A 281966-nucleotide genomic window follows, 5' to 3' on the forward strand; every position below is an offset into this window, starting at 1 on the left:
CCCGGGGGCTCGAGAACGGAGACCTTGTCCTGCGCCGGATACAAGGAACGAAGGCCGGGAACAAGTTGACTCCGAAATGGGAGGGCCCCTTCCGGGTGGTGCAGGTAACCAGGCCGGGGGCTGTCCGGCTGGAAACCGAAGACGGTTGTTGGTGCCCAATAGTTGGAATATTGAGCACCTGCGCAAGTTCTACCCGTGAAGTGGCGGAGCCCGACCCTTAGGTGATGCCGCCAATGCATACCTCTCGAACTAGTGTAGCCGGGCAGCCTCCGCGTGTAAACCACTAGTTATTGTGAATAAAAGATAAGTGTTTGGCACCCGAGCTTTGAGTTTCCCCTATCTATTTGCATGTTCCTCTCTCTTCTGTCTCCTACCTTGAGTGCACAAAGGTGTCTTGCCACACTTGGTTGTGAGCAGGGGGCTGTTGGAGCCTCGAAAACGTAAACCCGTTGCCGGACCGTTCCGGCACGGGACATGCAGTTGCCGGGCTTCCCGCAACGTGCATCACTGGACATGCGGTTGCCGGGCTTCCCGCACCGCGCATCACGCGCAGCGTGCGCCGCGCAGTCGCTGCGCCTGAGAATTGACATGCTCACATCCAAGTCTGGCATCGACCCCTTTGTGCTCGGGGACTGGGAGGCAGGAGGGTTTTTCTTTGTGTTGCCTTGTGTATTTTCGTAAATCTCAAAAATTTTGCAGCACCTCGGGCCTGGTAAGAATCTAACCTGCAGGAGAAGATGGAATTTTGTGCACTGTGATGCCCGTGGGCTGCCCACGGGTCGCACCATGCACCGGTGCCTTGTGGTGCGGGATGACCGCAACACAAGAGGCTCACCGCACTCCCAGGCTTCTGACTCGGGAGGGCGCCGCCACGTGTACCGCAGTCGCTTGGCATGCGTGGTGGCGGAGACTGTACCGCGTTCCGAGGGAGGGGTGCCACGGGTTCTGCACGGGTCCGTCTCGTGCGGTGGCAAACCCCCCTCCCTCGCCTATAAAAGGCACGCCCAGCCATGGAACGGCTTAGAGCGAAGCCGGGTCCGTGGCTGTTAAGGCGGGTGATGCCACGGAGGCGTGATGGTGGTGCATACCATCAGCGCTTAGCGCCGACGGGTGCACTGCCATCGCGTCCCTGCTGCATCACCCCATCGAGCCAGCCCGAGGGGCGTCGCAGAAGCACGGTGGTAGTGCATGCCATCAGCGTCCTGCGCCGACGGGTGCACCACCGACGTGCTCCTGCCGCGCTCCCTCAACTGGGTGGCTCCTGGGCGAGGGTCGCCGCGGAGGCACTGTGGTGGTGCATCCCATCAGCGTCCGGCACCCCTCCATGGGACACCTCCGCAAGGAGCAGGGGCTGCTGCGGAGACTCTATGCTAGTGCATGCCATCCATGCCTTGCGCCGACGGGTGCACTATCATAGAGACCCGGCAGCATTCCCCTTGAGAGAGCCTTTTTCGGGCGCGGGTCGTTGCGAGGACGCTGTGATGGCGCCGGTGCCGGCGCCCGTCGCCACGTCCCTGCCGCGGCCCTCGAGCAGTTTTGCTCCCGGGCAACAAGGGCTGTCGCATCCCTTGGGACGAGCTCCCCAGAAGAATCCCCGATCGCGGGATCTGTCGCCGGGAGGCTATAACTTCCTCGCCATCCGTGCCCGCCACTCGGTGCGACGCAGCTGGCGGCGAGGACGTTATAGCCGTCTTGCGGCTGCTCCCGGGTGAAGTCCTCTTAAGCCAGGGTTCGTCCCTGAAGATGGGGGTTGCCGCGTGAGCGTGGTGGTAGCATCGTCGTCGGCGGGTGCCGCTGGCGGCGATCCTGCCCCCGCGCTCTTGCCGCATTCCTCAGAAGTCGTTTCCCTTGAACAGGTACCCAAGGTGGGTTCCTACCAAGGCAGTGCCCCAGCCGCACTTTACCGCCGAACATCATGAGGCATTGGACTGAACGGAAAAGCTAAGTGTCTGAACGCGAACGCTGAATTCACTAAGAGCTGAACGAAATTGAGTACTGCCTCGTTGGGCGTGGCCCCAGATCCTGCGCGTAGCCGGGGTGTTAAAAGGACGCTTGCGGGGAGAGTGCGCTCCCCGTGTGACTTCGTGGGTCCGTCCCGGAGGGGCACGGCTTGGAGTAGTTACCCCGCAAGTGGAGTGGCTCCCCGCTACCGCTTGGCCCCAGGTTGGCACCGCGGGTCCGTCCCGGGTCCCTGGTCTGGTCAAGGGTGAGGCGTGCGCGAGTTCCCGGCAACACAAGGCACAATGCGCAAAGGCTAAGGGAACCGTCCCGCGAGGCAACCCCGGGAACAAGGGACAAAAATTGAGCAAATTTAAAAATTGAACAAGTGCTGAATGATTACATGGACTAATCAAAAAGTGATTGTTCTAACGGCGCTAAGCGCCATACTTGCAGGAAGGCAAACTAGAGAAGATACACTAGGAGCAACGAGCGCGGCTGGGGGCTGCGGCAACTAGTTGTCGCCGTCTTCAGCCAGGGGGTCGGCAGGGAGATCAGGCTCCGGCTTCATCTGCATCCGCTCGACGACCTCGTCGACGAACTCGCGCACTGCTTGGGTGTGCGTGGGCTCGTCCTCGCTGTCGGACCAAGCGTCCAGCAGGGACTCGAAGGGAAACTCCGGGTCCCGGAGATGGATCCGCGGGAGGATTGTCCCGGCAACCTCCCAGGCACAGTTGGCGACTTCGTTGGCGCCATACTTGGCGATCCAGACGTCGAGCGCCCCAAGCTTCCCCACTAAGTCAGAGAAGAAGGGGATCAGCGTAGTGACATCCGTCCCGTCCACCTCCGGCCTGCAGCTCAAACTTGGGCAGCACGCACACTGCTTGGGTGTGCGTGGGCTCCGCGGTCTTTGCCGCAATCTCGTTGTCGGCTTTGGCAAGCTCCTCCCGGGCGGTGGCCAGCTCGACCTCGAGCCTGGCCGCCCTGTCCTTGGCTGAGTTGAGCTCAGCTCGTGCCGGGCCGCCGCTCCTGCCGCTTCCTCGGCGGCTTTGACTTGCACCTCCAGCATGATGCGGAGGCCTTGGATTTCGCCGCGGTAGTTGGCGATCAGGACGCTCTTCTCGTCCAGCCGGGCCTGGGCCGCCGCGACCACCTCGGCGTGTTCCTTCCTGGTCGCCTCGAGGGTGGCTGCCATAGAGTCGAGCCTCCCTTGGAGCTCCACGCGCTGGGCCTCCAGTTGCCGCTGGAGCTCGGCCTCCGGGACCACCGGCTCCCGGGCGTCCTACAAGGCCTACCGAGCCAGCCGCGCTTCTTTTTCAGCGAGGCGCGTCTCCTCGCGCAGCCAGGAGAGTTCGCGCCGTTCTCTCTCCACGGCCTCCCGTACCTCGTCGATCTGATTCTTGGCGGCGGTGTGGTGTCCCTCACCTCGTTGAAGGAGGTGACGAAGGCCAATTGCTGGTCCCTGACGGCATCCAGGAACCGGTGCCCCCGCTCGAAGATGCTCGGATCCCAAGTGAGGGGGTTCCAAGCGACCCCAGCGAGGGTGCCGAGGTCAGTACCGGGGAGTGCTGCCGAAGATGCTGAAGCCCCTGCTGCCGAAGTGGGGCTGGGCGCGGGGTCGCCAGCTTGCTCCCGGGAGTCCTGCTATCCTCCCCCGGCAACTTCTCCTGCACCTGTGCCCGAGGACCCCGGCGTAGGAGAAGTCTCCCTGCTTCCGGCGGGGGCTGCCTCCTGTCGGGCGACGGGTGAGCCCGCGCCGGCCGCGTCCGCAGTTGCGGGCGCGGCGTCGGGCGCAGTCACGGCAGCTGCGGTGCCCACTGCTGCCGCCCCGTCCACCGCGGCGGGGCTGGAAGTGAGAGCCGGTTCCGGCTCCACCCCAGCCCCCATGGCCTCGGCGACCGGGTCAAGATCAACCACGGTCGCACCCGCTCCTGTTAAGGGCGCACCTGTCCCTGCAACAACGAAGGGCATAAGGATCGGCGAAGAATGGCACTATTGGGGACACGCGAGGGAGACCAGCAAGGTTACCTGGTGCAGCCGCTTGGCTTGCCGGGGAAGCCTCCCCTGCCTCGCCTGTACCGGCAGGAGCGCCCAAGGGGCCTGCCGCGGGAGGGCTACCGCTCACTGCAGAAAGAAAAGGAAAGGTACGCTCATGAGTTTAGCTAACGACAATTGCTGTTGCAAAGAGGTGACAGAGACATACCTGCTGCCGGCCCTGCCTCCGTTGGGGCCGGGTCGCCAAGGGGCACGCCCGTGTCGCTACCGACCCCCACTCCGGTAGGATCGGCGGCGCCGCCGGTATCGGCGCGCACCTTGTTGCTTGGTGCGCCGGGCAGGGAATCGCTCCTCGCCCTCTTGCTGGCACACACCGGCGAAGAGGATTTTGGGGGGTTGCGCCGGAGCGCGAAGCCCTGGAAGACCCCCCGGGCAGGTGGCGCCGTGGGCGCCCGTGGAGTCGTCGTGGCCCGGAGAACTCCGAGTGCCGACGGGGAGGCCGCCGCGGTGCCGGAGGCCGAACTCGCGGAGGCCCCCGCTACCGGGGCGAAGGCCGTTGCCCGGGCACCGGCGACCCCCGCAGGCTCTGGCGCTGCCGGGGTACTGCCCGACGCCCCGGGACCGGTTGCCGCCGCAGTGCTGGTGGCTATCGCTGAGGCGGAAGCCACGGCTGAGACACCCGCGACCCCAGTTGCCGTGGATGCCGTCGAGGTGCCAGCAGGCACCCCTGACACAGTCGCCGCCGCCGGGTCGGTGGCCGTTGCTGGGGCGGACGGAGCAGTCGAAGAGAGGGCTGCGGCCGCTGCAAACGCCCTCGATCTCCTCACGATCAAGGGGGCGTTGTCGCTGCTTTCGTCGTCGTCGTCGTCCACGGCGACCGCCTCCGGAGGCGCAGCCACCTGGCCCGCCTCGTCGTCCAACGACTAAAGAGAGGGCCAGCTGGGCTCGGACCCGCCCCCGCTCTCCTCAAGCACTTGCTTCTCATGGGGCGCCCGCGGGGGAGCGTGCGGAGCCCGGGTGGGGGTGTTGTCCATCAACCCCCACTCATTGCAGGGCGGGAAGGCTCCGGCGATGTCGCTGAGCCCTGGGACGCCGGCATGGAGGGTGGAAACCCCCGGCGGCAACTCCGTTGACTGGAAGGTCTCGCCGGAGATTCCCTCACCCATGTCCTGAGGGTCTCGAAGTCCATGCCATCCCGCTGGAGGCGTGTCCTGTCTCCGGAGCCCGTGTAAATTCACGCGGGCCGGGAGCGCAGTTGCAGCGGGGCTAGGCGCCAATTGACGAATGTGCGTGCCACGTCCACATTGGTGAGTCCCGCTAGCCGCATCGCCTTGATCTTCTCCACGACGAGGAAAAGGTCGGCGTCGCGGTGGTATCTGTCCTGCCAACCGTTCTGGGGTAGCGGCAACTCCGTCGGCGGCTGGATGAACCCCTGGGGGTCCTCCACCCGGACCCAGCACCAGTTGGCCCGTCATTCTTTTTCGATCTTCTTCCCCGACCGGACGATGAACTCGGACTTCATCTGGTCGCGGGCGTGGAAGACCACCCCTGACGACATCGCCTTTGCGTTGTTGATGCGCGGGTAGAAATAGTGACGGAAGAGCCCCACCGACAGCATCACCGCCACGAACGCTTCGCAGAGGAACTGGAAGGTGGCAAGGAGGAACAGCGACGTGGGGTGGAGCTGCGCCACCCAAAGCTGGTAAGACTCCATCAGCGCGTGGAGGAAGAGAGAGAAGGGCGGCACCATGCCGCAGAGGAGGAAGCGCACGAACACCCGGAAATCGTTGTCCTGGTGCTCGGCGCCTGCCGGGAAGATTTGCGTCTCCCCGTGCTCGTTGAAGCTGGAAGCGACGGCACCCTGGAGCTTCCCCAGCGCTTCGCCGTTATAGCCGGGGCGGAAGAAGGCGACTGTGGCGCACATCTCCCGCCTCTTCTGGTCCTTGGCGGCGGCCGCCTTAATTGCCGCCTCACTCTTGCTTGTTGAGGCCCTCTTCGAGGTTTGGACCTCCTTCCCCTTTCTGCTGGTGGGAGGTGCCATGGGAAACGAAGGTGGAAGCTTGCGGGGGCGCGAGGACTCAAGAGTGCGGAAGAGGATGAGGATGAAGGCAATGGGGGCAGAGTATTGTTCCCCTTTTTGGCAGCAGTAATGGCTTTATAACGCCGGCCGTTAGGTAACGGCCGGTTCCGTACCCTACGGGTGCGTGGGGATAACTCCTAATCGTCAGGAATAATGTGCGGAGTGGTCTTAACTTCCCTATTTAGGGGGGGGAGTTAGGGCGGAAATCACGTGTCCACTACCCCGTTTGTAACGGCTCTGTACACGGGGCGGCGAAGGGACGCGGGCCCGCGACTGATCGGGGCCCACGCGTCGGTTAAGGGCGTAGCCCGGCAACCGACCTGGGGGAAGACTCTTCCGGGAACAGGTGATGCCGGCCCACGCCCGGGGGCTACTGTCACACCCGTGGCACCCGGGGTACCACCGCTGCGCGACGCGTGGGCCCCATTCTCAAGTTCCCGGGAAGGCTTCATCCCGGGCGGCGTCTATGAGCAGCCCGGCAAGCTACCAACCCGGAAGGGGCTAGCGGGGCTTCGGGGAACATTCCTGCCTGGGCACCTCCCGGGAAGCTGCTTCCCGGGGGAGGTTCCCGGGTGCTTCCCGGGGTCGACTTGCCGGGACAAGGGGTTCCCGGGCGCACGCCCCCGCCTCAGGCGTAGGGCCCAGTGGCCAGATTTACAGCGCCACGAGGACGCGTGGCGGACGTGGGACGCGCAGTCCCACCAGGGCAAGGAGTAAGGCGCACGGCTCAGTAACTGAGCCGACCGACGGGTTGTTACCTGTCCGATCGAAGGAATAGTGGCTGTGCAATCCTACTCTAGGGTTCTAGACCCCTAACGGCGGAGGTGGCGTCCATGCGCGCCACCAACTCACCGAGGGAGAGCTGGATGCCTCTCCGCTTGACATTTGTAGCCCATGCACCACGGCACCTCTGGCATCCCCTTAAGCATAAAAGGAGGACCCCCGCCAACGGTCTGGGGGTGGGGTTCTCGTTAGGTGGCTTAGCTCGGTTCAGTTCATTCGCATTCTTACTGGCATCAGCCGAGAATAGCAAGGAGCACTTAGCAAGATAGGGGTGAGACCATCCAGGGCCCCCTGGAAGGAGGAACTTGTAAACACTTGGTTTCGGTAAGAAATACAAGCTCAGACAAGCAGGACGTAGGGTTTTACACCTCCGGGTGGCCCGAACCTGGGTAAAAAACTCGCGTGCATGAGTTCTTTGCTTGCATGTGCCTAGGGTGTACTTCCCTTCGGCCTACGTACGCCGTCGGCCACGCCGGCGATCGCAGGAGCGATCCCCGACGCCCCTGCCGAACCTAAAAGGGGGGGTGCCAGCACGCTCCTGGTGTCGGAGCCCCGTGCGACGACAACCTGTCAGCATGCAGATTGGTTGCTTCCCTCACATGCATTTCAAGAATGAGCTGAACACCCACTTGAATGAATCTACACTTTCATCACCCATCAATGCAACACCAAATATCAATGAGAGCAAATGTTTACTGACACCGACAAATACCTCAAGGGGTAAGTGGAACTTGTTTGACTTGTATGTAGTGTCGAAAGTGATGCAGTTGCCGAAATCAGCATAGGCAGCTCTGTAGCTTGCATTTGTCCAGAAAATGTTATTTAGCCTGTTATCTTCGTCGACATGCACATCGTAGTAGAAGTTTTCATTTTCAGCTGTCATGTCATCAAAGAATTTGAACAGTTTTTGCACATCATCTGCAGACTCTTTGCGTGCATTCTTCGCTTTCCTGCAACACATGTGTGCACCAAATTTTCAGTCATTTGCTACTGTCAAATTCAACAACTAAATAATCATGCCAGCAAGGGGGTTTAGAACCATACGTACATGTTCAACACATCTCTATTATGGCAACCCAGCTTGTCACGGCCACCACTCAGCCTGGTAAGCAAACTCATGATGTTAACATGTTTGACGTTGCTCAATTGGAGGTCTTTTATGTAGTCCTGCAAGGTTGGGTTGACTCTTTTGTGTGAATGGAGGAAAACTAGCATGGGACGGACTGAGGGACAGCCGGTGGTTGTGCTCAAAGTGGATGATTTTTATGACCCAACCACCATCAGCATTCATCTTCACACCCATATGAGCCTTGCACCCAATTTTTTTACTTGCTCTGCCACGCTGCCGTTCGCCATCATGAACACTTGTCGTGTACTTACCCTCCCTGGTACACCACACATAGCGACGATATGCGTTGTGCTGGCTCCTCTTCAAACCGAAGCCTGTGTGCTTGGCGTATGCATTGTAGAATTCAAATGCTTCATCAAACGATCTGAAATGCTGCCCAATTACTGGTATCAGATTTTCCGGGAGGTCTGGTGCCTACAGGTTTTTAGCAAAATATTTTTTTTCATGCGTTAGTAACGTACTTACACAGAATTGTTTTATTTTTTTTTCTCAGGGAATTTACAGTGAACTTCCATTTTTTACTCAACTGAGATCACTTACGTGTGTAGCATTGTTGGGCTGTAGAAGTACCTTCCTGAAGATTGATGGGACTGGGAGGTGTGACATTTGCTTTGTGCAGCAACGGATCCCTAGGAGGCATATGACTTGAACCTTGATTTCTACCTGCATTTTCTTCCACTCGAGGCCTTTGCGAAGGATCCGTGTTTGACTCTTGCTCCTCCTCGGTGGCGGACTGCATAAATGTTCCGTATCTCTTTTTAACTGGCAAATGAACAGTTCTGTCGCTGTCTACGTCATTCGACCATCTTTCTGGAATGCGGTATACTGGCCTTTCGATAGTTATTTGCCCTTGACAAGCAATAGGTGAGCGTATTGTCTTAGCGGGACCAGACCAACACAACATCTCAACTTCCTCTTGTTGCACGGGCGACGTGGCTGGCTGCATGTGGACTGTCTGGGGGGGAGAGTGAACATATCTTTGTTGTTGAATGTGCTTGTATGCTGCCACACCCTCTAAACTTCTTCTACACCCAGCCTGCACCCCATTAGGATCTCTCTTTGCTTCTCACCTCTGTCAGGAACCCCCCAACCTTCATCATGTGAACTACCCATAAAAGGACATGTGAACTTCTAAACAGGGAATAGGTAACTCCTACCGTGTGAGAATAATTGAACTCCCACACAAAGGACATGTGAACTTCTGTCAAGCAGGAAAACATGGGAAGCAAGAATATTGGCCAGGAAATTTTTACAACCCAGATTAACAAGACCAATACACCCCTTTTTTTTGCAGTCTACCAGCGAGTGAACTCCCAAAAACTGAACAAGTGAACTCCCACACAAACGGCATGTGAACTTCTGCTAAGCAGGGAAATATGGGAAACAAGAGTATTTTTGTCAGGCAGTTTTTTTTGCCAATCCAGATCAACAAGGACTTTTTTGTTTTGCAGCGCACAAGCCAGTGAACCCCCCAGCCTGAACATGTGAACTCTTTATAAAAGTGCATGTGAACTTCTGTTAAGCAGCAAAATATGGGAAACAATTATTTTGGTGAGGAAGTTTTTGCCAAAACGATTAACAAGACTACTAAACTCATTTTTTCTGTAGCCTTCCAGTCAGTGAACCTCCCAATTTGAAGATGTGAACTCTCATAAAAAGTGCATGTGAACTTCTGTCAAGAATTAAAATATGGGAAACAAGATTTTTGCCAGAAAGGTTTGCCAATCTAGATTAACAAGACTACTAAACTCATTTTTTCTGTAAATCTAGATTAAGAAGACTACTAAACTCATTTTTTCTGTAGCCTTCCAGTCAGTGAACCTCCCAATTTGGAGATGTGAACTCACACAAAAAGTGCATGTGAACTTCTGTCAAGAATTAAAATATGGGAAACAAGATTTTTGCCAGAAAGTTTTGCCAATCTAGATTAACAAGGCTACTACGCCCCTGTTTTGCAGCGTACAAACTAGTGAACTTCGCAATTCGCATATGTGAACTTCCAGCGTACCATGGTAGGAAGCATCTTTGCAAGCGCCGTGGGGAAGAAGGAGGTGGCTACAGGGTCTCGTCGGTGGAGGTGGGGAGTTCACTAGTGAACTTCTCAAACTCGCACCTCCGCCGCCGTTCGCTCGGCCGCACCGGCGGGAAGGAGGTGGGCGGCACGTGGCGGCTGCCGCGGGCTCCCTCGCGTCGGCCTCCGTCGCCGCTCGCTCGCCCGCGTCGGGTGGGAAAGGAGGTGGTTGGGATCGGGGTGCTATGTTTCTCGAGATCTGGAGTGGTCGGGTCAGGGATGTCTAAATAGGGGAATAGTTCATGTTTAAGTTAAACAGGAACTCTTAACGTAGGTTCCTGTTTAGTCCTGCCCTATACATACATATATATGTATATGTACATATATATATGTATATGTATGTATATACATATATATATGTGTATATATATATGTATATGTATATATATATATATAAAATATTGTTTCCATAAAGTAAAGAACCAGAAACAGGCTCGCGAATACCATCAATATCTACTGGAGGGGCTGCGATTAAGGCGATAATAAATACAGAAGTTGCGGTCAATAAGGTAGGGATCATCAAAACACCAAACCATCCGATGTAAAGATGATTTTCAGTGCTAGTTATCCAGTTGCAGAAGCGACCCCATAGGCTTGTACTTTCGCGTCTCTCTAAAATTGCAGCCATGGTAATATCTTGGTTTATTCAAATTGCAAGGACTCCCAAGCACACATATTAACTAGAAATAATATAGATAATAGAAGGCTTGTTATTTAACAGTATAACATAGACTATATACCAATGTCAACTAAGTCAGCCCAAAGATTGGATATCCATATAACTAAATTAACCAAACCAAAAAAATTTGTAAATGAAGTGAGTCAAATTCCCGTGCTTTGCTACGAGATTAAGAATTTGTGGCTGTTGCTCATGTTTTTTAAAATTTCTGGTATATCTCAAAATATTAGTTTTGAATTATTTTTTAATCTTGAAAGTTATCAAAATCAATTAAGAATAGTCAAAAGATCATGATACGTATAAAATGAGTGGCAATTAGATGACTCTGTAACCATTAAGAGGTAGTATTGTTCGAGTGAACTCGCGACCACCAACTCAGATTTTTATAAGTGTAAAAAGATATATAGGGTTATCGATATCAGGACAATATGGTCTTCCGAAGAAAGTGCACACAGTTATTTTTCGGTGCATGAGTAGCTAGCCATCTTGCCCGAGTAGCCTGCTAACTGAAAGCCATGCATGCATGCATGTGGTGCGTTTTCAGGTCGCCTGCTCTCAAGACCCTTCGCCTCACGGAGTGCGACTACATCACCGACGAAGTGTTCATCCAGGTGATGAAAGAGATGCCTCTGGTAGAGCTGCGTTGCCTCGAGATCGATGAGAGTGGGATCACTGGCGAATGACGGCCATCCTCGACGGTTGCCCGTGCTTCGAGATCCTCAAGATGCACAACTGCTACGAGATCCAGCTGGACTAGCTACGACGACGACCTGCGAGCGAAATGTGAGAAGATCAAGGATGATCGTGATTCCGATGGCCCGTCCCCTTCGGATTATCAGTACTATGGTGATCATCTCGATCGATCTTGGATGCCGGGGTTCTCTCATTATTCTAGTGATCCTGACAATGATCTTGGGTATCATCCTCATTTTTGGTTCAACTTAAATTCTGACAATGATTCTGATCATTCCGATGGGAATTGGTAGACACTGAGCTATTGGAGGCAAAATGAGAAAAACAAATAAATCTTGGATTACATCAGAACCATTCGTATGCAATGTCATGTACGGAGCAATGTCTAGTCCAATTTTGTAAAAAGGAGTGGGATCCATTGCATACGCAAACGGAAAACCATTTATATGCAATGTCATGTACGGAGTAGCTTTTTTTAACGGATTTTATCCAGAGCGTTTCTACTTGCATGAACCTACTTTTGATTCATCTGACCGTCTAGTATGCTTTGTGATCTGTGCATGCTTTCTATTTTGTGTTGGTTATACTCCAATCAAATAGGTGTGTCCGTCCAATCAATCTGTACTATTTGTACGGATCCCAAGTCCTTATACCCTGCAGAATACTCCTCACCAGCGGCAGCCCCATGCCCTAGCCTTATCGGATTAATTTAAAAAAATTCCATTTGTAAGCAGAAACATGCATCAGATCATGAACATCTACACCGTATCATAACAAGTGTGTGTTCCCACTCCTAATCTGGAATAGATATGATAACATGGCAACTAAACCAGTAAGGGCGTGTTTGGTTTCCCTGAGAACCAGCGACTGCATCGCAGCCATGATACAGCGCGCTGGATGCATGCACGGGGGCTGCGAGTCTGCTCTGCATCGGCCTGTTTGGATCTGCTGCACCGATCCGCTGCATGCGGGCGGCGGCAGCCGGCGAGCGGATCGGAGAGGCGAGGCGAGCGAGCGGTGCCGAGGCTCCTCTGCCAGGGCGACGCTGCTGCGAGGTGGGGCGGAGCTTGGAGGATGAGGAGGAGCAGTAGATGTCTGCCGGCGGCGGGATTTGTAGAGAAGCTTGGCCGGCGGCTGGTTTTGAGGAGGAGCTCGGCCAGCGGAGGAATTCGAAGAGGATCTCAGCCGGCGACGCGATTCTAGAGTGGAGCTTGGTCGGCGACGCGATTCGGAAGAGGAGCTAGGCCGGCGGCGGGATTCGGGAGAGGAGGGGCCAGAGCAGCGCACCGGCGGCGGCGGAGGGGGCGGCGGCGCGGGCAGCGCACGGGTGGCGAAGGAGGCGGCGCGCAGGTGGCCAGAAGGGGCGGCGCGCGGGAAGATGCGAGCGAGAGAGAGAGAAGACGCGAGGACGACGAAGCTGCAGCTAAAAAACGCCCGATTCGGGCGTTCCTCGCGTGCAGGCTGAGGACCCCTTTTTTGCAGCTCGGGTGCAAGGCCCAGGTGCAAGCAGGGAAACCAAACGGTCCGTTTTTTGAAGCTCGGATGCGGGCCAAGCCGCAGCAGTGAAACCAAACACGCCCTAAGTCTCTGTCCAGGGGGGTTCGGGACATCTTACCTTCTCTCAAGTCCAGAATTTGCAATCACATAAGATCGATTTTCTGCAGCATCAGAGTGTGACAACATCAACGCATTCAATGCACTTAGAAGAACAGAATCTGTCACTGTATATCAATTTGAAGAGATACTACCCTTCATGAGGGCCCTGCTTTGCCAAATGACTACTACGTCAAGAGTTTTAGGGCTATCTGATATATATATTTAAATATACACACACTAAATAGGAACCTATCTAAGAACTATTCATGTTTTAGGCACCCACGCACAGTCCCGAACCTTCACTCCCAAACTCGGCGCGGGCGACCGAGCGGCGGCGGAGGTTGACGCAAGGGAGCATGCGGCGGAATCGGCAAGATACCTCCCGTCGCGGGCGAGCGGACCTTCTTCTCCTTCGCGGACGAGCGAGCGGCGACGGAGGCAATCAGCAAACGGTATTTCTACGATATATTTTGAACCGCTAGTCGGAATGATGCAAATGGTATGGCGTTGGAAAGCTATGAACTAAGGCACAACTTTTTCGTTTATAAGGGTTTTGCTATTTGTTTACGGTTTAAGAGTAGTTTAAATTACCGTCTGCTGAAATACGACCAAACAAAAAACAGCGGACGTTATTTCTACGATATATTTTGAACCGTTTGTCGGAATGATGCAAATGATACGGGTTGGAAAGCTACGAACTAGATGCAACCTTTTCGTTTATAATGTTTTTGCTAATTACTTACGGTTTAAGAGCAGATTTGAAATTACCGTCCGCTGTCAGAATCACTGCTCATACTGAAAACATATAAATTCAGGACAGCAATTATTTTCATAATTCTAAACAAAAACATTCTAAAGTGTAATACAAAAGAACCATTTAAAGAACAGAACTGAACCACATCTTTAGTTGCATCCCAGGACAGGACCTGCTGCATAGTTGTATCTTCACCAATCAGCTAACAGATGAGGTTGTTAGCTTCACCACTAACCAACCAAGCTATCTTTGTGTGGCAAACGATGAGGTTGTTACTTTGCACCACAAAATCACACAATTTTTAGAAGCCATTTTTTCTACAGAACAATTCTGCAGACAACAACGGGAACCCAAAATTCCAGCAAAACTAATCGACACAAATCAGACGAAAGCCCCTAACATTGGGGAAACGGGGTTGGGGGGTTGGGGAGGGGGGATCGAAATCTCACCGGTCTCCGAGGGAGAGGAGGAAGTTGCGTTGCCGGCGCTCTCGCCCCAGAAGGCCTCGCACCTCCCCTAGCTACGTCGCACGGCTTCCCGCGCCATCGCGTCGAGCTTGTTGAAGTGGGCGGCGTGGCCGCGCATGTCGATCCGGCGCCACAGCTCGGGCTCGTCGCTCGCCGCGCGGAACCATGCGCGGGAAACCAGGCCGGCGCCCATCAGGATCTCGACGGCGTCGAGCTTGTGCAGGAGCGCGGAGATCACGTCCAGCGACAGCTCCGCCCAATCCCTCTCCTCTGTTAGAATTTGGGTGTTGCTTAATATTCCAACATCCTCCACCGGGGGGCGGCAGTCCGCGGGTTGCTTCCGCTGCGTCTTCCGCGGCGGCGACCGCCTCGACGGCGGCGGGAGGAGGAGGGCATCGCGCCGGGCTGGGAAGGCTTGGTTCCGAGGGAGGAGGAAGACGCGGGAAGGAAGGGACGGGGAGCAGTTTCGGGAGTCGGTACATCGTGGGATCGTTACGGGCCTTTGGGCCCGTTTCTAGCCCCGGGGACGGGGCCAAGGGATTTTTGGGCCTACTTTGAGCCCGCCCCAATGGGTTCTTACAGCCTGAGCTCACTATTAAGTGCATTCTTGCATTCTTCGGCCCATCTCGGCCAACAGAGAAATTACCGTTCCCAGAGATACTTACTGCAGTGCACCTGCCAAAATCGATGCCTACAAAAAACTGAATTCTATCATAGTGCGGTATACCTCTAAGTACCATACCCTGAGTATACCTGGGCAAATCTCGGGCCAGGCGGGGCCGAAATCCTGAAAATATGCCATTTAAGCATTAAAATAATTATTTTTGAAATAAATAAATGATTTTTTATACCCATTTTTCTTAAAAAAAATACCGTTTTTGTCATTTCGGACTTTTTCGGGCTTTTCGGGCCGGGCTTGGGACTGCAAACTGAGGCCCGAGCCCGGCCCGGGACGTCGGGCTTTGGGCCGGACCACCATGCCCAGGTATAACCCTGAGTCCCTGATTTGGGCAAAACCCAAAAAACCAGAGGCATCCGAAACAACAAAGAAATGTCTCTTAACAGAGAAGAAAAACATGAGGAAAAAAAAGAGAGGCAAGCGACAAGACTTATTTGGTACAGCAGGGCAATATTAACATGAGATCACAAGCATCGAAACAACCATAGTGTCAGTCAGCTAACAGGATGTACATAATAAAACCTCCGCAAAATAGATACCCATGGACAAGCTGTACAAAGAATAAAACCCGAAACATACACCATCTCAACAACGAACGGCGACAACCAAGCAGATGCGCCAGAAGTTGCGTGAAAAGAGCACAATCTCAATTTGACTATAGACAGTACATAACACCAACCGGCGACAACCAGCTGCCATTTTAGAAACCCAAGGACATGCTTTATGTGCACCACAAAAATTTCTGGCAAGATCATCTCCTAGCCGAGTTCCCGTGTCTTTGGCTGCGGAAGTAGCTGAGAAGAGCTTGCGCCTGCAGCAACAAATACTTAGCATGAATCATTTACATGTATGCTATATTTTCTAGTTATAAGAAATATGATGGGGATGACACCATACCATACCTTTTCTCTTGCTCGTGGAGTTCCTGACTGTGACAGTGCAACTAAAGGGGGCACCGCACCCTCTTGAAGAACTATGTTGCAGAATCTGTTGCTGTTTGTGCAAAGCTGAAACAATGCCGCAGCAGCATTTTCCTTCCCTCTAGCTGAACCCAGTTCAACAACTTCAACAAGGGACGGAATGCCACGGGCCTGCCCAATCGCAGTCCTCCCTTCTGGTATCGTAGCAAGATTTGACAAGACAGCTACAGCTTTGTCAACCATTCCAGCAGCAGGGTCCATGAGATCAACTAGGTGCTTCACAGCCTCAGCTTGCACAATACGACCCTTGTTCTCATGGAGTATGGATAAGTTAAACAATGCAGTAGCTGCATCTTTCTTTCCTCGCGGGGTCCCGTTTCCCAGCAAGTCTACAAGAGGCTTGACGGCACCAGATCGTCCAATTCTCAATTTGTTTCCTTCAATAAATGTGAGACTGAATAAAGTAGCTGCAGAATTCTCTTTAGCTTCAGGGTTCCCTGTTTCAAGGACGTGGATAAGAGGTTCAACAGCATCAGCATTTGCAATTGCAATCTTATTGTTATCGTTGATTGACAAATTGAGGAGGGCTGTCACTGCATTTTCTTGGATTTTGGCATCTGGCGAATGAAGAAGACCAACCAGTATGTTTATAGCCCCATAATTTGCAATGACAATCCTGTTCTCCATGTTGTGCTTTGCTAGAAGGCGAATCTCTGATGTTGCTGATCTCTGAACTTCAATGGAATCGATCCTCAAATCATTGATTAGCCTGCTAACCTGACTCTCGATGGCAGAAAGATCACTCCGAGCATCCATGGATGGGGAAGATATTATTCTGGGAAATCCCCTGTCAGATGATTGCCGGCTAACAAATTGCCCTCTCATGCGGACATCACCCAATCTTGGTAGGATTACCTTTTCCCTTTGGGCCGAAGAGGCTGAAGACCCACCATCTGCAACCTCTCCAGATGCATTGCTACTGTAATTTGTCCTATCACTTAGAACTCTCATCAACCCCTTTTCCATGTCACATCCCCCACCAAGCTGGCCGCTATTAGGAACACTACCATACACCGAAGAACTGCCTACTTGGTCCTGTGAATCCATGTTCACATCAGATGCTTGAAATGTGTCCTCTGTTGATTGTTCTGAAGTTTGTACGTTAGAAGAACCAGCATGTCTATCTCCCAAACTATCTCTTGAATCAGATATTGCAAGAGATAACCTTGCAATATCTGGTGCGGAGCCATTTGTGTATTCTGAAGATTGATTAGTGGAGGTCTCATGACCAGGGCGATTCACAGATGCATCAAAGTTCTGATGGACTACACTGTGGGGAGGAGACGCTCTATCCAAGACTCTCATATATAGGTCAGTTTCTGGGGACCCAGGAATATTGTTAGCCCTAGCTACACTAGGATGTAGGGGGCTGTTGCCTGTGGCACCCAAATCTTGAGTGGTGGAGGCTGCTGAAGGGAAGTTCAGCTTCAAGGATTTCACAGGATCAGGTAGCTTAATGTCATTCAACTGACACCAGTTAGCTATAAAAGCTTTCACAGTATAGTTAGGAATTAAATTGGAGTGATTAATCCTTTGGCGTGTCTTTGGGCAGATAGTAAAACCCTCATCAAGCCACAACTTGATATAAACCCGCTCATAGGTCTGACCAGATGCTACAATAACAGGATCAGACATCAGCTCCAGGGAAAGCGGGCAACAAAAATCACCAGGAACGGACACCGGATAAGTGCTAAGCAACTTTGTTTCTCTGAGAAGGCGATCATGCATATAATTGACCATTGGGATCATCTGCTCAACTAGATCCAGTTCTTCACGGTTCTCACTTCGAATTGCCCTTGCTTTGAGATTCTCGAGGGAAAGAGCTTCCATGTATAATTCAAGGTTAGTTGACAGGCTCAATGAACTCGATACTTTCAAAAGATTCTTAGGACTTTGTGTGTCCATTGTAAGCTCTATTGCAACCTCCTTCACCAAATCAAACATGTGCTCATAATTTATGTCCTGGAGTTTCTACAACAAATCCAACATCATAGATGAGAAACATGAGTTGGATGCAGAAGAGACATCAATGCTACAAATAGTAATAATAAATTACTGCATCCAGTTCCGAAAAACTGACGTTTTAGATATGATTTCAGATAGCGAGGCGAGGTTAACTAGGGTTTACTGACCATTCTGCCACAATTAAGTCATCATTTCAAAGTTATAACATTTTATAGGAAAGTTGTCTAGTCTGCTTGGTAGATGCCCGTTACTCCCAGCCAATAGGTGTTGGGTTCAGTTGGTTGTGCTTGCGATAATTTTATTTTACCTTTTTTTGCTGCACAAGCAAAACCTTTCACATAGGTGAAGAGCGAGCTTTCAGAATAGACGTGAGCAGTTCAAGCCTTAATTTCATGTATGATTCATATCAATACTAGGGGCAAAACAAACCAAGTACCTCTTTAAATCCCTCAACGGCAAGTTTTCATGCACACATAATTATGTTTTCGTGAACTGGAGATAGGAAAGAATAACTATACTATGTAAAGGTTTGCGTGAATTTTCCATTACCTCAATGCAGATGCAGGCACAACCAGTTAGAGAAGGTAATAGAGAATTAGCAAGCTGGCACAGCTGAAGGGTGAATCCCTGAATATCTGAGATCACCGATTCAATTTGCCAAACCTGTTTAAAGTAATTCAAGCATACTGAATCAGAAGAGTATCAAGCTGCTATCTAAAGAGCTATACATCCTGATAGACAAAGAAAGTGATGTGTGATGTTTGAATAAAATAACTCCATAACACCAGTAACAATCAGAACCGACTTAAATCAGCTCAAAAGCTAAAAAGGCTCCAACTATTTGCATCGAATTCAACATTAAATAGATATCCAGTAGCAAAACGAAGAAGTTTGTACCAAACATAAAATTGAATGACCTTTCGACCAATAAAACCGATAGGACAGGATAAGACCAGAAGAGTCAGAACACAGGTCACAAAAAAAGCAACTTGCCGAAGTTCCTCCATAAAGGACAGCATATAGCTTCAGTACAATTCCCAAATTTCCCTTTTGTTTATTTTGGGTTTATACACTATCTAGTTTAAGAAATGCTGCTTACCAAAGAATCGTGACATGAGCTGGTAAAATGTCAAATACTGCTGGGGATCTCTTTGTTTATTTTGGCTTTGTACGCTATCTCACTTAGCTGTTACTGACATGAGCTGGTAAAAGTATCAAACACAGCTGGGAAACCTTTTCAGTGAGGTTATTTTACACAAGAATTAGAAGTTTATTCAACATAAGAAATGACCTATCACAGTCTAAAGAGTGGGTGACTCAAAACTTCAAAAAACATGCTTCAACTAATTAAGTGCATATTGATATGGTTTAGCCTGGATAAGGGTCTAAAGAACAGGGATAGAACACTTGCCCTCATCTGCCTACACTCCTACAGAACCTAATACCTGTCATGGTAGCGAAGCTCTGAGCCTTAGTTGAACTATTTGATTACTCACTATTGGATAAAAGAGTTACATGACACTAGGACAGCACTCTATATTGATACAGAAGCAAGATCGCAACACAATTCCGGACTGAACCTTAACTCTATTTCACTTCAGACTATTCTAGTTGAAAAAACATATCCAACACGAATACTTCCTTATATCCAAGTGTTCCCAATCCTGTGTCTACACACCCTACACGAGTGCACACATGGGTCTGCAATTCTGATGGATCCACAAGACCACAACATAACACATGTATTGTTCCAACAACTCCAACAATTTCAATAATCAAGTCCCCTGAGTTGAAAACTAAATGGTGACACTAGAACAACACAGGACATTAGTCACCAGGAAATAATGAAGCAACCTTCTGCACAATAAGACAACTAATTGCCTTGTATCTCTAAACAAAGTATGTCAGGTGGATAGACTTACTAATTTGCGCCAGCTATCTTATTTATGAAAGAATATTATATGAAAAGGTAGCGTGAGCAAGTGAAATGTGCATACAAAATATATTTTGCTGGTCGTTTGTTGCCAGTTCCCAATAAGCCCTGAAGCTTCATTGACAGCAGTGTCAAGATCCCTTAACACCTCATTGGGTTGCTCTTCAGGAGACTTGCATAGATCTTCTATGAGAGGTCTCACAATGCTTGAGATATCGCATACATTTTGGCAGTACTTCTGAATAGGCTTGGGTCTTGCAGTAGAGCCATCGGAAGTTAAGAGACTAAGATGTGAGATACTATTGAGCAAAGTCCTTGGAGAGAAATTCTCCATCAACCCTGTGAAAAGATCCATATGTTTAGGAGTAAGATAACATGAATACCAAAATAGATCCATATATGTTGGTGAATATGCATCAGCTGTGTGGTGTATTAGAACTTCTCATAGAAACAAAGTATCATGCTCATGATTATAAGTTCTGATCATAAGTATCTGATTAGGCAGGGTGAAAACAAGAAACATAAGCTGTGTATTGATCTCTTTTTCATCTTCATTTTGACCTCTCTGTTTAATCCGCTCCGTCTGCATATCTTGATTGTGGACTCAATTAAATGTGTTTTGGCATAATATATGGCAGTTTAATGTAGACTGAGTACAATCATGAAGCAACACTGGACGTAATTTTTCAGGATATTCGCCCAAACTTTCACAACAGCGGGAAATTAAATCATTCACCTATAGAATTCTACACCAAACAATAGCCAAATGTGGCCCTAATGGACCAACAACAGTAAAGAAAAACGCCTATTTTATATATCATCGGATCATATTGTAAAAACAAAACTCAATACCCTAAAAAACACCTCATCACCTTGTCGCGGAACGAGAAAAGAGGTAAAAATCAACCGTAGTCCGGAGGATCGTCGCCAGGTTCCTTCGACGAGCCTGCATGGCCACCGGCAATCACCGCCACTTCGGTCGCCAGGATGAGCTTTGCCGCCAAAGTTCACCACGAGTTCGACGGGAGATGAAGAGACTAGAAGGAGTCGACTAGGGTGTGGGCCGCCCGTGGGATTTGCATTCTCGGTGTGAGCCCGGCCCAAAAGCCCGGAAAAAGCCCAAGATGGGGTAAACTCAATATTTTTTTTGGGAAAATAGGTATAAAAAGTCATTCATTTACCCCGAAAATGATTATTTTAATGTCTAAAATGCTACTTTTCCAGGTTTCAGGCCGGGCCCGGGCCTGGGATTTTCTGGTCGAGCTTTGAAGCCAGCCCGAAACCCGGCCCGGGGTTTGCCCAGGTCTCGATCGCAGGTTGATGAAATAAGGGCTCGAAGGGGTTCTGTGCAAATTCGCATAGGCTATCTTACAGTTGAGCCCCTCTGGTGGGTCCCACTTAGTCCACATCATCAGCGCCACGTGGCAAGTTAACCACCAGTTAAATCCGGCAAACCTCAATTTGGACCTCGGTCGAGTTTTGCAACTTCGAGGACTAAACTGATCACCCGTGCCAGTGCCAAGTCCAGGACCCGCAATGTCATTTCCTCTGACTAAAAGTTACTGGAGGAGAATCATGGATGACGAACTGCTCATACCTCGGAAACCAGTGACCGAAATCGCGGGCTGGAGTTGAGGCAGCAGGCACGCGCGCGAGGAAGGAGGGGGTTGAACGGAGCGGGAGCGGCGATCGATGGCCGCGCCGCCGCGGAGGAGGAATGTTATGTAGTGCACGGGGCGGGAGCTCAGATCACCTTTGCTTTCGGGGTGAAAGGGGTCGGTGCAGGGGGCCGTCGTCAGCAGCAGCAGATGGACTCCAGCGGCGGCGGACTCCGGCGGGAAGGGGAGCGGGTACCGGCGGCGAAACCCTAAGCGACGCCGCCTCTGATGCTCGAGAGCTCGATGCGGAGGGGAAATCGGAGGAGGGTGGGGAGAATGGGGGCTTCGACAAACAGGCACAGGAGCCCCCCCTGTTCTGTTCGGAGACAAAGAGAAGAAGAGGTCGTCGTCTCCTCGTATGGGATGCGCGTCGGAAGACTTGGAACGAAGACTCGGAATGTTCTGAGCTTGTGCACTTGACTGGACTACAGGACTAGTTGAAAGCTTTTTTGTTGTTGTTGTTGTTGACAAACGAAGGACTAGTTGAAAGTTGCGAGACAAAGCAGTGTTAGCGCTATGTTCACATTGTAATTTGCTTATTAAGACTGGCCTTTTGTCCAAACTTTACTTTTTAATATTGGATTTTCTTTTTAACTTTTAACACAGCTGTTGACTTTCTGTCTGAGTAGTTAGTCGTAGTTTTTTCGTGGAATTCATTTTGAATTCTAAAAACGAACTTGTTTGATTGTTACGGAATTGGCCAGAACAATTCAATTTCAGATTTCATGGAATTGCACGACTAATCCAATTCCTTTCCAAAATCCATCATTTCTTTGGAATTATCTTTTACTCTCCAAATCCATGTGGTAGACAAAAACATGACTTTTAAACAAGGAAATTTAAATTTAACCAAATGAAATGAAACGATGGTTACCAAACGGGCTGTTAGAGGATTCCCAGTGTTTGTTTCTCCCTTTGCTTCTCAACTTTTTTGTCACCCATAAAAGTAATCATCTTTGTCACGCTGTCTGATTTGATCACGTATTCTCCTGGGTAATGACTCGTACCTCCCTCGTTTTTATTCATATCGTGGAGGTAAATCCATGCACATGTCGATCTAAAAAAATCAATGAACCGTGTGAAGTTTCACCGAACGACTATTTAACCCCACGAGGCTTAGCTTTAGCAAAGGGATTGTCTACGCCTCAGTTGATTGAGACTTTCTTAGCAAAACCGATAGAAAAACGATTGTATTACACACACTTTTGATGTACAAACCAAATGCACTTTTGATGTACAAACCAGTACTGATCAAACAAGTTAACTAGGGCACAAGGTATTGTACCATCGCACGCTAACCTACAACGAAAACAGAAAAGGTAAGAAACCTACATATATCAAAGGGAAAAAAAACTTTGAACTAAAACTGTGTTCATATACAGAAATAAATACTCCCTCCGATCCATATTAGTTGTCAAAATATTACATATATCTAGACGTCTTTTGGACATAGATACATCCATATTTGAACAAATTTGAGACAATTAACATGGATCGGGAGAGTAAGTGTTTTTAGTAGCCACCCATAATAACAAACTGCGCCTAAATTGTAGACCTGTCTAATATTAAGCTGTATAAAAAACAAGATGAAATTGGTTCAGGTTAAAGAAAACGTCACGCCAGCGAGCAACCTTGGATTAAACAAGTTCACCAGGGAGTACTACTACTTAGCAATCTATTGTAGCATGCATTACACAGCGGTTTCAAGCCAGAGGTAAAATGTTGTGAACTGTGTAAGTTCACAAGATCATGTGGCAAAACACAAGGAACATTGCACACGGTTGAGAACATAGTAAAAGGCCCTGGGAAACAAAAGTTTTCATCGAAAGGGTGGAACATTCCAGGCACTTCCATTGCAGACACCCGGAATGGAGCAGCTCACTTCAAGAGCGCACGCATAGCCCTGAGGACCATCCTGTCTTCTTCGTCGAGCTCGTCCTCGTAGACACCGTTAAGGTAACGTGAAGGGTCACAGTAGTCGTCGTAGTCCTCAGAGTCCAGATCGTCGTAGTCAAAACCATACCCCATGTCATCAGAACTACCATCATCATCATCTTCACTCTGGGAGTCATTGCGTGTACGCCAGACAGGGCTCTGAACCTGAAAGTCGTAGTCAGCAGTCGAGTCATGGGGAAGCCTCAGTGTCTTGATGCTGGCACACTTTGCTCGCAGGGTTTCGTCCATGTGAACGTTGAAGCAGTGACGGATGTCAAGGGACTCCAGGTGCTGGCAGTTGTCCAAGATGGCGGTGAGTCCTTCATTGGTTAGCATGTTGGCGAAGAGCTGCAGAGAGCGTAGCTCATGCATAGTTGCGATCCCCAGGGCTTCCTCATCCGGGTTGAAGCCACTGAATCCATGGTCGTAGAACAGGTGCTTGCTCAGTCTGAAGCGCTTCAGTTGCGGGCACACTTTCCCAACGACCCCAAACACATTATCGCCACATACATTCAAACATAATGTAAGCTCCAGCTCCTCAAGCAGAGGAAACTTCTCTATCGCGTTTGCAAACCCTTCAGTCGAGACATCATAGCAAGAGATGAGGCGCAGACTCTTGAGAGATGGTGCCCTACAAAGATAGCACTTAGATTTCAATAACAAATAAATATGCCACGAAAAAGGAAACGGTAAGCACACTGTATAAAACCAGTAATTAGCATCTGTTCGTGTTTGATAGCCTCACTTAAATAACTCCAGTAGCAGAGTCCCATTACAGAAAATTATAAGTGAAATGAATGGAGGTAAATGATTCAGGGATGATTGCGCATAAATAACTACATAGACACTAGCAGTTTAGTACAAAACATTATTTTGTTAGTTTTGCCATGAGGAACATTTCAGATATCTTAACTGGCTGGGGCCTGCAAGTGCAACTTGCTGCGACTGAAAGTTGCAACAACTGAAAAAACACAATGAGCAATTGCAGAACTAATCTTGTAATCTGTTATGTGAATTCAGCTCAGTTCATTACATTTAGTTTAATAATTCGAATAAGTCAAAATTGTCTTTAACCCCATTGCTTCACCCTGGTAATGTTCCAAATGACTGTCAAGCTAATTCCCAAGTGCACTCTACCTTATATCAAACAAAGAAAACATTTTCCTTTGTCTTAATAAACTAACAAGTCAAGACCTCAGCTGAGTTCATTGCTGCATCTGTACATTCCTTTTCTTTTTTGGATGATGGATGAGCCCAAAGGAATAAGTTAGAGTGCATGTTGTAAGGTGCTGCATATTAATGTGTAAGACACCTCGTCAATAACTTGACAGTGGATAAATGCTAATTTATGGAAAATCCATTCCTATGAAACTGACGCGACATCAAGGATCATCTAATGGTACGACATTTTCAGTGATTCACAATATATGTTCAGTAGTGAGACTGAACTGACTCTATTTCCAAAGTGACGCCCAGCTAGAGAATCACATGAAAGTTCTTGGTGTTCTAGAATCACCCCTTGGCAACCATCATCTCCCTTGTATGTAAAGCATACCACTAAATCATAAACCGTTGCAGAAAATGAAAAGATAATGCTACTATAGACAAATGCATGCGATGCTAATTAGTGAGAATGTTTTCGCTTGTGAGCATTGGTTGTATGACAACATGGAGGAAATTAGGAGGGATCACTATTATTTCTTATTGGAATCTATATAAAAATTTAAGACCATTGCAATGATAGCAGTCGAACGGTAAAGCAGTCTAAATTGCAACACAGAGAAATGAGATGCTAGATCAAATCAGGAAGATAATTAAACAATATTTTTAGGAATAAACTACTATAGCGGTGTATCTTCGGCATGGACCGGCAAACTATCAATTCTAAGATTATGCTACAAATGTGTTTCTGTTACTTCATACAAAGTTGCTTGATAATTAGAGATTTAGAAGAACAAATTTCTACAAAATTGTCATGTAAGCACGAAATGGAACCCAAAGTTTCCCACAAATCTGCAGCACATGTACCCATATCAGACCAAATCAAACAGAATTACCCGTCGAATATCAAAATGAACGGGCATGGAGATTCTCACTGGTCGTCTAGGAAGTCGAGGAATTCGTCGTCGCCGGCGTACTCGCCCCAGAAGGCCTCGCAGCGCCCCTTGCTGCGGCGGACGGCGGCTTGCGCCATCCCGTGGAGGTTGAGCTGGTTGAAGAGATCGGCGTGGTTGCGCATGTCGATGCGGCGCCACAGCTCAGGCTCGTCGCGCGCCGCGTGGCGCCAGGAGCGGCACACCTGGCCGGGCCCCATCAGGATGTCGACGTGGTCGAGCTTGTCGAGGATGGCAAATATCGCGTCCAGTGGCAGATCTGCCCAGTTGCGACCCTTCTTGCGGCTGCGGCGACCGCCTCGGCAGCCGCGACGACGGCGAGAGGAGGCGGTGAGCGGCATTGCGGGATGGGATTGGGAAGGCTAGGGCTTGGTTTGGGCCTTGGGGAGGAAGGGTTTTGGCCAGAGCCTGGCTAATTTTTTTTAAATAATACGATTTTTTTAATCATTTTTAAAAATAATACGCGTTTTTAAAAAATTTAAAAAATAATACGGCCTCGGCCTGGGCGAGGCTGATTGGGCCCAGTCGGCCTCGGCTAGGCCGACTGCAGGCCGCCCGTCTCGCCCACGGGGCCCCCACGCGCCAGTCGGCCTGGCCCAGGCCGACTGGCCCAGTTGGTTTGGGCCAGGCCGACTGGATTCAATTCATTTTTTCCCGCCCGATTCGAAGTAATTCCATATTTTTCTTCGGATCCTTTTGATCTTTTGAACTAAAATACTCGACAATCTGGATAAAAGTAACACGCCGAATCCGATTGGAAGTAATTAGTGTTCGCCGCTAGTTCGTTGCATGATCAACGCATACACGGCCGAGGCCCATTTTTGTCTCGAATCCTTGCGGTTTTTTGAACTTAAAGACTTGACAACTTGGATAAAGAGTAACATATATCGAGAAATTGCTGGACAATTTCTGTGTCGATTCTTTGCGGGTTTTTTAAACTGAAAGACTTGATATTTGGATAAATTAACATACATCGATAATGTGTTGGTTACGGAACCAAGGCACGAGTAAATTAACATACATTGGTTACCGCAATTGGACATAATTAAAGATAACAAATACATAAAAACACAAGCACTACTGAGTCCACTTAGGCCATTTTCCGCTCGTATCGCCACGTTCTTCTGCAGCCTTTGCCACGGCGGCTCTTTCTCTTTGCCTCTCCCTTTCTGCCTCACGAGCATCCTTGCGCCTTCATTCCTCCTCTTGCATCTCAAGCGCTTTCTCCCTGTTTTTCCTTAGTGCTTCGTCAATCCAACGACGTTGTTCCTCCCTATGCTCTTTCATCTCTCTCTCTTGCTCCTCTTTCTCTTGGGCTGCAGCTTTTTCCGCACGCTCCTCCGCGTGGAAACACTGCCATGCATTTCGGGACCTTGTTTTGATCTCTTCCACCGCCCAATCCGGCATCTCTGTGTCAATCCAACGATACCACATGCATAGGGCGGAGGAGACTACAAAAAAGGCTACTGTTACAAATCTGATATGACACAAAAAACATGTTTTAGAACACCTAAATGTGCTTACCGGAGGCTTGTCGTACAGCGAAACCGGGACAGGTGGTTCATACTCATAGTTCACGCACATGAAAAACCTCATGCCCAGCTTATCTGAAAAATCTGTCACCTCCTTCACCTTGCATAAATTGCCGCACCAACACCTGAGATGTTCCACCCCCCGAGGCAACATCGCATCTTTCATCCTCCTCGACCTCTCGCCCTGGTCTGAGCAAGGCAAACTCATTTGGGGACACTGAAATATTGGAAAAAAGAGTAGTGGGAAGGATGCTTAGATGACTACCGGAGATGAGGTATTTATAGGCTCTCAAACTCATTCTCTCGCCACCGTTTCCCTCCTCTTTTTTGCGCCACCGTTTTCCGCCTCCTTTTTGCGCCACCGTTTTCCGCCTCCTTTTCACGCCACCGTTTCCCGCCTCGTTTTCCCGCCATCGTTTCCTGCCTCGTTTTTGCGCCACCGTTTACCGCCTCCTTTTCCTGCCTCCTTTTACCTCCACCGTTTCCCGTTTATTTTAAGTTGTCGGTTTTAATTTCAATCTTTCTATTGCATATGTATTTAAGTCTTGCCGTTATTTATATGCAAATGTAACTTGAATAAGAATGCGAAAATTAGTAACATGTCTCTTTCATAGGTAGAAATATGTCTCATACATAGGACCAACATCCAAATATCAGGCACGACGTCTGGGACGGCGTTCCGGGGGTGCCTGTGGCGTGGTCTAGCCATACCTATGAGGTGGCACTACGTTGCGCTGAGGAATCACGGACCTATCCTCACGATACTGTGTATCCTCCTGTGTGGGGTCTGGTGGCGGAGTACTGAACATCCAGCTGTGTTGGACAGAATAGTCCTCTCCTTGAGCGTGATCCTGCTCACTACCCCACGAGGGTTCGGACAACGATGACTGATACCCGTAGGCTCCTGCATGTGTGAAAGTACTTAGCATTACAATTGCGTAGCAGTCATGGTAACGAACACAATAGATAGAAATATACATACCCTGTGGCTGGGTCTGTGGACGAAACTCGAAGTTCATCCTGGGACTCTGCTGGTGCTGCCACGACGAACCTCCAGCCTCAAAATAAGGCTGCTGCTGGTGCCACGCCGAACCTCCAGCCTCAAAAGAGGGCTGCTGCTGGTGCCAATAGTCAAAAGAAGACTGCGACTGGTGCCACGACGAACCTCCGGCCTGCTCAGGAGGAGGTCGCCTGGGCGTCGACTGCTCTGGTAGACGTGGACGAGGGTGGTGTCAGGGGTGCGATGCTTCCTGCTGACGTGGCCGCTGCTGGTGCGTGGAGTGACGAGGGGGGCCGTACGGACGCCTGGTGGTGAACGACGTCGGAAGTGCGGGTGCACGTGATAGCCGCGTAAACAGAGCGTAGCTTCTCCTCCATTCGTCTAAGCCAGGACCGGTGCGGCTCCTGTGGTAGTAGAAGTGGACCGGTCGAAAGCGAACGTCCATACGCAGCGAACTCGACCTGTAAATCCTGTGTCAACTAAGCCTGCAATTGGCACGAAGAGTATTACATATATATGGCAAAGTACGTAACAAACACATGCATTATGTTAAGAGAAGATACTTACCGCGTGCTGTCTAGAGCCTGAAGTAGACTGGCTAGGGTACATATCTTGCAAACTCGGCTCGGCTATCTCCTGGGGGTGAGAGTGCTGAATGATGGTCAATCGGGTAGCTGTCATGTACCTCTGCAAATATCCGTTGAATAGATCGAGATCAAAGGCCGCCAATGGCCAAACCCGTGTCGTCGCAGTCTCCCACTCTGTGACGTACGACTGAACCCTCTGCAGCCACTGAGTCTGGGTCCTGGTACTTCCTTTCCTGGTAACCTGAGATCGCAATAGAAAGTTGAACAATAAATTCAGGACAATTCTGGACGACAATCATAAATTGGAGAACTGCAGATACCTGTGGACGACCTGTGGAAGTGGATCCTCCGTCGGTGGAGGAACGACCAATTGGCGTGCCCCAAACTGCCTCATGACCCTCTGCTGGGCCATCTCCTCCACGCAGACATCGAAGATGATCTTTGATTTTGTCATCCTGTAAGCGTAATCTCTCATGCAGACCGTGGACATCCCGCCAGGGTATCTATCCTCGATGGCGTCCTGTGTGTACGGCTCCCAGACAACCGCCTCAAAGTGCAACACGTCGAACTGCTCGTTGAATGATGGGTAGCAATTCCTGACCTGATCGTGTGCAAAGCGTCTCTGTAAAAAAAAAAATTTAGCTTCATTCATGGTTTATGTAAACTAATGTATGAATTTCACATTCGACATACCTTGCTACGTGTCCAAATTATCGCGAAAGTAGGCAGGTCGATGTGTTCTAAGTCAAACAACTCCTGCTCAGGGTTAGGGTGATCACCCGTAACGTCTGGTCGGCCGATAGAAAACCTCTCCCACGACCAGAGCTGCAACAATAAAGGACATCCAAGCAGGGCTGACTTGGGCGACGCAAACTGGCAAGCGTTGCACATACCTCGGTACGTAGCCGCTAAGACGGCCGAACCCCAACTCCTCTGTGTGATGTCGTCACCACAAGTTGCATTCGCGATCTCCACTGCAATAGGGATGTTGCGTGCGCTAATGGTGTTGACGTGGTTCTCGGTGAACATCACCTTCCCGAGAAGCCACATTATATATGCCTCAAGGCTCCGAGTGATCTGAGGCTCAGTCATTTGGGTCTCTGGATACCCAAACTTCTGAATCTGCATGCAACAAAAACCAAGTGTTAGTAAACCCATGCAAGTATATGAGTTAGATATATTAACTTAAAACACATCGATCTAACCTGGTAATTGAGCAACCAATCTAGCTTAGGTCCGTGAGCCTCCGAGGTGAGTGGCCCAACTCCGGCAAGAATACCTTGAAAACGTAGGACACAAATTAACACATAGTTCCACATATAGTACAAACAAATTAAAACACAGGGCACGAATTAACACATACCTTGAAAGCGTAGTGCCATACCCTCCTGCCAATCAGCTGGTGCCTGCAACGGTCCTATGGGATCACCCACCAATGGTAGTCCCAGCAGCATCGACACATCCTGGAGAGTAGGAGCCATCTCTCCCCAGCGAAAGTGAAACGTGTGTGTCTCGGGCCTCCATCTGTCCACTAAGCAGCTCAGCAGCGAGTGGTCAATTTGTACCCGTGTAGAGTTGAAGCCTCGTCGCTTGCCCTCTACCATTTCCGCACGAGTTGCCTCAACAAGTCATGCGAAAGGTAAAAGGCCAGCCCACTTCAAACTGCATAAATAAAGTGGACATGCAAGGGATGAATAAATAAAATGTAAATGCAAGGGATTATTGAATGAAATGTACATGCAAGGGGTGAATAAATAAAATGGACATGCAAGGGATGATTGAATAAATACCGCTGAATCCAGGCAGGGTGTATCATCAAATTTTCCTTAGGAGTGCGCGTGACAAGGGGCTCTACACTCTCAGGATGCGCCACCAATCGAGCAGCCCGATGCTTACTCTCAATCTCTAGAAATAGCAACGATACTCTCTCCATTTTGTGCCTGCAACATTTATAAACATAGTTAGACATACAAATTAAAGTTAAGCATAGTTAAACTGAGAGTACATATTAAAACATAGTTGAACAAAGCGTAAAAATTAACACACAGTTCCACACATAGTACAAATTAAAACATAGGGCACAAATTAACATTAGTTTCACGGAGTACAAAATAAAACTTAGTTCCACATAGAGTACAAATTAACACATAGTTTCACGGAGTACAAATTAACACATAGTTCCACATATTGTACAAATTAAAACATAGGGTACAAATTAACACATAGTTTCACATATGCATGATAAGCCTAGTTTCTTCCTCTCCCTCGTCGTCCACGTCTGCCTCTTCCACAGGCAGTAGCTCCACCAGTACCGAAAGTTGGACAATAAGTGTCCCTGTGGCCAAAATGGTTGCATAGAAAACATTGTCGTGACGGTCCTCCGGCTTCAGATTCATCCATATCATTTCGGATGCGCCTGGACGGGCGTCTGCCTGTGCCTGTCCACAGTAGCCCGGGGTCAGGGATGTACCGCCTTTCACCAGGGGTTACCTTGTTGAAATGGCCCATTGCACGAAACCCTAGCATCTCACCCGTCCATGTGCTAAGCACAGACTCTTTCAGGTAATAGGGAGACACAAATGAGATTGCGTCCATCCCTAGCTGCCGGCAAGCAGCAAGTACATGTGAGCAAGGAAGGCGAAACAACTTTGGTTTGTTGCAGGTGCACTCACACGTTGGCCACGCTTCATTTCCAATCTTCACCTCCTGTGTCCTCAATTCATTTCCAATGCCGAACTTGTCAGTTGGCAAGCGCACCTCAAACCTATGTTCTTGATTACCGATGGCGACGACAGTATGCGACCTAGCTTTTTCCATCTTCTCATCCATGTACTTCATAATCTTTTCACAATACGGTGTATTTGGGTTGTTCATGATATGCATTTCAGCTCTCTGGCGTCTTTCTCTGAAATACTTCACCGTGCCATGGAAAATACCCTCGACGATGGCTGTAAGTGGTAAAGCCCTATTTCCCCTCAGGACAAAGTTGTATGTCTCTGCCAGGTTAGTAGTCATGACGCCGTACCTAGCGCCATGTGTGTCGTGCAGCAAAGACCACCGCTCCAGAGGCTCGTGCTCTATCCACTGCTGGAAGTTTTTAATCTGCCTCCCAACCCTTCTCCTTGTGCCGGGTGGGTCAAACCCTGGCAAGTCACAAAGCCCAACAGGTTCTTCCTCAGATGGTCCTGTTCCAACTGCTGTCTGTGCAACCACTGCTGCTACATGTGCTGCTACCGCCGCGTTTCGTGCCGCTGTCCTCTCCCTAACATGTTTCTTCGTGAACTCATCAAGATAACCACGTATCCTAGTGTACTCCCATTGTTGGTTCTGTTTGCAGAGTTTCTTGAATAGATTCATAAGTGACTTGTTCCTGAACTGCGAGAAGAAGTTGGCCTCCAAATGCCGCATGCACCAACGACTCTGCATGTCCTGCCATGGAGTCTGTTCATCAGGCTCAGGGTTTGTCAGTGTCCTTATCGCACTGAGTATGCCTGCATGTATGTCATGAAGGATGCACACATTCAGCTTATCATGCACAATTGCTCTCTTGAGCTGCCTGAAAAACCATAACCAACTTTCAGTGTTCTCACCCTATACGAAAGCAAATGCGAGCGGAACGATTTGATTGTTGCCGTCTTGACCAATGGTGGTCAAGATCTGCCCCCTGTATTTGCCAGTCAGAAAAGTGCCATCTACGCATAACACCGGTCGACAATGATGGAAAGCTTGGACGCATACACCGAAAGTGAAGAACAGTCGTTGCAGCACCCTCACAGTTGGATACTCTGGGTGCACGAAGTGTTGGATGTCGAAATAGGTGCCTGGATTACGGGCTTGCAGTGTATGGAGGAGGCGGACAACAGAGTCGTACGAGTCGAAAAACGAATCAAATCTTTCCTCAAGAGCCTTCTGCTTAGCCCTCCAAGCCTTGCCATACGAAATGTTGTACTTAAACCTTACCCTGACCTTATGCATGATGGCCTTCACTTCCATTGCTTTGCTCTCCACTATCTCCGTGTAAAGCAACCGAGCAAGAAGTGTCGACGAGAGGTTACGATGGTCTTGAGGGATACTGGGAATGACACATGTGTGCAACACTAAGTCACTCACAACCCAATCTGTGTCATACTTAGGAACATAGCCATGCACCCTCCTGGGACAATCTATTTGTTCGCACTCCATTGTCAGATATTTTTGTGAAGAGACTGTTGTTTTGAAAACCCTTTGCGTGGACATTGCCCAAGCAACTATGGCATCCTGCAGATGTTTCTTGTTAGGAAATCTGGCACCCTTCGCAATGTTGTTCTGATGATATTGCCATGCAGAGTCATGCCCATCGTTCATGGTCATAGCTGAAGAGAAGTGTTGATTCCATGATGCAGGAATCGGCACCTCCTCTTCGTCCGACTCATGAGACTCATCATCATAAGAACTACGACCATCTGTATCTTCATCCTCCATCTCGTTCTGCAAGTGACCATCTTCTTCGTCCGCATCTGCCTCGCCAGTGTACTCATCCTCTCCTACTACCCCGGAGCTCTGGCCTGATTCATAACCACCACCTCCAGCATTCGACACAGAGTTTGCATTGGACAAGTCATAACTTGATTCACCCTCGCCTTCAGCTCGATTGGTCTCATGAGCGACAACCTGGATTAAGGCGACAGGTGTAGTTCCCCTTTTCTCGCAACTTTCTAACCAGCGCACCCACTTTGATGTCCGGTCTATCGGCCTCAAAACCCAGAAAATATTTGAACTTGACCTGGTCCACAATGCTTGCACATGGACGGTGTATGTTTCAGGATTGACCGCTAAACATCCTACCAACCATTCATGCAGCTGACTAAACGTCCATGTTTGAGGGGCCGTTAGATCCAACTCCACATACTTAAACTGACTCAGATCAGCTCCGTGCTCGGTTGTTAAGACAGTACCGGAACCGTAGTAAAAAACAAACTTCACTACACCGGACATCTCTGATGCCTAAAAAAATGTTTAGACGCCTCAATTAGTAAGCAGTACGGCATATAAAAAATATTAATACGCGTCAAATACTAAGCAGTACGGCATATTAAAAATATTAATACGCGTCAAATACTAACAAGTACAGCATATAAAAAATATTAATACGCGTCAAATACTAACCAGTACGGCATATTAAAAATATTAATACATGTCAAATACTACCAATACGGCATATTAAAAATATTAATACGCGTCAAATACTAACCAGTACGGCATATTAAAAATGTTTAGACGCGTCAAATACTAAGCAGTACGGCATATTAAAAATATTAATACGCGTCAAATACTAACCAGCACGGCATATTAAAAATATTAATACGCGTCAAATACTAACCAGTACGGCATATAATTTTTTTTAATTCGCGTCAAATACTAACCAGTACGGCATATAAAAAATATTATGACGCGTCAAATATTTAGCAATACGGTATATTAAAAATGTTTAGACGCGTCAAATACTAAGCAGTACGACATATTAAAAATATTAGTACGCGTTAAATAATCACAAGTACGGCATATTAAAAATGTTTAGACGCGTCAAATACTAAGCAGTACGGCATATTAAAAATATTAATACGCGTCAAATACTAAGCAGTACGTCATCAAAAAAAAAATCTATACTATCAAACATATTACTCCCGGTCATAATATTTAGATGCATCAAATACTAAGCAGTACGACATTAACAGTTGTCCAAAATAATAAGCACTACCAAACGCTAAAACATACTTCTATATATACGTACACACATATCCTCGTAAACATATACATTATAGGATAAATACGTGAGAGATTAAGATTTACCCTTGAAACGTGACCTCGAGCAGCCTCACGGTCACCGGATGAGCACCACCACCACCTCCAAACTCCTCCAAACCACCACCATTGCCCAAACTTAGGAACACGAAATTAGCTCAAAATGTTCAACAAAAAGAGTAGATCAAGGTGTCATTGGGTGCTAAATAGCAAGGGGATGCAATTTTGTGGGTTAAACGGGAACAAATCTCACTAATTTTGGCTAGAAATTGGGGGTATTTTTGAGGAGGAAGAAGAGAACAACAAGAACAGAAGGGAAGGGCGAGCGGGGCGCTGGGCTGCTCGGGCTCGGCCTGGGGAGGAAGAAGGGAAGGAATAAAGGGAAAAAGAGAAAAGCCGCGGGCCCCGCGCGGTCGCCTCCAGTCGGCCCAGGCGAAACCGACAGCCCAGTCGGCCTGGCCCAAGACGACTGGGCGCCAGTCGGGCGGCCCGGGCGCAAGCGGCCTGCAGTCGGCCTGGCCGAGGCCGACTGGGCCTAATCGGCTTGGGCCAGGCCGACTGGGCCCAGTCGGCCTCGGCCTGCCCGAGGCCGTATTATTTTTTAAATTTTTTAAAAACGCGTATTATTTTTGAAAATGATTAAAAAAGTGTATTATTTAAAAAAAATCAGGAAGATAATTAAACAATATTTTTAGGAATAAACTATTATAGCGGTGTATCTTCGGCATGGACCGGCAAACTATCAATTCTAAGATTATGCTACAAATGTGTTTCTGTTACTTCATACAAAGTTGCTTGATAATTAGAGATTTAGAAGAACAAATTTCTACAAAATTGTCATGTAAGCACGAAATGGGACCCAAAGTTTCCCACAAATCTGCAGCACAAGTACCCATATCAGACCAAATCAAACAGAAATACCCGTCGAATATCAAAATGAACGGGCATGGAGATTCTCACTGGTCGTCTAGGAAGTTGAGGAATTCGTCGTCGCCGGCATACTCGCCCCAGAAGGCCTCGCAGCGCCCCTTGCTGCGGCGGACGGCGGCCTGCGCCATCCCGTGGAGGTTGAGCTGGTTGAAGAGATCGGCGTGGTCGCGCATGTCGATGCGGCGCCACAGCTCAGGCTCGTCGCGCGCCGCGCGGCGCCAAGAGCGGCACACCTGGCCAGGCCCCATCAGGATGTCGACGTGGTCGAGCTTGTCGAGGATGGCAAATATCGCGTCCAGCGGCAGATCTGCCCAGTTGCGACCCTTCTTGCGGCTGCGGCGACCGCCTCGGCGGCCGCGACGACGGCGAGAGGAGGCGGTGAGCGGCATTGCGGGATGGGATTGGGAAGGCTAGGGCTTGGTTTGGGCCTTGGGGAGGAAGGGTTTTGGCCAGAGCCTGTGTCTGATCGGGGAACAACGATGAAGTAACTGTCCTCGTGGTCGTTGGCTCGACTCACTTCACTATTGATATGGCGCGAAAAATTCTATTTTTAGATTTGTAGAATTGATGTTGTATTATGTGCATATTTGTAGTCAAAATTGATGTTACGAACACATAATAATAAAATGATCAAATTCAAAAGAAAAATATGATGATAATAAAATGATGAAATGCAAAAAAAAATATGAATATTGTAGAACCATGGTGATTGTGAAATTTTTAGGTGAAAAATCTTAGGTGATAAAAATTGAATTGTATAAGATGTCACAAAAATGAATTGCTTGTCAGGTTGCATGACGTGCATGACGTGAATGGTAATGTGGGTGAAAAATCTTGGGTGATAAAAAATTGAATTGTATAAGGTGACATCAAAATGAGTTGCTTGTTGGGTTGCATGATGAGCATGATATGTGTGGTCATGTGGATATCTTGCATTGGTAATTTGCAAACACTAAATGCACCTTAGTAGGGATGTGGATGCATGGTGAGATGGATGATGGTGTGGACACCTTGCATGTCAAGCTTGCAAACATTTAATAAAAATAGTGGGAATCAAATTTATAGATTATATAGATACGTTCATATTTAAACAAAATTGAGTCACTTAATATGAGACGGAGTGTGAAAGGGCATTTCTCTCCTAAGTGTTTTTGGTGGTGATGACAACGTGTTTTGTTATCTAATCTTGTGCTAAGCATTTCAGCGTTTTATAAAGAACTCGACACAAGATGATTTGTGTACCCTCAAAAAGGAAAGAAGCGTAGTGGTGTTTAACGGCTTTTTCGGTTGATTTGAGTCGTAAGACATCCGTACTATTAAGAGGGGATCCACAAGGAAAGATAACGGGTGAATCAATTTCCCGTACACATCTACACCAAAATGCACCCACTAAAAAGCCTACCCAAAAAGGTGTGAGAAGAAAACATTTTTCAGAGTGTGTTTCTGGCATCTCTAGTTTCCAGGCGGCGGAAGTTCTGGGTGAACTTCCGCTCGAACCTGCGGGTGCTCTCTGTTAGTTTTGGGGGAATATGCGAAACTTTCGGTGAATATTCGGAACTTCCGGTAAGCCGGAACTTACCGGAAGTTCCGGCTATTCAGCAGAAGATCCGGCCTATCCCGACCAGTGCCTAACGGCTCGATTTTTGGGAACCCACTTATATACCCCTTCGTCCCCAACGAGCCAAATGATCGAGCAAGCAGCCAAGAACACCACCTCTCACCTCAAGAACACCTCAAGCTTAAATCTCCACTCCCTCCCTGGCCACTCATAACTCTTGATTCTTTGAGAATTGGAGGAGAAGATCTTGATATAGGGTTTCACCAAGTCAAAAAGTTGATTCCCCTTGTTTTCTTTGTGGATTTCGTTTCTCTTGGGTTGTTGGGAACCCTAGACGGAAGCGGTCACCTCGAGCTCTCCCTTGATGATTGAGGAGCTCAGGGCTTGGATTGAGAGCCTCCGATTGAGTTGTCGAGTTTGCCCCGGTCAAGTTTGTAAGGGTTCGGCGTTCGCCCTCAAGGAAGCCATTAGTGGAACTCACCTCACCTTTGTGGTGTTGTGAGAGCTCATCCCACCTGTGTGGTGAGTTGGAGAATATAGTGAGCCTTCGTGGCGTCTCTACCTTTGTGATAGAGCACTCATCCAAACGGAGACGTACACCGATCCCAATAGGTGGAACTCCGGTGAAATCTTCGTCTCCACATGTGGTATCATTTCCCCTTTACATTCTTGCTATCTATTGTTGCTTCGGCTATTGCATTTTTTTTCTAGGATTGCATTCACTTTAGAGAATCTAGTAAACTCTAAGATTAAGTGTTTGTGTCTTGCAAGAAAAGAAAAGAAAAGCTAAAATTTGTTAGTCTCCTATTCACCCCCCCTCTAGTCGACCATACCGATCTTTCAGAGTGAGTATAAGAAAAGTATCAAACGAAAAGCGGATTTCGTTGAAAACCTATAAACTCTCATCCTAGGCCGTTGGATTGACAACGAATTGTGCAGATCGAAAGTGGGACTTGTAAACACCCACTTAACTCTACTTTGCACATAGCCCCCTCTTTGTCTGTTCCCAGTTGAAAACTTTTCCTGCGACGCAACTTTGACTCGGTCTTGGCAACCAGACAGTTCCCACACATACACGTAGTCAAAGGTGATGAAGTATTAAGAGAAGCAGCTGAAGTGTATGCATTTTTTATATCCCTACAAACGGTTGGCGCGTAATATGTCACCCAAGCCTTGACTAACCAATCTTAATGGCGTCGGGTCGTTTATCACTGTGGATGGCACGTGCCGGGAAAGGGGATGGCCCTTTGCGACTACACTAAGTGTATTATGTTTTTGGCATGGCGGTGGCTTTCCCGCTCTTCCTTATACGCTGAATGCAAATTTGCAGGGAACCAGGAAAGGTGACTACTACGGAGTTATTGCTCTGATGAAGAACTTGGTGACGAACCGATCAATCTATGTTAGTGGTGCGAAGGAAATTAGACTCCTAATGTTTTGAACCAAGGATACCTATAAAAAACTTCGCTCACTCTAAATGTTTTTGGTCATATTTGTGTAAAAGCTCTAAATCTGCAGTGCACGAACGAACGGAAGTACATATTTGCTATTCGAAAGTTAATTTAAATAGAGAAGAAAACCTTTCTTCCTTCAAAGGTTTTGCTATTCGAAAGTTAATTTAAACAAAAGTGATCTGAAAAATGGATTAGAGGCAAAGTGGCTCTTTGGTGTTGAGCAAAGGCCGACCCGACCCGCTGTACCGGCCGAACCCCTTTCCTGATTTCCTCTCTGTTCGTTTCCCCGAAGAGTCAATCTCCATCGAATTCCCAAATCCGGCGCCGCCGCAAGCGCCTCCTCCCTCCCCTCCCCTCGTCCCTCGCCGCCGTCATGCTCCTCCGGGTGCGCAGCCGCCTCCCTGCCGCGGCTCTCTCCCGCGCGGCCATCCACCCACGCGCCTCCCCCGCCCCTGGACCCGTGCCACCACAACATCGCCCTGTGGGCACGGCGAACCAGGGCAGCCAGCTCGAGCCCCGATCCGGATGGATCGGCCGGGCTCGCGGTCACGCGACGATGGCCCGGGCGAACCCGGTCACCCTGCTCCCGGCGTCCCTCGCGGGGCATTACAAGGTTGGTTGGTTTGTCAGAAGACTGATCCATTTTCCTCACGCGATTATTATTTGTTGCTTATGTGTTGTTTCTCGTTTGCAGGTTGGTACGCAAGTCCGGCGGTTCTCCTCGACAGGTAGGGCATTTCAGACTTTAACGTGGTCTCTGGTTATGAATGTTGCTTGTTTGGTGCAGTATAGATTTTTTTTTTGTGTGTTCACCTGTAGTGAAATAAATAAACAAGCCAAACAAATGTTGCAGTAGCTTATGGATCCTTGCTCTAGAGCTCTGGTATGTCGTCGAGCCCCTGGGATTCCGTCTATGCTTGGGTTTGCATCAAGTGAAACCTGCAATGCACTGGTCGCTAACTTTAGTTTCATGGAAATGCGTGTTTATGTGGTTTAGTGCTATTTGGTCGGTTTGTGGTAATTTCACAAGTTATTATCCTGAGCAAGACCCTGAATTCTGTGTAGTAACTATGAATCGTTGGCACAACCTCTTTTGGGCTAATTACTTGTGCTACTACATCCATGTCATATTTTGCTCTTATCACTTTGGCAGGGCTTCCGCCGCATATGGTAATTGGGATGCCAGCGCTGTCCCCTACCATGGTAAGAGCTTAATGTTGGTCGTAGTAATACCTGATGCCATCATTGTGTTCCCTCGTCTCTAAATATTTGGCACTCTAACATGGTTTTCATTAGAATCAAGGTAACCTTGCAAAATGGAGAAAACAGGAAGGAGACAAGGTGAGGTATTTTGAAAGACCTAGTATACAGCTCATCTCTCTCTGTAGCTCTGAGTGTAATACCTTCTAAAGTTATATGCTGTCTGCAGATCGAGGTTGGTGATGTGATCTGTGAGATAGAAACTGACAAAGCTACACTTGAGTTTGAAAGCCTTGAAGAGGGGTAATGTCCTCTCGTTCCATTTTCCATCACCTTTGAAGAAAGACTGTTGGCTCTTCGCATGGAATCCTTTTCTAGTAACTAATAAGGATATATAGCAATTATTTCACTCTAAAACATGTTATTACATGTCCAACGTGTACAGATAGTTGTGAAGTTTGGTTTAGTCTGGTTTTCATACTTCGGACTAGTTAAGTAGTCTTCAACTCTTCATTTGAATTCCCTGTCATTGATAATAACCTCAATATTTTGCTAGATCTCGTTACATTTCTGTCCATTCTTCTTAGACGAGCATGCACACACCTGGGTTCAAGTCCTCATGGATGCAAATTTAGGTTCCAGTTTATACGAATTGGGCTCTCTTTTATAGTTTTCTTAAAAAAAGAATGGGTTTATGTAGTCGTGCTTTTGTTCTAAGCTTCTTTCTCTGTGTATAATTTGTACTTGCTAGTTTAATTTTATTCCCATGTTCCATTTTATCACTTACCATCATGCATATCTGTGTACCCTGCTGCAGGTATCTGGCAAAGATTTTAGTACCTGAAGGTTCAAAGGATGTACAGGTTGGAGAGCCCATATTTGTAACGGTATAGATCCATGCTTTACTGGTGATTATCTTTTATTTGATTGGCCATTCATTTATTGACAACATTTCTTATGTCATATCCATTTGAAGGTTGAAGAGTCTGAGGATATTAAAAATATACCTGCTGATACATCTTTTGGAGGTGAACAAAAGGAGGAACAGTCAAGTGGAAGTGCAGCACAGAGTGTCCAAGTTGATGCTGCTGAAACAAGCTCAGTGACGAGCCGCATCAGCCCGGCAGCCAAGATGCTTATCAAAGAACACGGTCTTGATGCCTCTTTACTGAAAGCATCAGGTCCCCGTGGCACTCTTCTGAAAGGCGATGTTTTGGCCGCATTGAAGTCAGGCACTGCAAGTTCAGCCAAAGAACAGACAGCTCCAGTCGCACCTTCACCCAAGCCCACTCGTGATACCCAAGCTCAGTCTCCAATCACTTCACAAAAGAGTGATACTTTTGAAGATATTACCAATACCCAGATACGCAAGGTACTGTGTTTGGCTACTATTGTATCAGCAAGCGCTACCTAGTATGAAAGGCTTAATTCAGGTTATATTGGACACATTCGACAAACTCTGAAAGCAGGAACATTAGTCTAGGCTTGAATTTAATTTTGTTTCAGAATAAAACTTAAAATTGCTAATGCCAAAACTACCGGATGCCTTTTGATTGTCCTTATACATTAGTGATTACTCGACGAGCTACAGGACTGTCTTTTGGAGAATATCTCAGTCTAACTGGAACTTGAAAGTTGGCTTCTCAACCCCACGTGAATCCTTTGAACCATGAAGTCTTCTAAACTTATTTTATTCTGTATCTATATAGAAATTTCTGTAGGATGACAAACGTTATTATGCACAATAGCCTACATTATTCATGAACTTGATGCTCTGTTTACATAATCTTTTAGATTGTTGTCAATAATTCAAGCTGAAAACATGACACATAAGTACTTTTAGATCTCATTTGTCTGGCAATGGTTTCTTCCTTTGTTTAGTGTATGGCTTGTAGCCCTGTACCACTTATCCATTTTTCCTTGAGAAAAGAAGTTCTTTAGCCACTCATTGTGCGTCTAATCGCCCTTTTTGCTCTTCCTTTTGTCTCTTTTGTGTTCTTTATTGCCTATCCTGTTAGGTTAACACCTTTTGACCATCAAGAAAAATTCCAGTAAGCTCAGAATATCAAGAGAATACCAGAAAATCATAGAAATTCAGAACAAAATATATGCAGAAACTATCAATTTCGGTCAAAATATTTTAAAATTGTGATCAGCTAACATCCTCAACCTAATTCGGCTTTAATATGTATTTCTGTTTAAATGTTATGCATGTATTTTGTTGCTAGTATTTAATTAAAAATTAACGTTTCTATGATTTTCCTGTACATATTACAAAGTAAAAAAATGTAGCGTCTTTCTTGAAAACGAACTTGATCAAGTTTTTCCTTGCAAAGTAAAAAATTGCATGTATTATTGTTTTGGAAGTGACAGAAAAGTTGTATTTAATAGGTGATTGCGAAAAGGTTGCTTGAATCCAAACAGACTACTCCACATTTGTACCTATCCAAAGGTTTGTATTTATTCCACGTGCATTCTGCATTTTTAGTGGCGTTGTTGATATGTTACTGTCTGTTATATCGTTTTCAGATGTTATACTGGATCCATTGCTCGCTTTCAGGAATGAACTAAAAGGTGTGTATTCATAATCTTTTTCTTATATTCCAGTAATTCAGCTAATAAGAGTATAAGCCTTTATCCTCTGCGCATTTTAATATTGCAGAGCAACACGGCGTTAAAGTTTCAGTTAATGATATCGTCATAAAAGCTGTGGCACTTGCCTTAAGGAATGTCCCTGAAGCAAATGGTAATGCTACAACAATTCTGACAAATATCAAAATAAGTCTCGTTTGTTTATGAATTGTTCTAAAGCAGTTGTATCACGCTGAAACCTACTTGATGTAAACATATGAACTTCACAGTGTACCTGAGCGACTATGAGGGGATTTTATGGCCAGTCTTAGGAGGCTGATAATTCTAGTGTCCCTAGGGACAATATCATTTTCAGTGTCTTCCTAGGGTTGTGGACCATTGTAGCATCCTAGGATAAAACTACACGAACTCTTTGTAAATATTCAGTTACAGCAGCTGGATTATGTCAACTGCTGTGTTACACTCTTTGTAAATATCGTGTTTACCATCTATTGCCAGCTTACTGGGACACTGCGAAGCAAGAAGCCCAAAAGTGTGATTCAGTCGATATATCTATTGCTGTTGCTACAGAGAAGGTATGACAAGTTGGCAACATCGCCCCCAGATGTTTTTGTTAGCATTTGTTTGATGTTTGCACTGACAATCTTTGCTATTCTAGGGCCTGATGACTCCTATAATAAGAAATGCAGACCAAAAGACAATATCAGCAATATCCTCAGAGGTATGAGACTGACAACAGAATTCTTCATCAACATGCTTGTAGTTCAGAATGATCTAGCAGTTTTCAAATGGAATACGATTAAAGTTGTGTGCATGTAGTGCTTATTGTCAATGACAATCAAGCTCTCATGTGGAAGCACTACAATAACAAAATTATCTTACATACCTGCCGATTAATACCAGTGTTTCAATTGCATCTATTGAAGATTTATGTTTTTTTTTGTCTTGGCAATCACTGTAGGTCAAGCAGCTGGCCAAAAAGGCACGAGCTGGGAAGCTTGCCCCTAATGAGTTTCAAGGGGGGTCTTTCAGGCAAGTGTAACTTGTACTTGTTTTACATTGAATTTAATAGGTAGTGCTGTCTCACTGATGATATTTCAATATTTTTATTTTTACCTATCCATGCTTATGCAGTATATCAAATCTTGGAATGTATCCCGTGGACCATTTCTGTGCAATCATTAATCCTCCACAGGTCCCTCCTTGACTCCTTGTCCTATCAGTTAACGGGATCCTTTGATTTTGTATTGATCTCTTTAATGAACTTTCTGTTAGGCTGGCATTCTCGCTGTTGGCCGGGGTAACAAAGTTGTGGAGCCTGTTATGGACAGTGATGGTACTATATTTTCTTAACAATGCGACTTCCTGTTCAATATAGTTGCATTGGTATTTAACTCATGTTGCATCCTTCAGGAACAGAGAAGGCTGCTGTACTTACAAAAATGAGCTTGACGTTGTCTGCTGATCATCGTATATTTGATGGGCAAGTAGGAGGTATCTATCATCTTGGCCCTGTAATCTCATCTTTTCTTCCGTATGTCTTATTTACACTTTTTGTGCTACTTGGTGGAGCAGGCAAGTTTTTCACAGAGTTGGCGTCAAATTTCAGTGACATCAGGAGACTTCTTTTGTAAATGAAAGGTGCCCCGGCATTTTGTGGTGTTCCCAAGAATTCTTTGGAGAAGGTTGCCCAAGAAAACATACAAGGTGCAAATTGAGTTTCAGTTGCTTGACCCCCAAGCAACAAGTTTTGTAAATTTCCAATAAGAAAACATGGGCAACTCCACGGTGCTCTTTTTTTTTTCTCTCATTAACTGGGGAGTTGGGCCCCTAGAATTCGTAGCCATTTCAGAGTTCAATGTGGTTACACAACAATTACTAACTCTTGGTGCTGAGGTTCTCTGCAACTCCGGACATGTTTCCTGAGGATTTCTGGTAGGCACAAGACAATGGCTTTGTGATCCTTTTTGAGCAACATTAGCAGTAATAATGAAATGGTTCTTCTGAGCATCTTTGGTTGCTGATTTGTGTCAATCTATGTCAGTTGTGCTTATCCAGCCTGTATAATAACGGAGGGTGGGTGTGTTTTGTCTCGCGTATTGTGGCTCCCCCACGTTGTTCAGCATGTGTATTGAGTTACGTAGAATTTTGACTTCATATCTTTTACCATCTTGGAATCATGTAGATGTAGACTGCTTTCATCGTGGGTTCATTCTTGAAGTTGGCTCATTGGCTTGCACCAGTTCTCCATCGTCATAAATAGCATTCTAGAGAGCGAAAAATGTTAGTTTTGTTAAAGAGCAACACAATACGTATGATACTTCATGTACAGTATTTTATGATGCATAGCATTTTGTAGCCTTCACCGTAATTTTATCGTAACAATTTTGTGGTACACACAATACTTCCGTTTGTAAAAGGCAACTTCTCTGTACAGCTTGAAATTTAGGAATGTTATCACCCTCCGATGTTTATTCACCAGTTAGTCGAATTTACCTGTTGAAGGTAAAAATGTACTACTATTATCGAGTGTCCAGACTGCAGAGATTTGGGAACACACATAATCTGCTAATTGGGTGAAGCGCAAACGTGGTTTCAGATTATAGGGAACAGATTTTGAAACTAAAACATTTCATGGCCCAGAGAACTTGGCATTCACAAAACAAAACAGAATAAGATAAAGATAAAGATAAAAAAATTCCGACCTGCCGGATTCGAACCAGCGACCTAAGGATTTATCTGCAACACTACAGTCCTCCGCTCTACCAACTGAGCTAAGGTCGGTTTCTGACAACATATCATATGGTAGACACAAATAATAGTTCCAGAATCTTGTATAAGATCAATTATCTGATAACTTCCCGTATGCTGATTTAATTGTATTAAATTGTCACGCATGAGGCGATCTTAACATTACAAAAATGATTTTGATCATCTTCTTCCCCGAGGACAGAACAACATTGTTGTAGCTAGCAAGAAGTACGAACAGACTCACCTAAAAGAAGAGTAAAAAACACTGCAGTCGTATCCATATAAGATCCTACAGCATGATTCCGTCAAGTTTAACAATATCTAGTCAAACATATAGATATCCACGTTAATCATCAATAAAATGACACTTACTATAAAAATGAACTGCCACACGAATGGGACAGCTGATACATGCATCTACAGGCTAATGATTAACCGGCCGGTTAATTACATGACTTCCAATTAATCATATGCTATTTCTCACCAGCAATGCAAGTTCTTTGCTTGCAAGAATGGCCATATGAGATGTTACTACGTACGTTATACTCATGGATGAGTTTACATACGACGACAAGCCGTTTAAATTTAATTTGCATGGTTGCTTCTGATTGCGCAGATCAAGTGCTAGTCAATTCATGACCAAAAATAACACAGTTTATTCTCATGGAATCTTGCTTTTCTGGGGCAATTCAATGTTATAGCTTTGACTAGCTCTTAGGTTAACTGTACTGAATTTCTCAGCTAGGAGACCAATCGAATTCCCCAAATGTTCTCTATCTCTTGGCAATTCAATGATGTGTATTCGACACATGTCACGGTCGATTTACCCTATCTGCCCATCCATCCATCCATGCTGTCCCATCCCCATCACAATCTTTTTCTTCTTCTTTTTATCTGGTATAATCGACAGAGAAAGAATTGAGCTGATGACATGACAGGTTATAATACTTTGCCAATTCTACCATATATAGCCAAAAGACTTAAAAATCAGGCAACCCGGCATTGTACTGACAGAGACACACCAATACATATCCCTGTTCTGTCCGGTAGCCTCGTCGATCGTCTCATGCGTCTACATCCCTGAGAGAATTAATCATGCATGTAGGAGTAATATATAATTGTGTTCAAAGCATATATAAATCCATTACTGGAATTGTTCTGACGGAGACAGCAGCGACGCATGCAGTGCACCTGCAATTTATTAATCATCAGATCAGCCAACCCAACAAATCAAACGATTGTTGCTCTCCTTTGAATTTTTATGAATCTGTTTCAGAAATCTGTAAGCGCCCGGTGCTGATGATCTGCATGACGTAATTAATTAGTACTACTATGCTAGTACACGAAGAGCTATGTTTTGGCTCCTGTGTGTACCTGCCTATACATCGAAGACTCCGAAAAGCATAAAGCATGCATGGTTAATTTCGAGTATTAATTTAGGTATTTTTATGTAAAAAATCACTTTTATTAGAAAAAAGACACTAAATTAAAAAAAAGATCTTTTAGCACCAAATTAAACTTGTGTTTGCACACTAGGCACAGAACGTATGCTCATCGCCAAAATCTACATGCACATTTATGATACAAGAATATTCATACGGCATAATCTTGTTCCACTACTTTTTTCTTTCCATTTGCCACACAAAACAGACTCCCGACCTTTGCATCCATCGATGCACACGACCTTCAAACCTATAACAATAACTATGACTGTATAACCGTATAAAGCTACTACGACCACGCCTTTCCACTTGTAGCGAAAGCCGAAAGATGAGCACATGAGCATCTGTCTATCTATCTCATCCACATCCCATTCCATCTATCTATCTCATCTCATATCCGGTGCTAGCTCCAAGTGCAGCCAATAATGGGAGGAGCCAATAATCCGGCGTAACGAGTTCGTTTCCGATAAAAAGACAGGCGTGGGTCCAGCCGCCACGGTTTCGAGACCGTCGATCGCTCATCGGACGGTGGGCAGGAGCGGCGGCCACGTGGGAGGTCACGTGGAGCTGGAGGGCAACGTCGATCGCCCAGCTGAAGCTGGCGGTCAGTTTCGGTTATTTGGTCGCCGTCCAACAACGATTTACGTCGCAGTTGATGTCCCTCGTGTCGTGGTATTGCTATAGCTTATGTGTAAATGTGTTTGTGGCAGATAAGACTTGGAGAGTATATGTGTATCGTCCTTCACTGTCGAGATCTTCGCGGTTAAAGCTGCAAAACCGTCCAGAACAGAGATAGATAAATACTGTTCTTCCGATGTGTAGCTACTGTTTTTTAGAGGAATGTGTAGCTACTGTTGGGCAGTGGTTAATTACTACTCCCTTTGTTCCATATTTAATTGACTTAAATTTACCCAAAAATGATGTATCGATGCCTAAAAAACCTTTAAATACATGTAATATTTCGACAATTAATATGGATCGAAAGGAGTACTCCATAGTATTATTGTTCCATGGGCCGGCCTCTGTTTTTACATTTTTACTGGCGTATCGGCGCATGCACAGGTTATGGCAAGTAAATTTTTAGTCATTTTCACAAGCGATGATGATGATTAACTCTAATTTGGCATATGGGCTGGAACAAACGAACGACCACAAATCGAGGTCGTTTTCGCCATCTTTTCGCGCAAAGGTGACGCCTCAAATTAATAATTGGTGCCACTCGATCGACCAACGGCAGCCGTTAGGTTGCTTTTCAACTCAACTCAAGTGATTTGTACGTACTGTTCAGAATTTCAGATCGATCCATCCATCGAGCTAACTAGTAGTAGCTCTAGAGAGAGATCGGATCAAGTAAGTAGTGGAACGATATGATCGATGTATATCGCGAAAAACGAGCTGAAAATGAAAATTCCGTTATACCCAACGACACGGCACGCTTCCCAGCAGTACCGGTTATGCATACGTCCGTATAGGCGTGCGCATAAACTTATACTCGTACGTAACCGTATGCAAATTTATTTTATAAAGTTGAAATTTTTAAGGAGCGAATGCTCGTCCTTTTGCTTCCTGAAACGAACGCTCTGTCGATCGTTTTACCGGAAAGAGCACATAAAATCTTACTAAAGAAAATTAGAGCGTGTATTTTTTTTCCGGATGGCTGGTCAGAACTAGCGCGCGACGGTCGCATCCTGGCCTTCCGCCACGAAACCCTACGCCCTTCTCCTTCGATACCGTCCTACTCTTTGCGACATTGTACATGAAGGTCCTTCCCGCCTTCCACACACTGCTACCGACATATAACATGAAAAGAATTGAGTACTACTCCCTCTTATTCATATTAGTTGTCGAAATATTACATGTATCTAAACGCTTTTTAGGCATAGATACATTCATATTTGGACAAATTTAAAATAATTAATATGAATCGGAGGTAGTACCATTTTTTCTAGAGATTATTTCTTCTACAGGACGGCAAAGTCCCCAAGAGTTGCAAAGTCGTTTGAAGACTTATTCGATTCCAAATTAACCGTATTGCATCATCAGCGCGTATGGGAAAAAAGTATAGTGAGAAGCAAGTTGTTGTTTTGCATGCATCATCCTTTCATTTTGGTTGACTTTGGAATTGGGATGGGAGCACTATATTAATACACACGCGGGCCTTCATTCTCCGGCCCCCTGATCTAGCTAGCTAGTCTCACAGACATCTCTCTGGAAGGTATTGATCTCGAGCTAGGCCGCGCCGGGGCCGGAGAAGATGAGTTATATCGGGATGATGGAGGCGCGGATGCCGCCGGGGTTCCGGTTCCACCCGAGGGACGAGGAGCTCGTCCTCGACTACCTCCTCCACAAGCTCACCGGCCATGGCGGCGCTGGAGTCGCCATCGTCGACGTCGACCTCAACAAGTGCGAGCCATGGGACCTCCCAGGTAACTATATCTTGCTTTACCCGCAAAAAAAAAAACTATATCTTGCTGCTTAATTACTCACTCATCATGCACATATGACACATATGCATCTCAATTGTATCCATCGGTCGTCACTGTCGCTGCTGATTCTTGCTGATGATCATCGACTATGCAGTATATGGCAGCTAGCTTAATTATCTGTCAAGCAAATCCACGAAAATAAGTCGAGTATCAAATGGGAGAAATTAAAATGGATGCATGCTAGTATATATACACATGATGATACTCCTTCAGTACTTAATTTCTCCGACTATGTAAATAGCATGCAGAAAACAGATTTCAGAACTAAGTGTTGCCTTTTTGGCGTCGCCCGATGGGAAATATACACAAATGGATACGTGATTTCAGTGTATATATACACTGAAACAGATTTCAGTGTGTTAGACTGACGTGATAACAACCTACAATTCGACACCTGCAGCTCCAAATTTCCCAATGAAAGAACTTAACATAACTTCAGTACTCTTCAATCGATTAACTCTTCTTCTTCTTCGTCTCCGATCCAAATCCAATGAACAAACGGGTGTATTGCAGACGCCGCGTGCGTGGGCGGGAAGGAGTGGTACCTGTACAGCCTGCGGGACCGCAAGTACGCGACGGGCCACCGGACCAACCGCGCCACGCAATCCGGCTACTGGAAGGCCACCGGGAAAGACCGGCCCATCCGCCGCTGCCGGCAGCTCGTCGGGATGCGCAAGACGCTCGTCTTCTACCAGGGCCGGGCACCCAAGGGCACCAGGACCGAGTGGGTCATGCACGAGTTCCGCCTCATCCAGCAAGACCACGGAGATCATCCTCTTCCGCGGCCGCCGGCGAGGTCGTCCAGCGATCTCAAGGTATGTACGTTGGATCGGATCGTACGGTTCTTCTTTTTCCTTCTTATTATCCTTTAACTTTTATTATTTTTTTATTCTCGGATTCATTCGGTTTGTGTGGGCTGGGACACGCCCTTCTCGTGCCGAGAAGAGGATTTTTTTTCTTTCCGATTTCGTTTTGCTTTTGTTTGCTTCTGAAAAGTGGAAACATCGTATATTACTTCCTCCGACCGTTATTACTTGTCTCAAATTTGTCCAAATACGAAATCTATGTGTAAAAATTGTCTACATACATATAATATTTTGACAAGTAATTCCGGAGTATAATTTTTAATGGCTTTTTATAATTCTATGTCTCGTTAGGTGTCAATTATAATGTTGTTAAGCGTGCTTGACACTTCTCTAACTTTTGGTGATCGATCGATTTGCGAAAAAAGAAAGATTTTAATGCTGATTTGGTCAAATTTTCAAGGAAAAAACGTATTTTTTTGTCAGTTCAGTTCTGTGGTTTTCAGTTTTTTTACTAACATATTCATATAAGAAGCAACGGTCAAATTTTCATCCATGTCTTAAAAAAGGAGGGGCCCGGGTGGAGTACACAAGTGTTCCTCGTTTTAGCTTATTTGCTTCTTAGTTTATTTTCATCATATGTGTACTGACGTCATCATGCCGCATAGGCTAGCTAGGATTTCTTCCTTCATACAAAACATGCTGCTCTGACTCTGCACGTTCTTCTTAATCAGTACTCCCTCTGTTGCATTAAAACCACGACAAGTATTTAAAAACGGAGATAGTAGATGATTACACAACCTGCAACTTGCCAACCTAAACATCCAAGTCCGAGTCACGAAATTATACTATGTCCTTTCCAAGTTGTTAAAGTTGTTACATCAGGCCACTGAAATCAATTTTTTTTAACTAATTAATGTACTAAACATTCCTTTGAACAATGATTAGTTTGACTCACCCAGGCTAATTATTTGCTCCAAGTTGCCAGTTAAACATTATTAAGGCCACTCGTGGCTGCTATTTCTTCAAGTTAACTAACCCTGAAAGAGGAATTGCTGCAGAGGTTGTTATCTTGGTTGCATCAGCATAATTATCCCACCAAGTTAGGGAATTGATTCAATCAATACAAGTCTACAGAATCTCGAAATTATTTGACTGTTCAAGGAAGAATTGTTTAACTGCAATTATTTTACATGAATTACTTACACTTACCGTATGAACTTCAACATCTTTCCTTTATGTAAAACTACAGGAAGACTGGGTGCTATGCAGGGTGTTCTACAAGAGCAGAACAACCACCCCAAGGCCACCATCTGAAGAAGCCTGCACATTCTCCAGTGAGCTGAACCTGCAGGCTGCGCCGCCGCTCGTGCCCCTCGTCGATACCTACATCGCCTTCGAAGGTGGCACCACCATGACCGCCGTCGAGCAGGTGACCTGCTTCTCCGGCCTGCCGGTGCTTCCATTCAAGGGCTCGGTGAGCTTTGGGGACCTGCTGAGCTGGGACGACCCTGAGAAGAAGGCCATCAGAACAGCTCTGAGCAACATGCCATCAAGCAACAGCAATTCAAAACTGGAGCTGCCTCCAAACTGGAGCCAGGAAAATGCCCTGTCACAGATGTGGACACCCCTCTGAATCTTACATGAGATCATATATCGTGCTGGTAGTGAAGTAGATGACATATTCTTTCTAATGATATTGGACTAGTATTGGTTTATGCAGTGTCTATTGCTTAGGATCTGATCATGGGTGTGTTAGCTTATGCACAGTACATTAGTGAAATGGCTTGTTACAGCATTTGTACATAGGATTGCTAAGAAATGCCCTTTTAGTTTTGCTCTTTCTTTCTACTTTCCAAGTGTACCTTTCACTGAAAGGCAATATGTGGATAATCCCCTGTAAAAAACTCTTTCATTTACATTTAGGCCATGTATGCAAAATACTACAGAGCTTACTTCAGTGACAGAACGCAACAAAACATCGTATTAGTTACAACCATGGTGCATAGATGCATCAACTACCAGAAGCAAGAAATACATCGGAAGGAGTACTCAAAGAGATCATCACTGCTGACTGAAATAGGAAACTTTACAACAAGGCCTCTTGAAAATTGCTAAAAGTAAAGGCCGGGTTGGAAGCATAAAGGACATGCAGAAAGACAAGAAAATAATTTCACCACAAGTTAAATAGGCATACTGCAACTCCCAGCATCAGCATCGTTTATACCTGTTCGCTGAGAAGAGTAATATTCAGTCAGAGATCGTTCTGTTTATGGAATGTGGCAGGTTTGGGTTTCATGACATGCTGAATCACGGAATCTTGGAACCAATCCTGATCTCGTGACTCATCTTTTGAGTGAATAGATGCACCCGTTCATCTGTTTTTTTTCCGACCGAAAACTGTAGGAGTTTCTCCGACTGTGTGTGTGTGTATTATGTCCAACCTCCCCGGTGCCCGACTCCTCTGCCGCTCCTGGCTGCCTCGCGATTCGTACGAGTCCATTTAATCCTTCGAGAAACCGTGCCTGCGTCTCTGCTCCGTCCCCAGGCTTACGTCGCCTGTGCCATAGCTGCATAGCATGTTACCGTTGGTCATAGCCGGATGCCCGTGACCTCCATTATTTGTCATGGCCGGCGGCCACACCTCCCACACCCCCACCCACCTCCCCCACACACAGACGAGCCGCGGTGACGGTGCCCTGCCCAAACTTCACCGGGCGAAACTGCCCACCACTGTAGGACGCCTCCTCTCCAGCAGCTCGTGGGGACAAGCCGCCGCGGGGGACGAGCCGCAACGAAGGTGGCGTTGGACCGGACCGGTGGTCGCTGGGTCTGGACTTTCTCCGCCGGTGCCCTGAGATCCACGAACACGTAGGTTTTGGGAGGACCGACCCCGAAACGGCTCCCGGTTACACGTTCGATTTCTTAGCACTTTGTTGTTTCCATCCTCACGGTGATGGGATTTTTGATTTTTGGTGCCTTGTTTTGCGGTGCCAGGCTGTTTGCTTGGATGCCCTGCCGATGCATTCTGCTTCGCCTCTGCCGCTGCCTACGAGAGCTCCCCATTCCCCAAGCTGCTGGCGAAAGTATGGCTGCCTCACAGTGCGCGGCTAGGAGACAGCCAGGTAGCATCGCTCAGTTAGTGAGCGCCTTGCTTCCAATTTCTCTCCAGGAACAGGATGCCATCAAATCGCCTTTCACCTGTTTGATGGAATGTGGAGGGCTCGGCGAGATGCCATCAAATCGCCTTTCACCCGCCTTCTCTTGTATTAAATATTCTCCAATCTTCTATGTTAATTCCATCCCTACATCTTGGTCCCTGCATGTTCTTGTACGATTTCCCTAAATTTGGCAGCTTGAGACGCTGATGCATGCATGTATGGTTGCAGGAGCAGAGAGCGACAAGGAGATATGGCGGGTGCCAGAGATGGACGGTGGCTCGGCGTGGTCCGGCGCGTGCGCGGAACAGCGGGCTGGCCATGACGATGACAGGCACTTGCTGCTGCTGCAGGCCGCTGGAAGGCAGGCACAACAGAAGATGAAGAATGCTACTCAAGAAGTTCTCTCTCCTTATTAGCTGGGATTTCCCCTTTGTTGGTCTGGCCTGCGTGCTGGCATATTTAATGGGGGAGCAATTTTGATGTACCAAGTATGTAACAGAGTAACAGATATCAACAGTTCTACATATGGTGCTAAATAGTTTGGTTGCTTTGATAAGTCTGTAACAGATGCGCTAAAGAGTACCCTCATAAAGATGCTGATGGTACTATGTCCATTGTTAGAAGTTCCTAGGTTATTTCTACCAAGTCTTCTCAGTCCTAGGTACCGAGCATATCTTATTTGTACCGAGTCTTTTCAGTCCTAGGTACCGAGCATATTTTTATGGAGGCGCCGATTCGATGAAGTTGGGGTACCGAAGATATGCTCGGTCCTAGGTCCTAGGCGCCGAGAAGTTCCTAGGTTATCAAACACAAGAAATAATCCAAACGATTCTCGCAAAAAAAAAATCTTATTTGTACCGAGTCTTTTCAGTCCTAGGCACCGAGTATATTTTATGGAGCCGCCGATTCGATGAAGTTGGGGTACCGAAGATTTTTTTCGAGGTTATATTTGTATCAAACACAAGAAATCATCCAAATGATTACCGCAAAATATTCTTAACAATTTTATTTGTACGGACTCTTTTCATCATAGGCACCGAGCACATTTTTATTGAGGCATCGATAAGATGAATTCGGGTACCGAAGACAGGTTTGCTGAACTACAGATTAGATGCACCGGTGGTACCGAGTTGTTGGACCGTGATACATCCACCTAAATAATCTTATTGGGTAACACAAATAATTTCAGATAATGAGACAAGTGATCCTTCTACCCTGTGGATAATAGAAGTGCATGCATCTAAATATACAATGGGGAATAAAGTGCAAAAGCATGTGAAGGTGATTTTCTGTTGGATAATAAGAGCTTGATAGAAGTACATGGAACTAAAGGTCTTTTCGATCCTGGTACTGCATACATATTTGTTGAGGTACCGATTGGATGAACTTGCCGTACCGACTCCTTGGTGATTGAAGTACCAATTAGATGAATGTGGAGTACCGACCGATTATTCCGAAGTTATTCTTTTGGCCATTGGATGATACAAGTACATTAACTCAAATGTCCAATGGGTAGTGAAGAAGCATTCTTGCGCCCGGAGTACCGAGTCGTTGGACATATTCTGAATGGGCAGTACATGTACTTCGAATCATGAGACAAGTGATTCTTCTAGAAGTGCATGCAGCTAAACATCCGGTGGGTAATAACATGAACCTTAAGTGAAAAATCGTTTCTCTTGCTTTGTGCAAAAGCATGTGAAGGTTGTTGTCCATTGGGTAATAAGAATATTCAATTGACTGGGCAAAAGGTCATGGTTACTTTGTTTTCTTTAGAAAGCAACGCTAGCAAAAAAAAATCCAGAGCAACTGCTAGCAAATGTTGGATATTTTTGTCCATTGGGTACGAGAATGAAGGGATTTGAAACCAAAATTATCTCTTGATGCATGCAAAAAGAAGAACATGATTGGGGTGGTCCTCAAGCCTTGTCGATGTGGGCCTAGGTGCTGGTCAAGCTCACATGCCCAGCATTTGGATTCCCTTGTTGACACGTGAATCGATTGTTTTTCTTCCTACAAGTACTGCGGGCTGCGTCATCGGACACGCACACGCACCATGCATGGACTGTTGCTTTGGTCTTTTTTTTTCCTGTCCTGTTCGGTTCCAACCCCACCATATTTCCTGAATAGGCCACCCATGTGCCATGGGATTCAAAGCCCTAGGTTAGTTGCCCATGGCACAGACAAGAAAAGCATTGGTTTTGAATTTTTCATGTGGCTCGAACAAAACAACATGCTCGAAGAGGCAAGAATCCAAAAATTGGACAGATGGTGTCATAAGCATGTAAGAGAAAGAATACTTTACGATTTCTCACAACATTTTAGAAAGAACTAAAAGCGGAAAAAACATTAGAATCCTAATGCAGATGGATGGTACCGATGTCGGGCACTGGGGAGGTTGGACGTACTAAAACCACTTCCTATATATATATATATATAAAGAAAATGATATTTACAAACACAGAAGCAGGTAAGGGGGGGGGGGAGAACTTACTCAGGGGACCGAGGCGAGGGAGACCAGGCAGGCCCTCAACGCCTCTTTCGCCCCGACACTAAACCTACAACTCTGCGCTCTGATCAAAGCAAGAATTTGGCCAACCAGCCAGCCACAGAAGGGACAGAACTATTGAAGATACGATCATTCCTACACTTCCAAAGTTCCCAGGCTGCTGAGCATAAAATTTCTTTGTGAATGAGGGAAGGCACTGAGGTTCTGGCGACGGCCACTCTGAGACTAATGTCCGGATTAATGCCCAACCCATTCCAGCTATCCCCAATTTAAGCCAACACTCACGGCTGAAGCTGCAGTCAAAGAATAGGTGCTGGCAGGTTTCCCTTTGAGAGGCAGAACCGAGGACACATTCAAGAAGTCCATCTCTGTTGCAATTCCCGCGATCCATGATGTCTTTGTGTTCAGCTTGTCCCTCATCAGAAGCCAGACAAAACCCTTGGTCTTGGATACACATCTATTCTTCCAAAGCCAGGTGGCACGTTGATCATTCAATAATCTTGGGAAGCAGGACAAGTAGTAATGCTTAGAAGAGAAGGATCCAGTACCCCATCTGGTCACCCAAAGGTCTTTCTCGTTCTGATCCAAGATGAGATCATCAACGATGAGGTTAATGGACATGAGCTCCTCGAACACCAGATTGGACAACGGGAGAGCAAACAGGTCAAAGCGATCAGGAGATTGCCAAAAGTTTTTCAGGTTGATCTCCTTGTTGACAGCAAAAGAAAAGGCCCGGAGGAACCTTTCACAGAAGGGGATTCCGTCCCAACTATCCGTCCAGAAGGAGAAGGAGGCTCCATTGCTTGATAGACCCTTAACAATTTCCTTGGAGTTGGGGATGAGAGCTGTGAGATCCCACCACCAGAAGGAACCAACAGAATCCAGCGACAAAGGAACGGAGTCAGCATAGTGAGTTTGACCAAGGGCAGGTTCTCCTGATTTTAGAATTTGTGAAGAAATTTAACTATCTGAGCCTGATTGAAGACAACGAGATTAAGGACCCCCAAGCCACCTTTAGATTTAGGCATGCAAACTTTATCCTAGGCCGCAAGCGCTTTACATCTGACAGTGACTTCCGATTTGGTCCAGAGCGCAATACGGCGACGCTTGTCCACTGCCTCCAGAAAACCCTCCTGTACCTTGAAGACGCTGAGTGCAAACGCAGGGAGCGAAGAAAACACAGACTTAACAACCTGCAGGCTGTAACAGCCCAAGAGCAACCCTTTTCCTTTTAAACCCTTTTGGACTGTTTTGTAATTTATTTATTGTCATCATGTTGTCATGCTCGTGTCATCATTAACGTGTTTCCATGTCATTAGCATCATGTCGCATGGAACTACTTTCGTTTGCATAAAAGCTGTCGTTCCATGTGTTTGCCTTTTCGCGTGTTCGTGAAAACCAAAACCTATTTTTGTACAAATACTAATTTGGGTTTGACAAATTAATTCCGGGTCTAATTAAACCTACACTGTCTCTCTTCTCATTTTTATTTCAAAATCAAATTAAATATCAGTTTAATTTATTTTGTGTGCGATTGTTTGTTGGGTCCAAAACCAGCCCATCTAAGCCAAACCCTAACCCTACTTATTTAATCCTTTTTTCCTTTTTTTTCTTTTTCTTTTTCTTTCTTCTCATTTTCTTCCTCCAAGCCGCCGCCGTCTCCTTCCTTTTCCCCAATCCCCTTTCTTCTTCCTCACCCGCGTGAGCTCCTCCCATGGCCTCCCTTCCTCCTCTGCTCCGGCCGCGTCGCCCGCGCGCCCTCCTCTGCGCCACGCCGCTCTCCCTCTCCCGTGCCCCCCTCGCTTGCTTCCTCTCCGGCGCCGCCCTCGCTCCCCGCGCCGCCACGCTCCTCCGGCCGCGCCTCTCCGCCGCCCGACGCCACCTCGCCGGCCCAGCTCTGCCTGCGACCAGCCACCGCCGGCAGCGTCGCCTCGCCGCGCGCCTCCCCTTCCCCGAGCGCCGCCCTCCTCCGCGCACGTCGGCCGCGCGTCTTCCCCTGCTCCCGTCGGCCGCGCCCGCCTAGCGCCCTGCTCCGCCCTCCTCCGCGCACGACGGCCCGCTCTGCCTCCCCTGCTCGCCTTCTCCTCGCTGCAGCTCGCCCAAGCACCGCCTCCAGCACCTGGCCGCGCGTCGCTGAGCTCCGCCGGTCGCCGCCTGTTGCCGCGAGCCGCCCCACCCGCGACCACATCTTCACGGCTCGGCCTGCTGCTATGTGCCGCCTCGCCTGCGTCCTCCTTGCCACCCGACGAAATCCAGTCCTCCTGCTGGCCCATCTACCCCAGCTCGTGGCCAAGCCCAGCTCGGCCCACCTGTGCAGCCCAGCCGCCCAAGCCTCCTCCTGCAGTTGCTCTCTCATCCTCCCTCTTTGGTATTGTTGCTGCTGTTGCGTTACTGCCGTGTGCCGAGGAGACCGAAGACCCGGAGCCGGACGAGTTGCTGCGCACGACTATGTACGAGGAGCCATGACCGACTACTTCACCTACATCGCCTACGGGCACGACTACTTCGACGACGTCGACTGCATCGACTACGGACATGGCACGCAACAAAGGTAGAACCTTGGAGTTCCGTGCCGTGGACCGTAGGTTGCGCGATATATGAATTGCATGTATTGTATGAGATGCCCGTGTTTGTACCGATAATATCGATAGATGCAGGTACCTTGTTGCCATCGGTGTTTGCAACTCCGACCTTGTCGGTTCTTTGTGTTGTTGTTAAATCGTGCATTGCACTTATTCATGTCATTGTCATGCATCCTAATACAACTATAATGTTATTGTGTGTAATTAATCAATTAAACTTTATTTTCTGCATATGGAGTTGTATAGATGTTGTGTGTACTATTTTCAGATTTCATTTAACTTGGTAAATTATATATCGGATTTACTTTTGGATTCCTTAATATGACATACATCATCCCTGATGTCACAACATCATTCTTTGATTGCGTATATCAATTATCTTGTGTATCTTGTATGCTTATACTTTCTTTTTATGTCGTGTATTTGCTTCTTCCTCGCTAGTCTGCGATTCCTACGACGACGACTACGCTTGTGTTCTTCTTCCATGATTCTTGCTCAATTCCGGGCAATTGAGTACTCCAGGCAAGTAGCCCTTCCTTGACCATGTTGATTATACCTATTGACTCTCTCAATCTTGCATTAAGTTACGATCTCAGTCTTGTCACGATGCCTCTAGGTTGCATAGCTTATTAGTCAGCTCTACTTATTGCCCCATGTCTTGTTACTTGTCCTATTACCATGTCACATGTTTGCTTGTTGCCCTAGTTCTTGGTCATTAGATGTCATACTTAGTTGCGAGTCTAGTGTCCTTATATCTGGGGTTCTACAATTGCTACATCCACATGCTGCTTCCTGTATTTAAATTGCAATTATTAAACTGTGATCTGATATTAAACTGTAACAAGGCAACGATGGAAGGCCGTCTCTAACGCATTGGTGATTTGTTCCATTTGCGCCGACCTAAGGATTGAGTTCTTGTTTTCACCGACCCAAGAAACTTCGCGCTAACCGCTTGTGGGAGAATATATGGGTTCCCCTCGGCTTAGTACTCGTTTCATAGCTCTTCCAGGGGCCACATAGTTCGGACGTTCCATTTGGCATATCGCATATACACTGAGGTTGTGTTTGGAGATTTGTTGGTACTTTGCATACATATAGGACTGCGGCACACGTCTGGAGTGGTCATTCTGCGCACACTGAACCACTACCAACTGTTCCCGCAACTCTTGAGTCCGTACGACGCTTCAGTCGGGCTCTCGTTTCGGATTAGACTCAGTTGGGTTGGTTCCCTGGATTAGTTGTGAGGCTTGGAAACGTCGTGTCGTCCAATCCTGCCGACACACGTCTTTGTGTGTTCCTACTCGAGTGGCAACAAGGGTTGGACGAACGTGTATGGGTAAATTGGCACACCCTGCAGGGATAAAACTTTCAGAAAGCCGTGTCCGAGGTTATGGACGACTTGGTTGGTCATTACTTGATCATAGAGAACTTAACCAACTTAATCTCTTAAACTTGAGTAGTAATTAGCCTCAATCATGGATATGATTAAAACTGCTTACGTGTGAGTTTTCTTTGAATTGCTTCCTCACAGGGTGTTGAGGGGGTGATATGAGAATTGTGTTGTTTGGTGTTTAGTAAATAGGTTAATCACCTTACACCTTGGTAGACGCTTCTCATCCTCTAATTAGACGTTGTCATTAGTGTGTCTCTCCAGATATATCTGCTGCTGCATAACCCCACTTTACCCTCCTTTTGAGACTTGTTGCATATCTAGTTTAGATCTCCCGTAAGTCTTGCGAGTACTTTGTACTCAGTTGCTTTGCAACGTTGTTTTCTTCAGAGGTTCCAGCAGAGCAGGTGAACCGCTAGCTTCTTCGTGGAGCACGACGTTGGATTCGATATTTAGCCAGGAGATCCAGATCAGGGTTCTGAGACTCGTGGCGGGTTTCCTTCCAGCTTCCAGCCTCTTCAGACCATGCTGTATTCTTGTCCGTACTCGGGCATAGTTCAACTTCCGTTGATGTAATTATGTAATGTTGGGACATGTGTCCTCTCCTTGTAATAATTGTTATTCTGCTCCTTATAGGGGCAAATTGTTATTACTCTCTTCTGTAGAGTTTTGGTAATGATATTCACGTTGCATAATCCTGCGATGAGCACATTAATGATCTTACACAGGCGTCCCCCGAATGAGAGAAAGAAGCACAAGAAGCCAGACGCCGATCGATTCGGTCAATAACAGGCATAAGATCCCTAATCTTGGGCTTGGAGGTACCGACAGGAAGCCCAAGGTAGGTGAAGGGGAACTTTCCCACTGCACAACCCAAAGTGCCAGCCAGATTTTGAGCCTTTTGCTCCGAGACATTGATCGGAATAAGGCAAGATTTAGCAAAAAATTCACTCTAAGACCAGTGGCTTGGTAAAAGGATTCCAGAAGAGCCTTGAGACAAACGAGCTGCAGACTTGAAGCTTGCATGATGATCAAAGTATCGTCAGCGTATTGAATGATCGAGAAGTGCACATCACCATTGGGGATAGGGAGTCCCGACACTCCAAGCTGAAAGACCTTGTTGACAATAATCTGGAGAAGATCAGCAGCCAGCACAAAGAGAAGAGCGGAAAGAGGGTCCCCCTGCCTCACTCCCCGACGAAAAAAAATCTGTTTGCTGGGAACACCATTGAGAAGACCGCAGAAGAACCAGATGCAAGAATGTTCTCAATCCAACCCAGCCAGGCATCATCAAAACCCATATGCCGCAGGATGGACAGAATGGCCGAATGCTCAATGAGATCAAAAACCTTTTCAAAGTCAAGCCTGATGACAACAACTTCCCTTCTAGAATGCTTGCATTGGTGAATGTACTCCAGAGTCCAAGCCAAACAATCCTGGATAGAGCGACACCTGAGGAACCCATACTGATTGTCATGAACCAAGGAGAGTATAATACGCTGGAGTCTGAGAGAGAGTAACTTAGTGATCAATTTGAGACAAGAGTTCAGCAGAGAAATTGGTCGGAAGCCATTGACCGTTTCAGGGGCCAAGACTTTAGGGATCAGCGTGATGAAAGACGTGTTGAGGCAGCAGAGGCTGATGTTATTGTTGAAGAGCTCATTATAAAGCGCATAGATCTCCTCCTTGATGATGGGCCAACAAACTTTGAAGAAAAGGCCATTGAAACCATCCGGGCCGGGTACACGATCAGACGGGAGATTCTTCACCACATTGTCAATTTCAGCCACAGAAAAAGGGGCCGAGAGGATGTCGAGCCCAGCATGCCGGTGGATCAACGAGGCGAGCCCAGGGTGGGGGGCGCGACGCTCGGCCTGGCCTAGCCGATCCCGGAAGGAGAGCCAGTGCGCATGGGCCTTAGCCTGGTGAGAATCCGCAATAAGCCCATCAGGGCCACGTAGCTGGGGGACGACATTGCGGCGATGGGCTTTGGTGGCCCAGGCATGAAAGAACTTAGTACACTCATCACCTAGTTTGGCCCATCTGATAGAGCAACGTTGCTTCCAAATGATCATTTTCAGGTTCCTGAGACGAGCCACATGACGCTTGAGAAGAGCCCTGAAGTTGGATTCATGAACAACCAGTGGCCGCAACTCCTCCACCAAATCCAGCTCCATGATGACGAGCTCACTATTCTTAATCCAAACATCTAGCCGTGGAAGGCGCTTGCTCCACTGTTTCAGCCCACGCCTAACCGCCTTCAAACGGCCAACCACCTTGCCGGCAGCGTTATTGGTCCGGACCGGTAGATTGCAGAAAGTGGCGACCACCTCAAAGAAGCCCGGCAAGTGAACCCAATAGTTCTCGAAATGAAAGACAGCAGGCTTCGGGATGCTTGAAGCAATAGAGACCACACAGGGAACATGATCAGAAGTAGAGCGAATAAGGGGCCTCACCGAAGTATTGGGATAATTGATGATCCATGCGTTGGAGGTGAGGAACCAGTCCACTTTGAAAGCTCTACCCAGGAGGGGCAATTCATTAAGCTCAAGAGTGGCGATGGCGTTGTTGAAGTTCAGAATATCATGAACATTACCCCCCGGGCGGTTGCGATTCTCTAAAGATCTGTAGAGGTTCAAATCTCCCAGGAAGAGCCAATCTTCCTCCTCATCGATGTCCAGAGAGCAAAGCCAATCCTAGAAAACCGAACGATCAGGCTCAGAACACGGCCCGTAGATGTTCACAATGGAAAGCAGTCAGTCGACTAGTTCGAGTGAAGCACGACATGCAGAGCAAAGGGGAGCGCGTCCATCACCGTGCCGGTAAAGAGACCACCGTCCCAAAGAGTGATGAGGCCCCCAGAATTGGCCACCGCACCCGCCGCCGGAACAAACACGAAATGATCAAGGCGGCGAGGGGCAAACCTCTTAACAAAAGCGAGGTCAAAGGAGGCTTTTTTGGTTTTTGAAGACACACCACACAGCAATCCCCCTCTAAAATGCTAGCACGGAATGCATCATGCTTAGCAGTAGCGTTAATACCCCGAATGTTCCAACACAGAACATTCCAATCCCTAGAAGCAGTCATTGTACTCTTCATTACAGTCCAAAATGAAAGAAGCAGCAAACGAACGAAGCACAGCTCCGAACGACGAAGTGCAGACAAAGTTAACACAGTACAGAGGACAAGAAAATAACACCAAAAGGGCCACCAGCACCCACTAAGCCTCGGATGTATCATCATGGGGAACACCAGCCGGGTTGTTGAGCTTGTCAGCCTCCAGCTCCATAGGAGCGAGACCATAGAAGGAAGCACCAGTCTCCTGAAAAACCTGTAGAGGGATCGGTGGCGGAGCCTGGCCATCAGCAGCCGGTTGAAGATGTTGGTGAAGCACCGCAGGGATCTCCTGGCTAATCTGACGTCTGGAAGAAACTGGAGCTTGAGATCCCACACTGGGACTGGAGCGAGACCAGGTGTAGGAAGACTGATCCTGGCAGGCGGTAGCAGTACTATGATGCATGTCAGCATAATCACGTTTGAAGCCCTGCTGAAGGGCACTGAGCCGTGGGCTACGTCTGACTTCTCCTTCATGAATGGGCCTAGCACGGAGGCGAGCAGGCACAGAGTGGGATGGCCCAGGAGGAGCAGGCAAGTCCCGGCCCAAGGTTTGAAAAGCCAAAGAGCGGGAATCGCACTCCAGCCTGACCACCGAAGAAGAAGCCGCCTTACCTCTCCTTTCATAAACCTTACCAAAACTCCTGGTGCAACGAGGCCCGGTAGCAGAGCTGGTGAAGGACTGCGCAGTGTTCTGCTCATGATCAGCAGTCAAAAGGGGATCAAGTCTTCTAATCAGCGAGAAATCAGAGTGTTGAGCCTCCCCCTTACTGTTATCAGCAGCTTCAGACTCCTCCTTGTCCACGAGCTCAGTCAGATAACGAATGATCCATTTCTTCTTAGCAGAGGTGGGAGCAATCTCCTGGAGAACGTCATCTGGTTCTGGCCAATCAACTGCAGGATGTTTTCAGCCACAGGTGCCGAAGGGATAGTCGGCAGGGAGCCCAAATCAGTCTTAGACGGAGCAGCTGCCTGGGGCGTGAGACCCGGAATGTGATACATTGGAGAAGGCCAGATCATCGGCGATGCAGCGACAGCAGGAGCCGCCCGTGGCATACCAAGCATAGAAACCGAGGACGGCGAAGTACACCGAGCAGTACCGGGAGGGGTGATCAACCTACTAGGCCCAGCCACAATCTTCTTCCCCTTGGGATCCTCTGGATCAAATTCAAACGACTGCAGTTCTAGCGCACGCTCATGCTGATCAAGCAAAGCCACCTGGAGATCATGGTCAAAAGCAGAATTAATCCCTAAGTCATGCGCGAACAGTTGAAGCTCAGGATCTAGGCTGGGAGCAGAGGCCGTAGCCGCAGTGTTCCGAGGGTAGCTTCTGATGGAGATGCCAGGCAGAGCACGTCGCCGCGGGGTAGGCGGAGAAGGGGGGCCAAGGTGCAGCACCACAAAGTCATGGCTGAAGGAGTTCATGCTATCCGAGTTCGCCGGTGCACGCATGATCTGAACGCCGAGCGGGTGGGAGGGGGCACGAAGATCAGCCGGCACTTCAGGGGAATCGGGCATCAGCTCATCTTGCTCCTGCTGCTGCTGTACCCAACCGATGGCCCCTTGATCAGCACCATTGTCCTCACCATGCCCCCACATCTCCCAGCCGTCCTCAGGCTCGGGGGGAGGAAGAGGCGCATGATGATTCCAAGTGCCTTCCGGGATTTCCTCCTCAAACTGCAACACACCATCCAAGTCCCCATCCAGAAGCATGGTAGGCATGGTCCAGGAGCGGCCACGACCTCCATAGTGACAGATATGCTCAAGAATGGTGCTACGGGGAACCTTCAGGTGCTCTTTGACCAAACAACGGATCAGGATGTAGGCTTCCTTCATGTGCCGATCAACCCAGTTCAGAGGAATACCAAAACGAAGAACAGCTTGACGGAACAGATGCTCATCACAGAAATCCATGGGCCATCCTAAGAACATGACATAGAACATGCGGAGCCCCTCAGTGCGTCTGACATTGTGGGCTTCAGATTGCCGCATGAAGAACAAGACCCCTGCTCCCCGCCAGATGAAAGAAACCCGGTCTAGAAACAACTCGATCGTGAACAAGCACATTCTCAAACTTGATGATACCCGCGCAGAAGGGGTGGATAGTGGACCATTGGACTGCCAGGTTGTGCGGAGGGTTGGAGATGACATGGATTACCTCGTTGAGGGTGTTCCGGTGAGTGGGGAGAGGCGCAGGATCAGGATCCGGCGGGTCGACCATGGCGATGGCGTACTGGTCGTTGTGCCGACGCGGTGGTTCCCCAACGTACAGAACCTCCTCCGGGTTTTGCTCCTCCCCACCATCCAACCAATGCAGTCCCTCCGGCACCCAAGCAGACGGGTTAAACTCAAAGTTGGCCATGGCAAGGTGGAGAATCATGGTGGAGATGGGAAGGGGGAGAGGAGGGGGCGACCAACCCAGCGAAGTAGTACTATTGGGGGGCTTGACGAAGGAGAGTGAAGTAGTACTACAAGGAGACGAAACGGCTTGTAAATGATCGTGGGGATCGAGGGTGACAAGACGTTGCAGAGAGCCAGGCTCGGCGCCCCATGACGAACGGGGAGGCGAAGGACCAGGGCGGCGACCCATCCAGCGCATAGGCCACTGACAGCGGGCCTAACAAAGTGCCTGGGAAAGAATAGGGAACGGACGCTGCCTATCGCCGAAAGGCCGAGCAGGCCGCAAGCCCATGCCACAAGCTAGGTCCAATCCCGGGCAATTAATGCCACGGACAGGACCGGTGTCAACAGGGCTAGGGAGAGGCCAAGGAGACGGCAAAAGCGTCATGATGTCGCCCAGCACAGGGTCAACAGAGCCCAAGTCATCATGAGCCGGAGGAAGAACGTGCGATCCAGACGGCGCGCAAGCAACAGGGCGCGGCGCCAACGGCACAGGCGAACCACCAAGTGACACGTCATCGACCCGGTTCGGACCAGCGAGCCACCAAGTGACACGTCATCCACCCGGTTCAGCCCCAGCGAGCCACCAAGTGACACGTCCCACTCCCGTAACGGGTCCAGCGAACCACCAAGGGACACGTCACGCACTTGACAGACCGGAGCTCCCACCTTGCCGAAGCGCAGAGGCCCTGGCGGCGCCGTCACCGGAGAAGAAAGACGGGACGGATCAAGCTGGAAGCAAAATTCACCAAGAACCAGCTGGTTAGGGGGGCGCAGGAGGCGGAAGGCAGCCCATATCCAAGACAAGCCTCATAAGCGATGCAGTCAGCAAAACGCAGCCGATTCGGACGAGAACGACGGGCCGCAGAGCGTTTCTTGAGAATGGACTGAGTGCCCAGCGAGTCACCGATTGCCAAAGCCTGGAGTGCATTCGCCGAGCACCGCTTGGAGTGCAGAACCAAGGACCACTCAGCCTCCGACTCAGCCAGCCAAAGAGCATGTTCCCGACGCCAGTTCGGGCCACCCAAGCTCCAGAGATGAAAGAAACAGATGAAGCTCGAGTTCGACACCGAGCTAAGCTTGATGATGTCCATGCCGACATGCTTACTGCAAACAGAAAAACGGAACACACGCTCCGCCAACTGCACCACCTGCAGCAGAGCACCACGCGCCCCCAAAGCAACTTCCAACGCCAACTCAACAGAGCTGACCTCCAGGCGAAAATCAGCCCGACCAAAGGAGACCACCAGCAGGAAAGCCACGTGCCGGGACAAGGGGTGAACCGGCTGACGGTGACGCGAAGCAATTGAACGCGCAAATTTCTGACCAGCCTCCAGAATTGTCGGAGGAAAGCGCGGGGAGAGCGCCGACCCAGGCGAACCAGGCGGCGGGCCGGGGAGCGAGTGCGGCAGCAGGAAATTGGGATATTCCCGCAAGAAACCAGCAAGATCCAGGACGGACGCACCGCCAGTCAAACGACGGGAGGCGTCCAGCAAGCAAGTCGACTGGAAGGCCTCCGCCTCAGAATAGCCTACCAGACAGAGATCGCGAAAGTGGTCCGCGAGAGAGCCCACGACGGATTCCGGCACGGCACGGCGAGAGGGCGGCGTGAGGAAATCGAAGGCCACCTGGATATCAGACGCCGCCTTCACCCAGAAGTCAGCAGCATCCACCACCGGGGACGGGCTGTGCACGGCATTGGCGACCGGCACAGCGGCCCCCGGAGACGATACACCCACCAGCGAAGCGCAGGACGCGGCAGCGGCGACCGGCCCACAGCCAGGGCGAAGAACGGGAAGAGGCTAAGCGTTGGCGGCAAGCTCCAAGGACGGGGCGACGAGCGTCGCCGCCGCGGTCGCCCGCTCGCGAGAGCCGACCGTCAGAGCCATCCCGTTCATCTGTTTCATCGAATGCAGATTCAGCTGAGACATTACGTGCGAGCGCAGAGAGAGTCGATATATGGAAGCAATGTCCTTCCTCCATTTCAGGATATCAAAATATCCTGAGATAAGGCCTCTCTGCTTAGATAGTGACATCATTTGGAGGACATAGGTCTCCATCAAGGTACAAATGGAGTTCTCTCCAAGCTTCATGCGCTGTTTGTTCATTGTAATTCTGACTTGTGCCGTCATCTATTGGATCACTTCTATGAGTATTCATCTACATATGGTTCGTTCTGCATGGTTGATGAGCATGGCAGGAGTATTGGAAAAAAGGTCCACAAATCTTTCCTTGCACTTCAGAGATTTAAATTCTGGCACCACTACCGTATGGTTGTCCAAAGCAATCTTCAAGAAACCTCGTCTTAAATTGGGATCCAGCACGACAGCCAGAAGGTATAGTTATTATTTTACATTCGGCAAGAAGGCAGTTCTGCCCTTTCAGAATCTTCTCCAAGTCCAATATAATTTTATTATCCATTGACTCAGGTAATGTAATTCCCAAAAGCTTCTCCTCGAGGTAATGTAATTGATTCTTTTGGTACGACACCGAAACCTCTATATGAATAGCTGAAGCTTTGGAAGTTTTGTCAATTGGGCAAGAAGCTAATGTAATATTCTGGCTTGCCGTCTGTAAGTTCTGAAAAGAAACATCTGATGATATTGCTATGCATCTTCCATTCTGCATCAACAAAGTGCACTGTCAAACAGATAAAAGCCTTTCCTTCAAGTTCCTATCTTCCAACTGACAAGAAAAATTCCACCAGGTGCAGATGATATTTTCTCCTTCAGTTTCAGCCTTTCTTTCTGAAACATGGTGATAAACTGTTCTTCAGTGGCAATCCGCGATAGCGTGCTAGAAGCAGGAGGACACAAACCAGCCAAAACCTGCCTAAAATCTGCACTGCCCATAATTGGAAACAGACAGAGGTTCGAGACTATAGGCCTAGAGAGATCTTCGAGAGAATGTGAAGGTGAACAGTGTGGCTGCTTGCTGGTGTTTCCATACAGGTCGTGCAGCCAGATCTTCAGATGCCAGGACACATGGCTTGTTACTCGAATTCCATATTTGCCACTGAAAATTTGCCCATATGCTCAAATGACACTCAAATTTGCCTGTTCCAAATATGCCATTCAAATTTTGCACGGGGTACAAATATGCCACTACCGTTAATTGACCGTTAAGTAAGAGATGAAAAGACAATTTTGCCCCTAGGTGGTATGTTGATTTTTCCTTTACAACAAAGTACTCATTTTAGACAACTTATAATTCAGGTTTTTTAAGATCCTAGTAACACAACATTTCAGAGTAAATTTCAGCAATAATGAAAATTTTCTAATTGTCATACCGGGAACCAACAGCCGGGTAAGATGGATAATCGTGGACACATCATCACATGTACGGGCGTGTGCCCTGGAAAGTAGAATCGTTGAAGAAATTTACACCCCTCGGTGCGCTTGTGTGCACCTCCACGGAGAAGAACAAGCAAACCGTTGCAACTTGCAAGTGCATGCAGCATGCCACGCTTCGGTGAAAAAACAGTTGGTGAACACGCACGGGTTTGATTCTTTCGCTGATGTCGACGTGCGCAAGCATTTCTTGTCACACATGGCCTTTATTTTCTAAGAAAACTTCAACGATTGTACACACGCTTTTCTAAGCTTAAGCTAGTAACACAACATTTCGGAAAACATGTGAAAATTTAATACGCCATATGTTAAAAAACGGAGGAAGTATACTAAAACTCATCATAATTTCAGCATATGTTCTCACAAGCATTCCAACAATTCCCCCACTGTAATTGTTTTCTTTTTGTTCCTGTGTTTGTAATTGTTACCCTCCGGGTTGAGTTCTTCTCGATCCTATTTGATATATGAATGGCACGCTGTGTCGTTTCGTCAAAAAAAAACGTGATGTTCAAAAGATAATAGTCCAGTGTCCTGACAATTGACTTAACGATCAACTAATGGTGGTGGCATATTTGTACCACATGCAAAATTTCATTTGAAACAGATAAATTCTGAATGGCATTTGGGCATATGGGCAACGAGCGCACGAGCATTAAGGTGGCATCTGCAATAAGTCAAGATAGATAAAACCTCAGAATTATGCATAATCGCTTGGTCGGTACTTTCAGTATCGAGTGGCAGAATATTCTAAGGCACATAAAGCATTTTCTTGTCCTCTGCATAAAAATGACACATGCAGCAGATGAAAAATAAAACATGCCACAATGAGCAAGAAAGAAAAAGATAACACACAAAATAATAATAGAAATGAATTAAGTACTGCTTGATCAACTTCAACAAATTGCGATGCGACCCATTGACAGCTTTCTAGTAAAGGTCTACCCTGCTTTTCTCCCAAAAATGACAAACACACCAATAAACTATAGTAGCCAAAACCTTAATCTCTGAGGAAACTTATATAGCTAAATCCTTGGCCATGAACTATGCGCTTGCTACGTATGATAGGACCAAGCATAGAAAATATAACCATGTTGAACAAAAAAGTATAAGTTGCAATAATTATTTCTAGAACACAGGTTTATGCTACATCACAATAAGAAGCAGAGCATAAAACATCGCGCGTAGCAAATTCTTGATGCAGCAGTAGCATAAAGGTGCCATGTATAGTAAAAACCTAAATATACATTGCTTATAAGAGACTGAAAATGACAACGTACCTTTAATTTCAAAGGATGAGGTAATATTATAACCTTAGCCTGAAAAGTGCCTCTCGGTGCTTTGTTGCATTAGTTTAAAAAGAGCCTCCCGATACTTTGTCATCGTTGCCATAGATATTTCTCTGCCCCATCCTCTTCAATCATGGTGCTCCCCTAAAATGAAATCTGACAGGTCATTTATGGACATGCTGCACACTGCATACATCAAAAAAATCATGAAGTGATTAGCACATGATAAGGATCAATTAGAAAGCACCAAACATGCTGCATGCTCCATGAATCCCATCTCCCATATTTCTTTAGGAAATCATACCTCCATGAATCATTCATAATAGAATAAGATCAGTGCACATATATGATTAATCAATTCCAAGATCGTAGTGTCCGTTGGGACATTTTGTCAAACCAACTTCAACAACTGCACGCTTCTGCCGTCATAGTAGCGACGTCAGACTAATTGATTCCAAAATTAGGGGGCTGGGGAATTCTGTTTATTTATTTTCAACCAAATTAACCAGAACTTAAGTTTGGAGTTCGAGCACCTCCACAAATTTATATGTACATATATTCGAAAACAATTACACACATTGTAACTTACATGTGAACTGAATATGTAAAGTTTCATAAAATAATTCAGTGAGTGTTTCATGAATATTGAGACTGGCTGTTCCAAGTAACCATTACTACTCAAGTACTCATATTCCCGACATGCTGAAATCCAGCTTATTAACTTCTTGAGTTGGCTTGATACAAAGACGACTGAGGATAGCCTGATGTGGCAATTTTTGAAGGAAGTGCATGTCCCGCAGGCTTGGTATGGTCATCTTAATGAACTGAAATCTTGAGATTGTCACGCTTCTTGAAACCGACTGTGTGTTCTTTTCTAAGCCCGTACAGCTTTAGCCTCCTTAAGGTCTTTGGTGGCTCGAAGCTCTCAATCAAGAAATCCTCATCGAATCGCACGGACAAGGATTCCAGATGGCCATGACCTTTGAGTGAATCACACAACTTCTCCCAGTTTTCACTGTTCATGCCGGAGACGCTGAGCTTGAGCAATTGGGTAAGTTTTCTGAGCTCCTTCAGCATAGCCTTCCCACCTTCAGTATTTGCATTCACGACGCCAACGGTACGCAAGGAAGACATTTTCCAAATCCCTGCAGGAACCTTAACACCAGTAGTATCAGCCCTTACAAGTTGGGGCTTTTGTTGGAAATATGCCCTAGAGGCAATAATAAATTTGTTATTATCATATTTCATTGTTCTTGATAAATGTTTATTGCCCATGCTATAATTGTATTGATTGGAAACTCAAATACATGTGTGGATAAATAAACAAATACCGTGTCCCTAATACGCCTCTACTAGATTAGCTCGTTGATTAAAGATGGTTAAGGTTTCCTAACCATAGACATGTGTTGTCATTTAATAACGAGATCATATCATTAGGAGAATGATGTGATGGACAGACCCAAACCTAAACATAGTTTTTGATCGTGTCACTTAAGTTTAAGTTGCTTATGTTTTATTATGTCAAGTATTATTTCTTTAGACCATGAGATCATGCCACTCCCTAGTACCGGAAGAATACTTTGTGGGCATCAACCGTCATCTCGTAACTGGGTGATCATAAAGGTGTTTTTCAGGTATCCCAGAAGGTGCTTGTTGGGTTGTATGGATCAAGACTGGGATTTGTCACTCCTTGTGACGGAGAGATATCTCTGGGCCCTCTCGGTAATATAACATCCTAATGAGTTTGCAAGCATGCGACTAATGTGTTTAGTTGCGGGGGTATTATATTACGGAACGAGTAAAGAGAACTTGCCGGTAACGAGATTAAACTAGGTATGGCGATACCGACGATCAAATCTCGGGCAAGTAATATATCGCGAGACAAAGAGAATTGGATACTGGATTAATTGAATCCTCGACATAGTGGTTCAACCGATGAGATCTTCGTGGAATATGTGGGAACTATTATGGACATCCAGGTCCCGCTATTGGTTATTGATATTTGATCATGTCCACATGTTCTCGAACCCGTAGGGTCACACACTTAACGTTTCATGTTGCTTGGGTTAGATGAGATAAATGATGATGATATCGAATTATGATTCGGAGTCTTGGATGGGATCCTAGACGCAACGAGGAGCTCCGGAATGTTCCGGAGATAAAGATTTATATATGGAAAGTTGTTTTCAGGGTTCTGGAAAGTTTGGAATATTTCCCGGTTTTGACCGGGAAGCTTCTAGAAGGTTCCGGAGGGATCCGGAGGGTTCCACCTTGAGGCCCACCTATCCCTGGGCTAAATGGGCCTGTGAGGGAGCACCCTGGCCTTAATGGGCCGAGGGGCTAGCCCACAGGGCCCATGCGGCCAGGAGGAGAGTCCTGGCCGCCGGAGAGTCCTGGCCACGGGATAGTCCTGGCCGGCCACGCCTCCTCTACCCCTATATAAATAGAAGGGGGGGCAAGGGAGAGAGACACCCCAAGCTTTTCAGTTGGATCTCTCTCCCCTGAGCCCTCCTCTCCTCCTCTTCTCACGCGTACGGCGTAGCCCTGCCTGTGAGAATATTCACCATAGTCACCACGCCGTCGTGCTGCCGGGATCTCGTCTACCTCTCCCTCTCGCTTGCTGGATCGAGGAAGGAGGAGACAACGTGAAGCTGAACGTGTGGATACCAAGGAGGTGCTGTCCGTTCGGCACTGAGATTGATCTCATTGAAAGTTCCACTACACCAACAACGATCTCGTGATCGTAACGCTTAGCGGTCTACGAGGGTATGGTGTTCATGATCCCTCTCGTTACATACATCTAGTATATATATTCTTGGGTTTTCTTCCGCACTTCTCGTAGGAAATTTTTTGTTTCCTATGCAACGAACCTAACAGCTTTCTCACCGGCGCACATAAGCTCTGGGTATCAAGTGGAATTTTTGGCGGAGATACTGAAGTAGAAAGCAGTGGGCTTGATCCATGACTGCCTTCAGGTGGGGGTGTTGCTGTTGCCGACTGTTGGCATGCCACCTTGCCAGCATCGTCTTCTGATGGTGCTGATTTCTGGTCTTCATCTGATGCTACAATGGTACCAGCTCGAATAAACTGAATCTTCAGTAGCTTCAGGATAGCCGATGGCAGTGCGACTATGGAGGTTTGTCTGACATCTAGAGTCTGCAGCTACCTCAGGTCACCCACTGAATTTGGCAGATAAGTAATGTTTGTACATCCTCTCAGAGAAATGAACTTGAGGCTCAACAGCTTCCACAAGACTTCCTCAAGGTGATCATTCTTTACTTCTGTTGTATTCTCTAGATCAAGCACTCGGATCCGCTTCATGCTGTCAGAGACGAAGAAGTACTCCCACTTCCCAAATACTGTCAAAGACTGTAGCCGTGAGAAGTCAAGACTGTCAAACAAAATCTCGTCCCTGTCCCGGTTTTCCATTATGGTCAAGTGTTGCCTATGCGTTGCAAGTTTACCTTACAATTCCCTTCCAAAGCAAAAACAAGGTTATCTTCCATTGGCTGTGAGATGATATATTCACGAAAGAAACCATTGATTTGGCACATGCCATTGCTTTCTGGTTGCTGTATTATGCCCAATTCAATGAGATTAGAGAAGATCTTTTCTGCATTCTCCTTTGCCGTACGGCCAATTGTGTCTCTAGAGTAACCCTCTGTGATCCATCGCCTGAGCCAGCGACCCAGTTTATAGGAAAGACCGACAAATAGAAGATGAACGGTTTTACTGAATCATCACAAGCATCAAAATAGGAATGCATCCATGACAAAAGACCCCTCAAATGATGGAGTTGTTGGTCAGTACGCAACTTGACCACAAGATCATCATTTGTATCCTTTAGGAATGAGGAAGAGGCTTCACAAGATCATCATTAATATCCCTCAAGAATGAGGAAGAGGCATGGCCCACGGCAGCTATTATTTTGGGAAGTCCGCCACACTTGGGCACCATTTGTTTTGCAATTTCTGAATTGCTGCTAGACAGCTCACCAGCAACCTGCAATTCACAGGTATGTCAAATCTAAAATATATGCAACCACATGGAGATATTCATGTTCTTTTGAATCTAAGACTTTCTATGTGCAAATAACCAAATTTTAATTATGCCCTAAAAATTTGATTTAAAATTTTATTGAATCATGTGCAATGCAATCTTGATGTTTAAATTATATCCATGGCAAAATAATGTGTTTAATTACTTCCTCCGGTTCATAATAAGTGTCGGAATATTATTATGGATCGGAGGGAATGTATGTTTTGACGGAGAGTAGCAATTAAAATTGAAAAGGAAAAATATAGTGGATGGGATATCGATTGGGGGGAGGGCGAGGGATATTGTGCACAACCAAAAGATCTAGGTCACTTCCTTAGGTGGTCTTAGTGGGACTGGGGAGTACCATATATTCATCTTGAGCTTCTTTACGGTGATTGGTGACTATTCCTCCGTTTCATAATTGTTGTCTCAATTTTCTTTTTAAAAATGGATGTATCTAGCCCATCTCGCGCCGCCGCCGCCTCTTCCCCTCTGCCCGGCGCGCCGCCTCCCACCTAACACCGCCGCCGCCTCCTCCCCTCCGCCCGGCGCCCCGCCTCCCACCTCGTGCCGCCGCCGCCTCCTCGTGCTCCCCTCGCGCCGCCGCTGCACGCTCCGCCCGCGTCCCCTCCGGCCGGATCCGCGGCGCCGCCGACCACCCCCGGCCGAATCCAGTGGCCCCCGCCCTCCTCGAGCCTGGCCGCGCGCCGCCCTGGCCGCCGCCGCCGCCCGAGGTAAGTTTTTTCTTTTCTCTTTTTTTTCAGCAAAATTAATAGTCCAAAAATTAAACAAATCTTGATTTGTATGTGATTAAAAAACATGGTTGATGAGTCTGTGGATGAGTATCTTGATATCGTCGGGAAGATGTTTGGTAGCGAGGATGATGGTTTCGAGTTCTATAACAGTTATGCTCTTGAGAAAGGTTTTAGTGTGCGGAAAAGCTATGTTGAGTGGGATGAAGCCAACCAGGAGATAATTATGTGGAAAATGGGTGGATTTATTAGAAAGGACTAAAGTAAGAATGACATAATCTACTTCAGGTCAGATTCTAATAAGAATGACTACAAATCATGCTAGATGCCTAGTACACTATGCATTGTTTGTGCTTTGTCCCTCAAAGATCTTATATAAGTCGATAGGGTAACCTCATGATTAATCACATCTTAGTGACTACATATAACACATAATGAGGGGAAATTTGAGACCAACGGGAAACTCAACAGATGGAACTGGAAGTGAATGTCTATTTTCTTCTTTATCTCTACTCTTAAATGGAAGTGAAAATCTGCAGGATGACTGTATGCAATTCAATTTCCAGATATTGGGTGTGGCTGAATACTGCTAGGAACATTCAACACTAGGTGCAGTGTGTACATGCATAAACTTGGATGAAACAACCTGTATGTTAGTGACCACACATCATTCCAGTGTCATAAACTTTATGCTTAAAAGGTCATGTTCTAACTACTTTCCTTTTAATGCTTCTCCGTGTAGGAAACTCTACGATCCCACTGGCTACTACAGAGGTCGTGCACAAGATGCATGTTGCCTCTTAAGTCATATCGATGCGACTTATTAAATTTGACTTATGTTAGTGTTGTTCCGAGGCATTTCAAGTCAGGTGGAGTACTAATGTTTTAGAAAATCGTTGTGCTATCTTTTGTATATACACCTGAGTTTTTACATGCATTATGTGCGGTAAGCACCATATATGATTGTGTGGAATATTCTTACTAGAACTCCAGTAGAAGACAAATTATCTATCTTGAGTTATTATCTACTTTTATTATCATATTATGTTTGATTTTTTAATGTTAATTAATGTGCACAGGATTGCACGTTCTTTTGCCATTTAGTTTTATAAAATATATTTCTTTTTATGTACTTTTCCCCTTTCTGATGACAATTATATTGCTCAAACTTAATTTAGCATGGCCAGTACTCTTCTTTATTGTTGTATTAAAATATCAACTTTGCAAATATCGACTCTCTTAAAATAATGATCATGTGTTTCTGTTGTGGTGAGATTGCCAGGTTCTATAAGATAAAGCAACAAAAGGGCTACATGAAGCCAGAAGCTCTAATTCCTGGAGGAAAGAACCTAAACAATGGTCACTATACTTATAGCGCACAGCCAGAGTAGTGTGTGTATGATGATATTGAATAACCTGTGATTCCCTTGTTTTTCGTTGAATGTCTGGATAAAAAGTTGATTATAGTAACTCATTTTTGCTTACCATATGGTTTTATTACAGCAGAAAATTGTTTAGGTGATTAGTCGGAACTCTTAAACTTTATTTGGTAGGTGCTATCTGTTATTGAACCGCTCTAATTTGCAATTCTCTGGCCCATATTTGGCTTATTGTATTTTTTGTAAGTTGTTTTTCAGTATGATTCCTGTGAAACTTTCTCACATGAGTTTCTTTTGTTGTTTTACATTTGAAAAGGCATCACTTCTGAGTTGCTGCAACTATGAAAGTGGTACTGCAAATCAGTCAAAAGTTGATTTATGCATGCGGATTACTAGTTAATACAGTGCATGGTGTTAATTATGATATGCTACCACTCCTTCCAAAAGCTCCAGCCTTACATAGCTATTACACGGGAAAAAGGTCTAGAAAATCCTATATTCTGCTAGCAATCCATATTAAGGTTGCGGTCGCCTCCGAGAGCGGCCTCGGAGAGTACGACGCGCTGCAAGGCGGGGTTTCGTGTGAGCATGTCGTCGAGCATCCGCACCCACCGGTATTTCCCGCTGCTCCCAACCCGCCTCCACTGAAGAATCAGACCGACGCCGCCTGTAGAACCCGTTCCTATCGTTGTCTTTGCAAGTTTCTGACCGGCACGACCCCCGTTTCGTGCGGATCCCGGCCGCCGCCGCGCGTCCACGCAGATCCTGCCCGCCGCCATCGCAGAGATCGATCAGGGCGCGGAGGAACTCAACGGAAGCTGCTGGAGCGGCAGCTCCTGCACGCGCGGGTGGGCGAGGTCGACAGGGGTCTCGGCCACCACGCGAATCCCAACAGCCGCCGCTGCCGCAGACAGCTTGGAGATGAGAGGGTCACCGACGCTGCCGTAGAGAGCTCGGAGATGAGAGAGTGAGAGGTCGACCGCCGCCGCGGCAGATAGCTCGGAGATGAGAGGGTCACCGCCGCCGCTGCAGAGAGCTCGAAGATAAGGAGCAAGGTCGGTTCAGAGGAGTGAGGAGAAGAGGGAGCAGTGCCGGGTGACTCGGGTCAGATGATTGACATGAGAGAGTGACTAACCAGGGAGAAATTTGATCAAATATTAAAGCACAGCCCAGTCTTCAATCGATTGCAAACTCACCTCGCTAATTTACCGCATGCAACAAGGATTTTTTGTTTTGATTGCATTCTTAATTGCTAACCACATTTGCCACGTGGTTGCAACAAGGATATATAAGGCAGCGTAGCCGCATGCAGCCACACGTTAGTCGCCTAGCTAATTTACCGCATGCACCCACCTAGCTAATTTACAGGAAAATAATAGGAAACACAATTCAGTTGCCGATTTTCCGCCTTTGCTGGTTTAGCTTTTTTAGTTTAAAAAATAAATCAATAATTATGGTACTTTCTGATACTTTTATTTTAGTACTTTTCATTACTTCTTATTTCTCCACCGTTGGATCAATTAGGTTGGACGGTTTCTAAAATCGCCGACCATCGTAAAACTTGTAATTCATCTTATGTGTATGTATTAATCTAGCTTCATAATGCATGGTATCATAGTGTAGGAAATATATTTTATTTTATACAAAACCAATGAAAATGTGTGTAAACAGGATCTACTTACCATTAAATTTTGTACTTGTATATACTACTTCCTCATATTCAAAATACTGTGCATCCTGGAAATTAAATGTGGGATTATTCACAATACAATTTGCATTCTAAGGGAAAACTAAGACACTAATCTTATTTTCTTTTTTCTCCAGTACTAATTCCAAAAGTATTAATGAAGATCAAATTAAGATTATACTACTAGTACTTTTAAGAGCATTAATTAAGACCGACTCTTCTTATATTTGGTCTGATTTTAGCAGGGGTGCAGAGTAATTTGAATAGGAGGAAATATAATATTTCATCTACTACCTCTTTTTGTGATGCGAGTTGCCGGCAACAGCGGTAGCACAATCCTCAGCGCTAGCACAATCCCCATGATTTATGTGTTGATCACCATGTTTGTGTGGACAAGAAAATGCAGGCATGCAGCTCTAATCAGGGGGAAATCATGGAAAATATATTCTGTTTTGGCATTATTTGTGTGTTCTAGAAGCAGCAGCTAATAACAAAAGGATGCAATCTGTCAGTTGGTTCTCTGAAATCGATTGTTGCTAGAAGATGTGCGCAGCAAATTGTTAATTTTGTTTGGTGCCTAGTCCTTGTAGTACTGAATTTTTGGGTGAGTTGAGGTCGATCGTGGTGTGGTTTTGGAGCAGGTTCAGCAGTCACTAGGTGGCTTGTTTCGTCAGTTCAAGTAGCATCATTGCCCAAACTGAACTTAAAAGGCAATTCAGTTTTGAGTTCAGTTCATAATTTCGGTTCAGTTTATAATTTCAGTTTACAGATTTTGTGGGATTGAAATTAATTAGTGGGGAGTAACTTAAAGTAGTAACATGTATATGTTACTAGTTTAATTTACTACCTCCATAGTGGGTAGTAACATGTATGTTTTGGGTAATAACGTGCCACTTCACCATTGATTAGTTGGCACTTATGTTATCATCTATGTTACTCCCACTACTACAAAAAGACTCGTTAGTGACGGTCAAAAAAGTGTATCAGTAACGGGCGGACCGCCCGTCACTAACTTCCTGTTACTGATGTGTCCGCCCATTACTGATGAGGGACCTCATCAGTAACGGTCAAGCTACACGCCCGACACTGATATGGATTAGAAGAAAATAAAAAAAAATGAGGCCGTCCCCAAGCCTGCCCCGAATCCACAAATAAAAAAAAAATCGACGGCTTCTCAAGGACACGGTGCCGCCGCCCGCCGCCGCCGGTGCTCCAGGCCCCCCGCGCTAATGCTCCTCCGCATGCCGGTGGAAGAAGGTCACCGGATCCAGTGCCGACGAGGAGAGAGCGAGCCACTACGAGTGATCGAGAGAGAGTGAGAAATAAGGGGAATAGAGAACTGAGAGAGAGAGGGAGGGGGCATACCTGAGATCGACCGGCGTGGAGGCCGAATCCCGGCCCGCGGCCGCCGGATCCACCGGTGTGGAGGCCGAGGCGGCCAGATCCCGGCCCGCGGCGACTAATCCGCCGGCGAGATAGAGCCAGTCCCCCCCGTCAGCGGCGCCGTGGTCGAAGAAGAGGGAGGCGAAGGCAGGGCTGAGCCCGGCGAGGAGGTCGTGGAAGTGCGGCGGCGGCAGTTCGGGCGGGGAGGAGGCGGGCCGGAAGGCGACGGGCGGCGGGGAGGAGGGGCGCTGGGCCGCTGGCTCGAGGAGGGAGGAGGGGCGCTATGCCGCTGGCTCAGGCGGCTGGGGCAGGAGAGATGGGGATGGGGGAGATAGTGGGGGAGAGGGGCGGGCGCTGCTGTGGAGGAAGCGAGGGGGGCGGGGAGGAGGGAGGAGATCGGGGTGGAGGAAGGAGAGAATGGGGGCAGGGAGGAGATGTGCGGCGGGGGAGGAGAGATGTGCGGGAGGAAGGGGAGCTGGGGCGGGCTTTTATACGGCGCCCTCCAAACCTAGGATTGGGAACGGACTGGGTGTTTCGGTCCAGCATCAGTGGTGGGCTCTAGCCCAAAGCCCGTCACTGATAAGTGCCATATTATTACTTTTAATTTGTTATATACTCCCTCCATTTCACAAAGAATGACACGCACGTATTTCAAGATTTTGCTTTGACCGACAATTAGACTAATGATTTGAGGCTTATGTGTTACAAAAATTATATCATCGGATTCGTATTTCAAAAACCTTTCCAACGATATAAAATTTGTAACATATAATCTACATACAATTGGTCTAATCATTGGTCAAAGTTCGACCTCGAAAAGCGTGGGCGCCATTCTTTGTGAAATGGAGGGAGTAACATACAGTTATAATATATAACTAATTTTGTCTATAAGTTTAAAAATGGATACATTATCATGAATTAGGACATAGAAATGGACAAAACTTTGATCATTTGACTTAAACCATACACTTAACCGTGGGAAACTACAAAATTGTACTACACAACTCATTTTTCAAATGTTAACATATGATGTTATTATACCATCATGTTAATCAAGAAAAACTAAGACTATAACAAAAAGAATCACATTTTTCCGATTTTTTATGAATTAGTTATGATTTTTTTCAATCTTTAAATGTTTCCAGGGCTCATCAGTGGCGGGCCTAGATATTGAACCCGCCACTGATGTGTGCTTTTCTGAATTTTGTTATTTTTCGCATTGAACCATTAGTGACGGGTCTCCCGGGCCCGTCACTGATGTGGGTCATTAGTAACGGGCGTGGGCACGACCGTCACTGACGTGGGTCATCAGTGACGGGCACGAAATGCCCGTCACTGATGTCTCGTCACATATGCACCGTTTTGTAGTAGTGTCCCACTATGAGTAGCCTACGAGACGATGCATTGGGAGTGGCCTAAGAGACCAACTCCACAATGCGTATCTTAGTTGCTATCTCTAAAAAGGGTTGCATTAATTAATTTAGGGGTTGGTTGTTTCACGTGCCAGTATGGTATCTCCGGTAAGAGACAACGTCACTCTATTTTTTCGTTAATTACTATGCCATGTAAGCAAAGATATTGTGTCGAGGTATCCTCGTTGGGAAGAAAGAGTGCACATGCATTGCTTGTTGTTCGAGTAAAAGGAGGTATTTCTGGGCTTTTGTCTATGTACTCTTAATTATGATTAGGGAGTACTAGTAGTATCAAACTATCAATAAATAGGCATGCATATATACACGAGACGTACTGATACGCATACAGATACTATAAGCTACAGTGAAGAACAGGGAAATTAAGTATTCGAGTCATTAGACACAGACAGCGTACCTTTTGAAAGAGATCGAAGGCCGGCTTATCTTCTAGAGCTCTGACATTGAGCGTTCGACCTTCCATGTCTGCACCGTCTTTGATATCGACATTGACACAATGTTTCGCGACACTCTTATCAATTGTGATGACAAGCATAGAGAACCATGGTGCAGGAGGCTTCACGGGCAAGAAGGCTTCTTTGATGGAATCCCAATCTTGGTTTGAGCGCAGCCCATCAATAACTACCAGGCATGCGTTATCCTTGTTATGCATGATATCATAACACCCTTGGATCGTTGAATAATTAGGTAATTTCGATGAATATTTAATCCATAAAGACAGTGTGTAAAACATGTAGCACATTATATCATGCAAACTAAACAAATTAAATAGCAACGCACAGCAATAAAACTCATCTAATTTCACGGCATGAATAATAGAACTACTAATGAAAATCAACAAGAAAGAGCAGATTACGTACGGTGCTGTGCTCTTTTCTTGTGTTTGTTTGTTGAGGTCGGTGACGAGTCCAGTGGCGTCGATGTTCACGCCGGCAGCAGCTGCAGCCTTGACTACCTCCTGAGCAGCGGCCAGTGCTTGCGCTTGCGCCTGTGCAGCAGCAGTTGCCTGGGCTTGGAGTTGTGCAGCCTGCTGCTGCTGAGCTAAAACGGCAGCCTGAGCCGCGGGATCTCCGAGGTCGTCAGCCATTGGTGATGAAGATGCCGACGAAATAGAGACGTGAAGAAGCGAGCAGTCGCGTGAGAACGCTCCCCAAAAATCTTATCGACCGTCTCCCGGGCAGGATCTCGAAGGTCGGGGTTCCGGAGGCCTGCTCTCCCGGCGATCTGTGCACGCAGTCGACGGGATGGAGCAGCGGTTGGCAGCGAACAACGAGATTGGATCGTGGGCGTGACGGCTAGGGTTGTGGCGTGGTTTTTCCGGAGGCCGAGGTAGTCTTATTATATAGGCACGCAGGCGGACTTCGGTTCGGGCACGACCCGTCTTGAACTCTCGAACTCGATCCACGCGGCGCGAGGAGGAGGAGGAGGAGTGCGCGTAGGGATTTCCCTTGCTCACTTGCTCAAAAAGTGAGAAACAACATACCTTATATATTGATCCAACTCCCTCTAAACTAGCAATGTGGGACTATTCCCACTTCCTCATCCCACTACATGAATGGACTTTTGAGATTTTTTAGGAATTAATTTCAGATTGGGCCTTGGGCCTAACCCAAAATTCCAACATGAATTGGGTCCTGGCCTTGAACGATACCAACTGCTCTTGCTTCCATTTCATGAGGATCAAGTGAATGGAAATCAAGAAGTAAACGCCGAGAGAACTCCGCCAGGTCGAACGGATCAGGCACATGGACCCACCCGAACATGTCAAACATGCCCCCACATATTGATTCCTGAAGGTACAGATCACCAAATCTGCTAAGGTTAGTCTGTTGTGTGATATTCAATGAGATGGCCATGTTTGCATAGTAGGAGCATCTCACGAGAGCTGATTTCCCAACACCAACGGTCTCCCACACCGCGTTCACACCCAATTCACGTACGTGACAGTAATGAATTTCCTGACGCACGCCGTATTGACTCTCTATGAATGGCACGCTGAATGCCTCTTCAATTCTGTTGGAGAGGAAACAGTGAGAATCCTCCGGTCGATAACCATGGCCGCCGAAACGGCGGTAGCCTTGACTAAGCCAATGACGAAATGAATAGCCATAGTAGTGACCACCAACCCTGCACGCGAGAGACAAAATTTGAAGATAGTGCAGCAGAGCAGTACCATGCATGTAGATATAATGATCGGTTTTGCTATATCCAAGCTTCCTGATTTTTAGTACGATATAAGTTAATTGATTTCTCAGCCATTGGATATGGTTTGTGTTTTTAAGATTCAGAACGAACGATGTAAGAAGAATTGTGAAATGACTTGTAAATAATAACCCAAGATACTTCAACTTTTTTTTCTTAAAAATCAGGCAACTGAGATGTAGCCACACCCTATAATTATTGCATATTCGACTCTTCCAAATTGTATTGTAGGCATAAACATGGTCTGAAAAAAAAGTACTTTTAGGCCCATTCTTATCCAAATTAGCAGCAATTAACATCGATCGAATTCTTATTTTGAAGAATTAACACCTTTCATGCACATTATCACCCAAGATATTGTACATGTAATTTATGGAACTTAACACAAACTATTGTTACATATATGCTAGTCCAGAAAGAGAGAAATATAATACTTACTCCGCCCAAATTAAATGATTCAAATTTATCTAAATATGCAGTTATCTATACTGAAAAATACACGTGACATTCGAGCACTTAATATTTGACGGAGCAAAGTACCTTTGTGAATGGGCGAACGGCTGCGTTGGCTTCCCTCTGTACTTGGTCGATCTCTCTCGGCCTTTCATCTTTGCAATAATCGGCCACATCTTCTTCCTTTGCAATGATGATGGTACAACTCTTGGTACCCTCAGGCACGACCGTAGCCTTTATCTCATCCCAATCCTCTTTGGACTGCAGACCGTTGATCACGACAAGGAAGGCTGGGTCTTCACGGGAAAAGGCGATTTTTTCTTTATCAAACTCGGGGTCTTCATAATCCAGCCAGACCACTTCTGTAAATTCTACTCCCGTGAATCCCTCAGTTTTATCCAGTATGGACTGATGTAGGTCTCTCAGAAGATTTTCTGTGTCACCACCTTTGTCGCCCCACAAAGATATCACGCGACGCTCTCCAAGTTGCCTAAAAAGTTCCGCTACGTGAAAATTGGCCTGCGGATAATTAAGACAAAATAAACATACTATATTAGCGCGTAGGAAAATTAATTAGGAGCTGGGGGAAATACAGTACAGCAACAAAACGTATCCTAGCTTATTATGAATATTAAAAATTAAAAGACTTGTATATATAACAAAGCTACTCATCCATGCATACTGGTACAAAATACCGACACTCGAAATGAGTAAAATTCATGTGGCGGACTGTTATATTTATGTTTCCATTAGCAACATCGTCAAATCGTCAAGAACTCGAAAATATAGTATAGAGCAAATTAAGAATAAATTACTGTACCAAACATGCACCCATGAGTAGCATAATTAATAATGTCAATTTTTGGCAAATAGGCAATGTTGGTCCGGGCCCAAGTTAAGGGATTACCTGCTTGTTCTCGGAAAAAAAGAAAAAGAAAAAAGGGATTACCTGCTTGAAAAATGCAAAAAGATATTGACCGTCAGAGAATTGTCTGAGCTCCGATGCCAGGTATGGCTCTCCCGTGCAGGAAAGTGCAACCCCTAACTGCTGCGTCGATATAATGACGCGGCTGCCATTATTAAGATCCGGCAGCTTCCCTTTGATGAACTCCCACTCCTCTGCAGTGGATAAATCTTCTATGATGATGAGATACTTGTGCTTGGTTAATAGCTGACTTAACTCATCCCGTATGAGATGGTTTCCCTTGTGACTTAATCTTCTTGATCTGGTGCGGTGGGTGTGGAGCCGGAGTCGCTGATGAGGTTGTAGCGGGTGTTCCTCTGGCTCACCTCCTCAACCCTGGCCTTGAGCTTGCTGAGGTCAGCGACCGCCTTGTCCAGGTCACCGGTGCCAGGAGGTGCCATGCAGGATGGCACCAGGCGCCACACCCAGGAAAAGGCTGAGTTGTTGTCCAGGTGGATAACAAACTCGACGCAGTCTTCCACGTCGAAGGCCAGGTCACGGAGCTGCCGCACCCAGGTCATGACCACTTGATTGCTTGTACGCTCTTTGCTGGCCGCCTGCAGGAAGGCTTGCATCATCTGGAACTCGCCGGTGATGTACACCAGGTCTTGCTGGGCCACCGCCTTCAGCTTGTTCTCTTCATCGATCGCCGACTGGACTCTGCTCAGAGTCCCCTCCACAGCCTTCTTGGTCAGCCCAAGCGCGAAGTCCGCCATTGCTTTTGTCTGCTCGCGCTCTCTCCCGGCCGGCCGGCCTCTATTTAATTGTGTGTTTTGTCCGGCCTTGTGGTGTGTGTGTATAGTTGCTACAGTAGCTAGCTAGGGAATGGCCGGCCGGTGCATCAACTGACGATCGAGAGATCATGGATCGATGCAGGCCTATTAAGGATGGATGTGAACATATATAATATATATAGCCCCAGACTCTTGACTAACTCAAACTTAGCTCTGGCTGATGGAGAGCTCGTGCATGCACCTTGTGCATCGAACGTGGAGCAGCGCGTATTCCTCGGATATCTGAATGAGTCAACGAATCTAGCTAGCTTAGCTAACACTAGCCTGGCCTGCAAATTTATAATCTCTATGAAGTTCATACCCACTAAATGCATTTATTATTTGCAAACTCAAACATGGTGCTTCCACGTCAACCCAATTGTGTGTATCCATCGGATGTTAAATCTATGGTCATTAGTTTACACATGCAGCAACAGATAACCCCCGCTAATTTCTCTTCACATGCAACCCGTTCATCTGAGCAAAGTTTAATGCCCACTACATCTAATTAGGCTGCCTTCTCACCGGTCCATGCTGTGCCTTTTTAAGTTTCTATCATGCAGTAACTGAAGCTTGAACACTCATAAGTTTTCATGGACGTTTCCTCTTTTCCTATTCTCACCGAGCCAGTACGCTACCGACTGAAGTACTCTAGAAGGGATACAAGAAGTCAATCCCTTCGATTGATTTTTATCCGTGACCACCCCCATGACCTCCAGCTGCCACAAACATGCATTCGCTTATTCTTCCCGTGCATCTAACAATTCCACTCGACTACACTGCGGCTACAGATTGGGTCCAGATGGCCACCGGCAACGGCAAGGAATCCCTCTCAATCGCTCTCCTCTGCCATGTTCCGACTCAGCGCCGATCACCACGCACTCCATCCCTTGACCTCAGGCAGATTTGATCTCGACATAGAAGACTCAAGTTCCCCCTGCTCTTGGTATGCACTTTTGCACGGAAGCATGGTATTTGTGCTGCCCCTATCTAATTTTTGTAATTTTTATCTAATTGATATGTTTATTGGGTTGCTTTTTGTAAGAAATGAAGGAGCAGTTCTGGCATCCAACTTATATTATTTGAACAATAAGACTGTGATATGGTATAGCTAATTGTCAGGGATATATGTGCAAGTCTCTAGCCAAGAACTCTCTTCGCTGTTGTCTCAGCATTGTACGATTGAAAATGATGTTGCCTTTTCCGCTCACAGCCTCAAATCAAACGTTTCCAATCCATTTGCCACAACAGGTACATGCAGATCTGATCCCCGGTGCTTAAATCTCTTCTTCTTCCTATATTAGTTTGCCTTCAAATCTTATCCTTCCGAGATTGCTCTGATTGATATCTGTAATCTCTATAATGTTACACAGGTACATTGATTGTTGTCTCAATGGATGCTGGCCATTTATGGATTACCCTCTACTAATCTGGTGCCTTATACATTTTCTTCAAACTATATATGGATGACATGGTTTCGTTACTCTTTCATCATCTTCAACAATTGAGAGAAAAGGAGATGCAGTTTGTCATTGGACAACACGTGGATTTGTTCTGTATGGTTATGTATATATATCAGGTGACATTTTCACTTGAAAAATATCAAATTGGTATTGATACAACTCAAAATGTCCCACTACTTCTCCATTGTTTCCCATCGATCCATATTCATTCACTTTGTTGCAGGGCACTTTGAAGCAATAAAAATTAAAAAACACATCATACACAAATATGATATAATATTTTTATGTGCTTTGATACTGTGTCACATGATACATGTGCAACTTTTCATATAGTCAGTGACTTGATTTTATAAATTCCCGCCGCAACGCGCGGGGTATCCTTCTGGTTACTTAACTAGTACACCCCCTACGAACGTCCTAAACAAACGCAAGGCACCACGTTAAGCAGCTGACCTTGATCAATCTCGCGATATATATGCTAATTAGCACATCATACAAGCTGTCAATATTTTAGGCATGCGGCCCTGGAAGCTTCATTTTTTTTCATACGCGTGCATCTCAAGGCGAGCCCAATATATGGAAATAACCTAGTACTACAATGGATACATCACCTTAACTAGAATCAGATCCTCGCAAGGTTTTGAGGTCTCCTATGGAATTATTTTTGCAGCGGATCAACCACCGGTTCCCAGCGTAAACGAATTCATATAAACTGTCACCAACCACCGGTTGACCTGAATTTGCTGCCAGCCACACCAGCTTGGCAAATGACGACATGCTAGCTTCTCCACTCGTGGTGTGAAGCCCAACTCCCAGTAGGCCAGTACTAACGAATGCAATGCATTTGCCAAGTTGACATTTGATTTTAAAGCACGCATGCATCTGACCTTTCGAAGTCCATTTCTTTGTTCAGCCTCTCGATCAGCGTTGTTAAAGATAATTGTGGTTAGCATAACAATGAAAACATCTTGGTTATGGTGCAGTACACCAAACCTCTTCACCAAGTCTTATCTCCATAATATTGTAAGCATAGAGTTAGTAGTTAGACTTGTGTACTACTTTCTTTCTTTTTTTGCGAGTGACTTGTTTAATACTTTGTAACAACATTTGGAAAGTTATCCTGTTTGATCAATATATGCACATACGGAGAATGACATCATCATTCTCAACAAATGGAGATCCTTACAAATTATTGGTTCGAGGCATTAGAACCACCATGTGACTGAAAGTACTTTAACACAACAAGCTAGTGGAGGTCCTTGCAAAATAATAGAGGTCTTTTACGGTACCTTTAAACCGTTGTGAGCCATCCATTTGGTATTGGATCTGAAGGTCTGTATTGATTTATGCTGGTGGTCAAATGAGGAGTGTCAAAATGGAGTATCAAAACGTGGAAGGACAAAATTGTCCAGAAAGTATCAATCAGTGATATAACCAAACCGCGGCTTCCTTTAATTTATACCTTCGTAGCATTGCCATGTATACAATTTTGCCATATTAATACATACACGTGGCCATGTATACATAAAAGCTTACCGGATCGGTGGATATGCAATACGAACAGGATGGAACTCTATGAGAATTTCATTTGTTCTCCCAATTTAAAAAGTCAAATTTCGGTCAATTTTGTCGGCTCATCCGATCAACCATATAGTCGCTTCCGACCAACTCGGCGAGACAAACCTTGCCATGATATCTGATTTCTCGCACGACTCACGATTTAAAACGTCAACTTTCAGTCAACTTCCCCTGACGGAGCCAAATGCGTATTTTTTAGTCACCGAGACAGGATTATCGCCTAGCCCGTTCAAGTTATAGTTTTCCCAAGGGAAAAAAAAGCCAGGTACCTGCTAATTAACGGTCTACTACTCATTTCTTCCTCTAGTATCAAAAGGTACCATAAAAAACCTCAAATAATATAATTGGAAGGATGCGTCATGTCAACTATATCTACTCCCCTCCGATCCTAAATTGTTGTCGAAATATTACATGTATATATATCTAGACGCATTTTAAGAATAGATGCATTCATATTTGGACAAATTTGAGTCAAGAATTTAGGATTAGAGGAGTAGATCATATCTCAGCGCTAACACCACCTAGTTCCATGTGAAGCATTAGTCCACTGCCTACATGTTGTGTCAAATATGTTACGTCAGCTAATGACGACATCATGCTTTATTAAGCTGTACGCCAGGGTGTGAAAAGAAACAAATTCGGACATTTCTAGTCAGGACTTGGGTCCAAAGAAAATCATTTAGGAATCACATAAACCAAACCCAGCGTGGAGAAGCTGGATTCTCGGATCTAAATCTCACCGACATAAATAATGAATGTGCGTCTCATCACTCAATCTGTTACGGTACCGGGGGTTGTCTGTGATTTTAGTCCCACCTTACCAGTGGAAGGTGGCTACGGGCAGCTTATAAGGGGGAAAGGAGCCATCCTTCCATTGGATCGGTCTTTTGAGATGGAGAGGGCTCTCTGTTTATGGGTTGTTCCGGATTTGCAGAAACGCCTGAACAGATACGCAGACTTTATGGAAGGACAACTTTCATCGGAAATACCTGTGGAAGTTAAAATTTTCTTAAAAAGTAAAGATATTTATGTGGTTTCTCGACTGCAAAGTTCTTTTAACTAAAGAGAATCTTGCTAAACAGAACTGGAAGGGGAGTTTAAAGTGTTGCTTTTGTGACTTTGATGAAACTATACATCACCTCTTTATTTCGTGTCCTTTAGCTCGCATTGTGTGGCGCAGAATTTATATTTCTTTTAATCTGCCATCACCGACTTCGATTACTAATTTATTTGGCAACTGGTTTAATGGGTTAGACAACAAAACTAAGGCCCGTATTCGAATGGGAATTTCGGCTTTCTTTTGGGCTATTTGGAACTGCAAAAATGATGTTGTTTTTAATAGAACCAAAGTTCCACATTTTTTGTAGGTTGTTTTCAGAACTACCCATTGGATCCGACTGTGGGCTTTCCTGCTCCCAACGCGTCTGCGGGAGCCTTTGGATACTGGTTGCAACCGACTGGAGATGGTCGCTCGGGATATCTTCAGTTAGGCTGGCTGACGGTGTACTAGATGCCTAGATGCATAATTTCGTCTTGTTAGAGCTATTTCATTGGCTTATCTTTGTATCGACTATCGCTGATCAGTGAATTGTATGACTTTTGATCACTTTGCAATAAAAATGGTTGTGTGCATGAATTGATGCAGAGGTCGGGGATCGCTTCCCCTTTTCGAAAAAAAAGACACGACTGTGTGGAGCCTTGGGGCTTCCTAGGGGGATGGGATGTTACGGTACTAGGCGTAGCCAGTGATCGAGGGAGAGTAGCCATCCTTCCATTGAGCTGGTCTTTTTAGATGGAGAGGGCTCTCTGCTTATGAGCTATGCCGGATGCGCATAAATGTCTGAACATGACACCATTGTATGGAGTTGGACCTGTGACGCTAATACAACCTGGCTGATAACTAGATTAAGCATAATACTACTTCCTCTTATCCAAAATAAATGTGGCTGATTTAGTACAAATACTTATTTTGGATCCAAGGTACTAGATGGTTACCGAGTGAGGACCGAAACAAGTTGCCAACTTGCAATGCTAACCTGGGTGTGCATAAGTGGTAAGGCCATCCAACGTGGAACAGCTGGATATATGCTCTGATCGGAACCTGTAATGATACCAGCTTAAGCAATTAATGTGGCTCTTTTTATCATGGATCTGGCTAACTAGATTAAGCGTAATAGTAAAGTCCTGAAAATGGACTTTTTTTTTTTTTGAAGGAGTAGAATTCTGTGAAGCGTTAGTTCACTACCTACATGTTGTGTCAAATGGAGGTAGTGGATGATTACCGAGTGAGGGCCGAAACAAGTTGCCAGCTTCCAATGCTAACTTGGATGCCCATCCAAACTCACATGCGCTGGGAAGACGGGCTGTACCAGAATTGTTTGCTTGTGTTAGTAGTTTCGTACAATTTTTTATAAGGAGTAGAATTCTAGTAACTAAACTGAAAAGACTTCTCATACTAGTATGTCAGTAAATGGTTGCACTGAAATACCGAAGTGTCGAGAAATGCAACAGTGATAATATTGTAGAGAAAATACACAGTACAGAATAACAGAACTGAGATCACTCAAGGGACCATGTTAACCAGGAGTGCAATATTGAAGAGCCCTTTTTCAAAAGAAGAAAATGATTTTAAGACCTGGAGCACATCAAATAGCATTCAGAAGTTACCAGTCTGACAACTACATTATGGAGGTTTTAGGGAAGATAATGAGCTGTTTACAGCAAACTAGTTCACAGTTCCTCAGGCAATGGCATCAAACAATGGCAAAAATTAGCATATATCCCGTCTACCTTTTTTTTCGTTTTCTTCTTTCCACAAAAGGGCAGGTCACTCAATTTCATATCAGAGAATTGCCAGGCCACTACAGATATCAGTTCGAGATGAAAGGCAAATTCAACAGAGAAAGATAGCATATGGAACATTCTTCAGGCTCCAACAAAGTAATCATAGAGAGACTTTGCAAGCGACATCCTCCATACCGTCGGTGACCATCCTTCTGCCTGATGAAGACTTCAGCAGTCACCGGCATCAACCTTGTAGAGGAAAATTGGCATACCTAAGACCCGAGGGCATCCTTTAGCCTTCGCACTTCATTGTCGATGTTTGTTACCATTGTTACTAGCACTGTAATTGTCGGCTCCGGGGATACAGGGTATCCCGGATCCTAAGAGCGCGGGACGCGGCCCCACCATGTCAGTGTTAGGCTCCCCGGGGACCGCCTTCCCGGGATTGCCTTTTCGGGAAACTTGCGACCGTTCTCTCCTCCCTCGGGCTCGGGACCGAAAGGCTCCGCGGGGATGCCTGGGCTGGGCAACCACATGGCGAGAGTGCTAGGCACCGCCTAAAGTGTAACCCGGATAACCGATCAGTCTAGGCTAGGGGATAACCACGCCATCACGACCCGGAGAGTTGGATGGTTAGCCACGTCACTGTGTCTCATTCTAGACGAACAGATCTATGCACCCAAGAATAAAGTAGCTTGATGCATAGTACGAATGAAATATGACTGTTAAGCTTAATCAGCCTTTGGTAACGGCTGTGCAGTGTTTGATTGGACAGGTACAAGGGGGCCATTCTCATTACCAAAGATGGGAATACATGCTTTCCTATTACCGCGAAGGGCGCTAAGAAGACTAAGCAAGGAAATGATGAAGAGAATGGTGCCAAATGAACGCGTCCATGGAACGCATGGCAGAGCGGCGCCTCCGCCACCCCGGGCTCCGGCAGGGGGTCGGTTCCCGGGAAGCATCTTCTTCGAGCGACATCTTCTTCATGCCATTCGAGCCTGAAGTTTACCCGTGCAAGAATGGGCATGCGGTGCACGACAGCCCCCGCGGCTGTTAGCACCGGACGCACGATTCTCGCAGCGTTCCTTCGAGTCGGAGGCAGAGCAACCTCGTAAAGAGGGCCACGGGTGCACCGAGGGAAAACCACCTTGCAGGTGGCCTACGGGCGCCTCGCCTATTCCTTGCGGGGAAGTTGAGAAGCCCCAAGGGGGTAGGAGCATAGGGAGGAGACCCCTGTTCCTACCCAGGAACTCCGTCTTGCTTCCGCAGCAACATCTCCGAGGGGCCCGAAGTTCTTCTTCTCCTTCTTCCTCTAGCCCCAAATTGGCCCGTTGGCGCCTGGCGAGCCCGAAGCAGGGGCAGCCGGCATTGGGCGGCGGATCTGGTGGTTGGGGGTCCCGTGCGTCCGCTCTCGGTTGCACGGGGAACTTCACCACGCCGACGGTGGGTCCTTTGTCTTTGTCTACATCACCATGGCGCCATCTACTTCCACCTTCTGGGGACACCAACCCAGCCTTCATCCTGCTTGGAGCGCCGTGGAGGTCATTCACCTAGAGAGATCGCACGGGCAAGTTCTCTTCATCTAAGGGGAGGCATCTACATCTCGTGGTAAATAGAGGGGGAGCAGAGGAAGGAGCCATGAAGCGCAGGGAAGAAGGGTGTGTGGAGGAAGAAAGGGCAGAGTCCCTCCTTTATACCCGAAGGCTGCCCCTTGCCCTTCACCTACCTCATTAATGAGGTGCCCTCTCCAACGGGCGCCGCATTGATCTCCCCCCTACCAACCACGATCGCTCCGTAATAACTCCACCCACGACCGTAGTGGCTCTTCCCACGGAGCACGGGAATCGAAACCGCCACGCAGAGCAGTCAAAGCCACGTCCAGTCGTGGCAGGTCATCTCCACTACGACAAGCAAGCGACCACGCGCGTAGCCAGGCGATCATGGCAGTGGGCCTGCGCCCCTCAGTCCTTGGTGGGCATCGCCCGGCAAGAGGCTCTACGTCAGCACTTGCATCCTGCCGGATCAATGCCGGGGGCTACTGTCGGCTCCGAGGATACGGCGGTATCTTGGATCCTAGGAGCACGGGACGCGACCCCACCATGTCAGTGTTAGGCTCCCCGGGGACAGGGTTTCCCGGGGACCGCCTTCCCGGGAAACTTGTGACCGTTCTCTCCTACCTCGGGCCTAGGACCGAAAGGCTCCGCGGGGGTGCCTGGGCTGGCACCCGGGGAGAGAATGCGTCACTGCTTACCTCAGCCAGTCCTGGACGTTACTTTGGCGCCCACGAGCCTAGGCTGGTACGAATCTGCCCGTTCAAAGGGCGTCCTCGGGACTGCACGACTGCGGGGTGACGATCGCCGGCGAGGATGGCAGGAAGGACACAACAGGACTCCCTTTACCTTTTGACCGGCCAGCTTCCATGCCGCGCCAGGATATCACCGTTTTGGCCAAGGCAAGGCCGAAAGCTTCTCAGCGCCCTGGACCGGGTATAGATCACTTTGGGTAGAAACCATAGAGCAGACGGACAGCTTCATCTTCGTCTTGTAGCGGGGATGTTCCCCTGTAGCAGCACACATGCCGTGTGCCCTAAGTTCGCCACTATGGTGCCCCCTTTAACTATAAAAGGAGGCCCAAGGCTTCCACTCAACAAGGTTGGCATCAGGGATAGACCAGGCATAGGTAGTTCGAGATAGGAGAAGGGTTGGTGTTCTGACCGCTGGAGAAGAGCAGCGTCTGTTTCTCCCTCCTCCTCGGGCCGCCGTAGTTTAGGCTTGAGCTCGCCGCTCCGGCTGCTCGTTGTAATAGTTCCTTGTGCCATCCACTACCATCTATACACATAAAGTAGGACGTAGGTTAATACACCTTCGGGTGGCCCGAACCTGGGTAAATCACCCGAGTCGAAGTCCTTACCGGTGAGGCTCGGATCACTACTCCCGCGCCCTACTACCTAAACAAAAAATGGGGTGTCCGCACTCCCGATGTCCGCGTTAGCACACGCGACAGTAGTATTCTTAACACATGATGAATGCTACCCCCGTTAGTTTTTATAAGACGTTCTAGCTTTGTCCTAATTCAAACTTTCTAAAGTTTTACCATGTTTATTGAAAAATAAAGAGATGGCCTCTCAGTTATCACTACGGCAAACTAGATTTAGGTACAATTTCATAGTCACGTTGCCATAAACAATAACTGTCCCACCTGCGAACTGAACCTAACTCAGGTGGTTAGTTCCTTGTGGTGGAACCAGCCCACCCAAATGCAAGTTCCAGACTTGGTATGGGTGGGAGTGACATACCCGTGCTAACCATCGCACCTAAGAATAAGAAGAGTGTAATGTGCAGCTGGCGTGTCTTGTGATTTTGCGTTTTACCAGAGGTGATGTTATATTGCTATGAATAAAACCGTAACTGATATACACACAGATTCGCTACGGAGTAACTATGACAATAATATGTTGTTTGCAGCACTCTATCGACTCCAACACATTGTTATTCCTGTTGATTTGGTACTCACAAAATAGAAATGGGGAGGTTATACCATCTCAGATGAATATCAGCATTGTGTCTCCACACCTAACAAGAAAATTAAAAGATAGTTTCTTCGTTCCCTAAATCCGTGGCCTGTAGTTCAAAAAAGTAATTAACCTACGTTCTTACCCCAGAGTAGTGGCCGACGGCGGCGACTCCCGCGGCCGAGAGAATGCCGGCCGCCGATGCGCCCGTGACCGATTGGCCTCGCTCTTCCTCGTCTCCTGTCGCCGGTCCATGACTCCGTGGGTATCTCGCCGGCAATAGGTTCTGGATTCGCTTGTAGGAAGGGAAAGAGGGGAGGAGAAGGACTGGAGGATTCTGGCCGGCCGGCCGGCCGGCGTTGCGTGGGATACTGCGAAAGGGAAGGCCTCGATGCTGACGGAGATCGATGGGAAGGACCACGAAGAAGAAGCAGCGGAGGCTACTTGCAGTCAGCCCAGATGAGGCCCAGATAGCCCATCAGAGTAACAGGCTGGCCTTGTGCGTCTAAATAATAGGCCCATCCATAACTTCAGATGGCTCTCAAAAAAAAAAGAAATCCATAACTTCAGTTCTCCATGGAATGCTTCTCTTCATGGTCTTTCTTGGATGGGATTATTCACCTTTTCGAGAGAAAAAACACTGCACATATCTGCCTTTCACCACGGGCAATTTACACACTCCATCCATGTCCCCTTAGCAAGGTCAGCTAATTTTGCTAGCTGACCATAAGTACTCATGTACATGTTTCTTCTGTTGTTTCTTTTATTCCTAAAAAATCTCCTTGACTCTGTGTCAACGAAGACAACGGTTTGTGTAAACGATTGTTTGTATCCTAGTCGCACGTGAAACAAATTTTGTTATTCTATGGAGAAACTAAACACAGTGGATCCAGTAGCATTCTCTCACAAAACTCCATATAGGTATTTATTCAAAGTCGCTGTTCACAGACAAGCACTAGTACGATATACATATATATGTTCCGTTTATTTTATATCTTAACATATCTAGAAATTAAAGCAAGTACACTAGCAATAGTACAAACATATAGATCTTTCATGACATTGTTTAAGGCTTGATTCAGTTATGGTTGTTCTCCCATAATTGAGCCTGGAGCCAGTCTATTGTCCCCTTCTGCACTTGAAATGCCTTGGCCAAAACATCATCTGAGATTGGTGGTTTAGATCCAAACACCGCATTGGCAATGGTGATAGTCCCAGGGTTTTGGCTGCTGAGTGCCGCAATTGCGACAGCTGGTTTGTATGGATTGGGGTTGAATTGGAAGTGGATGAGCCCCACAGGAAACACAAACACATCACCTTTGTTGAGCACCTTGGATAAGAACTTGTTGTCCGGGTTTGAGGTGACAAAACCCACATAGAGTGTCCCCTCGAGCACGGTGAGAATCTTGGTGGCGCGGGGATGTGTGTGCGGTGGGTTCTGACCCAAGGGTGCGTAGTCGATGCGCGCTATTGAGATGCCAAGGGTGTTGAGGCCAGCGATCTGCATGACGTTGATCAAGGTGACGTTGGATCAAACCTTGTTGGTCATCCTAGGCTTGTCGAGTTCGGCAGCCTTGAAGAAGTCATCTGCATTCACGTACATTGGGTTCTTGCAAACAAACCCATTGACAAGCACTGCATGCATATGAAGAAGTAATGTAAGCACACGAACCTTATGGAATTGCATCAAATACATGTAATTTTAGAATGTCGTTCCAACATAAATATACTTTGTGAGAACAATATCCTTGATCAAATCGAGGAGTACACCGTACCTGGAGAGTTCTTATCTGCGACACAGAAGTCTTGAAGAGGGCTTGGATCCGAGGCGATAACCTGCCAGGAGAACTGAGGCAAGAAGAGCGGCTAGGAGAAGGAAGGAAGAAGAGGAGGCCATCCGTTGATCTTAGGCTCTTTCGTCTTCCGTTTCTCTTGTGTGTTTGAATGTTGTCTTGTTGATGTTTTGGCTATGCAGGGTGTGCTTATATAGCAGCAGCTAGCGCTAGCAGCGTGAACATGTGAGGAGCAACAGAAGAGGTCAAGCACTCGAGTGGAACTAACCAACGGATTGAAATGGTCTCCCTCTGTGGCTGCTGCCTGAAAGCGCTGATTAAACTAATTATTCTGCTGTCAACTTTTCTACTCCGTTTGATATGTGAAGGCTTGCTACGTACAATATCTCCCTTCTCTGCACCTAACACAACTAATTTATGAACAGGTTACTGTATAAGATATCATCAAATGTGAGAATTATTGCCAAGCTTAATTAGTCAGGTCGGGTTGGATATGTTTCTGCATCAAACCAAGTAACCAACCTACTACTCGACAAGAATTATGGAACGGAGAAATACTACGTATCAGTTCTCTCACAATTGACAGTGCACCATTTCTCTTCTTCTGATCGATATGGCCTCTTCTTCTGATCGATATGGCCGGTTTCATGCAAGCAAAAGTTCAAACATATATCTACATAACTGCTCTAGAAAATTTTAATTTATGGTGACCCAACTTTCTTTTTTTTTGGCAGGACACAACGTAACTATGGTGTCACTGCACACATATGTCGCCCTAGCTAGGCCTTCAAATGCTTCCCTTGCGAGTTAATCAAGTAGAGCAGTTAATAAGGACAGCCAAGTCAGCACTACCAACTAATGATCTGACGCGATGAAGTGGTTTCATCGCTTGTTCATATTACCTCTCGACGACTGAGTTACCCGTAGACTCATCACTGAAAGGAGCTCCAAAAGGTAAAAAAAAGAAAATACAGTAGCACTTGCTCTTTCCGTGCTACCTAATCTGACGTGGTGTTGATAGATCGCGTGTTCATATTACGTCTCGACGACTGAGTTAGCTAGCAGTCGGAGAAAACGAAGAGAAAACACACGACTGAGTCGGATTGGCTGGAACATTGCTGGTTGAGGCATGTTTTGGATCGACCAGCGACAGCCATCTCCGTGGAGTACTGTGAGTCATATGATCATATCCGATCCGGACTTTCGGAGGGCCACCTTCCAGTATATTTTTTTTTGAGAGGACCTTCCAGATATATTAATCCCCTGGGCTTTCGGTCCGAGTTTTGGGCCGGGCCTTTGAAGAGGAAAAGTGAATCCCAAGACTGATCCGCGATGCCGAGTTTGGGCAGGCCTCTGGATCGGGTGGTCCATGCCCAGGTCTAATTCATACAGTAGATGGGATGCATGTTGCTGGTCCTGATGATTTCTGAGAGAACCAACTAGGAAGACCTGCACTGTAGATCTATCGGCAGCATACTGTGAGAATTCGATCTTCCAAATAGGTGGACCGTGGGCTCAGTGATCCAATTCGGAAAAGACAAGTTCGAAAAACATTGCATCGTTGAGTCTCCACCTAGCTCCATAACAAGTACAAGTGGGGTTCCGGAATTAATTCAGTGGATCGAGGAAGAAAGCCACATTTCATCCGTATCTCATACTGAGTCCAGACTCCAGACACAAGAGTCCTTTTAGAACCATGAATTGTACGCAAGATACAGGTTTTCATACAACAAGATTGCAGGTTTCACTTCGTAGCATGTTCTGCGGCCTGCTCCAACACCCATAAAATGTTTCATGGGAACTAACTATCGGAGAAGAGGCCGTCAGATCACAAACTAGCCCCTGCTGGCAGCCGGCAGCCTGGCACATATACAACCATTAGCAGATGCAACGAGAAAAACATGAAGGCAGGAACCTGTGTCCAGTGTCCAGCTATGTTACACAACTAGTAAAACACACGCATGCAGGCAGGAACCTGTCCAGCTATATTACACAACTAGTAAAACACACACTACTGGTAACGTAGGCTAGTTCAAGCAACACTGGCTTGTCTGCAGCCAAAAGGCCTCCTCCAGGATAACATATAACACAACCATCCAAGATCCAAAACAGTTAACACAGTGGCTTCCGACTACTGAAGATGACACAGCTGCATGGGTAGCAACACAGAACAGGGGCACCGGGAGAAGATCAGAGAGAGTACTAATCATGGAACATTGGAACTTGGTAGTATCAGGTGCCATCACATTCACAGCTCACGTTGCCCCAGTCAGTCTCCCTCAGGGGACGAGGGATTTGAGGAGTCTTCCCAATAGACGTCACCATAGTCGCCATCATACTCCATTGCTGCCACCTCGCCGTAATCGGCGGCACGAGCCACCATTTCATACGAAGTCAAGTAGTCTTCCCACTAGCTGTCACCATACTGATGCGAGTACTCCATCTGTTTTAGCATTGGACATTTAGCTACAAGCCTAGTAACTGCGTCAGGCGAAAGGGAATCTGATCTGGAGTCGATGATTCGGATGCTCTTCAAAGAGTTGCCTCTGCAGAATTATATGAAACCATACTCAGACAATAAGTACAACAGGACTGCATAACAAGTTTATTGTAGGCATACTTTCTCCTTAAAGACAAGTGGTTGGAGAGATTACATAATCATCAACCATAAATATTAAGTGAGTCTCACGATCTAGCTCACTTATTTTGCTATAAGCGATCTGACATGAATATGCTCTGGTCCTCCTAGTTGCAGAGACAAAGGAGCTAGCAGGTACAGCCGTATTTGATTTTAGTTTGCAAACTACTCAGCTCTAGCATTTGCATTGACCTTTGAACACCTAACTATACCAGACATGTCACACACGTAGTAAAAAGCAGTACTGACATTCAAGAGCAGAGATGTAGGGCCCAAAGAAAAAAAATACCTGCTTGGAATGTAATCCAGGAGTTCGCTACTGACAAACTACTGTGCCCAGAATGACTCCATCCGTCCGTCAGAACAATCTATGGCCACCTTTGCCATTTTGCACATGACGCTTTCCGCCTTCGAGAAAACCACCTTGTGCTCGGTCATGTCCACGAAACGCCACAGCTCAGGCAACTTGGCAGCCTCCAACCATGAGTGGCACACAAGCCCTGCTCCCATCAGGATCTCAATGGTCCCAAGCTTTGTGAAGATAGCAGAAAGAGCATCAACTGGGAGCTCAGACCAATCCCTAACTTCAGGCACAGGAAAAGGGTTTGGCTCCACCTCCATTGTGGAAGGTAGTACCTACAAATAACGGAATCATTAAAAAGAGAACAAGGATGACCAAATTTAATTTGAATGATGCCATGCTAAATCACAGCTTGCGCACAAGATAGAAGAATTTAATGCAATGTAGTTAGAGCAGCTTCTCTGTACAAGGTAACAACATTTAGGAGGAAACCTATGGATTATCAAATTGTTTAGACTGAAGAAACTTCAGATGTCTAAGTAATTCTTTTATATATATGTCCATTTACTCTAATCAACATTCCCCGTCTCATCCAGTCTTATTTGGGTAATACATCCCAGCAGATTACCTATCCTAGGCATCCCCAATATCCTGCTCACAAATTCTCATATTTGAGAGGGCAAGTAAGGATTCCCTATCCCTAATGCTAATCATTAGGGTGTGCTAATCAATGCAATTTGGTGCTAATCGATGCCAATCCATGTAAGAGATTGTAGATATTTATGTGCTAAGATAATTGACGCTAATCCTTGTTGTGTGCTGATCATGTGATGCTAATCATTTTTATTAGGTCGTATCTTACACGTGATTACTAATTATGATGTTTCTCCGTGTTTTTTGATGTGGATAAAGTTCCACTAGCATGCTTAATCATGTTACATATGCATTGATATATGTTATATAGTAATAAAATATGAAACCAGATTCAGTTTAAGCTCCTCAGCCTTAACAGGCAACAAAAACAAGTCTGAAAGAATGCCATGACAGATTTGAGGAATCTGCTACAGAGAAGAGAGATTTAGGGGAGGGGGGGGGGGGGGGGGGGGGGGCGGGGTGATCTTATATAGGGAACCAAATTTTGGGAGAGCTGCAGGAGATGCTCTAAGAGACACACACAAACACACAACACAAAAGAGACCAAGAGGAAGTGGTTGTATGCCTCCCTGATCTGGGGTGCCAATTAACTGTCAGAAACCAACAAGCTCTTACTCGCATACATGCATCTCAGAATCAGTCCAATTTCGGTCGATTTGCCAAAACATCCACTGCACATTCATTCAGTAAGCAAGCAAGCACGCACGCACGCACCTCTCTGTACTTGCGCAGGTCGAGCTCGAGAGGTTCTGAGACCCCAGCGTCGCCATCGCCCACAGCATGTGGTGGGCTGTCAGCATGGTCTCCTGCTTCTTCTCCCTCCTGTACTTCTCGCTCGCCCTGCAACGCAGAAGCACGGACATTCGGGTAAGGCCATTGGGGCAGGCCAAGCCTAAACAGTAAACAGAGTAAGCGCCGATTTTACTCGCAGTTGGAGATGGGCAGGATCAGGGACCGGCCGTCCTGCTCCCTGGCGCCGCCGCATCCTGTGCACCGTGCCCCCAAATCGAAACAGTAGCAGATTCAGATCGAGCCACCACACCAAACCCTAACCCCTAGAAGGATCGAGAGGCGCGCGGAGGCCGGAGCGGAGAGCGAGGGGGTGGGAATGGGATGGGTCATGGGAGAGAGCGAGCGGTGTTCTCTGCCGATATATGTCGCGGCGCGCACGCGACGTGGCGGGTGCTCAGAGAGGCTCAGGAGCCAGGTGGTGAAAGTGGGCGAAGCGGTGAGCCAGGTGGTGAAATTAAATGTACTCCTCCGTAGAAAAGATCAGAAAATGGTGGCTCGCTTGCTGAAGGAAAGTGTTTACATTTTTTTTTTGAAGGAAAAAAAAGTGTTTACATATGGCATGTAAGAAATGCACAAAGTATCACTGCCGGTGTCAAATGGGAGAGCGTTCGATTTTTCTTCTACGAACGCATGCTCGAGAACCTGTTGTAGGTGTCACCAGTGATAAGTCGTTGACGGCTGTCCGTCAGCGGAGGGTCAAACGGAATGTTAGTGATTTTTCTGACAACTTTAGTTTGGAACAAAAACCGAGTTGCAAATTTTGTTATTCTATGGCGAAACTAAACACGTTGGGTCATGAGTGTAATAGTCTCTCACAAAACTCCATATTGGCGATTATTCAAAGTGGCAGTTCACAGACGAGCACTAGCACAATACAAATATGTGATCCATTTATTTCATACCATAGATATTAAAGCAAGTCACTTGCAATAGTACAAACATACAGATCTTTCATGGCATTCTTTATGACTTATTCAGTTGTGGTTGTTCTCCCAGAATTGAGCCTGGAGCCAACCTATTGTCCCCTTCTCCACTTGAAATGCCTTGGCCAAAACAACATCTGAGATTGGTGGATTAGATCCAAACACCGCATTAGCAATGGTGATAGCTCCGGGGTTTTGGCTGCTGAGTGCCGCAATTGCGACAGCTGGTTTGTATGGATTGGGGTTGAATTGGAAGTGGATGAGCCCGACAGGAAATACGAACACATCACCTTTGTTGAGCAACTTGGATAAGAACTTGTTGTCTGGGTTTGAGGTGACAAAACCCACATAGAGTGTCCCTTCAAGCACAGTGAGAATCTCGGTGGCATGGGGGTGCGTGTGGGGTGGGTTTTGACCCAAGGGTGCGTAGTCGATGCGTGCTATTGAGATACCTAGGGTGTTGAGGCCAGCGATCTGCATGACGTTGATCAAGGTGACGTTGGAACCAACCTTGTTGGTCATCCTAGGCTTGTCTAGTTCGGCAGCCTTGAAGAAGTCATCCGCATTCACGTACATCGGGTTCTTGCAAACAAACCCGTTGACAAGCACTGCATGCATAGGAAGAAGTAAATGTAAGCACGGACCTTTATGGAATTGGAATTGCGTCGAGTACAAATAATTTTAGAATGTCATTCCAACATAAATGTACTTTGTGAGGATAATATGCTTGATCAAATTGAGAAATACATAGTACCTGGAGAGTTCTTATCAGCGACACAAAAATCTTGGAGAGGGCTAGGATCGGAGGCGATGGCCTGCCACGAGACCGAGACAAGAAGAGTAGTGAGGAGAAGGAAGAAAGAAGACGAGGCCATCCTTTGATCTTAGGCTCTTTGCTCTTCTATTTCTCTTGTGTGTTTGGTTGTCGTCTTATTGATGTTTTGGCTATGCAGGGTGCTTATATAGCCGCAGCTAGGAGCGTGAACATGTGAGGAGCAACAGAAAGAGTCAAGCACTCGAGTGGAACTAACCGACGGATTGAAATGGTCTCCTCCGTGGCTGCTGCCAGAAAGCCCTAATTAAATTAATTATTCTGTTGACTGTTTTCATTTGATATACTTCCTTCCTCCGAAAATCAGTGACGTAGATTTGTACAAAAATCTATACAAATTGACGTCACTTCTTTTAAAACGGAGAGTATATGTACGTCCAGGGCTAGCATTTCATGCAGTGTCATGCCTTGCTAGGGAATCACAAGTTGGGCTTACAATATCTCCCTTCTCTGCACCTAACACAACTTATATTTTTACAGCAAAATACCTCTCCATTACTTATAAATAACAGTTACATCCTCAACGAGGAGACTGCACCTAACACAACTAATTCATGAACAGGTTCCATACCTACTAATCACATAGCACAGTTTTTTTTGGGGGGGGTAGTCATGAAGCACAGTTAATCTAGTAGTAGAGCAGTTAATAAGGAAAGCCAAGTCATCACTACCAACTAATCTGACGCAATGACGTGGTTTCATGTGTTAATATTATCTCTAGACGACTGAGTTAGCACTTTTAATCTTTCCTGTTGTACCTAATCTTTCCTGTGCATGGTGTTGATAGATCGCGTGTGTTCATACGTCCCGACGACTGAGTTAGCTGTAAAACCTCACCAAAACTGAAGAGAAGACACACCGACTGAGTCCGGCTGGAGAAGGAAAAGTGGAGCCCAAAACTGGCCCAGAATGTCGAGTTTTGGGCTGGGCAGATGCAACGAGAGGAACATGCAGGCAGGAACACATCCAGCTATATTACGGAACTAGTAGAACACACACACGCAGGCAGGAACCTGTCCAGTCCAGCTGTATTACAGAACTAGTAGAGGTAGACCTAGGCTAGTTAAGCAACAGTGGCTTGTGTGCATGTAAGAACCCGGGACCGGAATTATACAATTTACTCTCAAATTGCTAACCTTTGCATAATTTAAACCTCAGATTCTTAACCTACGATAAACACCTCAATACGTACACGCATTAATGTGCTCATCGCAGGATTCTACAGAAGAAAGTAATTACAAAACTCCTACAAGGAGCAGAAAAACAAATATTACAGAGAGAGGACACATGTCCCAACATTACATCATTACATCAGCGGAAGTCGAATTATGCTCAAGTACGAACAAGAATACAGCATGGCCTGAAGAGGCTGAAAGCTGGAAGGAAACCCGCCACAAGTCTCAGAACCCTGATCTGGATCTCCTGACTAAACATCGAATCCAACGTCGTGCTCCACGAAGAAGCTAGCGGCTCACCTGCTCTGCTGGAATCTCTGAAGAAAACAACGTTGCAAAGCAACTGAATACAAAGTACTCGCAAGACTTGCGGGAGATCTAATCTAGATATGCAACAAGTCTCAAATGATGGATAATATGGTGGGGTTATGCAGCAGCAACAATATCTGAAGAGACACTCTATTAACTAACAACGTCTAAGTAGAGAATGAGAAGCGTCTACTAAATGAGGTGATTAACCTATTTACTAAACACCAAACAACACAATCCTCATATCACTCCCTCAACACCCTGTGAGGAAGCAATCCAAAGGACACTCACACTTAACAATTTTAAGCATATCCATAAATAATCCTTAATTACTAGTCAAGTTTATGAAATTAAGTTGATTAAAATGATTAAGTTCTCTATGATCAAGTAACGACCAACCAAGTCGTCCATAACTGCGGTGTGCCAATTTACCCGTACACGTTCGTCCAACCCTTGTTGCCATTCAAGTAGGAACACACAAAGACGTGTGTCGGCAGGATTGGGCGACACGACGTTTCCAAACCCCACAACTAATCCAAGGAACCACCCAACTGAGTCTAATCCGAACCAATAGCCCGGTCGAAGCGTCGTACGGACCCAAGAGTTGCTTGGACAGCCGGTAGTGGTCCACAGAATGACCACTCCAGACTAGTGCCGCAATCCTATATGAATGCAAAGTCACCAACAAGTCTCCAAACACAACACCAATGTATATGCGACATGCCAAATGGAACGCCCGAACTATGTGGCCCCTGGAAGAGTTATGAAACGAGTACTAAGCCGAGGGAGAACCCATATATTCTCGCACGAGCGGTTAGCGCGAAGTTTCTTGGGTCGGCGAAAACGAGAACTCGGTACTTAGATCGGCGCCAATGGAACAAAACACCAATGCGTTAGAGCACGGCCTCCCATCGTTGCCTTGTTGCAGTTTAATATCATATCACAGTTTAATAATTGCAATTAACATAAAGTAACATGTGGATGTAGCAACTGTATAACCCAAGTAAGGACACTAGACTCGCAACTAAGCATGACATCTAATGATCAAAATGTAGGGCAACAACAAACATGTGACATGGTAATAAGATAAGTAACAAGGCAAAGGCATTTGAGTAGAGCTAACTAAAAAGCTATGCAATTCTAAAGGCATCGTGACAGGACTGAGAACGTAACTTAGTGCAAGAATGAAAGAGAGACATTGGGTATAAACAACATGGTAAAGGAATGGCTGCTTGCCTGGAGTACTCGACTGCCCGGAATTGAGCAAGGATCCTAGAAGAAGAACACAAGTGTAGTCGTCGTCGTAGGAATCGAAGACTAGCGAGGAAAAAGCAAATACACGACATAAAAAGAAAGTATAAGCATACACGATACATATGGTAATTAATATGCACAATCAAGAGATGATGCGTGACATAGGGATGATGCATGACATATTAAGTATTCCGAAAGTAAATCCGATATACAATTTACCAAGTTAAATGGAGTCCGAAAATAGTTCACATAGCACCTATACAACTCCATATGCAAGGAATAGAGTTTAATGGATTAAATACACACACAACAATGTTACAGTTGCATTAGGATACATGACAATTACATGGATAGGTGCGATGCATGCTTTAAAACAAGAACAACACAAGGATACGAACTAGGTCGGGGCTGCACATGCCAAAGGCAACGAGGTACCTGCAACTATCGATACTATCGGTACATACACGGCACCTCATACCACATGCATATCATCGATCGCAACCTACGAGTCTACGTCACGGGACGGTCGCTCGTGTCGCTCGTTATACCTTGGACACGTGCAGCATCGCGATGTAGAGGAAGTAGTCGACGTAGTCAAGATAGTCGTACACGTAGTCAAGATAGTCGTACACGTAGTCGTTGTAGGCAAAGTAGTCGTTCAATCGTCGTGGTCGTAGTCGTTGACGGCTCCGGCTCGGAGGTTCTTCGGTCTTCACGGCACACAACAAGGACTTGGGCAGGACAAGGCGAAGCACTCGCGGAGCAGCGGTAACAGTAGCACAGCAGCAAAACAGCAAGCACCAGTGGCAATAGCAGCAAAGCAGCAGGCGGCTGACAAACGGGGCTCACGCGTAAGGGAAACATTTTTAGAAAGGCCACGGACCTGCTGGACTTGGGCTTGGAGATGGGCTTGCTGGGCCTGCGGGCGATGTGCTGGAGGCGAGGTCGAGCAGCAGGTCGACGGTGATGGACCTCGGAGACGCACGGCCAGGTGCTTGGGGCGGAGCTGGGGAGGAGGTCGGCCGACGAGGTGCAGGCGGCGACGCGCAGCAGAAAGAGCAGAGGGGAGCGGTCGCGCGAGGAGAGAGGAGAAGGGGGCGCGAGGGGAGGCGCGGCGACGGGGAGGCGGCTTGGCGCGCTCGGCCGGAGGAGGCGCGGTGGTCGCGGGGAGACAGCACGGGAGAGAGGGAGGAGCGCGAAGAGGGGCGACCAGGGAGAGGCGGCTCGGACTCAAGAAGGGGTCGCGTCAGAGGAGGGCGCGGGGAGCGGCGCGCGCGAAATAGCTCGGCGGCGTGGGCAGGCACGGCCGGAGGAGGCGGAGCGGCAGGGGGCGCGCGGGGACGGGCGAGGCGGCGCTGAGGCAGGGGAGGCGGAGCGGGAGGCGCGCGCGCGGGGAGCGGGAGGCGCCGGCACAGAGGGAGAGAGGAGGAGAGGGGGCGGCTCGGCGAGAGAGAGAGCCGAAGGGGAGAGAGGCCGGTGGGTTCGGCCATGGGAGCACATCGAGCCAGGGGAGCTAGCTTCGGGAGGAGCTCGCGGGGAAGAAGAAAGGGGAAAGAAGGCTAGCGGCGCAGCTTGGGAAGAAAGGGAGAGAAAGAAAAAGAGAAAGAAGAAAAAGAAGATTGAAAAGTCTAGGGTTAGGGTTTGACTTAATGGGCTTTTGGCCCAACAAACATACAGGTTTTGCAAATTTAGATTTTCGCAACAAATTAGGAGACGAGAGGACAGGTCTAATTAAACCCGAAATTAATTTGTCAAAATCAAATTAGATTTTCTACAAAAATAATTTTAAGCTTTCGCGAACACGCGAAAAGGCAAACACATGAAATGACAACTTTTATGCAAACGAAAGTAGTTTCATGCGACATGATGTTAATGACATGGCAAAATGTTGATGATGACATAAGCATGATACTATGATGACATGAGCATGAATTATAAACAAGTCCAAAAGGAATTAGTTGCTCTCGGGCTGTTACGCTGCACACCAAAAGGCCTCCTCGAGGATACATATAACACAACTATCCAAGATCCAAAACAGTTAACTAATTAACACAGTGGCTTCCGGCTACTGAAGATGGCACAGCTGCATGGGTCAGCAACTCGAACAAGGGCACTTGGAGAAGATCACAAGGAGTAGTACCAGGGCAAAATAGCTCAAACGGACCGCTAACTGGTGGCGAAACAACAAATGTGATAAGTTCTGAGCGAGAGACATGTTGAACCGAAGCGCCACGAAAGAACGGATTGACGAATACCGTGGGGCGCGAAGTGCAAAAATGACATTAACTGCTCTGTTTAGATCTGGTCAGGCTATTAGCTTAGTTAGACACTTAGTTATTGTGTGGGACCCACCTTGGCCTTATCAGGGGAATCCGGAGCCTTGTTGCCCTAGCCGCCCGCAGGACGGGACGACAGCCTCGCCGCCTCACGCACCACCGCCGGCCCCCGCGCTGCCGCCGTCCTCCTCACGGCCTGAACCCTGCCTTCCCCTGCTCGCACCGTTTCGCCGCTCCCCTGCTTCCCCCGCCTCCGCCCGATCCGCGCCGCGACCCGCACCCCTACTCTCCTCTCATCGCCCAGTCGATTGAACACGCCGATAGACTCTCGTAGCTGCTAGAACCTTCCGCCGGCCCGATTCTGTGCTCGCACCCGTGCCCGTGCAGCTACCCGCACCCCTGACGCCCCAGGCGCCGGCGTACCAATCCAAAATCGTCGTGACCGTCATTTTTGGGGCTGCCTCGTTTTTTACCACGAGCTGAGGTAAGTGATTTCCTAGCCCGCCCCACTGTTGGATTCGTTCACGTGATTCGATTACCCGTAGAATCGGGCCGAATTGAGCCCTATTTGAGGTCGATTCCGCCGATTGGAGCTCGAACTGAGGATGATTTGGCCGCCGTGGACAGGGATGGGGCGAAGTGGGTACACGGACGAGGGAGGAGCTTCCATGATGGACTGGCTCAGGGATTCGGTGGAGAGTAGCATCGATTCAGAGAAGGTGAGCAATTTTGCATTAGCCGGCTGCAAATTGAGTTCGATTTCCTGTTTGTTGTTGTGCCGAGTACTCATGGCTGCTTACTGGTTGTGTACTGTTAAATTGTGTAACGCAACCAGGGTTACTTTGACCCAGATTACTTGTTGGAGCATGAGCATGATGATGATGATGATGATGAAGATGTTGAGCACAATCTGGGTACTGTGGGAGTGGTGCCTTAGAGTAGTGATGTGTGGAACCAAAAATTACTAGCTGATTTGGAAGCACAGTTGAACGAGGAGAAGGAGAAGAAGCAAAAATTACTAGCTGACATGCTTAAGCTTGAAACTGAGCTTGCTTTCCAGGACCAGTTGATAGAGGAGTTGGAAACGAAGGTTTCCGAAGGGCAGCAGCAGATAGAAGAGCTGAAAAGTGAACTGGCCGAAGCAGTCAAGATGAAGGCAGAAATTGGCCGAGTTAGAGATGTTGCCGTGGCATCTTGGAGTGTGGCCATCACTTTGGGTGTTGTTTTCATTTGTCTTGTGAAGATGTTGCCTTAGTTTCAAGTGGCACAATAAGTCAGACTCCTAAATTCGAAGTGACTATGTTGTAATATTTGTAATCTTACGTGAGACTTTGAAATTGTAAGTGACTGTTGTAATATTTTGTAATCTTAGGTGAGACTTTTAAATTCTAAGTGACTGTCGTAATCGGCTATTAGTTAAGGTAACAAGAGAATACATGCAACGATTTTAGCCTAAGAAATATATATTACGTAGAGTTGTTCATACATGCCACTGTCAGCATCAACATCAGAGATCCAAAATACATAGTTGGCTAATTTCCTAGTTACCCAAAAGCTAACTTGCTAATTTCTTCGCGGGTCCTGCGTCCTGCCCTGGTCCACAGCTAATCTGCCAATTTCCTAGTTACCCAAAAGCTAAATCTTACTAACTTCCTTCTAATTTCCTAACTTAGCTTCTCTAGCCCCTACGGCCTGACCTCCATCTTCACGGCACCCATCTTCATTGGGCGCCCCTTCTTAGTTGCCCCTACGGCCTCCGGGAGCCACGGAGGAGGACACCGACTGCCGCCATTCCGAAAAACCTAGCGCCAATCCCTGTGACAGCAACTGCATACAACACGTCGTAGTAGACTTGCAGCGGACTGCCAAGAAGGGCAACTCGCACCTGCCTCCCGTTGGCGCTCCCAACGACGACTACCGTCTCGTCGTCGGCAACATCTTCGCCTGGCCCCATGCCAGGCTGCACCAAAATGTTGGCCTGCTGAGCTGCAAACACGGCCGTAAGCCCGTGCCCGTGCTCTCCCCCAAGCTCCAGAGTGACATGCCCCCAGTTTGGCATGGCTACGACCACACAGTACAGAGGCGGCGTCGTGGCATGGCACCCGCGCCTGCGGATGACGACGAAGGCGGCTCCTATTGCGGCAAGTGTGGTGATGGAGGGGGTCCCTTCGCCGGTGGCAAGACGTTGCACCCGCCCTCTGAGGTTGATTAGGAGGACACAGTTGAGCGGGGCTAGCGCTTGGGGATGGCCGGGTGCGTAGCTCCCCATTGGCGGCCGGGGGAGCCAGGGAGTGGAGGCGGGCGGCGGGTGAGGTAGGTGGCGGGGAGTGGAGGCGGGAAGGGAGGGGAGCCGCGGAGTGGAGGCGGGAGGCGGGAGGGGAGGGGAGCCGGGGGAGTGGAGGTGGGAGGGGAGGGGAGCCGGGGAGGGAGGTGGGGAGGGGAGGGGGGGGGCTGCCGGGGAGTAGAGGCGGGTGAGGGAGTGCTCTTTAGGGTTTGCCGGCGGGGAAGGCCGGAAAATGTTCAACTTGGTGATTCTAATGGGGAAGAAGACGAGTACTCGTTGGGCCAGGTCAAAAAAAGACCAGTAGGGGTAAAAGAAAATAAAATGACCCCCCCAAGCCCGATAAGGCTTGAGGCCACGAGCGGTCAATTTTAAAGAGCAGGAGGGGAGAGAGCTCGGAACCATTGGGACAAGTTAAGTGATTCGAGAGGGTTGGGGTGCCAAACATTTTATACATAACATTGTCCTCTAAATTTTGCCAATTCGAACAAATTTGAAAATTCCATGATGCAACTTTATCCAAATGGGTTGAAATTTGGTGCACACACCACTTATGACTTATTACACGTGCTTGCATAATTTGAAATTTTCTGGACATCATTTACTATTTTTCGTTCATTACTTGAATATTTCGTAATTTCGGTTATAATTCGAAATATGAACTTTATGTCTCAAAAAATGGTGAAGAAACGCTTACATAATGTTAAATTTGACACACTCAATTATAGGAAACATGATTTGAATGCGTTTTGTTGATATATGTGTGTGTATTATGTTTGAAATCCAAGTTTTGTGTTTCGGCCATTTAAAAAAAATGATAATAATATGAAATATAGATCAGAAAAATCTGAATTTTGGCATGGTTTCATATTTTTTCATTATTAAGTCACATAAAAAAAATCAGAACATAATATGAATTTTTCATACTAGTTTGTGTGTAAGCTACCACATATGACTGAGGTGTTTTAGAAACTTGTACTGAGATGTTGGGGAAACCAACATTTTGTGAAAATTCCATCATGCAAATTTATCCAAATGGATTGAAATTTGATACAAAACCCACTTATGACTTATTAGACATGCCTGCAAAGTTTGGGGAAAAAATAAAATGTTTTGCTATTTTTTTAATTTTGAATACATTTAAATTTGATTTTTTGAGCAAGTAATCGCACAATATCTTTATTTTGGAACAAGTGGTGACTATTCTAAGCATGTAATAAGATTAAGTATGTCATTTGGAGCAGAAAACATTTATAACTTGTTTTCAGATTTCAAAGTTTTACGTACTTTTAAACCCGATCAAACTTCGGCCAAATCTGGTCAAACCAAATTCGACTACCTCAAAAACTTTTCAAATTTGACCAGTACGCGTAACTTTTCATTCTGAATCATTTGGTGCCAAATGTATCGATATGTTCAATTGAGATTTGAATGTTTTCGTAGGTTTTGATTTCAAAAAGCTATGAAATTTGGGCATCTCTCATAGCTAAAAATGATTTGAAATCTTCACCAAATGATTTGAAATTTGGAGATCATGCATAACTTTACATTCCCAATCCATTGGTGAAATCAGAATCCAATTTAGAGGAAGTAGAAATTTGAGCCTTTCTCCAAATTGGTTCATTTAGGTGCGCTAAGACCTCAATTTCGGGATGGTCAACAAAAGTCAATCTTAACAAAATGAGTCCAAATTTTATCAGTGTGCGTAACTTTCATAGTAGAATCCATTTCTGCAATCAGAATCAAAATCGGAGAAGGTTGAATATGAACGAAATTCTCAGGCATGACAAGTGCAGAATAAGACAGACAAGTTCAGAAAAAGATCATATAGCACCTAGCTTCAGGTTCAAAACAAGATAGAAAAGTTCAGGACAAGTTCACAAATTACAACCAATGTTCATAAACCCAAGTGGGTAGCAAGCTTTCTCTTTCTCTGAACTGGCTTCTTTTTAGGTGCCGCTTGCTTCTTCCTCTCAGCTGGCTTCTTCCTCTTAACGGGCTTTCTCCTCTGAGCTGGCTTCTTCCTCTTCTTCGGCGGCTCATCAGCTTCAAGATAAGCGTCAATTTCAGGCCACTCATCAACAAAAGGAACATGCACATCTTCAGGAACAGAAAAAGCAAAATTATCAGCCTCGAGCCTCTCATCGACAAAAGGAACATGCTCAGCTTCAGACCTCTCATCTGCAAAAGGAGCATCAGGAGCAACAGGATCAACAGGAGCATCAGGATCATCTGAACTGTCTCCCCCTATCCACTCTTCTTCAGAACTGCCATCTTCAACACCATGTGTCTCTTCTCCCTCTTTTGCTGCTTCAGCCTCTTTTGCTGCTTCTGCTTCCTTCTTCTTCTTCTTCTTCTTCTTCCATGCACCCTGTCAAAACATGGCAGAAAATTATGACATAAATTATTTAATTGAGCACATAACAGGAAAATGTCTAAAAAAATGGAGGCTTCGGCAAATTACAGCAAATAGCAAACCTTGGAGGCTTCGGCTTGCCGAATACGCAGTGCGATGACATCGCTCGATGCCCTAATACGTGACACAGGCTGCACCTCTGTTTACCCTTACTGCCTTTCCCTCTCATTGCGGCTAATGGGTCCAAATCATCCAAATCTGGATCCCTTCCTTTTCCTTTGCCCCCTTTCCGTTGGCCTTTTGTTCCTTTCTTTCCCCCTCGCTCAAAAAAGCTATTGAAGCGCTTATGTTTTGGCCTACCTGATTTCCTAGTGATGTCAGGGGCACAAAGGTCATATCCAAGTTCAACTTCAGGCCATTGAGATTGATCAGTAAGATTTGGCACAAGTCCAGCATAAGCTGCTTTAAATCTCTCAACGGAGAAATACTCATGCAAATATTCCCCCATCATCAAATGAGTTCTCTGTGCCAAAACCACAATAGCATGTGGGCATGGCTTTCCAGTTGTGTGCCATTCAAGACAGGTGCACTCATGCTTGTCAAGAGTGACAACATGCCTCCTGCCATTTGTAGTGTCCCGAACTTCAGAATTGTGAAGACCAGCATTATCAACATGTAAATGCTGTAGTTTTCTACTCCTGCATACCTGCTGTTGGACAACTGATGGAATCTTGTCACCACACAACATATTAGAAAGAGTCCTTCTCTTATTAAAAAGATTCATTATTTTGATCCTTAGATTGTCTATTAGCTCATGAACAGGCAGATCTTTGATCTCTTTGATCCAATTGTTAAAACTTTCTGCAAGATGATTGTTGATATGATCAACCTTAATATCTGTGTTGAATCCACTTCTGTACCACAACAACGAGTGGTATGTTTTCAGGTAATTAGCAAATTCAGCCCCAAATTTTGCATCTTCTTTAAAAATCTTCTCCATATGATATTTGTATGTGCTCTCGCTGTATGATCTTGCTGCTGGCCACATCCTGCCATAAACCTCTCCCTAAAATTTCTTTATCAAATTTAGCCACATGTGGCCGAAGCACTCTCTCTGCTCTGCATGGATAAATACTTTTTTCCCAGCATTTGTCAGGCCTTTAGAAGCATCTGTGCATGCTGCCAAAGGTTGCATTGGTCCTATGGCCCTATGCAATTGCTGCATGAACCAAGTATAGTCCGCCTCTGTCTCTGATTGGAACAACCTCACAGCCACAGGAAACATCCAATTGTTTCCATCTAGAGCTACTGCGACTGCCAACTGCCCATTCCATTTTCCATTCAGTGCAGTGGCGTCTATGTTGAGGTATGGACGGCATCCTGCTTTAAAACCATCTACGCAACACTCCATAGCCATAAAAAACCTAGAAAAGTATACCTTGCCATCTTTTATGAAAGTGTCGATCTCTACTATACTCCCAGGTGACCGCTTCAACATCTCAGTTCTGAAGTTGAACAACATCCTAAATGTATTCCCCCAATCACCATATAAATCCTTCATAGCTCTTTGCTTCCCCTTCCAGACTGTGCTATAACTCATTGTACATTTGTAATCCCTTTCCAACTCATTCTTCAGTATTTTAGCAGTTGTGTTAGGGTCTATACTCAAAATCTTCATGGCCTTCTCTGCAACTCATGCTTGCGAAGTCATTGTTGTGACTCTCTTTGATTGTGCCATACAAGTATGACCCTCCAAAGGGGTCATTCGATTCACCCTCACAACAGCCCCATCGGGTAGCTTCCTACAAGACATATACCATGGACATGGCAGCATATTCCCATCAAACCCCTTGCATCTCACGCAATACCTCTCTTTGGATGTCCACACAGTCTTTGTCTGAAACTCATGTTGCACGGCGAATGTCTTGAAACACATTTTCAGTTCCTCCATAGTAGGAAACATCCTGCCCACATCAAAGATAGGATTATCTCTGTCATAAGCACAACGCAGCTCACCAGCAAATTCATCACCTACGGGAATTGCAGCCTCTGAGGCCAGCCTATCAGATTCTGCATTCTCAGCAACCGTTGGTGGAGGCACAGGAAAGGAAGTGGGTGGGTTCTTCTTCTTGGCGAACCATCTTTATCCTTGTCTACTGGAATCCCATACAGCTCGAACATATCATCCTCCTTGATGACAATATCATCAAAATCTGTTGCCTCTTCTAAATCAACTTTACTCCAATCAACAAATGTTCCTCCGCCCCCTTCAACGGCGCACTCAAATCTGCTGAAGTAGGTATCTGATTCGGACCAAAATCAGCAACATTTTCTACAAGAACACTCTTTGCTCTAAATGCTAAATCGTTTATCTCCTCGGCAGCCTTTGATGGAACAAACCCTATAACAGAGTCCTCACTGGCCTCAATTAGCTCGGCATATATGGCCGCGACTGGCTTCGAGGGATCTTCTCGCAGCCCACTTTCAATCGCTTTAACAAGCTGCTGGGTTGTAACAATCCTGTCATATCTCTTCTTGGGCCCATAATAGCAAAGTTCCACCTCTTGCCCTCTGCCCAAGCCACCTTCTTCCCCAACTCCTCTATGAAATTCGGCACTATGATGTCCGCTACACGTACTTTCAATTTAACCACCGAATCCAATCCAATCGGAACCTTGCTGCCGTCATCTAGCCTACCTTCACATGGACGGAAATTCACCGCCATTATCTCTCTACTGTCCCCAGGTTCAATCCTACGCGAGAGCACAAATTCATCGATTACAGCAGCCCGCCAGGAAAATCCTACCGAAAGGAATGAAATTCAGCCCGAAATTGAGGGTACACGGCAAGAAATTACCTCAATTCTTCCTCTACCGGTGGTTCCATCTCTTCTCGTGCTCCAGCCGCGAACCCTAGAAAAGGGGATCGGAAGAAATTGGGGAAATGTAGCTTGGGAACTCAAATCGACATAAATGGATAGCCGAAGGGGGATGATTCACTCACCAACGGTCGCCTACGCCGGTTCGCCGCCGCCGCAGCCGCCTTACCGCCGCCGCAGGTTTCCTCTAGTCGGGGGTGGGGGAAGAGCTCGGCCTGGAAAGTGGGACCTGTTCCTGTTACAAAACTAGCACATGCCAAAAACCAACGTGGCAAGTTGTGGGACCCACCGTTGTCTTAAGTGTAACAACACATGTTTCAATCTTTCCTATTGACAGTTTTGGCATTTTGCGTTCAGCCCCCCGGGGTTCAGATTCTACAATTGGCACCGACTCATGCAGTTCGTAACATCACTCTATCGATAGAAAGGTCCACTTCGTGTTTGCCACGACATGCAAGGTCGGAATGAGCGATTAGCCCACGTGGAAGTCGGTGAAGATTCTGTTGTCATCGCAGGTCACATTGCTCAAGTTGGATATATGGGGATATTCGGGGGACGAGGACGTGTCTTCCCAGTAGTTGTCACCGTAGTCACCACACTCCGTTCCTGCCTCTTCAGGCAGAGAAGGAGCCTCCATTTCATACAGATCATCCATTTCGATCACTTCACCTTCTGTCTCCCCGATGGTACAAAGGTCTGGGCAGTGAACACAAGGCCGTCCAGGGAGCCAGACATGCCTGATCTTGGCGCAGCGAACTAGGAGTTCATCGTCGACTTTGAGGTGGTGGCATTCAGTGAGGTCTAGGCACTCAAGGTGGGGGCAGCCCTCAAGAATGGCATAGACCCCTTTTTTGGTCAGGCTGTCGCCTGCCATCTGAAGGAGTCGCAGCTCATGCAAGTTTGCTGCAATGGCAAAGGCCCCCTCATTATGCCTCGCCTCCCAGGCCTCATAAGGCTCCTCCTCCTCAACTTCGTCCTCGTCATGTTGCTCTTCCATCCTCATCTCACGCTCTATCGTATCTGAGTCAAACCATCGCATATGGATTCTTAGGCGTTTCAGCTCTGGGTGAACTGCGCCAAGCTGCTCGAAAAAATATGCTGAATGCTTCTGATGCGAGTACTCTATCTCCTCTAGCATTGGACATTTAGCTGCAAGCCTAGAAACTACATATTCATCATCCCAAAAGTATCGGGGGGCAATCATTCGAATGCTCTTCAACGAGTTTCCTCTGCAGAGTTACGCATCAAAATACAAATTATATATGAAACCAACCTCAGACAAGTACGATAGGACTGCATAACCAGTTAATACTTAATACTAAGCGTACTTTCTTCTTAAAGCCAAGTGGTTGGAGCGACCACAATTTTTTTTTGAGGCAATCAACCGGGGGGGGGGGGGGCGATTCCCCACCTGAATATATTACTTCAAGAGACAGAGATTACAAACAAGATGAGAAATAGACGTGCCACAGACCGGCCGCTATTTTTTATGATTGCAATTCAATCTAAAGCACCACAAATATACTCCAAAAGATCCTGCAATGGAAGTCCAATTGCGACCAACAAACAGCTAACCATAAAAAACCTCATGCTATCACCAAACTAGGAGTCGCACCATCATCAGTCTCTCGCCCCTCGAATACTCGCCATCGGAAGGCCGATAGAATCCTGAGGAAAGTGAGGAAAGTACAAAGAGACAAAAGAAGACTACGGCTCTTCAATCATGCACAAGAAGAGTACACAACTTCTCCACCGGAAGGATGATAGAATCCTGGGGAAGTAGGGAGAAGGAGCGGTAAAAAGGGTGACATGATCTAAAAGAGTACCACAAAGAGGCTTATCTCTACAAACAAGGTGCTCAGCCTTGCAGAGAGTGTAAAAGAAGGGCACCACACAACAACGAGTTGAAGATAACAGAGACAACCAGGCAACATTAAGGTGGGGATTTTGGAGTAGCAACTAGGAGGGGAAGCAAGCTTGGATTGCAACCTCAGTGACAGATAATGAGCATTATATATAACAACGCCTTCAACAAGGAAATGAACAAGAGTGCCACCGCTGTCAGTCTGGGCGCTAGAACAAGGGTTTCCCCCAAACTCATCGATGCTCGTCGGGAAAACAAGACGAACGTGTTGGAAATAATCTTTCCCTGCCGTGATTTAGTAGCAATCCAAGTCCTTATGAGTTTAGGATTAGGAGTTGTGTCCGTGTACACGTGAGTTTTGTAGTCCGAGTAGGACTTGATTCAGCTAGCTATGTATGTGCGTGTATATATATACATGTGTATGCGGCTGGTTTGAAACAAGCTTGTACCGTGGGATACGAAAAAGAAATAAAAGAAAATAGAGGGCACGATACGCGCCCTTGGCCAAATAATCGTGTGATCGTTTGTGCGTGTGCGTCTTCATGTCTTGATCTTTGGGCAAACCCAACATTTGGTATCAGAGCGAGGTCAAAGATTTGAAGACGCGCTTGCCCCGGGGAGGCGATGTGCTAGCGCCTCGGGGTGGGCAACGGTGGCGGAACGGCGTCCGCAGATCAGAGCGGGCAAAGGTGGCGGAGCAGCGTCTGTGGATCGGATCGGTAATCGGTGGCTGTGCGCGGAGCAGTGTTCAGCGGATTGGAAATCGGGCAATTGGTGGCTGTGCAGTGGAGCGACGTTCAACAGATCAGATAGGACTATCGTCGCAATGGACCGATCTCCTAGTAACGGGAGATCATCCTGATCGTCGAAAAGTACTCGACATAGGGTCAAGCTGCGTATGTACGTCCATGTCAGCGTCTGTGAGTCGTGGTTGTGTCCAAGTGCTCGTCTGTGTGAGACTATGTTGCAGTGGAAGTGCGTCATGGTCGAAGTACTGTCCGATGAGGTGTATCACTGAGGGCGAAGACGTGCGTGCAGACAAGGTGGTAGGTGTCATCTGTGTGTCTCAACGAGAAGACGGAATCTCAAGCGTATAGTGGGGCGGTGTACCAGTGAAGGTGAGTCTTTTCAATGAGGATATGTCTCTACGTGGAGCTATGGGTTTAGCTCGCACGTATTACACTAGAGTGTACGATGTGTGCACAGGGTTAGCGTGGCTGGGAGTCAAGACCATGCGTCGAGCTGAGTCGACAAGTCGTGAAGCTGTAGAGCGTCAAGATCAGGAGGAGCACGGAAGACGAAGTCAAGATTAGGGGGAGATTGTTGGAAATAATCTTTCCCTGTCGTGATTTAGTAGCGGTCCAAATCCTTATGAGTTCAGGATTAGGAGTTGTGTCCGTGTACACGTGAGTTTTGTAGTACGAGTAGGACTTGATTCAGCTAGCTACGTATGTGTGTGTATATATATACATGTGTATGCAGCTGGTGGGATTTGAAAAAGAAATAAAAGAAAATAGAGGGCACGATACGCGACCTTGACCAATCGTGTGATCGTTTGTGCGTGTGCATCTTCATGTCTTGATCTTTGAGCAAACCAAGCAGAACGCCCTCCAAGGAGGTGAGCGGGTGTCACCGCGTCGTCGGCACACAGGCCCCAGATTTGATTCCAAGAAAAACGAGCATCAATTCCATCAATCGGGAGCAAGACAACAAGCAAGCCGAGCGAGCAGATCATGACCACGGAAGGGGTACCAGGAGGTAAAACAACACCCAGAGGCGCTGCCGTCACAAGAATCGACCAACGTCGATTGGGCTTCCACCAAGTACCCATACTCACGATATCATAACAGCACAACAGGGCAAACCTGCTGGAACTGGGCATGGCATCACACAGCTACCGGATCTGGGACTGCAGGAGGCGAGGTGGAGGACGGGTGAAGGTGGGATGGGCTGGCCGAGGGAGGAAGCACACGGGCGGGAGGTGGGGGACCTTGCGTCGGCGCCCCAGCCAGATCTTGCTCGGCAGTCGCCGGATCCGAGGACGAGGACGAAAGCCGGCCGGGCATCCCACAACGGCGACGAGCACCAGCCTTGGCGTGACAGGAGGAGAACAACGGCCGACGGTGCCGACCGGAAGCGGACCAGGCGACCCGCCTGCCAAGCCGCAACGCGGCGGGTCAGGGACAGGCCGGTCGCCAAGAAGAGCCTGCCGAGCCGCGCCCAGAGGCGGCCGGCCGGAAGAGCGGCGGTGGCCGTTGGGGACCAACTGGCGCAGCAGGGTCCCAGGCGGAGGCCGCTGGCGGATGGGGACGACGAGGGGAGGAGGAGGGCAGCACGGACGCGTGGATCTTGCCGGAGGAAAGAGCATCAACTGGGAGCTCCGACCAGTCCCTAACTTCAGGCACTGGCAAAGGGTTTGGCTCCACCTCCATTGTGAGAGGTAGTGCCTAAAGATGAGGATATCATCAAAAAGAGAACAGGATGACCAACCTTAATTTGCATGACGTCTTGCTAAATCACAGCTTGCACACAAGATAGAAGAATTCAATGCAATGTAGTTAGTAGCAGCTTTTCTGTACAAAGTAACATAATTTTTAGGAGGAAACCTATGGATTATCAAATTGTTTAGACTGAGGAAACTTCAGATGTCTTAAAGTAATTCTTTTCTATATGTCCATTTACTCTAATCAACATTCTTCTAAAAATATGTGTCTTACTTATATGCTTGATGTTAATAGTTTGATCCTGAATTCTATCTTTCACAACATGATACTTGATGTCAATGTGTTTGGCAGCAGCACTTGACTTGTTGTTACTTGTATAGAAAATTGCTGGTTCATTATTGCAGTATAATACCAGTGGTTTAGAAATGTTGTCAACCACTTTAAGTCCGGGAATAAAATTCTTTAGCCATACAGTCTGCCCAGTGGCCTCATAACATGTCACAAATTCTGCTTGCATCGTAGATGAAGCAGTCAACGTTTGTTTGGAGCTTTTCCACAATATGGCTCCCCTGGCGAGTGTGAATATATAACCTGACGTGGATTTCTTACTATCCACACACCCGGCAAAATCGGCGTCTGAATAACCAATAACTTCCAGGTTATCAGACTTCCGATATGTTAGCATGTAATCTTTAGTACCTTGCATATAACACAAGACTTTCTTTGCGGCCTTCCAGTGGTTTGGTCCTGGATTTGATTGGTACCTGCTAAGCATCCCGGTTACAAATGATAAATCAGGGCGTGTACATACTTGTGCATACATGATGCTTCCGACAGCTGAAGCATAAGGAACCGACTTCATCTGATTAGTTTCAATTTGGTTCCTCGGACATTGAAATATCCCAAACTTATCGCCCTTGACTATAGGAGCAGGTGAGGGAGAGCACTTATGCATATTGTATTTCTTCAGTACCCTCTCAAAGTATGCTTTCTGTGATAGTCCTAATGTGCCTTTAGACCTATCTCAATGAATCTCAATGCCAACGACATATGAGGCTTCACTGAGATCTTTCATATGAAAATTAGATGACAAAAAATTCTTGGTCTCATGTAGCATATCCTTATCGCTACATCCCAACAATATGTCACCCTTCTTAATCGTTTTTGCGTATTTTCCTTTAATGCAGTCAAGACACTTGTCTGCATCTGAGAAGTCTAATGGAAGAAGAATTTCATTTTTAATAAGTCGTTCCATTCTCCCCCTCGAAATATGGCCCAAGCAACGATGCCACAATTTCGAAGAAGTACTTATATTTTTTCCATTTCTTCTCAGCGTTACAATCATCATTCAAAACATTAACATCACTCACATGCATAATAGACGAATTAATCATTAACATATATAATTTGCCTCGTCTGACACCGAGGCCAACATCATTATTACAATGTTTGATAACGCATTGTTGATTCCCAAACAAACATGTAATAGAAATACCGTGCAAGCAAGAAACTGAAATCAAATTCCTACTCAATGTAGGTACGTTAAGGACATTATTCAAATGTAGATGAAAACCGGTGTGCAGCTCCAGTGTGAGGTATCCCACAGCTTCAACATCGGCTTCCTTCCCGTTGGCGACTTTAATGCTTCTTGTTCTTGCCTTTATGGTACGGATCAAACTTAATCCTTACATGGAGTTTGCAACATGAACGGTTGCACCTGAGTCAATCCACCATGTATTTCGAGAAAAATCAATATACAAAGATTCATCCACGAAAGTAATTTCATCTTTACCTCTTTTGTTCATCCACTTAAGGAAACCGGGGCAGTCCTTCCGGAAATGGCCTATCTCTTTTAGGAGCCTTTTGAGCATCCTTCTGAACAAATGGTTTCTTTTGGGTCCTGGAAGATCCTTGACCACCTTCATGCTTCCTCTTGGAAGAGGCAACAAAGAAGGCTTGGTCCTTTCCTTGCTTCATAATTCTCTCTTCTTCCTCGACAACTCTGGGAGTCAGTTCCGCGAGTGTCCATTTTTTGTTTAGAGAATTATAATTGATCTTAAACTGATCAAATTCTCGAGGAAGGGACTCCAATATCAAGAGGATTAGGATATTTTCATTAAGGACAAACTGCAAAGTCTTAAGCTTTGAAGTTGCATTCACCATCCTCAAGATGTGACCCCTCACATTACCTTCAATCACATACTTCTCAAGAAGTTTGCTCAAAAGCTCTCGAGAATAGACCTTTTCAGAACTTTTGAATTGGTCTTCCACTGCTTTAAGAAATTCTTTAGTAGTGTCCTTTACAGGAATTGCCCCGATGATATCAGGGGAGATTGAAGTTTTCATTACCACGAAAGCCACATGGTTTGAATTATCCCATTTTTCCAGTTTTATTTCATAAGTTTTCATCAGGTCATCATACCCTGCCACACCTTCAATTGGAGGTGTAGGTTTATCCTCCCTGAGGGCATAATCGGGTCCTTTGACTCCTAAACTCATTTCCAAGTGGGACTTCCAACTTTGGAAGTTGCTCCCTGTCAGTACTTCAATGTTGTCATAACCCAATGAGGCAGCGACTGTGATTATAACATAATAAAAACATAAGTCAAAATTGCATGATAAAAATTTACGTTGGTAAATTAATAAACATACAAGAGTATAAAATTCTAAGTCATATCACCATTGGGCAGAAATGACGAAAAAATTGTAATAACATAATGGGGAATGGCTCATAAATTAAAACAACGTTAGTCAGAATTAATTTTAGAGCCAAAAATTTCTAATATAGACATCAAGTTTAGACATTAGCATTTAATCATTAATTGATGCCTAAAATGGTAAACAACATAGAACAAATAAAATATTCTACACGAAATATCTCGTTGGTTTAACTTTGTGCGGAACAATTAAATGTCCAATTTCTGTCAGCAAGAAAAAATTTGAGCCACTTTCCATTAATTAACAGTGCAAAAACTTATTTATATATCATTCTATACATTAGAAATGCACTGTAATAATAGAAAAACATTAGAGGTTCATTTTCGGCCGAAATGGGCCGACTCACTTAATTTACCCGCGCCATGCGCAGCGGAAAACAAAAGATTTTTTTTACGCGGGCCATTTAATCCTGGGCCGAAGCCCTTGCCACAATATGGCCCAAAAACAGCCGGGCAGCCCATCCATCTCCCGCAGAGCCCCCAGCCGTCGGATGAAAACCGACGGACCGGATTCACCCACGGTCGAACAAAACTGGGCAAAACCCTAGCCGCCCATGCCATTTTCCTTTCTCTTCCCCGTCTCTTTCGGATCCCAGCACAAGGTGCGACGGCGCCAGGCGCGGGGCCCTTGCCGGCGTTCACGACGGCGTGGCGGCTTCCCTCGTCGGAGCAGCGACCACCGGGCCATGCCCAGCTCGCTGCTCCGTCGAGAGTGGCCCGGGCGTCGGTTTTCTTTCGGATGGCGAGGCCGCGGGGAGGAAGCCGGTGGCCGCCGGCTTTCCACACGCCGGCGAGGGCGGGGTCTTTCCCACGCGCTGGAGCGACGTGGGGGCGGCGGCGGCGCCTTGGCATGCTGGGGTTGCCATGCGGCTCCTCCCCGAGGGAAGGATAGGTGCCGCCGTGGCCCGTTCATTGCGGCCGGCGGCCGGCGACACATTTTGAGTTTGACGGCGACGCACGAGCCCGAGGCCACGAACATCGTCGTCCATTAGGTAGGTAAATTTCACCCAAAAACTTTAATTTCAACATTCTAGGGTTCGGGGAAATTTGGGGAATTTCATTAGGGTTTTGACATTTGATTGATTCCCCTCCTTCTAGATTCTCTTGCTAACCGAACATGCATGAACCCATGATCCCACGGTACAAAATTTTGTTTATCATTAGCATGAAAAGATTAACAGTGCTAATTTTAATCTTAATTAGATCTTAATCCGACCAAAAATAACATTAACAGAAACTAATTAAGTATCATTAGCACAAATTAGGCTAATTCCCTAATCACAAAATAGACTCTAATACGACCAGTAATGGCTCTGATACCATTGTTAGGAATCTAATGATCATTCTTTAGATTAAACATGAATATACTAGTCAAACATTAGAGTACTAACAAAAGGAGATTAAGCGAGATTTAACCGTACGTCCAATAGTTGCCGTAGGTCGGAGGTAGCGGCGTCCTTCAGGCCGATACCGGCACTGACCGGTGATCGGCGTCGTGGTGACGACCTTCCTGTAGCTTCAGCAACGCCCTAGATCGGTAGGGTCGTTAGTGGGGGGCTGGACAAAACTCACGTGAACCGTGTTGTTGAGAATGGCCAAAGCTTACTCTTTATAGTGCTGCGCTACAGGGGGCCGAAACCTATATAGTTGGTAAGTGCCCCCGATCAGGGCCAGGGCGTGATTGATGGGATTAGCCAATAACGTTGGCTAGTTGCCTAATTCCTCATCATTTCCTAAAACACATCCCTTAATAAAGGACGTGATTCTAGGCATCAATTTCCTGTTAAAACAGATCAACCGACACAATGATGTCAGAGGGTCAGAGGTTTCTATTGGGAAGATGATCTTCCCCTTTTTCATGTTCCATCTGAGCGATTCCTAGCAGAACCTCCGATTGTTCACACTGTTCTATTCTCATTCCCTCATCAGTTGGGTGATCCATCGCAACACCAGTCTACTAAAAATATATCTGCCTAAGTAGTTTATTTAGATATTAACTGAACTAATAAGATATCTAGTACATCAACTAGAAAAGAAGAACTGATGATGTAGGTCTTTGCTGCAATATATGGTGGTGTCACAGCACAAGGAACCGAATGGAACTTGGCACCAAGTGACTCTCTTACCGGGGATTTCATGTCCCGGTTTGGTTGGTGTGCTTATAGTTTGGTGATCAGTGTGCCATGTCAGACTTTTTCGATTTCGCTGCTAGATGTACTAATTTAGGCTAATATGCATCTTGCGATGCAGAGGCCGGGGGTAATAGGACTTCCATTTTCTAAATGAAAAAACTATGAACACCTTAGAACTTTTCTGGAACTCTGGATATACACAACAATCCTACTCAATTGCTTCAGATTGACAGGAACAGTAACTAAAATTCCATCCAGTCTTGAACCCTGCAGGGACTCTTACTTACATTACATCTCACAATCAGTCCAATTTCGATCGATTTACCGAAACATCCACATTCAGTAGAGGTGCAGTAGCACGCACCTCTGTGTGTTGTGCAGGTAGAGGTTCTGGAACCCCAGCGTCGCCATCGCCCACAGCGTGTCGCGGCCTGTCATGGTCTCCTCCTGCAGAGGGAGAAATTTTGTGTGAGGGCATCACAGGGAGAAGGAAAGGATGAATAGGAGGGCGACGCGGATCGATGAGGTTAGTCGTCGATCATCCGGCTGGAAACAGTACTGTCGTCGTGTGCTTCCTCTGTGAGAGAGGAAAGGAGGAGTGGCGCGGATCGGTGAGCTGGCGAAGAAGCACAGTACTTTCTCTATCTATGTGAGGGCGCAGCAGAGAGGGAGAAGGAGATGGCGTGCGGAGGGTGTTGGAGCATGTATAGGCAGTTGGAAACGATTGTACTCACACCGATGATCAATACAACATTCAGTGTTGCATCTCTCTCTATTCTTCTACATGGTATCAGTGACCGTCTGATCCAACCGCTGCTCCTCGCCGCCGCCATGAGCGACTCCGGGGACTCCCCCCACGGCTCTCCTCGTCGCTCTGCACCTAGCACCGGTGGATCCCGTCGAGGAATACCAGACCACGCCTGAGCGATGTGTTCAGCTCCCCCCAAAATCCCAAAAAAGGTTACGCTTCTTTCTCTCCAATTCAATTTTCAGTTTGGTGTTTTGCAACTTAAGTAGCCATTGTGCAGATCGAGGCAAAACAGAAAGCAAAAAATCTGGAAGAGAAGAGGAGGAAGAAACGGCAGGAGAAGAGGAGAAAGTTGGAAGAGAAGAGGAGAAATAACAAGGAGAAGGAAAAAAAAGTTGCAACAAAAGAAGAACAAGGTGATTTTCCCCTCATGGTACCAAGAATCTGAACATAAATAACTTGTAGCCCATTCTAGATATAGAGTTTTTTATATTTCAGTTTTAATTCTAGGTAATTAATTAAGTAATTGATTCACTAAAACATCTAAGAATATTCAGGGCTTCGGTTCTTGCTACTGTTGATCTAAAAGAAGGATAGCCTAATTCAGTTATCTCTCTTGTTTGTAACACTTATTAAAGCAACCAAGCAAGGCATCTATCTTGTTGTCTAATGGTTTCATGAAACTCTATCGCATGCACAATTTAGTTTAAGTCTTAGGCTTGCATGTGCTTCTCTGAAAAAATATGTGACACTCTAGTACATGTGCTTCTCTGAAAATAATAATTTCCAAGTGTATGCATATAGCTGATCCTAAAAGGATGCATCTATGCTCCTTAAAGCACACAAGACCTTTCCTGAGAAGTACTACCTGAATCCATCACTCCTTTTGTTCTTTAACTTGACTTTCAAAATTATAGTAACAGAAACTCCCTAAAGATGTTGTGCGGATAATCTTTGGTTGTTAAATGGGGAAATTTGCTGGAGGACACCGTTATTTTGTGGCCTTTGCCAAAACACACCGCCGGAATGTGTCTTTGCTCGGTACCATTATAATTTTGTGGACATTTGCTAGAACACACTGCATCGACTAAATTTGAGAATTTGACATTTTTACTTGGTCGACGACCATCTTAAATCCGATTTTGAACATTTTTTTTCAATTGAACGAATCGATATTTGACATCTACTAGGGTTCGCTGTTGGTTGAGGTGGGCATTTGTACCCTGTGTTGCTGCACTCTGCATGAGAGAAAACGCTTCAAACAAAGAGTTTGAAAAATTCTAGACACATTTGCTAAAGGGTAGAATGATAATTCAATGTGAAAAAAAGTCAAACTTTATGTTTCGGACCATACAATGTGTTTTGACAAATGTCCACGAAATTGTAATGGTACTGGGCAAAGACACATTCCGGCGGTGTGTTTCGGCAAAGGCCACGAAATAACGGTGTCTTCCAGCCAATTTTTCCTTGTTAAATACATTCAGCTATTGTATATATCAAATTCTCCAAATAGTTTCAGTTTTTTATTTCTGCAGTAGATCCTTTTCTTGTCTAAGCCAATTTAATTACTGCCTTTCAATCTGCAGTCCCTTTTCAATGCTTTAAGATAATGTGCATTGGACTTACCTACTGTGGTTTAATGATATATTCTTCATCAGTTGCCAAGGAGACCAACTTTGACTTCTGGGGAATCATTTTTGTGACGCTTGCTGCTGTTATGTCAGGATTCCGCTGGTCCATGACTCAGATTCTGTTGCAAGTAAGTGGTTAGCAAATCCAAAAAAGGGTTACGCCTCTTTCTCTCCTTCAATTCAATTTTCAGGTTGGTGTTTTGCAACTTAAGTAGCCATTGTGCAGATCGAGGAAAGAAGAGAAAGCAAAAAAATAATAATATTAGTTGTACTACTGAAGTACATTGCATGAATGTAGTATGACTGAATTTTAGTATGATGTCTTAGAATTCTAATTTTGCTCTATTTATTTCGCATCAGCATTATTATATCACGTCTAGCTATAAGAGCATATTACTAATTTTGTAAGAAGTTTGGCTGCATTTTAGTGTTTAAGTGTTCAATGTTCACTTCAGTTTTAGTACTAAAGGAAATTATCACACCTAGCTATAAGAGGGCCACCTTTTATTCGTAAAGAGAAAGTGTCCCCTGCTGTTTCTTCTCTTTACTATTATATTGAAATGAGTTCAGGATTATATTTTTGATGATATGCCATCTGATCTCATTGGACTAAGTGAAAGTCTTTCCTCTTCACTGCATTTCTGTATATTCAGCCTATAGTTCGGTTCTTAAAATCTACAAACCTATATTCACTGAAAGATGCTTCACCTCTTTGATTCTCATGAAAAAAGGAAAGAATCTACAAATCTTTTACATATTCAGCCTATAGTTTGGTTCTTAAAATCTTAACTAATACATGAACACAATTTTAGAACCACAGTAGCTGAATTGTAGTATTTGTGTGTATTTATCCATTTGAAGTGTGAAGTCTGAACTAGTATACTTCCTTCTTCAGTGGTCTCACTGGCAGTAATTAATTAAGTGATGTTCGTTGTGCCCGTTCCTTTTTGATTTACCACTTGACTCTGTTGCTTGAGCTTAAACTTGTGATCCTGCCCCATAAACATTTGCATTCAGATTGTATCCTAAGAACCCAAATCTAGTGGATATTGGTATCAGCTAAACAGTATCTATTTGATTTAACCTACTTAAAATGTTTTGCGTGGACGAGATTCAGATTGTATCCTGCAATATAGTACATGAAAGCTAGTTGATGCACATTGTAATGTTTTCAGATTCTGTAGATGACATGTCTTGTTAATTCTGCAAAAGTTTGATATTAGGATTATTGATCTTCTATCACAGTTGTAAGTATCTATGACATGATGTCTAACCGCCACATTGTTTCTACTAATTCAGCCTTGAATGCGCCGCGCTACCTGGACATCAACACAGAGTAGATGAGATCAGAACATTACTATTGACAGGCCTCACAATTCAACTTCTTTCTGAAGTGCTGCTGCCTCGGACAACATAAGGATTCATAACACTTGCTTAGAGATATAGTTACCTGGACATCGACTCAGCAGCTCTTGTGTTTCTGCCAGTTAAACTTGATATGTTCTCAAACTTGTTTTGCTTCGACCTTGCCTAATTATTCTTTGAATTTTCTGTGAATTGAACTATGAATATTCGATGGTTGATCTCTGAATATATTTTTCCTGAAGTTGTGCATGTTGACTAATATTTTTATACACTTTGGTGTGTTGTATATTCCTGTGTTATAGGCCCCTTTCTTTTGGACTTCTGGACCAGCTTCTAGGTTCCAGGCAGCTGAAACCCAAAAGAAAGAAAAATTTCTCAACAGTTGCCTGGAGAAGCCCAACCCAAATCATGTGTAAAAAGAGCTGCTAGGAGAAACTGGTCTGGACCAGTTTCTTGGGCTTCTCCACACAGTATTTTCGTACTTGCCCTCACGGCAAACCATTTTTATGGCCAAAATGCCACCGCCAAGTTCCTTCCGGCGAATCGTTATTTCCCAGACCGAGCAAAGCACCAGGCGAGCTTGTCTCCCTGCCGCCGCCGCCGCTCCCCTACCCACCTCTTCTCCACATCCGGCCGCCCCGCCTCCTCCCCACCGCCGGCGGTCTCTCCCCTGCAACCGGCCGCCCTGCCTCCTCCCCATCTCCCCCAACCTCTCATCCAGGAGCTCGTTGCCGCGAAGGGCACGCGGGGCAGCGGTGTTGGGTTCGCGGGGCGGCCGCGAAGGGCGCATGGCGCGGGGCGAGGGCGCGGGGTGCGGGGGGCGAGGGCGCGGGGTGCGCGGGGCAGCGGCGTTGGGCTCGCGGGGCGCAAAGGGCGCGCGGTGCGTCTGGGCCAGGGTCGCCCTCACCCATCCTGCCGGATCCAATTTTAGACGAGCACTTGTTCTCATGTCAGTTTGATTTTGGAGATGAGTGAAGATTTCAGTGCAGAAATTGAGAAGAAGGAAACAAAATAGCTTGCGAGAGCTTCTTGTGGCAGCAGCTTCTCCTAAAAATTAAGCTAAAGCTGATTTCTGAAAAAGCTCCAGCCGAAAAGAAGGGACCTATAGTAAGGTCAGAAACCTCAGCCTCATCTCTGAATTTGTTGGCTTAACTGAATATTCGATCTAAAGAGGCAGCAATATCCGTGGAAGCGCTTTTTACAGTCGGTGGTGGCACGCCTCTGGCCGGCATTAATGGCCATGGCCCGAGCGGGGAAAGCCAGCAGCGGCCCTTCTCTTCCTCGAAGCAACCAGCTTAGGTTTAGCTGCTTGACTAAATATTCGGTGGGATTGATCTCTAAATTGCGGCTGCCCGCGGCGCCGTTGGACAACGTCATATGTACTTGCGGCTGCCCGCGGCTGCCCGTTTATTCTATTGCGGGCAAAGCGGACAAGCCCGCGTAGGCCAGTGGGCAAGCCGTTGGCATCCCGGATGCCAATCGACGCGGCCAGCCGCCAGCCGCAAACGCTGCCCGCCAGAAAATGTCTTTATTGGCTCAAGCGGCCCGTTGCTAGAAACTTGCGGCCAATGCGGCCATGCCCGCGAAGCCCAACATATCTGCTTCGCCCGCGACGCGCAGACTCCAGACACCGAGACACCCTCTTCCTCCTTCCTCTCTTGCGGCCGCCTCGTCGCCTCCTCCTCGCGCCTCCGACCGGTTGAGGCTAAGGCTGGGCGCCTCCACGCCGAGGCTGATGGCTGCTGGAGCGCCTGGGCCTCGGTTTGCCGCTGGTGATTGCCTCCGCCACGCAGGGATTGGTCAGAGGGCGCTGCCGTTGTTGACGGAGAAGGAGGGCAAGGGCATCGGGCTGCCATTGGAGGCTGCGCCATAGGCCGCTGTAGGCTGGCCGTAGCCCCGTAGCCACGTGAGGGACTCGTCGCTGGAGGACGCGCACCGCCGCCGGCCGTTGAGGTCGGGGTTGTTCTGACTACAGTGAAGATTGCAACCATCTTCTTCTTCGATTCTAATCAGGCATGAACAGCATCAAAGATTGATTAGAATATCATATCAAATTAGTATGGAAAAATAATCAATGAGGGAAGACTTGATTAGAGGAATCAATCGTGTAGATTGATTTTTGCTTCCTGTAAAAGCATGTGTCTGTGCATGCTCCAATCGATTTCCAAAGATTGGTTTCCTCATGTTTGATTTCTCATGTTCTTCTCTGTTCTTCGTCTTGTGATTACCAATCATCAACTCACTGGTTTCCCAACATGGAGAAACAGATACATGGAGTACTGTATGGGTGCAGTTTGAAGCAGATTGTATGCACTCGTTTATTCGTTCATGGAGTTGCGGCTGCCCGCGGCGCCGCTGGACCAAATAATCTGGAGTTGCGGTTGCCCGCGGCTGCCCGTGCAGCCTATTGCGGCCAAAGCGGACAAGCCCGCATAGCCCAGTGTTGCCATTGTCGGTTTGAAGAGCGACAAGAGAGCGAGAGAACTGTGTTCGGGCCATGGCGTGAAAAGCTACAAGAAGACCATGCACTTCAGACTTTGCTTCATGGGAAAGGTCCATACGAAATGTGTGAAATCATCGATGAACACAAGATAGTATTTAGCACCCGAAACACCGATTACAGGGGAGGTCCATGTTGGGTTTGCCCAAAGAGTGAAGACGCAAACGCACACGACCATCACAAGATTATTTGATTATTTGGCCAAGTGCGCGTATGGTGCCATCTATTTTTCTCTTTTATTTCTTTCTCCCACCTCACGTTACAAACTTGATCCTGGTGCATGTATATATATGCACACCAAAACCAACTCCTAACACTATTATGACTCCAATCGTAATCTACTAGTATTGCTACTAATTAGCCACGTATTACTAAACTATCTAGACTCGGACACGACGTGCTCATCACCACACATACATGTCCTAAACAAACTCAACTCTTAATTAATCTAACAATCTCCCCTTAATCAAGACTTGTTGTCTTCCTTGTGCTTCCCCTGATCTTTACTCATCCGCAGCTTCATGACTCGTCGACTACACTCAACGTATGATCCAGACTTCCAGTCACGCTATCTCCCGCATGGACTACACCGCCCACACCTAGCGTAATACGTGCTAGCTAAACGCATAGCTCCATGTAGAGACATGTCCTCATTGAAGAGACTCACCTTCACTGGTTACCGCCCCACTATACGCTTGAGCTTCCATCTTCTCGCCGAGACACACAGATGACACCCGCCACCTTGTCTGCACGCACGTCTTCGCCCTCGGTGATACACCTCACCGGACAGCCCTTCGACCGTGACACACCTCCACTGCAACGTAGTCCCACACAGACGAGCACTTGGACACAACCACGACACACAAACGCTGATCTGGACGTACATACGCAGCTTGACCCGATGTCGAGTACTTTTCGACGATCAGGATGATCTCCCGTTACTAGGAGATCGGTCCACTGCGACGATAGTCCTATCTGATCTGCTGAACGTCGCTCCACTACACAGCCACCGATTGCCCGATCTGATCCGCGAACACCGTTCCGCCACTGATTGCCCGCTCTTATCCGCGGATGTCGCTCCGTCGCCGTTGCCCGCCCCGAGGCGCTAGCACATCGCCTCCCGGGGCAAGCGCGTCTTCAAATCTTTGACCTCGCTCTGATAACAAATGTTGGGTTTGCCCAAAGATCAATCACATGAACACGCACACGCACACGACCATCACAAGATTATTTGGTCAAGGACGCGTATGGTGCCCTCTATTTTTCTCTTTTATTTCTTTCTCCCAACTCACGTTACAAGCTTTATCCTGGTGCATGTATATATATGTACACCAAAACCAACTCCTAACACTACTAGGACTCCAATCGTAACCTACTAGTATTGCTACTAATTAGCCATGTATTACTAACCTATCTAGACTCGGACACGACGTGCTCATCACCACACATACATGTCCTAAACAAACTCAACTCTTGATTAATCTAACAGTCCACACATCACTGTGTACAAGTTCGAAAGGAAAAGAAGTTCTAGACGCAGAATCTGAAAATGGTAAACGAGTGTGTTTGCCTAAACGACATGACTGACAAACTGAAGATAAAGACTTGCTACAGGTAAACTGAAACTGCGATGAAGCTTGGGAGAAAACCTCTCGGCCCGGATGTCCTAGCCGTTGATGCCAGCGATCAGCAGAGACGCCGGTGTGTAGCGCATGGTTTGTGGCTGTGGGACGTTGAGGGATCGCCCAGCCCAAAACAAACAGATGGCCCAATCCAAACTACTACTACTACTACGAAGAAACAAAAGCTGACCAGAAGAGAACGATGTGAAAGATAAAATCCGCGGCATAGAAGGCGATCAATCCACCGTAGTCCATGAACCGATCAACGGCCCTCGGATGGATCCCACGGCACTCAACACGGTAGCTGGTAACATGGATGATGAGGCCGACGGCGAACGAAGACAGCAGGCGGACAGGAACGTCCCCAAACCGGGAGCCAAATGTGCATACAGTCTTGAGGTAAACCCTAGGCGGTAGAGGCCCTTGGACGGTGTGGCAGCGTCGCGGACCCTTTTGCAATGATGGTGGAAGGCTTGCCAATCCTCGACCAGCCCTCTTGCTTGCACGATAGGTGGGTGGACGTTGAGGTTAGCCTCGGCCATGCCCTCCTCCCTAGAGACGGCAGAGCTCCGCTTCTCTGGCCTTGGCCAAGTCCAGCAACCTCCCACCTGCTAAGTGCGTGTCCCTTGCGGCCTCGTATGTAGCAGCTTCATCGCCTTCCAAGTCAGCCTTTTGTTGGTCATTCTCTGCTCCGTAGGCGAACAACCTGTCAAAGAAAAGAAGAAGGCAAGGCACGGAACCAAAATATTTACATGAAGAGCGAGCCTCGCTTACCAAGCTAGCTTACCAACCTGTCTTGGAATATATGATCCAGTTAGTAATGCAGTGAGTTCTTCATGTGACGCGGTTCATTCTCTTGTTGAAAAACTAACAAATAATTAGTCGGCCCACACTACTCCAGTTCTTTTGTTATGCTATTAATACAATTTACAATTTGTATATCGTTATATCTGTAGATAGATATTAACAACATATTTCTTATTGCTAGGCTCGCTGCTAAATACGACCACCTCTCTTGTTCTTACTAGGTCACTCTGAGAAACCATGCACCATTGCCCATTACAATGGCTTGATTCCTATTGGGTAACACACGAAGTATATGCGAAGGGGAGGAGGCCAGGGCCCTTCAGGGAGGGGGGGGGGGGGGGTGGGGGGGGGGGGAGAAGGGCCCTCCCTGATGAAATGAAATACCAAGGTTGTATTCCTTAGCCGAGAGAAACATGTTATATATATTGACATCGCATACAATTTACAGATATAGGACTCCATGCACATTACCCAAAAAAAGACGGAGTCTGGAGAATTGACGGCCCACTAGTTTTTTATGACAGTGTCAAAATACATAGTGTTAGATACATAGTATCTTGTTGTGGCACTTCCATTATCACAAGTGAGCATGCAACCATAGTGGTTGCTTGTTGTGTCAAGGAATGTTGTTTGTTCTGTCATGGAACACATTCCCTATTTTGACAACATATGTAAATCTCATATATATCGAAGCATGATACACTAGATGATGTTGAAGAAGACTTTGGATTGCAGGCCTCCAACGTGATCAGATATATCAATCGTACAATGATAAGACATGATTCAATTTCCAAAGAGAAATATTGCGAAATTAAATGTAGAAAATATCAGAGAATGATTGACTCACATTGATCTCGCTCTCTTGGTGTCTGGAAATTTCTACATATGGCATGGAATAAATACACAACATATCACTACCGCTGTCAAATTGTAGAGAGAACTCCTTAGATTGGTTCCTCAATTTCACACGCGTAGATAAAAAATAGATCTAGCTAAGTATTACAAAATTATCAGTGGGACAACTAGAGCCAGTTATGAAAGAGAAAGCGAGTCCTCGGCTTCCACCCAAAACAAGCTGAATACACAAGGTTAGTGATATACACTGCAAATCCACTCTTTCGATTCATAAACCGGAAAGGTAATACCCATCTGATTTTCAGACAACAACAATATGTATAATGGGCAATAGCATGAATCAGTAAGACATGGTAAAGTGAAACTAAAAGCAAACTAAATCTAAATCCACCCCCACCTCACACACACAGCCCACTCCATTTCTTTGGTTGAATTATTATAGTTATGTTGAATTATTTTAAAATAGTTATGAAATAAAGCTAAATTTTGGTCATATTTTCTCGAGAATAGTTCTAAAAAAATTGACCGGAGTAATTCTGGAAAATGTTCTAACTCAATGACGCTAAATTCTCTTCATACCACTCAATCATGCTTTGATTCCCTATATACAGTTGGGCTAACCCCAAAAGAAATAGAGCGCCGTGACGACACATCTAATAACAAATCACAATGAACTGAAAACCTGAATGGTGATAAGAGGTTTGAAGACAGGACACTTGAAGATTCAGAGTCATTATGCAGTTTGACCAACCATTTTCCATGCCACAAAAACAAACACATGTACGGCTAAGAGTTTGACGCCAATGCACCTGAGAATTCTGCGGTTTTCTATGTTCAGCGTATGATCAAAGGGTCCCGGCCGGCTGCTGTTTTTGCCCCAACGAGACAGTCACTGACACAGTGGGACAGCAGCAAGCTGGTTCTTCAACCGGAAGTGGTATGCGGTTACACTAATCACAGTAGTATTACTTACGTCGACGTAAGTTTTCGAACTCTCTGCAACTTCATCATGCACGCATCTTGCGCATCTGCCGCTATTGCCATTTTGAGGGACAATACTACCGCTTCTAGCGCACAAGAATTCTGCCAACTTGTGGGCCATCATGACAACCTATTAAATATGTGATCTTGACCATCTTCAGGTGATTGCAAGTAAACGGTGTCCCGGTTGGATTTGATCTTGCATCTGATGTTCTATATATAGGCCTTTTGCAGAACAATGAACTGGTTTAAGGTATAGACTACATTGTTAGAATAATCTTGTATTTGTCTAATTAGGTCTGTTAGTTAGTTTCTGATTGAGTTCAGGTATGACTAGTCTTTGCAGTGTTTTCGGCTTTGCATGGAATACTTGTCCGTGTTCTCGTGTAGGTCTTTGCATGGAACTCTAGTCCATGTAGGTAGGTAATTTGTGTGTGAATATACAAACCCAAGGTCACGAAGGTTGCAAGTTGCAAACCTAGTGAGATTTGTGAGAAGAAAAATAAAAGAAAAATTCAAGGCGTGCTAGGTGCCTTTGGCCAGATAATTATGCGATGGTGTGTGAGTTTATTTTTTTTCATGTTAGCTATCCTTGGACGAAGTCAACATACACTTCTAAACTTTTACCTATGAAGGGCCGAGGGACCATCAGTAACCCGTCATTAGTGGTGACTTTCTGACCCACCATCAGTGGATCACACATCATACTGATGAGCTGGGCGATGAAGGCACATTGGCGGTAATTTTTTTCTGGGTGGGTTTGGAAACCTGCGGCTGGAGGTGTCACCAGTGATAGGCCGTTGACGAAGGCCCGTTAGCGGTGATAGGGCACCACTGAACGGAATGTTAGTAATTTTTATAACATTTTCGGCTTCGGAATAAGGACAACTGGATCGCGAATTTTGTTATTCTATGGGAAACTTAAAACACCGGTCGAGTAGCAGTCTCTCACAAAACTCCATATCGATAATTATTCAATGTCGCAGATGATAGAGAAGCACTAGCTAGCACAATATATCTTAACACATCTAGAAATTAAAGCAAGTCACTTGCAATAGTACAAACATATAGATCTTTCATGATCCCTTAAGGCTCGATTCAGTTGTGGTTGTTCTCCCAGAATTGAGCCTGGAGCCAGTCTATTGTCCCCTTCTCCACTTGAAATGCCTTGGCCAAAACATCATCTGAGATTGGCGGTTTGGATCCAAACACCGCATTGGCAATGGTGATAGCCCCAGGGTTTTGGCTGCTGAGTGCCGCTATTGCAACAGCTGGTTTGTATGGATTGGGGTTGAACTGAAAGTGGATGAGCCCCACAGGGAACACGAAAACATCACCTTTGTTGAGCACCTTGGAAAAGAACTTGTTGTCTGGGTTTGACGTGACGAAACCGACGTATAGTGTCCCCTCGAGCACCGTGAGGATCTCAGTGGCACGAGGGTGCGTGTGCGGTGGGTTTTGGCCTAAAGGTGCGTAGTCAATGCGTGCTATGGAGATGCCAAGGGTGTTGAGGCCAGCGATTTGCATGACGTTGATCAAGGTGACGTTGGAACCAACCTTGTTGGTCATCCTAGGCTTGTCGAGTTCGGCAGCCTTGAAGAAGTCATCCGCGTTCACGTACATCGGATTTTTGCAAACAAACCCATTGACAAGCACTGCATGCATGTGAAGTAACATGTAAGCATGAATTTTTGCGAAAGTTGTTCAAATACACATAATTTCAGAATGTGTTCCAACATATAAATATACTTTGTGAGAACAATATGCTCGAAAAAAGTCGAAGCATATATAGTACCTGGAGAATTCTTATCAGCGACACAGAAGTCTTGGAGAGGGCTAGGATCGGAGGCGATAACCTGTGATGAGACCAGTGCAAGAAGAGCAGCGAGGAGAAGGAAGGAAGAGGAGGAAGCCATCCTTAATTTGATCTTAGGCTCTTTGCTCTTCTATATCTCTCTGGTGTGTTTGGTTGCTGATGATTTTTGCTATGCTGCAGGGGGTGCTTATATAGCCGCAGCTAGCAGCGTGAAGATGTGAGAGGAGCAACAGAAGGGGTCAAGCACTCGAGTGGAACCAACCAACGGTTTGAAATGGTCTCTGTGGCTGCTGATCAAATTGATTACTCTGCGTTAACTTTTCAAGTTTCCTTTTGATATGTACGTCTAAGGCAAGCATTGCAGACTTGCAGTGTCAAGGCTTGCTTGATAGAAAATCACAATCTGGGCTTACAATATCTCCCTTCTGCACCAAACACAAGTAATTTATGATCCACAACCCGAAACAATTTATTAGATCAAGAGGATTCACATGTACAGACTAGGTCGTCAAGGTCGACATCATAGCATTATGATGAGTATGTATGTACTACTTGGTATAACCAGAAGAACCGGTGTCGCATGGGGTCTTGCAATGCTTTACTTGTGAGTTAATCAAGTAGAGAGCAGTTAATAAGGAAAGCCAAGTCTCAGCACTACTACTAACTAATCTGACGTAGTGACCTAGTTTGATCATGTGTTCATACCCTGTCGATGACTGAGTAGCTGTTTAAACTCATTACTGAAAGGAGATACAAAAAACACAGTACGACAGAGTATCTGTTACCCTGTACCTACTATACCTAATCTGACGTGTTGTTGCTTGATTGACCGTGTGTTTGTACTCTCGACGACCGAGTAGCTGTAACACCTCACCACAATAGAGAAGAACAAACAGGACTGAGACCAGAATTCGACTGAAACATCCTGAAGCTGGAGCACAAATCGTTGCAGATCACAAACTGCCCCTTGCTGCACATAACCATCAGGAGATGCAACGAGAGAAACATGCAGGCAGAAACAAGCCAGTAATACACAGACTACTGGTAGACGTAAGCTAGTTCAAGCAACAGCAGCTTGTATGTACACCAAAAGGCCGCCTCCAGGATAGACAAGACAACTATCAAAGTTCCAAAACAGTTTATACACTGGCTTCCGACTACTGAAGGTGGCAAGGTCGGATGGGTCATAGCGCAGCACAGGGCACCGGGAGATGATCATGGGGAGTAATACTCATGGAGGTCGGTGTAGTATCTGGTGTCATCGCAGGTCACATTGCGCAAGTCCGGGGAGTCCCCACCATGGGACGAGGGAGTCAGAGTATTCTTCCCAGTAGTTGTCACCATAGTCGTCACCACACTCCATTGCTGCCTCGTCGCGCAGATCACGAGCCTCCATTTCATACAGATCATCCATTTCGATCACTTCGCCTTCGTCCCGCCCAATGGTACGGAGATCAGGGCAGTGAACATGAGGCCAGCGTCGAGGTAGACAGACATGCCTGATCCTGGCGCACCGAGCTAGGAGTTCATCGTCGACATTAAGGTGGCCGCATTGCGTGAGGTCGAGGCACTTGAGGTGGGGGCAGCCTTCGAGGATGGCATAGACCCCTTTTTTGGTCAGGTTGTCGCCTGCCATCTGAAGGAGTCGCAGCTCATGCAAGTTTTCTGCAATAGCAAATGCCCCCTCATTGTGCCTCGCCTCCCAAGCCTCGTAAGGCTCCTCCTCCTCATCTTGGTCCTCGTCGTGATTCTGGTCCATCCTCATCTCACGCTCCATCGCATCTGAGTCATACCATTGCATATGGATTCTGAGGCGTTTCAGCTCTGGGCGTACTGCGCCAAGCTGCTTGAAAAAATACCCTAGGTGCTTCTGATGCGAGTACTCTATCTCTTCTAACATTGGACATTTAGCTGCAAGCCTAGCAACTGCGTCATCCCAAAAGAACCCAGAAGCGATGACTCGAATGCTCTTCAACGAGTTACCTCTGCAGAGTTAAGCATCAGAATACACATGATATATGAAATCAACCACAGACAATAAGAACAACGGCTATAAGCGGATTCCACTACTTTTCATAGATAATAATAGGGTTTTAACAGAGTAGATTTGGGCCTCCTGGAGGCATCTACTCTAGTTTGAGTTGATCTGCTTTTGGGCAATTTCTCTTTTTGTGTAGCATCATTCTTTGTTTGTTTTTTCCATGGAGCATGTCCTCCTTGTAAAGTTTTCCCCCCTTGCTTAATGGAAAAGGCAGAACCACTGCCAGGTTCGTCAAAAAAAAAATGCTCCCCTAATTGAGGAGACAAAAAAGCTAGTAGGTACAGCTGTATTTGATTTTAGTTTGCAAAATACTCAACTCTAGCATTTGGACTGTCCTTTGAACACCTAACTATACTAGACATGTCACAAGAATATACAGTATCATAAAAAGCTGACACCAATTTTGACAAAAAATCGCGGAGTTCATGCTTTGCAAAAACTATAAATGGGTGATAAATAGTGTGGCGGTGCTTAAGAGTCAAGACTGATAGCACATACTTAGAACAAAGGAAGTGCTGACATTCAAGAGCAGAAATTTAGGACAGAGAAAAATACCTGCTTGCAATGTAATCCAGGAGTTCGCTACTGACAAACTTCTGTGCCCAGAATGACTCCATCCGTCCGTCGGAACGATCAATCGCCACCTTTGCCATTTTACACACGACGTTTTCCGCCTTCGAGAAAACCAGCTTGTGCTGCGTCATGTCCACGAAACGCCACAACTGGCACACAAGCCCCGCACCCATGAGATCTCAATGGTCCCAAGCTTTGTGAAGATAGCAGAAAGTGCATCAACTGGAAGCTCAGACCAATCCCTAACTTCAGGCACAGGCAAAGGGTTTGACTCCACCTCCATTGTGCGAGGAAGTTCCTAAAAATGAGGGTATCACCACAAAGAGAACAAGGATGACTAACTTTTGCATGGTCCCATGCTAAATCACAGCTTGCACAAAGATAGAGGAAGCTAATGCAATATGGTTTATAAGCTAATACAATATAGTCAGTAGCAGCTTCTCTGTACATGGTAACACAAGTTTTAGGGGGAGATCTATGGACGATCAAATGGTTTAGACTGAAAAAACTTCAGACCTTTAAGTGATTCTTTTATATATAAGTCCATTTACTACAGTCAATATTTCTAACTAATAAAATCTCAAATGTAAACATGTAGAACTCTCTGCCAGCTGCTGCTCAGTAAAGTAAGGGCAAAGAAATCAACGTGCTAAAAAACACAGTATAAGAAAGGAACCAAGAGTAAGTGGTTATCTGCCCACCTGATATGAGGGTGCTAATTAACTGTCAGGAACCAACCAGTTAACTGGTAACTACCAAACGATGAAAAAAAAACTACTTTGCTGGAATAAACTTCTTGTCAAGTTTACTGTAAGAAAAAGAATACTACTCTGCCAGTCATGCTAGATGGAAATGACAACTTAAAAACCTCTGATGGCACAGAAATGAAAAGGAACGACCCTGCCAACCTTTGTGGCAGGAAGCGGCAGAGTCTTCAATTCAGGGCAATTTTGATGGACAATGACTTCAGAGGGTCTGAGGTTTCCACTGGGAAGCTGATCTCCCCCCCCCCTTTTCATGTTCCATCTCAGTGATTCCAAAAGCACAGTGCGGTGGTGGCATAACCTCCAATTGTTCGTGTTGTTCCATTCCCACTCCCTCATCAGTTGGCTGATCCATCGCAACACCAGTCTAATAAAAATATCTTCGCTTAAGTAGTTTATACAAATATCCAGTACATCAAATAATTAATTCAAAATATATTAACGATTTCAAACTACAGAATTATTATTTCCCTTCCATGCAGAGCTAAAATCACAAAGACATGCTCAACTAACCATTTTTCTAAGTTGATTCAATGTTCCACTCAGATTGCACGTTTACAAAATATTGCATCTCAATGCCTAAGGTCACATGGAAAAATCTAGGAGGAATACATAATTAAGAAAAATACTAGCTTATAGAATAATAACACAAAGACATAGTTAAATACCACATACCTCCATCTGAAACCAGAATAGCCATCCACCAAGCAAAAACAAACAAGATAAACAATGTCAGATAGATAAACCAAAAACTAGGCCAACACAGATCACACATACATAGTTAAATGGTAAAGCAACACTTGATCTAAATAAGAAAACACAAACACAAGTATGAACTCAAAGCTCAGTTGGTTGGTGCCACAAGCGGTGTGGGTCATCCACTGATCCCCAAGCTGATCAGAACTATATATACTATTTAAAATCTTTACTACTTATTAATTTCGAGTCTGCGTAGGTCGGTCGTCCCTCGTACATCCCCCGCACACGCTGGAAAAGCCAGCAGTCCCGCAGGAGACGGAACCGCTCGCTCTACGATCGCACCGTCTCCTCCTTCCCTCCGCCCACTCCGCTTGCTTCCGTCGTCTGTTTCGTGGTTCGTCCGTCGTCCTCAACTTCTCCCGCACAGCGCGCGCAAGCAGATAAATCTCACGCCGCCGCAACCTTCTGCGCCTGCCTCCTCAACCCACCACACGGCCACCTCGCAGGACCCGCCGCCGCAGCCGTCACCGCCCCTTATTCCGCCACGGGCGTCGTCAAGGAGCACGCCGGGAAGTGCCTGCTGCTCACGGAGTCACGGGCTGCATCACAATGGGCGAGCTCCAGTTCACCGACAACTCGTCGTCTTTGGTGCCACAAGTTCCGGATCAGCGCCCGTGTAGTTCCCGTCGAAACCGCCTCCACGCGAGAACCCACCCCAGCCCCGAAACCGCCACGGCCCCCGAAACTGCCCCCGCGCAGGAGCCGCCGCCGACGAAGAAGACTCAGCGGCAGCAACAGGGAGAGGACAGGGGCAAGAAGAGAGAGCGAGAGATGATGATGATGTCCACATGCCCGTCCCTCCCAACCCCCCTCCTCCGATCTCATCCGAGGTGAATTCCTCGCTCAACTTTGCCCATGTCCCTTCAACCCCTTTTCCATCCTGCATCCCAGGCCCCACCGTACGCCGCGCGCCGAGCTTGGAATCCCGCCCAGATCGGTTGTTGGCCTTTGTCTCGTCACTGTCGGAGGTAGAGGAGCATAGAGGGGAAGCAGTGGCAAAGGGATGTGAGATGAGCTCACTCGGACGCCTCCAGAGCTTGCTCTTAGGGCGACCTGAGACGCCACACTGCAGGCCACGCCGTTGCGTGAATCGTCGGATGTGGTGGTGGCGGACAGCTACCGTCGTTGGAGACTCGGAGAACCCCATGACTCCATGAGCCCATGACTGAAGGATTGGCAGTTGCGTCCTCTCGGATGAGCCTCATCGGCAGGCGCTGCCAGATGCACCATCATTTTCCTGATCCTATCATGTTGTTGAACTGGGTTCCTTGTTGTCATGTAATTTTGGAAGAGATGAAAAACAAGGGAAGGAAGCAGGGACGAATCCGATTCCATGGACAAGGAAGGGACGCAGCTGGAGGCACTGGTGGTGCGGATTTTACTGCAGGGTAATTCTATTGCTTGATTTTGCTATTGATGTCTTTAGAGTTCAGATCAATGCCTATGATTTTGCATTGCAAAACTCTGTTTTGTTGTTTGAGCAGGTGGCTGACTGCTAAATGTTACTCCGTACCATAGTTTCAACAGGAAAAAGGGTTTATTTCGTCAGTTGAAACTATCGGTGTTAAGGCAGACACAATATGCCGCATACTAGCATTTTGGTTGCATATATGCTAATCTTGATCAAGCTTGCTATTTGGTTTTCTCAATGCACGAGTATCCACGAGATTTATACTGGCTGCAGTACTCTTACGTAAACATATATATTGATGTAGTAGAAACAACAAAGATATGGTCAAAGTTTAAATGGACTTACAAAATATGGTACTTCTACTTAGTTTCAGTGTACATGCATATTTACTCTCACTTTAGTTATATCTATCTGTGCATAAACAATAGTGCCAGATTATCTGATAAACAGTGAGTACATGTCATTCTTTTCATGTTTGGCATATTCTTGTTTAGCGATGCAATGTTTATCTTTCCGTTGCAACGCACGGGCCGTTAAGGCTGACCCAAACAGAAGCTAATTTAAGCTACAGACCTACAGCTTGAAAAGAAGGACAGGTGCTGTACTGTCAAAGCACCGATCCACTTTAATTGGGACTTTTTCTGGAACTCTTGATACACAATAATCCAACTGAAGTGCTTCGAATTGCCAGGAAAATTGAAATACGCCCATACAATCTATTACAGTAATTACATCTCAGAATCAGTCCAATTTCGATCGATTTACCAAACCACATTCAGTAAGCACACACCTGTCTGTACTTGTGCAGGTAGAGCTTGAGGGGTTCATGTAGTCCTGAAACCCCAGCGTGGCCATCGCCCACAGCAGGTCGTGGCCGGTCATGGCCTCCTGCTTCTCCCTCCTGCACTTGTCGCTCGCCCTGCAATGCAAGATAGTCCCATCTATTACTCGCCAAAACCAAAAGCTAAAAAAAAGACAAATTAGAGTAAGCTCCCAATTATTACTAGCTGGTGATGAAGGCGATGAACTCGGAGACACACGCCTGCACGGCCTCCTTGGCATCCTCGTCGATCTTGCCGCCGGGCGGGATGGCCTTCCGCATGATGCGGCTGATGTTGGCGGTGGGCAGGAGCAGGCCGTCCCGCTCCCTGGCGCCGCCGACGGTGCTGCGGCCGCCGCATCCTGGGCACAGCGGCGGCGGCGCGTCCGCCATGTCCGTCAACCCAAACCCTAATTAACGGCTAGAAGGCTCGAGAAGCGCGCGGTGGCCGGAGCGTGGAGGAGAGAGGGGTTTGCGGAGTGTGGGAGCGAGAGAGGGGTTCTCGTCTTATATAGGAGTAGGCACGCGGGGAGCGACGCGCCGACACGACGTGGTGTTGTGAGCGACGCGGATTCTGTCAAACCCCCGTGATTTACACCCCCGTCCTGGCCGTCCTGGCCACATATTTCCTATTCCTCCCTCCCTCTCTCTCTTTTAATATATGGGCTGGATTAAATTAGTGACAGGGATTAACGCTGTGACTTGCCGACATATTTTTTGTTTTTCTCTCTCGTTTCTAAGTACATATTTAATACGTTATGAATATGTATCGTACCTTGTCAAATTTGAAATACATTACGGTACATGACATGTACCTTATCGGTTTTTAAGTAACTCGTGTACATTAACTTATGATACATCACATGTATCTTAACAGTTTGCAGGTATCTCGTCGGATCAAATTATGTACAACATGTATGAAGACAAAATCACAGTACAAACGTTCATAAAAACGTTACACTAAAAAATCACAGTATCTCATAAACCAAAGTACCTCATGGTTAAGTACATGTGCCTCTCGTTCGACGCCGCGAGATCCAAAATCAAAATCAAAAGAACAACATACTCTGTCCATGGCCCACGATGGGATACAAAAATCAAAACAAAACCAGATCCACAGAACGATCAAAATACCTCATCGATCACACTAACTCATCGATCAAAGTACCTCATCGATCTGCATCGGTTCAAAGAGAAACCACAATATCCAAAATCAAAGTACCTCAAGTACCTAACGTACCTCTGTCCCGGCCCGCGATGGGACGACACAAAATCAAATCAATACAAGATCCGCTCGATGTGGGCAGCCGTGGCTGAGCCCACGGACGAAGGCCGCGGCGGCGGAGCCCGGGACGGCGTTGGAGATGAGGCCGAGGAGCCCGGGACGGTGTTGGAGATGAGACCCGGACGAAGGCCGCGGCGGCCAAGTCGACGGTCGGGGCGGCGGGGTCATCCCTCTCACCGGCGGGATCTCCCCGGCGGGATCTCCCCGGCGGCCGATCCAGGCCCACGGCGGCGGCTCTCGTCGGAGGAGAGGTCGATGGGGGTGGCGGCGGTGTTCCGCTGGGTGGAGGCCGTGGTGGTGGTGAAGTCGGAAAGGAGGAGGGCGTGGGTGGAATGGGAGGACGCGCCGGAGGTGGAGCGCCCGGTGGAGGAGCATGGCCGCCATGACAACACTCAGCGAGAGATTAATCAGGGAGAGGGAGAGAGAGATTAATCAGGGAGAGAGAGAGATTAAGAAAAAGGAGACGTGCACGTGGTTGGCAGGCACGGGGGTGTAAATCACGGGGGGAGTACCGGGACGTAGAGGCTGAGGTCTGAGAGGAGTGGGAGCCAGCAGGGTGGTGAAAAGAGAGTGGAGAACGCGAAGCGGTGGTGAAGAGAGTTGAAGAGGAGGAGACGAAGTCGGTTCGTTAACTTTTGCCACGTTCGTGAGTTCGTCGCATTTTCATGAAAAGAAAAGCTAAGTGTGAAAGGGGTTAGGGTAATACACTGCTCCTTCCGTTTCTAAATACTTCCTCCGATGCTAAATTATTGTCGAAATATTACAAGTATCTAGACATTTTTTAATAATAAATACATCCATATTTGAACAAATTTGAGTCAAGAATTTAGGATCAGAGGGACTAGTTGTTAATACCGACCGAATCCGATGGTATAGGGTGCCCGAAGAAAAATACTCCCTCCGATCCTAAATTGTTGTCGAAATATTACATGTATCTAGATGTTTTTTAAGAATAGATGCATCCATATTTGGACAAATTTGAGTCAAGAATTTAGAATCAGAGGAAGTAGCTATCTGGTCGGATACGGAATCTGAATAGGACATGTACGAGCGTTATCCTACGGGCACCAAATTATCCAAAATTACAATCGGATAAACCGACACTAATAAGTTAGATATTATCCGTTTGTACTTGTTGTAGTTATGTTTGAATTTCCGGCGTGTATAGTACTATACTGATACTAGAACATCGAGTGTGTGTATATCCTGCAGGGTGTTCTGCCAGGGACCACGAACGGAAGAACCTTAGCTGCGGGAGTTTTCTCTAAGTTTTGAATCTGTACTTACTGACGTGCGTGTCCAATCCTAGGTGGCATTAGTCAAATGGCCACGCCATACGGTCAGAGGGACGCATACACCAAAGGGACCTGCAGTGAACCACTTAAAATACAATTGAAACCTAAACATGCATTTTGAAAGATTTGGACTAACTTGGCACCTTTGCGAAAAAAAATTGGACCTCTAATGCATTTTACTTTTTTTGATCTTCAGTGTGCTAAAATGTTCAGAAGAAGATTCAGAGATCTGCATGAAAATACAGCTACCACTTGGTTGCATTCACGTCTCCGCTATCAGATCTAGTGTATGTTTGGTTTGAGCCAAGATTGCCCTACAAAAAATTTGGCTAGCCAAGAGATTGGGAACCACAAGTTGGCCGAGTTATTCACAAAGAAAATGAGATGGCTAAGAGGCAAGTTAGCATGCCAAACAGTAAAGCAACCATGCCAACCAAGACCAAACTTTTAGTCATGGCCAAAAAGTTGGCATGGTACATTTTGACACAAATCCAGACATAACCTTGACCATAGACACAGTAAGCTGGTAAAAAGCACAATGTCGGTCGGCAGACGTAAGCTAGTTCAAGCAACACAGGCGTGTCTGTACACTGAAGTCTGAAAATACTCAAAAGATGCAAAACTAAGACAATGATTTGGAATACTGAAGCTGGCACAACTGCATGCATTGATCGCACCTCAAACGCACTGAGAAGATCACAGAGAGTAGTATTCATGTATGTAGGTGTAGTATCTGGTGTCATCACACGTCACGTCGGGCAAGTCGGGGGAGCCGGGAGATGAGGGGAGCGAGTAGTCGTCCCAGTAGTTGTCACCATAGTCATCATTGCCACGCTCCATTGCTCCCTCGTCGCGCAGAGCACAAGCCTCTATTTCATACACATCATCCATTTCGATCACTTCACCTTCGTCCTCCCCAATGGTATGGAGATCAGGGCAGTGCACACGAGGCCAGCGTCCTGGCAACCAGACATGTCTGATCTTGGCGCAGCGAGCTAGGAGCTCATCGTCAACTTTGAGGTGGTCACACTCGGTGAGGTCGAGGCACTCGAGGTGGGGGCAGCCTTCAAGGATGGCATAGACCCCCTTTTTGGTCAGGCTGTTACCTGCCATTTGAAGGAGCCGCAACTCGTGCAAGTTTTCTGCTATGGCAAAGGCTTCCTCATTGTGCCTCATCTCCCAGGCCTCATACGGTTCTTCCTCTTCCTCTTCCTCTTCCTCGTCCTCGTCGTGGGAGCTTTGCTGCTCCTCCCTCATCTCACGCTCTATCGCATCTGAGTCGAACCACTGCATATGGATCCTTAGACGTTTCAGCTCTGGGCGAACTGCACCGAGCTGCTTGAAAAAATCTCCAGGCTGCTTCTGATGCGAGTACTCTATCTCTTCTAGCATTTGACATTTTGCTGCAAGCCTAGTAACCGCACCATCCCAACAGAATCCACAGGCAATGAGTCGAATGCTCTTCAGTGAGTTGCCTCTGCAGAGACAAGCAAGGAAATACAAAGGATATCAAATAACTGGCCATGATTTAGGTGGAAGAAACCAAGAATTTACTTATTAGACATGAAGCACAACAATACTGCACAAGAAGGTTAAACAGTAAACATATTTCTGATTAAGGACGAGAGGTTGGAGCAATCACATGATGTTTCACTACCTCGAGCTAACTTATTTTGCTACAAGTGACTACCTGTCCTTCACATGTTCTCTTAATTTGAGACAGATGCTAGTAGTTACAGTAAACAGACAAATATCATTGTGAATGTCCTTTGAACACCATGTTTGGCAAAAATCCACTGACTTGATACAATATGACTTCACTGCTTAAATTCATCATAGCAACCACCCTATTACTATTAAGTAGACACAAATACTATGAATAGCGCATAAGTGCTTAAGACTGCTAATTTTAACACATCCTGTACAGTGTAAAAGACAAGTACTGAAAATTCAAGAGCAGATAATTTTTACACAAAGAAACAATACCTGCTTGCAATGTAATCCAGGAGTTCGCCACTGACAAACTTCTGAGCCCAGAATGATTCCATCCGTCCATCAGAGCGATCTATAGCCACCTTAGCCATTTTGAGCATGATGTTTTCAGACTTTGAGAAAACCACCTTGTGGCGTGTCATGTCCACAAAACGCCACAACTCAGGGGACTTGGCAGCCGCCAACCATGGTCGGCACACAAGTCCTGCACCCATAAGGATCTCAATGGTCCCAAGCTTCATAAAGATTGCAGAAAGTGCATCAAGTGGGAGCTCAGACCAATGCCTGATATCAGGCACGTGCAAGGCTATTGGTTCCACCTCCATTGGGCAAAGTAGCACCTAAAACCGAGAGCATCACAGAGAGAACAAGGATGACTAAATTTTTCAAGAACTTGAAAATTTGGAGGACTAAATCATAGGTAGAATACAAGATAAAATAAGCTAATGCAATAGGAGCAACTTCTCCATGGTACAAGATAACGCAACTTTTATAAGGAAACCTAAGTTCAAATGGTTTAGACTTAAGCAACCTCAGATATTTAAAATGATGAGTGTCTACTAGGAATTAGAAGTCCAACTAATGAAACCTTAAAACGTAATTTCTGCAGGCAACTGTTTAGGAAAATAAGGGGTCAGGTACTGAAGGTTTGAACGTACTAAGAGGTGGACACAATAAGAATGCAACCAAGAGGGAACGGTTCTCTGCCTGAGATAAGGGGTGTCAATTAACGGTCACAAAAACAACCATTTAACAATAACTAGCAACAATGAAAAATAATTGACTCGGCTGCAACAAATTTCCTGGCCAGTAATCTAGGGTGCCATGATAGCTCCACACCTCTGAAGGCTTAGAAATGAAAAGAAACTACCTCTGACAAAGTTACCTCGGTAGAGGAAAGAGGCAGAGTCTTAAATTCTGGGCAGTTCTGTTGGACAATAATTTCAGAGGGTTTGAGGTTTCCATCGGGAAGCTGATCTTTCCCCTGTTCTTGTCCCATCTCGGCAATTCCAACAACAGTGGAATGCAGTGGTGGCAGAACGACCTCTGGTTGCTCGCACTGTTCCATACTCATTCCCTCGTCCATTGGCTGCTCCGTTGAATCGCCAGTCTAACAAAAAAGCATGTAACTAGTAGTTTAGATAAATTCTCAGCATGTCTACTAGTTAATTAACAAGATATCTTCACAATTTGTCCATGATGGGCTATATGCTTTTAAATGTTGAACATGGTCAATTAAACTGAGCGTAGAGAACTAATATCACGAAAAGGAGGCTCTAATAATAATTTTACTAGCTAGGTTGTGTTTATCTTCCACCAACAATTCACATTCAAGAAAATGTAAACCCCAATGCCTCAAATCACATGAAAAAACAAGCAAGAATGCTTATAAATTTGTAACATAAATACATAGATAAATAAATATTGCGCACCAAATACCTCCACCTGAAGTCAGAATAGCTATCCAGGAAACAAAAGGAAACCACACAAGACTGATAAACAAAAAAACAGGCAGACACAACTCATGAATAAACTCCCAAATATGTTAGAAGTAGGCATTTAATTTGACTTTATCCATTGACATTACACATGTTCTGTAAATTGGATGCGTGGTTTGCTTCAGGCAAGGAATTTTAGCAACTAATTAAGGCAGAGATGCTCCTTTTATACGAGATGTGATGATTCCAGTGGAGCTGTTCTGAACATTACATACAAAATGAAGGGTTATAGGAAGATATGCTATCATGTCCATAAATAACTATTGTGCTGCCCTCATATGGATAGATAGAAATTAAGTTGCTACCTAGTTACATACATCAATTAAATTCATAACTGGGACCAAATGATTGGTGCAAGCACGGTGCATGCACAGTGTGTGAATTTGAAGGTCATGTGTGTTTCCAAATTAAAAAAAAATCTTCAACTGATTGGCCCGATACGCATACAGTACTTGACTACTTGGTGCTTGAAACCGTTATGTACACTGATAAAGCAACATGTGCACATGTTGTGGGAAAAAGGAAAGAAGCACTGTAAACTGTAAAACCTCAAATCTGAAGCATTTGATTTGTAACAAAAGCAGTGTGGGTCCCTAGGATGATCGAATGCAATTATTCGAACTTTGCAGTTATTCAGTTAATGCTAAATTGCTAAGCCAAGGAACGCAAGTTAGCAAAATCTGTTCCACCCCAATCATATCTCAGAGTAACCCGAATTTCAATTCGCACAAACATGGACCAAATCAGGACGCACACGCACATCTGTGGACATGTACTTGTCCAGGTAGAGATTGAGGGGGTCCATGTAGTCGTCAAGCCGTATCGCATACATCGCGCACAGCAGGTCCTCGCCGGTCATGGTCTCCTGGTTCTCCCTTTTGCAGATATCGCTTGCCCTGCAAATTAAAACCGATCGAAGGCCATTCATTCATTCAGGCCCAAGCGAAACAGAGATTCAAGTGCAGATACGAAGCAGGGTAGTATATCTGTTTACACGAGGGTGATGTAGGCGATGAACTCGGTGGCGAGCTCCTGCACGGCCTCCGCGGCCTCCCTGTCGATCTTCCCGTTGGGCGGGATGGCCCTCCGCATGATGCGGGTGATGTTCGCGATGGGCAGATTGAACCCACCGTCCTCCTCCCCGCCGCCGGCGCTGGCGGGGCTCGCCGGCGCGTCCGCCATGCGCTCCCTCCCGCCGCCTCCTAACCGAAATGCTAGATTAGTCAGATTGGGGCACCAAACCCTAACCCCTACAAAGGAAAGGATTGAGACGCGCGCGCGCGCGGAAGGCGGAAAGGAGAGGGGTTTGGACTTTGGAGGGTAGAAATGGGGGGAGGAAGGTGTTGTCGCCTTATATAGGCAGTAGGCACGCTTGCGCGACTAGCGGAGGAAGACGAGGCGAGGTGCAAGCGGCGGCGATGGCTCCGGGATCCAGTGCTCCTAAACTTTAAACTTCATGAAAATCAGTTTAAAAAATTTGAATTTTTTTTTAGTGTTAGTATAGATATATACTACATATATGTACATTTTCGTGTAAAGATACATTGATTTGTAATCTGTGCAAAAATAACAAATCTGAGGATGTATAATATGTATACTACATGTCTGTACATTGTTCTATGCAGAAGCAGTGGCCGTGCCAGGAATCCAGGATTCAAACTCCATGTGTCAACCTCTATATGGTCTAATAGATCAATGAGCATGTGTTACCCCGCAAAAAAAAAGATCAAGGAGCATGTGTTGTCAATTTTCATATCTGATTTGTTGAATACTAAAATATGCATTGCTGGGAGTATTAAATTTGTCAGAGTAGTCAAGCGGCTACACAACCTAAATATATGTGATTCGCAAGTGGGTAAGTGAAGTCATAACATCAAATCAAATTAGTTTCATTATAGTGATCATATATTTTATGAAGAAGAAAGTAACTCTGGTGTCTCTGCATTGATCGATGCAAGTTACTAGCACTGCAACTAATTTGGTTCAACAAATCCATACAACCATCTCCAAAGGGAGCCATGCATGACACTTTTTTTCTTCTGGCAATTCCAAATATACCAAACAACCACACAAGCATAGTGGGAATCACTGCTCCGGAAAAGGTTAGCAGCGGCGGTCCGAATTACACACCGGTGGCGGTAACCCGGACCTCCACTAAGCCTGCGCCACCGGTGCTAACGAGCACCCGTGGTGGTGATGATACCCGCCACCGGTGCTAGCCAGCACCCGTGGCGGTTTGCACAACCATCGCTGATAATCCGTAGGGAGCTTTAGAAAGTGCACCGGTGGCCGTGGGAAGATAAACCACTGTTACATACCAGTGGTGGTGCGTCATCACGGCCACTGGTACAGTGGCGGTGCCTACCCACCGGCCGTGATGCCTCACCGCCACTGGTATACTTTCATAGCACCAGTGGCGGTTCTCTGCCACCGCCACTGGACGCAACCGCCACTGTACTCTACCAGTGGCGGTGAACAGGAACCGTCATAGTTCTTTTCCGGTTTTTAATTTTTTTTTATATTAGAACATTCCTGTAACAGCAATATATCACAGCACAGCAATAGATAACATCATGATAGATAACAGCAATATATATGAGAAAATCACACATCCATGATAGATAACAGCATCTGTTCACAAAACTTATTACAAAAACACAAATATTCAATATTTAACATTGTACATCAAAGTTTCAATACATTGGCACAACCCCGCCTTCATAAAAATCACCGTTTTCCTTCAGGACCTCTTTGTTGAGAATGGTGTCTATCTCCCTCTGAATATCGAACACAAGAACTGTTAGAATAATCTTGTTATATGAGTCCGTTTAGGACTGGTCCGTCCTGAGTTCGAGTAGTAGCACTAGTACGAGTCTAATTAGCTTTGCACATTAAGTCCTAGTCCTATTAGGATTAGGTGATTTTGGGTGTACATATAGATGCACCAGGTCAGCTTTTGTAACATGGGATTTGAGATATTGAGAAGAAATAAAAAGAGAGGCACGACAGGTGCCTCTGGCCAAATAAATTCCCGATCGTGTGCGTCTTCATGTGACTGATCTTTGGGCAAACCCAACATTTGGTATCAGAGCGAGGTTCAAGATTCGAAGACGCGCTTGCCCCGGGGAGGCGATGTGCTAGCACCTCGGGGCGGGCAATCAGCGGCGGAGCGGTGTCCGCGGATAAGAGCGGGCAAACGGTGGTAGTGCGCGGAGAGGCGTTAAGCGGATTGGATAGGGCAATCTGTGGCTGTGCAGTGGAGCGATGTTCAGCAGATCAGATAGGACTATCGTCGCAGTGGACCGATCTCCTAGTAACGGGAGATCATCCTGATCGTCGGAAAGTACTTGACATCGGGTCAAGCTACGTATGTACGTCTAGGTCAGCGTCTGTGAGTCGTGGTTGTGTCCAAGTGCTCGTCTGTGTGGGACTCTGTTGCAGCGGAAGTACGTCACGGTCGAAGGGCTGTCCGGTGAGGTGTATCACTGAGGGCGAAGACGTGCGTGCAGACAAGGTGGCGGGTGTCATCTATGTGTCTCGACGAGAAGACGGAAGCTCAAGCGTATAGTGGGGCGGTGTACCAGTGAAGGTGGATCTCTTCAATGAGGACAGGTCTCTACGTGGAGCTATGGGTTTAGCTAGCACGTATTGCGTTAGGTGTGGACGGTGTAGTCCATGCGGGAGCTAGCGTGACTGGCAGTCTGGATCATACGTTGAGTGTAGTCAACAAGTCGTGAAGCGGCGGAGAGTCAAGTTCAGGGAGAGCACGAGGAGACGGCAAGTCAAGATTAGGGGGAGATTTGTTAGAATAATCTTGTTGTATGAGTCCGTTTAGGACTGGTCCGTCCTGAGTTCGAGTAGTAGCACCAGTACCAGTCTAATTAGCTTTGCACATTAAGTCCTAGTCCTATTAGGATTAGGTGATTTTGGGTGTATATATAGATGCACCAGGGTCAGCTTTTGTAACGTGGGATTTGAGATATTGAGAAGAAATAAAAAGAGAGGCACGACAGGTGCCTCTGGCCAAATAAATTCCCGATCGTGTGCGTCTTCATGTGACTGATCTTTGGGCAAACCCAACAAGAACAGCTGGGTTGTGTCCATATTCTGATTCCGTCTTGAAGTAATCCACCATCTGTTGGAGGATAAAGGACCGGCGTCTTGTCAAATTCCGGGAGCACGTAGTCCACCTGCACCCTGACATGATCCGGGGCCATGGGCGTGTTGTGCACGACCGGCATTCTTGGCATCAGCAGACCATGCGTGCCTAATGGATTCCCGGTGGATGGCATCAATATCCAGCAATTAATACTCTTCTGTGCGTGACAAACAAATTAACATACGTATGTTAGTGTTATGGTGTGAAGAATGACATAATTGAGTATATATATATACTATGGTACCAGTAAGGAGCTTACCGGGATGTCATTAGATGGGCCATCAAGGTCTTCCGGGAGTTCGGTGCCGGAGCCAGCACTGCTCTTATACGGTGGCGGCGAAGGATTCGGAGTCGACTGATGATCATTCGAAGTCATAGGCCTCGGTGTCGCGCGCGGTTGCCATCATATGTAGCAACGAACTCCTCCATAGTCTGGGCGGAGTCCCTTGCTTTTTTCAAGCAAGTGAAAAACTCCTCCCTCGCCGCCCTTTTCGCCACCTCTATTATTTCTTCGTGCTTCTCGGCCTTTCTTTTACGGCTCCGGGCTTCTTTCTCTTGAGGAAAGACTTTGCGGCGAAGGGCCCCGGTTCCTAAGGCTTGAATATGGCCCCCCAACTCATTTCTTCCTGGAGCATAGCTTAGTGGTGAATCCCACTGTGCACAGAGCTCGTCGTGGGAGCCTTCCGACTCGAACTCGGCGACCTTGTCCTGAAATAAGACAAAGTCGGTGCCAATTTATAAGTGAGTGTGTTAGAAGCTAAACTGAAAAAGAAGTGGCGGTTGAGGCCTTACGATTAAAACTTTCTGGTCAACACGGATAGGCTTCAGGCCCGCCCACTGTTCTTTTGTCATGGTACTCCGCACAAAGGTGGTGGACCGGTCATGACGGAGCATTATTGGGACAGGAGGGACTATCCCTCTTGCCGCATGCTCGGCGTCCTCCTTCTCCCACACCGGCTTCTTTCCCTCGATACCACGACTGCCAAGGCGGTGGTTAAATTTCTTCTTGGCACGTAGCGCCGTGTACCACTCTTGGGTTGCTTTGAAATTTGGATCCTTTCCCTTCTCCTTGAACTCCTCCCATTCCTCCTCTGTGATCCTCGGCCATTTCTTATGAATCACCGACTCCCAATCTTCGTTCAAAAAAGCTCTGGCCTTGGTACCCCAATTGCTCTGACCCCTACGCATTGTGGTCTTCATCGCTCCGAATACTTCTTCACGGAGCACGGGATCAGGCACCTCAAACCTCTCCCATGCCTTGGCGTAACAATCTTGCTTTACGCTCTCAGGAACCTCGGTCCATCTTTGATTGATGTTTGTGAACTCACGAACGATTGCATTGCAAGTGTTGGCGAAACACGACGCGGCCCTCTTTGGTGATTTGGGTTTCCCCACGTCGTTAGTCCTGGTGACGATGAATTTCTCCTTCGTTGGCTTGTTAGAACCACGCGGCGCCTTCTTCTTCTTCTTAGAAGTAGCCTGCAACGTGGTAGCCTCAGAGCCTGCGTTGAAGCCCGAAGGATCACCGCCGCCGTGTTCAGGCTCGTCGTCTTGGCTTTGGGATATGGGCTATTGGTGTGCCCGACGATGAAGAACCTTGGGGTGAGTCCTCAGGGTTTTGTCCATCGTGACCCTGAGCTTCCTATACAATGCCCTTACATGGATTACATTAAAAAATTGAAAAATTCGGCATGACCCGTACTGTAAATCTAGAAAAAATTCGGCATGACCCATGCTATAAAGCTAGCGAATTGGTCTACCCGACAATGAAACCTGCATAAAAATTACCCACCCACATATACCCCCTCGGCACGATGGATGGCCCCTTAAATTTCAACGGCCTCGGCACGAAATTTCATAGATTTCGTGCCCAGTCTTTTCCTTGGGCTTCGGGCGAGGCTCTGACCTCCTGCCGGGGGGATGACCCCGGGTAGGGTCATGACGACACACATTAGCCGAGATGACGAAGGCAAAGCCGGCACATGCATATACGCCGGCATCCTAAAGTCGGACTAATGCTAAGCCGGCATACCAAGTGTATGCCGGCATGACTATCTTGTCTTATGTGATTGCAGGATAAGAACGAGTACCCTGTTGTTGGCCACTGCCGAGATGGCTCAACGGTCTTATCCTTATCTCATGGCGCAAAGTAAAGCAAGCGTTCTCTTTATCACGGGACAGCAGTCGTCGCTTACGTCGCAGTGCCAGGCGACTGCGCAAAGAAGCACCGAAAGGGAATCAGTGACGGTAGCCGGCAAGCAACTGCTGTACTTGTTGCAGGACGCCAGGAAAAGTAAAGTTGTCTTGTCCCCTATGGTGCCACCCGGAGGGAAACAAGGCGCATGCCCGACGGGGCCCTTAGAAGATAACGTTAGTCCCTGACCCACATGTCAGTGTGACATGGGCGGTCCATAAAAAGGGGCACTACCCCTTCCTGGAGGGGAGATGGTTCACTTAGACATCTAGGGTTTTCCCCTTCCTATTCTTCTTCCTCAAGAATACAGCTCAAGGAGCGCCATTGTAGATCTCGATATCTTGGCTTATACAACAAAGCAGGAGTAGGAGTGTTACCTCGACAAGAGGACTCCGAACCTAGGTAAATCTGCGTGTGCTTGTGTGTTTGTGCGTGTTTCTCATCACGTCCTCCCTCCTCCGGATCCACCTTCGTCCATCGGCCCCAACATAAGCCATCCTATGGCATCTGCCGTGACACCACCACGACAGTTGGCACCCACCGTGGGGCCAGCAGCGGCGCTGGCTGGATTTTTCATCCGGACGGGAAGTCTCCTCGTCATTGGAGAGCGCGTGGTCTCCGGTTTGGTCTAGAGATTCGGCTCTCTGGGCTTCATCAACAACAAGGCCGACTGCTTCAACAACGCGCTGCTTCCCTGCGCAGGCCGCTTCATCAACTTCGGCATGCATGAGGTTTATGTCGCTACTGACAGTCCTTGGAGGTACCAAGAGCAGGTGGTGGTGGCCGATGATCCCCCCACCATCTGCACGGTTCGCGGCCGGCATGTCGACTGCCCCGCTGACCGTGTGGAGGTCATGGTGACGGCTCACAGCGTCGATGCTGGCAAGGGCACAGTCCCGAGCAAATCCGGAAGAACGGCAAAGTTCCCCTTGGAGAAGCCGGACAACGTCGCTGCTCAAGCCGGCACGTCGGCTCTGCCGCCAAAGCCGACTCAGTTCCAGGCCTCCATCGAACGACTGACTACGCTGGTGGCGTCAAATGCTAACCCGGCCCAGCTGCAGGCGAAGTTGGAGTTGGAGCGCCAAAAGCTGCTGAAGGAGGCCGTCGATGTGCCTCGCGCTCGGCAAGAACTTGATATTTCGCTCCATGAGTATAACAAAGCCCATGGTCTCAATTCTACCGCATTGACTAACCCTAGCCGAGTTGGGGAAGTGCGTAACCGTGGCAAGAACTTGAACGCCGAGATAGCCAGAGGTTGCAGAGGGGTGCCCGCGGTGTCGGCAAGTTTCGCCTCGGCACTGAAGCCGAAATACAACACCCCTGTCAAGAATCTCAGGGCCGCCGAGGTTGCGGCCGAGGAGTTGCCGAATCTCACAGGAGAGGCACTCCGGCTGTAGCAGTTGCGCGTGAAGGAGCTGCTCCGCACAGCTAACGAGCAGAATGAGGCATACATGAGATTGCACGGCAAGCCCGGTGCATCTCAAGTCATTCACTCGGCAGAAGGTGCTGATGGGCGTCCTCGCCTGGTGGCAAACGGGACAAGAGTGTCAACTCAGGCTGAGATAGGCACTTAGAGCATTATGACCCGACTCTGGCCGAGAAGCAAATGGTCAGGAGAGTCGAAGACAGCCAGAGTGGCCTGCATCTCGGCAACAATCGTCGAGATGAGCAAGAGCGTCACTCGGCTGGTCATGGACACCAACCTCGGGGTCCGACACCCAATACTGCTGCAGGTCGGCAGGGTGTCGGACGCAACCCCCTGTATTGAGGTGAAGATCGCCGGCAAGACCGTTACGATGACCGGTACTCGGCCATGGGTGATGAAGGTTATCTCAGACGAGAACGCGATAATCTCGGCCCACTCGGAGCCCGAGTTGGGAATAGACAAGTATTGCCGCTGGATGCCCGGCATCAGCTCGACAGAATCTATTTGTCGGAGCTTCTGTGTAGCGATCCCCCTTCACCAAGGGTTCGATCTCTGTGCTTACTTGTGCTAGTCCCTGGATCGACTCACTAGCACACACAGTTCAAGATGTAATACCAAGATACAAAGGTCAAAAGTACTTTATTACATCGTATCATCCAGAACTTAAATTGTACTTACAAACTTGCATGACCTCTTAGGCCAGCATAAACAAATAATGTTCAAAACCATGACAACAATGTATCATGAAGCTGCAGCGGAAAGGTAGAGTAAAAGGGCCTCATCTACTCCCAGAGGAGAGAGCATGTTGGAATGTAAGCACATGACCCATGACAAAACGACGAACCTTACTCATCGTCGGATCCACCTGCATTATTAATTACAGCCACTACGTGGTCAATACATTTGAATGTATTGGCAAGCTCACTAGAGTTATAAAGGACCTACCAAGTACATGCATAGTTTGGCTAGGTGGGGTTTGGCTATTTTGCATAAAAGCATCATTATTCAAATCCTATCATTTTTAGACAAATAGTTTTGAATTCTATTGGACACGGGGTAGAAACACCCATGCTCCTATTAACCTAGGCACATTGAGTAGAAACATCAATGCTCCTACCCAGTTCAAACCATTCATTTTATTAGGAAATTTGAATGAGTGAGACTTTCCTTACAGCTTCAATATCCAGTTGCTCATAATCGTCCGTAACCGGGGACACGGCTAAGTACTTAGTTTGACACTCTCGAGAGGTGGTACACTTTACCCACAAGAAATCGACGTGTTAATCCCTTGCTGTCCTCCAGATGGAGTAGCAACGGCATCGATTACAGGAATTTTCAGAACATATTTCCCCAAACCACCTGAGGGACGCGTTCCAACCTACACTGCTACATACCGATGTCACCTCGGATCCAGGTTCATATTTCTTACATCCATCCTGGCAGAGCCCATATTACCATGTGGTTGTACTGGAAGCTACTAAACAGGAAACTAGTCCAGTCTCTGGTTATCCCGGGTGGCATCCCACATTGTGACGCAGGCGCTCCCCGAATCGCACGGGGAGACGACCATGGACGCTCCCGAATCACACGGAGAGACGACTCAGCGGGCCCCATAGAAATGGACCTAACGTCACGACATCCGAAAACTCAAAGCAGCCCACCCAGGACGATTTATTAAATTACTTGTTTTGCCATACACTAGGAAGATCATATTGTAATTCAATAGTATCACATTTTTAATAATACCAACCTCGTATATTATCATAGCATAGCATTTTACTACTACGATGGCAATTGGTGGTGAAGGTCATGGCAAAGGTATCCTATACTAGTAGGATAGATCATAGCTAGCATAGATACAATAATAATCCTGACAATGCAACTAATAAAATCTAGTGCATAATAAGATAATAGGGTAGATGATCAAAGTGAACTTGCCTTGATAGTAGTTGGAGTTCAAACACTCGTCACAATCGCAAGGTTCGCTCTCCGAGAATACTATACCATCAACAAACATATACACACACATAAACACACAATACAAACATGACAAAAGAATATGTATGCCATGATGCGATGCAAAACATGTGACGTGAGTTTGGTTTATTTTATTTAGGTGATCTGCTGATCCAATGCCTTGGGAATTAAACACATGTAATTAGGGTTTTTAAGAAAAAGCAAAAGCTAGGGTTTAAAACCTAAAATGAGGTTTTATTTGCATCTGCAAAACAATTTAATTCATAATTTTTATTTCTCTGCCCCATTGGACAGAGGACATTAAAACAAAATTTTGGGCACTGGTTTCATTCAAAAAGGACTTCTAAATAATTAGCTATGATTTAAATGGCATAAAACCCTAATCTGTAATTTGAATGTGATTCAAATATTCAAATTTGAATTTGGACAGTTCCAAAAGATTCTACATTTCCTAAGGATTCCAAAAAGGTGTGGATCACTAAATTTGGCCAAACAGATTTAAAGTTGTGATCATTTGAAGTTACAGGGGCCTATCTGCAAAAATGCCTTTTATTAATCCGGGGAAATAAAATTACATTTTTATTTTATAACTCGGGTGCCACGTGGCGCATTCCTATTCGTTGGTACCGGTTCGGTTTAAATGAATAAAGACGTTCTAATCTACACCGTTGGAGACGGATGGACGGACGAGATCGATCGGGGGAAGCTCACCGGCGGGTTAGGGTTCCGGCGACGGAAACCGGCGGCGGCGCGGCGCGGGCGGGGCGGCGTGGGGGTGCTCCGGCGTCGGGGCGTGACGGGGAAATGGCGGGCGATGACGGCGCGGCACGGCGGAGACGGGGCCGCGGTCGGCGTGGGCTCGGGCGGCGCGGGTCGGCGCCTAGGACGGGACGAGCGGGCGGCGCGGTCGGCGGACGGCGGCGCGGGCACGGGCGCGGCGGCGCGGGGACGCTCCGGCGACGTGGGCGCGACGGGGAAGACACGGGGAGGTGCGGCGCGGCCCGGCGGAGACGAGGCGCGGTCGGGGACGGTCGGGGACGGCGCCGAGGACGAAGATGGGCGGCGGCGCGGGCACGGCTCCGGCGAGAAATCGGGGCAGCCCGGCGGCGCGATTGGATGGGGAAACAAGGGGGAAAGAGAGAGGAGGTCGCGGGGGTTATAAAGGAGTGCTCGGGCATGAAAATGGAAGGCCGGAGGAGCGGATCCCGGTGATGGCGCGCGGCGGCCACGCGCGGGGACGGCGGCGCGATTTCGGGCGCCTGCCCGAGGTAGGGGACGACCCCGACAGGTGGGCCCCACCTGTCGGTGGCCCGGGCGCGCGCGACCGGCGGCCGGGCCAGCTGGGCTGTGGCGCGCGCGGGGGGAGTTGGGCCGGTTCGGCCCAATTCGGCCGGCCGGTCCGTTTACCCCTTTTTTTTTTCTTTTAGACCTTTTCTTTTTCTGTTTTTCCCATTTCTTTAATATATTTTGAGTTTGAACTCCAAATTGGTCCAAAAGAATTCTAGAAAATTTGTAAAATCTTGTTCTACCATGATGCAACTTTTGGAAGTAGTTTCTCTTCAAAATAAAATATATAAAAATACATTCGCCCTATAAATGACTTTAGGGCTATATATCTGTTTGAAGAAAATACTTTTTCAACTCCAATTAGTTAACCAAAAATTATGGGATAGCTTATATATGCATTAAACCCTTTTTATGCATCAACCCTATTGGTTTGAAAATCCAAAGGTTACAGGGATGTAAACAAAATCTCTTAAAGCCTTTTGTGATTCAAAATTTGAACTCAAACATGCAATTGTGGCATGATGCTCATGGATGCAATGCACATGTAAATGTTTGAAATTTTGGGATGTTACAGACCTAACCCCCTTAAGATGAATCTCGTCCTTGAGATTCGGTGTGGCTAGCAAAGAGGTGTGGGTGGTCTTCTCGAAGATCATCTTCGCGTTCCCAAGTGGCTTCTTCTTCTGTGTGATGGTCCCACTGAACTTTGCAAAACTTGATGGTCTTGGATCGGGTCTGTCTCTCAGCTGTATCTACGATCCTGACCGGTTTCTCCTCATAGGTGAGGTCACCCTGTAACTGGACTTCCTCAAGTGGAATCGTATCCCTCAGGGGTGTGTCGGCCATCTCGGGGTGACACTTCTTCAGTTGCGATACATGGAAGACATTGTGGACGTTTGACAGTGCTTCCGGCAAATCCAACTTGTAGGCTACCTCTCCTTGTCGCGACAATATCTTGAAAGGTCCGATGAATCGGGGTGCTAACTTCCCTCTTATACCAAATCTCTTGACACCGCGTATCGGTGAAACTCTGAGATACGCTCTATCTTCAGCTTCATAGGTAACCTCCCTACGTTTTGTATCCGCATAGCTCTTTTGTCTTGACTGAGCTACCTTCAGTCGGTCTCGGATGAGTCTAACCTTTTCTTCGGCATCTTTTATCATGTCTGGGCCGAATAGGTTACGGTCTCCTACACCATCCCATAACAATGGTGTTCTGCATTTCCTTCCATACAAGGCTTCAAACGGTGACATACTAATGCTAGCTTGGAAGCTGTTGTTGTATGAGAATTCTGCATACGGCAAATTGTCATCCCAACTAGACCCATAATCTAGAGCACAAGCTCTCAACATATCTTCAAGGATCTGATTTACTCTCTCGGTCTGTCCATCCGTCTGCGGATGAAAGGCTGTACTGAATTCTAGTCTCGTTCCTAGAGACTCATGTAGTTGTCCCCAAAATCTTGAGGTAAATTGGGTACCTCTGTCTGAAACTATTTCCTTGGGTACTCCGTGTAAACACACTATTCTGGACATGTAGCGTTTAGCTAACTGTGCGCTGGTGTATGTAGTCTTCACTGGTATGAAGTGGGCAACCTTGGTCAAACGGTCAACCACTACCCAAATAGAATCATAACCTGATCTAGTCCTTGGTAGCCCGGTGATAAAGTCCATGCCGACTTTATCCCATTTCCAGTCTGAGGTTTTTGAACTGTTCGCACAACTCTGGTGGTAACTCTCCAGTTGTTAGTCCATTTATATAGCCCTTGCGGCTCAATGCATCAGCTACGACGTTAGCCTTGCCTGGATGGTATTGTAAATTCAGGTCATAATCTTTTATTAGTTCTAACCATCTTCTCTGCCTCAGATTCAACTCCTTCTGGGTGAATATATACTTCAGGCTCTTATGATCAGTAAACAGCTCACAACGCTTTCCCATTAGATAGTGTCTCCAAGTCTTCAGGGCGTGCACTACTGATGCTAATTCCAAGTCGTGAGTGGGGTAATTGTCCTCGTGGCTCTTCAATTGCCGCGAAGCGTAAGCTACAACTTTCCCATTCTGCATCAATACTCCTCCCAAACCTTGACGCGAGGCGTCACAGTAAACTTGAAAATCCTCTTGTAGGTCAGGTAAAACAAGAATGGGTGCGGACACTAGTCTTTTCTTCAATTCCTGGAAACTTTCTTCACAATATTCATTCCAGGCAAACTTCTTCTCTTTCCTTAAAAGCTCTGTCATGGGTTTCGCTATTTTGGAGAAATTCTCAATGAATCTCCGATAGTAACCAGCAAGTCCAAGGAAACTACGGACTTCTCCAACGTTCTTCGGTGCCTCCCATTCCGTAACTGCTGCAACCTTAGCTGGGTCAACGGCTACTCCGGCTCCTGACACTATGTGTCCAAGAAAGTTGACTTCTGATAACCAAAATTCACACTTGCTGAATTTGGCGTACAGCTGGTGCGCTCTCAACTTTTCCAAAATCATGCGCAGATGCTGCTCATGCTCTTCCTTACCCTTGGAATAGATCAAGATATCATCTATGAATACTACGACAAATTTATCCAAGAATTCCATGAACACCTTGTTCATCATGTTCATGAAATATGCAGGGGCATTGGTCAAACCAAAAGGCATCACGGTGTACTCATACAGTCCATACCTAGTGGTGAATGCTGTTTTGGGTATATCCATCTCTCGGATTTTCAGCTGAAAATACCCTGATCGCAGATCGATCTTTGAGAACACTTGAGCTCCCTTCAACTGGTCGAATAGGTCATTGATTATGGGTAAAGGATATTTATTCTTTATCGTCACCTCGTTTAGTGACCGATAATCAATACACATTCGTTGACTCTTGTCCTTCTTTTCTACAAACAGGACAGGTGCTCCCCAGGGTGATGAACTGGGGCGGATGAACCCTTTCGCTAACTGTTCAGCTAGCTGCTTCTTCAATTCTTTCAACTCGTCCACAGCCATCTTATATGGTCTCTTGGCTATGGGTCCACTTCCTGGCATTAACTCAATAAGGAACTCCACATCACGGTCCGGTGGCATGCCTGGTAATTCCTCTGGAAACACGTCTGGGTATTCCTTCACTATTGGTACATCGTCCATGCTAACCCCCTTAAGAGCATTAACCTTGGGTTTCTTAAGCTCGTGGGTTGACTTGTACCGGATGCGTCTCTTGTCTGGGGTTGTGGGTGTGACAGTTCTCTGGGCACAGTCTACTAATCCTTCATATAAGGTCAACCAGTCCATTCCCAAGATTAGGTCCAGTCCTCGGGAATCTATAACTATGAGATCAGAGGGAAAAATGTGTCTCCCAATACTTAGGGGTAGCTGGCGACAGTGTCGGGTTGCTAGCATTATTCCACCCGGCGAGTTTACTTTCATAGGTCTACTCATGGTCTCAGAGGGTAATTTGCCTCTTTCTACCAATACTCTTGAAATGAATGAATGCGATGCTCCAGTGTCAAACTGAACTAGTACTTCAAAAGCATTAATGTGGAAGGTGCCAAGTATGATACCTGGTTCCTCGGTGATCTCTTCCACATCCACGTGATTCATGTGGCCCTTCTGGAATGGATTGGGCTTGTTCCCAGTGCCATCCTGGTTGTCCGGGCAGTTGGTGGCATAGTGTCCCATCTTGTGACACTTGTAGCACTCCACCTTGCTCATGTCCTTATTGGCATTGTGGTTCTGACCATTGTTGTTCTGGCCATTGCCGTTGTTCCTGCCGTTCCCGTTGCCATTGATGGGCCTTGGGTGAGCGAACTGGTGCTGTTGCTGATGCTGGTGCTGCTGATGGTGTCGGTTCACATTGCCACCCTGATGGTGGTGTCTTTGGCTTCCCTGGCGGTGGTGGTGGCTATTACCTCCACTGCGGTGGTTGCCCTGGTTCCCGTTCCTGCTCAAGGAGGAACTGCCACTTCCATCATAGGAGGTGCGCTGCTTCTGGTGCGAGCCAGTGTGAGAGCCTCCTTGGTGAAATCTCTTCTTGCGGTTTTCCAACTGAGTGAGCTTACTCTCCAGAATGATGGCCTTGTCAATCAAAGACTGGCAGGTGGGAGTGTAAGCAATAGCAAGTTGAACTGACAGCTCGTCGTTCAGACCGTCCAAAAACTTCTCTCTCCGCTTGGCGTCGGTATTCACATCGTCCGGTGCATAGCGGGACAGCTGGTTGAATACTTCTATGTATTCCGACACTGAGCGGCTTCCTTGTCGTAGCCTGTGAAACTCTTTCTTTTTCAGGCTGAGCACTCCCGCAGAGATGTGGGCAGTGCGGAAGGCTTCCTGGAACATGTCCCAGGTGACATCCTCGATGGGGGTGGTGATCTGAAAATTTTCCCACCATGACGCTGCGGGTCCTTCTAGCAAATGAGCTGCGAATCGCACTTTCTCTTCGTCAGTACAGTTGATGGTGACCAAGTTCTTGTTGACTGACCGGAGCCAATCGTCAGCCATAATAGGCTCAGTGGAGCTGGAAAAAGTGGGCGGGCGCAAACGTAGGAATCTGGTCAGCATATCCACTTGGGGTGGGTGGTGTTGCTGGTTGTTGTGGTTCTGCTGGTGGTTGGCATTGTTGTTGGCCAATTGCTGGGTGATCATCTGGAAGAATTGGGTCTGAGCGGCCAATAACTGTTGCATGGTGGCAGCGTTTCCGTCAGCTTCGGCATTGTTAGCCTCAGCGTTGTTGGCGGGGTTCCGGCGTCTCGGAGGCATCTGTTTAGGGTAGCATAGATGGGGAAAACAGATAGAATAGAGCTAAGGATAACTAAACCCTCAAAACCAGGTAGTAACTCAAGCATATAACAATCATACACTCATCAACATAAAAGGTTTTGAAAAATCATAACAAAACACACTTGTTTATGGTGGGGCATTGCCCATACAGGAAAGAGTACGAGGAGAAAGCAATCGACCTACATTGCCATACACATAGATTGTATGGTCAATGACTAACTCGCACTACCTATAGCTAGAAGAAAAGATAAAGTCTGGTAGGCATCAACAGATCTAAGGGAGTGTGGCTGTCGGTGTGGTTCCGTTCGCCTTCATCTTGGAGCGGGTGTTTGTAGCAGGGGTGTCCATCTCGTGGACCTCCTGGGGCTCCTCCTCCTGAGCCTCCATCTCCTGATCCTGTGGTGGAGGTGGGACCTGGTCTGGCGCCGGTGCGGCAGCTGGTGCTGCTGCGGCTGCTGCTGCGATGAACGCCTGGAACTGCTCGCAGTAGTAGCGAGCCTGGTCCCTCTCGTACTGCAGCTGCTCGATGGCGTCTCCCATATTGAGGACAGTGTTCTCCAACACGGCCTTGTCCTCCAGCCACTGGGTCTTCTCTCCCATCAGGTTACCAACCTGCTCCTCGGCGAGGTCGGCCCTGGTCATCTCGTGCTCGAGACAAGACTCCAAGTCCACGGTGTTTATCTCCATGTTCTCGAAGTGGGTCGTCACTGGGGTCGCATCATCGTCGTTGGTCGTAGCCACCGCCGAGCATGCATGATTCCGCCTCCCAAAAAGGAGGAAGGGGGAATTCTCGGGGAACTCGTGCCGATAGTCCCGGCACACCTGTGCGAAGGCGCACTGCATGGCGAACTGAAGGCCCTGCTCGAAGGTGGGGTAGCGGCTGATGAAGGTAATATCCGGTGTAGCTGGCGCGATCTCACGCCCCCGGATCTTCGCCTCGATCTCCCATCGTGGCTGCCATCCCTCGGGTGCGGCGGTCTCGACTCGGCCTCTAAACCTGGGTGGTGGCAGGTCGAGGAACGCACAAAGTGCCGCCAATGGGGCACTGAACAACTGGTCGTCATCCGTGGAGGGGTAGTAGACGCGGGTGAACGGCGGTACATTGCCGAACGGTGTTGGGCTTCCCATCTATAGAAAAATAAAGAAGGAGATAAGGGAGTATCAGTGACATGATCATATGGTCGAATGTAAGTAAAAATAAAATAAATGTGGCAGAGTGGATATCAAGTGATAAACATTAATATCAAGGATGGAAATGTAAATATAAAATTGGATGCATAGTAATATGTGAATAACAAGGCAACATGATTATAGTGGTGTATGGTGTAAAAATCGAATATGCATCTGTGGTATAATATATTAAGCATGCATATGTGGTAATAAACATAGTATTCGGTGTATATGTGGAATAAAACAATAAACATGTCATGCATATGTAGATATAAATGCAAAGATTTAGATGAATAGGGATAAGGAATAAAATGTATGTATATAGATATAGATCAGATAGGGATGAGAAATATTCCTAAGGTTTGGTCTTTGGTCTGTCTTATCCTAATCCAAACTAGGGTCACGTTCCTACAGGCAACACATTGCTCTGATACCATCTGTAGCGATCCCGTCTGTAACATCCCAAAATTTCAAACCTTTACATGTGCATTGCATCCATGAGCATCATGCCACAATTGCATGTTTGAGTTCAAATTTTGAATCACAAAAGGCTTTAAGAGATTTTGTTTACATCCCTGTAACCTTTGGATTTTCAAACCAATAGGGTTGATGCATAAAAAGGGTTTAATGCATATATAAGCTATCCCATAATTTTTTGTTAACTAATTGGAGTTGAAAAAGTATTTTATTCAAACAGATATATAGCCCTAAAGTCATTTATAGGGCGAATGTATTTTTATATATTTTATTTTGAAGAGAAACTACTTCCAAAAGTTGCATCATGGTAGAACAAGATTTTACAAATTTTCTAGAATTCTTTTGGACCAATTTGGAGTTCAAACTCAAAATATATTAAAGAAATGGGAAAAACAGAAAAAGAAAAGGTCTAAAAGAAAAAAAAAAAGGGGTAAACGGACCGGCCGGCCGAATTGGGCCGAACCGGCCCAACTCCCCCTGCGCGCGCCACAGCCCAGCTGGCCCGGCCGCCGGTCGCGCGCGCCCGGGCCACCGACAGGTGGGGCCCACCTGTCGGGGTCGTCCCCTACCTCGGGCAGGCGCCCGAAATCGCGCCGCCGTCCCCGCGCGTGGCCGCCGCGCGCCATCACCGGGATCCGCTCCTCCGGCCTTCCATTTTCATGCCCGAGCACTCCTTTATAACCCCCGCGACCTCCTCTCTCTTTCCCCCTTGTTTCCCCATCCAATCGCGCCGCCGGGCTGCCCCGATTTCTCGCCGGAGCCGTGCCCGCGCCGCCGCCCATCTTCGTCCTCGGCGCCGTCCCCGACCGTCCCCGACCGCGCCTCGTCTCCGCCGGGCCGCGCCGCACCTCCCCGTGTCTTCCCCGTCGCGCCCACGTCGCCGGAGCGTCCCCGCGCCGCCGCGCCCGTGCCCACGCCGCCGTCCGCCGACCGCGCCGCCCGCTCGTCCCGTCCTAGGCGCCGACCCGCGCCGCCCGAGCCCACGCCGACCGCGGCCCCGTCTCCGCCGTGCCGCGCCGTCATCGCCCGCCATTTCCCCGTCACGCCCCGACGCCGGAGCACCCCCGCGCCGCCCCGCCCGCGCCGCGCCGCCGCCGGTTTCCGTCGCCGGAACCCTAACCCGCCGGTGAGCTTCCCCCGATCGATCTCGTCCGTCCATCCGTCTCCAACGGTATAGATTAGAACGTCTTTATTCATTTAAACCGAACCGGTACCAACGAATAGGAATGCGCCACGTGGCACCCGAGTTATAAAATAAAAATGTAATTTTATTTCCCCGGATTAATAAAAGGCATTTTTGCAGATAGGCCCCTGTAACTTCAAATGATCACAACTTTAAATCTGTTTGGCCAAATTTAGTGATCCACACCTTTTTGGAATCCTTAGGAAATGTAGAATCTTTTGGAACTGTCCAAACTCAAATTTGAATATTTGAATCACATTCAAATTACAGATTAGGGTTTTATGCCATTTAAATCATAGCTAATTATTTAGAAGTCCTTTTTGAATGAAACCAGTGCCCAAAATTTTGTTTTAATGTCCTCTGTTCAATGGGGCAGAGAAATAAAAATTATGAATTAAATTGTTTTGCAGATGCAAATAAAACCTCATTTTAGGTTTTAAACCCTAGCTTTTGCTTTTTCTTAAAAACCCTAATTACATGTGTTTAATTCCCAAGGCATTGGATCAGCAGATCACCTAAATAAAATAAACCAAACTCACGTCACATGTTTTGCATCGCATCATGGCATACATATTCTTTTGTCATGTTTGTATTGTGTGTTTATGTGTGTGTATATGTTTGTTGATGGTATAGTATTCTCGGAGAGCGAACCTTGCGATTGTGACGAGTGTTTGAACTCCAACTACTATCAAGGCAAGTTCACTTTGATCATCTACCCTATTATCTTATTATGCACTAGATTTTATTAGTTGCATTGTCAGGATTATTATTGTATCTATGCTAGCTATGATCTATCCTACTAGTATAGGATACCTTTGCCATGACCTTCACCACCAATTGCCATCGTAGTAGTAAAATGCTATGCTATGATAATATACGAGGTTGGTATTATTAAAAATGTGATACTATTGAATTACAATATGATCTTCCTAGTGTATGGCAAAACAAGTAATTTAATAAATCGTCCTGGGTGGGCTGCTTTGAGTTTTCGGATGTCGTGACGTTAGGTCCATTTCTATGGGGCCCGCTGAGTCGTCTCTCCGTGTGATTCGGGAGCGTCCATGGTCGTCTCCCCGTGCGATTCGGGGAGCGCCTGCGTCACAATGTGGGATGCCACCCGGGATAACCAGAGACTGGACTAGTTTCCTGTTTAGTAGCTTCCAGTACAACCACATGGTAATATGGGCTCTGCCAGGATGGATGTAAGAAATATGAACCTGGATCCGAGGTGACATCGGTATGTAGCAGTGTAGGTTGGAACGCGTCCCTCAGGTGGTTTGGGGAAATATGTTCTGAAAATTCCTGTAATCGATGCCGTTGCTACTCCATCTGGAGGACAGCAAGGGATTAACACGTCGATTTCTTGTGGGTAAAGTGTACCACCTCTCGAGAGTGTCAAACTAAGTACTTAGCCGTGTCCCCGGTTACGGACGATTATGAGCAACTGGATATTGAAGCTGTAAGGAAAGTCTCACTCATTCAAATTTCCTAATAAAATGAATGGTTTGAACTGGGTAGGAGCATTGATGTTTCTACTCAATGTGCCTAGGTTAATAGGAGCATGGGTGTTTCTACCCCGTGTCCAATAGAATTCAAAACTATTTGTCTAAAAATGATAGGATTTGAATAATGATGCTTTTATGCAAAATAGCCAAACCCCACCTAGCCAAACTATGCATGTACTTGGTAGGTCCTTTATAACTCTAGTGAGCTTGCCAATACATTCAAATGTATTGACCACGTAGTGGCTGTAATTAATAATGCAGGTGGATCCGACGATGAGTAAGGTTCGTCGTTTTGTCATGGGTCATGTGCTTACATTCCAACATGCTCTCTCCTCTGGGAGTAGATGAGGCCCTTTTACTCTACCTTTCCGCTGCAGCTTCATGATACATTGTTGTCATGGTTTTGAACATTATTTGTTTATGCTGGCCTAAGAGGTCATGCAAGTTTGTAAGTACAATTTAAGTTCTGGACGATACGATGTAATAAAGTACTTTTGACCTTTGTATCTTGGTATTACATCTTGAACTGTGTGTGCTAGTGAGTCGATCCAGGGACTAGCACAAGTAAGCACAGAGATCGAACCCTTGGTGAAGGGGGATCGCTACATTCTGGAAGAGCAAGGCCCTCCGGGACCGCGTTGTTTCACGCATCGGATCATGAGGGAGTCACCAGCTCAGGGTTTCCAGCTGCCCAGGGGTACAAGAACATATGACGGAAGTACCAAGCCAGAAGATTGGCTGGAAGACTATGTCACTGCGGTGCATGTGGCAGGCGGCAATCGCCGATGGGCAGTACGTTATGTACCCCAGATACTGGTAGGGCCGGCAAGGATATGGCTGAACAATTTGCTGGAAGGCAGCATAAATTGCTTGATAGACTTTGAGAAAGCTTTCGTCAGCAATTTCACAAGTACTTACAAGAGGCCAAATCGCCCTCAGCAGTTGTCCATGTGCAAGCAAAGAGACAACGAGACCGACCGGGATTACCTGACAAGATGGAACAACCTCCGCAATTCCTGTGAAGGGATAGTGGAGTCGCAGGCCATAGCGTGGTTTGCCCAAGGATGCCGGCATGGCAGCATGTTGTGGCAAAAGCTGCAAAGAGAGATGCCAGCGACTCTGTCTGAAATGATTAAGATCGCCGACATGTATGCGCTCGGTGATCCAACTCAGCCATCACTGATGCCGGTAGAACCGCAAAGGGAGCAGCCGACATACTATCCCTCCGGGGCATTCCGAAGGAACGATCATCAAGACCATCGCAACAAGAGAAGGGACGACAGGTCGGATTACCGGTATGGGCCAGCCCATGTCGCCGCAATTCAGGATCAACCTAATGCTGGCTCTAGCCAGCGTCAAAAGACTGGAAATCAGCAGTGGGTCAAGAAGGGAGAGCAAAAGAAGCCCTGGCAAGATAAGCATAAGTATACGTTCGAGTTGATGCTGGATCAGCCTTGTCGTTTTCACACGACCGATCCCAGCAAACCGGCGAATCACACAACTCGGCAGTGCAGTTGGATGCAGCGGGCCGAGAAGGGTGAGGCAAGCCAGCTGCCTCCTCCCCCCCCACCCCCCCCCCCCCCCCGCTCACAGGCGCTAACGCCCAGATCCAGGGACCCCTCCTGCAAACAACGTTGTCAATCAGGTGGAAGACCAAGGTATCCTGCAATATGTCAGAAGAAACGAGTACATGGAGCATCACCAGAGTTCCATGATTTTCATCACGGAGCCGACTGACAAGTAGAGTCAGCGCAGGCGAGAGATGGAAGTTAATGTTGTGATGCCGGCAATTCGAAGTTTATGTACTGGTCGGAACAGGAGCTTAACTGGAACTCGGTAGATCATCCCAAGGTTATGCCAAATCCTGGTGGATATGCTCTGGCGGTTGACCCGACACTCATCGGGCCCGACATGAACGTCAAGTTCACTCGGGTTCTCATTGATAATGGGAGCAACATAAACATCATGTACCGGGACACGATGCTCAAGCTCGGCATCACTGATAATATGGTTGAGCCTAGCCGGACTACCTTTCACGATATCGTGCCGGGAGTGTCTTGTGCCCCGGTAGGCAAGATCCGAGTCGACGTCTTATTCGGCACCAAGGAGAATTGTCGGACCGAGAACCTGGTGTTCGAAGTGGTGGAGATTAGCAGTCTGTACCATGCGCTGCTTGGCAGGCCGGCATTGGCCAAATTCATGGCGACGACCCACATAGGCTATCTGAAGATGAAAATGCCGGGGCCAAATGGTACCATAACATTACGGGCAACTACAAGCGTTCAATGGAGTGCGCGGCGGCAGGGTCCGCTTTGGCCGAGTCACTGGTCATCGCTGGCGAGAAGAAAAAGTTACAAGAAGCTGTTGCCATGGCCCAGGCGGCACAGATTGGCCTGCTGGCTATGAGCAATCCCCATGCCCCATGGAAGTGTAGCTTTTTAAGCAGCCAAGGAGACGAAAAAGATACAGGTCGACAGTGAGTTCTTGGACCGCACCGTCATCATTGGTGCCGCGCTGGGTGAAAAATAGGAAGGCGAGCTCACCAGCTTCCTCCGTGAGCATCGGGACATCTTCGCATGGTCAAATCAGGACCTGCCGGGTGTGCCGAGGGAGCTGGCTGAGCACTCCTTACATGTCAGACCAGACACAAGACCGGTGAAGCAACCCCTTTGACGCTTCGCCGACGACAGAAGGAAAATCATATCGGAAGAGATATCCTTGCTTTTAGCTGCCGGCTTTATCATGGAAGTATTGCATCCCGATTGGCTGGCAAACCCGGTCATGGTCGAGAAAAAGAAAGACAAACCAACTGCTGCCAAGGTGTGGCGCATGTGTATCGACTACACCAGCCTGAACAAGGCATGTCCCAAAGATCCTTTTCCGTTATCTCGGATCGATCAAGTGATCGACTCCACTGCCGGGTGTGAGTTGCTGTCTTTTGTAGACGCGTAGTCTGGTTTTCACCACATACCGTTGAACCCTAATGATCAAATAAAGACATCATTTATCACCCCGTTCAGGGCTTATTGCTATTGCACTATGCCGTTTGGTTTGAGAAATGCAGGGGCTACTTATCAAAGAAGCATGCAGAAATGCTTGCATGATCAACTCGGCAAAAATGTGCAGGTATATGTCGACGATGTCATCATAAAGACCAAAGCAAGTGCCACGCTGCTGGATGATATTCGGGAAACATTCGCAAATCTGAGGAGATTCCGAATGAAGCTAAACCCGGCCAAATGCACGTTTGGTGTGCCGGCAGGGAAGCTGCTCGGGTTCCTGGTATCAAGCCGAGGTATAGAAACGAACCATGTGAAAATCACCGCCATTGAGAGAATGAAGTTGCCAAAATGTCTCGAAGACGGGATGCCATAAAATCTCAGGCTCTCGCGGATTTCCTAGTAGACTGGGCCGAGATAGAATATGAGCCACCACTGCCTGAAACTAGCTACTGGAAGATGCATTTTGACGGCTCCTAGATGAAATGGGGGCTTGGTGCCGGCATAGTCTTAACTTCGCCTATGCGCGACCAACTTAAGTATGTGTGGCAAATTCACTTTGCGGCATCCAACAATGTCGCCGAGTATGAGGCACTTGTGCACGGACTAAAGATGGCAAAAGAAATTGGAGTTCGTTGGATTCAATGCTTTGGCGACTGGGACTTGGTAGTCCAGCAAGCTTCCGGCAATTGGGATGCATTGGATGCCAATATGGCACTCTACCGTTTTCATGTTCAGAAGATCAATGGTCACTTCGAAGGGTGCGAATTCCATCATATACCGGGGGCGGAGAATGTGGCAGCCGACACGCTGTGGAAGCTCGGCTCAACGCAACAGGCTATGCCGGCTGGTGTGGCATTGGAGCATTTACGCAAACCATCCATCAAGCCATCACCAGAATCGGAGTCAATCTTTATCCCGGCAAACTCAGAAGCTGACATTACCCCAATGGACATTGACAGTGGGAGCGGTTCTAGTAACCCGGGGACTGAGCGCCCGAACTCGGCGGAAGCACTGGCGGTCGAGCCAATGCAGATAGATGAACCAGACGAGCCGGTTTTTGCTACTCGCCCTATGCCGACTTGGGCACAACCGATAATGTTTTATCTCAAAGATGGGAGTCTCCCGAAAGAGGAAGTGTCGGCAAGGCAAATTCAGAGAAGGACAAAGGCGTACACTATCATCAGTGGTGAACTATACAAGTGAAGTGTTACTAACGTCTTGCAGCGATGCGTCGAGCCGGCAGAAGGGCAAGAGATACTCCGGGATATTCATCAGGGAGAGTGCGGTCACCATGCGTCTTCAAGGACATTAGTGGGCAAGGCATTCCGGCATGGTTTCTACTGGCCGAGTGCGCTACAGGAAGCAGAAGACATGGTCCGGAAATGCAACGGTTGCCAGAGATATGCCAACAAGATTCACATGCCGACATCCGAGCTCAAGACTATTCCAATCACTTGGCCATTTGCTGTTTGGTGTTTGGACATGGTGGGACCTTTCAAGCGAGTGCGAGGAGGCATGACGCATATCTTGGTCATGGTTGACAAGTTCACCAAATGGATCGAAGTGAAGCCGATACGAAAGTGTGAGGACAAGACTGCGGTATCATTCTTGAAAGACATCATCTTGAGGTATGGTTACCCGCACGGTGTCATCACGGATAACGGAACGAACTTCGCGGAAGAACCTTTTGCACGATTTTGCACGGAAAAAAAAAATCCGGCTAGACATTGCTTCCGTGGCACATCCTCAGTCCAACGGACAAGTTGAGAGAGCAAACGGCATGGTTCTAGCCGGCATAAAACCTCGATTGATTGAGCCACTGGAACGCACTCCAGGATGCTGGTTAGATGAACTCCCAGCTATGCTATGGAGTCTCAGGACAACTCCAAATCGCTCCACCAGCTACACTCCTTGTATACGGAGCGGAAGCTATCTTATCAGCCGACATTGAACATGACTCTCCGCGAGTGACCATGTATATGGAGGCGAGGTAAAAGAGGCCTAAGAAAATGATGTCGACCTGCTCGAAGAAGCATGGGAATTGGCTCTATCTCGGTCGGCCACCTATCAACAACACCTAAGGCGTTATCACAGCTGGAGGGTAAACCCGCGAGTATTCCGGGAAGGAGACCTCGTGCTCCGACTTGTGCAGTGCACAGCTGGCATGCATAAACTGTCACCCCCATGGCAAGGACCCTTCATTGTGAGCAAAGTGCTGCACAACGATTCTTACTATCTTATAGATGTGCAGGATCCCAAAGCAAATAGGATGAATTGGTCAGGCGAGGAGACCAAGAGGCCATGGAATGTAGCTTTGCTTCATCCGTTCTATACTTGAGAGATAAGTATTTATATCATTTTTTTCCTTATGTTGAATGTTTCAAGCCAATGAAATTACTCGTCGGGTTCTCAAAAGGAACTCGGGGACTTCCATGCTATTTAAGTGTTGTATTGCAATTATCATTTCGTATGTCGGCATTGCTTAGTTGTGTAATCTTATGTCAGTTGAATAGTGTGTCGGTATTGAAAATCCCCTCTATGACTTCGCTGCTGTCCACAACCCGGCTTCATGTTAAGCTAGAGATTGGGTACGAGATAACTGAACACATGAAAAGCGATTGAGGAAACAAACAAAGAAGCGAGCCGAGATGCTCGTTGTTACTTAATCCGGCATTTCATTCCTGTCTGGGATATTTCCAAGCGAATTTGTTGAGTTTAATTTTTTGAAGGGGTTGTTCTATGACTTCGGGATCCATACGTCAAACACCGACAAGGCAGACAAAAGAACCAAAGTCATAAAATTTCACTAACAGAAAGAGTAAACTCGGAGACTCTGTTGGGAACTCGGTAATTAAAAGACTTAAATAAATTGAAAGTATGGTGCTTCACAAACAAAAGTGTTATAACTCGGTTACATCTGCACCCAGCCTCCCAGGGATCGGATAGTCTTAAAGTATTTTTTCTAACATGCCTAAGAAGAAACGGAAGGATTGTTGGCGCCGAAACTCGGTGCATCCGTTGCAGTGGAAGCCGACTCGACGACGATCTCTTCGTCGACTACCTCCTCGTCTTCTTCCTCGGCCATCTCGGCATCTGCCTTTGAAACCGGGCCCTCCACAAATTTATGCACATCGGCATATTGGATGAAGGAATAAGCCCGCTCCTGCCGCTTCGCGATGAGTTCCGGATCTGAGAGGAAGGGGGAGCCGACTCGCATCGACTGCAGCATGTCGAGGTTGATGCCGTCGTACCAAGAGAGTACGAATGACAACGCCTCGTCGGCGCCGACATGAGCGGCTGACTCCCTCCATTCATTCAACCGGTCCTCCACCTCCAGAAGGCGCTTGGCTAGTTCCGGGATGCCGGTTGGACTTCTTCGCCACAGCGTTCGGAAGGCCTGGATGCCGGCATTGAGCATATTCACCCCGAAGGACTTCAGAGGCTTTACCCGGCTCGCAATTCTGACCAAGTAATCCTCCAAGTCATATTCGAAGGGTGCTGCCCCGGTTGGATCCCTCCTTTTGCGGGCCTTGATCACGGCAGCTTGGGCCGTCTCACTAGATTGTGGGAAAAATTCTGACAAAGGCAAACAGATAGTAATGAGTCTCGACACTCTATTGCTACTTTCGGACAAGTGATCAAAGGAAGAGATTTGGACAAGGGCAACTTACTAGTCAGCATTGCGTCGATTTTGATGAGGTCACGCCGGCACACGCTGAGCAGGCGGGCGTTCCCGGCCTTCTCCTTCTCGGCAGTACTGGCACGGGTCTCAACCTCGGCGACGAGATCCTTGCATTTCTGCACTTCGCCTTCTAGGCGGATCTTCTCGTCAGCTTGGGCAGAGAGAGCCGAGGTCAGTTAACCTACCTCGGTCTTATGCATCTCCGCCTGAGCTTCGAGCCGCGCCTTCAGCCGGGCCACTTCGTCCCGGTGCTGCTCTTCCAGTCGAGTCTTCTCATCTGGTTGGCAGACATATGTTACAGAAGCTTGAGTTTAGAACAGATGAGACCCGGGATAAGGACAAGCTTATACCTTGTACTTCGGCGACACGCTTCAAGAGTTCATATATTTGAGCATTGTCCCCGGCTGTAAACAAGAGCACGTATCAGTTTTTGCAGTGCATTAATACTCGGACAAAGTCTTTATGTCGGTAAAAATGTACTTACTCTGGCTCTGGCGCTCGGCTACCAAGGCCTTGTGCTCCGCCGTCAGCTTCTTGTGCTTCGCCAGCAGGACCTTAAAGATGGTAGTGCGCTTGTTCATGCAGGTCTGCAAGATAGTAATCAACAATTAGTTCTATTGCAGTAGGAAGTCAATATTTATCAGCTTCAGGCCGACTATTCTAAACCCGGCCTGAATCTCGGGGAATAAGTGTTTGAAGTTTTTAAGCTTCAGGCCGATTATTCTAAACCCGGCCCGAATCTCGGAGAATAAGTGTTTGAAGTTTTTAAGCTTCAGACCGACTATTCTCAACCCGGCCTGTATCTCGGGGAATGGTGTTTGAAGTTATTAAGTGTTGCAGAGTGTTTGAAGTTTTCTAAGATAACCTTCAGGCCGACTATTTCTTACTCGCCCTAAACCTCGGGGACTAGGAGTATGGATACTAGAGGTAGAGTAAAAAACTTCAAGAGAATTTTTCGTACCTCTACAGCTCGGCTGGAGTCAAACAAGGCGACCCTCGCCTGAAACATCCGGGCTGATACAGACTCCGGAGTCGCCACAGGTGCGGGCCCCACCAGAGGGCTCTGCCGCGCTGTCTGGAGGCTGCCGGAGGTCACCTCATAGCTGTCGGAGCTGTTCGAGTCCATTACGAACTGGTCCAACGACCCCCAGCTGTGCCCGCCGGTCGTCCTGAGAGGAACTCCCTGGTTACCACGGGCACTATGTGAGCTGGAAGAACTCGGAGGCGCTTATCCCGCTGGGATAGCGGAGCTCCTAGTTTTCCTGGCTTGTGCAGCCACCAGTTGAGTAGCTTGCGGCTGCGGTGGCGGCGATGGCGGTGTCCTCGTAGTCTGCGGTCCTTGGGGTCCTTGGGGCTCTGTGGCCAGCTGCTGAGGAATCTCCGTGACCGACGGCTCTGTTTGTGTCTCTGTTGCCGCCGATGAAGGAGCAGTCCCGGCTGCGGACGTCCTGGCTTGTGCGACGCTCGAAGCGTCGATGCTCGGGCCGACATCCCGGATGGTGGATGTCGGATCCGCAGCAGTCTCAGCCTCTCCCGTGGCTTGCGTTGCGGGCTCAGCATGGGGAGATGGAGCTATCGGGATCTCAGACGCAATACATGTCTGAGATTGAGTGGCCATCAGAGCTGCCCTGCAGGAATGAGAGTTGGTTATTTGCATGATAGCTAAGAAGAAAACCGACATCAAGAATTAAGATGTCGTAAGTCTTACCCAACGGTCATGGGCTTCGGCTTTGGTCCACGGGAGGCGACTTTCTTCCGCTTCATGGTTCTCGGAAGGTCCTTCTCGACAGCGCATTTTTCACGGGCCGGCGCCGCGGCGGCGGCTGGACCCGATGCCTCAGCAGCGGCGGGATCGTCCGAGTCAGCTGTCCCCGGATTAATGCAGATGTGAGCATTTTAATGATAGGTGTTATAATGACTATGAGAGGATGTCAGGAGTTATTACCTTTGGTGTGACGGGGGCCGGCATGCCGGATGAGAACAGAAGACATGAATAAACAAAAACTCACCGGGGGCACATGGTGCTATCGGTTGTATGCTGGCATACCCCATTCCCAGCGCTCCGACATACTCATCTTCGCGATTTCCTTGACCCGGCGCCAGACTTCAGCCTGGTCAAGCCGGACGGTGGACACCCGGTTCGGGTCAAACTGACCACCGTAAAAGCACATCTTATGCGTCCGGCGTTGGAGTGGGCACAACCGCCGATACACGAAGGTGGCTAACAAGTTGTCGGCTGTAATTCCCTCTGCCTTGAGTTCGAGGATGCTGGCATGGACCTCGTTGATCTCGGGAAGGCTGTCCTTCGGATCAAACTTCCAGTTCTTCCTTTCTCCGGAGGGCCGACTACGAATCCCGGCATGTTGATCTTGGCAGTGTCGGAGGAGTTCTTGGCATAGAAGAAGGTCTCGAGCCACTTTTTGTAGGACTCAAGACCCTGGATCCTAGGGAAGGCCGAACCCCGACGGGGTATGACGGTGGCAGCGCTGCACTGGGTCATAGGCTTGGCGACGTCGGGATTCTCTTTATCGGGAAGAACTTGGGGCCGGAACATAAAATATTTGGCCCACACGTCGACGGAAGGCCAGAGGCCGAGGTAGGCCTCACAACAAGTGACAAACGCCGAGAGAGTGAGGATGGCGTTTGCCGGAAGGTGGTGTGGAAGAAGGCCGAAAAAAGTCTAAAAATTTCCTAGTGAAATCACTAGCCGGCAGAGCAAAGCCGCATTCAAAGTGAGCAAGGAAAACAACATGCTCACCAGAATCGGGTGCCGGCACGATCTCGTCGCCGGGAATCCGGCACTCCACATCTTCCGGGATCCGCCTGGAGTGGCGGAGCCACTTGATGTCCGCCGGTGAGATGTCATAACCTTCCCAGCCTGCTCGCTCCGAGCCCGTCTCCTCCTCAGGGTGCTGAGTAGCAGGGTCGACGGCGGCGGCGTCGCGGGACGAAGAGGCCATTTCTCGGAAAGTAGATCTAGGGTTAGGAGTTCTGGTGAGAGGACGGTGGCGCAACGCTCTTGCGAGCAAGAGAACGGTGGCGAAGAACTGAACTGGCGCGCGCTAAGATGCGGTGGCGAGCTCGGTTGCTGGGAGCTAAGATGCATGATGGAAGAATAGCTTGGAGCTATCGGCAATGGCGGAGCGCGCAAGAAGCAGAGAAGAGTAGAGGAGAGAAGGCAGGGGGGGGGGTGCGAAGGGTTTCCACCCACGCCCGCTCCCTCTATTTATACCCGCGGCGCAACTAATGGGGCACGAATCTTCCGCGCCATGATCCCTGTGGCCAACGGAAGAGTCGCACACGATCATGGGGGCAATCAACCCCATTAACGCGCACGCACTCGGTTACTGCGCGGCGTGGCGCAGTAAATCCCGTCGAATCCGGGAAGATAAGGATCCGCGTGGGAACCGATATTCTTCTCTTGATGGCCCGACAATTTTACTGTCCGATGGGACGACGTGCCCGCCTTAAAAGACGTGCCAGCATTACTTCGGGTCTTATCTTCCCGTTATTGAAGCAGAGCGTGAAGTATAAGCGATAGGTGGCACTAATGTCGGCAGAAACGAGTTTTCTACTGTCGGCTATGAAGGACAAAAGAATCTCGGCTCCAGGCTGAATAAGCATGCCGACTTGGTATGTCGGAATGACTTGATCTCAGCTAAGAAGAACTCAGGGTTGCCTCGGCATCCTTTTTGGCTTAGCCCCGATGAGTTTCGATGGTTTATGTGTGGGAAACTGTCATGGCCCAACATTCTTCCCTGCCGGACCGCAACAGCTATGGGGACGAGTGTCGGGGGGATGACCCGGGGTAGGGTCATGACGACACACATTAGCTGAGATGACGAAGGCAAAGCCGGCACAGGCATATACGCCGGCAACCTAAAGTCGGACTACTGCTGAGCCGGCATACCAAGTGTATGCCGGTATGACTATCTTGTCTTATGTGATTGCAGGATAAGAACGAGTACCCTGTTGTCGGCCACTGCCGAGATGGCTCAACGGTCTTATCCTTATCTCATGGCGCAAAGTAAAGCAAGCGTTCTCTTTATCACGGGACAACAGTCGTCGCTTACGTCGCGGTGCCAGGCGACTGCGCAAAGAAGCACCGAAAGGGAATCAGTGACGGTAGCCGGCAAGCAACTGCTGTACTTGTTGCAGGACGTCAGGAAAAGTAAAGTTGTCTTGTCCCCTATGGTGCCACCCGGAGGGAAACAAGGCGCATGCCCGACGGGGCCCTTAGAAGATAACGTTAGTCCCTGACCCACATGTCAGTGTGACATGGGCGGTCCATGAAAAGGGGCACTACCCCTTCCTGGAGGGGAGATGGTTCACTTAGACATCTAGGGTTTTCCCCTTCCTCTTCTTCTTCCTCATGAATACAGCTCAAGGAGCGCCATTGTAGATCTCGGTATCTTGGCTTATACAACAAAGCAGGAGTAGGAGTGTTACCTCGACAAGAGGACTCCGAACCTAGGTAAATCTGCGTGTGCTTGTGTGTTTGTGTGTGTTTCTCATCACGTCCTCGCTCCTCCGGACCCACCTTCGTCCATCGGCCCCAACATAAGCCATCCTACGGCATCTGCTGTGACACCACCACGACTCCTCCCATTGAAGTTTTTATTTCGTTCCTCCATTGGTCATCGGGTTGCAACCACTTTCGGTGTCCCATGTACACAATCTTCTTTGAAACTGGCAGCCTCTGTGAGTTCATTTTATCTCCGCACTTTGTACACGCTTTGTACCCATGTGTGCGTTGGCAAGATGAGTTCCCGTTCGTAGGGTAGTCATGCACACATGTCAGCAGAGCTGCCCAAAGGGTGAACTCCTCCTTCTTGTGAGCGTCTCCAAAGTTCATCTTTCAGTAGCTCTAGATACACGTTCAGATCAGCTCCCGGTTGCTTAGGGCCTTGTATGAGCATGGATAGGTGGATGTACTTCCTCTTCATGATAAAGCACGGAGGAAGGTTGTATATGAACAGGATCACCGGCCATGTGCTGTGTTTGCTGCTCATGTTTCCGAACGGATTGATTCCGTCTGTACTCATCCCGAACCTGATGTTCCTGGGCTCTGCGCCGAAGTCTGGAAACTCCTCGTCCAGGGTCCTCCATTGAGCCGCATCGGCGGGGTGTCTAAGTACACCATCGTCATTACGGTACACTCCATCAGGATCGATATCCTTCTGAGTCGGGTCGTGGAAGATGAACCACCTGGCCTCCCTCTCGTTTTGAAACCAACGCTCCTGCCGGCTACCACACGGGAGGTACCATACCGTCTTCGCTGTTGGACCACGAGTCACTTCTTCTTCCGGGAGGCCCTCAGGATTGGGGTCTTTCTTCCTGTATCGGGATGTTTTGCATACTGGATAGCTGTGCATGTCTTTGTAGTCACCCTTATATACGATGCAGTCCAACGGACAAGCATGGTATCTGAAACCTGAGGGGACATGCAACCTTCTTTGCTTCGTACGTGCTCTTAGGCAACATGTTGCCTGCAGGAAAAACTGTAGAAAGGTAACTCAAAATATCCGTGAATCCCGAGTCCACGATGTTATATTTTGCCTTCATTCGGAGAAGTTCGAGCGTTACTTCCAGCACACTTTTGTCCAGCCCTGCATTTTCATACAACGGCGTCTCTGCGTCCTCCCTCAGCTTCTGGAATTTACGGGACACTATCTCATCATCTGCGTCATCTAACTATTTCCGCAGGTGCACATCATCTAGCATTTCGGCCACCCTACTTTGCAGAACTTCTTGATCTTCGCCACGTCATGGTTCATCGGGTGGATCATCATGCTCCATGTTCTCCATTTCCGGGTCGCTCCAGTGGCGTTGAACGACCACCGCCACGGGTGCTAGAGCACCGGTGGCGGTGCTGGTCGTGCGAGTGCTTTCACCGCCACCGGTGCTCTACTAGCAGTGGCGGTGGTTGATCACCACCACTGGTAGTCGTTTTGGATTCCTCCAACGACGTCCAGTGGCGGTGAATTTTTTGGACCAGCTGTACCGCCACTGGAACTCGTGCGCCAGTAACCCATTCTGGCGTAGTGAATAAATGATTTAATTGGTCTCTACTTAACCCTTTAAAGTCATTTCTCGAACACCACCCCCACCATCCTAAGCGAGCCATGGAGCAAGCATAGAAGAGATGCTAAATCGTTTACTCATCTTTACAAGGATGCAAGTTTTATTTCCCTTCCACCTTTGCCAACTTTTCTTTCTGAGAATCAACACTCCCCTCATAGATAGCACACAAAGATCTTGGTTTGGAGGGATATCTTAGGCTTCCAAAAACACTTCTTGAGAAAGTGGAACGAAGTGGAAATTAGTATTTTTGCGGCAGGCGTGTACATGGACTTTGCCGTTAATTGCCTAGTTGGTGGTTGAGATTAACCCATCAAGACGCCACGAAATATTTTGCCTGCCCAAACATATCATGCCGAATTCCCTACAGGGAACTGAAAATATTTAGTTTTTGCTAAGAAAAAGGAGACTATAGTTTTTCGAAACCTCGTGCAATCCATGTCAAACCCACCCGTCTGAACCCCAATCGATCTGGAATTTGCACAATGTTCTGACATACTACAAGAGCTCCTAGGCACAATAGGAGCTGACAAAGAGAAAGCAGAACTTGTGCGTAATTTTATTTTATTTTAGAGATAGTTATGTAAGGGTTGGTTGATTTTAATATATGACTTTGGCCTTCTCGCAAAAAAAAGAAAGAAATAAGCGGATCTTGGGAGTAGTTGTTTTCATTCCTTTATTTAGGTCTCAAGCCTATTAATCAAGTAGGAACATCAAGCATTAATTGATCTGATGGATCAAATGCTTTCGCTTGAACTAGTCGATCAAGGTTTCCCAACACTACCCCAAAACGACAGATTCTTGACGGTGCGAAACCGTCAGCAAAGGCCCGCCAGGAAACTGCCGTTAGGAATTTGTCCATTTGGGATAGTGCAAAGGGGTGCTTATTTACTATAACTATTTGGGAGTTTTTTTTTGAGAATTCATAACTATTTGGAGTAATTGATATTTTTTGAGCGATTGGGAGTAATTGATATACTCTCTCAGTTACATCATTCTTATCTCAAATTTCCCCAAAAGTGTCAGATACATGTAATATTTTGGCAAACGTTATGGAACGGAGGCAGTAGTCAAGCCCATAAAAAACGAAAAAAAATACTCCGTGGGCTGAAATAGTAAAGAAGAAGATAGGAACAAGACAGGGCTGATAAGTCGTGGGCCACGGCCATGGCCCATTTGCGTTTGCGCGATAGCAGTGTAGCGCTCGCCGCTCGCTGGTCTCTGTAGCCTGCTTCGTTCCGTATCTCAAATCTGAAAAGGCAAATCACGTCAGGATTACAACATGTTCATGGGTGTTCTTCCTTGTAGTACATATATTTGCCCATCGCCGACCTAAATTTACTCGGCTACAAATTCACGAAACAATAAGATCAAGATGGGAACTAGGTCCAAGGGAAAAAGGAAGGCCCGGCCCACAACCGATCAGCAGCCCACGCCTCCACCGTCCCGCCGCCGCAAGGCGGAGAGGACGGAGGGCTGGGCAGCGCTGGCCTCCCAAATCCTGCGTGAGATCCTCAGCCGTCTCCCGCAAGCCGACGTCCTCCACGGCGCAGGGCTCGCGTGCGCGTCCTGGCGGCGGGTGGCCGCCCATGATCCCCTGCTCTGGCGCCGCATCAACCTCGCCGACGATGGAATCCCAGACGCCCCGTCAGGAAGGCGAGCCATGGCGCGCGTCGCCGTGGACCGCAGCGCCGGCCGCTACGAGTCCTTCCGCAGCCCCGTCGACGGTGAGTTCCTCCACTACCTCGCCGACAAGTAACCCTAGGATCGATCCATGTCGAACATCAATTCGAATCCCCAAATCAACACTGCTCGGGAAAAGGTTAGGAGCGGCAGTCCGAATTACACACCGGTGATGGTAACGCGGACCGTCACTAAGCCTGCGCCACGGTGCTAACGAGCACCGGTGGCGGTGATGATACCCGCAACCGGTGCTAGCCAGCACCAGTGGTGGTTCGCACAACCGCCACTGGTAATCCGTAGGGAGCTTCAGAAAGTGCACTGGTGGCCGTGGGAAGGACAGCCACTGTTACATACCAGTGGCGGTGAGTACGCACCGCCACCGGTAGTATACCAGTGGCCGTGATGCCTCACCGCCACTGGTATGCTTTCGTGGCACCAGTGGCGGTTCTCTGTCACGGCCACTGGCACTGCACCAGTGGCGGTGGGACGCAACCGCCACTTTACTCTACCAGTGGAGGTGAACAGGAACCGCCACTGTTGTTTTCCGGTTTAAAAAAAATACTTTTTATATAAGAATATTCCTGTAGCATTGAACAACATTATATCACATGATATATATATATATATATATATATATATATATATATATATAAAATCAGACATCCATGATAGATAACAGCACCCGTTCACAAAACTTATTACAAAAGCACAGATATTCAATATTTAACATTGTACATCAAAGTTTCAAGACATCGGCACAACCCCGCATTCATAAAAATCACCATTTTCCTTCGGGACCTCTTTGTTGAGAATGGTGGCTATCTCCCTCTGAATATCGAACACAAGAACAACTGGGTTGTGTCCATATTCTGATTCCGTCTTGAAGTAATCCACCATCTGCTGGTAGGTCATCTTCGTCTTGGGCTTGAAATTGGTGATCCAATTGCGGATGATGTACGCGCAGTAGTATCCACAGAAGACCGCACCTTGCGGCTGTTGTATGCAAGGGAAGTTTCTGTGATGGGTTATTTTCTTCCTGCAGTAGCTTGGCAACTCATATTAAGTCACCGCCTTTTTCCACGCCTCTTCGAAGATTGTTCTGACGGCTTTGAAGTCGCGCTGCTCATAGCCTTTCTTCCGTCGGAGTGGATCAAGATACGTCACCGACCCTTCACCACCACCCAATGTTCGCTGTTTACAAAAAGAACACACATTTATAACCGAAAAGAGAACAACTTAGTGGAACGAGAAAGAAAGCAATGGTCGTGAGAACAACTTACTCTAAATGGTAGAGTGTAAGAACATAACGGTGTTGCTTGTGCATTGCGAAGAACTTAGATAGGTATGAAATTGCCTTCTCTCTCAAACCCTGTTTCCATTTTTCTAGACGGATGGTTGCTTTGCTGAACAGGAGAGGATCAGCGATGGCAACGTGTGGTTCTTTCAGGCGGAAAGACTCCCTTGTGAAGTATACACACCAGTGTCTTAACATGTTGTTGTCTAAGCACTTTTGGTTGAAGACGTGAAACAAGTCAAGGAAGTCCTCGCCGAAGGTAAATTCCTTTGTCTACAGGTCCCCCGTTTCGGCATCGTAGAAGCCATAATACTCTGGCACCTTCACATTCATCTGTTGACCATGTTGTGCAGAATTAGCTGATGATGCCATGTAGTAGCCATGTAGCTCTTGCATCTCTCGCGGCAGGCTCCTTAGGTCCTTAAGGCTGACCATCGGTTGTCTAGGGTAGAACATCAACACTTTTTCGAATTCCCTGGCCACGAAGTAGGCTCCACCGACTAAATCACCAGCTACAAGGGGGGGGGGGCTTCATATTCAAAATATCTGGCCGGTTTTCCCAATTCCCTTCGATTATTGGCGGATTGGTGGGTTGCTTGCCCGTTGAGTCCAACTCTTTACTCTTCGAGTCATTGGATCTCTTGCTGATTTTGGACCCCCTCTTATTGGTGCGCCGACGTTTCAAAAACTTGTCCTCCTCTTGATCCTTGAAGGTTTGGGAAACCTGCTTGCCAGACGCGTACTCCAGCGCGCCCGCCACAGATTTCCGTGGCACGGTTGCAGGTCGTGGTGGTTGTGACGGTTGGTTGTCTTTACGGTGGGGCGGCGACGGATCAGGTGGCGGCACATGAGCTGGTGCAGCATCATCATCGCTGCAGTCTTGCGCTGGTTCGAAATCGAAGCCTCCTTGCCCCGACGTTGGTGAATCTGGACATGCTGGCTTATTGGGGGATGGGCCGAGGGGCGATGGAGAGATAAGTCATCGAGCAGATGCCGGTGGAGACGCTCCGAGACACGACGGAGGCAGAGAATTGGGTAGCGAGGGTAACCAACCTCCTGGGCCACTTGATGTACGTGCCCCAGCATAGCCCTAGAGTCACTGATTCCTCCTCTGGAGGATAAGGGACCGGCGTCTTGTCAAATTCCGGGAGCACGTAGTCCACCTGCACCCTGACATGATCCGGGGCCGTGGGCGTGTTGTGCACGACCGGCATTCTTGGCATCAGCATACCACGCGCGCCTACCGGATTCCCGGTGGATGGCATCAATATCCGGCACTTAATACTCTTCTGTGCGTGACAAACAAATTAACATACGTACGTTAGTGTTATGGTGTGAAGAATGACGCAATTGAGTATATATATACTATGGTACCAGTATGGAGCTTACCGGGATGTCATCGGATGGGCCATCAGGGTCTTCCGGGAGTTCGGTGCCGGAGCCAGCACTGCTCTTATACGGTGGCAGCGAAGGATTCGGAGTTGACTGATGATCATTCGGAGTCATAGGCCTTGATGTCGCGCCCCGGTTGCCATCATATGTAGCAACGAACTCTTCCATAGTCTAGCCGGAGTCCCTTGCTTTTTTCAAGCAAGCGAAAAACTCCTCCCTTGCCGCCTTTTTCGCCACCTCTATTTTCTTCGTGCTTCTCGGCCTTTCTTTTACGGCTCCAGGCTTCTTTCTCTTGAGGAAAGACTTTGTGGCGAAGGGCCCCGGTTCCTAAGGCTCGAATATGGCCCTCGTGCTCATTTCTTCCTAGAGCATTGCTGAGTGGTGAATCCCACTGTGCACGGAGCTCGTCGTGGGAGCCTTCCGACTCGAACTCGGTGACCTTGTCCTGAAATAAGACAAAGTCGGTGCCAATTTATAAGTGAGTGTGTTAGAAGCTAAACTGAAAAAGAAGTGGCGGTTGAGGCCTTACGATTAAAACTTTCTGGTCAACGCGGATAGGCTTCATGAAGCGATCCCCCTTCACCAAGGGTTCGATCTCTGTGCTTACTGTGCTAGTCCCTGGATCGACTCACTGGCACACACAGTTTCATGATGAAGTATACAGAAACAAAGGTCCAAAGTACTTTATTACATCGCATCATCCAGAATTTAAATAGTACTTACAACCTCTCATGACCTCTTGGGCCAGCATAAACAAATACTGGTTCATCATCATAAGACAATGTTTCAAAATACTGCAGCGGGAAAAGGGTAGAACATAAGGGCCACACTACTCCAAGGTGAGAGCATGTTGGAATGTAAGCACATGACCCATGACAAAACGACGAACCTCACTCATCGTCGGATCCACCTGCATTATTAATTGCAGCCACTACGTGGTCAATACATTTGAATGTATTGGCAAGCTCACTAGAGTTATAAAAGACCTACCAAGTATATGCATAGTTTGGCTAGGGGGGGGGGGGGTTGGCTATTTTGCATAAAAGCATCATTATTCAAATCCTATCATTTTTAGACAAATAGTTTTGAATTCTATTGGACACGGGGTAGAAACACCCATGCTCCCATTATCCTAGGCACATTGAGTAGAAACATCAATGCTCCTACCCAGTTCAAACCATTCATTTTATTAGGAAATTTGAATGAGTGAGACTTTCCTTACAGCTCCGATGTTTAGTTGCTCATAATTGTCTGTAACCGGGGACACGGCTAAGTACTTAGTTTGACACTCTCGAGAGGTGGTACACTTTACCCACAAGAAATCGACGTGTTAATCCCTTGCTGTCCTCAGGGTAGAGTAGCCACGGCATCGATTACAGGAATTTTCAGAACATATTCCCCAAACCACCTGAGGGACGCGTTCCAACCTACACTGCTACATACCGATGTCACCTCGGATCCAGGTTCATATTTCTTACATCCATCCTGGCAGAGCCCATAATACCATGTGGTTGTATTGGAAGCTACTAAACAGAAAACTAGTCCAGTCTCTGGTTACCCCGGGTGGCATCCCACATTGTGACGCAGGCGCTCCCCGAATCGCACGGGGAGACGACCATGGACGCTCCCGAATCACACGGAGAGACGACTCAGCGGGCCCCATAGAAATGGACCTAACGTCACGACATCCGAAAACTCAAAGCAGCCCACCCAGGACGATTCATTGAATTACTTGTTTTGCCATACACTAGGAAAATCATATTGTAATTCAATAGTATCACATTGTAATAATACCACCCTCGTATATTAGCATAGCATAGCAATTTACTACTACGATGGCAATTGGTGGTAAGATCATGGCAAAGGTATCCTATACTATTAGGAGAATCATAGCATAGCATAGATACAATAATAATCCTAACAATGCAACTAATAAAATCTAGTGCATAATGAAATAATAGGATAATGATCAAAGTGAACTTGCCTTGATAGTAGTTGGTATTCAAACACTCTTCACAGTCACACAGTTCGCTCTCCGAGAAAAGTATACAATCAGGCAAACATACACATACATAAACACACCATACAAGCAAAAGAATATGTATGTCATGATGCAATGCAAAACATGTGACATGAGTTTGGTTTATTTTATTTGGGTGATCTGCTGATCCAATGCCTTGAGAATTAAACACATGTAATTAGGGTTTTTAAGTAAAAGCAAAAGCTAGGGTTTAAATCCTAAAATGAGGTTTTATTTGCATCTGCAAAACAATTTAATTCAAAATATTTATTTCTCTGCCCCATTGGACATAGGACATTAAAGCAAAATTTTGGGCACTGGTTTCATTCAAAAAAGACTTCTAAATAATTAGTTATGATTTAAATGGCATAAAACCCTAATCTGTAATTTGAATGTGATTCAAATATTCAAATTTGAAATTGGACAGTTCCAAAAGATTCTACATTTCCTAAGGATTCCAAAAAGGTGTGGATCACTAAATTTGGCCAAACAGATTTAAAGTTATGATCATTTGAAATAACAGGGGCCTATCTGCAAAATGCCATTTAATTAATCCGGGAAATTAAAAATTAGATTTTCATTTTATTAACTAAGGCCACGTGGCGCGTTCTCATTGGTGCGTACTGGTTCGGTTTAAGTGGATTAATCCGAGCCGTTAGATCTAACTTATAAAGATCGGACGCTCCACGGTGCGTACCGGTTCGTCTTATAAGTGATCTAATCCTAGCCATCGATCTAGATCGGACGGACGAGGGGCTAGGGTTTCATACCGGGCGGCGCCAGCTGCCGGAGTTGGAGGAGACGGCGGCGCGGGCGCGGCGGCGCGGGGACGCTCCGGCGACGTGGGCGCGACGGGGGAGACACGGGGAGACACGACGCGGCACGGCGGAGACGGGGGTGCGGTCGGCGGCGCTCAGGGACGGCGCGGTCGGCGCCTAGGACGAAGACGGGCGGCGGCACGGGCGCGGCTCCGGCGAAGGATTCCGGCGGCCTGGCGGCGTGCGAGCGAGGGAAAATGGGGGGGGGGAAAGAGGAGGGGGTCGCGGGGGTTATATAGACGTGCTCGGGAGTGAAAATGGAAGGCCGGAGGAGGAGATTGCGGCGGCGGGCGCGCGGGGACGGCGGCCGGAAATCGCGGCGGCGGCGCGAAGGTTTCCTTCCGGGGAAGAAGCCCCTGACAGGTGGGCCCCACCTGTCAGCGGGTGCGGGCGCGCGCGGGCGGCCGGGTGGGCGGGGCCGGTCGGGCGCGGTCGGACGGGGCCGGTTCGGCCCATTTTGGCCGGGCCGGTCCGGTTTCTATTTTCTTTTCTTTTAGCCCTTTTCTTTTTCTGCTTTTCCCATTTCTTTGATATCTTTTGAGTTTGAACTCCAAATTGGTCCAAATAAATTCCAGAAAATTTGTAAAATCATGTCCTACCATGATACAACTTTTGGGAGTAGATTCCCCTCAAAATAAAATATATAAAAATACATTTGCCCTATAAATGCCTTTAGGGCTATATATCTGTTTGAATAAAATACTTTTTCAACTCCAAATAATTAACCAAAAATTATGGGATAGCTTATATATGCATTAAGCCCTTTTTATACATCAACCCTATCGGTTTGAAAATCCAAAGGTTACAGGGGTGTAAACAAAATCTCTTAAAGCCTTTTGTGGTTCAAAATTTGAATTCAAACATGCAATTGTGGCATGATGCTCATGGATGCAATGCACATGTAAAAGTTTGAAATTTTGGGATGTTACACTTCAGGCCCGCCCACTGTTCTTTTGTCATGGTACTCCGCACAAAGGTGGTGGACCGGTCATGACGGAGCATTATTGGGACAGGAGGGACCATCCCTCTTGCCGCAAGCTCGGCGTCCTCGGTCCATCTTTGATTGATGTTTGTGAACTCGCGAACGATTGCATTGCAAGTGTTGGTGAAACACGACGCGGCCCTCTTTGGTGATTTGGGTTTCCCCACATCGTTAGTCCTGGTGATGATGAATTTCTCCTTCGTCGACTTGTTAGACCCACGCGGCGCCTTCTTCTTCAAAGTAGCCTGCGATGTGGTAGCCTCAAAGCCTGCACTGAAGCCCGAGGGATCACCGCCACTGTGTTCAGGCTCGTCGTCTTGGCTATGGGCTATTGGTGTGCTCGATGATGAAGAACCCTGAGGTGAGTCCTCAGGGTATTCTCCATCGCGACCCTGAGCTTCCTATACAATGCCCTTAGATGGATTACTTTAAAAAATTAAAAATTCGGCATGACCTGTTCTGTAAATTTAGAAAAATTTGGCATGACCCGTGCTATAAAGCTAGCGAATTGGTCTACCCGATAATGAAACCTGCATAAAAATTACCCACCCACATATACTCCCTCGGCGCGATGGCCGGCCCCTTAAATTTCAACAGCCTCGGCACGATGGCCGGGCCCACATCAACAGCATGCATGTTACTTCCATCAAGCATGCCACATCATCACATAATGAATTTTTTCAGAAAAACCCTAAGCATGTTACTTCTATCAAGCATGACACATCATCACATAATTAATTTGTTCATCAAAACCCTAAGCATGTTACTTTACTTCCATCAAGCTATTCCCACTATGTGAAAAATGTACAATTTTATTATATGTTTCCAAATTTGAATCATAATCCCTAAACCTAAACAACGGCAACTAATCCCTAATTTCCCTAACCCTAACCCTAATTTCTAACCTAATTTTACCCTAACCCTAATCCCTAATTTCTAACCCTAATCCTAATTTCTAACGTAATTTCATAAATAACAGTATTTATGAAACAATGGTAGCCCTAATTTCTAACCTAACAATAGTATGAATTTGAATTCTAACCCTAGCCCTAATCCTTAATTGTAGCAAAACTAAGAATCAAGAGGAAAAAATCAAACTAACAATGACGAGGAACTTACCTCGTCGGCGCCGGCGGCCGGGGAGCCCGCTGGTGTGTCGCGGGGGGCCGCCGGAGTTCGGACCTCGTCCACGAAGTTTGGCGCCGCCTCCTCCGTTGGCTCGTCGTGGGGCGGGAGATCTGCCGGGGCTGACGAGTCGGAGACGCGGGAGAAGGGAGAAGAGCGGAATGGCACGGGTGGGGGAGGGGAACGGCGCCGGCGGCTAGTTTGTGCCGCCAACTGCCTCCAGTGCTTCTCAGTGCCTATAGCACTAGAGCTAGCACAGGTGGCAGTCTATTTGCAAAACTTGCCACGAGTGCTGCACCAGTGCTCCTAGATCTAGCACTAGTGACCGGTTTCTGCCGCCAACCGCCACCAATGCTCATCGGTGCCTATAGCACTTGAGCTAGCACGGGTGGCGGTCTATTTGCAAAACCGGCCACGGGTGCTGCTCCAGTGCTCCTGGATACTAATTTCTGAATCAAGTTTACCTGCAAAACCGCTACTGATACTAATTTCTGAATCAAGTTTTAAATTCATATTATATTCTGTGTACACCCAAAAATTAAAACACCTATCCTTTTGAGTGTAAACTACTAATATCATGTCCCACTCAAAGTTTCGAACCTAAATACAGAAATATCATCAACAATTTATACGTTTATGTTGTTCATATTCAAGTTATTAATTTATTTAAAATTGAATTTTGCTCAAAATGATCTGAAAATTTGCATGGAAAGTTTCTATCAATCAACAATCTTACATATATTTTTTTGTCCAAAAATTCAAAAGTATGCACCTTGGTTCTTCTTTTTTTCACTTTGGTTTATCGTTTTGGAACCATTTATGGTAGATCTCTCAGAAACCATCCAACCCCATGAACCAAATGTGACATGTGTTCTTTGTTTGAACTTCAATTTTTTTAGGAGTGTTCTATAGCAATAGGGAAGTGTCCACACCAAAATTGACAATTTTTTGAGGAAAATTGAATTTTATATAATTTTTATAGCACAAAAACCAGACATAATGACACTTAATTATAAAAATTAGGGTATATAACATTTGAATTTATGGTTCAAACGTTTATTGAGGATAAACAATATTATTATACACATAAAATAGGAGGTGGTGTATTTATTTAAAACCAAGAGAATATAATATGAATTTAATAGCTTATTGGAAATTCATCACCAGTGGCGGTTTTTGTCATGAGAACCGTCACTGATAGGTGGTACACAAACTTAGGGTCTCCAATGATCCTGGGAATCATACCAGTGGCGGGTCTAGCTGTAAGCACCGCCACTAGTGCTCAATAGTAGTGGCGGTTTGCTGTGTACTCACCGCCACTAGTGGTTAAAGCGTATCAGCGGCTTAGGAATTTATACCAAAATTCTCTCTCAAACTTCCTATTATTGAAATAAAAAGAAAAAAATAGCAGAAAGAAAAATGACAGAAAAATAAGCGAGAAAAGAAAAATCATACCAGTGGCTGTTTTAGTTGCCCGCACCGCCACTAGTGCTCAGTACTAGTGGCCGTTCAATTCGTTTCACCACCACCAGATCTTCACACCAGTGGTGGTTCTTGCGTTTTCACCGCCACTAGTGCTCCTCAGCGCGAGCTTCCGCGAAGCGAGTTGGGAGTTTAGTCCCACCTCGTTTGTTTACAGCCGTTTCGACCAGCATAAATAGGATTCTCCAACTCAGTCATCACTTCCGATTCAATTTCCCGTAGTACTCTGCTCCTGGCCTATGGCCCGGTTGTGCTCTGTTCCTGGCCTGTGGGCCCGGTTGTCGGTCCGATTGTACTTGGTGGGCTCGGTCAAAGCCCTGTGGGCCCGGTCAAACCGGCATTAGTAGGTAGTAGGCAGCTCCCTGGTTCGCCGGGTTGGGCCCGAACCCGAAAAGCCGTGTTGACTGGGTGGGCTAATTTTTTTCCATGAAATTTGATCAAGTTATTTTGAAGTTCAGAAAATATTTAAGACATTTGATTTCAAATTTGAACAAGTTATTTCAAATTTAGAACATATTTAAGACATTTGATTTGAAATTTGAACAAGTTATTTAAGACATTTTGCTATCAAATTGGAACAAGTTATTTCAAATTCAGAACATATTTTTGATTTCAAATTTGAAAACGTTATTTCAAATTCAGAACATATTTAAGACATTTGATTTGAAATTTGAACAAGTTATTTAAGACATTTTGCTATCAAATTTGAACAAGTTGTTTCAAATTCAGAACATATTTTTGATTTCAAATTTGAACAAGTTATTTCAAATTCAGAACATATTTAAGACTTTTGAGACATAATACAAGTTACAATATTCCATTCAAAAGCATCATTAAACATCAACTACGAAAAGATACACAAATATTCAACTATTACACAATCTTGTCCTTCTTCTTCTTTCTGGTCTTCTCCTTCCTCTTATATGTTAGGGTCTCGCTATGACCGCTTCTAGCGTATGCCCCCTCTCTTGCCTCAGGTCTTTACTTCTTCCTTGTCTGGATTGTCCGTGATGCTTCTTGTTCTTGTTTTTCTTCTTCTTCTTCTTCTTCTTCTTCTTCTTCTTATTTTGACGTTGGATCAGGAAAACCTTCATAGTCTTGTTGTGAAGTAACTCCGTCGACGCCAACTATGCTTCTTTTCCCTCTCCTTACGACAACATGGTTCTTGCTTGTCGGGTCGTCGATGAAGAAAACTTGTTTGCATTTTGAAGCAAACTGCCATGGTTCCCATCTTGCCAGGATTTTCTTCACGTCCACTTTATGACGAGGAACCTCACGAGGCAGGATCATTGTTGTGAATCTATGATCTTCTTGTCTGACATCACGTGCCCATCTGACACGGAACATGGGGATGGTGGTGAAGGTGTATTCAAGCTCCTAGATCTCTTCGATCACACCATACTACGCTTTTGTAGTGTGTTGGTTATCAGAACTAGTCTTAACAACCAGCACTATACCCTTATTTTGGTAACTGCTCTTACGATCTTGATCCTTGGTGTAGTACGTATACCCGTTCATTGCGTATGACTAGTAAGTCACTACGCAGCCATCGGGTAGCCACGAGAACTTTTGAGCGGTACTTTCTTCTTCATTTTCCACCACCCTAGCATACCAAAAACTTTTTAGCCACATGGCGAATGTTGCATTGTGGGTCTTGTGTATCCAATCAGCACTCCTGTTAGGGTACCGGTTTTCAAGTTCTTCCCACCTACACGGCCATCATCACGATCACCTCGGGCCCAGGTTCAAACAACTTACTCAATCTTGGCAGAGCCCATATTACCATGTGGTTGTACTGGAAGCTACTAAACAGGAAACTAGTCCAGTCTCTAATTACCCCAGGTGGCATTCCACATTTTGCGACGTAGGCGCTCCCATAGATATGGCGAGACGACTCATAGAAATGGACCCACAGGCACCTGACGCCGCATAACATCCATAATCTCAAAGCCGCCCACCCAGGATGGTTCATTAAAATTAAGTTGTTTTGCCATACACTAAGTAAAACACAGCTTTTCTCCATAACCATAGTATTATCATGATGTAGTAAATTCCCCCACGATACTACCATAGCATAGCACTCAACTGCAGACGATGGCAATTTGGTGGTAAGATGATGGCACGGATATAAACTACACTACTTGGGATTTATAGCTAGCATAGAGATACAAATAATATTCCTAATGCAACTAATAAAACATCTAGTGCATAGTAAACATATTAGGGAAATGATACTGTAACATCCCAAATTTTCAAAACCTTACATAATGCATTGCATTCCATGAGCATCATGTCACCTTTGCATTTCACCACATTCAAAACCATGAACTTAAACTCAGAAAAATCCAATAACAAAGTTTCCTTCTCATTTGAATCTTACTTTTTACTTTTCTTTTGCCAATTGGATTTTGACCCATGAGGGTGTTGTTAATAAAGATGGTTTAGCGCATGATAATGCTACCCATATTTTGGTATTTGTTTTGGAATTGAAACACTACAAATTTTATTAGTTAGAAAGCCCTAAAGGCAATTTTATAGGCAAAGGTATTTTTATATATTTTATTTTGGGGAAATTCTTGTCCCAAAAGTTGAATCCTATGAAGATATGATTTTAAATTTTTTGTTGCATTTTATTTGACTCAATTTGGAGCTTTGAATCAAAAGTTTAGTTCAAAACCAGAAAAAGAAAAAGGGAAAAAGAAAAGGGGAAAAAAAGGGAACCGGACCGACCCTTACTGGGCCGGCCCACTTACCGAACAACACACGCAGCCCAGTCCCGTGCGCGCCCGAGCCGCAGTCGCTGCCAGGACCAAATAAACTTTTCTTTGGCATCTTTTACCATGACAGGACCAAATAAACTTCGGTCTCCCACACCATCCCATAATAGAGGTGTCCTGAATTTCTTGCCATACAAAGCTTCAAATGATGCCATTCCAATGCTCAATTGAAAACTATTGTTGTACGAGAATTCTGCGTACGGTAGGTTCTCATCCCAACTAGAGCCATAATCTAGAGCACAAGCTCTCAACATATCTTCAAGAATTTGGTTTACCCTTTCGGTTTGTCCATCTGTCTATGGATGAAACGTTGTGCTAAACTCTAGCCTCGTGCCTAGAGACTCATGCAGCTGTCCCCAAAATCTTGACGTAAATTGAGTACCTTTGTCTGAGACGATCTCCTTAGGGACTCCATGTAGACACACAATTCTAGACATGTAGCGTTTGGCCAACTGAGCACTTGTATAAGTGGTCTTCACAGGTATGAAGTGAGCAACTTTGGTCAAACGGTCGACTACTACCCATATCGAATCATAGCCAGACTTTGTCCTCAGCAATCCGGTGATGAAGTCCATGCCTACTTTGTCCCATTTCCAGTCTGGCACTGGCATCGGTTGTAATAGTCCAGCTGGCTTCTGATGTTCAGCCTTGACTCTGTTACAAACATCACACAGAGCAATATATTCTGCGATATCTCGCTTCAATCCAGTCCACCAGAAACTTTCCTTCAGATCCATGTACATTTTGGTGTTCCCGGGGTGAATGGAGTATGTTGAATCGTGAGCCTCTTGAAATATCAGCTTTCTGATCTCAGGGTCCTGGGGTACGCAAATACGCTTCTTAAACCAAATAGTTCCTTTTTCGTCCTCCCGAAATCCTTCAGCCTTGTTTTCGGCCATATTAGCTTTTATTTGTGCAATCTCTGTATCAGTTTTCTGGGCTTCTCTAATCTTGTCCAACAGTGTGGGTTGTACTTCTAGGTTAGCCAGATAACCTTCTATGACTATCTCCAATCTAAGGTCCTTGAATTGCTCACAATTCATAGGGTAACTCTCCGGCTGTAAGTCCATTGACGTAGCCCTTGCCGCTCAAAGCATCGGCCACCACGTTAGCCTTGCCTGGATGGTATTGCAGATTCAAATTATAATCCTTGATTAGTTCCAACCACCTCCTTTGTCACATGTTCCGCTCCTTCTGCGTGAATAAATATTTCAAGCTCTTGTGGTCGGTGAATAATTCACAATGCTTTCCTACGAGATAGTGCCTCCAGGTCTTGAGTGTGTGCACTACCGATGCTAACTCCAAATCATGAGTGGGGTAATTCTTTTTGTGGCTCTTAAGTTCTCGCGAGGCGTATGCCACGACTCTCCCTCCTTGCATCAAAACACAGCCCAATCCTAGACACGAGGCGTCACAATACACTTGGAAATCTTCCTGTATATTGGGCAAACACAGAGATGGTGATACGATACCACTCGCCAGTGATGATAAGATTCACTCATAGCATAGGTGGAAGATCCATCTAATTTTATTTATAGATTTATTTGTTCAAAGAAAAGACGCCTAAAAATCATTCAGGGAACCTACTCTTGGTATCCTTTACCACATTCACTTTCCATATTCCCTTTCTTTAGTTCAGACGCTATCGTACCTCAGGGAAAATCCAAATTTCTATCAACGATTCCCACCCAACTCTGGAATTGGTGCAGACACTAGTCTTTTCTTCAATTCTTGAAAACTTTCTCCACATTTATCGGTCCACTCAAATTTCTTCTCCTTCTTCAAGAGTTCCGTCATGGGCCTTGCTATCTTGGAAAAGTTCTCGATGAACCTCCTGTAGTAACCGGCAAGTCCTAAGAAACTGCGAACATCACCGACGTTCTTATGGTTTTCCAATTCTATTACCGCTGCTACTTTAGCCGGGTCGACAGCAACTCCTGCTCCTGACACAATGTGTCCTAGGAAACTGACTTCTGACGGCCAAAATTCAGACTTGCTGAATTTGGCATACAGCTTGTGCTCTCTAAGCTTTTCTAAAATCAATCGCAGATGTTGCTCATGTTCTTCTTTGCTCTTGGAGTAAATCAAAATATCATCGATGAACACCACGACAAACTTGTCCAAATATTCCATGAATACCTTGTTCATCATTTTCATGAAGTACGCTGGAGCATTGGTTAACCCAAATGGCATCACTGTGTACTCATACAACCCATATCTAGTGGTGAAGGCTGTTTTGGGTATGTCTGCTTCTCGGATTTTCAGCTGAAAGTACCCTGATCAAAGATCGATCTTGGAAAAGACACAAGCTCCCTCCAATTGATCGAATAGATCATTGATTATTGGTAAGGGGTACCTGTTCTGTATCGTCACCTTATTTAGTGAACGATAATCTATGCACATCAATTGGCTCTTGTCCTTCTTTTCAACAAATAGAACAGGTGCTCCCCAAAGTGATGAACTAGGGCGAATAAAACCTTTAGCCAGTTGCTTTGCGAGTTGCTTCTTCAGCTCCTTCAACTCATCCACAGTCATCTTATACGGTCTCTTGGCTATAGGTCCACTTCCTGGCATTAACTCGATAAGAAACTCCACATCACGGTCAGGTCGCATGCCAGGTAGTTCTTCTGGAAACACATCTGGATATTCTTTCACTATCGGTACATCCTCTAGGCTAACCACCTTAAGAGAATTTACCTTGGGTATCTTAAGTTCATAGGTTGACTTGAAGCGGATTCGCTTCTTTTCTGGGGTGGTAAGGGTAATTGTCCTCGTGACACAATCTATGATCCCCTCATATTTGGCTAACCAGTCCATCCCTAGGATGACGTCCAATCCTTGTGTTTCTAACACGACAAGTTCGGTGGGGAAAATATGCTTCCCAATATCTAAGGAAAATAGGCGGCATCCATAAGCCGCTATCATGGTTCCCCCAGGTGATTTCACTCTCATCGGGTCGGTCAAGGTACTCGTAGGTAGCTTATGTTCGTTGACAAACAGTCTTGATATGAAGGAATGTGATGCACCGATATCAAAAAGTATGAGTGCTTGAAAGGTATTTATGGAAAACGTATCGATCACCATACCTTTTTCCTCAGTGATCTCTTCCACGTCAATGTGGTTCACGTGCCCTTTCTGAAAGTTGTTTGGCTTGTGGACATTCCTATCAATTCCTTTCGGGCAGTCGTTGGAGTAGTGTCCAAGTTTGTGGCACTTGTAGCACTCCACTTTGCTGATGTCATGCTTGGGGCGGTTATCACTGCGGTTCTGTCCTGGGTTGTCTCCACTGCTCTAGCCATTGCCATTTCCATTGTTGTTTCTCGGGCGTGAATACTGGTGCTGGTGCTGGTGTCGGTTGCCATTGTTTCCCTAGTGCTTGTGTCCATGTCCCCCGTGGCGATGGTGATGTCCATTTCCACCATGGTGATTGTGGTTGTGGTTCCCATGCTTGATCATTGAAGAGCTGCCACTACCCTCATAGGAGGTGCGCGGCCTTTGGTGTGGACCAGTGTGGGTGCTTCCATGGTGAGGCCTCTTCCTGCGGTTCTCCATCTGGTTCTGCTTGTTCTCCAAGATGACGGCCTTGTCCATCAGGGACTGATAAGTAGGAATCTAGACGACTGACTACTGAATGGCAAGCTCGTCGTTCAATCCATCCAAAAACCTTTCTCGGCGCTTGGCATTAGCGTTGACATCATTAGGAGCATAGCGAGACAGTTTGTTGAATGCCTCAATATACTCAGACACCGTGCGGTTCCCCTGCCACAGCTTATGGAACTCCCTCTTCTTCAGGCTCAGCACGCCCGCAGAGATGTGGGCGGTGCGAAAGGCATCCTGGAACATCTCCCACGTGACCTCTTCCATGGGAGTGGTGATCTGGTAATTCTCCCACCATGCTGCGGCGGGTACTTCAAGTAAGTGAGCAGCAAACCTAACTTTTTCTGCCTCAGTGCAGCCCACAGTTACTAAGCACTTGTTCGCCGAGCGAAGCCAGTCATCCGCTACTATTGGCTCAGGGTAGCTGGTGAAAGTAGGTGGGCGCAGTCTCAAAAAGCGAGTTAACATGTCAACCTGGGGTGGCGGGTTGTGGTGCTGGTTGTTGTTGTTTTTCTAGTTATTGTGGTTCTGGTTGTTGTTCATATGTTGGGTGAGTGCTTGTAGGATCTGAGTCTGGGCTGCCAACAGTTGTTGCATAGTAGCGGCATTGTTGTCTTGCCCCTCATTGTTGTCAGCAGCATTGCGGCGAGGTTCACGTCTCGGCGGCATCTGTTTTGGGACAGCATAGATGAGAACAAAGGATAGACAGGGTCTAAGGAAAAACTAAGCCCCACAACACAGGAAAAAATAACAAACATAAACAGCAAGCACATCACAAGTATAGCAATTTAAAACATGATCAAGACAAGTATAACACAAGCAAAGCATCTACTAAGATTTAAAATCCAAAAGCAAATAGTTCATGGGGCATTCAAGCCTAAGACGAAAGCAAATAGTCGCAAGCAAACCACACGAATCCTACATTGCCACACCACAAGAACGGTATGGTCAATGACTAATACGAATGCGATAGATAAAAGATATGGAGGTCTCCAATTTAAGTTTAAGAGAGCGCGGTGAAGGTGCCGGTTCCATTGGCCCTCGCCCTGGAGCGAGTGTTGGAGGTGGGAGTATCCATCTCCTGCGGCTCCTCCTGGGGTGGTGGTGGTGGTGGTGGTGGTGCTGGGGCAGCGTTGGCGACTTGAGCCTAGAGCTGATCAAAGTTGTATTACAGAAGGTCCTTCTCGTACAGGATGTGCTCCATGAAGTCATGCATGTTCAGGATGGCGGTCCCCCTGCGAGCCAACTCAGTTTCATGCTGTACCAGCTGTCCCTTGAGTTCTCCCACCTGTTTCTCAGTGATGTCCGCTCGGATCATCTCGTCATACAGGCACTTTCCCATATCCACCGTGTTCTGCTCCAATGCCTCAAACTGGACATCCTCCATTGATGGGTCTTCTCCTAGGGCGTCCAGACCCACGGACTCCCCGCCAACAACTCGTCTCCTGAAGCTACGGAAGACGGAGTCCTGTGGCAGGTCGTCGTAGTACGCCTCACACACACGCGCTATCGCATGCTGCATAGTGTTGCACCCGTGGCATCCAGGGTACCACCGTTGCATGACGCGTGGGCCACCTCGCTTGCTCCCGGAAGGATCGCACCCCGGGCAGCTCCGCGCAAGCTGCCCGGCAAGTCACCAGCCCGGCAGGGCTAGCCATGCTGCGGGGGTTGCCTTGAAGGGCAGCAGGAGAAATCCCACCTGTGCGCTTCCCGAGAAGGGTGTTCCCAGGCACAAGTGTCCGTTACAAGAGCAGGAGCGAGTGGGAGCGACAGTGGCACCACGTGGCCGGTCGGGGGGCACCCTGTGCGCAAAATGTGGAATGCCACCCGGGGTAACTAGAGACTGGGCTAGTTTCCTGTTTAGTAGCTTCCAGTACAACCACATGGTAATCTGGGCTCTGCCAAGATTGAGTAAGTTATTTGAAACTGGGCCCAAGGTGATCGTGATGATGTAGCCGTGTAGGTGGGAGCGGGTCCCTCGGTATGGGTCTGGGGGTACTTCTGAAAGTCTTGTAATCGATGTCATTGCTACTCTACCCTGAGGACAGCAAGGGATTAACTCGTCGATTTCTTGTGGGTAAAGTGTACAACCTCTCGAAAGTGTCAAACTAAGTACTTAGCCGTGTCCCCGGTCATGGACATTTGTGAGCAGCTAGATTAGGGGACTGTAAGGAAATTCTCACTCACTCTAATTTCTTAATTAAAATGAATGGTTTGAACTTGGGGATTATGAGCATTGATGTGTCTACTCAATGTCCATAGTTTAATAGGAGCATTGGTGTGTCTACCCAATGTCCATTAGTGATAAAACTATTTGGTTAAAATGAAAGGAATAAACAATGAAGCTTTTACGCAAATAGCCTGAACTCCACCTTGCCATAAATATGCATGTAGTTGGTAGGTGTTGTTATATCAAATTATGATCTTGCCAATACATTCAATGTATTGGCCCTAGTGACTGCATCGTTTAATGATGCAGGAAGTTATGACGAAGAGTGAGGGTACGATTTGGTCTTTGGGTTACGAGCCTACATTCCAACATGCTACCACTGTAGTGTTGATGTGGCTCTTGTATCTTTGTTTTCCGCTATAGAACTTTTCGTTTATTTCCAGCTAACCCATGGGGTTATGCGAGTTTGTAAGCACTCTTAAATTCTAGTTATTACGTTGTAATATTTGAGACCTTTGTTTTATGATATTACATCTTGAAACTGTGTGTGCTAGTGAGTCAATCCAGGGACTAGCACTTAAGCACAGAGATCGAACCCTTTTATGGGCACGGTCGTTTCATACTAGGGCCCTCCTTTCTGCACAACATGTATGGGCCCGAACGATACAACGGGGTGTCGCACCAGTGGCACCCGAGGTACCACCGCTGCATGACGCGTGGGCCCCCTCGCCTGCTCCCCGGAAGGATCGCACCCCGGGCAGCACCCCGCGAGCTGCCCGACAAGTCACCAGCACGGCAGGCCTAGCCGGGCTGCGGGGGTCGACCTGGTGGGCAGCAAGAGAAATCCCGCCTGGGCGCTTCCCGGGAAGGTTACTTGCCGGGAAGGGCGTTCTCGGGCGCAGGCACCCGTTACAGGAGCGGGACCGAGTGGGCAGGACAGCGACGCCACGTGGCCGCTCGGCGAGCTCCCTGTGCGCAGGGTTCGCAGGACAAGGAGTGAAGCACACTCAAGCATTAAATGCACCGACAAAAAGTGGATTCCCCGTCCAGTCAGCCTACAGTGACTGGCCCGGTGTAAATTTTAGGCACATAGGACCCTAGTTGCAGGGCTACCCATCCTGCATGCAAGCCAGCGCGGCAGGGCCGAGCTGCCCTGGCTCCTTGTTCGCCATTTGTCACCGATGCACTGAGACACCTGTGGTATCCCCTTCGGTATAAAAGTAGGACCCCACCAATGGTCAAAGGGCTGGAATGGACTCTCAGTTCACTACTAATTCTAGCCAAGAGTAGCGAGTAGCACTTAGCCAAGAAGAGAGAGAGCACCCGAGGACTCCCCCGGGCAACTTGTAAACCCTTGCTCATCGGTTAATACCAAACTCAGAAGCAGGACGTAGGGTTTTACACCTCAGGGTGGCCCGAACCTGGGTAAAAATGATCTTGTGTTCACTGTATCCCAGCGCTTGACATTGGCCTCGCCGGCGATCGCCGGAGCGATCCCCGTCGCCCACTACCGAACCTAAAAGGGGGTGCTCGCGCATCCCCGGTGTCTGAGCCCCGTGCTACGACATCTGGCGCACCAGGTTGGGGCGCGTGAGGAGAGCTCGCCAGTGACCCCTGGCGCCGTCGTCGACAGCAGCATCAGCCTCGTCTACCCCGACAACAGAGCCGGTCGCCATGCCTCCCAAGCGGGCTGGTGACTCTCGGATCGACCCGCGAGGCACGACGCGCCACCCGCGTCGCAGACTAAGGAGAACCCTGAGCCCTCTCGAGCGCAGCAGTCGCAGCTGCCACCCCCACCTCCTTAGCCGTCGGCGAACAACTGGCTGAGGGGGCCAGCGGCGCCCCGCGTCAGAGCCAGTCGCGCGAGCAGCCACGATGCCGCCCACGCCGGCCAGCGAGTTCACTTGCGGGCTGGAGACGCGCAGCGGCAGCTGTGCCACGAACACACCGCGTCACGAGCGACATCGTCGGGATCACACCCTACTCACCCGGGTGCGCCGGGGGACAGGGCGGAGGGCAGCCGGTCGGATAATCGACTGCCCCCAGCCCAAACCCCGGCAGAAGCCATCATTGCCGTGCGAGTCATGGTGCGGTAGGAGCCGCAGCAAGGCATGCCGGCGCACGAGGTGTGGAGGGCAGAGTTGGACGCGCTCCTCGCACTCGCCGCCCAGCAATCGCAGGGCGAGGGCGCCCCGGCTGGCTTAGGCCACGGGCAGAACCCGCGGCGCAGGGAGAAAACCCTGCCCCGCAGGGAAGGCAAGGAGGCGGGGATCCTGAGGGGTCCTCGAATTCGTCACCAACCGTCACGCGGGGTGAAGTGCACGGCGTCCTAAATGCCCGCCAACAGTAGGATCTCCGCCAGCGCCTGGAGCGCCGGCGCCGGCGCGAGGCAGAGCGCCCGCACCCTGAGGAGCAGGAGGATGCTCCCATGGGCGCCGAGGATGGCTGCACCGCGTTCACCTGCAAGCTGCGCCGGGTAACATGGCCCCGCAAGTGCCGAGCGTCGATGCTTGGGACGTACGACGGGACCGTGAACCCGAGGGATTTCCTCCTGACCTACACATTGGGGATGCATGCCATCGGCGCCGACGACAAGGTCAGGGCCAACTGGTTCCCGATGGTCTTCAAGGGATCGGCGAGAACTTGGTTGCTCAACCTGCCTGCCGGGTCCACAGCCTCATGGGCTGACCTGCGCGAGCAGTTTGTGAGCGCGTTCCAGGGTGGCTACAAGCGCCCGGGAACCATGGCGGAGATGCACACCGTGGTGCAGAAGCCGGGCGAGACGTTGCGGAGTTTTGTCAACCATTTCTCCAGTCTCTTCTACTCCATTCCAGAGGCTTAGGCTGCCGCCATCATCAACACCTTCGCCATCAACGTCCGCGACCCCAAGATGCGGGAGAAGCGGAGCACGCATCGGATCCGGACGACGCAGGAGCTCTACGCCTTGCCGCACAAGTGCGCCATGGCCGAGGATCAGCGCCATGCCACGAGCCCCGCTGAGGGCTCGCATAAGAAGAGCTCCATCAAGTGCAATGGGAAGCAAATCCTCGCTGCGGAGTCGGGGGCTGCCTCGAGGCCTACGAAGAAGGCCTCACCCGCTAGCAGGTCTGGAGGCAAGCCGGGCGACTTATCTCGCTGCCCCATCCACGCCAACGCTACCCACGACGCGCAGGATTGTCGCATCCTGCAGGGTATCAAGCAGAGGCGCGAGCAGCGCCACGAAGAGCGCCGAGCGGCCGGCGCCTGCTTCAACTGCGGTGCCATCGGGCATCTCTCCCGAGATTCCCCCAACGACCCCGGAGCAGGGCCGAAGCCTGCCGGGGGGGATGCCGACCGAGGAGAAGCCAAGAGGGGACGTGGCCAGGCCCGTGCCGGCAGGGAGCGCCCTCCCCGGGGATGAGACAAGGCTCGCGCTGAGGAGCAGCGTGAGTCCGACTGCAGCGGGGGCGACGAGCCCGGCTTCCAGGAGCCCCGCGGCGTCGCCTGCATCCATGGGGGAGCTTACACTCTCTCATCTCATGCCGCAGTGAAGCGCCTCACCCGGGAGGTGTGTGCGTTGTTGCCGGACGCGGAGGTGCAGCAGCCGCTGAAGTGGTCGCACGTGCCGATCACCTTCAGCGCCGACGATCACCCAGCCCGGCAGCTGGGTTCAGGGGTTTTACTCTTCGTGGTCTCACCGATCATCAACAACATGACGGTGACCAAGGTGCTGGTGGACAACGGTGCGGGATTGAACCTCCTGTCAGCCAGGTTATTGGAGAAACTTCAGCTGCCGCTGGAGCAGTTGAAGCCCACTGACCCGTTCCGGGAGTGAACCCCGGGATCGTGCACCCCTTGGGGCGCATCACGCTGCCAGTTACCTTCGGGTCCCGGGAAGCGTTCTGGACCGAGCACCTAGTGTTCGATGTGGCCCACACCCCGTTGCGCCACAACGGGATCCTTGGTCGACCGGTGCTGATCAAGTTCATGGCAGCGACTCATTGCGCCTACGACGTGATGAAGACGCCGTCCCCGTATGGAGTCCTCTCCATCAGGTGCGATCTCAAGGACGCAGCCTAGTGTGTTGGCGAGGTCGTCAAGGCCGCCGCCGCAGCCGACTCTGGTGACGAAGGCGTTGCCGGAAGTGAAGGCTCGCTGCCGGGCAACGGCCCCGCAGCGAAGAAGGCCCGCGCTACCCCGCGGGAGCTTGCCGGGGGAGGTGCAGGCTCGAGCTCACGCCCCGGCAAGGGCCAGAAGCTCAAGGAGGAGGCCGCCAAGGTGAAGAAGCTACGCCTCCAAGCCGGCAATGAGGAGCGCACCATCAACGTCGGTGCGAACCTCAATGCCGAATAGGAAAGCGCCCTCATCACTTTCCTCCGGGAGAACGCCGACGTGTTCGCCTAGGAACCGTCGAACCTTCTCGGGGTCCCTAGGAAGGTGATCGAGCATCGACTCGCGGTGCGTCCAGACGCCCGCCCCGTCAAGCAGAAGGTCTGCCGGCAAGCACAGGAGCGCAAAGATTTCATCAAGCAAGAAGTGGACAAGCTTAAAGCTGCGGGGGCTATCAGGGATGTACTATACCCCACTTGGTTAGCTAAACCTGTAGTAGTACCCAAGGAGGAGGATAAACTTCGCATGTGTGTAGATTTTACTGATCTTAACCGTGCGTGTTCGAAAGATCCTTTCCCTGTACCTCGCATTGACCAAATAGTAGATTCCACTACTGGTTGTGATTTGCTGTGTTTTTTGGATGCTTTTTCCGGCTACCATCAAATTAAGATGGCAGTCGAAGACGAAGAGAAAACGGCGTTCATCACTCCGGTTGGCTGTTACTGCTACACATGCATGCCTTTCGGGTTGCAGAACGCGGGCTCAACATTCCAGCGTGCATTACGTGAGTGTTTGGGGTCCCAGCTAGGCCGAAACGTTGAGGCCTACATGGATGACATCGTCATCAAGGCAAAGCGGGGGGACTCGTTGATTGATGACCTGCGGGAAACGTTTGATAACCTCCGCAGGATCAAGCTCAAGTTGAACCCAGAGAAATGCACCTTTCATGTAGACTCGGGGCAGCTTTTGAGCTTCTTGGTTTCACACAGGGGGATTCAAGCCAACCCAAAGAAGATAGAACTTATAGAGAAAATGGAGGCTCCCCGCAGGGTGAAGGACGTGCAGCGCCTCAACGGCTGTGTGGCCGCGTTGGGGCGTTTCATCTCGAGGCTGGGCGAACGCGCCCTGCCTTTCTTCAAGGTAATGAAGAAGAAGGGCCCGATCGACTAGACCCCCGAGGCTGAGGTGGCGTTCCAGGATCTCAAGCAGTGCCTGAAGTCGCCGCCGATCCTCGTCGCCCCCAAGCCGGGCGAGCCGCTGCTACTCTAACTAGCGGCGACTGACCAAGTGGTCAGCTCAGTGCTAGTTGTCGAGAGAGAAGAAGACCTCCCTGAGGCCGAGCTTGCGGGGCAGAGGGCTGGACTAGCCCCGGCAACCGCCCCAGACCCGGGAACTGCCGTCGAGCCGGCAACGTCAACACCGTGCAGGCGGCTCTTGCAGCACCCGGTGTACTTCGTCAGCACAGTGCTGCGCGACGCCCGCATGCAGTACCTGCAAGTGCAGAAGCTCTTTCTGGGGATCCTGGTTGCATCCCGCAAGCTACGCCACTACTTCCAGGCACACCGCGTCACGGTGGTGTCAGGATTCTGGCTCGAGCAGGCCCTCACCAACCGTGAAGCCACCGGAAGGGTGGCCAAGTGGAGGATGGAGTTGTCGGAGTTCGACCTGCACTTCACCAACACCAAGAGCATCAAGAGTGCGGCTCTGGCTGATTTCGTTGCAGAGTGGACTTCGATGGGCGTAGAAGAAGAAGAGCCGGTGACCAGCCTGCCTGGCAAGCTGGACGAAGGCCACTAGATCCTGTACTTCAACGGCGCGTTCAGCCTGCAGGGAGCTGGTGTCGGAGTCGTCATCGAGTCCTCTGGATCTTGTACTTCAACGGCGCGTTCAGCCTGCAGGGAGCTGGTGCCGGAGTCGTCATCGAGACCAGCTGAAGTTCACCATCCAGCTCGACTTCCCCAACTCCACCAACAACACGGCTAAGTACGAAGGGTTGCTCGCCGGGTTGCGGGCGGTGATCGCCCTTGATATCAAGCGCCTAGTTGTTCGTGGGGATTCCCAACTCGTGAGCAACCAGGTTAACAAGGACTACGCCTGCCCGCTGATGGCAGCGTACGTGGATGAGGTCTGCAAGCTAGAACGCAAGTTCAAGGGTTTGCGGTTCGAGCACGTCAAGCGCAAGGATAACTTCGCGGCTGACGAGCTGTCCAAGTTGGCAGCAGAGCGCCGGAAGGTTCCGGCAAGGGTGTTCTAGCACAGGCAGACTGCGCCTTCGGTTGCCCCCAAGCAGGCTGCCGGGGAAGCCCCCCCGGCAACTGAAGGAAACCCCGCAATAGCGGAGGTCCATGCCGCAGATGTAGCGGCATGCATGAGCAGGGAAACCCCGCCTTGGGCGGTGGATATCGCCCGCTACCTGAAGGGAGAAGCCCTCCCGGAAGATGACGTTGCCGCAGAACGTGTAGCCCGGCAAGCCAAGATGTACACCCGGGTGGACGGGAACCTCTACCGGAGGCGTGCAAATGGAGTGAAGCTCCTCTGCATGCCCAAAGACGAAGGGCGCGCACTCCTGGAAGAGATACACCGAGGCACATGTTCTCACCATGTGGCCTTCCGGGCTTTAGCCGGCAAGGCCTACCAGCACGGCTTCTAATGGCCTACAGCGCTAGCCGATGCTGAGCAGCTAGTCAAGACGTGCGAGGCGTGCCAGTTCCACATGAAGAAGAGTAACTAGCCTGTGCAGGTCCTGCAAGTCATTCCATCCTCCTGGCCGTTCGCGGTCTGGGGGCTGGACATCGTTGATAAGTTGCCGAGAGCGGTTGCCGGCTACGAGTACTTGCTCGTGGCCATCGACAAGTTCTCCAAGTGGGTGGAAGTGGAGCCAGTGCAGAAGGTGACTGCTCAGGCAGCCATCAAATTCTTCAAGGGCATTGTGTGCCGGTTTGGTGTGCCTAACGGCATCATCACCGACAATGGCACACAATTTACGAGCGCCGTGTTCCAAGCCTACTACACTTCTCTTCTGTTGCTAACCCGAGGAGAAACGGACAGGCGGAACGAGCCAACGCAGAGGTGTTGCGGGGGCTCAAGATGAGAACCTTTGACAAACTCAAAGGCCACGGAAAGCACTGGGTCGAAGAACTCCAGCCCGTGCTGTGGTCAATCAGGACCACACCTAGCGGGGCAACGGGTGAAACTCCTTTCGCCCTTGTCTACGGAGCAGAAGCGGTGCTGCCCCACGAGCTCAAGCATGGATCCCCTCGAGTATGCGCGTACGGCAACAATAGCCAACACGAGCAGAGGGTTGACGATCTAAACTTCATCGAAGAACTTCGATGCCGGGCTACTGTGCGGGCTGCGCGCTACCAGCAGGGACTCCGCTGTTACCATGACAGGCGGGTCCGTCCCCGGAAGCTCGAGATCGGAGACCATGTCCTGCGCCGGATACAAGGAACGAAGGCTGAGAACAAGCTGGCTCAGAAATGGGAGGGCCCCTTCCGGGTAGTGCAGGTAACCAGGCCGGGGGCTGTACAGCTGGAAACCGAAGAAGGCTTGCCAGTGCAAAATAGTTGGAACCTTGAGCACTTGCGTAAGTTCTACCCGTGAAGCGGCGGAGCCCGACCCATAGGCGATGCTCCGGTAGCATGCCTCTCGAACTAGTTTAGCCGGGCAACCCCCGATTGTAAATCGTTAGTTTCGATGAATAAAGATAAGTGCTTTCCTCTGAGTTTCAAGTTGTCTCGATTATTTGCATGTTTTTTCTTCTGTCTCCTGCTTTAGGTGCACAGAAGTCTCGTTCCATCCTTGGTTGTGAGCAGGGGGCTGCCGGAGCCTCGAAAACAAAAACCCATTGCCGGATCGCTCCGGCACGTGCACATGCCGTTGCCGGGCTCCCCGCAACGCGCATCACGCAGAAGTTGCATCCTGGAATGGAAGAGTGCTCACACCCAAGTTTGGCATCGACCCTTCTGTGTCCGGGGGCTGGGAGGAAGGAGGGTTACCTGTGCTCTATCTGTGTTGTTGTCTTTTTTCGTGCATTTCAAAAAATAATTGCAGCATCTTGAGCTCGGTAAGAATTTGACATGCAAGACAAGGACGGAATTGCGCGCACTGTGATGCTCGTGCAGCGCTCACGGGCTGTGTCATTTAGCGGTGCCCAGTAGTGCGTGGAGACCGCACTTCGAGGCTCCTGCTGCAGGAGGGAGCCGCCACGTGTGCCGCAGTGACTCGGCGCGCATGGCGGCAAGGTTCTTCGTGGCGCCTATAAAAGGGCGTGGAGGCCATAGAGCAACTCAGAGCGAAGCCAAGAAGATAGCTTCCAAGGCGAGGGAGGCCGTAGAGGCACGGTTGGGGTGCATGCCATCAGCGCTCAACGCTGATGTGTGCATTGCCGCCGTGCCCTTGCCGCACCCCTCCAACAGGTGGTTCCGAGGCGAGGGCTGCCGCGGAGACGCTGTGGTGGCGCCGCCATCAGTGCTTGGTGCCGACGGCGGCCCCGCCACAGTGTTCCTGCCGCATCCCTCCAGCAAGCGTTCCAAGTGCGAGAACAGACAGCTAAGTGCATGGTCCTAATCACCTAACTTTCTGACGCTTAACATTGGCTCACTGGTGTGGCTCGAGCACTCTGTGTGGCTGGCGTGTTAGAAGGACGCTTGTGGGGGGGAGTGTGCTCCTCATGCGGCTCGCGGGTCCGTCCCATGAGCGCATGCTTGGGGGTAGCTATCCCGCAAGCGGAGTGGCTCGCCGCCGCTACTTGACCCCAGGTTGGCACTGCGGGTCTGTCCCGGGTCCCTGGCCTGGTTAAGTGTGTCGCGCGCGAGTCCCCGGCAACACAAAGCATAGCACGCGAAGGCCAGTAGATCCACCCCGCGAGTCAATCCCGGGAACAAGAAGCAAGTACCAAGTAGAACCAGAAAGCGAAATTCATAGAAACAGTGAACGATTACATAGAATAATAAAACATCAATTGTTTAACGGCGCCAAGCGCGATACTTGCAGGAATCAAAAACGAAGACAGAAAGATAAAACAAGGACCAGCAGGGGGCGGTGGCGACTAGTTGTCGAGGTCTTTGGCTGGGGCCTCCGCCTCTGGCTCTTGCTCCGGCTTCCTCTGCATCCGGTCCGCCACCTCCTCGATGAACCTGATCACCGCCTTGCAGTGAGTAGGGCCATCCTCGCTGTCCGACCAAGCGTCCAGCAACGTCTCGAAGGGGAAGTCCAGGTGGTGGAGGTGCACCCGGGGGAGGATCGTCTCAGCGATCTCCCTGGCGCACGAGGCTATCTCCCCGTCGCAAGAACTTGGAGATCCACACGTCGAGCGCCCCGAGCTTCCCCACCATGTCATAGAAGAAGGGGATCAAGGTGCTGACGTCCGTGTCATCCACCTTCGCGACCTGCATCTCAAACCTCGGCAGGAGGTCGTGCATGGCCTGGGCGATCTCGCGGAGCTTCTCGGTCTCCCTCCGTCGCTGCTCTACCAACTTGTCGTGGTTGCCGCATGCCAGCGCCACCGCTTTCTTGGCCCGTTGGAGGAGTTCTGCTCGCCGCGAGATCTCCGTCGCCATGGCCACGTTGTCCTCGCCCACGTTGACGAGCTTCTCCCGGGCAGTGGCCAATTCGGACTCACGTTGGGCGCTCTTCTCCTTGGCGGAGTTGAGCTCCTTCTCCCGCTGTGCCGACGCCGCTGCCACATCCTCCGCATCCTTGGTCTGCTCCCCTAGCTTGGTGCGCAGCCCCTGGAGCCGGGAGAGGTAGCTACAGACTAGCTCGATCTTCTCGTTGAGGCGAGCTTGGGCCGTAGCGAGCACCTCCTCGTGCTCCTTCTTGGCCTTCTCCCACGCCGCGGCCAGCGAGTCCAGGGCTTGCTAGTGCTCGGCGCGCTGGGCCTCCAGTTGCCGGTGGAGCTCCGCCTCGGGGACAACCGGCGTTGCGGCTTCATCCCTGGCCTGCCGGACCAGGCGCGTCTCCTCCCGCAGCCGGGAGAGCTCCTGCCGCTCCCTCTCGACGGCCTGCCGCACCTCGCCGAGCTGGCCCTTCGCGAGCTCGTGGCGCTCCCTCACCTGGTTGAAGGAGGTGAGGAGCGCCAGTTGCTGCTCCTTAATGGAGTCAAGCAACTAGTGCCCCTGGTCGTAGATGCTTGAGTCCCAGGTGATTGGGTCCCAAGTTGGCCCGGCAAGGATGCCGAGGTTTGGACCGGAGGTAGCAGCGGACGACGACGAGGCCCCCGCCGCCACTGTTTGGCCGGGAGGGGCGTCGTCCCCTTGCGGCGGAGCCTCCTGTTGCTCCCTTGCCGCAGCCTCCTCCACACCCGCGCCCACGGGTTGCGGGACTAGTGGAGTTGCCGTGCCCCCGGCAGGAGGCACCTCCTGCGGGGAGACAGCGGGATCCACGTCATTGGCCCGTACGGCCCAGGACGCGTCGCTGAGCTCCGCCTCAGTATCGACGGTGGGCGCCGGCACCACTGTGTCCGGCACGATGGAGCCTGGCGCGGGAGCCTCTTCCGGCTCCTCTCTCGTCCCCGCGTCTTCGACGTCGGAGCCGAGATCGACCACCGCATCGCCCTCTCCCATCGTGGGCCCAGTCGGGTCTGCAACAAAGAAAGGAATTAGAATCTAAAAATAAACTAAGTTACCCGGTGATGAACGCAAGGAAGCTCTGAACGAGTACCTTGCGAGGCCGCCGCGCTTGCGGGAGGAGCCTCCTCCTCCTCCGTCCTAGCCTCTGTCGCCGGGGCGCCCGCCGCGGGCTGGACTTTGCCTGCGAATCAAGAAAACGACATGGTTACGGGTCAGTGGACAGAGGAAACATAAACAATGGAGCCAGAAGAGGGATCAGTACCTGTTGCCGGTCCTCCACTGGGATTGGGTCAGCGGCAGACGCGTTGGCGGCGCCGCCAACCCCCGCGCTAGCCGGATCGGTGCTGGCACGGGCCCGGGTGTGCGGCTTCTTGCTCGGCGCGGCGGGTGGCGAGTCAGCCCTCCCCATCTTGCCGGCTCCCGTCGGGGTTCCGTCCTTCGAGGGGTTGAGCTTGAACTCGTAGCCCCGGAAGAGCCCCTGCTTGGGCGGGGCCATGGGCGCCCGCAGGGTTGCCACACCCCCGGTCGCCGCGGAAGCCGCCACGGCGCTTGCGGTCATTGCGGAGGTGGCCGTTGCTGCGGGCGCTCTTGATCTTCGCAGGATAAGGGGTGCGTCGTCCTCGTCCTCCTCCTCCTCCGCCGCGGGGAGGACCGCTCGGGTCCCGGCAACTTGACCCGCCTCGTCGCCGGAAGACTCGAGGTCGGGCCAGCTGAGCTCTGACTCTCCCTCACTCTCCTCGACCACCCGCTTCCCCCGGGTTGCGGGTGGAAGGGGTCGCGGGGCCCGAGCGGGGGAGTCGGACATCAGCCCCCACTCGTCGCAGGGTGGGTAGCCGCTGATAATCTTGTGCAACCCCGGGACGCCAGCATGGAGAGAGGGAGCCCCTGGCGGCAGCTCTGTGAAGGGGGCGTCTTCGCCGGTGATCCCCTTCACCCATGCCCGGATTGCTTCCGGGGCCACGCCCCCATGCTAGAGGCAGGTGGTGTCCCCGGGCCCCGTGTACATCTAGGTAGGGCGGGAGCGCAGCTGCAGCGGCGCGATACGTCGGCTGATGTAGGTGCGCGCCACGTCGAGGTGGGTGAGCCCCGCGGCTCTCTCGATGATGGGGAGGAGTTCAGCGTCGCGGCTGTAGCGGTTCCGCCAGGTGTCGTTGGGCACCGGCAGCTCGGTGGGCGTGTAGATGAACTCCTCGGGTTGCTCCACAAGAACCCAGCACCAGTCCGCGCGCCACTCCTTCTCGATCTTCTTCTCCGACCGGACGATGAACTTCGATTTCATCCGGTCGCGGGCGCGGAAAAGACCACCCCCGACGACATCGCCCCCTCCTGCTCGACGCGCAGGTAGAAGTAGTGCCGGAATAATGCCACCGACGGCATCACTCCGACGAACTCCTCGTAGAGGACCTGGAAGACGGCGAGGAGGAAGAGGGAGGTGGGGTGGAGTTGCGCCACCCGAAGCTGATACGCCTCCATGAGCGCATGGAGGAACAAGGAGAATGAAGGCACCAGCCCGGCGAGGATGAAGCGCGCGAACACCCGGAAGTCATTCTCATGGTGCTCGGCGCCGACGGGGAAGATGAGAGTCTCCCCGTACTCGTTGAACCGCGAGGCGACGGCATGCCGGACCTTGTCTAGTCCCTTGCCGTTGTAGCCGGGCCGGAAGAAGGCATGCGTGGCCCTCAGCGCCCGCCTCTTCTGGTCCTTCTCCAAGGCGGGCTTCTTGGGAGCCGTCTCGCTCTTGCGGGCCGCGGGCTTCTTGGAGCCTTTCCCTTTCTCGGGAGCGGTGGGCGCCATGGGGAACGCGGGCAAAAGCTAGCAGGATTCAGGGGCGCAAGGGAGCGTGAGGATGGAGAAGAAAGGTTGGGGGGCTAAGTGTTTGCTCCTCAGTGCAGCAGTGGGGTCTTATAACACCCCGGCGCTGAGCAACGGTCGCATCCGCACCCTACGGGTGCATTGGGGAAAACTACACTTCAAGAGGATAGTGCAGGGCGTGGCCTTAACCACCCGTGTTTAAGGGGGTGGTTAGGGCGGAAATCTCGCGCCCACTACTCTGCCCGTAACGGCAGAATTCTTGAAGCAGCGCATAGACGAGGACCCGAGGCGGCTCGGGACCCACGCGTCAGTTAAGGGCGTAGCCCGGCACCCGACCAGGGAAAAGTCCACCCTGGAACAGGCATTGCCGGCCCACGCCCGGGGGCTACTGTCGCACCAGTGGCACCCGGGGTACCACCGCTGCATGGCGCGTGGGCCACCTCGCTTGCTCCTCGGGAGGATCGCACCCCGGGCAGCACCCAGCGAGCTGCCCGGCAAGTCACCAGCACGGCAGGGCTAGCTGGGCTGCGGGGGTCATCCTGGAGGGCAGCAAGAGAAATCCCGCCTGGGCACTTCCCGCGAAGGTTACTTGCCGGGAAGGGCGTTCCCGGGCGCAGGCGCCCGTTACAGGAGCGGGACCGAGTGGACAGGACAGCGACGCCACGTGGCCGCTCAGTGGGCTCCCCGTGTGCAGGGTTCGTCAGGACAAGGAGTGAAGCACACTCAAGCATTAAATGCACCGACAGAAAGTGGATTCCCCGTCCAGTCAGCCTACAGTGACTGACCTGGTGTAAATTTTAGGCACATAGGACCCTAGTTGCAGGGCTACCCATCCTGCATGCAAGCCAGCGCGGCAGGGCCAAGCTGCCCTGGCTTCTTGTTCGCCGTTTGTCACCCATGCACCGAGGCACCTGTGGTATCCCCTTCGGTATAAAAGGAGGACCCCGCCAACGGTCAAAGGGCTGGAATGGACTCTCAGTTCACTACTAATTCTAGCCAAGAGTAGCGAGTAGCACTTAGCCAAGAAAAGCGAGAGCACCCGGGGACTCCCCCCGGCAACTTGTAAACCCTTGCTCATCGGTTAATACCAAACTCAGAAGCAGGACGTAGGGTTTTACACCTTAGGGTGGCCCGAACCTGGGTAAAAACGATCTTGTGTTCATCGTGTCCCAGCACTTGACATTGGCCTCGCCGGCAATCGCCGGAGCGATCCCCGTTGCCCACTGCCAAACCTAAAAGGGGGTGCTCGCGCATCCCCGGTGTCTGAGCCCCGTGCTACGACACGAGGTGCTGAATCGGTATGTTCGTAACAGAGGGCATCCGAAAGGTAGCATCATGCAAGGCTACCATGTAGAAGAGTGTGTGGAGTACGCCACTGATTGGTTGGCGGATCGCAAACCCATAGGAGTACCCGAATCAGGACATGAGTGCAAACTAGAAGGTGAAGGTGGGCTTGGCCGGAAGGTTCTGGATGTGTATTCATTGGGGAGAGAGGACAACTATATGAGAGCACATACAATGGTGCTGCAACATATGTACGAGGTCTAGCCTTTCATCGACATGCATATGGAAGAACTTGAAAACCAGTACCCTAACAGGAGTGCTGATTGGATACACAAGACCCACAATGCAACATTCGCCATGTGGCTCAAGAGTTTGTGGTATGCCAGGGTGGTGGCAAATGAAGAAGAAAGGACCGCTCAAAAGTTCTCGTGGCTACCCGACGGCTGCGTAGTGACTTACCAGTCGTACGCAATGAACGGGTATGTTTTGAATATGTTCTGAATTTGAAATAACTTGTTCAAATTTGATAGCAAAATGTCTTAAATAACTTGTTCAAATTTCAAATCAAATGTCTTAAATACGTTTTGAATTTGAAATAACTTGTTCAAATTTGAAATCAAATGTCTTAAATATTTTCTGAACTTCAAAATAACTTGATCAAATTTCATGGAAAAAAATTAGCCCACCCAGTCAACACGGCTTTTCAGGTTCGGGCCCAGCCCGGCGAACCAGGGAGCTGCTTACTACCTACTAATGCGGTCGCTTCATAGTAGGATTATCTCGTCGGTGATATGGACCATCAGATGTACCATGATATCAAAGAATGTTGGACGGAAGAACATCTCACATTCACACAAAATTTGTATCATTGAATCCTTCAGCTGGAGGCAGCGTTCCACCGTGATGGACTTTTGCCCGATTGTGTCAAAGAATTCACAAAGCTTCATGACCGTCTCTCTGACCCATGGCTCCATGGCACCTCTTATTGCAACTGGAGCTGCGTGATAATCACGTGGCAGTCATGAGACTTCATACCAACAAGCTTGTGACTCTTCCTGTCAACGAGTCTCTTGATGCTGGACGAGTAGTTGGATGGAACTTTAATGCTGTGGAGACACTAGCACATTTTGTGTAACTCGGCTTTGCTCAAGGTATAACACGCAGGTTTACATCGTATCGTTACCGTGACTTCACCATTGTGGTCTTCCGGTGACTCTTCCTCTACCGCCCACAGCTTCTTCCTTATGCCCAAGAACTCCAGGTCCTTCCGTGCCTTTGGCCCATCTTTTGTCTTATCTGCATTGTTCATTAGCAAGCCCAACAAGCTGTCGCAAACGTTCTTCTCGACATGCATGACATCTATGGTGTGACGGCTTTGTAAGAATTTCCAGTAAGGCAGGTCCCAAAACACAGACCTCCTTTTCCACACAGGTCCATCGCCATCCTTCTCTTACCCATGTGTGCGTTGGCAAGATGAGTTCCCGTTCGTAGGGTAGTCATGCACACATGTCAGCAGAGCTGCCCGAAGGGTGAACTCCTCCTTCTTGTGAGCGTCCGAAACCTTTCGGCCCGTACTCCAAAGTTCTGCAAGTTCATCTTTCAGTAGCTCCAGATACACGTTCAAATAAGCTCCCAGGTACTTAGGGCCTTGTATGAGCACGGATAGGTGGATGTACTTCCTCTTATGATAAGCCACGGAGGAAGGTTGTATATGAACAGGATCATCGGCCATGTGCTGTGTTTGCTGCTCATGTTTCAGTACGGATTGATTCCGTCAGTACTCATCCCGAACCTGATGTTCCTGGGCTCTGCGCCGAAGTCTGGAAACTCCTCGTCCAGGGTCCTCCATTGAGCCGCATCAGCGGGGTGTTTGAGTACACCATCGTCGTTACGGTACACTCCATCAGGATCGATATTCTTCTGAGTCGGGTCGTAGAAGATGAACCACCCGGCCTCCTTCTCGTTTTGAAACCAATGATCCAACCGGCTACCACACGGGAGGTATCATACCGTCTTCGCCGCTGGACCACGAGTCACTTCTTTCTCCGGGAGGCCCTTAGGATTGGGGTCTTTCTTCCTGTATCGGGATGTTTTGCATACTGGACAGCCGTGCATGTCTTTGTAGTCACCCTTGTATATGATGCAGTCCAACGGACAAGCATGGTATCTGACAACCTCTAACCCGAGGGGACATGCAACCTTCTCCACTTCGTACATGCTCTTAGGCAACATGTTGTCCGCAAGAAGAACCGTAGAAAGGTAACTCAAAATATCCGTGAATACCGAGTCCACGATGTTATATTTTGCCTTCATTCGGAGAAGTTCGAGCGTTACTTCCAGCACACTTTTGTCCAGCCCTGCATTTTCATACAACGGCGTCTCTGCGTCCTCCCTCAGCTTCTGGAATTTACGGGACACTATATCATCGTCTGCGTCATCTAACTGTTTCCGCAGGTGCACATCATCTAGCATTTCGGCCACCCTGCCTTGCGGAACTTCTTGATCTTCGCCACGGCTTGGTTCGTCGGGTGGATCATCAAGCTCCATGTTCTCCATTTCTGAGTCGCTTTCAACTTCAATGGAATCCTCGCTGTGACAAGTCCAACGTGAATAACCCAACACAAAACCGTGTAGGAGCAAGTGCAACTCCACATCGCTTGGCAGAAGCATCATTGTGTTACGACAATTGCTACATGGACAACATACCATGTCGTCCCCTTTTCTCAGCATGTGTTCCGTGGCGACATCAGTGAAGTCCTTCAGTTTTCTTATCCAATCTTCGCAATTTCTTGTCCCCTCGTACATCCAAGCACGCCTCATCGAGCTAAAATACAACAAACAAACATAAATCAAGTTACATATAGTATCACACAAAAATTTGGCATGACCTTTGCTATAAAATTTACAAATTTTACAAAAAATTGCCAAATAAACACCCACCCACACCCACATGTGAACACACACGGCACGATGGCCTGTATACATGTGCAAACAAAAATTTACAAACACGGCAAGATGGTCGCGGAACATGCACATCAAACACGTATTTTATTGAGAGAGAGCTTAATTAATCACAGAGAGAGAAGGGAGCAGAGAGAGAGAGGGGACCAGAGAGACAGAGGGGAGCGGTTGCGCAGCAACCAGCAGCAGAAAGAGAGGGAGAAACGGAGCTAGGGGAAGAGTGGGGGAACTCCCGAGCAAGGGGGCCGGCCAGGACAGCTCCTGGAGAGAGATCGATCTCCTCTCGGCCGCCGGCACCATTTCAGGCAGATCGAGGAAGAAGAGAAGAGAGGAAGAAGCTAGAGGAAAGGAGAGGGAGAGGAGGAAAAAGGAGAGGGAAAGGGAGCAACCTTCCGGCCGCCGGCCCCATGGAATTTTGGCAGAGCTTCGCCGTCGCCTGTGTTGAGGAGCCGCGGCTGGTCTAGAGACGCGCGAGCTGAGAAAGATAAGGCCACAGTAACTTTGCTTTTATAAATAACTTACCGGTGGTGGTTCCAAGAATCTGTCCGCCACTGGTAACCGGGATGGGAAACTCTAAGGAGCACTAGTGGCGATTAACTGATGCGGCCATTGGTACTAGGAGCACTAGTGGCGGTGACAGGCGTATGAGTGCTCGCACCGCCACTAGTGCTCCGGTATCAGTGGCGGTGGAAGCTAACCGCTACTGGTATTCGTTTTAGATTCTTCCAACGACTTACCAGTGGCGATTTGTTTTTTGGACCACTTTAACCGTCACTGTAGATCGTGTGCTAGTGACCACTAAAGAGCTCCAGTGGCGGTGAACGACCACCGCCACGGGTGCTAAAGCACCGGTGGCGCTGCTGGTCGTGCGAGTGCTTTCACTGCCACTGGTGCTCTACCCGCAGTGGCAGTGGCGGTGGTTGCTCACCGCCACTGGTGTTCGTTTTGCATTCCTCCAACGACGTCTAACGGCGGTGAATTTTTTGGACCAGGGAAACCGCCACTGGAGTTCGTGCACCAATAACCCATTCTGGCGTAGTGCAATCAGTCAATCTAAACCCTAACCGATCCGCCGTCGATCGCCGCAGGTCGCCGTCGCTTAGGAGCCTCCACGTGGCGAGATGGTTCTTCTCCGCGTGCGACAAAGAGCTCTTCACGGGCGTGGCCAAGAAGCTCCCTCTGCTGGAGTAGCTCGTGCTGTCGGCCGGTCTCTGCGGCAGAGAACAGTTGAGCGCCCTCCTCAACAATTGCCCGCGCCTCCGGTTGCTCGACGCTGGCGGCTATTACGCGATTGATACGATTGGCACAAGGCTTTTAGCGAGGTGCGAGAGCAGGATCAAGGAACTCCGGATGCCGCGCCGGTTTGTTGGCAGCTGCTCGTCCTGTAACAGATAAGCACAGACAGAACGCAGAAGTATATGCCGACATACACCATGAATGATCAGTTATATATGTAGGTCTTGATTTTGACTAGGAACCGAGTTCTCTCGAAGAATTACTGAAGATGCTGCCTAATTAGGGCGTGTACAAAGGGGTGACGTCAGCCTTCTCTTAGCGATGCCACATAGGATAAAATCTGACGTGGAGAGAGAAAATTAACAGATGATCTCTTCACAAAAATGATAAGGCAAAGATAAGACAAATTTCTCATTGTACTAGATTTTGCCTTTTCTTAGCATTTATTTAGTTCATTTAATTCATCTAAGAATTAATTTTAAGATATAACAATAAGAGATAACTCATTGTAAAACATGTTTTGTTGTCTTTTTTAATTGACGTGTCACATCTAAGGTAAGATAATCTTATCAACCATTGTACATGCCCTTAGTTTGTCCATTCTCCGTGTTTTGCTCTAAACTCCTCCTTTCGGTTTCAACATACTAAGATAGGAGTTAGGGTAAGCTCGGCCTCCACATCTAATAATGCATGTTAGTACCATGCCAACTAGTCCTGTACAACCATTTTCAAATGGATCCACTAGCATGATACGATTTTAATATGTTTTATAAAACAAGTCGTTCCGACAATTCCAAATATACGAAACAACCACACAAGCACCAGTCGAAATGAAAGATTTAATTGGTCTCTGCTTAACCCTTTAGAGCAACTTCTCAAACATGATCCGGGTAGATCAGAATTTATTTTTTTATCAAGTAGCGATAAAACGTACTCGGCAAAGTCTGTCTTCCCCATTAAGTTGTTTAGCACGCAGTCTCTGTCATGGGTGGCACTCAACAAAGCCTTTGCCGTGTATAAACCATGCTTTGCAGAGTGCCTCATGCACAATCTTGTATCTGAAACGTTGAACAAACACAAAACGTTCACCGGACTATAATTCGAACAGAACTTTTGATGATATCATTTTTTTTTCTTTATTGCATACATGCATGTGCTCTAATTTTTGCTCGAGAAGCCTGGTTGCATGTGCAATGAGAAAGGAGAGATGGGCCGGTGCGGTAGTTAAATTTTTTTTATTTCAAACGATCCTTGCCGTAGTTGATACAGTCCAGCCCATAACATAAACGAAAAAGATGATAGGAATAAGGCAGGCCCGATAAGCAATGGCCCATATGGCCATATCACTTGTCCAGTACGTATCTCAGTTATCGAAAGGGCCGTATATATAAGGCCATCGCCGACCTAATTGCATCACTTACGAAACAAGATCAAAGATGGGAACAAGGTCCAAGAGGAAAAGGAAGGCCCCAACAGCCGCCGATCAGGAGCCCACGCCTCCTCCTCCCCGCCGCCGCCGCCGCCGCCGCAACGACGTAGCCCATCCTCCTTCGCCGGCGGAGCCGAGGGACTGGGCGGCGCTGCCCCATGACGTCCTGTGCGCCATCCTCAGCCGGGTTCCGCAAATCGACATCCTCCGCGGCGCGGGGCTCGCGTGCGCGTCCTGGCGGCACGCGGCCGCCCACGAGCCCCAGATCTGGCGCCACATCGACCTCGCCGGCAGCCGCAAATCCGCTCTGAGGGCATGGCGGGCGTTGGCGCGCGCCGCCGTGGACCGCAGCGCCGGCCGCTGCGAGTCCTTCCGCGGCCCCGTCGACGGCAATCTCCTCCTCTACCTCTCCGACAGGTAATTAATTGATTCAAAGCTGCGAATCAATCTAATTAAGGTCTAATCCTGACTGCTCGCCGGCCGGCCGGCTGTTGCAGGTCGCCGTCGCTGAGGAGCCTGCACATCACGAGATGGTCCAAGTACACGTGTGATGAAGATCGCGAAGACTTCGCGCTCTTCGCGCGGGTGGTCGAGAAGCTCCCTCTGCTGGAGCAGCTCGTGCACAAGGGCCGCGGCGGCGTCTTCGGCAAAGAACAGATCGGCGCCCTCCTCCAACACTGCCCGCGTCTCCGGCTGCTCGACGCCGGCGGCTGTAGGGCCTCCAGAGCGATTGGCAAAAGGTTTGTGGAGAGGTGCAAGGGCAGGATCAAGGAACTCCGGATGCCGCGGTTTGGTGGCGGCCGCTGCGGGTGCTGCACCAGACATGCGCAAAGATATGCCGATGAACATGATGAATGATCGGTTAATTAGTTTGTCCATTAATTCCCCTCTTATTGCCATAGAAATCCTCTTTCCGTTTTATGCTTGATATATGAATCAAACCTTGTACTTACTTGCTCCGTCTAACAAAGGATGTCTCAATTTTGACTAAATTTGAATGCATTTATACACTAAGTTATGTCTGGATACATTGAAATTTTAACAAATTTAAAACATTTTTTGTTGGACAGAAGAGTAGAAAAATATATGAACTTATAGCATGAAATTAGTTTCAGTATAGTGTTTGTATTTCTTTTGAAGAAGCACCTGTATCGATCGATGACTGTTGCTAGCACGGCACCTAATTTGGTTCAACAAATCCTGCACAATATACCATCTCCAAACGGACCCACTTTCTGGCAAACTATAAACTTTATAAAATTAAAGCCCACTAAATATAGTTAATTTAGCAAGCCGCACATGGAGCCTGTCCACATCAGCATCCCATCTTCTAATTTCCTTCACGTCAGCCTGGCCGCTCAATCTCCGCGATGTGCCAGCTGCCGAGCGCCATGCCACCCGCTGATTCGGCCTAGCCTTCACGAGAAAGATCGAGGAGGGAGGGGCCATCCTCGCCGCCCGCCGATTCAGCCTCCTCGGGAGAGATCGAGGAGGGAGGGGCGCCACCAACGTGGAAGAGGAGGGAGGGCAGCCGCCGCACTAGGAGCTCTGGGTGGCGCCGTCGGGATGCCACGGACGTACTACTACTGCTAGCTTCCGCCACACTGGAAAGGGAGGAAGGCTGTCTCACGGAAATAGGAGGAGGGTTGGGGCTGGAGGCAGCAGGGTCACGACGAGCAGGAGCCAGGCGCGTTTGGCGGGATCGAGCAAAGCAGCAGGTATGGATGGCACCTGCCGGGTTCACGGCCGAGTCAGGCCATACCAGACCCGGACCCGGCCGCCCGCCCCGTGACCCGGACCCGGTGTCGGGTCTAAAAATTTCTCAGACCCGGACCCGAGACGGGTCTCGGGTACCCGCGGGTAAACATGACCCGCGGGGCTGAGGGACGGCGCACGCGCGACGCAGAGCGACGGCGGCGGCGAGCGCGCGAGGTGAGGGCGGCAGTGGCCGGCGCGCGAGGCGAAGCGACGGGCACGGCGGGCGCTAGGCGGAGCGACGGGCGGCCGCGGGAGCGCGAGGCGGGGCGACGGAAGCGGCGGCAGGGGCGCAGGGCGGCGTGGCGGCGGGGCCCGTGGTGGCGTGGGAGGAGCCGAGGAGGAGTGCCGAGTGGAGGAGTTCGGTTCGATGGCGTACTGGCGTGCCGAGTGGAGGAGTTAGGTTAGGGTTTTCACACGAATTGGGCCTCCCGATCAGAACTGGGCTGGACCGTCGGATTTGACTGGGCTGGATGCATATACTGACATGTGGGGTCTCTATTACGAACCGGGTTTACGGGTTTCCGGGTGTGGGTTCTGCTCTCCCAGACCCGGACCCACCAGACCCGACGGGTCTAGGATTTCCTCCGTTTGCAGACCCGCGGGTTTTAATTTTTTCCAGACCCGCATCTAATCGGGTCTAGACCCGTCAGGTAATCGGGTTTCGGGTACCCATTGCCATCCGTAGCAGCAGGGATGCGAGGAAGAGGAGCAGCAAGTGCGCAGGCAGTGGAGAGGAGCATCGTGTGCGCAGAGCTGCTAGAAAATTGTTTCGATGCATTGCCTTTTTGTGGATTGTTTCTAACAAAGGCCTTTTTTATGTGTATTCACTATTCATGCTAAACGAACTGTGTTAGTCCATTGCCGCTAGATTTTACATGCTATATCAAATTTGGTATTGCGCATTGGTATATCTTCGTGGATGGTAACTGTGATTAATTATATGTAGATGGCGGCCGTTAAAAATATAGTAGCTGTTAAAATGGTAGTTAAAGGATGTTATTAAAAGCAGGAGAGAGAGATAATATACACAAATGCATATAGACAAGGCGCTGAAAATTTGAAAGATGTTGAGGAATATTTTTAGACCTTCTCCTATATCTTCGTATCGATAACAAGATATACACAATCTATCGAAGATGCTCTAAGCAACCAAACTTTGTTAAGAAAAATAAGCCAGTAAAAAATGTTGCCTCGACTAGCACATCACCCGAAGGACCTGGTGCCACTCTCTCCATCATGTTGTCGGCGTCTGTTTTCTTTTTTTTTTCCAATTTGAACTCATTACATATGCATATGGACCACATGGTGCACATGGTCCCATTGATTTTCATTACATGCAGATCCCTTCTTTCATTGTCTGCGATATTGGTGTGTGAATAAATTGATCAATAGGGCGCATGTCCATTATGCAGCAAACATTGCTAAGAATCCATGTTATTTGTTTCCATTTTAATGATTTTCTTTGGAAGGTATACTTTCTCAGGTGTTTTCGCATGTACATACACCAATAGCATATCGTTAACGCTTAGTTGGTTACTCATGTTACTTTGACTAGAAAGGAAAGCAACATTCAAATTTAGTCTCACTTTTATCTATGCAACTACACGGGGCTTCCAGCCTGCGGCAATGTGCGGGGAATCCACTAGTTCCAAATAATACCAAATAACCACACAGGCAATAGTCAGAATAAACAATTTAATTTACTCTACTTATAACGCTTTAAAGCTACTTCTCAAACATTTTAGAAATATATAGGTACGGGGAAGCAGCGCGTACGATAGCAAGCAGTGGCCAGCGGTGTTTTTTTTTTTACCGTGATCAATGGGTCGTTAGTTTACAATACATGCATCTCACGTGATTAGCTTGTAGTATCAATCATGCATGCACGGCATGGAGTTAAAATGTTCTAACTTTTAAACCATGTATCTGATTTATGATCCGTCTTGACGGTTAGTTTTGTTTCAACGAGATCTTCGAAACTAAATCCCCACGTTGGTATCTTCTGATGACTTTTTTTATCCTAAAAGTTACAATCTAATAATATACTCTGTTAGTAACAAATTGCCATGCGGTAACTTCATAGGCTTATAACCGTGGTAACTTATTACAAAATAAGATGGTAACTTAACAAAAGGGACACAACTTTTGTATGTTCCCACAACGTTTTCCGCCTTAAAAATTACCATCCAATAATATATTAAGTTGCCACTTGTAGTAACAAATTACCAGATGGTAACTTCATACAAAATACGGTGGTGATTTGCATATCATAGTTGCCATCCAATAATATATGAAGTCGCCATGTGATAACTTATTTCGAAATAAGATGATAACGTGTGCATTATCTTCCGGTAACAAAAGTGTCATGATTTTTGTGTCTCGGCAGCATTATTCCGCTTCAAAATTTCTAGCCAATAATATATGGGATTCCGGTAATGTATCAAGTTGCCACTTGTTAGTAACAGATTAGCATATGGTTACTTCATATAAAATACGGTGACGATTTGTGTATTATAGTTGGCGTCCAGTAATATATTAAGTTGCCACCATGGTAGTAGTAAGTTGCCATGTGATAACTTCTTGAAAAGTAAGATGATAACTTGTGCATTGTCGTCCGGTAACCAAAGGGTTAAAATTTAATTTTGTCGGATCATATCCCAGTGAGATTTAGTTTCCAAGACCTCATTGATACAAAACCATATGTGAACATTGAATGAGGAGCAAAAAAAAAGATTTGATCTAAAAAACATTTTGAATCTTTAAAATCAACTAGTACTCTCTCTTTTTTTGCGAAGAGGAACACCGGTCTATTAATAATCATCAACAGCAGTTCAAGGAACCCTAAAAGTAATAAAAAAAATACAAATAGGTCTTTGGACCACATAGCAATGGCAACAAGCACTAGAACGAGCCGGCGGGCCACCGTCCTTGTCCCTCCATCACAGTTGTCGGGCAGAGTTTGCCAAAAGAGAGCTTGTCGTAGTAGACGGTTGGGTAGTCGTCGTGCTAAGGCCCCATAGAGATGTTAGGTTATATTTGAAACAATGTTGGAGGGCACAACTATGCAGATTCTGGCATGTGATCTGAAGTAAATTAATGTAATATACTTGTCATGTTAATTAATGTAAGAGCTAATTACATCTTGATATGCTCTTGTGCTAATTTATTCCATTTTTTGGTCGTCCTTTGCAAAATTGATTTATTGTATGATGATTATTAAGGTTGCACTATTTATTTCACTACTGACGACGAGAAACATATAGAGGCAAGGATACCGACAAAGAGTTTAGAGTCCAACTATTATTTGTCGGATAGGGAGGACTGATTATGTCCATAACACTTGGCTATGCCGTCACCTAACCGGACATCTTCTTGCAATGGTCGTGCTACAGAATGGGTTGCGAATAGAAAAAAATGGGAGGGTGGGAAGATCTGCTTTTTATGACGTGCAAGTGAAGAAATATCTACCGGGTTTGATTTTCACTCGACATACTTTCATTGGCCATATTTATGAAATAAAATAACCATGTCGTTCAAATGTTTACACATATATTTCTTATCGTCGCAACGGCACTCCACTAGTATTATGTACCAGTATATCGGACGAGCCTCCTGCCTCCCTGGTTGAAACCCTAAATCAAGCATCAGCGGTGCCCTATTATTATTAAACACAAAAAGGAGAGCGGCCGCGGCGAAAAAAGACGAGGTGATCGAGTACGCCTATGTTGTAAGGTAAGTTTGCACTAAAACAACGACAAGAACAACGACAAGTATTTAGGAACGGAGGGAGTACTAAGGTACTAATATTTAAAGACTTTCGATTTGGTAATGGACATGCACAAAGACCAGAACATAGACCAGTGAAGTTGGTAAGCAGCAATCAATCTTCCAGCAAAAGATGACAATCCAGCAGTCAGTAGTCGTCATCGAACAGATCCATCATAGTAACTGGCCTCCCAAGGTAGACGCCATCAAGGTAGCGATGAGGATCACAGTAATCATCATACTCATCTGAGTCCAGAATGTAGTCAGGCCCACCATAAAAGCATTCATCACTGTCGGACTGGATGCCTAAATCATAGCCTGACCAAACAGGGGCCTGAACCTGAAAATCATAGTCATCCGTTGAATCGTAGGGAAGCCTCAGTGCCTTGATATGGCTACACTTTGCTAGCAGCGTGGCTTCCATGTTAACATTGAAGCAATGACGGATGTCAGGGGACTCTAGGTGGGGACAGTTGTCAAGGATCGTTGTCAATCCAGCATTGGTGATATTATTGGCAAAGAGCTGCAGAGAACGTAGCTCATGCATAGTTGCAATTCCCTGGGCTTCCTCATCCTTGTTGTACACATCCTCACTTCCTTCAAAACTGTAGTTATCCTCACTTTCTTCGAAACTGAAGAAGCACTGGTTGCTCAGTCTGAAGCGCCTCAGCTGCGGACATGCGATACCAACAACCTCAAAGACATGATTGCCACTTATATTTGGACATAGTGAAAGCTCCAGCTCCTCAAGCAGAGGGAACTTCTTTATTGCCTCTGCAAATCCTTCAAGGACATGGTAACAGGAGATGAGGCAAAGACTCTTCAGAGATGGTGCCCTGCAAAGATAGTGCTGCAGTATTAATAATCATTCCTAAAATAAAGGCAGAAACATTCTGTATAAAAAGTAACTAGCATAGGTTCATGTTTTGATTAAACTTCATATAGTCCTAGACCAGAGTATTTACAGATAACGGGAATTGGGCGTGTGAGGTCCGTCATTCTGAAGTGTTTTTCATTGTTTTACTTCACTTTCGGAAGAGGAACATCCATCCAACGGTCATAATTGTCTTGCCTGAAGAAGTGGATTTATAAGTTTCAACATTAGCATCGATAACAACTACAGTAACAAATTTGTCCAGTTCCATTGTGCTACATGGTAATGCTTCTAATATGAAAAGCTTTTGAATAAGACAAGCATATTCCTTTGTCTTAAAGAGTGACAGTTATTATGTTAACTGCCGTAATATTATTCATCCCATATCAATCCATAAGCCGTTACAAATAATTTCAGCAGCACATGCCCTGCCAGGTGCATACTGCATAGTATTACTGTTAAATGCTAGGGTTAGAGAAATCAGACGAGCAAGGATTAAACCTTGGACTTATCTTCCTTCAACATTTACTACATTTTCAGGAAAGTAATCACAGAAATGTCAACGTGATAGCTTTAATACCTGACAGCAATTGCGTAAGTGCACACGCTTGTGCACTTTGTTTGTCACCTTTCAGTTTTAATAGAAAGAAGTGTAGAGGAATTACTCCTCTTACCTGAATCTAACAACGAGAGTAATCACTACTAGAAGTTGCAAGAATTCTTACTTAAAACATTTGATGGTGCCACAAGAAGAAATGTAATTTGCCCAAAACATCATACAAATGACAGTATTGAACACCGTTTCTATGCTGGTGTATCTTAACAACTCGGCAGCAGAGAAGCTGAAACTTGTCACCGCGAGAAATACTGTCCAAACTAGAGTACTATTAGAAGCATGACACACAAACTTAGACTGGGCTTCTTACGATATTGGTTTCATGGTTTGGCAAACCCGCCCACGTGCTGCGATATACTCCCTCCGTTACATAAAGATTGGCACGGCTTTGTACTAGAGCTAGTTCAAAGCCGTGCCGGAGTAATTAGCTATATAATCCATAACACTGAACGAAAGCAACACATACATCGGCCTACATCCAGACTTCGAGTGCCAAATCAAGCACAAAGCCATCAGTTTAAACCTTGTGTTAATCAACCAAATCAATTAGAGCCAACCAATTTTGCCAAACAAATCAGAATTAGAGCCAACCAGAAGCCCTAGAATCGGCTGAGGGGAGGGGCAGCTCACCGGTCGCCAAGGAAGTGAAGCAAATCCTCGTCGGCGGCGTATTCGCCCCAGAACGCCTCGCACTGGCCGGCGCTGCGGCGGACGGCAACCTGCGCCATCCCGAGAGGTTGAGCTCGTGCTCCAGGTCCGCGTGGCCTCGCATGTCGATGCGGCGCCAGAGCTCGGGCACGTCGCGCGCGGCGGAGCGCCAGGAGCGGCACACCTGCCCCGCGCCCATCAGGATCTCGATGTGGTCGAGCTTGTGGAGGAGGGCCGTGAGGATGTCCATCGGCAGCTCCGCCCAGTCCCGCGCCTCCACTGCCGCAGGCGCCACCACTGTCGCAGGCGCTGGCCCCTTGCGGCCACGACGGCCGCGACGCCGGCCAGAGGAGGAGGAGGAGGAGGAGGAGGCGAGCATGGCGCGGTGGGCCTGGGCCCCGGGAGGGCTAGGGTTTTGGACAGCCGGGCGCTGGGCGGGGTAGAGGTTGTGGTGTACGGCCGACGGCGAGTCCAAGGGCAGATCAACCTCATCACTCGCGACCTCCGCCAATTCCGGTGCCAACGACGGGGCCTTGTTGCGGCCGCGGCGGCGAGAGGAGGAGGACGACGAAGGCATTGCGTCGGGATTGGGATTTGGGAGGAGAAAAGAGGGAAATGGAGGCTTTGTAGTCCTCGCTTGTCGCGCACTATCTGAAGGGCAACTCCAGCCGGGCAAACCAAACCGGGTATTTTTTGCGTCCGGTTTGGTCAGTTTGGGTGACCTGACGGACAGAAAAACGCCCCAGTCCGCTTTCGTCGTTTGGGTCGGGCGTGCGTCCAGTGGAAGACGCATATCTAATAATAAACTAGTAAGGTGTGCATGCGCTGTCACGGAACTACGTACATTGCTGAAAAATCATAACACCTATTCTCATATTTGATTGTTACCAAAGCTATTTATTTTATTTATATAATCCCTGGTGAGCTATCTAACACAAAGCAACAAAAAGTAATAAACAGACTCTTAAAATAAAGCTCATGTCCATTTGCAATTAGACTCACAACGAAAAGTTTCAAAAAAATCTTATCGTTACTCACAAGGAACACAACTATTCAGATCACAAAATAACATAACTTGTGATAAAGTAGAATTACGACATTTTCATCCATAACAGCGACAGCATTTTCCAATCCACCATAACATGATTTAGGCCGCAAGTAGTGCTAAGAGGCCATAATAACAAAATAAAAACATGTAAACATTGAAAGGTGGTTTCAAAAGGTTCATTTTCATCGATGCACACAAAGCTGGTGTGTTTTGTGTTTGTCCCCTAAGGCTTCAACTTCTTGCTTCTTCTAGCATCCTTGGTTCAAAAGGTGACTACAAAAGGCTCCTTCCACTGTTTGTGCTGACTTAAAGTAGATCAACTAAGGTCATTGTTGATCCTACAAAATACACAGATTTAGTCAAGATATTTTAACAATATCCAAATAAGAGTAAGCATCACAAGTCATCACCTCTTCTTCATCTGACCTGCAACATCAACATCTGGACCAAAGTGCACCCTACTGAAGGTAGTAGTATGCTGACATTGCTCTAGTTAAGTAACAACAATCACATATTAGAGAAATCCATTAGTTATATGGTACATACATTTAATTTGTACCCAGCCAAATCCACGGCCATTCAATCTACTTTCAGACCTGTGCATGTTCTAATTGTGGTGAATTTTGAATCTATCCTCTAGCATTAATCTCAATGTACCATGCCAACATTTGACTCAGTTTCTTTAGTGAAATAATTTGTTTTGATACAGAACGCCACACTTATTTATTGGCACTGCTTTATGAATTTAAATATTTTTCCAGGTGGTGCTAGTATCTCGCTAACATTTATTGCATCGGAAAGGACAATTCCTGGGTAAATAATGTTCAAAGATTTATGGTGATAAGCTATCAATCTATCCTTACGAACTGAAGCTGCAAACAACCACTAACATATCATACTTACCAACATGCTTTACTCTCAGCATGGTAACAATAGCAATTGTACACTCCTCAGCACTTCTTGCCCAAGCACGAGTGTGGCCACTTTCCATTTTGTCCTTCACACGTATGTTCACAAAATTAAACCTATAGATGCACAAAATAGTTTAGCCAAGACATAGAATAATTCTATATTAATTATGGAATAATTCAAGATTCATGAATACAAATATAAACAACTAAGCACACATACTTGTCATCCATCAAAAGAAGATTCCTAAATGGGATTCGCCTATTATAGATGCCATCCGCAAAGGCCACTGAGCTTACATACAAAACCATTCCAATGACATCTAACATGGGATAGACAGAAAAGAGGTCTAAGAACATTTTTTGTTTCTTACAAATACACTAAATCAGTAGTAAAGTACACAACTTACAAACATAGATGTCATTATAAAGAGTGGATGGGAAAATCCGATCACATGGAAGGAAGGGAGGAAAGAAAGGGATTGTCCCTTCACCCATGTTTCTCATCTCAAACACTTGAGTGACGGAAGTGAAACGACATTCATAAGGATTATCAGCAAACATTCGTCGTTGCATACTTGAAATTGGTTCAACAGACATCATCGACACATAATAGGCTATGCCTTCTTTAAGCAATAGATCTAAACGATCAACTTGATCATCATATATGGTGGCAGCCATCTTTGTGCCCTATCGGAACGGAAAAAAAACTTACATAATGCATGATCTATAAATATACAACAACTCATAAGTGCAAATATGTGCACACATTACCTCTGCATCCAACAGAACAAAGTTGACCCTCTTCCTACCATGTCCAATTCTCTCAACATGAAACTTATGGTATACTCGGAGACATAAACTTCATCTGGTGCCATGATGGACATCCTTCAGAGTTGGGATACGTGGTGCACAAACTCTTTGGCGCTTCATGCTAAAAAAACACAAGCAATGAAAATGCTGAGTCCATATATGATCAGGCAATACCAAGCATGGGAAGGACAGGAAGATAAAACACATAAAAGTTTAGCAGGTAACTTTCCATGGAAAAATTTCATGCATCACATGGTAAAATTAAACCTGACTACAAACACCATGAGTTATACTATGCAGAGCTCTTCAAGAGATCACATTTGAAAAAGATAAGAATCATCTGATAGACAATGAAGTTTTCAGATAATAGCATGCATCTATGAAATGTAATTCATTGTTATACTGCTACAAATCAGGAATGAATATGCCGATGCTACAGAAAAGGTGAGAGGAGATGACCTGTTATTTGGTGATGGTGCTGCAGTGCAATGGAGAGAGACACTCTACTTCGGTGGTGCTTGTGCACCTGAGGAGGAAAGTGCTCCTGAGGAAAGGAAGGCAGAGGTTAGCACCATTTATATAGAAGGGTGAATGTGAAGATTGGAGCGTGCTAATGGCATGGTTCAGGGAGAGAAGATGTAGACTGAGCAGAAGCAAAAGATATGGTTAAAATAGACTTACCAGCTAGCAGGAGCAGCTTTCCCATCCGCAGACTACTGCCTAGCTAGGTCGATTCATCCTGAGTGATTGGTGCTCTGCCCCTGCAAGGAGAGAACAGCATATTGGAAGGGAGCACATACATTGACAGGTCGAAGTTGTTGACAGTTCCCATAAAGAGATAGATAGGGGGGAGACAGATTGGGGAGGGGAGCCAGAGCAGAACCAGATCTTCAATTGGACACCGGAGAGAGAGAGAAAGGGGCTGGGGAGAGACTGAGGGGATCTATTTAGATTTAGAACTGGCTCAGGAGAGAGAGAGAGAGAGAGAGAGAAGAGAGAGAGAGAGGGACTTACTTGGATTATATAACATCGAGAGAGAGAGAGAGAGAGAGAGAGATTTTGATATTTTGGTTCCATCGAAGTCACTTTCACTGTACTGAAGTTTAAAAACAATTGTAAGAAGGGTTATAAAATATTCTATTTGGATTGGGAACTTGGGCCTACATAAAGTTAATCGATTGCAAACATGGGGAAATGGTGAAACAAAAGAAAGGGCAAAGCAATACCAGGTCAAACCAGACTGTAACATAGCTATAGCCTATAGGGACTCTTTCTTTTTTCGAATGGAAAACATAGCTATAGGCATTCAAGTACATTGTGTCAGCAACATCTATATACATGCCAAACCTTTTATTTTTGTACCAACTTTTTTTGCAGAATAGGTAAAGACACTAATACCAAAATAAGAATGTTGTGTTTTTGGTTTCATGCCAATGTGTTTTTGGCCAGTAGCACCACAAAGACTACACGCTATCTAAGTAATAGTAGAACTAAAATTAGCAAAACAGAGGAGGGGACTGTAGGTAGATAACCAGAGGCCTGCTAAAAGCTCAAAGATAATTGATTGCATGCCTAGGGAAGGGGTGAATGAAAGACCATGAAAGAGAGAGGAAGTGACTGAGACATGTCATATTGTAGGCATTTATTTATTTATTATTGAAACAGCAAACATAGCTATGCATTCAAGTACATTGTGTTACCAACATTTAGGTTCATATCCAGCAATGTGATAGTGCATTTTTTGCTTGTATAATGGCACTGCAACTGTGCAACTGCACAAGCATTTGTAATCTAATACAGTACACAATACGACAGGCAACATTAAAGGTCCAGAAGAAACAAAGTTTTGGAACAGCCAGCAGCTCATAGGAAATCGACATTGATCTTAATTAAGATAAACTAACAACACAAACATTGGAGAAATTGATTGAATGAAAGAACTAATAGCAGGCAAGGAAAAATCATTACGTTTCCATGATCTGCACCCTCTCTTTGTGCATATAGCAGATCCATAAGGTGGCTTTTCTTACCTGCCTCATGTACAAACTCAAGTCGCCGGGCAATCAACTCACTACTTGACCCCATTCTTCCAACAGCCAGGAATATGTAATTCTCCTGAAAGTCAGATGCATTCTCTGTATTTATTAGAAATCAACTCAATGTATTTTACAATCCAAATTAAAATTGACAAAAGAATCGCAACGTGTCATAGGAAAAATAATTGGACAACTCAAAACAAGTCAGCAGGACATGAATTATCAAACGATAGTTTGATCGGACCAAAAATAGAAAGAGCCAAACTCACTTTCGCATATACAAGTGAATGGACATAGCTCCTCCTGGAATATCAACCGCAGTCCAAAACAGAGGAACTCCTTAATTGGAAGTACAGAGTTCGATGACCTCTAGCACATTCTGGTGTCCCTCATGAATGCTCCTGTGAAACAGATACCATGCTCTGCTTTTAGAAAATGACGGACTGGAACTTACAAGATGAGTTGAATGAACAAGCTTCTCTAGAGATGAGAGAGGAGAAAATAACTGCAAGGTAAAGTTCAGTTCATGTGTCTTCTAAATCTTCTAAAGATAGCAAAGTACACAACAAAATTTAAAGGCTAGCATAACATGTTTTTGTCACTTTTGTTCAGTTCATATATCTCTATTATGCTTTTGTTCTGTACATATCTCTCATTCCACCAAAACACTACAAAATCTGAAAGCACATAGAAATATAATAGCACATTCGATCATTACTGCCATAAAGAGATTATTGAGCCAGGGACTGAGCAAGCTCCCAATTAATAGGATAAAAAAAACAGGTCGTTAAGAACATGACACATTACGGAAAATGTACATCAAAATCGAGCTCCCTTGTACATATATGAGTAAAAAGTATGTACAACTGCTTGTGGCCTTCTACATGGTAACCTTTTTACCATTGTCTCAAATGTCTACATTGTGAGAACTTCCCTATACACTATGTTTCGCGTAATTGTCCCTTGAGACTTGGCTGACTTGGACAGCAAATCGTTGCCCTTTTTGCCATTTCCAGCGGTGTCTAGGATCTTTCGAGTTTCTGTTCCTCTAGACTTTCCAGATTTGGATCGGACATCCCTGTCGCAATTAGAGATGGCTAATATCTTTATATTTCTTCTAGCGGTGGCTCTAGACAGTGCGACGTACAACTGGCCGTGGGAGAAAACAGGATCAGGCAGGTAAACACCAACATTAGGAATGGTCTGCCCTTGTGCCTTGTTGATTGTCATAGCAAAACTTAGCCTTATTGGAAATTGCTTCCTCTTAAACCGAAAAGGGAACATCTCATCATCGGAGGGGCACAAGGGTATACGAGGGAGGAACACCCTCTTTCCAGCATGTTGTCCTAGCACAATCTCAGCATCGATAGCGTTTTTTTGAAACCCCCGAACAACCAACATTGTTCCGTTGCATAGTCCATTAGCAGGGTCGATGTTCCGCAGAAGTATAACTGGACAGTTAATCTTCAGCTTTAGAACATGTGGAGGAAGCCCATTTGGAGTGGTGAGTTGAGAAATTCAGAGGGGTAGTAGTTGTGGGGATCATCCTTCGCCCGATCAAAGCTGTGATATACCATCTCTTGACCTTGGAAACGCTCTATCATCCTCAAGTTTATCATGTCGACATTTTCATTCTTGGTCGATAGAATTGCTCGAGATGTGATGTAAATCGGGTCGGTCAGGTTCTCATCTAGACAAGGAAAGACATGTTCAATTAGCTGGTCAGCATCCTTCCCAGTACACGGCACACAAATTTCTTGAGGCAGGCAAATGTTGCTGTCCTCGTCTGTCTCCTCGGTGCCATTCCCGACACGTAGCAAGAAATCTGCAAACCACTCATCGTTCTGTGCCCTCATGTTACGAATGAGCTTGAGTTGTCGCATGCTTTCCCATAGGTATGACATGCGCAAAGTCGCATCGGTAATCTAGGGCCTCGTCCCCTTCCGGACAACTGGGAGGACCTGCCTAAAGTCCCCACCAAACACAACGGTCTTCCCCCCAAATGGCAGGTCATGTCGGCCCATTATATCCCGCATGCTATTGTCGAGTGCCTCAACTGCCTGGCGCTTTGTCATGGAGGCCTCGTCCCATATTATGAGAGATGCCATGCGAAGGAGCTTGGCCGTCCCACTCTGCTTCGTAAAGCTACATGTTGCGCCTTCGTCAATGTTGAGCGGGATCTTAAACCTTGAGTGTGCGGTCCTGCCTCCAGGCATGATAGACGCTGCAACTCCTGATGTCGCAGTTGCCACGGCCATCTTGCCCTCGCTACGAACCTTCCCAAGTAATGCTTTATATAAAAAATTCTTCCCAGTGCCTCCCGGGCCATCTACAAAGAAGACACCTTCATTGCCACTATCGATGGCGGATAATATCTCATCATAGGCGGATTTTTGCTCGAGGTTAAGGGAGGATGCTAGAGAAGCGTGCTTAATGTCTACCTTGATTGAGGACTCCTCAATGATCTCTCTACCCTCGCCACCGATAGTGTCATGCGACTCATCAATGTTGGGGCAAAGGGAACAATGTTCTGTCTTTTCCCATCGATTGCAGCATGTTCCTGATGTCTAGCAACACCTTCTGCTCCACTATGTGTGGGTGAAGCGACCGCCCCCTTACTAGGGTTCGATCTCTGTGCTTATTTGTGCTAGTCCCTGGATCGACTAACTAGCACACACAGTTCAAGATGTAGTACCAAGATACAAAGGTCAAAAGTACTTTATTACATCGTATCATCCAGAACTTAAATTGTACTTACAAACTTGCATGACCTCTTAGGCTAGCATAAACAAACATTGTTCAAAACCATGATAACTCTGTATCATAAACTGCAGCGGAAAGGTAGAGCAAATGGTCCTCATCAACTCCCAGAGGAGAGAGTGAAGCGACCGCCCCCGTAAAAGGGTTCGATCTCTGTGCTTTAGTGCTAGTCCCTGGATCGACTCACTAGCATACACAGTTTCAAGATGTAATATCATAGAACAAAGGTCTCAATATTACAACGTATCATCCAGAATATAAAAAGGGTACTTACAACTCGCATAACCTCACGGGTTAGCTAGAAATAAAACAATTGTTTAGCAGCGGAAAACGGAAGATACAAGGGCACATCAACACCACGGTGAGAGCGTGTTGGAATGTAGGCCCGTAACCCAAATATGCAGAACGTACGTCTTACTCGTCGTCGGAGCTTCCTGCATCATTAGACGATGCAGCCACTAGGGTCAATACATTGAATGTATTGGCAAGATTCACTAGGAGTTATACCAGAGCCTACCAAATATATGCATAGTGTGGTTAAGTGGGGTTCAAGCTATTTGCATACAAGCTTAGTTATTGAATCCTATCTTTTAATCAAATAGAATTTTATCACTATTGGACACGGGGTAGACACACCCATGCTCCTATTATCCTAGAGCACATTGATGTGGATTCATCAGGTGCCCCTACCCTGTTCAACCATTCATTTTATTTAAGAAGTTAGAATGAGTGAGACTTTCCTTACAGCTCCACATCTAGTCGCTCAAATTGTCCGTTGCCGGGGACACGGCTAAGTACTTAGTTTTGACGCTCTCGAGAGTTTGTACACATTCCCCACAAGAAACCGACGTGTTAATCCCTTGCTGTCCTCTGGGTAGAGTAGCAACGGCATCGATTACGAGATTTTCAGAGGTAATTCCCTAAACCACGAGAGAATCACGCTCCCCCTACACAGCTACCTCAGTACAATTCCTCGGGTCTAGGTTCATACAACTTACTCTTGTCTCGCCAGAGCCCATATAGCATTGTGGTTGTACTAGAAGCTTCTAAATAGGAAACTAGTCCAGTCTCGGTTACCCCAGGTGGCATTCCACATTTGCAACGTAGGCGCTCCCCGAATCCACGGGAGAGACGTCCATGGACGATCCATTCCTGAATCCACAGGAACTCGACTCAGAGGGACCCATAGAAATGGACCTGACGCCGCTAATCCTCAAAATCTTCAAAGCTGCCCACCCAGGACGGTTCATTTAATTAATTGTTTTGCCTTACATCTAATAAAATCATTTCATATCGCCAAAGGCATAACAATAAATAATGTAGTTATTTCCCCCACGATACTACCATAGCCTAGCATTCAACTACAATCGAAGGCAACTTTGGTAGCAAGGTAATGGCGAGGGTAAACTAGACTACCTGGGATTTATAGCTAGCATAGAAGTACGAGTAATATTCCTGATGCATCTAATGAAACATCTAGTGCATAGTAAAAATATTTTGGAGAATGATCAAAGTGAACTTGCCTTGTCCAAGGTTGTGGTAGTTCTCGCACTCTTCGCAACAACAATGATTACACTCCACACAATCTAAAATAAAAGGAACACACACAATAAACACAACATTCAATACAAAAACCATGCCATGATGCACATGCTATGCTGATGTACACAAAGGTTACTTCTAACGTACAAAGTTTTGTTTCTGTTTTGAAAGGCTCTCAAAAGATTTGGACAGATTATACAACATCAAAGTGGTAATTAATATGCAAGAAACATGGATAGGGTTTAAAACAAAAGATTGTGCGGCTTTTGTAACATAGAGCAATATTTAACTTGCATACCATGATTATACACAAAATAATTTCTTTTCTGGTCCTAATGGATAGAGAACAAGTTTAAATAATTTTACCGCAAGATAACATGTTCAAAACTATTTTGAAACCATTCATTCGAAATTTAAACCATAAACCACCATTCTGTAAATAGCTACTGTCTAAGTTATTCAAAACTGAAAATAAACAGTGCCAAAATATTCTACACGTTGCGACGATTCCAGAAAGGTGTGGATCGTAAATTTTGGACAAACGGTTTAAAAGATATAAAGGTTTGAAGTTATAGGGTCTTTTCTGCAAAAGTGTATTATCCACTTCGGCCGAAAAAAAATAAAATAAAACAAAACAAAAAAACTTGCCACGTGGCGAAACCTGACTGGCCCGGTTCTAGGGTTCCGGCCGGCGGGCAAGCTCGCCGGCGGCGGCGCGGGCAGGCGGCGCGGGGCGGAGCGCGGGCAGCAGCGGGGGCGAGCGGCGCGGGTGCGGGCGGCACGGAGGCGGGCGCGGGCGGGCGGCGCGGGCGGGCGGCTGGGGCGGCGCGGGAGCGCGCGGAGGGCGGGCGGCGGCGGCGGCGCACGGGCGCGGGGCGGAGCACGGGCGCGCGTTCTCGGCGCGGGCGCACGGGCAGGCGGGCGGGGAGGCGGCGCGGGGCGGCAACCGGAGGTGGCACGACGAGCGGGCGGCGGCCGGCGCTGAGGAAGACGGCGGCGCGGCGGGCGCGCGGAGCGCCAAATCGGAAACGGCTCGCGTCACAGCGTGCGCAAGGAAGAGTGGAGGAAGACTAGGGGGTCGGCGCGGGCGGAGACTCACCGGAACGGCGGCGAAACGCGAAGAACGGCGGTGGCAGCAACGAACTCCGACGAGCAATTACTTTCTAACCGGTGCGAAATTGAACGTGGGGTTTGGGGGAAGTGGAGGAGAATAGCGAGGCCTTCGGGGTGACGCGCAAGGATTTGGAGAGAAAACGGCCCGAGCGCGGAGAAATCGGAGGTGGAGTCATGGGCAGTTCGCGGGCGTGCGTGGCCGGATTTTTCGGACGGAGGTTGAAGATGACGCGTTGGTCCCACCGGTCAGTGAGAGCGGGCGGCTCGGGCGGGCTGAGCCGGTCCGGTTTGACCGGGCCGGTCCGGTTCAGCCGGTTCGGTCGGTTTTCCTCGGTTTTTCCTTTTCTTTTATCTATTTTCTGTTTTCGAACCTCAAAATTGATTCGGAGCTCCAAATCACTCCAAATAAAATGCAACAAAATTTGTAAAATCATATTTTCATATGATCTAACTTTGGGAGCAAGAATTTTCTCAAAATAAAATATTTAAAAATATATTTGCATATAAAATGGCTTTTATGGCCCTTAGGCTATCGAATCAAATTATTTTTTTCAAAATACTTTCAAAAGCCAATTATGGGATAGCTTTATATATGCATTAAATCCCTTTTTATCACAATACCCTCATGGGTTAAAAATGCAAATAGACAAGAGCAAGATCAAAGCCCAAAAACAAATAAAAGCATTTTTGCAAAAGGGTTTTCTGGGAAAACTTTAGGGTTTTGAAAGTGTTCAGATGCAAGGGTGACATGATGCTTATGATATGCAATGCATATGAGGAATTTTGAAAATTGGGATGTTACAGAACTAACCCCCTTAAGATGAATCTCGTCCTCGAGATTCCTGTTGGTTAGCAAAAAGGTGTGGGTGGTCCTCTCGAAGATCATCTTCTCGTTCCCACGTAGCTTCTTCTTCGGTGTGGTGATTCCATTGGACCTTGCAAAACCTGATTGTCTTGGAACGGGTATGTCTTTCCGCTGTTTCCAAGATCCTGGTTGGTTTCTCTTCGTATGTGAGATCGCTTTGAATGTCCGCTTCGTCAAGTGAAACCGTATCCCGTAGTGGCGTATTGGCCATTTTCGGGTGGCACTTCTTTAGCTGTGACACATGGAATACGTCGTGGACACTGGTCAACTTTTCGGGTAACTCCAACTTGTAAGCAACCTCTCCCTGGCGTGCTAACACCTTGTAGGGTCCAATATAGCGTGGCGCTAGTTTTCCTTTAATCCCGAATCTTTTAACTCCGCGTATCGGGGAAACTCTGAGATACGCTCTGTCACCAATCTCATTGATGACATCCCTTCGTTTGGAATCTGCATAACTCTTTTGTCTGGATTGAGCTATCTTGAGTCTGTCTCGAATCAGTCTGACCTTCTCTTCAGCATCCTTTATCATGTCGGGTCCGAATAGACTGCGGTCTCCTACACCATCCCATAGCAATGGTGTCCTACACTTCTTGCCATACAACGCTTCGAACGGTGCCATTCCAATACTCGCTTGGAAACTATTGTTGTATGAGAACTCTGCATATGGTAGATTCTCGTCCCAGCTAGAACCATAGTCCAGAGCACAAGCTCTTAACATATCTTCAAGAATTTGGTTCACTCTTTCTGTTTGTCCATCTGTCTGTGGATGAAACGCTGTGCTAAACTCTAGTCTCGTGCCTAGAGACTCGTGCAATTGCCCCCAAAATCTTGAGGTAAATTGGGTACCTCTGTCTGAAACGATCTCTTTAGGGACTCCATGTAGGCATACAATCCTAGACATGTAATGTTTGGCCAACTGAGCACTTGTATAAGTGGTCTTCACTGGTATGAAATGAGCAACTTTGGTCAAACGGTCGACTACTACCCATATTGAATCATATCCCGATCTCGTCCTTGGTAAGCCGGTGATGAAGTCCATGCCTACCTTATCCCATTTCCAGTCTGGCACTGGCAATGGTCGTAGTAATCCAGCTGGTTTCTGATGTTCAGCCTTGACTCTGCTACAAACATCACACAGAGCGATATACTCAGCGATGTCTCGCTTCAATCCCGTCCACCAAAACTTTTCTTTCAAGTCCATGTACATCTTTGTATTACCGGGGTGGATTGAGTACGGTGAATCATGAGCTTCCTATAGTATTAGCTTTCTGATCTCGGGGTCCTGTGGTACACAAATACGCTTCTCAAACCATACGGTACCTTGATCGTCCTCAACGAATCCTTTTGCTTTCTCAACAGCCATATTATCCTTTATCGTTCTTATTTCTGAGTCTTCTTTCTGGGCTTCTCTAATTCTGTCCAGCAGAGTGGGTTGTACTTCCATGTTGGCTAAGTAACCTTTTTGAACTAACTCCAATCTGAGGTCTTTGAATTGCTCACACAATTCAGCAGGTAACTCTCCAGCTGTAAGTCCATTAACATAGCCCTTGCGGCTCAAAGCGTCAGCTACTACGTTAGCCTTGCCCGGATGGTATTGAAGATTCAGATTATAATCCTTGATTAACTCTAACCATCTTCTTTGTCTCAAGTTCAATTCCTTCTGTGTGAATATATACTTCAAGCTTTTATGATCGGTGAATAACTCACATTGCTTTCCCATGAGATAGTGCCTCCAAGTCTTGAGTGCGTGCACTACCGATGCTAGTTCCAGATCATGAGTGGGGTAATTTCCTTCATGATTCTTAAGTTGTCTTGAGGCGTATGCTACGACTCTTCCTCCTTGCATCAAAACACAGCCCAATCCTAAACGCGAAGCGTCACAGTACGCTTGAAAGTCTTCCAGTAGGTTGGGTAAAACGAGGATGGGTGCTGATACTAGCCTCTTCTTCAAATCCTGAAAACTTTCCTCACATTTATCAGTCCATTCAAACTTCATTTCTTTCTTCAAAAGTTCAGTCATAGGCTTGGCAATCTTGGAGAAATTCTCTATGAACCTCCTGTAATATCCAGCAAGTCCTAAAAAGCTGCGAACATCTCCGATGTTCTTAAGGACTTCCCATTCAGTCACCGCTGCTACTTTAGCGGGGTCGACGGCAATTCCATTTCCTGACACAATGTGTCCCAAGAATCCAACTTCGGACAACCAAAATTCACACTTGCTGAATTTTGCATAAAGCTTGTGCTCTCTAAGCTTTTCCATGATCAGACGCAAATGTTCTTCATGTTCTTCTTTGCTCTTCGAGTAGATCAAAATGTCGTCGATGAATACTACGACAAACTTATCCAAATATTCCATGAATACCTTGTTCATCATATTCATGAAGTAAGCCGGGGCATTGGTTAATCCAAAAGGCATCACTGTGTACTCATACAGGCCATACCTAGTGGTAAACGCTGTCTTGGGTATATCCACTTCTCGGATCTTTAACTGAAAATAACCTGATCGAAGATCGATCTTTGAGAAAACACAGGCTCCTTTCAATTGATCAAATAGATCATTGATTATGGGTAGTGGGTACTTGTTCTTTATCGTCACCTCATTTAGTGAGCGATAGTCTATGCACATCCTTTGGCTTTTGTCTTTCTTTTCCACAAATAGAACAGGTGCTCCCCATGGTGATGAGCTAGGGCGAATAAATCCTTTGGCCAATTGTTCTGCAAGTTGCTTCTTCAGTTCCTTTAATTCATCTACAGCCATCTTATACGGTCTCTTGGCTATAGGTCCACTTCCTGGCAATAACTCAATAAGGAATTCCACATCTCGGTCCGGTGGCATGCCTGGTAATTCTTCTGGAAACACATCCGGATATTCTTTCACTATCGGTACATCCTCTAGGCTAACCCCCTTAAGAGAATTTACCTTGGTTAATTTAAGCTCATAGTTTGACTTGAAGCGGATTCGCTTCTTCTCTGGAGTGGTGAGTGTAATAGTCCTCTTGACACAATCTATAAGTCCTTCATACTTGGCTAGCCAATCCATTCCTAGGATCACATCCAAGCCTTTTGATCCTAACACTATCAGGTCTGTGGGGAAATTGTGTTTTCCAATTTCTAGTGTCAGCATTCGACATTCATGAGCCGTTATCATCTCTCCCCCAGGTGACTTCACCTTCATAGGGTTCACTAAGGTAGTAGTGTTTAATCCATTCTCATGCACAAAACTCCTTGAGATAAAAGAATGCGATGCACCGGTATCAAACAGTACGAGTGCTTCAAAAGAATTTAGACGGAAGGTGCCGATTACGATACCTTGCTCCTCCGTGATTTCTTCCACGTTGACGTGGTTCACATTGCCCTTCTGAAAATGGGTTAGGCTTTGCTCCAGCCTCATTGAACTTCTCCGGACAATCGTTGGAGTAGTGCCCCATCTTGTGACACTTAAAGCATTGCACTTGGCTCATATCCCTGCCAGTGGTGCGGTTCTGTCCTGAGTTTCCTCCATTGTTATGGCCACTGCCTTTGTTGCTGTTGATCCTTGGATGCTGGTGTTGGTGTTGGTGCTGGTGGTTCCGGCTGCCATTTACTCCCTGGTGGTGGTGGTGGTGTCCTTGATTTCCATGGCGATGATAGTGTCCACTCCCTCCATGGTGACTCTGATGATTTCCACCATGCTTAACCCTCGAGGAGCTGCCACTACCCTCGTACGAGGTGCGCGGCTTCTGGTGTGGACCAGCGTGGTTGTTGCCATGGTGAGGCCTCTTCCTTCTGTTCTCCATCTGATTCTGCTTGTTCTCCAGAATGATGGCTTTGTCCATGAGGGACTGGTATGTAGGGATGTAAACAACTGCCAGTTGAACGGCGAGTTCGTCGTTCAAGCCATCCAAAAATCTTTCCCGGCGTTTAGCATCGGTGTTGACGTCATCCGGGGCATAGCGAGACAACTTGTTGAAAGCTTCGATGTACTCTGACACAGTCCTGTTCCCTTGCCTCAGTTTGTGGAATTCCCTTTTCTTCAAGCTCAGCACGCCTGCAGAGATGTGGGCGGTGCGGAAGGCTTCTTGGAACATTTCCCATGTGACTTCTTCCATGGGTGTGGTCATCTGATAAGTCTCCCACCAAGCTGCGGCGGGTCCTTCAAGCAGGTGAGCAGCAAACCTCACCTTGTCAGCTTCAGTGCAGCCAACTGTCACTAGGCATTTGCTCACAGAACGGAGCCAATCATCAGCTACAATCGGCTCCGGGGAGCTGGTGAATGTTGGTGGACGCAGCCTCAGAAACCTGGTTAACATGTCCACTTGAGGTGGTGGGTTGGGGTTCTGGTTGTTGTGGTTGTTGTTGTTGTTGTTGTTGTTGTTGTTGTTCATCTGCTAGGTCAAGGCTTGCAAAATCTGAGTCTGTGCAGCCAGCAGTTGCTGCATGGTGGCGGCGTTGTTGTCCTGACCCTCCTCATTGTTGTTGTCAGCAGGGCGGCGAGTATCGCGTCTCGGCGGCATCTGTTTTGGGACAGCATAGATGAGAAAATAGATAGACAGGATCTAAGAGGAGACTAAGCCGCACAACACAGGCAATACAACAGTTCAAACAACAAGCATAACACAAGCATGACAATTCAATCATGAAACAAGTCATCTATAAAACAAGCAATAGCACTCACTAGGATTTTAACATTCAAAAAGAATAGTTCACCCGGCGTACCAGCCTAAACACAAGTATAGAGTTGCAAATAAACACACGAATCTACATTGCCATACCAAAACGACGGCATGGTCAATGACTAACACGATAACGAATATAGTATAATAAATAGTCCAGGGGCTCTAAACTGAAACTAAGGAAGTGATAGGAAGTTGGTGTTCCCGGAGTTCTTCGCCCTAGAACAGGTGCGGGTGGCAGGTGTGTCCATCTCCTGCGCCTCCTGAGGTTCCTCCTCCTGTGGCTCCATCTCCTCGTCCTGAGGGGGTGGTGGAGCTTGTGCTGGTGCAGGTGCAGGTGCAAGGTTGGCGTTGTTGACCTGGGCTTGGAGCTGATCATACTGAAGTTGCAGGAGATCCTTCTCGTACATAATTTGCTCCATGATCGCGTGCATGTTCAGGATAACATCTCCCCTGCGGTTCACCTCGTTTGTCTTCATCGTCAGTTGACCTTGGAGTATCCCCACCTGGTCTTCAGCTATATCTGCACGGGTCATCTCGTTGTAGAGACTCTTTCCTATGTCCACCATGTTCTGCTCCAGAGCTTGAAACTGAACATCCTCCATGTGTGGATCCTCGCCTAGGATCTCCGGTCCCACGGCATTCCCGCCAACAACTCGCCTTCCGAAGCTACGAAAGATAGAGTCCGGAGGCAGTTCATCATGGTACGCCTCGCACACACGAGCTATCGCATGTTGCATGGCGAACTGGAGTCCCAGCATGAAGTCGGGGTAGTGCACGGAGTAGGTGATGTCGGGCGTCAATGGAACAACAGTCCGTCCCTTGATCTCCGTGTTGATCTCCCAGCGGCGTGCACCTCCCTGAGATCCCACCGGCTCAGCACGTCCTCGGAAACAAGGTGCTGCCAGGTGTAGTGTCGTGCACAAAGTAGCAAGCTGCCTCCCAAACGGGATGTCATCGTCAACTGTCGGGTAATGGACGTGTGTGAAAGGTGGCTCATCTCCGAAATTTGGCGGTCCATTCATCTACAAGATTGATGGTGGGGGAAAAGAATTAGTCACATGATCAAGTAGGTGGATGCATAAATGTAATAATGACAATATAAGGTGTAGGTTATGCAAACATGACGTATGATTGTAATAGTGGAAAGCATGATATTGTAGTATGAGGTGTAAATAAATGCATATAAAATCTTTAGATGCAAGTGGATGAAATAAAATACAAGTAGTACATATGCATTGGACCTTGGTATGATTGCAAGTGTCTATGATTATGCATGTATCTCAATATGCAAATTTAGAGTGGTATGAAATGCATAGAACAATCCTATGGTCTCTTTTAGTCTAATCCATGCTAGGGTCACGTTCCTACAGGCAACACAATGCTCTGATACCATCTGAAGCGACCGCCCCCGTAAAAGGGTTCGATCTCTGTGCTTTAGTGCTAGTCCCTGGATCGACTCACTAGCACACACAGTTTCAAGATGTAATATCATAGAACAAAGGTCTCAATATTACAACGTATCATCCAGAATATAAAAAGGGTACTTACAACTCGCATAACCTCACGGGTTAGCTAGAAATAAAACAATTGTTTAGCAGCGGAAAACGGAAGATACAAGGGCACATCAACACCACGGTGAGAGCGTGTTGGAATGTAGGCCCGTAACCCAAATATGCAGAACGTACGTCTTACTCGTCGTCGGAGCTTCCTGCATCATTAGACGATGCAACCACTAGGGTCAATACATTGAATGTATTGGCAAGATTCACTAGGAGTTATACCAGAGCCTACCAAATATATGCATAGTGTGGTTAAGTGGGGTTCAAGCTATTTGCATACAAGCTTAGTTATTGAATCCTATCTTTTAATCAAATAGAATTTTATCACTATTGGACACGGGGTAGACACACCCATGCTCCTATTATCCTAGAGCACATTGATGTGGATTCATCAGGTGCCCCTACCCTGTTCAACCATTCATTTTATTTAAGAAGTTAGAATGAGTGAGACTTTCCTTACAGCTCCACATCTAGTCGCTCAAATTGTCCGTTGCCGGGGACACGGCTAAGTACTTAGTTTTGACGCTCTCGAGAGTTTGTACACATTCCCCACAAGAAACCGACGTGTTAATCCCTTGCTGTCCTCTGGGTAGAGTAGCAACGGCATCGATTACGAGATTTTCAGAGGTAATTCCCTAAACCACGAGAGAATCACGCTCCCCCTACACAGCTACCTCAGTACAATTCCTCGGGTCTAGGTTCATACAACTTACTCTTGTCTCGCCAGAGCCCATATAGCATTGTGGTTGTACTAGAAGCTTCTAAATAGGAAACTAGTCCAGTCTCGGTTACCCCAGGTGGCATTCCACATTTGCAACGTAGGCGCTCCCCGAATCCACGGGAGAGACGTCCATGGACGATCCATTCCTGAATCCACAGGAACTCGACTCAGAGGGACCCATAGAAATGGACCTGACGCCGCTAATCCTCAAAATCTTCAAAGCTGCCCACCCAGGACGGTTCATTTAATTAATTGTTTTGCCTTACATCTAATAAAATCATTTCATATCGCCAAAGGCATAACAATAAATAATGTAGTTATTTCCCCCACGATACTACCATAGCCTAGCATTCAACTACAATCGAAGGCAACTTTGGTAGCAAGGTAATGGCGAGGGTAAACTAGACTACCTGGGATTTATAGCTAGCATAGAAGTACGAGTAATATTCCTGATGCATCTAATGAAACATCTAGTGCATAGTAAAAATATTTTGGAGAATGATCAAAGTGAACTTGCCTTGTCCAAGGTTGTGGTAGTTCTCGCACTCTTCGCAACAACAATGATTACACTCCACACAATCTAAAATAAAAGGAACACACACAATAAACACAACATTCAATACAAAAACCATGCCATGATGCACATGCTATGCTGATGTACACAAAGGTTACTTCTAACGTACAAAGTTTTGTTTCTGTTTTGAAAGGCTCTCAAAAGATTTGGACAGATTATACAACATCAAAGTGGTAATTAATATGCAAGAAACATGGATAGGGTTTAAAACAAAAGATTGTGCGGCTTTTGTAACATAGAGCAATATTTAACTTGCATACCATGATTATACACAAAATAATTTCTTTTCTGGTCCTAATGGATAGAGAACAAGTTTAAATAATTTTACCGCAAGATAACATGTTCAAAACTATTTTGAAACCATTCATTCGAAATTTAAACCATAAACCACCATTCTGTAAATAGCTACTGTCTAAGTTATTCAAAACTGAAAATAAACAGTGCCAAAATATTCTACACGTTGCGACGATTCCAGAAAGGTGTGGATCGTAAATTTTGGACAAACGGTTTAAAAGATATAAAGGTTTGAAGTTATAGGGTCTTTTCTGCAAAAGTGTATTATCCACTTCGGCCGAAAAAAAATAAAATAAAACAAAACAAAAAAACTTGCCACGTGGCGAAACCTGACTGGCCCGGTTCTAGGGTTCCGGCCGGCGGGCGAGCTCGCCGGCGGCGGCGCGGGCAGGCGGCGCGGGGCGGAGCGCGGGCAGCAGCGGGGGCGAGCGGCGCGGGCGGCGCGGCGCGGGTGCGGGCGGCGCGGAGGCGGGCGCGGGCGGGCGGCGCGGGCAGGCGGCTGGGGCGGCGCGGGGGAGCGCGGGCAGCAGCGGGGGCGAGCGGCGCGGGGCGCGGGAGCCCGCGGAGGGCGGCCGGCGGCGGCGGCGCACGGGCGCGGGGCGGAGCACGGGCGCGCGGGCTCGGCGCGGGCGCACGGGCAGGCGGGCGGGGAGGCGGCGCGGGGCGGCAACCGGAGGTGGCACGACGAGCGGGCGGCGGCCGGCGCTGAGGAAGACGGCGGCGCGGCGGGCGCGCGGAGCGCCAAATCGGAAACGGCTCGCGTCACAGCGTGCGCAAGGAAGAGTGGAGGAAGACTAGGGGGTCGGCGCGGGCGGAGACTCACCGGAACGGCGGCGAAACGCGAAGAACGGCGGTGGCAGCAACGAACTCCGACGAGCAATTACTTTCTAACCGGTGCGAAATTGAACGTGGGGTTTGGGGGAAGTGGAGGAGAATAGCGAGGCCTTCGGGGTGACGCGCAAGGATTTGAAGAGAAAACGGCCCGAGCGCGGAGAAATCGGAGGTGGAGTCATGGGCAGTTCGCGGGCGTGCGTGGCCGGATTTTTCGGACGGAGGTTGAAGATGACGCGTTGGTCCCACCGGTCAGTGAGAGCGGGCGGCTCGGGCGGGCTGAGCCGGTCCGGTTTGACCGGGCCGGTCCGGTTCAGCCGGTTCGGTCGGTTTTCCTCGGTTTTTCCTTTTCTTTTATCTATTTTCTGTTTTCGAACCTCAAAATTGATTCGGAGCTCCAAATCACTCCAAATAAAATGCAACAAAATTTGTAAAATCATATTTTCATATGATCTAACTTTTGGAGCAAGAATTTTCTCAAAATAAAATATTTAAAAATATATTTGCATATAAAATGGCTTTTATGGCCCTTAGGCTATCGAATCAAATTATTTTTTTCAAAATACTTTCAAAAGCCAATTATGGGATAGCTTTATATATGCATTAAATCCCTTTTTATCACAATACCCTCATGGGTTAAAAATGCAAATAGACAAGAGCAAGATCAAAGCCTAAAAACAAATAAAAGCATTTTTGCAAAAGGGTTTTCTGGGAAAACTTTAGGGTTTTGAAAGTGTTCAGATGCAAGGGTGACATGATGCTTATGATATGCAATGCATATGAAGAATTTTGAAAATTGGGATGTTACAGAGAGCATGTTGGAATGTAAGCACATGACCCAAAGAATATCGACGAACCTCAATCTTCGTCAGATTCACCTGCATTATTGATTACAGCCACTACGTGGTCAGTACATTGAATGTATTAGCAAGCTCACCTGGAAGTTATAACAGATCCTACCAAGTATATGCAATTGAGGTATAGTGGGGTTCAGGCTTTATGGCGTGGTAGCAAAACATAGTTTATCTTACTACAAGTGAATGTTACAATATTGTTAACTAATGGACAAAAGGTAGAAACACCGATGCTCCTATTAACGTAGAGCACATTGAGTAGAAATATCAAGTGCCCCTACCCTATTCAAACCATTCATTTTATTTAAGAAGTTGGAATGAGTGAGACTTTCGTTACAGCCCCAGTATCTAGTTGCTCATAATTGTCCGTAACCGGGGACACGGCTAAGTACTTAGTTTGACACTCTCGAGAGGTTGTACACATTCCCCACAGAAATCGACGTGTTAATCCCTTGCTGTCCTCAGGGTAGAGTAGCAACGGCATCGATTACAGAAATTTTCAGACCATAATCACCCAGACCACCTGAGGGACCTACGTTCCCACCTACACGGCTACATCTGCACAATCCCTCGGATCCAGGATCATATCTCTTACATCCATCCTGGCAGAGCCCATATTACCATGTGGTTGTACTGGAAGCTACTAAACAGGAAACTAGTCCAGTCTCTGGTACCCCAGGTGGCATTCCACATTTGCGACACAAGCGCTCCCCGAATCCACAGAAGAGACGTCCATGGATGATCCATCTCCGAATCCACGGAGACTCGACTCAGAGGGACCCATAGAAATGGACCTGACGTCGCATAACATCTCAAAATCTCAAAGCAGTCCACCCAGGATGGTTCATTAGGGTTGTTTTTGCCAGGTTTCCAAAATACTTCCTAATAACTAATTCAAGGTAATTGAGGTTCCCGCCCACGTATATTAACATAGCATAGCATTTAACTACTTACGATGGCAATTGGTGGAAGGGTATTGGCAAAGGTAATCTTATCACTAATAGGTCAAGTCATAGCTAGCATAAGTACGAGTAATAGTGCTATTAATGCATTCTACAAGCAACACTAATGCATAAGTATTTTTAAAAACAACAGTAATGGGATATGATCAAAGTGAACTTGCCTTGGTAGCAGTTGGAGTTCAAACAATCGTCACACTCACAAGGTTCGCTCTCCGAGAAAACTATTCAAATACAAACAGTATTCACACACATAAACACACAATTCAAACATGACAAAGTAATGTATACTATGATGCAATGCAACATGTGACATGATTTGGTTTATTTTATTTGGGTGATCCACTGATCTTAAGCATTGGTAATCAGGCACATGTAATTAGGGTTTTAAACAATTAGCAAAGGTTAGGGTTTAAACTCTAAGAAATAAGTTTTTATTGGCATTAGCCAAATATTTAATTCAAAATATTTATTTCTCTGTCCCAATGGACAGAGGACAATAAAACAAATTTTTGGGCACTGGTTTCATTCAAAAAGGACTTCTAAATAATTAGTTATGAATTAAAAGGTATTAAACCATATTCTGTAATTTGAATGTGATTCAAAAATTCAAATTTGAAAATGGACAGTGCCAAAAGATTCTACATTTCTTAAGGATTCCAAAAAGGTGTGGATCAATAAATTTGGCTAAACAGATTAAAAGATAAGATCATTTGAAGTTACAGGGGCTTTTCTGCAAAAGTGCCATTTAATTAATCCGGGGGATTAAAATTACATTTTTATTTCTATTTTACCATGCCAGGTGTCAGCATCTAATAGGCGCGTACCGGTTCGGTTAAAATTAAAAATGGAATCTAATCTGGACCGTTGAGATGAAATGGACGGCTGAGATCTCACCTTCGGGAACTAGGGTTCCGGCGATGGCTCCGGCGGCGGCGCGGCATGGGCAGGCGGCGGCGCGGGCTGCTCCAGCGAGGCGGGCGGCACGGGGACGGGGTGGCGCGGCACGGCAAACTCGATGACGGGGTCGGCGGCGCTCGAGGACGGCGGGGTGCTCGCCTAGGACGACCCGAGCGCGGTGGCGCGGGCGGCGGACTCCGGCGAGGTTCGGCGTCGATGGGCGCGGCGCTAGGGTGCACGAAAAAAGAAACGGCGTGCGTCAAGCGAAGCGCAAGGACGAGGGACTCCAAAAATTTGAAGTTTCGGGCAGGAGGCCTCACCGGCGTGGTCGGGCGCGGCGCGAGAGTGGCGGCGGCGGCGGAGCTCTTCGGCGAAGAATCGGGGCGGCGTGGGCGCGTGCGAGCGGGAGCGAGAAGAGGGAAAGAGAAGAGGAGGGGGAGAGCTTTATAAGGACGCGCTCGGGCTGCTCGGGGAAGGTCGGAATCAACGGGGACGGAGATTGCGGCGGCACAGTGTCTGGCGCGGATTCGGCGGCCGGCTTTCCTAACGGGGAAGAAGGCTCTGACGCGTGGGTCCCACATGTCAGTGGCAGCGGGCGCGCGCGTGCGGACTGGTCCGGTTCGGTCGGGCGGTTCGGCCGGTTCGAGGCTTAGCGGGCCGGCCCAGTGGGTCGGTCCGTTCTATTTTTTTTTCCTTTAGCCTTTTCTTTTTCTGTTTTTCTTATTTCTTTGATAACTTTTGATTTTGAACTCCAAATTGGTCCAAATAAATTCCAGAAAATTTGTTAAATCATGTTCTATCATGATACAACTTTTGGGAGTAGTTTCCCATCAAAATAAAATACACAAAAATACATTTACCCTATAAATGCTTTTAGGGCTATATAACTATTTAAATAAAATACTTTGTCAACTCCAAATAATTTTCCAAAAATTATGGGATAGCTTATTTATGCAATAAACCCCCTTTTATATATAAACCCTATTGGTTTGAAGATCCAAAGCTCAAATGGGTGTAAACCCTAGGGTTTAAATTGAAAGAAAATCTTTTAAAGCCTTTTGAGATTAAAAATTGAATTCAAATATGCAATTGTGGCATGATGCTCATGGATGCAATGCACATGTAAAAGTTTGAAATTTTAGGATGTTACAGTGGGCATGTGTGGATCCGTCGATAGTCCTCTGACATTGCACCTAGGTGCTTATCCCAGAGCCTGCGCACATCGCTAGCCTCGCAAAACACCAAGATAGTTGCAAAGAGCCTACGCAACGAGGATGGCATTTGGAATAGCTCAGCCTCTGTAAGACATTAGTCAAGGGTGTTGTCAGCCTCAATGAGACCCCTTCTTTCAGCGGCTTCTCGGAAGCTTGGGCAAAAGACACCATCCACCGTCCTCAGGTCTTCGAACAATGTCGGTCCGGTCACATGGTTTAACAACACCCTCATGTAGTACCGTTCTCCCTCAGCAGGATGAGCCGACACGATTCTGCCAACCTGGAACTGTTTCGTCGTTCTCCATATTTTCGGGGTCGCGTGCCATACAAACTTTTCTGGGAAATCCTTGTGTAGAATTCCTCGAGACTCCGTAATTGTCCTGTTAGCCTCAAAATACTCTGTGAGCATTGTCTTGGATGCACCCTCACGAGTGACGACGTCCTTCAGATCATGGTCTGCGTTAAACGAGATTGTCGCACCAGTGGCACCCGTGGTACCACCGTTGCGCGACGCGTGGGCCTCGTCTCCGAGTTCCCGGGAGGGTCACATCCCGGGCTGCAGCCACGAGCAGCCCGGCAAGCTACCAGCCTGGAAGGGCTAGCGGGGCTTCTGGGAATATTCCTGCCGGGACACCTCCCGGGAAGCCACTTGCCGGGAGGGGGTTCCCAATTGTGGTCAGGCCTGGGCGCCTCCCGGGAAGCCACATGCCGGGAGGAGGGGTTCCCGGACGCGGGCTCCCGCCACAGGGGTGGGGCCCAGCAGGCAGAGCAGCAGCGCCACGCGGGCGCGCACCAGGCGTTGAGTGCGCAATCACGCCAGCGCGAGGAGTGAGCCGCACGGCGAAATAAATGAGCCGATAGGGGGGAAGTTACCCGTCTAGTCAGGTAAACAGTGGATGCCCAGGGCTAGTTCTTAGGCCTTAGGCCCCTAGCTGGGGAGTTGGCGCTCATGCACGCCCACCAGCGCACCGAGGGGGAGTTGCCATGTCTCCCTGCTCGACACTTGTATTGCATGCACCGTGGCACCTATGGTATCCCCTTGGTTATAAAAGGAGGACCCCCGCCGACGGTCAAAAGGGTTGGTTGGACCAGTTCCCAGTTCGCTACTAGCAATAGCCCAAAGTAGTAAGCGGTACTTAGCCGAAAAGGCAGAGCACCCGGGGACTCCCCATGGCAACCTGTAAAACCCCAGTTCTTTGGCTAATAACAAATTCAGAAGCAGGACGTAGGGTTTTACACCTCAGGGTGGCCCGAACCTGGGTAAAAACATGCATGAACCCCGCGCACCCGGAGGCGTCCGGGGCTAGAGCGGACAGCAGCCGCTCGGGAAATCGGCTGCCCCCCGCATGAACCCCGGCGGAAGCCATCATCGACGCGCAGGTCATGGTGCGGTATAAACCGCAGCAAGGCACGCCGGCGCACGAGACGTGGGGCGAGGAGTTGGACGCGCTCCTCGCTCTGGCCGCCCAGCAGCCGCAAGGCGAGGGCGTCCCGGCCGCGGGCCAAACCCGGAGCACGGAGACGCGCCCCGCGCCTCGCTGCCGAGGGAAAACCCTCCCCCGCAGGGAGGCCAGGGAAACGGGGACCCAGAAGGATCCTCGGACTCGTCACCCACCGTCGCGCGGGGTGACGCACGTGGCATTCTGAATGCCCGCCGGCAAGAGGATCTGCGCCAGCGCCTTGCAGCGCCGGCGTCGGTGCGAAGTAGAGCGCCAGCGCCCGAAGGAGTAGGAGGATGCTTCTATGGGCCCCGAGGACGGCTGCATCGCGTGCACGCGCGAGCTGCGCCGGGTGACGTGGCCTCGCAAGTTCCGAGCGCCAGCGCTCGGCACATACGACGGGACCGGGAACCCCAAGGATTTCCTCTTGACCTACACGTTGGGAATGCATGCCATCGGCGCTGACGACAAGGTCAGGGCCAACTGGTTCCCGATGGTCCTAAAAGGATCAGCGAGAACCTGGCTGCTCAACCTGCCCGCCGGGTCCATCGCCACTTGGGCGGACCTACGCGAGCAGTTTGTGAGCGCGTTCCAGGGTGGCTACAAGCGCCCGAGAACCATGGCGGAACTGCACACCATCGTGCAGAAGCCGGGGGAGACGTTACGGAGCTTCGTCAACCGCTTCTCCAACCTCTCCTACTCTATCCCGGAGGCGGAGGCAGCTGCCATTGTCAACACCTTCGCCATCAACGTCCGCGACCCCAAGATGCGCGAGAAGTTGAGCACGCATCGGATCCGGACGACGCAGGATCTATACGCCCTGGCGCACAAGTGCGCAATGGCCGAGGAAGGGCGCTTAGCGCCCGAGCTAGCAGCCAAGGCTGCCGCGAGCCCTGGCGAGGGTTCGCAGAAGAAGGGTTCCTGCAAGCGCAGCGGGAAGCAGGTTCTCGCTGTGGACTTGAGGGCTCCTGTCTCAAGGCCTGCAAAGAAGGCCTCGCCGGGTGGCGGATCAGGTGGCAGGCAGGGTGATGCGCCCCGCTGCCCCATGCACAACCACTCCACCCACGACACGCAGGACTGCCACATCCTGCAAGGGATCAAGCAGCGGCGTGAGCAGCGCCATGAGAAGCGTCGCGCTGCTGGTGCCTGCTTCAACTGCGGCGACATCGGACATCTCTTCCGAGATTGCCCGAACGACCCTAGAGCAGGGCCAAGGCCTGCCGGCGGCGGCGGCAGGGACGAACCCCAAGGGGGACGCGGCCAGGCCCGCACGGGCAGGGAGCGCCCTCCCCGGGGATGCGACAGGGCTCGCGCTGAGGAGCAGCGCGAGTCCGACTGCACTGGTGGCGACGAGCCGGGCTTCCAGGAGCCTCACGGTGTCGCCTGCATCCATGGGGGAGCCTATGCTCTCCCATCCCATGCCGCGGTGAAGCGCCTCACCTGCGACGTGTGCGCACTGTTGCCAAACGCGGAGCCGCAATAGCCGCTGAGGTGGTCACATGTGCCGATCACCTTCAGCGCTGACGATCACCCAGCGCGGAACCTGGGTTCAGGGGTAATACCCTTCGTCGTCTCACCGATCATCAGCAATATGACGGTGACCAAGGTACTGGTGGACAACAGAGCGGGCTTAACCTCCTGTCCGCCAGGCTGGTGGAGAAACTCCAGTTGCCGGTGGAGCAGCTGAAGCCCACCGACTCGTTCCGAGGGGTGAACCCCGGGATCGTGCGCCCTCTGGGGCGCATCACGCTGCCGGTAACCTTCGGGTCCCAGGAAGCGTTCAGGACCGAACACATTGTGTTCGACGTGGCACACACCCTGTTGCCCTACAACGGGATCCTTGGTCGGCCGGCGCTGATCAAGTTCATGGCGGCTATGCATTGCGCCTATGGCGTGATGAAGATGCCGTCTGTATATGGAGTTCTCTCCATCAGGTGCGACCTCAAAGACGCGGACTGGTGCATTGGCGAGGTCATCAGGGCTGCCGCCGCCGCTGACGCCAGCGACGAAGATGTTGCCGGAGACGACAGCTCGCCGGGCGATGCCCCGGCAACTAAGAAGGCCCGCGGTACCCCACAAGAGCTTGCCGGGGGAAGTGCAGGCTCGAGCTCGCGCCCCGGCAAGGGTCAAAAGCTCTGGGAGGAGGCCGCCAAGGTGAAGAAGCTGCCTCTCCAAGCCGGCAACAAGGAATGCACCGTCAACGTCGGTGCAAACCTTACTGCCGAATAGGAAAGCGCCCTCATCACTTTCCTCCGGGAGAATGCCGACGTGTTCGCTTGGGAGCCGTCGGACCTTCCCGGAGTCGCTAGGGAGGTGATTGAGCATCGGCTCGTGGTGCGTCCGGACGCCCGCCCAGTCAAGCAGAAGGTTCGGCGGCAAGCACAAGAGCGTAAAGATTTCATCAAGCAGGAGGTGGACAAGCTCAAGGCTGCCAGGGCTATCAGGGAAGTTCTGTGCCCCACTTGGTTAGCTAACCCTGTAGTAGTACCTAAAGCAGGGAACAAGCTTCACATGTGCGTAGATTTTACTGATCTGAATCGTGCGTGTCCCAAGGATCCCTTCCCTGTACCCCGCATCGATCAAATAGTTGATTCTACTGCTGGCCGTGACTTGCTGAGTTTTCTGGATGCCTTTTCCAGCTACCATCAAATTAAAATGGCGGTCGAAGACGAGAAAAAAACAGCGTTCATCACCCCGGTTGGCTGCTATTGTTATACATGCATGCCTTTCCGGTTGAAAAACGCGGGCTCAACATTTTAGCGCGCGCTGCGCGAATGTTTGGGACCCTAGCTAGGCCACAACGCGGAGGCCTACATGGACGACATCTTCATCAAATCGAAGCGCGGGGACTCGCTGATTGATGACCTGCGGGAAACGTTTGATAACCTCCGCAGGATCAAGCTCAAGCTGAACCCTGGGAAGTGCACCTTCGGTGTGGACTCGGGTCAGCCTCTGGGTTTCTTGGTTTCACACAGGGGGATACAAGCCAACCCAAGCAAGATAGAAGCCATCGAGAAGATGGAGGCTCCCCGCAAGGTGAAGGATGTACAGCGCCTCAACGGCTGCGTTGCCGCGTTGGGCCGCTTCATTTCAAGGCTGGGCGAACGCGCCCTGCCTTTCTTCAAGGTGATGAAGAAGAAGGGTCCGGTCGACTGGACTCCCGAGGCCGAAGTGGCGTTCCGGGAACTTAAACAGTACCGTAGGTCGCCGCCCGTCCTCGTCGCCCCCAAGCCGGGCGAGCCGCTGCTACTTTACCTAGCAGCGACTGACCAGGTGGTCAGCTCGGTGCTGGTTGTCGAGAGGGAGGAAGATGTTCCAGGGACTGAGGTTGCGGGGCAGGGGGCTGAGCGGCCCCCAGCAACCGCCTCGGACCCAGGGACCACCCCCGACCCGGCAGCTCCTGCACCGCGTAATCGAATAGTGCAGCACCCGGTGTACTTCGTCAGCACGGTGCTACACGACACGCGAACGAGGTACCCGCAAGTGCAGAAGCTCCTCTTGGAAATTCTCCTTGCGTCCCGCAAGCTGCACCATTACTTCCAGGCGCACCGCATCACGGTGGTGTCAGGGTTTTGCCTTGAGCGTGCCCTCACCAACCGTGAAGCCACCGGGAGGGTGGCCGAATGGAGGATGGAGCTGTCGGAGTTTGACCTCCACTTCACCAACTCCAAGAGCATCAAGAGTGCGGCTGGACGAAGGCCACTGGACGGCGCGTTCAGTCTCCAAGGAGCTGGCGCCGGGGTCGTCATCGAGTCACCGACAGGGGACCAGTTGAGGTTCGCTGTTCAACTCGATTTCCCGAACTCCACCAACAACACGGCGGAGTACGAGGGCTTGCTCGCCGGGTTACGGGCAGCAATCGCCCTCGAGATCAAGCGCCTGGTTGTTCGCGGAGACTCCCAGCTCGTGATCAACCAGGTGAACAAGGACTACGACTGCCCGCAGATGGCGCCGTACCTGGAGGAAGTCCGCAAGCTAGAACGCAAGTTCAAGGGTTTGCGTTTTGAGCATGTCAAGCGGAAGGACAACTTCGCTGCTGACGAGCTGGCCAAGATGGCAACGGAGTGCCGGAAGCCTCCGGCGGGGGTGTTCTGCCAGAAGCAAGCGGCTCCTTCAGTCACCCCCGAGCCGGGCCTCGGGGACGCCCCTCCGACGACCGAAGGAACCCCCGCAATAGCAGGGGTCCATACCGCCGACATAGTGGCATGCGTAGGCAGGGAGACCCGTCCCTGGGCGATGAAAATCGCCCGCTACCTGAAGGAGGGGGCCCTCCCAGAGGATGATGCCGCCGCAGAGCGAGTGGCCCGGCAAGCCAAGATGTACGCCGTGATGGACGGGAACCTCTACCGCAGGCATGCAAATGGAATCAAGCTCATCTGCGCACCGCAAGACGAAGGGCGCGCGCTGCTGGAGGAGATACACCGAGGCACATGCTCCCACCATGTGGCCTCCCGGACACTGACTGGCAAGGCGTTTCGGCACAGCTTTTACTGGCCCACGGCCCTGGCCGACGCAGAGCAGCTGACGTGCGAAGATGCCAGTTCCACTCGAAGAAGAGCAACCAGCCGACGCAGGCCCTACACGTCATCCCTTCCTCGTGGCCGTTCGCGGTCTGGGGGCTCGATATCGTCGACAAGCTACCGAGAGCAGTTGGCAGTTACGAATATTTGTTCGTGGCCATCAACAAGTTCTCCAAATGGGTGGAAGTGGAACCAGTGCGGAAGGTGACCACCCAGGCGGCCATCAAGTTTTTCAAAAGCATTGTGTGCCGGTTTGGTGTGCCTAACGGCATCATCACCGACAACAGCACGCAGTTCACGAGCACAGTGTTCCAGGCCTACTGTGAGGACATGGGCACCAAGTTGCACTTCGCGTCCGTTGCTCATCCGAGGAGGAACGGGCAGGCGGAGCGAGCCAATGCAGAAGTGCTGCGGGGGCTCAAGACGAGAACCTTTGACAAGCTCAAAGGCCACGGGAAACACTGGCTTGAAGAACTCCAGCCCGTGCTATTGTCAATCAGGACCACACCTAGTCGGGCAACGGGCGAAACTCCTTTCGCCGTTGCCTACAGGGCAAAAGCGGTGCTGCCCCTCGAGCTCAAGCACGGATCTCCCCGAGTACGCGCGTACGGCGACACCAGCCAACACGAGCAAAGGGTGGATGATCTAAACTTCATCGAGGAGTTTCGATGCCGGGCTGCTGTGCGAGCCGCGCGCTACCAGCAGGGACTCCGTCGTTATCATGACAGACGAGTCCGTCTCCGGGGGCTCGAGAACGGAGACCTTGTCCTGCGCCGGATACAAGGAACGAAGGCCGGGAACAAGTTCACTCCGAAATGGGAGGGGCCCTTCCGGGTAGTGCAGGTGACCAGACCGGGGGCTGTCCGGCTGGAAACCGAAGATGGCTTGCCGGTGCCAAATAGCTGGAATATTGAGCACTTGCGCAAGTTCTACCCGTGAAGCGGCGGAGCCCGACCCTCAGGTGATGCCGCCGATGCATACCTCTCGAACTAGTGTAGCCGGGCAGCCCCCGTGTGTAAATCACTAGTTATTGTGAATAAAGATAAGTGTTTCTTTCTTGAACTTCTGAAGCGATCCCCCTTCACCAAGAGTTCGATCTCTGTGCTTACTTGTGCTAGTCCCTGGATCGACTCACTAGCACACACAGTTCAAGATGTAATACCAAGATACAAAGGTCAAAAGTACTTTATTACATCGTATCATCCAGAACTTAAATAGTACTTACAAACTTACATGACCTCCTAGGCCAGCATAAACAAATAATGTTCAAAACCATGATAACAATGTATCATGAAGCTGCAGCGGAAAGGTAAAGTAAAAAAGCCTCATCTACTCCCAGAGGAGAGAGCATGTTGGAATGTAAGCACATGACCCAAGAAATATCGACGAACCTCACTCTTCGTCAGTTTCACCTGCATTATTAATTGCAGCCACTATGTGGTCAATACATTTGAATGTATTGACAAGTTCACCAGAGATATAACAGATCCTATCAAGTATATGTAGTATTTGGCTAGGTGGGGTTTGGCTATTTGCATAAAAGCCTCATTGTTTAACCCTATCATTTTTTTAAACAAATAGTTTTGAGTTCTATTGGACACGAGGTAGAAACACCTATGCTCCTATTAACCTAAGCACATTGAGTAAAAACATCAATGCTCCTACCCAGTTCAATCCATTTGTTTTATTAGAAAATTTGAATGAGTGGGACCTTCCTTACAGCTCCAATATCTAGTTGCTCATAATTGTCCGTAACCCGGAACACGGGTAAGTACTTAGTTTGACACTCTCGAGAGGTTGTACACATTCTCCACGACATGTTGTGTAATACCTGGTTAATTGCCATGTCGTTTGATCATATCTGACATGTCATGCACTGCTAACTACCACGTCGTGTAATACCTAGTTGCCATGTAGTCCTAATAGTTGTCATGATATTGGTCATAGTTGTCATCCCGTGCACCACTGGCTACCATGTCGTATACTATCTAGTTGTCATGTTGTGTGGTCGTAGTTGCCATTTTATCTTAGTCATAGTTGACATAATGCGGAAAACAAAATGCTAAAACAAGATGGCTAGCTTGGACTGTGCTTGAGCTGCGCTAGCGCATGTGTTTGGCTGCCCACGTGGGTTCTAACGTGGGGTGTGGTGGCGAGCGGGAGCACATTGGCCTAAGTGCAATATAGGCTAGTCAAGTTGGGTCGTGGGTCGCGAGCTCGCGTACGAAGACAGCCAGAAGCTGCTGCTTGCTGCGTGCACGAGGGGCGGGTGTGAGGGCGCCGCTGCCCATGCTTACGTGGGCACGCCGCTATGGAGTCAAGTCCTTTTTTTATTTGACCTGGATCTGAGTTCCCAAAATTAATTAAGGTTACTGAAGCTGCTGGTTCATTAGTTTGTCGACCGTTCCCTATCTTTTACCATGAACTCCTCTTTCCCTTTCATATATAGTAGTACTTATTATTGAAAAGCTCATAGAAAAATATACTAATTATAACATCAAATTAGTTTCATCATAGTGTTTGATTTTCATTTCTGAAGAGGAGGATAACCTTGGTTAACACCAACTAATATGGTTGAACAAATCCTGTACAACCATCTCCAAACAGATCCACTAGCGTAACATGTTTTTTTTTACTATAACAAGTCACCCTCGCAGTTTCAAAATAACAAAACAACCACATGTGCACCATGCGCGGCATTGCCAATCATAGGCTATGGATGGATTCGGGGTTCTTACCGGCGGGTCGGCCTGGACGCGAGCCGAGCCCGGCTCGGCCCGAGCTCGCCCAAAGCCCGAAGATGGCAAGCCACCGGCTCAGTCCGAAAACCGGCGGCAGGTACCCAAGTTGATGGGCAATTGACGTACCCTTGTGTATTTCTCATGTTTCTGTCGAACCAAGTGTATCTAGTATGTAAAATTGTCATAATTTGAGTTGTTTTTCGATGTTGAAACATCTTTAAATGCTTCAAGATTTTCCAGCTATTTCCTAGTTTTTTTTGTTGTTGTTTCACAATGGCTATCTAATTCACATGAGGTGGTGAAAAGGGTGCAATCAAACAAACATTTAATTAGTATCCTGAACCCGAGTGGCATGCCCCCGTGCGGTCATGCGCGACATGACAGTCGCAGCCTATGTGATGGAGTTTGGGTCTCATGGATTCGAAGGTTCTTATCAGATGGTAAACAGAGTTGACGGGGCAATAACAGCCGGAGGCAAGTGGTGGGTCCTACCATTCTATGAAATGGGACAGATATTATTTGTTTCAACCTGATGACATGGCACTTTAGTGGGTCCCACAGAAGAAACAAGATGGCAAACCTAACAGCAAACGGTTTGAACGACGTCCAATGGCTTAGATGCAAACATGCGGCCCAACTTGGTGGCCTGTTCACAATGTCGATCAAGGAAGTGGCACCACCTGAATTTCGGAGGTGGGTAGTGGCACAGTCATAATTTTCCATGACATGATTGGTCCAATAAGTATCTTTTTTTTAATTCATGCCGTTTGGCCTGCCATTAACTGCGCGAGCTGGCCCACATGCAGGTTCTATTTGCCGTGGACTTTCCTTTGCGTAGGCCTCCCGTGCGCATTGCCGTGGGCCGAGCTTTGCCGGGGGCTATTTGTAGCCTTTGCCGTGGGCTTTCCTGCCGGCCCACGGCATAGTGGTCCCTTTGTCGGAGACCCGATAGAAAGCCGGCCGCAAAGGCATGTTTTCCGGTAGTGGCACTTCTCAAACATAGTAAAAAGCCCGTGCTTTGCTACGGAAGAAGACTTTAAAAAAAACATGATATAGATTAATTTTCAAATAGTGGCGTCTTTTACATTGGTGCTCCATTTCCACGAGAAGGCAAGGCAGATGCACCCTCTTCTCTGCCTTCTCTTTCTCGTTTTCTCCCATACCACATGTTGCTCTCAGTTCTTCCTTTGGCTTCATCAACTTACCATTGCTCCACTCTACTTTGTGTTGATCTTGATTCTGGATTCCATCATCTCTCATAGCACATTAATTGTCTAGTATGATATGGATAGACATAGAAACATTCTTACCGCATTTAACAGAAACAAGGGCAACCAACAAGCTTGGGACATTTATTTAACAAATGGGCTGGATGGCGGCTAGGCTGGCTTGGGCTAGGGCTTGCGGGGCTGCTGCTTGGGCCGAAAGGTGGAGATGGGCCAAGGGGAGATGGGGTTGGTGGGCCTAAAGGGGGCTCGGGGTTGCTGTGGGGTCGAGGTTGCGGCGCTGGAGGACAGCGGCGCACAAGGAGCATAGGCGGGGGAGCGAGGCAGGGGGGTGGTTGAAGGCGCGAGAGCAAGGGGAGGCAGCGACGGCGAGGTTAACGGCGAGAGCAGCACGCGAGGGTGCTGGGCTGCGACGGTCACTGGAGCTTGGCGACGGCGCTGGCGGATTGCAGTAGCGAGGGAGAGGAGAAGAGGACGCGACGAGTAATGAAGGCAGGAGTGAGAGAGAGAGAGAGAGGGGGGGGGAGGGGGAGGGGGAGGGGGAGAGGGAGGGGGAGGGAGGGAGGTGGCTGGAGAGAGGATATCGGGAGGGAGAAAGGAGCTCAAGAGGAGAGATGAAGGAGCACATGAGATACCGGGGAGGACCGGTTGCGTGGTTGGGTGGACGGGTAGGACAAGAAGAGGGGACGAGAGCGAGAGGGATAGGGTTTGAGGAAGCACGCATCGGCTAGGGCTCAGGGGTTAGACGGATGTTTTTCAGGACCGAAAATGTGCGGTGGCATATTGAACCTAATTTTAATGAAATGATGTACCGCGACGTCCGTACCATCACCACCAACTCCAATTAATATATTGGTATGGATTTTAGAAATACACATAGAATAAGCGGTGAAAGATTAAAATTACCCGGCCGCCGTAGTATAAGCGAACCATGGAGCAAGCCGAGACGAAGATGCTAAGTTAAACTCTGTGTGTCTTAGTTAATTTGGACAAAATGAGTCATGCAAGAACCCGGCTGGGTGCTAATGATCAAGCCTTTTGTGCTTTATATCTGGTTGAGTCCGTTTTTCAGCACGTAGCCTGCCATGGCTGCCACGTACGATTAACTAACTCCAATGTATATTTCCTTTCCTCCTTCAGTTCGGCCGCCGGAAGCCATAGTGCTGTCTCCGGATCTTTTTGGAGAAACAAGGTCGAGGAAGAAGAGGAAACCCATATCCCGAACAACTGCTGATCCGCCCCCTTCACGCCGCCGCATGGTCGTGGACGCGCCAGGGGAGTGGAGGCACTGGGCGGCGCTGCCCCACGATGTCCTCTGCCTCATCCTCAGCCGGATCCCGCAACCCAACATCCTCCGCGGCGCCGGCGCGGGGCTCGCGTGCGCGTCCGGGCGGCGGGCAGCCATCCACGACCCCTGCTCTGGCGGCGCATCGACCTCGCCGACAAGGAAGACGAGCCGCCGGAGGGATGGCAGGCAACGGCGCGCGCCGCCGTGGGCCACAGCACCGGCCTCTGCGAGTCCTTCCGCGGCCGCGTCGACGCCGAATTCCTGCTCTACCTCGCCGATAGGTACATACTACTAAATCTGCAGCTAATTCCCCTTAATCTAGCTCTCACGACTGCAAATTAAATCGCATTGCTCCGTCTGTTGCAGAGCGCCGTCGCTGCGGAGCCTCGACGTGACGTACCGCGTCGTCACGACGCGGGACGAGAGGGAAAGCTCATCGCGGCGATGAAGAAGTTCCAGCTGCTGGAGCGGCTCGTGCTATCGGACGGCGCGATCGAGGTGCCCTCGTTGGTCGCTCTCCTTGACCACTGCCCGTGCCTCCAGCTGCTCGACACCAGCGGCTGTCGCTCTCAGGGTGGACGCCGAGCCGAGCCGGCTCGGCTCGGTCCGGCACACAGCTCGGGCTGGCTCGGCAAGCTGGGCAAACAAAACAGCGGCAAAACAGCACCCGGGGACCTCACAGGCAAATAGCAGCAGCAATCAGCAGCAAAACAGCAATCAGGGTCCCGGCAAAACAGCAATTTGCAGCCAAACAGCACACAAGCAAATAGGAGCAGCAAAACAGCAGCAGCAATCAGCATTCAGCACAGCAGCAGCAATCAACAGCACACAGGCAAATAGCAGCAACAAAACAGCAGCATCAATCGGCATTCAGCACAACAAAACACCATAATAGCAAGTCATACAAGTTTAACACAGCAAGTCATACAAGTTCAACCACATAACCAAGTTCATCCACGACATGAAGAAATGACACCATAAGTTCTACAAATTCATTAAACATAGATGAGAACATAAACAAAAGGTCTTCAACTTTCTCCACACATTTTGGCCTCCACTCCAAAGTTTCAAGCCTCTAACTCCAACCACATCCAAGATCTATAATACAAATTGTGAAATATTGTAAGTGAAAGTACCAACTAAATGCAATTAGTGATAGAAAAATTCTAGCTTTTGTTTTACTTACTAGTAGTTGCTTGCCCTTACGCTTTTAGGGAGTTTGATCTTCTCCACATCCTCCTCCTCATCTTCCTCCGCCTCCTACATTTTGTGCAAGTTAGCAATGACAATTTGTAAATGTAAATATTATAAGAGAAACACAAATTATATGAAACCATACCATGACATTCAAGTCTTTGTGGGACTCTTTGATATAACTTGCTCCACACACCAAGGCGTCAACCATGACCGGTTTTAGAGAGCTGCGGAAGTCATCAAGCACCCTTCCACCGGTGCTAAAAGTAGACTCCGAGGAGACCGAGCTAGCTGGGACAGTCAAAAACCTTTTAGCCATCTTTGCCAACACGGGGTATCTAAGGGCATTCACCTTCCACCACTCAAGAAGGTCGAATGTAGCACTCATTTCGCCAGACGACTCCTCAAAAGTCTGCTTCTTCTTCCCCAACGCCGTCTTCCCAACCGCCGGTGGGATCTTCTTCCCTGCGGGCTTCTTAGGCTTGGTGGCCACGGGCTTCATCCGCATGAGGGAGGACAGGCTCCGCTCCTTCTCCATTGGCGAGACGGCGAGGGGCGGCTCAGGGAGCGGGCCGAGCGGGGTCGGGCGGTGGCAGTGGGCGGGGAAGCTCTGCACCTCTGCCTCTGGCGACGGCGGTCACGGGACAGGAACGAGTGAGAGCGAGCGACGACTGCTTGCGTTCGCCCTAAATCCCTAATGCTCCTCGCGTGGCGTGGGCTGCGGCCTGCGGACCTGTGGTAGGCCGGGCCGCACTGTAGCTTCTCGGGCCGTCAGCTCGCGAGCCAGCCCGAGCCAAGCCTGGCTCGGCCCGAAGGCCAAACGTGCCTGTTTTCAAAACTCGGCCCGGGCTGAACAAAAGGCCGGCTCGGGCCGAGCTGGCCCGGCTCACCACTAGCTCAGGCCGGCGCCGGCCTGGCTCGTATGTCCACCCTGATGTCGCTCCTTCGGTCCGACCGGCAGTACGGCACGAGACACGCTCAAGAGAAGGATCAAGGTCGTCCGGCTGCCGCGCCGCCTTGTTAGATTGATCATGTCGTTTTCGCCGCCTCCTGCCAGGGATTGGCAACGTACTCACAACCGCGGAGATGGCTAGATAAAAACTGCAGTCAAATCAATGCATTAGGCAGTTTCCTTACTAGTGGTGGATCCATATTATTTGTCTCAAATTGAGCTCTGTTGCTTTGTTGCTCGGTCCATTCAGCCAATTCCCAAAGGATATTGATTGGTGGTAGCAAATTATAAGTGATATGTCAGATTTGCTCTACCTCGCCCACAGGCAGATCGCCCGCTGAAATCATTTGTGTGGCTTGCTCCTTTCTTCATTATTGGGCAGGACTTCAGAAGGGAGGGGGGGATGAGATGTTACATGCTGGTGCTGATATCCTGAGAAGGGGGAGGCTATGAGGCATCACCCGGCGCAGCGAAGAATGGACCTGGCCATGATTCAAGACAGACGAGCAGACGTCGATGACAACTCACAAGAGGAGATGGAGGGGGCGCCTGATGGTTAGCTTTAAGCAGATGGGGAAGTTGGAAACTCTGAAGGATGATAGTCCCAGTGACGCCTGATTTTGTGCCTTGTTGGCTGCTGTTCTGTTTTTCTTTTCCCTGTTTTTTCCAGACTTTAGACTTTTGGTGTGTGTTCTTGTAAGCGTGAGCGGCAAGTGCGTTTGAACTATGTGGGAAGGTGAACAGCTGTTATTCCGTTATCTTGATAATGGAATCGACCATATCATCGTTTCAAAAAAAAAAGGTAGAGCATCGGGTTAAATTTCCTCACAAATCTGCTTGCAAAAAAAAAATCCTAACAAATCTGCAACTAATAAAACTCATGACTGCAAATTCCATTGCCTTGGTGGCAGTGCGCCATTGCTGCGGAGCCTCGACGCGACGTGCATGTTTGGCAGGATGCGTGAGGAGAAGGAGAAGTTCATCGCGGTGATGAAGAAGTTCCATCTGCTGGAGCAGCTCATGCTGTCGGAAGGCGTGATCGAGTTATCCTCGTTGGTCGCACTCTCGACCACAGCCCGCGCCTCGAGCTGCTCGACGCCAGCGGCTGTGTTGCGTCCAGTCGGATCCGCAGCGCACGAGCTACACTGGAGAGCAGAATCAAGGATGTCCTGCTGCCTCGCCGGTTTGACTGCTTTGTTGGATTCTCGTTCTGGCGCTTCGACAACTCGTTTGGTGGGGGAATTAGAGATAGGGAATGGGAGTTAAATGATTCGTTTGGTTAGAGAGAATGAGATTTTAGGAGAGAATGGGCATGGGATTTGAGAGACCAACTCTAACCATTTTAATAACAGGGGGAGACGTGGGAATTGGAAGGGAATTGTCTCGTAGAGATGATCTCAACCATTCATCATAACTTATGTTATCCTCTCTAAGTTAACTCTTCATGAACTCCCTCCAACCAAACACGAGAATATGATTTCCTTGTTAAAGCCTTTGCCGGAGGTCTTTTGCGGCTCTCGGCAAAGAAAAGTAGCTAACGGGACGAAACGGCACATGATGGCTTTGCCGGAGGCCAGCCTCCGGAAAAGAAAAAAACCGTAATTAAAAAAAATAAAAAGTCATTTCTTTGCCGTAGACAGCAGCCCTCGGCAAAGAATATAAAAAGTAGTAAAAAAAAAGCAACACCGCCGGTGCTGCTGCAGGTCGCCGCTGCTCCTCCTCGCCGCCGCCGCTGCTCCACCTCGCTGCTGCTCTCGTGCTGCTGCTCCACCTCGCCGCCGCCGTTGCTGCTCCTCACAACTGCTCTCGCGCTGCTGCTGCTTCATGCCTCGCCGCCGCCTCTCCTCTTCGCTGCTGCTGCTGCTGCCACGCCGCCACTGCTGCCTCGCGCCGCCGACCGTCGAGGAGAGAGAGAGCAGAGGGGAGAGAGCTCCTGCCACCCGTCGAGGAGGGGGCCGCCTCCACCCGGCTGCTGCTGCTGTTGGAGAGAGGGGAGCAGGTGCGCAGGGGAGGAGGAGGTGCACGGGGAGCTGCGCAGGTGAGGAAGAGGCCGCGCAGGTCGCCGGCGCTCGGCCGCGCGGGGAAGAGGCAGCGTGCGCGCTGCTGCCCGCCTGCACAGGAGCCAACGGAGAGGAGAGCTCGTGGGGGAGAGAGATGACAGAGAGATAGGGGGAGATAAGACAGAGAGAGAAAAGAGATGTGGTTGGGAAGAGAGATCGGGAGAGATAAGAGATTGAGAGAGAAAAGAGACCGGGGGAGATAAACGGCCAGGAGCGCGACACGTCATCGATCCGTGGCGCGGTCACACGGATCGGTGACGTGGCCAGGAGCTTTACCGGAGACTAGGCCGCCGGAAAAAGTAATACAATCTTTGCCGGAGGCTAGGCCGCCGGGAAAGTTTTTTTTTTCTTTTTTTTCTACATGTATATATTTGACGAGGTTTGTCCTATTTTAATTTTGTGCATTGACCTAAAAAATTTATTCCAGGCTTGTATACACATAACATGGTAACTTACCAAAACTTGCTAATTTTAGATAAAGTTTTAGTATTATTTCATATTTTCCTAATAAACGGCTCTAAAAAATGAAAAATAATTATTTTTACATAGAGAGTGATGATTTTAATTCACATTACTCATCATTAGCACTAAATGAAACCATAGTAAAAGAATATACTCAAAAAGTGAAAAAACATATTGCAAAACTTGGTTCGGTACTCAAATTGGACGTTCGGGTGCTAAGTTTGGGAACTTATACGTAGATGTCGCAATTTGTGAATCATGTACCATTTTTATTTTTTATTTGTACCTGTAATTTTTACCACAAGTTTATATACCCATAAAACGACACCATGTCAAAATTTGTACTTTTTTGACTATGTTTGAGTATTATTTCATTTTTTCTATTAAACGGCTCTAGAAAATGATAAGTAATTACTTTTACATAAAATCAGGTGATTTTAATTCATATTATTCATCCCTAATGTCAAATGAATATAAGTTTAAAAAATTCAACTAAAAAAGTAGATGATTTACATGATAATTTCAATCAAGAAAGAAATAGGAAAAATAGACAAAAACTGGAAAAGTTCTTTGCCGTAGGCAAAGGCCAAAGAAAACGGCCGTTTTCTTCACCGTCATCCACAGTAGGGAGTGCACGTGGCCTCTTTGCCGAAGGCTAGGCCGTCGGCAAAGAATTCTTTGCCGTGGGCTGTTTTGTTTTTGCCGTCGGCAAAGAAATCGTTGCCGAAGGGCTGTTCTTTGCCGTAGGCCCGACGGATTGCCTCCGGCAAAGACACAAGCCACCGGCAAAGTCTGTTTTTCCGGTAGTCAAGCAGGGAGGGCAGCCATCCACGAGCCCCTGCTCATCCACCTCGCTGCCGATGAAATCCCAGACGCTCCGGCGCGTGCCGCCGTTGACCGCCGCACCGATCGACAGGTATGTATAGTTCGTTCGTTCCAATCTATCTACGCATCTCATCGATTTCAAATCAAGCTAAGTTCCGCCATGTCGTTGCATCCGTACGTGCAGCGCGCCATCGCTAAGGAGAACAGCCGGCAAATCTACGCCGATAAACCCATCCCCTCGCAAGAAAACAAGAGGAATTGGAAGAGCTCGTAAATTCACAGGCTGATCAGTTGCAGGTTCAGATCGATATATATGAAGCTGAACTCCTGGCCGGCCGGTTTTAGTTTGGTCTCCCAAGTTTGGTTTAAGTTTGATTTGGGTTTACATCATTTTTGTCATAGTTTATCTGCTCCAATTGTTGAACGGTGTATTAATTACTTTGTGACCTAAATTACACGTTTTGAACAACATTTTAGTTTTCTGGCACTCTGAATCACATTTCGCACCCACAATAATCTCTTCTCTCTTCTAAACTTGAAAGAGGGATTGTAGTGTAATTCTTTGCCTGTGAATACTTATGTGAATTTTAGTCAGGCGCAAGCCCGAGCCAAGCCACCAAAGTGGGCTCGTGTCCACCCTGATAATGGAACCACCGGTCGGTTTCCTTTTGAATTCAGAAAAAAATAGAACATGGCATCGCCAAGAAATCACATCAACCAAATCAACAAAATTGATACAGGTACCGACAAAACTCAAGTGAACAAAATCTGAGTTATTCAGAATAGAGCAGCAGGGGTTTCTGTTGTCGTCGTTGCTGACGCTCGATATAAGGAGGGAGTTTTTTTTTACTGAAACGACAATCCAAAATGTGTTTTCGGGCTTGATTGGAAAAAAAATGGGCTTCGGAAAATACCCTCATGATTCGGAGAAAACCGCCATCCAGCCGAGGGAGGCACAAATATGGCACTAAGCTTTGGAAAAAACACGAGAAACAAAAATGGTCTCTTAAAGGCATGTGTAATGGGTTGACGTAAGTCTTTTTCTTAGCAATGTCATGTAGGATAATTGCTTATGTGGAAAAGAGATGAATGAAAAAGGCTTGAGATTTCTCTTAATTAAGGGATGATCTCTTCATGAGAATGATAAGACAAAACCCAATTGTACCAGATTTCCCTTTTTCTTAATATTTATTTATTTAATTTTATTTATATAAGCATTAATCATGAGATATGGCACTAAGGGATAACCTGTTGTATAACATGTTTTGTTGTCTTTTTTCTAAATGACGTGGAACACATAAGAGAATACAGTCTTATCATCCATTGTACATGCCCTAATTAAGAGAAGACTTATGCTTTTTCTTCATTTCTCTTTCTTACACGTCAGATTTTATCCTACGTGGCATCATTAAGAAAAGGCTGACGTCATCCCATTATACATGCCCTTCGCCCTTTCGGTTTTGATGTGAGCCAAATGAAGCCTTAAGAGATATGTACGTAAACTTCTTCCTATGCGTTAGGAGAATTTTAGAGTGTAACCAAAATTACTGGTGAATCATAAAACCCCAGTGCAGAGTGTTTGGGTAAAGAATATAGGCAACATGTAGAAATGTAAATCGATGCGATATTTTACGCTCCGAATCGCCAGACATGAATGCGGATCATCCGAATATCCAACGGATGTGGTAGTGGATATGGTATTGCAAATATCCGACGATGAGGATTATCCGGCATTTTTGCGGATTATGCGATGTCTTCAATTATCGATCCGCTGAATTCGCCCAATCCAAATAACCAATTAGTCTAAACCAAGTCCTAGGCTATTGTAACAGCAATAGGCTCCATGCGTCGTCCAAGTCAACTCTAGATTACGTGCGCAACTTCGTGGAGGTGGCCGCTAGAATCCGCACACGAGGAGACCAACATTCAAGTTAAAACATTGCTTGGTGTTGCCGTATGCTTAATGCAAACATGAAACAAGTTTTGATCACTATCTAGTGTTGTGCATTTAGATCAATATTTTGTTCACCTTGTTTACAAGGCGGAAAGAAAATATGTCTTCTTCCGCAATTAACGAAACCAAATACACCAAAAAAAGAGAGTATCTTCTTAGTTAAACTAGATGATGTCCCGCACGTTGTTGCGGAAACTTTTAGCTAACATACCTGAGTCAAATTGTTTAACAATGAAAGATTATCCAAAATTGAAAACATATGATGAAATTGTATTGTAGAAACTTGATGTGAAATAACTTGCATGCATGTGCAAAAAATAGGAGTTTTTACTAAATATGTGTGAACACATTAACGATGTGATGATGTAGCATGCTTGCATGTTGAGAGAAATCAAATAGTCGGTTTTTCCTACTTAGATATAAAAGATTGGTGACCTGGGAACACGTTCAGACATTATAAATTGGAAAGGACGTAGTACTATTATTTATACCATATATATTCTTCCTTATAAAGATCTCAACTGATGGTGCTTGTTTGTACCGCTTGCTACGTGAATTTCAATTTGGCTAAAACGAGTCATATAGACGGAATAACCCAAGTGATGGTGACCGCCTTTTGTGATATGTTCCGTTTTCCATCACTTAGCCTGCCACGTCTCCAATGTTTATCTTTTTTCCTTATTTATCTTCATCGCCCTATCTTCAGTTTGGCCGCTAAGCCATTGCGTCGTTGTACTTGTAATCTTAGATCTGTTAGGAGAAACAAACCAAAACAGGATTAAAAAAAATTATACCAGATGGGAATAAGGTCGAAGAGGAAAACCAGATCCCGAGCAACTGCTGATCCGCCCTCATGCCGCCGCCGCCGCAAGGTCGTCGACTTTCATGATCTTCTCCCGGCGCAGGGGGAGTGGAGGGACTGGGCGGCGCTGCCCCACGACGTCCTCTGGCTCATCCTCAGCCCGCTCCCGCAACACGACATCCTCCGCGGCGCGGGGCTAGCATGCTCGGCGTGGCGGCAGTTAGCCGTCCACGAACCCTTTTTCGGGCGGCGCATCGACCTCGCCGACGACAAGGCTGACGGGCCGCCGAAGGGATGGCAGGCGATGGCGCGCACCGCCGTGAACCGCAGCGCCGGCCGCTGCGAATCCTTCCGCGGCCGCGCCGACGGCTATTTCCTGCTCTACCTCGCCGACAGGTACGCACACATCGATCGAAATTTCGACTCTCATCATGGCCGCAAATTACTCTGAATCCTTTTTGCCTGCCAGGGCGCCATTGCTGCGGAGCCTCCACTTGACGAGCAGGTTCGACATGATGAGCCACCTCGGGGGGGATAAGCTGGTGGCGGCCATGGCGAAGCTCCGCCTGCTGGAGCGGCTCGTGCTGTCGGAAGGCAACGTCGATGTGCCCTCGTTGCTGGATCTCCTGGAGGAGGAGGACCACTGCCCGCGCCTCGAGCTGCTAGACGCCAGCGGCTGCCACTTCTTCGGTCCGGCCGAATATATGGAACGAGCTAGGCTGGCGGGGAGCAGGATCAAGGATCTCCGGCTGCCGCTCCGGGGTGTTCGCTTCGCATCCGGAGTCATAGCGTGCCGGCGTCGTCCTGCCAGGGATCAACGCCACTAGCGATCGACCGCCAGGGATTTGGTTTTCGGTTTGAGTTATTATTATTTTTACAAATCCACGGTACTTATTTTAGGACAGAATGAGTACATAATTTTGGTAGTTTCAAACTTTTGCTTAAAATTTAACTTACTATTTGAAAATTGGCTTAGAAGAAGAAGGATACATGTGGGACCCCATTTGCAATTCCGCACATTACACTCCTTCCCCATATAACAAAAAACCAATTTTAATGAAGGTCAGGACATTTATATTGTTGTGGAGTTTTGTCCTCGCCTTTTTAGAAGTGTCCATCTAATCTAATGTACACAAATGTAATAAACATGCATATATAATTCACGTCACTTATTTTAGGACGGATCGAGTACATGATTTTGATAGTTTCAAACTTTTGCTTAAAATTTAACTTACTATTTGAAAATTGGCTTAGAATTGAAGAAGGATATATATGGGACCCCATTTGCAATCCGCACATTAGACTCCTTCGTCCCCGTATAACAAAAAAAACAATTTTATTGAAGGTCAGGACGTTTATATTTATTGTGGTGGATTTTTGTCCTCATCACCTGTTTCGAAGTGTAAATCTAATGTACAAAAATGTAATGAACATGCATATATAATTCCATAACACACATACGTACGAGTAAATTTTGCGTACAAAATATTAATGTTATCGTGCGTACGTGACCTGTAAAAACACAAATTGGTGCAACTCTAATGTCGGGTTACTAGACATGTTGTTCGAATCCGCGATATAGTTTAAGGAAAAAAAGCTTCTTTGACCAAAAATAGTGTCATGTAAGCATAACCTAGCTATTACGAATTGGCTACCAAATTATGTAAACAAGCCCCAAACTATTATCTCCATTCGGTTGCACCAAACAACTGTGAAATCCTGCAGCTCCGATCGCTGAAATGGGCATTGATTTCGGATCCAACACGTACGTGGTGAGATGAAAAAGCCTGTAAAATTTATAAACCAATGTACATTAGTCAATAGATAAGCCAACCAAATAAGCATGGTTAAAGATTTTATGCCTTAATCCCCCGAGTCGATTTCCAAACATAATCGAGATATTAGTAGGGGATGGAAGATTAAAAGAACCTAAAAGAAATAAAAAATAGTCCATCATACTAGGGAAGCAGAAGGACATTTGAGTAAAAGATGTCTAATCAGTTTTTTTTTTGACACGTAAAGCACCTCTTTATTCATTTGAAATCACCGTTGTTCATACTCAGGGAAAATGACACTGTTTGCTAAACAAGTTCCACAAATTAGGAACGTTTTATACACGGGTTTAATCTTAAAAAATGATTTAATTAAATACTTCCTCTGATTCTAAATTCATGTCTCAAGTTTGCACAAATATGAATGTATCTATTTTAAAAAGAATGTAATATTTCGACAACAATTTAGAATTCGAGGGAGTATAATTTTGGTAACTGAAAGTCTGTGATGGGCCGTGGCCCATATGAGCGCGATGGCGGCGTTTCGTTCTCTGCCTCTCTGTATATTGTCTTCTCGATCGGTGCCTTTCTTTTTTTCCGTCCCGTATCTCAATTATCAAGAGCTAATCACGAAACTAGATCAAGATGGGAATAAGGTCCAAGAGGAAAAGGAAGGCCCCAACAACCGACCATCCTTCGCCATCCCGCCGCCGCGGCAACGACGCAGTACATCCCCCTTCGCCGGCGGAGTCGAGAAACTGGGCGGCGCTGCCCCATGACGTCCTGTGCGAGATCCTCAGCCGCGTCCCGCAAGCCGACATCCTCCGCAGCGCAGGGCTCGCGTGCGCGTCCTGGCGGCGGGCCACCGTCCAGGAGCCCCTGCTCTGGCGCCGCATCGACCTCGCCGCCAAGGGGGACGAGAGGGAACCCGCTCCGGCGTGGTGGAAGGCGATGGCGCGCGCCGCCGTAAGCCGCAGCGCTGGCCGCTGCGAGTCCTTCCGCGGCCGCGCCGACGCCGATTTCCTCCTCTACCTCGCCGACAGGGTGGCTGCTTGGGCTGCAGGCGAAGAGCTCGTAAACTTGCCCTCGCGAGAAAGCAAGAGGAAAAAAGAGCTCGTAAATACGCAGGCTGATCGATCAGTTGCAGCTGCAGATCGATATGAAGCTGAATTCCAGGCCGGTTTTAGTTTAGTTTTGTCTCCAGGTTTGGTTAGTTTGATTTGGTTTTTCATCATTTTTGTCATAGTTTATTTGTTTCGATTGTTGAACGGTGTGTTAATTTCTCTAGCATCAGACCAAAGCGGGATCTCCTTTCGTTCGTCTTCTTTGCTAGCTGTTGTGCATCTCAATTATGGTATACCTGCACCGCAACGCCAGAACCTTTGACAATGTCAATCTACCGATTTCTGGGGTCAAGCTACAAATTGCTGAGTCCCTTAGCTTGTGGAGTGTGAGAACGAACAAGGTGGCTAGGCTTCGACTGTTACTCTGGGCTGACCAACTGTCTGAGAGATGGCCTTAAAAACAAGCTCTCTTTTTTCATATTTCTTTTTACTTTTTCATCACTACTTTGTCCTGGCTTGTTCAGGTTTATGTTGTACTTCAGACTTTTAGTCTGTTTGGAATATAGAAGGTAAACAAATATACCTTCTGATCCAAAGAAAATAATAATTTTCGACCTAAATTACACTTTTTGAACCACATTTTAATTTTGTCGCACTCTGGATCACATTTTGCACCCACAATGATCTCTTCTCTATTCTAAAATTGACTCCTAGCATGTAAAGTGCAAAATACTTAGCAACACTGCTACAGGTACGACACATGCGTATGATTTTCATAGGACAATCAGTACAAGCCGTCCATTGCATCAGATGGGCTAGCTACAGCCATCCATCGTTGTGTCGTACCAAGTTCGGAGGCGGAAGTGCCGTACGCATAGTGATTTCGAATACCGAGTTAAGGTGGTGCTTACAAAATTAAACATGTTTATTCTCAAGCACCAACGCTTATTTTTATATACTATAAATGCCTAATTAAGCACGTGTCCTATAGAACACAAGCATTAGTGTTAAAAAGTGATTTATTTTTTATTAGCACATGCTCTAACGCAACATCCACATTAGGCTGGGGCGTGGGGTGGGGGGAGGGGGGGCGAACAAGGCCCGAAACCACTCGGAACTTAGGTCTCGTTTAACCCTTGTTGGTTTTAATTCCATCCCTGTCTAAATTGAGGCGGTCCTCTCAATATCCCTGGTTTTGATGTGAGCCAAACAAAGGCTTAGCATTCGGAGATATGTCAAATTCGTCGTACACCTTGGGAGAATGTTGGCACGTAGTACCAAAATTACCGGTGAATCCTAAAACCCCAATGCAGTGTTTGGGAAAAAAACTAGGTAACATGGCACAACCAGCTCTGTCGTCGTTGTCATCATCGCCGCTTTCACCGCCGCTCCAATCCATTGGATGCCTTTGTCGCTGTTGCCGGCCATGCCGCTGGATTCTTTGAGGGCTGAAACATTGTTTTTTACTCTCTCTGTTCCTAATTAATTGACGCCGGCTGTTTTGCAAAGAAACCCTTGTAAATTTACGAAATAAACCAGCAGCCCACGTTACGTGGACTAGAGGTTTATTTCGGAAATATACAAGGGTTTGTTTGCAAAACATCTGGCGTCAATCAGTAATGAACGGAGGAAGTATTTCTTACTAAAACGACTATCCAAATGTGTATCTGAGCTTGATCAAAAAACAAGTGGGCTTCAAAAAGTACAATTCTGAGAAAACGGCCATCCAACCGAGGGAAGCGCAAACGGGAAGGAAAATCTGTCATTCCCCTCAATCCTTGGGAATTTCCAACAAAACGTTCTTTCCGGAATTATTTCCTTCGTGAGTGAACAGGACCCTTTCTCCTAAATACCTACCTCTCTTCGTAGACCTCTGTTTCCAACAGATGTGACAAATGTCCTCGTCCTCCCGCCGCCGCAAATATCACCGTCCTTCGCGGCCGGAGTGGAGGGACTGGTAGGCGCTGCCTTCCGACATCATGTACATCATCCTCAGACAGCTCCCGCAGCCCGACATCCTCCGCGGAGCCGGTCTCGCTTGCTCGTCGTGGCGGCAGGTAGCCACCGACGAGCCCCTGCTGTGGCGCCACATCGACCTCGCCGCCGCCAACGAAGACGCTCCTCCTGCGTGGCCGTGGGCGGCGATGGGGTGGCTGCCGATGGCTTGCGCCGCCGTGGACCGCAGCGCCAGCCGGTGCGAGTCCTTCCGCGGCCGCGTCGACTTCGATTTCCTCCTCTACCTCGCCGACAAGTACGAATCAACCCAAAATTAATTTATCTCCGTCGTAATGAACTGATCTGATCGCTGTACCGTGATTCCTTATCCTTCCGTGCGTGCAGAGCGCCGTCGCTGAGGAGCCTCGAAATTACGTCCTGGTTCTCGACGATGGACTGGTTCACTACGGATCAGCAACAGTTCGTCGATGGGGTGATCAAGAAGCTCCCGCTGCTGGAGAAGTTCGTGGTCTCGAGCGGCCGGTTCTACGGGCCCGTCTGCAGGCTCTCGTCGACCACTGCCCGCGGCTCCGGACGCTCGACGTCGGCGGCTGCGGGATGACTTGCTGCCCGATCGGCAAAAGACGCGGCGAGAGGTGGCTGCGCACGATCAAAGAGCTCTGGCTTCCCAAGTTTGAAGCCTCCAAACTTGATCAGGAATTTGCAGACAAATATGATTGTTGCCGCCATTGCACTTTTGCGCGTCTTCATCGTGCACGTCTATCTGAATCATGATGCTACTTCCCTGTTTCAATTTTGCCTAGAAAGCTTAAGATCTCGTCTACCAATACTGTCAATTTTTTTTTTGAATGTTTGCTCACATTTGTTGGAAATGGATTCATGATTTCTTGGAACTTCTCTCCATTCTTTTGGAAGCTGCCCAAGATTTGTTGAAAGTTTGTGCCGCAATTTCTGAAGTTCATCAGAAAGAAATTCAGAAACAGTGATCAGGCGATTACAGATGGCACAAATGGCCGTCAATTTCTAGCGATAGAGACAACCAGAGAGAAATGAGGAACATAATGACATGTCCTGTTTGTGAAAACGATGGACAGATACAGATCGCCGTAGGTCGGGTCCTGCACCTCAATTGAGATCATTGACGAACAGTGTCACCTGTATTACCCTGGTGATGAGTTCCTCCATCAAATTGTCTCGGTCGCATTTCTTTAGATCAACAGACAAATTTCTTGTGATTGTGAGCAAATAGAATTGCTTCTAGTAACCCTCGTTTCCCCAGAGTGTACCGTGTAATTTTAGAGTCAGTAGTGCGTAGCTATAGGTGCCCCAGACTTGAAAATTTTAGGCAACTGGCAAAAATAGCAAACGCGTAGTTTAGTTCGCACATGGCCTCAGTTTGAATAAAGTTCCCCCACACCATTTTCATCATACGCCAACATAGAAACCACCGAGGTAGACGCCATCAGTCAGTAGTCGTCATCGAACAGATCCATCATAGTAACTCGCCTCCCAAGGTAGACGCCATCAAGGTAGCGATGAGGATCACAGTAATCATCATACTCATCCGAGTCCAGAATGTAGTCCGGCCCACCATAAAAGCAATCATCACTGTCGGACTGGATGCCTAAATCATGCGGGAGGATAGGGGACTGAACCTCACAGTCATAGTCATAGTCATCCGTTGAATCATAGGGAAGCTTCAGTGCCTTGATCCTGCTACACTTCGCTAGCAGCACGGCATCCATGGTAATGTTGAAGCAATGGCGGATGTCGAGTGACTCCAGGTGGGGACAGTTGTCAAGGATCTCTGTCAGTCCAGCATTGGTGAGATCATTGGCAAAAAGCTGCAGAGAACGTAGCTCATGCATAGTTGCAATTCCCTGGGCTTCCTCATCCTTGTTGAACACATCGTCATCCTCACTTTCTTCAAAATTCAGGAAGCATCGCCTGTTCAGTCTGAAGTGCCTCAGCTGCGGACATGCCATGCCAACAACCTCAAACACGTGATTGTCACCTACATTTGGACATAGTGAAAGCTCAAGCTCCTCAAGCAGAGGGAACTTCTTTATTGCCTCTGCAAATCCTTCAACGATATTGTAACAGGCGATGAGGCGAAGACTCTTCAGAGATGGTGCCCTGCAAAGATAGTACTTGGGTATTAATAATCATTCCTAAAAGAAAGGCAAAAGCATCCTGTATAAAATATAACTAGCATACATTCTTGTTTTGATTAAACTTCAGAGTCCTAAATCACAGTATTTACAGATAACTGGAATTGGCGTGCGAGGTCCATCATTCGTGTTTACAGGCATAGATCCCTTCATTGTATTACTTTATTTTCGGAAGAGGAACATTCAACTGATGGTCATAATTATCTTGGCTGACTTGCCTGGAGAAATGCATTTATAGGTTTCAACGGAAGCATCAATAACAACTATTCCCTCCGTTCCATAATTCTTGTCGCTGTTTTAGTTCAAAGTTGAACTAAAATAGCGACAAGAATTATGGAACGGAGGGAGTAGCAAATTTGTCCAGTTCCATTGCTCTAAATGGTAATGCTTCTAATGGACGAAAAGCTTTTGAATCAGATAAGCATGTTCCTTTGTCTTAAACAGTTACAGTTATTATGTTAACTGCCATGATATCATTCATTGCATAGCAATCCATAAGTCGTTAATAAACGTAATTTCAGCAGCACACGCCCCAGAGCTTAGCTAAATGCTAAGGTAAGAGGAATCAGCCAAGTAAGGCATTAAACCTTGAACTTACCTTCCTTCAGGATTCACAACATTGTCAGGAAAGTAATCACAGAAATGTCAATATGAAAGCTTCAAGCAATTGCGGAAGTGTTCACGCTTGTGCACTTTGTTTGTCACCTTTCAGTTTTAACACAAAGAAGTGCGGAGGAATTACTCCTCTTACCAGAATCTAACCATGGCTGTAATCAGTACTATAAGTTGTAGTAGTAACTCTTACTTAAAACATTTGATGGTGCGGCAAGAAGAAATGTAATTCGCCCAAAACATCATATAAATGACAGTATTGGACACCTTTTCTATGTTGGTATATCTTAACAACTCAGCAGCAGAGCAGCTGAAACTTGTCACCACGAGAAATACTATCCAAACTAGAGTATGATTAGAAGTATGACACACAAAATTAGACTAAGCTTCTTACGATATTGGTTTCATGATCTGGCAAACCCACTGAACGGAAGCAACACATACATCGGCCCAAATCCAGACCATCACTTTAAACCTTTTGACTAATCGACCAAATCAATTAGAGCCAACCAATTTTGCCAAACAAATCAGAATTAGAGCCAACCAGAAGCCCTAGGATCGGCCGCGGGGAGGGGCAGCTCACCGGTCGCCAAGGAAGTGAAGCAGATCCTCGTCGGCGGCTTACTCGCCCCAGAACACCTCGCACTGGCCGGCGCTGCGGCGGACGGCAACCTGCGCCATCCCGTAGAGGTTGAGCTGGTGCTCCAGGTCCGGGTGGCCGCGCATGTCGATGCGGCGCCAGAGCTCGGGCACGTCGCGCGCGGCGGCGCGCCAGGAGCGGCACACCTGCCCCGCGCCCATCAGGATCTCGATGTGGTCGAGCTTGTGGAGGAGAGCCGTGAGGATGTCCAGCGGCAGCTCCGCCCAGTCCCGCGCCTCCTCTGTCGCTGGCGCCTCCACTGTCTCGGGCGCTTCCACTGTCGCAGGCGCTGGCTCCTTGCGGCCACTGCGGCCGCGACGCCGGCCAGAGGAGGAGGAGATCATGGAGCGGTGGGCTGGGGCTCGGGAGGGCTAGGGTTTGGGACATCAGGGCGCTGGGCGGGGTGGATGTAGTGGTGTACGGCCGACGGCGGGTCCAAGGGCACATCAAGCTCATCCCTCGCGACCTCCTCCGATTGTGGCGCCAAGGACGGAGGCTTGTTGCGGCCTTGGCGGCAGCGGCGGCGAGAGGAGGACGACGACGAAGGCATCGCGTGAGCCTTGGAGGTTTTGTCTTTAGGGGAAATGGAGGTTTTGTTAATCAGGAAATAAGCTTATATCGCTTATATGGTTTGTGATTACATCCAAGATAAAATCTGGAGTATGCCAAACATTAGCCAAAAAGAACCCATCCAACAATGCTCAAACACAACTTCAACAAAATTAAAACAAGCTAAAAAACAATCAGCATAAATTGTCACAGTCAGGCTAAGGTTAAAACCGCCACGAATCATCGTGTCAATAACCTCCATGCAATCCGAATTTACCACCAGCCGGTGACACCCCGCCAACTGTGCAAGATTCAGGCCATCCCGAAGGACAAGAGCTTCAGCCGTAACAGCATCTTCGACATATGCGAACTTGCAATTAGAATCCGCAATAAAGAAGCCGTTATCATCACGGACAATAGGACCCGACCCTCCATCACCAGAATCAACATTAAAAGCAGCATCAACATTCAATTTCACGAAATCTTCCTTTGGTCTTACCCAGCCATGCCTCGCCATAGTACTCGCTCACTAGTCACTATCGGCATCTAGATTTGGGCTTGGGCTGACTCACTTTTATTTCTACCTTTTGAATTTTCAGGTTTTTTTTGGGACATAATATATACCATCGTTTAAAGAATATATATTTACATATTTAATCTTGATAATATTGGAACAAATTGAAAATATATGTCAAACGCTCAGGATGGCCAAATAAGAATCTAGTTGGTAAATTGAAAATTGATAAAATACCGATGAATATCCGAAGTACAGAAATTAACTTACTTGGAAAGAGAGTGCAGTGCAGTGAACGTAATTACATAAACATGGTACAAATGGGATATTTAAAAAGTGCACCCAACCACAATCATGCAGGATGACGGTTTTTCATTTGGAGATCGGTAACTACGTACTCCCTCTATTCTAAAATGTAAGACTTTTGTTGACTGCCCAAAGTTTTAAAGTTTGACTAACCTTATACTCCATATAACAAGAAATAGCAGCATCTGCGGTTCCAAATCAAATTCATTAAATCCATTGTAAAATATATTTTCATGTATCTTGATTTGATGTTTTATACACCCTCCGTCCCAAATTAACTGGATATGTTTTGCTATACGTTTGGTCAAACTATATGGAGTTTGGCGATCAACAAAGTGACACGCGCTATATTTTGGAAGGAGAAAGTATGAACATGTGACGATCGACTACTCACAAACAAATTATCGCATTTAGGATGTTCAACAGAAAGGCCGGTTTTATAAAGGAGTGCAAAACAACAATGCAAGTGACGCTATATGCTGTATTTTGACGAGGCTTATGGGAAATGTACAAAAATCTACAGTTCAAAGATACCGGAAGGGTCTTTAATCTGTAGAAGTAATGAAAGTAGGATGGGGGAAAACCATTCTCGTGTGGCAAATTGCAAAGAGGACGTGAATGACATGATCACATGAATAATATGCGTGAGTCTGAGAGGGAACTGGACATGGTGCAACAGAAGGTTGACCTTTTCCTTTCAATGTAAAATTGACAGCATGGATAAGTCGTTTTCAGGCATGTTACTCGCTTCCACGTGACCTGCTAGCTTCAGTGATGTCAGAGGATTAATGAAGACACAGACCAAACTCATGAAAGGTTTCAAAGGTAGCAACATGGATTAAGTTTAGTTCCAGCTTGAGAACTGCACTGGCACTACGGGCCTGTTTGCTTTGCGGCCGACTTGCGCCCTGCCAAAAGTTGGCGTGCCGACGCTTCGAGGGCAGGCGTTTGCTTCAGCACCAGAAAGTTGACGAGCCCGCGTTGCTTTTATGGAAAAACGCCCGCGTCAGTTATGATTTGCGCCCACGCGCGGGCAAAACAGCGGCGACAGAATCGCTCGCCCACGGTTTGGCGTGGTGAGCCTGGGCAGAAAGCAAACAGGCCCTACATAACAGAGCAAACATCCAACTAATCAACATCCGAACTTAAAACATTCAGTTCCACCATAGACTCTAGCATCTGGCACCACCCCAATCAGTTTGCCATTTCGTGCAAATCGGAAAAACGAAATTGTCATATCAGGCTTTAAACTGGTTGGCATTGGCACAGGTGGGCACACCGAACAACGGTTTTCGGTTGTTCAACTTTCCGCGGCTGGTTGATCCACTTCGTCCCAGCGGTATATGTTTCCATCCTCGCAGCAGGCAAGGATCATGCTGGAGAAGGACACAAAGAACGTGTCATGATTCTTATACACACAAGAAGAAAAAACAGATTCAAGAAAGCAAGACAGGTCCTTCCACATTACTACACACATGCTATGTCCATCAGAATAAAGGATTAAAAACATTGTAGAGCAGATGTTCTGGGTCATGGAAAACGGAATGTGGTATACCTTCCATCAAATGACACCGCAGTCTGCCTTATTGGTGATTTGCATTGGGGATTACTCAGCCTGGAAATTATGAGAGTGTTCAGATGCAGAAGCAGAAGAGTTAGTGGCTACCACCGCCGCCACATGAAGGGGATGATCGAGAATAGCTGAACTTGTTGAGGTTACTTACCGAGTTATTAGAACAGGTGGACTCGCTTGTACTTCCCACACATAGATTTTGCCTTCACGGTTGCCTGTTCAAACAAACAAATAATTAACTCTGAGAATTCTAATTTTTAAAAATCATCTAAATAAGCCAGGTCTACGTAAA

At 47.8% G+C, this 281966-nt stretch overlaps 21 protein-coding genes, 6 long non-coding RNA genes, 1 other non-coding gene and 5 pseudogenes across 35 annotated transcripts in view; 9 read left to right on the plus strand and 24 right to left on the minus strand.

Annotated features, from left to right (window-relative positions):
• Positions 1-15283: 15283 nt before the first annotated feature.
• On the minus strand, positions 15284-21825 carry LOC100823278 (U-box domain-containing protein 4). 3 transcript variants are annotated; one of them, XM_024462279.1, is made up of 5 exons: positions 21496-21825; positions 19807-20081; positions 18359-18472; positions 15767-17815; positions 15284-15675 (listed from the first exon to the last, which is right to left on the minus strand). In XM_024462279.1, the coding sequence occupies exons 2-5, from the start codon at positions 20074-20076 to the stop codon at positions 15616-15618; spliced, it is 2493 nt and encodes an 830-aa protein (XP_024318047.1). In that variant the 5' UTR covers positions 20077-20081; positions 21496-21825; the 3' UTR covers positions 15284-15615. The 3 variants fall into 3 exon arrangements, with proteins under 3 accessions (XP_024318047.1, XP_024318046.1, XP_024318045.1); XM_024462278.1 differs by having other exon boundaries at positions 21340-21825; XM_024462277.1 differs by lacking the exon at positions 21496-21825 and having other exon boundaries at positions 19807-21288.
• A 1284-nt stretch (positions 21826-23109) lies between these two features.
• LOC112271644 (putative F-box/LRR-repeat protein 23) lies at positions 23110-25790 on the minus strand. Its single transcript, XM_024461370.1, has 2 exons — positions 25432-25790; positions 23110-23966 (listed from the first exon to the last, which is right to left on the minus strand). Exons 1-2 carry the CDS (start codon positions 25788-25790, stop codon positions 23279-23281), a joined length of 1047 nt encoding a protein of 348 aa, XP_024317138.1. The 3' UTR covers positions 23110-23278.
• A 9515-nt stretch (positions 25791-35305) lies between these two features.
• LOC104584045 (F-box protein SKIP19) lies at positions 35306-35668 on the minus strand. The gene has a single exon (XM_010238153.1). It carries the CDS (start codon positions 35666-35668, stop codon positions 35306-35308), a length of 363 nt encoding a protein of 120 aa, XP_010236455.1.
• A 2867-nt stretch (positions 35669-38535) lies between these two features.
• On the plus strand, positions 38536-44103 carry LOC100839523 (dihydrolipoyllysine-residue acetyltransferase component 1 of pyruvate dehydrogenase complex, mitochondrial). The gene is made up of 17 exons (XM_010238154.3): positions 38536-38904; positions 38986-39019; positions 39445-39494; positions 39588-39632; positions 39721-39794; positions 40309-40378; positions 40468-40863; positions 41883-41943; positions 42021-42065; positions 42154-42237; positions 42582-42658; positions 42742-42804; positions 43045-43115; positions 43218-43278; positions 43359-43419; positions 43497-43577; positions 43659-44103. The coding sequence occupies exons 1-17, from the start codon at positions 38665-38667 to the stop codon at positions 43715-43717; spliced, it is 1572 nt and encodes a 523-aa protein (XP_010236456.2). The 5' UTR covers positions 38536-38664; the 3' UTR covers positions 43718-44103.
• A 679-nt stretch (positions 44104-44782) lies between these two features.
• Positions 44783-44867, minus strand: TRNAY-GUA. The gene is given in 2 exon segments: positions 44783-44818; positions 44831-44867. It is a non-coding gene; the product is annotated as a tRNA-Tyr (tRNA).
• Positions 44868-48347: 3480 nt separating this feature from the next.
• Positions 48348-51525, plus strand: LOC100823590 (NAC domain-containing protein 21/22). The gene is made up of 3 exons (XM_003573459.4): positions 48348-48702; positions 49276-49577; positions 50818-51525. Exons 1-3 carry the CDS (start codon positions 48531-48533, stop codon positions 51199-51201), a joined length of 858 nt encoding a protein of 285 aa, XP_003573507.1. The 5' UTR covers positions 48348-48530; the 3' UTR covers positions 51202-51525.
• Positions 51526-70170: 18645 nt separating this feature from the next.
• LOC100840127 lies at positions 70171-78063 on the minus strand (annotated as a pseudogene).
• Positions 78064-78115: 52 nt separating this feature from the next.
• Positions 78116-79016, minus strand: LOC106866511. The gene is made up of 2 exons (XR_001406883.2): positions 78576-79016; positions 78116-78505 (listed from the first exon to the last, which is right to left on the minus strand). It is a non-coding gene; the product is annotated as an uncharacterized LOC106866511 (long non-coding RNA).
• Positions 79017-81529: 2513 nt separating this feature from the next.
• LOC112271966 lies at positions 81530-82992 on the minus strand. The gene is made up of 2 exons (XM_024462280.1): positions 82766-82992; positions 81530-82150 (listed from the first exon to the last, which is right to left on the minus strand). Exons 1-2 carry the CDS (start codon positions 82852-82854, stop codon positions 81628-81630), a joined length of 612 nt encoding a protein of 203 aa, XP_024318048.1. The 5' UTR covers positions 82855-82992; the 3' UTR covers positions 81530-81627.
• A 69-nt stretch (positions 82993-83061) lies between these two features.
• Positions 83062-84389, minus strand: LOC112268567. Its single transcript, XM_024462282.1, has 2 exons — positions 83628-84389; positions 83062-83197 (listed from the first exon to the last, which is right to left on the minus strand). Exon 1 carries the CDS (start codon positions 84356-84358, stop codon positions 83891-83893), a length of 468 nt encoding a protein of 155 aa, XP_024318050.1. The 5' UTR covers positions 84359-84389; the 3' UTR covers positions 83062-83197; positions 83628-83890.
• A 1147-nt stretch (positions 84390-85536) lies between these two features.
• LOC112271967 lies at positions 85537-86054 on the plus strand. The gene is made up of 2 exons (XR_002965563.1): positions 85537-85666; positions 85789-86054. It is a non-coding gene; the product is annotated as an uncharacterized LOC112271967 (long non-coding RNA).
• Positions 86055-89336: 3282 nt separating this feature from the next.
• LOC104583562 lies at positions 89337-94158 on the minus strand. Its single transcript, XR_731395.3, has 3 exons — positions 93900-94158; positions 89739-89819; positions 89337-89557 (listed from the first exon to the last, which is right to left on the minus strand). It is a non-coding gene; the product is annotated as an uncharacterized LOC104583562 (long non-coding RNA).
• Positions 94159-94652: 494 nt separating this feature from the next.
• On the minus strand, positions 94653-95651 carry LOC100823895 (annotated as a pseudogene).
• Positions 95652-97248: 1597 nt separating this feature from the next.
• LOC100824511 (F-box protein SKIP19) lies at positions 97249-100338 on the minus strand. The gene is given in 4 exon segments (XM_003573462.4): positions 97249-98093; positions 98475-98821; positions 99855-99980; positions 100066-100338. Coding segments are annotated over 4 exon segments (669 nt in total). The 5' UTR covers positions 100126-100338; the 3' UTR covers positions 97249-97957.
• A 423-nt stretch (positions 100339-100761) lies between these two features.
• On the minus strand, positions 100762-101772 carry LOC100824204 (germin-like protein 8-11). Its single transcript, XM_003573461.3, has 2 exons — positions 101610-101772; positions 100762-101463 (listed from the first exon to the last, which is right to left on the minus strand). The coding sequence occupies exons 1-2, from the start codon at positions 101728-101730 to the stop codon at positions 100907-100909; spliced, it is 678 nt and encodes a 225-aa protein (XP_003573509.1). The 5' UTR covers positions 101731-101772; the 3' UTR covers positions 100762-100906.
• A 2377-nt stretch (positions 101773-104149) lies between these two features.
• Positions 104150-106024, minus strand: LOC112272016. The gene is made up of 2 exons (XR_002965685.1): positions 104974-106024; positions 104150-104488 (listed from the first exon to the last, which is right to left on the minus strand). It is a non-coding gene; the product is annotated as an uncharacterized LOC112272016 (long non-coding RNA).
• Positions 106025-106773: 749 nt separating this feature from the next.
• On the plus strand, positions 106774-108106 carry LOC100824817. Its single transcript, XR_731396.3, has 3 exons — positions 106774-107185; positions 107329-107420; positions 107537-108106. It is a non-coding gene; the product is annotated as an uncharacterized LOC100824817 (long non-coding RNA).
• A 6582-nt stretch (positions 108107-114688) lies between these two features.
• LOC100840740 lies at positions 114689-121023 on the minus strand. The gene is made up of 3 exons (XM_024461371.1): positions 120685-121023; positions 118421-118527; positions 114689-115445 (listed from the first exon to the last, which is right to left on the minus strand). Exons 1-3 carry the CDS (start codon positions 121021-121023, stop codon positions 114689-114691), a joined length of 1203 nt encoding a protein of 400 aa, XP_024317139.1.
• Positions 121024-121802: 779 nt separating this feature from the next.
• Positions 121803-127376, plus strand: LOC100825117 (101 kDa malaria antigen). 2 transcript variants are annotated; one of them, XR_002964704.1, is made up of 4 exons: positions 121803-124333; positions 124417-124537; positions 125780-125880; positions 127052-127376. XR_002964704.1 is itself a non-coding variant. In XM_003573464.4 (4 exons), exons 1-4 carry the CDS (start codon positions 124301-124303, stop codon positions 127055-127057), a joined length of 276 nt encoding a protein of 91 aa, XP_003573512.1. In that variant the 5' UTR covers positions 121805-124300; the 3' UTR covers positions 127058-127376. The 2 variants fall into 2 exon arrangements, 1 of the variants encoding a protein (XP_003573512.1); XM_003573464.4 differs by having other exon boundaries at positions 121805-124333; positions 124402-124537.
• A 7444-nt stretch (positions 127377-134820) lies between these two features.
• On the minus strand, positions 134821-135853 carry LOC100825425 (germin-like protein 8-11). Its single transcript, XM_003573465.4, has 2 exons — positions 135678-135853; positions 134821-135537 (listed from the first exon to the last, which is right to left on the minus strand). Exons 1-2 carry the CDS (start codon positions 135796-135798, stop codon positions 134981-134983), a joined length of 678 nt encoding a protein of 225 aa, XP_003573513.1. The 5' UTR covers positions 135799-135853; the 3' UTR covers positions 134821-134980.
• A 904-nt stretch (positions 135854-136757) lies between these two features.
• Positions 136758-143901, minus strand: LOC100841340 (annotated as a pseudogene).
• LOC112268541 (nuclear transcription factor Y subunit B-1-like) lies at positions 141654-142459 on the minus strand. Its single transcript, XM_024461372.1, has 3 exons — positions 142275-142459; positions 142037-142165; positions 141654-141657 (listed from the first exon to the last, which is right to left on the minus strand). Exons 1-3 carry the CDS (start codon positions 142457-142459, stop codon positions 141654-141656), a joined length of 318 nt encoding a protein of 105 aa, XP_024317140.1.
• Positions 143902-145062: 1161 nt separating the features above from the next.
• On the minus strand, positions 145063-149551 carry LOC100841645 (F-box protein SKIP19). 4 transcript variants are annotated; one of them, XM_010236129.3, is made up of 5 exons: positions 149132-149551; positions 148898-149033; positions 147525-147749; positions 146633-146979; positions 145063-146123 (listed from the first exon to the last, which is right to left on the minus strand). In XM_010236129.3, the coding sequence occupies exons 1-5, from the start codon at positions 149317-149319 to the stop codon at positions 145343-145345; spliced, it is 1677 nt and encodes a 558-aa protein (XP_010234431.1). In that variant the 5' UTR covers positions 149320-149551; the 3' UTR covers positions 145063-145342. The 4 variants fall into 4 exon arrangements, with proteins under 4 accessions (XP_010234431.1, XP_010234429.1, XP_010234430.1 ...); XM_010236127.3 differs by having other exon boundaries at positions 147510-147749; XM_010236128.3 differs by having other exon boundaries at positions 148892-149033.
• A 70169-nt stretch (positions 149552-219720) lies between these two features.
• LOC104584047 (putative F-box/LRR-repeat protein 22) lies at positions 219721-220769 on the plus strand. Its single transcript, XM_010238157.3, has 2 exons — positions 219721-220164; positions 220245-220769. Exons 1-2 carry the CDS (start codon positions 219755-219757, stop codon positions 220603-220605), a joined length of 771 nt encoding a protein of 256 aa, XP_010236459.1. The 5' UTR covers positions 219721-219754; the 3' UTR covers positions 220606-220769.
• A 4489-nt stretch (positions 220770-225258) lies between these two features.
• Positions 225259-228040, minus strand: LOC100842559 (annotated as a pseudogene).
• Positions 228041-229235: 1195 nt separating this feature from the next.
• Positions 229236-230973, minus strand: LOC104583564. The gene is made up of 6 exons (XR_731398.3): positions 230859-230973; positions 230637-230721; positions 230139-230298; positions 229775-230054; positions 229588-229687; positions 229236-229481 (listed from the first exon to the last, which is right to left on the minus strand). It is a non-coding gene; the product is annotated as an uncharacterized LOC104583564 (long non-coding RNA).
• Positions 230974-233128: 2155 nt separating this feature from the next.
• Positions 233129-233614, minus strand: LOC104584048. The gene has a single exon (XM_010238158.1). It carries the CDS (start codon positions 233612-233614, stop codon positions 233129-233131), a length of 486 nt encoding a protein of 161 aa, XP_010236460.1.
• Positions 233615-234138: 524 nt separating this feature from the next.
• Positions 234139-234471, minus strand: LOC104584049 (ATP-dependent DNA helicase pif1-like). The gene has a single exon (XM_010238159.1). The coding sequence runs from the start codon at positions 234469-234471 to the stop codon at positions 234139-234141; it is 333 nt and encodes a 110-aa protein (XP_010236461.1).
• Positions 234472-270777: 36306 nt separating this feature from the next.
• Positions 270778-272044, plus strand: LOC112271850. Its single transcript, XM_024462045.1, has 2 exons — positions 270778-270913; positions 270987-272044. Exons 1-2 carry the CDS (start codon positions 270822-270824, stop codon positions 271342-271344), a joined length of 450 nt encoding a protein of 149 aa, XP_024317813.1. The 5' UTR covers positions 270778-270821; the 3' UTR covers positions 271345-272044.
• A 768-nt stretch (positions 272045-272812) lies between these two features.
• LOC104584051 lies at positions 272813-273973 on the plus strand. Of its 2 annotated transcripts, none has more exons than XM_014900081.2 (2): positions 272813-273493; positions 273578-273973. In XM_014900081.2, exons 1-2 carry the CDS (start codon positions 272935-272937, stop codon positions 273673-273675), a joined length of 657 nt encoding a protein of 218 aa, XP_014755567.1. In that variant the 5' UTR covers positions 272813-272934; the 3' UTR covers positions 273676-273973. The 2 variants fall into 2 exon arrangements, with proteins under 2 accessions (XP_014755567.1, XP_024317773.1); XM_024462005.1 differs by having other exon boundaries at positions 273584-273973.
• Positions 273974-275101: 1128 nt separating this feature from the next.
• Positions 275102-276438, plus strand: LOC106866302. The gene is made up of 2 exons (XM_014900082.2): positions 275102-275604; positions 275694-276438. The coding sequence occupies exons 1-2, from the start codon at positions 275333-275335 to the stop codon at positions 275908-275910; spliced, it is 489 nt and encodes a 162-aa protein (XP_014755568.1). The 5' UTR covers positions 275102-275332; the 3' UTR covers positions 275911-276438.
• LOC100843171 lies at positions 276439-279319 on the minus strand (annotated as a pseudogene).
• Positions 279320-280763: 1444 nt separating this feature from the next.
• Positions 280764-281966, minus strand: part of LOC100843473 (polycomb group protein FIE2) — a 6876-nt gene continuing 5673 nt past the window's right edge. The window contains exons 11-13 of the mRNA XM_003571455.4: positions 281826-281889; positions 281657-281716; positions 280764-281477 (exon numbers count right to left, since the gene is read on the minus strand). Of these exons, the coding sequence (XP_003571503.1) occupies positions 281402-281477; positions 281657-281716; positions 281826-281889 (200 nt within the window). The 3' untranslated portion in view covers positions 280764-281401. The remainder of the gene's footprint in view (positions 281478-281656; positions 281717-281825; positions 281890-281966) is intronic.

Source organism: Brachypodium distachyon, chromosome 3, assembly GCF_000005505.3.
Source record: "Brachypodium distachyon strain Bd21 chromosome 3, Brachypodium_distachyon_v3.0, whole genome shotgun sequence".
Lineage (NCBI taxonomy): Eukaryota > Viridiplantae > Streptophyta > Magnoliopsida > Poales > Poaceae > Brachypodium > Brachypodium distachyon.

Excerpts from the sequence above, each read along its gene's own strand:
- LOC100823278 (XM_024462277.1), bottom strand. The coding sequence starts at position 20,139 with ATGGATCTATTTTGGTATTCATGTTATCTTACTCCTAAACATATGGAT. Across the intron at positions 18,473-19,806 it reads CGACCAGCAAAATATATTTT|GTTTGGCAAATTGAATCGGT; the intron begins GTATGCACATTT and ends TACTTTAAACAG. Across the intron at positions 17,816-18,358 it reads GTGCCTGCATCTGCATTGAG|AAACTCCAGGACATAAATTA; the intron begins GTAATGGAAAAT and ends GATTTGTTGTAG.
- LOC112271644 (XM_024461370.1), bottom strand. The coding sequence starts at position 25,790 with ATGCCGCTCACCGCCTCCTCTCGCCGTCGTCGCGGCTGCCGAGGCGGT. Across the intron at positions 23,967-25,431 it reads CTCGACTTCCTAGACGACCA|GGCACCATCTCTCAAGAGTC; the intron begins GTGAGAATCTCC and ends CTATCTTTGTAG.
- LOC104584045 (XM_010238153.1), bottom strand. The coding sequence starts at position 35,668 with ATGCCGCTCACCGCCTCCTCTCGCCGTCGTCGCGGCCGCCGAGGCGGT.
- LOC100839523 (XM_010238154.3), top strand. The coding sequence starts at position 38,665 with ATGCTCCTCCGGGTGCGCAGCCGCCTCCCTGCCGCGGCTCTCTCCCGC. Across the intron at positions 39,495-39,587 it reads CAGCGCTGTCCCCTACCATG|AATCAAGGTAACCTTGCAAA; the intron begins GTAAGAGCTTAA and ends GGTTTTCATTAG. Across the intron at positions 42,238-42,581 it reads GAATGTCCCTGAAGCAAATG|CTTACTGGGACACTGCGAAG; the intron begins GTAATGCTACAA and ends ATCTATTGCCAG.
- LOC100823590 (XM_003573459.4), top strand. The coding sequence starts at position 48,531 with ATGAGTTATATCGGGATGATGGAGGCGCGGATGCCGCCGGGGTTCCGG. Across the intron at positions 48,703-49,275 it reads CGAGCCATGGGACCTCCCAG|ACGCCGCGTGCGTGGGCGGG; the intron begins GTAACTATATCT and ends GGTGTATTGCAG. Across the intron at positions 49,578-50,817 it reads GGTCGTCCAGCGATCTCAAG|GAAGACTGGGTGCTATGCAG; the intron begins GTATGTACGTTG and ends GTAAAACTACAG.
- LOC112271966 (XM_024462280.1), bottom strand. The coding sequence starts at position 82,854 with ATGTGGCCGATTATTGCAAAGATGAAAGGCCGAGAGAGATCGACCAAG. Across the intron at positions 82,151-82,765 it reads CCGTTCGCCCATTCACAAAG|GGTTGGTGGTCACTACTATG; the intron begins GTACTTTGCTCC and ends TCTCGCGTGCAG.
- LOC112268567 (XM_024462282.1), bottom strand. The coding sequence starts at position 84,358 with ATGGCGGACTTCGCGCTTGGGCTGACCAAGAAGGCTGTGGAGGGGACT.
- LOC100824204 (XM_003573461.3), bottom strand. The coding sequence starts at position 101,730 with ATGGCCTCGTCTTCTTTCTTCCTTCTCCTCACTACTCTTCTTGTCTCG. Across the intron at positions 101,464-101,609 it reads CGCTGATAAGAACTCTCCAG|TGCTTGTCAACGGGTTTGTT; the intron begins GTACTATGTATT and ends CTATGCATGCAG.
- LOC100840740 (XM_024461371.1), bottom strand. The coding sequence starts at position 121,023 with ATGAGTTTAGGAGTCAAAGGACCCGATTATGCCCTCAGGGAGGATAAA. Across the intron at positions 118,528-120,684 it reads GGGGTCACATCTTGAGGATG|GCACTACCTCTCACAATGGA; the intron begins GTGAATGCAACT and ends CCTCATCTTTAG. Across the intron at positions 115,446-118,420 it reads TCCTCCGGCAAGATCCACGC|AGGAAACTCGTTGAAGAGCA; the intron begins GTCCGTGCTGCC and ends GTAACTCTGCAG.
- LOC100825117 (XM_003573464.4), top strand. The coding sequence starts at position 124,301 with ATGTGTTCAGCTCCCCCCAAAATCCCAAAAAAG. Across the intron at positions 124,334-124,401 it reads CCCCCAAAATCCCAAAAAAG|ATCGAGGCAAAACAGAAAGC; the intron begins GTTACGCTTCTT and ends GCCATTGTGCAG. Across the intron at positions 124,538-125,779 it reads TGCAACAAAAGAAGAACAAG|TTGCCAAGGAGACCAACTTT; the intron begins GTGATTTTCCCC and ends ATTCTTCATCAG.
- LOC100825425 (XM_003573465.4), bottom strand. The coding sequence starts at position 135,798 with ATGGCTTCCTCCTCTTCCTTCCTTCTCCTCGCTGCTCTTCTTGCACTG. Across the intron at positions 135,538-135,677 it reads CGCTGATAAGAATTCTCCAG|TGCTTGTCAATGGGTTTGTT; the intron begins GTACTATATATG and ends ACATGCATGCAG.
- LOC112268541 (XM_024461372.1), bottom strand. The coding sequence starts at position 142,459 with ATGGCGGACGCGCCGCCGCCGCTGTGCCCAGGATGCGGCGGCCGCAGC. Across the intron at positions 142,166-142,274 it reads GTGCAGGCGTGTGTCTCCGA|GGCGAGCGACAAGTGCAGGA; the intron begins GTTCATCGCCTT and ends CTTGCATTGCAG.
- LOC100841645 (XM_010236126.3), bottom strand. The coding sequence starts at position 149,319 with ATGGCGGACGCGCCGGCGAGCCCCGCCAGCGCCGGCGGCGGGGAGGAG. Across the intron at positions 149,034-149,131 it reads ATCGCCTACATCACCCTCGT|GGCAAGCGATATCTGCAAAA; the intron begins GTAAACAGATAT and ends TTTAATTTGCAG. Across the intron at positions 146,980-147,509 it reads CCGAGGTAACTTTGTCAGAG|GTGCTACTTTGCCCAATGGA; the intron begins GTAGTTTCTTTT and ends TCTCGGTTTTAG.
- LOC104584047 (XM_010238157.3), top strand. The coding sequence starts at position 219,755 with ATGGGAACAAGGTCCAAGAGGAAAAGGAAGGCCCCAACAGCCGCCGAT. Across the intron at positions 220,165-220,244 it reads CTCCTCTACCTCTCCGACAG|GTCGCCGTCGCTGAGGAGCC; the intron begins GTAATTAATTGA and ends CGGCTGTTGCAG.
- LOC104584048 (XM_010238158.1), bottom strand. The coding sequence starts at position 233,614 with ATGTTGGTTGTTCGGGGGTTTCAAAAAAACGCTATCGATGCTGAGATT.
- LOC104584049 (XM_010238159.1), bottom strand. The coding sequence starts at position 234,471 with ATGGCCGTGGCAACTGCGACATCAGGAGTTGCAGCGTCTATCATGCCT.
- LOC112271850 (XM_024462045.1), top strand. The coding sequence starts at position 270,822 with ATGGCGCGCACCGCCGTGAACCGCAGCGCCGGCCGCTGCGAATCCTTC. Across the intron at positions 270,914-270,986 it reads CTGCTCTACCTCGCCGACAG|GGCGCCATTGCTGCGGAGCC; the intron begins GTACGCACACAT and ends TTTGCCTGCCAG.
- LOC104584051 (XM_014900081.2), top strand. The coding sequence starts at position 272,935 with ATGGGAATAAGGTCCAAGAGGAAAAGGAAGGCCCCAACAACCGACCAT. Across the intron at positions 273,494-273,577 it reads TAGTTTAGTTTTGTCTCCAG|CATCAGACCAAAGCGGGATC; the intron begins GTTTGGTTAGTT and ends TAATTTCTCTAG.
- LOC106866302 (XM_014900082.2), top strand. The coding sequence starts at position 275,333 with ATGTACATCATCCTCAGACAGCTCCCGCAGCCCGACATCCTCCGCGGA. Across the intron at positions 275,605-275,693 it reads CTCCTCTACCTCGCCGACAA|AGCGCCGTCGCTGAGGAGCC; the intron begins GTACGAATCAAC and ends CCGTGCGTGCAG.